Below are 288,358 nucleotides of genomic sequence, written 5' to 3' on the forward strand. Positions count from 1 at the left end.
ATATTAAAAAGGTCTTCAAACAAGAGTCGAATGTAAAGGCAGAGGCTTTAAAACATGTTCTAAACCACTGGTTAAAGTCCAGAACAATAGGGTCAGGTTAAACTTTAGCAGAAAACCTCTAAATGAGCCCACAGAGTTCTGAAAAAGAATTCCTTGATCCAAGCAGATTGAAGAGCAGAGTGTGGCTCATGACCATAGCATTGTACGCTTTTTGGTCACTCGAGACACGACTGAATATAGAGAGAACATATTTCATCCCTCTGAAAATGGGGGACTATGTACAAAACTCTCTATAATTTTTAATTAATACAAAACTTCTATCAAACTCATTGAATTAAACCTGAAAGTCTGCTCTTCCAAGTACATGTTGATAGATTTAAAATCCACCGTGGGAGGTATCCAAGGGCAAAATTACAAAAAAAAAATAAAATAGACCTAATTATGCTTTTATTATGAAATTTCTTAGGCAATATACTTCACAATTTTGTAATTTTTTTAGTCTGGTATGTTTATTTCTCTAAATAAAAGGCATATTGCACACACAAAAATTCCACTCGAGTGTTCTGTGAAGTAATGTCATGCTGTAAACTCTGCACATCACATCCACATTTCAGCTACTGAGAAAACATTTGAGCAGGATATATATTTTTAACCCTTGAGCATGTTGGAAAAATATTCATTCTTCTCTAAAAAGAATGGGTATGACCTGAAGGATGACTAACAGTACCATATTCCATGCACCACATTTCCTGCCAAACCCGCCCCACGCTCTGTAGCTGTTGTGGATTTTTGTGCCAGATGCTCTCCTGCAGATGGTGCTGTTGACCTATAGCAGGCTGTGGGGCCTGACCTGAGAGCAGCTTATCTGTAAATAGATCAGAACAATCCAGATGCATATATGGAACAACAGGTTACAGGAGGTGGGTGGATAAAGAAAATACTCACGTGAAGTTTTTCAAGTTGATCACAAAAATGCTTGAATTCCAGCTAAAGGCATATTTTAGTCGCTACTCAAACCAAAGTGTACTGTTACACAAAACAGGATTTATTCATAATTTTCTATTTTATCAACAGATGAAGGCTCCTCTGTCTTATTTCTCAATGAGGACTCTTGAACATTTGCATCTCTCTGCACGGTCACAGGTCAGCTTCTGCATAACAGTGGATGTCTTACCCTAACAATTATTTTTAATGAATCCTGAAAACACGTAATGTCTCCTTTAAGTTATATGAACTTAAGCTAGTTAAGCTAGATTAGCACAAAGTGTAAAAACATGGTAACATGGGTAACCTGGTTCACCCCTTACTCAAAACGTTTAACCTGTATGAATTACACAAATATAACATAATATGTTAATTTGCGAGCTGTAGAGTTGCTGGTATGTAGATTTAGTTTAGCTTTTTTTCCTGCTTTGTTCTCACTTTTATGCTAAGATAAGCTAAATATCAGTAGCCATGCAGTGTAAACATAAACTGTAGCAATTTCAATCATATCCTTTCTGAAACTATATAAATCTATTTCCTAAATGTTAAACTGGGATGCATCAGAGTCGACCCTGATGAAAGCGTTGGTCAGTCAATAAAGTTGTTCCTCTTCCCTTAGGTGTTGCTGGAGTTCCTGCATTGTGAATTGTTTCATCCTCTCCATGCACCTTGGAAGTAGGTGAAGTTGTGCCAGAAATTTTTGCTCTAAATGTTAAACTACTCATTAATTCATTCCTTCCCACCTCCTCAAAGCACTTAGCTAAAGTTTCTCCCACATAGGCAGATAGAGCCCCTCTGGGGAATGATCAGAATTCCTCTGCTGATAGTATAAGCTACCGCTCTCACCATTACAATACACCCACTGTTTTATCAGAGAGCACACACACACATGTGCAGTCATTTTACTTCAAACAGCATCTTTGGCACGGCCAGATCAAATGACACTGCAGCAAGCTGACACTACACTTGTGAGTCTTCATCTGGGTTAGAAAGAGAATGAAGCATTGAAGCTGGACTAAAGGAAAGATTTCAATCACACTCCTGTTCGCCTCATATCAGATTGTGTCACAGCTATGTTTTGTGTCCCCTGAAGCTCGACAGGCCAGAAACAGGTGCTCTTTTGTTTTTCAGCTGCAGAGACCTTGACTTTCCCCCGGAGCCATAGTTTTGGTCTAATGCAGTAACACAGGACATTTATATGTGCTTATAATTATTTTAAAAGGAGAAAAAAACAATCTAAATAGTACCGTATCACTGCTACAGCTGCTGACAGCATTCCTGGCATTCCCGGGGATATTTCGTTGTCTTTTATATTTTTGCTTAATTCTCTGGATAGCTGGAAGAATGTGCACAACATTACATCATGTCCAGATGCTTCCGGTGCAGACTTTGATGGCTGAAATGTCATCGATTTAAAACCTAAATGTTTTTAGGATTTAAAGACAAATAACGTGGTGTGTTTTAAGACTTCTTACTGTCAGAAAATTTCTTTGATGCTTTTTTTCACCTTGTTCTCCATTTGTCAACTCTGGAGCTTAAAAAAATGAACATAAGGAGCCTTTCTGGGAAATAAACTAAGTAATCACTCACTAGAAGAGAACTGGGAGCAAACTGAACACAACACAATCATAAAACACATCAAGTCGTTCCATAATAACCCCTGGAAGTGGAGAGTGGAGTGGGAATAACAAATAATATCAGGAAAGACTTTCCTGATGTGAAGTTTCCTTTTAAATTAATCCTGCACAGTTATGGAAAGCCAGGAGGAACACATGCACATCGACAGCGTAATGCATAAACTACTGCCTGCTTAAATAAAGGATAATAAGTTTACATCTTTTTCAAAAATCTCTATATTTCCATTCATGAAGGCGTCTCCTGATTTTAGATGGTGATGATAATAGATGTTGTGATATGATGAATCTAATGTATATGTATGTGTTCAAAGTTCAAATATCAGAACCCGCGTGACTAGATTGTAATAACATCTCGTATCTGTGGCACCTTTAACCTCCGGCAACTTTTTGCCAGTGAGCCGGAGTTTGGGATTGAGAGGATAGAGAGTGTAGTGATAATAATACAATAGGTGAAGATGGAGGGAGGTGGAGAGGATAGAGGCAGAGCAAATAAAGAAAAAAACAGGCAATGAAAGAAAAGAGAATGAGGGAAGGGAAATGGAGTGCCTCTGTGCTTATAGCCGTGGCCTTCAGTGTTAGAGTTCCTGTTGTTGTGGGGTGGGAGTTTCCCTCTGTGGCGGCAGTGAGGGAAATGGCAGAGGATGTCTTTTTCCTGGCTGACCAAGAATGCCCGGCTCTCGAGGTCTTTTCTCCTCTCGTGTGTGGTTTTTAGTCATTTTTTGCCAAAGTTTTTAGTGTTAATAATACAAACATCTCACCACAAACTCCTCGTTTTCTTTTCATTTCATTTGGAACACTGATGCATTGCGGGTGAACTATTTTCTCCCTGGGGGCACGGGGATATCTGCTCTTAAACGCCCAACAGATCCTGACAACAGATTGGACTACACGTCCCAACATGCTCCCCTCACAATAGGAGGCGGGGGCCATAAATCCTGCCAGCCAATGGTTTTACGTGAAGGGGTTCTGTGGTTGGTGAGCTGCACGGGCAGCTGTTGTCAATGGCAACAGAGGTTTGCAGGGAAGCATGAGCTGGACAGCTGGTAGAGGGTCCTCTGCTAGGAGTCACATGAGCTCCCGGCAGCCAATCTCAAGCCTTCCGCCTTCCTCTATCGGCTGCTTCTTCTCGCTCATTTGCTGTTCTGGTTCTCTTCAGCTGCAGCAGGAGGGGGAGGGGAGATGGAAGGAGAGGAGGGAAGTGGAGACAGGGAGAGGGAGGGAAAGGAGGCGAGGCCAGCGTACACAGGGAACGAGTGAAAGAGAACGAAAGCGGAGAGCGGGAGTCTCTTCCTTCTGTGTGGCCATCAAGCAGAGAGGCGAGAATTGGACGTGCACACTGTTTCCCCTCTAGCTGTCACCCAGAGCGGCAGGGGAAGAAGAGGAAACAGAGACAAGGACAAAAGATGAGTGTCTAGCTGGATGTTTCAGGCTGTCACACTCAGAGACAGAGTTATGCCTGTGTGGAGAGGCGAAGCAGCAGCAGCAGCGCTCGGCTGCCAGGCTGCCTCGCCTGTGTGACGAGAGCAGGACTGCATTTCTGCTGGGAATACTAAACCAGGAAAAGAAAAGAGAGAAGACAGGCAGCCGGTGATCTTGTGCCATGACTGGGAAGAGGAGGAGGGAGGAGACTCGTTGAAATCATGGACCAGGTGAGGATGGAGATGAGGAGGTGGGGAGGAAGTGAAGGGGAAGTGAAGGGGAACACCACCTTTAATGTGCTCCACATATCCACACCTCTCTGACACAAAGCACGCAGCGCAGACGCAGCAGCGGCTCCTGGTTTATTCATAACATGCATCACAACTGTTTTCATTCCCTCGAGGCAAAAACCAACTGCACAGCATGCTGCCGAACCCACGGTGTGTGTTTTCTGATTCACCCCCGGCGAGCTGGTTTTCACTCTGAGTGGGTGGGGAGGGGGGGGAGAGGCCGGGCCGGCAAAGGTGTCGCCACCGGCAAGTGGCAGGCCTCTGGAGAGATGACACAGTTCAAAACATCACCGGCTCATATCTTAGGTGAACACTTTGGAGATGAGCAACAGAACAGAATGAAAACAGGGGTGTGGCTGATTTTTACAGGATAACATGTCGTGAAGCGAGTGGCACCTTCACCTAGAGTCAGACAGGAAGGAGTAAGGGGATGGGATGTCATGCAACAGTGTTTACATCCAGAGCGTTACTGATAGAGACCGAGGCAAGCCGAAATATTGTGTACTCATGTCACAGCCTTTGCAATAGGTCTCATCGCCTGCGCCACATGTGCAGCGCTGTAACTTGATGCATGTCGAATGTCCCTCTCTTGCGCCCTAAACAGACAGTGTTTGTGACTGCTTTGGTGTATTTTATGACCTGTTTCTCAGAGCTCTGCTTGCAGGCTGATTGCTGCAGCTGTCTTTTGGTGTTGTCTCCACGGTGGAGGCGAGCAGCTGCTGGTAGTTTAGCAAAATGATGGATGGTTTAGAGGAGCAGAGACAAGAAGCAACACCAATCAAGTCTCCCTCCCTCTCGCATCTCCCCTCCATTGCCCTCAAATGTGTCTCCTGCTCATTGATTACCTCATCCCCCGTGTCCACCCTCCCCCTGTCTCACTCTGTTGCTTTGCGTCCTCTATGCTCCTGAGAGGGGATCTGGTGTGAGCATCAGGTTTGCGATGAAGAAGAGGAGGGATTACGGAGTAAATAGGTGACACACCCAAAGCCCAGCCCTTGCCTCGGGGTTAATTATTCATGCTGTCCATGGGTGGGGGCGTGCCTGTCCTGTATGTGTCTGCCTGCTCAGGTTGGGGTGATGTTAGCCCCCTTGGTACAGCAGGGATGATGTCATGACTGCTGCTAGCCAGACAGTCAGAGTGTCTTTGTTATTGTGGGTGGAGATATACTTAGAGGCAGGGGTATAAGCTAGCAACCCAAGCAGCAAACTTCAGGTAGTAACAGAGAGCTCACGATGTGTTTGGAGGACCTAAAAATGTCACGTATGACTTATTAACCAAGTCTTACACACACATTCTCATGAAAAGTATCAGTTCACCTTTGCAACAACAATGACAAAAAAAGAGAATGGTGTCACTTACTGTGCAGTATAGATCACAGGAAACAAAAACTATTTATAAGACTCCGCAGTGCTGTGAAATGCTGACACGGCGTGGCCTTGGTGCAGTGCTAAAGCTGGGTCAGTGTCATTTTAATAGATGGACTATACTGTGATGTAATGTATGATTATACAGTAGCACTTTCCTGTTCACATGACTGTGAAGCATTATCTGTTGTTTTTTGTTTCCTGGGTGTGTTTACAGTAAAGCAGCCGCGAGATGGTTCTTGGTACACAGTCTAAGTCTGAGAAACGTTTAGAGATACAGTGAGAGTTGGAAGCCTCAGCATGCACTAATATCACCGTGTGGATGCAAAAGAGGCATGCGGGCTTTACTGCAGTCATCGAAAGGCTTGCAAAGTTTACACGGCATCGTCACACGCTTTTGTCCTTCTTTCTGTTTGTAGCTGTCTATTGAAGGACACGCATGTACATTCGCAGTGATAAGGAGGGCAGAGGCTCAGTGAGGGACAGGAAAAAGGCTTGTGAGATAAAGCGCCTGTGAGAGAGAATCCAGGGCAGCAGCGGGACACCTCTTACTCTCAGAGTCCGTCTGCGATGCATTCTTCTGTGTCCGAGTGTTGCCACGATCCTCATCCTCACTGCACTCTCTGGTTTTATAGGCTTATAAATGTTCTTAGTTCAGAGCGCCTCCTTCCATGAGGATGATTAAACTATTAGACTAACTGCAAATCAGCGTGGGTCATTAGTGCTTTGTGATCAATAGTCATTAAGGGAGACATGGGCAGGGCTTGTGGTGACTGCTGGCGTGCGAACTCGAAGGCCGGAGATGGAGTTGCATGACCGCATCCATCACGCAGAACCACATCACTCTTTCTACTGTAACATCCTTGGACTCCACTGGAGTAAATTTGCAGGATTCACAGTTTAAAGTAAACCTTATTTATTTTATATTAGGCCTTGGTGCACTCCCCCACACTTCTTCCACTCTAAAACAAGTTGTTTCAGCTCGTCTCCTTTTACGCCAACTCTCTTCTGATTGTCTGCATCTTGCAAACTAACTCTTGGTGCAGCAGGCGGTCTTAGTCGTGTGCCTGACAGGGCTATATTAAGGATACCCACTATCTTTTTATTATCATTCAAATCCAAGAGATGAACCCCCCCAAAAAAAAAAAAAATTATACTTTTGGCTCACCGGCACTACTTGCACATATGTTGAACTTATTATGTGAAACTTAATATGAGCAACCACAACTGCAGCTGTTTGTGTATGACAGAAAATAAGGCAGAGCATGATAGATACATTTAAAAGTGTGTCACTACATCAGAGGGAATCCCTGATACAACTGGATGAGGCACATTCATGTGGACAGGGGTGACGCTGTTGTGTTTGTGCTGCTGTCTGAGTACAGCTCCCTGGAGGCTCAGTAAAGGAGGCTGGGCGACATGTGTAACTTTAGTGTGTATATGTGTGCATATATATATCTGTGTGTGTGTGTGTGTGTGTAAGTTCCTGTGGCTGTCAGCCAGAGTTATCTGGCAAATTGCTTTGTCTGTTTCCCATAGATGTGACTGAAATGGAATGCAGTCAGAATTAGCTCAGGGCAAAGCAGCCACGGAGGGAGATATTTTATGAGAGTGAAAGTGTGTGTGCCTGTGTGTGTGCGTGTTAGTGAAGAAAGGGTCTTATTAGGTTACAAATGAGATAGTGAGAGAGAATGTAAAAGACAAATGTGTGAGAGGAATGGATAAAGAAAAAGAAGGAGTGTGTGTGTGTGTGTGTGTGCTTCATGGTAGAACAGGTGGTCTAATCTGATGTCCCACCCATGGCACCCCGAGGCCTCCTGTCTACAGCCCTTCAGTCTTTGCACTCTGAAGAATTTCTCACCGCGGGGCAGCAAACAGTGAGAGACTGTTAAAGATAAACTTTGAATGTGCGCTTGCATCCAAGCTGAAATGGAACAGTCACCAGACGTGATATTAAAACCACGGCCACAAAAACAGCTCTGACCTACCCTGACCTATCAGAGCAAGGAGTCGGGACCTCTGTCTGGCGGCAGATCCTCTTATGGATGCTTGTTATAGCTGGTTATGTTTTCTGTGTGTTGAAGTAGTGTGAAAGACCCAGAATTTGTCAGCAGCGTTTTTGCATTCTGCTAAGATAATTAATGCTATTCATTCATACAGTCATTCAGTGTTTATATTGATATTTTTACCCATGTTTAGAGCTTCTCTGGTCTCAGTATGAGTTCTGTAACACTGAGTGGAGGGGAGTTACAATGACATATATCCACACTGCTGTAGGAAAGCAGAGTTCACAGAGGTACATAGTTCCTTGCAGACATTTATGGTACAAATGGCTGTCACCATATTATGCACAGTCTCTGCAGCAGCAAGTAGGCTCTAGTACTACTACATGCTTATCAGTGTAATACTTTTCATGCAGGCTTCCATTTCATGTAAAATCAACCAAATCTATAAAAGGAAAAAATTAAACTAGAACCTCTCAGAACCTGTAGTCAGCTTCATTAGTTATATGTGGAGCAGCACAATGGTCTGCTCTCATTGTTAGCTCTGCAAAAGACTGGCAGCCAGCTGGATTAGGATCCACCCCCCGCCTACCCATGACCCTGAATTGGATAAGTGATTAAGAAAATCAATTGATGGGTGGGTGGCTGTAGTATATTTATCAAAGCTATGAAAAACATTGCTGTCATAGTAAAAGAAGCTCTATAGACTGAAGTCAGAAGAGACAAACAGAAGGTGTTTTATCATTTCCAGCATTTTCAATCTCTTGTAAATTTTTATGTACAGAAGCCGGCCATCAAACCCATTTTAAATCAACATTAAGCGTCACCATCCGAAGCTTAAATTTGGATTTTTTTCCAGCATGATTTTTTCTATAACTTTCCTTTGAGCTTGAATATGATGAAATGTGTGCATAATAGCATACTGTTAGCCTTTTTCCTTTAGGCATCCAACATCTTGGAAGAAGTGTGAGCTTTTGACCCACCTCTGTGTCTATACTGAGAGATGTAGCTCAGTAATTTTATCATAACATGAAGGTAACATTTCGCACAATTTGATTAAATATACAAAAGAAATTAACTTGTTCTGAGGGAGTCTAGAAGAAGCGGCTCGTTGATTTTTCAAAGAGAAAATTTTAGATTTGTATCTATTCTCTAGGCTCTATTTTTCCACAGAAATCCTTTCAACTCATTTTTAAGACATTTAAAATGCAGAAATGCATTTAAACATATTGTAAATATCATGTTCATGTCAGGTATAAAGAGCTGTTTGTGCATGTGGAGTATCTTAGCACAGGGCTCATGTTCTTAATTCAGTTGAATTTTTAAGGCTGGAGATAACCAACTGTTCGAGGCCAGCAGGCAAACAACGCACAGATTGTCCCGTGAAAGAAAGTAGGACACCCATCTCCAGCAAGTAAACATCTCCCGCTCAGCTTAGGACCTCAACCTCAATGCACTTAAGTGGCAAGCAATGAATGCAGATGGCAGAAGCGGAGGGGGGGGGGGCGTTCTCCCGCAGGGGTCAAAGGTTAGCCAGTGTGGCTAAAGCCCTTCCTGTCAGCAGCACTTTGCATCAGTCCAGCCAGGGAACGGCAGGATGATGACACGGGACGAGAGCAGCTGAGCAGGGATAAACCAGCCAAAACAGAGGAATGAGGTTTATCGGTTGCATTGGGAGACCGTCCAATTAGGAAGCCATTTGAGTCCAATTTAACCTAATGGGCCTGTTTGGCGTGCTCAGTTATCAGTTTGACATGTTTTCGACTCCCTATCTATTCCCACTCCTGCTCTGTCATCCTTGAGTCTCAGAGCAGCTGACTTCAGTGGTTGAGGTGCTGCACGAGTATGTCAGTCTGTAATGAACAGCTGCTGTTTCATTACTTTGATCATCTAACAAGCTAAATGGATGCTCTAAAGTTACTGGGCGCCACGGCAGCATATCAGTAATGACCTGAGCTTCATGACCCGCTGACCTCTTGGCCTATTCTCCTTTGTACTGTCCAACTTTTCCTTCATTCACCGCAATGACCCGACTCTATCACATCATGAGTTCAGACTCAGATTTTGTGGCTCTCATGTCCAGAATAAACTGTTCCCTTCCCCGTTTCTCACATGGCCACATATTTCTTTCCATTTTTAGGGCTCATTAAAATCCTTGTCATCACTTTAAATCACATGATACCCCATAGATGCGAATAAAATGAAAAACTCATCTGAGATACATGCAAGGACCTAATTTTGTTTTTATTCTCCACCCTCATACTGTATCTCACCATCTCTTGTAGGTATGGAGCCCCCTTGTGGCATCCAGATGCCACTGTGGCTCAGTTTCTATCTTTCAGGGTTGGGAGCGAGGATTATCTATTTAGGGAAATCTCTGTGGTGAGCAGCAAAGGAACAGATGGTTATCCTTTTACAGAATCCAACCTAGAATAAGACGATGTTTGCTTATTTTGTTATTAACAATGATGATGGTGCACATTTACATTAATTCCACGAGCAAAGTATATAATCCTCTCTGTCTTGGCCATTAAACACTGCAGGAAAAAAGCGTCACATCTCAGTTTGTTATAAAAAGCACTGCCCTCATTCTCAGATTTATGGTTAATACTTGTAGATCAACATCTTTATTAGTGATCTGTGTTTTGGAAAACAGCGCTGACTTTCCTTTTGAATTCAAAGATTTTACAAGTGAGCAAATCCACTCCTTTTATCTCAGTCTATGACTTTAGTTCAGAAACGTGACAAAAGCATTTAACACATGTGATCCAACTGTTTTAAGCACTTATAGATGTTTATATTAAAAAAGTGGTGACCTCTCTGAAGGTTAGAAATCTGTCAAAACGTTTCTCTTGTGCGGTCTCACGTCTCCTCCGAAATGAGAACACCCTCCTTTAAGGCCATGTCTAGACAAACTTATCTCTGAGTTTTAAGGCCAGAGAAATGCTGGGATTAGGGTATGATCCCTTCAAGCGTACGGGATTATTCAGTTTACTGTATATACTGCAAGAGGTGTGGCTTCATGTGCACCACAAAGCAGATCTGTCATGGCCGTAAGGTCCTTGAGACGATTTTTCTTGCTGCTTCAGAAAGTCTGATGATGTTTATGTTGTAGATTATAAGTTATGAAGACCTTGGGGGTGCTTGATTATTCTGAACTGAGTTATTTATGGTAAAACTTGCTCCATCTTTTTGTAATAAGTGCTTCTGTGAAGGCAGAGGATTAACTTCAAAGACTCAGATCCAAAGACAAAACACACTTTAATCCCCTAAATGTTTTAGGAGAAGGAAATAGTCGTCCTAAGATGCCCAAAATACTAAAGTCTAAGGATGTGACCATGTGACGTTAAGTTACAGGACTTTTTTTAAAGGTATGAAAATAAGGAACAAACATTTGCCTCTGGATCTGGAGCTTATGTCATTCTATTAATATACGAGTTATTTCTGGATCCTACTGATTCATCGGTAACCAGCAGAGAAATCTGATGCAAACATGTTGAATGATATTGCACTCACTGATTCCCGAATGTGACTGGAAAACATATCTCATCGTCCGAGCTCATTGCCATTGTTTTCCCTCATGCCACAGGAAGTGATATGAGAGAGAGGAAAAAGATCTGTGAAAGGTAAAGAGGCAGCAGACACATTCAGCCAGCAGGAAGGAAACTCCGTGCTCTGCTACTGGAACCATGAGTGTCTGTTTATTTTATTTCTCTGTCTCTCAGAAGAGATTTAAGGGAAAAGAAGAGGTTGTCCTTTTGAAGAATGTGTGCCAAGCATTTATAGTAACAGTGGCCATTTATAGAAATAGTGGAAACCCCTGGAAGCTATTTCAGCCCTTGTTGTTTTTTGTATTTGTCTGGAACTTTGAGGAATAAATTGATGGGGAGACACACTGGCGATCTCAGGATGCTAATTCTCCACTCATGTGTACTGACACTAACACCTGAACATCGATTAGTCTTCTTGTTAGACTCTGGGCATTTCCTTCTCTTTGTTCCTTTATCTCAAACACTCCCGCATGGCTGTTCTTATCAGCTGTCTCCATGTTAAGGCCTGCTTCTGTATCAAAAAGAAAACTCCAAGAAGTTGAGGCCCAGCAGTTCATGAGTGGAGATGAGATAATGTATAAGCTTGTACAGGAAGATGGGACTTAAACTCTCTTTACAAAAGGCTTATATGCATAAAAACCCATAAACCTCTATCTTTGATACAAAGGGTTCTTTTTGCAGTGGAAACTGGATCGTGCACTATAGGATATGGCGTATCAGCATGTCCAGTGTAAACCCCAGGCTAGCAGTAGTGTGTGGCTTGCATGTGTGTGTGTGTCTGCAATGAGTCACTCTCTCCATCCTACACCCAGCTCAATGTCTGCTCCAGCAACAAAAGCTCTGAGCCTAACCTGTCTCTACCTTTGCAGATTGGGTGCCCACAGGCCTTTAGTTGTTTATAGAGGAATGAGCGAGGCAGCTGCAAGAGCGAGTGGGGATTACAGTGAAATGTAGAGATGGGTGAGGGAGGCCTACAGGTCAATAGAGAAACAAGGAAAAGAGTATATGCTATGTTATAATATCAAGGAGGTTCGTTACTGACCATAGCTACAAAAAACAAAACAAAACAATGAGCTTTCAGTGTGCCAAGCTGTTGTTCCCTCTGCTCTTGGTGTAAACCTAAAGCTTTCTGGGCATTACCTGACAGAGGGGCATCAAACGAACTGGTAATTCAACAGTCGTGACTACGCTCCATCCCTAGCACCTAGTTCCCAAAATACCTGTGATGTTACCTACTTGGTCCGTCTAATAGTGAATTCAAATTGAGCAGGTTAATAGTGAGAACAAGTGTGAAGCAGACTATCTTCTGATGTGAGGAAGGGCAACAATGTTTCTCCCAGAGTTGAAGTTCATTTGGGAAAACGGCTGTTTATTATTTTTCGACAAGCACAGTGCAGAATGACAGGAAATGAGCAGAGAAAAGAGAATAGCTTGCAACTTTTGGGAACTGAAATATGACCATTGCACAATCTTAGTCTATATATGCTTATCCATATTAATAAAAACATTACTAACACTTTCCCTGTTAACCTTCCTGTAAACCCCGTTACCACTTACAAATGACGTCACATTCATCCGTGTCAATCTCTTTAAGCATGCAGAAATAAATGGAAACCAATTACTGCAAAATGGCTACAAAATCCAAAAGCACAAATGAAAGGTCTGCATCATTTTGTAAATGAAGCTCTTAGAAATCAGTGTAGCGTGAATAGAAAGCATCTTCTGAATGGGGTTCAGTCGCTTGGCACAGCATCAAGCGATTACAAAAGCTGCGGCAAAGGCTGCAATTCAGGCTCGGTGTTTAACTACTTTTATTTATGTAGCGGTATGCGGTACAGTTACAGTCCCTCTCTGTCCGTTTAAGCTGCCTGGTCAGCTGTTTCCTCCTCTCGTGCCAGTTGTCCGGCCAGACAAAGAGGACTCCTCTGTCATGCGGGGGTGGGGGCGGGGGGGTGGGGGTCATGGCTCTGGTTGGAATCCATGGGGTCATCGCTCTCCCTCTCAAACTTCCCATAACACCCTTCAAAGGAGTGCCACGGGAGCTTTTATGTCTCAGAGTGAGACATACAGCAGAATTGCTTTCATAACTACATCTTACTCACACATACATAAATATTTCAACCTGTCTCTTTCTCATCTTTGACACCCACGTTGCAATCACACGCTCACATATGTTCAGATGTGCTTAGCAATGAGCAGCTGAGAGAATTACTACAGCGCAAGCATATGGGAGGTCAATTTTTAGGTCATGTTTCACGCTATCAAACCGAGAACATGTTAATCAGCCTTTTATTACATTTGAAACAAGGATTTAAAGATGGTTACTCTTTATAATAGATTTGAAAGCGAGTGGGAGATAGTGTACCTTGGCAGGATTTCCACAATGTTTCCTTTTGGCTCTTAGCAGTAGGAAAACCCTCCAAGTACCATCATTAAATGCAACAGTATCAAGGAGACGGATATAGAGCGACTCTGTAGAAGCTTAAGGAGAACGATGTTGAGAAGTTCTGGCAACTAGACTCCTCAGACATGAAGTAAGCGTGTGCAGAGGGCGTTACGGACATTTACTGAGAGGCTGGGCACAGTAACTTAGGGGAAGTGAAGTGAAATAGAGGAGATATGAAAGAATTAGGAGATAGAAGCCTTGGGCGTGAGGACTGGGCGGGGTTAGCTTGGAATAAATGGAGTGATAACAATGAATAGTAGCATCCTAGTGCACAAGCTGTGCGAGGTGGCCTAGAATGGTATGAGGAATGCCCACCCACCATTCCATCCATCCGTCCTGCCGCCTTTACAGCCTCAGCCAGGCAGCGTCGGGCCAGCGGAGGGAGGCGGGAGTCGAGGGGTGGGGGAGCGGTCGAGCGAGCAAATAGGATGATGGTTGTTTATGGGTTGGTCCCACAAGGCGTCGGGCTGTGTGCGCGATTATGTAACGGCTGAGGAGAGGCTCTGGATGCTCTCTGCTCATCCCCAGCTGACCCTCGAGGGAAAGAGATTGGGGAGGGAGGGGTGTCGCCTCACATCACAGTCACAGATCGGGGCTTACTCAGTCAGTCGTGGGGGACATACCCAGCGCCTGAGGATGTGTGTCAGTGAGTAAGCCCGACTCAGGGATGTGTTAGCCGTCAAGTGCAGGAGAAAAAAACGCTTTCTTCTGCCTGCACTTACTACTCCTTCCTGTCCTTCAACAACAACCTTTTATAGCCACCTGCTCAGATATAACACACAGCCCCTCAAGTACACAAATCTTTCTCTCCCCCTCCCTCCCTTGCTGCACCTCTTTACTCTCAGCCTACCAGCAGCCATCAATAATAGAAAGCCCATTTTGCTTGCCTGACAGGGAAATTAATGTGTTGCGTGACTGTGGATCTGCATGCAATATGGGATAAGATGTGGACAAGCCCCAACTCAGGAGGGGTCTCCAACATAGGATCGCTCTTCCCACAGAAGAATGTCACGGCAAAGACTGATTTATGCCTCCGATTGCTTGAATTAAAAACATACTGACCGCAGAAAGAGGCTGCAGAGTTAGATCCTGATCCCAGGTCAGAGTTAAGATATAAAGTGTCCAGCTGCACATCCCTCACACTCCATGAAACCCCCCTTTTCCCACACCAGAAACCAAGCTTTGTGAACCAGACCGTCTGCACCATTACCCTTCTTACTCTCGGAGACCATCTGCCCTTCTCTCCCACCTTAAGACGGGGATACTCCAGCTAAGTCTCTTGCTCCGCCATGGTGGATTTACGGACAATCTGATATTCACTGAAACTACTCTGACCGCTGTAGATGTGTAACCTGGGGGTGGATTTAGGACACATATGGTAATTGTCTGTGTCAAATGAGGGATGAGTGAAGGTCATAGCTCTGGCTTTCGAAGAGTGTCCCCTGTAAGCTTTTGGCAGGGATTGTGTGTCTCCAGGCAGGCTTGAAGCAGAGGTTGGAGTCCATGAATGGAGACTGAGCAGACATGCAGAGATGAAAGCTGAATTGGCAGCTGTGGCTCTTGGCGTGGGAAGACTCCCGTAAGCGGCTTTTTCCCACTATGATTCCAGTTGGTTTCCTCACAGGCAAGGAGGTTTTGAAGTGGCTCCCTGATACTCATACCCCTTCAGAGTAATAGCAGCCACATGGGTCCGCCCCCCCCCCCCCCCCCCCCCCCACCCCTAGCTTTGAGTCATCACAGCAGCCAAAGATGATGCCATGGAGCATATGTAGTTACACTGTATCCTCCTGGCAGCAGACTACACTTCCTTTTGTACTTATGAGTAAACTTCCTCTGACTACATCTATTGATTCACATGAACTGCATCCAAAAATACAAATCTCAACACTTTTCCGAGAATACACAGACTGCTCTGGGTGGGAAAAGAATTAGAACAGCTATCAATGAATTATCCTTTCAGGCTTTCTTTAGCCTTTTTTTCTGTCATATCCACATTCCCGAGATTCTTGCTACTCCTGAAATTATACCTAATGCATTGTTTTCCCAACCCTGTGGTTAATTTTACAGTAAATACTCATTGGGAGGTTGCTTTTCTGTGTGATCTATGATGATTAGACAGCTAACTATTTGTTTAAGCAAAATGCCAGAAACTGACTCACTCATTTCTTTATCTAAATCTGAATATGTGCTGTTTAATTGAGCTCTGTTGAATAAAGTGAGTATTTTGTGGGTTTGAACACATCACCTTGGGTTACAGAGGTGAATTTGGTTCCGTTATGACAACATTCACAGTAGGTTCAAGGTTCAAGGTTCTTTATTTGTCACATGCATAGTTATACAAGTATAACACACAGTGAAATGTAGCCTGACACGCTCCTCGACATGTGCAAAACAATTGGGGGGGGTGTAGAGGAAGAACATTTTATATATATATATATATATATATATATCTATATATCTATATATATATATATATATATATATATATATATATATATATAGAGAGAGAGAGAGAGAGAGAGAGATATATGGCATAGTATATACATTGGGTGAATGTGCAGTAGTAGCAGCAAAAGCAGGTGAATTCTGTGCATTAATATGAATAGACATCTGACTATTTTACAGGATAGACAATATAAACATATTTAAAATTAAAGGAATTGAAATGTACATTGTGCCTTGGTTTAGTGTCTGGAAGAGTCCTGACTCAGTCAATTATAGATGATGTGAGAGGGCGGGTGTGTGTGTTTAGGGCACGGATGGCTTGGGGATAGAAGCTCCTCTTGAGTCTCTCTGTCCTTGCCCGGAAGATGCGGAACCTTCTACCAGATTGCAGAAGTTGGAACAGTTTGTTGCCAGGATGGGACGGGTCCTTCAGTATCTGCGCTGCTCTAGTCCGGCATCTCCTGGTACAATTTAATCAATAAGACGTAATGTAGAGTCAGACAAATACTTGTAGTGCCTACTGTAGTTTACGTTTTAGACATTTTAAGGGACAGACTGTGTCAGACTGTGTTATTGTTGACATTTCATAGGTTCAGCAAAGAAATAGGACGTTCATATTGTATGTTTTGTTTTTATACTTCATAGGTCAGCGATAAGTGGTTTAACAAACAACAACAAATTCCTCAGTTACAAGGAGTGGACTGAAAGTGACTGAAATGGCAGTTGGAAAGCCAAAAGGAAAACTTGAAAGCCTGGAGAACTGTTGTTCAAGGCCACTGTAAAAGTTACAAGAAGGTCTGGCTCCTCGAAAGCAAAATATAAAGCAATGTGTAATAACTATACATTTACAGTCACTTTCCAGATTATAGCAGTGCGTTTAAATTTAAGTCCATCTTTATACAGTGAATTGAATATTTAGTAGGACATAAAACTTTTTAAAATAGCACCACATCAAAATGATGGAGCATAAAAGTGTTGCATATAAGAATACAACACTGGTTAGATCTAGTTTGTCAGGTTTCACTTTTAATTTCACCGATAATTATTGTGACACAGTGACTTTTATACGCGCTGCTTTTGCATTTTCACAGTACTCGAATTCAGTTTCTAAGGTACTCCGATCAGAGCTGTGTTGGGTGTGCTTTTGGCTTGGAGCCCTCCTCTCGTTCAGCGCACAGCCAGAGGGAGCCCGCATGCTTCGCGTCTGCAGGGCGGAGCGCACAGATTTATCCAACGCACCCTCATTTAATTTGACTCTCTCCGTGTGAAGTTTAGTACTCTAAAACAGCTCACTTCCGGTGCAGATAGCAACCATAAAAGCTTAAAAACGGCTTTAAATCGACTAGATACCTTCTCTCAAACTCATCCACGTTTAGAGCATTTCTATTGATGGCAAGTCCAAAATTGCCTCCCCCCCCCCCCCCCCCCCCCCCCCAGCGAATAAAAATAGACTGTTAAATCTTACGATAAATGACTACAGCACTAATGTTTATCTACAGCTTCCAGAAATATTTTTCTTTTGGAAGTTGTTTCTTTGAATTTGGGAATTTGGACACATTCCTCTCTCCAGCTTTACTTTGAAGGCGGAGTCTCTTGGCTTCCTGTGCACCCCCTCTTTGTATTTTGATGCCGCTACAGTCAGTTTCCAGGCAGGGCGAGTTCGCAGGGACTTAGATATGTACAACTGATGCGGTCTGCCGGAAGAAGAAGGAGAAGAAAAGGAGGAGGAGGCGGAGGGGCAGCGCACCGGACTGCCCCAAACAACGGGAAAAGACTTGGGAGTTGTTTTTTTCCTTCTAGGAGGAAGGAAGCTGGAAAAGTGTCGAATATATAAGTTTGTGTTTGGAGCATTGTTACCCTCAGAGCTCCCCGTCTGCCTGTGCGGCAACAAATCTGCCTCTCCTCGTTGCAGCCAAACAGTTTCTGCTGTCCAATGAATGGAGTTGCTTTTTGCCTTGTTGGAATACCTCCCTACTCTGAGAACCACGTAAGTACGCCGAGCTGACAGTGTGGTCCTGCTCCTTACTTGTCGTTAGAGGTATTGATACTTGGACATATTGCGCTGTGGAGCGGTGCGCGCTCGGGCCGGTCAGAGAGCGTGATTTCCTAAGAGGATTAACTGTAGTTTACATAGCCACTGTGTACACACACACTCACAGTCATACTGTACAGAAATAAGTGTTTGATCAGGGTTTTTCTGCAGCTTTTGCGTCGCTGCTGTGGACGCAAGTGGTGCGCAAAGAAATGAATTTAATCAGCCGCTTTACGAAAGCGAACGTCCCATTTTACGCCCGGGTGGGTTCAGTCTTTTGTCCGCGTCTGGACTGCATCGGGACGCGGAGGAGCTGTCAGTCCAGACGGGACGTCCCAAATGGGGATGGTGCGTCACTCCTCCACTAGTATCGAGCTTCTCCTCATAAATCAAACATATTAATCACGCGGATTTGGCTGCATGGGGAGTCTTAATTGATTTAGCTCCATCAGGGGATGCTACCTTTAATCAAAACTGGTGGTCTGCTGCTTTTAATCTGTTACAAATAAGCTGTAAAGTGGTGGGAGATGACTGCTGACACACGAAGTGGTGGTGTAACAGTAAATGAGAAGATGGAAAGGTGTGACTTGGTCTCAATAAGCATCACAAGATACCGCGGCCACCATCACTCACTTACAGCAGCTGTTTTAAGCCTGCAGAGATATACATGCAATGGTAAGTTGTTGTTTTTTTCTCCTGAGCAATGCTCTGGATGTCTGTTGGTGTGGCTCTGGAGCTGTGCATTGAAGCACTCATAGTGAAGTCATGATGTGAGAGGAGAGGTCTGCTTGCATGTGTGTGTCTGCTCAGATTTAACCTCTGAGGGTCCTTATCATCTTGTGTGATATGGCTCCACCGTGAAAATGCAGGACTAGCAGATATTTCCTGTTCTTTGGTAAATTGCATTCATCTTTGTGTTTGACAGGGTGACGAGGTTATGTTTGCCAGTATCTCTGCTGTGTGTTGCAATATTGCTCTGAAATCATCAACCTCCGCTGTCACTCAGCGGAGGTTGTCACACAGCTTGCTAAGTACACGAGGCTCCGAGCCCTCTCAGCAGTACCTCATCCCTGCTGTTCTGCCCCGGTGCTGGAGTTGTACAGATCCCCTCAGCTGTACTGGACACTGAAAGACAAGAGTTCACGTTTAAAGAGCTACAGGATCCACATTAGGTGGCACAAGTCAGAAGACTGCAGTTCATGTTCTGTTTGGTTGGTTTGTGTTTTGCACTTTGTGTTGCTATTTATGTTAACTTCCACTCAGCAGTTAGATTCAGACACCAAAAACTACTTGGTTTAGTTTAGAAAAAAAATGTTATTTGGGTTGAAAAGCTGACATTAACCTTGTATGTTGAAAAATGACAGTGTCTTTAAATATTATTTATTTATTTCTATGGATGAATTCGGAGCGAAAAACCTGTCTTACTATTTCCTAAACCCAGTGATCCCAGACCAAACTCCCATGGCACCAAGTGTGCATGCATTTTTAAAGCCGGCTCAATGCGGACTACAGATTAATATAAGAAAAACAACTTGTGCATTCCTGATCTACACAGCTGCGTTCGGTTTACTGGCCGGGTGCTGTGTGTGTCTGCTCAGATTTAACCTCTGAGGGTCCTTATCTCCCTGAAATAGCAGATATTTGCTTTTGTTCTTTGGTAAATTTCATTCATCTTTGTGTGTGTTTGACAGGGTGACGAGTAGAGCTGGGCGATATATCGAGTTTTTAAAAAATATCGATATATTTTTATACGAGATATAAGATGTGACCATATCCTTTATATCGATATAGTCTATGTTACGTTATAATTATACTTGCGGAGCCGCAAGTTTGCCTTTCTTTCGTCCACTTTCGTCTTTACGCAACGTTACTCGGCCTCGCCTCTCCTTCACTGAACACAACCCCCCCCTCCTCCCCCATCGCTTCACCTGCAGGAAGCGACAAGATGGACACGGCAAATCTCCGTTAACGAGTTACTGCGCATCGCCCCGTGCGTGGGGCTGGACGGCGTCAACGTGTTAGCTAGCTAACCACGCTAACGAGCTAACCGCGCTAACGCCATGCAGCCCAGAGGTGCTGCACGGACTAAAATCCTTTCATTTTCTCAAAAGTTGACAGCGCGCCTTATGTATGAATTCTGGTTGTGCTTGATGGCCGCGAACCGATTTTATGTGGTACACGGCGCTCAGCAATCTGTCAAAAAATGTTTTAGTACGACTTTGGTAAGCTACGGAGCTGCACCGCTTGATGGATTGTCGGAGCATTACGGCTGAGCCTCGCGGAGTGATACGTACTGTGCTTCAACGTAATATTACCTTACTGTGTATAAGGACCATAAATGGCACCTGTTAAGAGACGTGGTTGCGAAGCGGATTTCAAACTCCAGGCTGTCAGTCACGCAGTACAAGTTGGGAACAGAGCAGCTGTGAAATCTGTCTTTGTTATAGTGCTCGTCTTTTAGTTTACATTTTGACTGCACATTTGTGAGCTTTTTGTTATGCACAAAAACAACATTGTTTTCTTTTATTTATGGAGCATTATTATTTAATAAATGCTCATAATTTATTTTTGAGTAAATTTTATGTACATCTGCTCTATGTTAATAAAAGTGCCTGTGTGACATCTGGGACACAGCTTTGACTAAGAACTCTCTTTTTGTTCTTACTTTATGGCTTTAAAAAAAGATATATCGAGATATATATCTTATATCGCCATCCAGCTAAAAAATATCGAGATATGAATTTTGGGTCATATCGCCCAGCCCTAGTGACGAGGTTACCTTTGCCAGTATCTCTGCCGTGTGTTGCAATATTGCTCTGAAGGAATCAACCTCCGCAGTCACTCCGCGGCGCGCTCAGTCTTGCTGTAATTAGGAATTTGTCTGTTTTTATAGCTCGGCTCTACATTTTTTCCCTCCTCTCTGTCCTTGCAGAGTTTATCACCTCCAGCAAAGAGCAACACTTCCTCTTGTGTGGTCGCACATTGATTGAGCCTCTGCTGTTTTATGTCACTGCAACAGAGCTGCGAAAGCCCCTTCAGACCCACTGAATTCACTTTTATCTGTTATGTAGTATCACAGTAAAACATGAAACACTTTGATGCCGTGCGTGTTCCCACATAAAACTGTAATTGAAATGAACAGGAACTCATAAAATTCAAAGGGTTTGATATCCCTCAGAAAGACTGCCTTAGCTGTCTCTTGTTGCAGAGGCTTCTGTGCTGAGTTCATCTCGTCTCATTTCAGTCCCTGATCTGTTCTAAACCCTGTGCTTCAGCCAACACCCTGCTCTTCTTTTTAGCAGTGTCTTTTTATTTATTTTTTATGCGATGGTGCAGGAAATGAGTCGCATACATCCATCAGCACAGATGGAAATGATCGGGATTGTTCTCCTCTCTTGCCCGAGTATTGGCAAGCGCACAATTGAACATTATTCCTTAGCGAGATGCAGGATGACACTAGAATCTAATAAAATGTCTAATTTGTCAAAATGAGGCGCAAAGTGAATCAGGCTTTGTGTGTTCCTCCAACATTCGAGCACAGAGAAGAGGAAGGGTGGAAAGTGTCTGTGTGATGAGAGCAGTTATGATGTTGTCCAGTGGGACTGGTTTAATGTTGTTAGCAGTTCTGCTCTAATGTAGCAGTGCAGCGTTTGCGGGTGAGATCGATACCGGCAGCGGAGAGCAGGGAGGGGGAAGAGCGCAGGATGAGCGGCACTCCTGATGTCTAATGCTGCATTGTGCCACGTGATGCTGGAATATATTGATGATGGGAAACATGAGAGCACTTTTATGAAAATCTTGCCTTGAGCTGGTCGATGTTAAAGCTCACGTTTGTCCCTGCGGCACGCCTGTGTTTGTTCACTGATACACTGCAGACTAACGCAGCATCACCCTGTAGCTGTTATTATGTGCAAATCCTTCAGTTCTCTCTACTGATCTGGAGACAGTTATCACACTGAGGTCCAGTCTCAGAAGTTGCTCATTGCCTCAGAGAAAACCTCTTCTGGCAGAGGCAGTGGATCACAGGACAACCACCTCAGAGAGGCTGCAGACCTCAGACCACAGAACAGTCTGCAGGTCCAGGATCAGCTCCTGGTCAAGGCAACCTTAACTGAAAGCATCTGTAAGAGGCTGCAGAGGAAAGCATTTCAGTGATCATTAGCAGATGGCCTCACCACGTAGTAGGCACATCGCAGAGCAGATGCTGCAGTGCTGACTATTTTACAGATTTTCAAAACGGTTAGGCTTTCTTGGACTTCTTTTTTTATTTTACAAAATATGCATTTTCCAAAAAACGTTTTGCTTTCATTCACTGCTCTGTACTGTTAAAGTAAACGTTGGTTCACTTTACCGTCAAACAGGTGGTAAGTGTCACCGCCACCATGAAGCAGAGTCACATCTGTAGGTGAATCTGCTAACAGGACCTTCAAGTTTTAATATCCACGTTTGGATCCGAAGTATTCGTACTGAGGAAGTGATAGGATGACATTATCGTATCGATATTTGTACTTTTAGTCATTTGGTTACATTGTTTCATTTTGAGGATGGTAAAACAAAAATGTTTAGGATCAGCTGCAATGTACTAATACTACAACTCATAGGCTAATACGACGTATAAGCTGTGAATATTTCTTTATTACACCATATATTGCAATTAAATTGTTTAATATAGCGATTCAATTGTTAACAGTGGAGTCAAAAGATAAGCCAAGTCAGGAAACTGTACAAAAAAAGCCCCAAAATGCATTAATCTCTCATTAAAGCTGTTCCACGATTGTTGTGCACCTTTTGTTTTTGTTATTCCAGCCACGAAAGTAATTCCTTTGCTTGTATTGTGCATTGCATTATGGGACAGGATTGTCCACAGAATCAAACAGAATCAAGCAGTACCCAAAATATCGGCGAAGCTACACAGAGCACACTGTAAAGTAAAGTTTGTGTTTTCTCTGTGTTATTGCAGGATGTGTTGTTGAGATTTGGCGCTGTATTAAAAAAAGAAAATCACTTAAATTGAATGGACCATCCTACATCAGTCAGTTCGTACCTCACACCACCTCCCCTCCGCCGTCACCCCTGCTGCATTCCTCTAACCCAGAGACAACAGCTGCACCGCTGCTCTCACACCTCACATCCACAGTTATTAACCCCGTGAGTCTGTGTGTGTGTTGACACATGTTAATGACACTCAGACACAGTCAAGCACACAGGTGTTCGCAAAATTAGCCACTCCTGCTTGTTTACATCCTACTTAAAGGGTCAGAGTTACACCTAAAACTCATAATCTGTGCGCAGGTGCATGAAACGTACACACAACAGACACGCACAGATGCTTTTTGGCATTGAGGCCAGTCTGAAAACTAGCTCTGGGAGAGTTTTAATTTGGCCTTCTCCCCCATGTGTGCATGAGGAAGTCCTTGATGTTGTACAAACATGGGCCAGCCGGTATAAAGGTAGGCGAAGGACATCAGTCATCATTGACCTTGTTTGCTGTGGTACAAGGGGAGCAGCTGTTGTAGCTCTGCAAAGCAGGCGTGTTTCTGCTACTAATGGCTCCTTATTGATCTTCCTGTAGGTAGTCAGCCAGTCTGCATTTCTCTCTGCCACGGTTAAGCATCAGTAATTGGTTTAGTTTTGTTTTTAAAAGTTTTACATTTGTATCTGTTTATTATGCAGTGGATGAAAGGTGAGGACTTTTATAGGGTGTGCATGATGCTCTGTGCACATGTGCAACATGTTCTCATCCCAGGATGCAGATACTGCTGTTCTGTCCCGGTGCTATGGGAGTTGTAGAGATCCACAAGATCTCTTGCTGCAGAGCCTCAGCAGCACTGGACAGTGAGGGATAAGAGTTCATTTTTAAAGAACTACAGGATAGCACAAGTCATAAGTCTGCAGATCACTTCCTGTTTGTGTTTTGTGCTTTGTTATTGGGCTTTCACTCGCTATTTATGTTCAGTTTCACTCAGCGGGTAGGTTTAGACGCCCAAAACTACTTGGTTAAGTTTAATGGAAGTGGAACTCAAGTTTGTATATAAACCATCATAATCAAATAACTTGATATTTGTGCTTCCTGGGAGGCATTGCTGTTCTCTGAAACTGGCCAAAGAATTAAGAGAATTTCTAATTATTTACACACTGGTGAGACGCTCTGCTGGGTGAAAAGTGACGGATCTCATACCTACCTAGCCCTTCTCTTGCAGGGCACGCTCGGCCTGTGTTGTGCCTCAACTGGGAGATTTTCCTGTGGCGTCTGACTGGCAGGCGGTGGGAGGTTTGGTGTAAAACAAAGCCTCTCTCTCAGAAACAGATGAGAGCTAATTAGATTCAGCCTGTCGATGGTCTGGCATGCGTCAGTACCTCTTTGTATTTGTGCCTACAAAGACGCTGTGTTGGTGTGTGTCTCGAAGTGTTGTTTCTGCAAAGGAAAATATGAGGCTGTTGTACAGCACATTACATTGCATGAGGGGTTTATTGTTGACATATTGAAGAATGAAGAGCACGCCAGGTCTTGTTTGGAAATGCAGACTTGACTCTGTCTGTATCTGCTTGCAGGATCAGTCTGAAGGCAGCAGCTCAGGGTGAGGTTTGACTCAGGGTCAAGGTTCAGAGGTTAGGGGCCCCACTCGTCACACACTTGGCCCCCAGTAAAGAGGCTAAAGAGGCAGGCGGGAACGCCTGTCACTGTGTGCAGCAGGGGGGCACAAGGGTTAACCAAGGGCTCCTGTGTGACTGATTTACATTCACATCATCTGATCCTGCATGTTGTTTCGTCTCGGTGTCGACTGTGCACAGTTCTACTTTTCTTGCACATGTTCTGTTTTTGCAAAGAGAGAGCTGTCTTAAGAGCGAGTGTGTGTTTGCAGAACACTATATGGAGCGATGCATCTTGCTCTCATCAGCTGTGCACTTCTTTTTTTTTTTTTTTTCTTTTTGCAAACAGCGGGGATTGCACTGGAATGTGAGAGAGACTAGGGTGGAGGAAGGGTAAAGAAAAAGGGAAGATAACAAAATCGGGAGAATCCTGATGAGTCATGTGAGGGGAAGCACTGAAAGGTAAAGAAATAGGAAAGAAAAAGAGGTTGTTCCTCCATAACTTCCATATAACCACCCAACTTCTCCCTCTCATCATATAATATGCACCATTTGCACTGATTGCATAAGTGGATGCATAACGAGCCCATTAAAATCCTTTTAGTTTCAACCAACCAGGCTGATTAGAAAACATCAGAAATTGTGTTTATTTTTGTTTCAGTGTGTCTTCATGATATGAATCTCCAATTACACGTGATGGCTGAAGAGCGCTAACGTAACTTTCTTTTTCGGTGTGATGCGAAATGTTAAAGCATCCAAAGAAGAAAAAGAAGAAGAGTTGTGTTTGCTTATTAGTGAGATGATGTTTGCTCACTGTATTTAACTTCTCAGAAATGCTGCTCTGTTGTTTATACTGTAAATGACAGCCGGCCAGGTACCGTCCATCAAAGCTGCAGTTGTGAGTTGATGAACTGTGAATTGCAGGTCACACACACGGTAGATCGCTGTTTTTTTTCATTGGAGGTTGAGCGCTGACTCACTAACCTCTATCTCTGTTTCCCAAACATCCCAGGCCGCAGTGCTGCAGTGTGCATGCACGCGCAACAACAACAGCAACGGTGTGTTTCGTGCTATTTGTAAGCGGTCTCAGACGGGAAGGCTGTTTTGACAGTCTGGTGAAATCATGGGACAGAGATTATCAGGAGGCTAATGAGCTAAGGATGCTGGGAAAAGATAAAGCGCTGTGGTTTTCCTGATGCCTGGTGGTTGAGCACAACATCGTCTCTGTTTACATATTCGCTTAGATTCTCTCATTGGATAATCCTAGTCATACGATTTATTTGGTTTGCTGGTTTTGTGTGTAACATTACTCTGAGATGTTGTCTCACTTTGTTATTGTGCAGCTTTAAATCAGTAGCTTGATGCTGCTTGTATTCGGGTTTCAACACTTAACAAGAAACTACAGTCAGAAGAGAAAAAAACATCCTTGCTAAAAAAAAATATCCAAGTTTTAGCTTCAAATTTTGACATCCATCCATCCTTTTTTCCACTTATCCACTTCAGGGTGATGGTTTTGGGTTGTGGGGAGCCTGGAGCCTATCCCAGCTGCTATAGGTAAGAGGTGGGGTACATCCTAGACAGGCTGCCAATCTGTCAAAGAAAGCTGGGACAACTAAGGCTAATCGAAAAGCAGCAAATTTCAACCTACACCTCCCAAAATATTCATATTCTCTTAAATATCATTAGATATGCTAAAAGTATTGTAAAGAAAGAATCAGCTGATTCTGATGGGTGACCAGCTGTTACAGACCCTTATTTACAAGGAGGTCACTACAGTTTGTACCTTCTTGTTTGATTTGGGAAAGTTTTTATCCCAGATGCCCGTCCTAATTTAACATTGAGGGGTTTGTGTATCCTTGTCTGGTGGAAGTGTAAACTACTACACTATGGAGTTTGCAAACTTAAAAAATTTGGGTCCCTTATTTTTCTTTCTTTTAAATTTAGAGCAAAGAAACCCATATTTAATCCAGATATATGGATTTGATTTGAAAGTGAAATCAAGCTAAGGAATGTGGCTCAGGAATGTGAGACACAAAAGCTTAAAAGCTTAAAATCAAAGGCGCCAAACTAAAGGTGAAATCAAAAATGATTACCAGATATGGACTAAAATTTTGAGAAAGCATGAGCATAAGAAGAGTAGAGCACAACATTTAGTTTGCTGGGATATGGTCACCTCTGCGACTCCCTGATAACTGCCGCCGCTAGGGAAAAATTTGTATTAACAACTGGTGAAAGAATGTTTGCAGATAAATTGGCATTTTCCATGCAAACGACAGGTAACTTTGGCAGTCTTTTTGCAACCAAAGCAATGGCAAGGAGGTTTTCCAGACTGTATATCTCTTTGTGACCTATTTCACATAGCATCAGCCAACAACCACTCACCAGCTGAGCAGGAAATAGACATTTTTCCCTAGCAACCTGGGGTTAAAAGGGGGTCGCTGATCAGTCTCTAGGCTGATGTGAAGCCTTACTTGCTCAGGCAAATACACAGCAGTTGTGTTCTGTTGGCTGAAGGTTTGCATGAATTCAGATGTACTCAAACTCAACTCTAACTCTGCACACATTGAGCTTCATTATTCTCACTCGTATCTCTTCCGGCTTCCTTCTCTTCTCTACTCTTTGTTGGTCTTTTTCCCTCTCTGTGTGTGACTGTGTGTGTCACAGTTCTTATTAATAGAGTAGTACTTTTTTCTTCTTCTCTGGCTTCTTCCGAATTTGAAGCTTTCTTGTTTTTTCATTTCCTTGTGAATCGCTCGTTGCTTTGATCCCCTCTCTGCTTCCTTCTTTGGGCATCTCCTTTCAGGATACTCTGCTGCCGCCACTGCTTTCAATTCTGTCTGTATGTGCCGTCTGTGAGCAGAATGTCATCCTTAAAGCAGCGGGTATTCACATGTAGGTTTTTGCCATGAAGGGTTTGTTTTTGTACAGTTCTTGTATATCCAACCCCCCCACCCACCCACCGCCCTGAGTTTACAGAGTGAAAACTAACAGTCCAGTGTGTTTCTGTTAACTTTCCTCTTCACTATAAGCAATGGCAACGTGTCTTTAATCTGAATAACAGAGTGAAAACATATGCGAGTGTATGATTCCTGTGTTAACAGTTGGAGGCCTCTCCAGGCGTCCCATTAGCTAAGCAAAATAAGAATACAAGCGCGAGCCTAATTTCCTTCAGGTGGCAAATTTGACCTTCTTTTCTGAGGTGATAGAAGTCATGAGGCTACAAAAGGACAGTTTATTTCTGCAGGGTGAACAGTCTCTGGGTTGCATTAAAAGGCTGCTAATACAGAGTGACAGAGGTTAAAGATGCAGACATAGCATCATCAGCTTGGCATATGGATCTCATCGTTGCTCGGCGCGCTCAAAAGGGCAGTGCCTTTGGGATCTGCTCGAATATTAGGACTAAACAGGGTTTTACATCACAGTCAACAGGAAGGAGCAGATGAAGTGATAGCGTGGGACGATCGCCCTGTATTCGAAACATGCCAGTCAGTATCTGCAGAGCATCTCTGCTCTGCTGGGGAATGCTGAAGAGAAGAGATGGTTTGCAAAAGCCCCTTTGGATTTAATCTGAGGATCGCCAGGTTTATCCCAAAGTGAGAACAGAAGCTGAAGTTACTGCCAGAAAAATCACGCCTAGCAAGTTTCGCTTGACCTCTGCATCACATGCGTTTGGCTGTGCTTCAGATTTGACTAGATTGAAAAAGGGAAGAATTGATGTGTCTGCCTCCAAACTCCTTTAAACTGTAGTAATTGATTACGTGCAGTTGCTATCTTTTGCCCGGTGGCATCATGCGTACACTGTTAAAGAGAGACTTTGCGAGCCCGTGGAGAGTCATGTGAATCACAACACTGATCTTAATTTGAGATGGTCTATGTGAAATATTGGAAAATCTTACTGAACTTTTAGACAGTGGGAATTTGTCCAGCTGGGTTAAGAGCTGCATCAGTGTACTCGTGCATCTGCAAAAGCAGTCTTTAAAACTATTTTCACATCCCCAAATACCCAGACGTAACCCACAGATTCCCAGGTGATCAGATTCCATCTGTGAGACCCAAACATAAGAAAAGCTTTCATTAACTTAAACTATTCTTCACTACTCTGAGAGCTCCCTAAATGGCTACTCTACACCCCAGACTCAGCTTTGAGAATTGCTGGATTGTACAGTCCTGTGTGAACTTAGTGATGGAGACTTCCTCGGCGTGGTGTGAGCGGTGGTGCATGGCAGGAATGTAAGAACCAGATGACCACAAATGGAAACTCCAGGGCTGATGGAGGCAGTCAAGCAGGCCATCTCGCTAGCTCTAATAAACACTCTGACTCCTTTCTGCAGTCGTCTTTCTCTTTCTTTTTTAACTGCCTCGCTCAGTTTCCCAACCTGGCTTAGCATCGCCTCCACCACGCCCCACATGTTGGACCGCCGCCTGGTTTTTGTCCCCCCTAGGGCTGAAGCTTAAGTTCAGCTTCAGCCAAGGAGAACAGCAACGTCATCTCCGAGTCCCAAAGTTATAATTTTCATCTGTTAATTATACAGAAGCAGAGATGAGCTAAATATATACATGTGGGTCTGAAGAGGGAAGCAACCGAGAAGAGGGGGCTCAAAGTACGGCCGCGCTTCTTCCAAACGCGGGCGAGGGGGGTGGAGAGAGTCAAAAGGCCTGCTGGAGCCCTGTGGTTTTCTGTTGCTGAGGCCTGCTTCTGAAAACAACCAGGAAAGAAAGAGAAGAAAAGGGAAAAAGGGGAAAAAGAAGGGAGGGGTAGCAAGGGAGGGCATCTTACTGCAGTGGAGCTCCGACGTGACGCTCTGATTGCTCCCAGCGGTTGTGGTCAGTACAGTGGAGCGGTGAGGGGTGGGGAATACAGTGCAAGGAGCAAAGTTAGCTCTCTGCCAGATGTCGTCATAGATCCCGTCAGTATCAGAAGACTCGTTATACGGTACAGCTGGGAATTTACCTGATAAAACCCAGCCGTCGCCTCATAGTGGCTTTCAGAAGCAGCAGGATGTGGCTGTTGTTTCGGTCCTCTTTGTTTCATGTTCTTTGGCTAAGCGTGAGGGGATGGGACATGACTAAAAACACCGTGGAAAGAGAGCAGATCTTTAGCAGGAATCAGTGTGTTTTGATTTAAGCGTTCTTGGTGACTGCTCGGCCGTCACACATCTTTCATGCATCAAAAGGTGGAACGTTTTCAGACTTCCAGATTTCAGACATGTCTGAAAAGAGAGGAAGGATCTAGCATTCACACCTGGCTCTTTAAAATGAGCCAAGTGGTTTTACAGTCTGAGAGTCTTAAAGTTCAGACCTATAGTAACTATTAAGGTCAAACATAGGCAACTTGATAGTATTCATGGCAACTTTGAGCTGTAATTATCATCTATTTAACATGCCATTCCCTCTCACCCTTCACTAAAAATAAGCGGACACAAAAAGTTAAACTGTTAATGCATGCATGAAATATCCAGTAAGAGACGAAGCTTCTTCTTCATTTTAGTTCCGTTTTATTATCGAAGTGACCTGAACATAAAACATGCAGTCGACTAGAGGAGCCACTTCTCGTTAATTAGGTTAAAGTGGAGCACCGTCTCTCCACTTAGTGTACGTCATAGTGTGTGTGTGTGTGTGTGTGTGTTTTGCCTGTATGCTTCATCGCTCTTTATCACATGCACAAATAGAAACCATCTTTTCCTTCATACATCCAGGTTTGATCCCATGCAATATGGCCTGCGGGTCTCTCCTTGCTATGAAAAATTTATAGCCACGAGAGACCCACCCATTAAATTTGAGAAGTATAAATGCGACACTATCAGATGTTGAAACTTTTTGAATTTGCTTCCAGAAAGCCCGTCCAACAAAGTTCAGACGGGGAGAGCAAAAGCCTGCAAAGATTGTGTCATGTTAAAACAAAACACCGGCCAACAACATGAAGAAGATCATCCCAGTGGAGCTGAGGACATTACATGTAATTGGAGGAGAAGTTCATCACTGTGGAAGACTTAAGAGGCATTCACACAACTATATATGGGGATTAAATAAAGATTCAGATAATCTGAATCTTGTAAACTGCCTGTGGATGGTTTTGATATTCAGGCTGTTTACAGGAAAATCATTTTATAGATCCAGGAGCATTTTTGAAAACCATGTCAATGAATAGTTGGTTCTTTTATCGTAAGCGATGCAATTCAAACACACTCAGAAACAGTGACACTTACTGTGTGCCTGAGATTATTTTTAGGGGTTTTCATGGCTTACTTGCACATCTGTGAAGGCAGCATTAATGCTGAATGATACATACATGCTGCAATTCCGCCAGCATGCTTTTCAAGACAATACCAAGATATTGTCCATGTGCTCAGTTTGCCTGCCTGCAACCCAAACCTGTTACTCATTAGCAGAATTTGACGACTTATTTAAAAAATCTATACCAGAGGAGTCCCCAAACTCTTGAGTATTTATTTGCTTTAAAGAGTACACCTCTCTTCCCAAGCAATCCCAGAATTCTGTTAAAAGAAGAGGTGATGTGCACGTTTTTGGAACGCGAGTTGGAAAACAGGGCAAAAATCCATAGGATAGATTATTCTCAACACTCACTTACACATCTCTTAGTGTGTTTAATCATTTGTCAGCAGACTGTCTGTTAATGGATTCATTTCTTAGCCTTTAATTAGCTTGATTGAGCAAAGAAGTGACATTTTTGTGGTTTAGCCTCCAGCCGTGCAGTCTGGACTGTCGTCGTTTATGTGCTGCGTTATTTAAATGAAACAATAGAGGAGGTATTTAGAGTGCATCTCTGCGTAAATACGCGCCTGCGCCGCCGCTGTCTGAGCCCAGATGTTTAAATCGTCCTCTCCTGTCTCCTCTCCATCTGCTCTCTTCAACTTCCTGACTCTTGCTTCTGCTTTAGATCACTCTCTGTCCTCATTTTTTATTCCCTCCAAGTTTCCCCCCCTTTACCCCGGTGTTCGCTCTCCAACATCTGTCAAAGCCCCCACCCTTTCGTGTTCTGCTTCCTGCTCTGTATCGGGCATTTTTGTCCACGTAGATGCTTTGTAGGCCGGCGGGCTGACTCATGTATCCCAGCGTTCCCTTGTGGCAGAAGTAGCACAATAGGCACATTTTTTGTGTTATAATTTCCAAAAAATGGGTTATATGAATGAATCATATAAATTGAATTAATGAATCAATTCTTGTGAAAAGGAGCAGATTGTCACATTTGGGAAGCTGGAGTCCTAGTCCACCTAGTTAAATGATTTAAGAAGTTATTATCAGTGCTAAATGATTACCTGTGATTTAGGTCCCTAATTGAGATTGTGTTGTTACTATCAACTTATCTGATGTGTTAAGCCAGCCGAATGATTGTTGATTAACACTGCAGTAAAAGAGTGACATGCTATAACACTGAAAGCCAAAGATTCACTGGTTTGGCAGGTTTTGTAAGACTTCCGTTATGATACACCACAGCTTCAGATTTCACGCTGTTGGGCATCAATGTTTTTTTACTATTTTCGGGACTAAACAGACATTAATCTTAACCTGGTTAATTATAGAAATAATCTTTTTGTGGCCTGTTTTTAAAGCAGTGTAATGTCGGTTCAGATTAAAAGCTTGACTCATATCAGTAATTACAGACTTCTTGTACATTATTAGCTTCATGGAGCTAATAATATCTTAAGTGTGTGAGTGAGTGGGCGGGAAAAGGTGACTAAAGAGTTGATATTTCAGTTCTCAGCCAGCTCACTTGGGCTGATGTCATGTGGAGTGCATGCATAATGCAGTGGGTTTAACACAGAAGACGCTTCTTCTGGTTTGCAGATTTGAGTCATGCATTGTTGTTGTTGTTGTTGTTGTTGTTGTAAAAGTCCTCTGGCCAGTCAGGGAGGGTTAGACCACCCCGGTACCACCTCAGCTGTGTGTTGATTAGATATCTGACCCTTGCACGTTTCGTCTCGCTCTGCACCTGCTATCGTCTCAGAGCTTCGCACAACAGAGACCACAACAGGTGTGACCTCCCTAATGTCCAGCCACAGTCTCCCACCCCGAGCTTATCCATTTGTAACTCATTTACAACCACGAATCGCAGATAACGGCTTATAGGTCGGCTTCTTGCACTTCCTCGCCCTGGGCACACACTCATGCCACCTATTGTTGTAAAACTTTACATTTACTTGTAGCTCATCACCCTTTGCTCTATCCCCTGCGGCCCAGTGCCCTCTGGGCTTTTCCCCCCACCCATCTGCTTTTAGACCCTGGGTTGCAGCTGCCCTCTAGTGTCTGCTGTCTGCTCACTACATCATGAATGCTGTTACAAAGGCCTATAGGTTCCATGGCATGGGGATTTACTGGAGATTAAAGTTAAAATTAACCATCTTAAAACAGCTACATCCCCTTTTTTCACACAAGCGCTTGCTTTTGTACAATCCACTTCAGCAGATTACGCTTAATGTCTGTCTAGACGGAGAAATCGACTCCATGCTGATGCCATCTAGAGCCAATTATTGAACCGCTACATGTGAAATGTGCTCTAACAAAACTTTTATTCACTCATTCTTTTATTAAAATAGCCTCATGTTTCATAACTGTAGATTATATTTAGTTAAACCTAAGAAATACTGAGGCACAGAAAAGTTTTTCACAGCCGCTTTGTGAACACTCTTTTAAATGTTTTCTTAAAGCACAAAGGCAAAAACAAAAGTCCCCAATTCTTGGTGGGAAAATGGAAAAGACAAACAGCTTTGTTTAAGGAAAAAGTGTGGCTTTGATTTGTTTGTTACTCATCTTGGGGGACCCCCTCGGAGCTTGGTAACCGTGGCGGTGCATCGGGCATATATTTGTGGTAAAATCTGAATCATTCCTTAGTTTCCAGTGTGATGACACAGATAACTCATGTGGGCTCCTTTATCGCCTTTCCTGGCACATGTTGAGTGTGTCACCGGAGTTTGTGTCACCGGAGTTTGTCTCACCAGAGGCGACGGGATTTTCCTCAAGGGTTTCCAGACGTCAGATTATAATGATATTAAAGTTCTTTATCTATGTATTGTCTTTGTTGTGTCAGTCATTGTAAGCATCAAACCCCGTCTGTCCTTTTCTGACCCTTTTTGTGCCTTTTCTTGCAGCCTGTGTTTAGAGAAGACACCCTACGGTTGTGTCTGCAGCGCGGTTTGTTAGCGACAGGCCAACCAAGCGCTCAGTCAGCACTCTGAATGGCTTCACTCTGCTCTTTCTTGCCTTTTTTCTCCTCATCACAGCTCTGTTTTGTAGATGCAGCAGAGAAGAGACAGACTTTTGTTTTGCCTTGCGAGGAAGCTGCAGTGGGGAAAACAAAAAGGGTAGGGAGGCCACTGTGTGTTAATCGGTTGGCTCACTGTCATGATCCGACTATGAGAGGGATTAAAACATATCGCCAGACTAATCTGTCCCTTACACCAGCGGGCAGTTTTCACTTTCCACAGATGTGTTTGTTGTCGGAGAGCAGTGAGGGGCAGAGACGTTGCTCCTCTGAGAGCTGCGGTGCATGTCGGGCTTTGATTTCCTGACATTTCCAGGAGTTTTGCGCTCCCAGGTTAAGATCTAAAAGAAACGGGGGGAAGAAAAAACCTCGAGTGCTGTTTACTGAGCATTCAAATCGTTACAAGTTAGATAAAAAAAGGTATGCTGTTATGATTTAAATTAAGCCCATATGCAGGTGATGTCTGCCTGCTCGGGCATGTTTCGGCTAACCAGTAGACCATGTGCTTTTGTTCGAGCTCCTCACGTGTGGCTCACATCAGATAAACTGTAACTCAATGCCTTTATTTTCATTTTTCTTTTGCCAGCCATCTCTCTTTTTTTCTCACTTAACCTCTTGTTTTTGTAAGTGCCGTCATGGTTCATGAAAGGGTGACCGAGAGAAAGAGAGGGTGTGAGACAGCCAGAAACCTTTTGTTTCCAAATTAGGCACTCCTCCCGCCTCACTAAAACTAACTGTTATTGTAAAAAGTGCCATATGAAATCCCACCTCAGTGCTGCCGCTTTGAAATGGATGCAGATTTTAAATCCCCGTCTGGCTTTTTCTTTCTCTCGCATCTCCCCCTCCTGGTGATGAATCGGACCTCCCCATGGTGATCCAGCAGGGCGGTTCCGGGTGGTGCATTGAACCCGAAGCTCTGGTCTGAACCACAGAGAGAAGACAAACCCCCCTACAGCCACAGCCTTCTGACTTTAAGTGGAACCATAATTACATAGCCTAGTGTATTTATACTCAGCAGTGACTCAGTGGGACATGTGGCATGTGCTTGTGTGTATGCATGTGCACAAGAAAACCAGCCTTTTGTAATCACATGTAACTGGTTTCTGTGTGTGTGTGTGTGCCTGTGTGTGTAAGTGAAAGTCTACTGACTCAATAAACTAACTGGGGATAAAGTGAGGTGTGGATCCACCTCAATGTAGTTTGTTATTTTTGCAGGAAAGATCATTAAAAGAGCCACTATGTAACTCTTGGAAGTAGAAAAATAGAAAATGTGTGACGCCCATAAAAATGAGGATGCATATCAGTCATGCAGTGCAAGCGCCTTGCTGCTTTAATAGGCCTGTTGCTAACATGCAAAAAGATCAGATGTTTGCATGCTGTGTATAAATACATGGAGCTTATTAATAAAAAAGCTTTTTAAAGCCTTTCCAATGTTTGCTGTAATGCAAAATTGAGAACATGAAGAGCATGGCCTGCGAGTGATATGTGGGTGACTGCAGGCCAATTATAACATTCTGGACTCTTGATCAAAGATCTCCCATAATGTAAATCAGTTTTATTGTAAATAAATTACTCTTTACATCATTCAATGACTGATCCCACAGACTGCGCATAAAACATGGTTGTATTGAACGCAGGACCACTGCAGGGATCTCGAAGTGATTACATCTGGATGAGAGCGTAGCTAGCTTGATTAGCAAAGCGATTAGCATCACACAGATACTTGTGAAAGAATGATGCACAGAAACTAAACTGCTTGAATTTCATTCACCAAAACTGGCGTGTAGACTTTGACTGACTGTTGTCCTGTCACTCAATGTTGCATAATTTTACACCATAATGAAATTTAAATTGGTAAGTAGAGATGTAGAGAAGGGAGACGTTAACTTCACAGTTAAGGAAGTATCTTTAGCCTTTCCAGATTTGCTTCATTTTTCAGCCTTGCATTTGCAGCCTCACATTGCACAATATCTTAACTTCCTGGAGTAAATGTAACATATTTTCCTAACGCACATGTATACATCCTTGTGTGTTTGCACAAGATTAACAAAAAAAAGAAAAAGTGACCCACACGGAAGAGAAACGCAGGATATCATATTAAAGTGCTAGATGACACCAAAACACTTTGAGTTCATATTTTATATTAACTGTGTTTTATATTTTTTGGTACTTTTATTGGACACGCCACTATTATTCACTCTTCTTGGGGTATGTTTCTGCCTGTGAAAGTAACAGACTCGTTAATTTATCACCTCCTCAGTGAGTATAAACTATCAAAGCCTGCAGTGTGTGTTCTTGTTGGCATAGTGCGACATATCCAGAGGGTACGGTGTTTTTTGCGGATGACGGCCTTCTCCAGTCGAGTTGGAACTTGCCCCGCTGTTCGGCAGGTGAAACCTGTCTAACCTCATCGGTAACGGATGCTCGGCAGGTTAACAGTGACGACAACCGGAGGGGAACGTTGGCTGTCTGTAACAACAACATGGTTACCTGTCTGCCGCTCTCGCACGTACCCTGGACGCCTGGCTGTTTGGTGAGAACTCACCCCTGACTGATTTAGTGGTTTTTAGGTGTCACTGTGTTGTATATGGGTGGATCCTCTGGGAAGGAGTGTGTCTGCACGTGAGAGTGGGAGTATAGGCTTGACAAAGAGGTCATATTGACATCCAGTAGCGACCGTGTTATTTTCAGAGCTTTTACAACCACAGCAGCGCCCGTTGCTCTCCTTCTCTGTCTTTGGCAGCTTTTTTCCATGTTCTCTCATTATCATTCTCCCTCCTCTGTGTTTTCCCCTCCTAACTATAAGAAAAAGGGAGTAGAAGACTAAGCATAGCAGCCGCAAATGTTTTTTTTCCTCTCTCTTTGTGCTGCAAATTGGCCTCTTTCTCTTTTCTCTCCCCTTTGAGTGGAGGGGAGGCGGTGGAGGCAGGGCTGGCTTTTGTGGAGTTTAGCAGCGGGACCAAAGCTCTGTCACTGTGTTTGTGTCGCTCACACACACATATGTGCAGCACACGTGCAGCACAGGAAGGATCCAACGTGGATTTAACCTACCAGCAGCAACCCTACAGGAGATCTCTTCACCTGGACTGTTAACAGCTGACCCGCTCTCGGTTTTTCCCAACGTATGGCTTCAAGAGTTCCGCTTTACAGTGCACAGGTGTTTGTTTACTGATGACAGTCAGACCGGTTCATGTGGAAGGAGTCAGTAACTGTCTGGATACAGTCCGAGTAACAAAAACAAGGACTAAAGAGAAAGCAAAAGAGGAGAAGCAACAGAAAAGCAACAGATCGAGTAGCTGATGGTCGCTGTGATAAAGTAAACATTCGGGATTAAGATGAGAGAGAGATGAAGTTTGTCTGGCACTAGAGGTAGAGAGGGAGGGTGAAAGGAGAGAGTGGGGGCAGTGGGAGGGAGGAGAGACAGAAGATCCAGCCCTCTGGGACAGCAGTTGTGTGTTTTGGGGGGTGGACAGAGTGGCTTTGAATGCAGAACATCACTGGACACCGACAGGAGGGCTGCTGTCAGTTGGTCTCTGTGTGTGTGTCTGTAGTGAAACCAGACCTACCTCTGATCCCTGCACCACACACACACTCCTCTATCTGCTGCCTTTTTCTTCCTCTGGTTTGAACCCCCCAATAGTGCGGATGAGGGTCTTGGAGAGCTGACCGATGGAGGTCAGGAGCGTCAGGCTGTGATGTGTAACTTGTTGGATTAAACTTTCCCGAGGCTCAGCAGCAGCAGCAATGGACTGGAGCCAGGAGGCGTGAAGTTAAATGACTGGAGAATCGGAAGACACTAAAAGCAGCCACCCTGTCTTGGCTCGATTGTAGGTCTGTGTCTGGACACCGTCCAGGACTTTGTGTTGGTGCTTGAGTGTGTGCAGCCCATGTTGGTGGCGAGCGATGCGGATCTGACCAAACTCAGCGCTCCGATGCCCGCTGCTATGCTCCCGTGTCCTGCGCCAGCCGGGTCTGACTGGAGCTTCCAGAACCCGGTGGGGGTGGACTGCAGCTCCCCTGAACCTCGTTGCATTTGGCTGGCGGTTCTACGTGGAGGCACGACCTCGGAGCCACCCACTTCGCCACCTGCCATGCCTATTGGGCACAGCCAGAGCTCTCATCAGCCCAGGGTAAGAAGGGGTCACTGGTCTTCACCCATCTAACGTTAAGATGTGGTGACTGTGGCTAAAAGCATCAGTCAGTGGCTGCTGTTAAATGACAAGTTGAGTTCAAATTAAATGCTTTAGCTAGATAACTTGATGAGGATTTCCAACAATGTATTGATCCCCATCACAGCTTCTAATAGCAAGATGTGAAATTTGTAGGAATTTCCTGTTTTATCTGTTTTTAAAAATAAGATTTATCAGTTAAAACTGTACATTGCTTGTTTGAATAGTTTCTCATAAATTTTTCTGTTGTCAAATGAATTGACCAGATTGCTTATTTAACATACTTCCTGCTAAATCCTCGGCCACTTTACACTCCAAGACATCGGAGATGTTTTTTGTCGTGCTCGTGGTGACTTTTGTGGTTCTCCAGAATTAACACAGCAAACAATGATATCAGCAATACTCTCCAGAAACCGCTGTGTGCAATTAGTCATGCATGTCAGCAATGCTTCTCTGTAACTGTACTCATTGTTTGGAGCCGGTTAACCCCTCAGCTGTTGGTAGATTCTTTAAAGTTTCTGGAGAAATGCCTGTGTTGCCTTCAGGCTCTTTTGTTTTGGCAGGCACACTTTGTTTAGACTTCTTTGAGTGGATCAATATAATTAAGAAAGTGTAGTTTTTACCTACAGTCAAGGTGGCTTTTAGCTGCAGTTGGCCTGCAAAGACCACGTACACACCGGATTATTGAATTTGTTGTGGACTTGTTAATTCTGAACAAAAATATACTTAGAATTATGAATTTAAGATCAGATAAGCTACATTTAGCAAATAAAAATATTTCCCAGCTTACTCACGTTTTCCATCCATTGGATTAGGAATGGCTTGCATATTGACCCTTTTCTTCCTCCTAGGAGCTAATTACTGGCTAAGCACAGTTTAAGGTGGCTTCTAAGTACCACTTTGATCGAGGTGTCATGCAGTTGTACAGCTGTGCATCCCCACCCCCAAGTCCCAAATGCCCTCAGAATTCAGGCCATTACTTCCTCATTTAACCGTGATCATTTATGTGGAATATCACATCTTTTTTCACTGCTTTTTTTTTTTTTTTTAATGGTTCTCATCATCCGCTTCCCCCAGACTCATTGACACAGTTTAAAAAATGCCATAATGAGGAATGGAAGTGTGGGGGGAGGAAAAGGAGAGGCTGTACGGACACAGCTGGGACAAACAGACACTGTACACTGTTTACATTTTAGGAGAGGGGGAGGAAGAGCAGTTGCACCTAGCTGTCTCTATCTGTTACTTTAAGTTGAAATATGCACTTCTATTATCTCTCTGGCACATCATATGTCTGGTATCTTGTTCTGCTTTATTATCGTTGAGATTTATTGCGTTTGAGGGATCACAGGATTGGCGCATTCAATTCTTTTTGCATTTTTTTTCTTTACGTTCAGCTGCCGGCACGACCGCAACACCCTCACGAATTGTAAAGGTGAAAATCTGTCATGTAAAAGTGTGATAAAGTGCAGTGTTTTGTTGCACTTTCACCTCTTTGCTAAAGCAAAAAGTCGAGGCAGCGAGGATAAAAAGTCCCTGGTCAGATTTAAACCCACGTCACAGACTAACTGCCATGTGCTGCTGCCCACTCAGCTATCAAGTCATGCTGTAAAAGTTATTCTAAAACCGCTCCTCCTGGAAATGATTCTAGGCCTTGGATTGAATTAAAATAGCTTAAATGAACTTCACTGCTACCAGTGATGCAGGTTTCACTTGGACAAATAGGCATGTTTTGCTATTCAACAGAAAAAAACCCTGTTTAACAGACATTGCATCATCACCTGTTGGCCTGGTTGAACTGGACTGGACTGTGGGGCTGGACTGGTTTTTCAGCAAACATTCTGCATTCACACACGTTTGCAAGTATGGCCCCTTAAACATATTGTTATATAAATTACAGAATCCGCCGGCTTCCTTAAGAGAGTAAAGGTGGATATTCACGTGCACGTCACACATTTGTGAGACATAGGATGCTCGTGGAGGTGCAGAGGTGGGGGAGCGCTCTCTGTGTGTGGCCGGTGAGTCCAGGAATTATCAGGATGAGATGGTTTGGCTTTTTTTCGCGCCGTCCCCTCTCCTGTTCCCTCTTGGCAGCTCGGCTCCGGGCTGCGGACGCAGACAGCTATGACCATCGGGATTAAAGGCTCGTCAGCATTTGTAACAGCCGCAAAGCTCCACTTTTCAAACAGGTTGCAGCTCTCAGCTGTTTAAAAGAGCATTATTGTTCTGTCCTGCTGGGGTTTTAGCAGGAGCCGGGCTCCCTGACAGTCACTGCATTCCTCTGAACTGCTTTACCTCTGGATGGAGCGAGGACAAGAGTGTGTGTCTGTGTGGACGTGTGCTACCCTACACGTACGCTGTTCCCGACGATTATGCCGTCAGCTTTACAATATTGTCATGTCCTAGAAAAGCCTCTTAAGACTCAAAAATCCTTTATTACGGGATTTCAGGGGAGATTACCACCCCCGCTGTTTATTTATAGCGTTTTTATTCTCTAATAAAGCTGATGGGGCTCTAAAATTTTGGCGCCGCAATTTAAACATCAAACATTTCCTCTGGATTTTATAGATGCAGCATGCTATGTTGTCTTTGAGCGGCTCCTTTCTTGTCTTATCAGTCCTTCATCTTAATTATATGGTTCTTAATTGAAATCAGGAGGAAAATGTCCTCGGGGAAGAGCCGGCTGCTGCTGCTGTGTGTTGGCAAAGCACACCACTTTACCCACTAAACATTCACTCAAAGGAGGAAGCTGTGGTGTGACATTACAAGCTTTTCTGCATATTCAGTTGTTTCCAATGAAGCATTTTTTTTACTCTTTTTTTAATGACATCATCTACAGGTGATAACAGGATTCTTCAGTTCTCTGTACTCGCTGAAGTTTATTTGCTAATCAGCCTCAGCAGGTAATACTTCTTTTGGCGAAAACAATGTGAAACAGTTTAAGTTCCCACTTGCAGGGCAGGAAATACCAAATGTCTTCTTTTCTCAGCAAAACAGGAGCGAGGTTTCCCTCGTCTGTGCTTCCAGCCTGCGTAGGAAGTCAAGATTAGACTGCAAAACCGCAGATACAATTTTCCAAGTTCCTTGTTGGTTAAACCGAATGTCCTGTCCCGGAGAGGCCTGTCAGCAAGCTTAAACTGTTTTTTAATTTTATTTTGGTAGCGGTGGCAGAGGAAACTGGTCGAATCATGCTCAGAGGGCATGAGAGGGGGTTCGTCTTGTTTTAGGGGGAAAAGGTTGAGTCTAGATTCGGCAGAATGGCCGAGCAGAAACACAGCCCACACAGTCCAGAGCTGCAGAGTGGGAAACTGTCCTCCTGGCTCAGAGACCCAGGCAGACCCTGTGTGTTTTGGGTAATCACAGGGTTCAGTATTCTCAGCGCCGGGAGGGGCCATGTGGTCGAAACCGGCGTGCTGGAGCCTGTCCCTCGCTGGGGCCCGATACTCCTCCTCCTTCTGCGTCTCCTTCTCTCCTCATCCTTCTCGTCTCATTCACTCTATCTGTGCTCCCGCCCCTCCTGTGCCAGTTGCTGGTGTGTGTTTCAACTTGTCCAAAATCAACCCGCGCCCTCCAAGGAATTCACTCTGTCTCTTCCTCCTTTCACCCCGTTGCTCTTTCATTTCCTCTTTTTTTTCTTTCCTGGCCTTTTCTTTTTCTTTATCATTTTAATTTGACACTCCAAGCACTCCCCTGCCTTCCTCACGCACCTCTTTATGCGGCTCACATAATAGGCCTCGCTGCATGCCTCTCTAAGAAAATAGAAGGGTTATTTTACATTGTTTAGACTGCCAGACTAAAGATCCAGCTTTGAGAATCTATGGATATCACAGTCTGTGAAACGTGCACATCATATCTTCCAAAATAATCTTTTGTGATCGTTTGGAAAATAGCCAAGATTAATCAAAATTATATTCGTACTTTTAAGTTTAAGCGTTTTAACCAGCAAACATCTTGATGTTTCTGAAAGTAGCCTATAAGTGCAAACTTATTTTTTGGTTTCTTTTTTTTCCCTCGATGGAATGTGAAATTAGAGGAAAAGAACATGTGCGGTAAATGTCGGCAGAGCCAGGTTTCCATTGCAAGAATAGAAGTGGAGAGAGAGGAAGAAGAGGTGGAAGGGAGGAGAGGTTGGAAGGAAGGAGAAAGAGGGGTGAAGAATGGAAGTGCCTCCATAACTCTCCGTGGTTATATTTGTAGGGTTATCCCGCCCCACAGTGCTGCCCCACTTCCTGCCTCAAGCCTGCCACTTCCTGTTGTTCTGTGGCCATGCGGAGATTTGCCAGGACAGGCCTGTGCGCGTTATTGTGCTTGTGTGTAAGCATGTTTATCGGGAGGACAGGAAGCGGAATGTGGGGTGTGCATCTAGATGATGTGGTCTAGAAATACTAACCCACTGACACGAAAACATGTATGCAACATACACAATCACAGAATCTGAAGACGCGCAAAACAGTTTAGGATTTCGACTTTTAAGGGCACACTGACTCATATCTCAGTGTGGTTTGAGTAATCTGAATCTCAGAGCATTCACTCATTTTTCATATCAAGTGACATGCACATCAAATCACACCTAAAATGACATCTGTGGCCTCTGTTGATTCATGGCTTGTACACTCATAAAATAAGTCCCTTTATTAGGGCTGTGCGATATGACCAAAATATGACCAAAACTCTATCGTCCCGATAACGATATAAATCACAAAAATGTAACATTTTCTGTAAATTCTGTGAATCTCGGGCAGCTCGACTTGCGGGGAGTGTTTCCAGCTGCGCGGCATGTAGCTGGAGTGTTTTAACCGATGCATGAAACGATACATTTTTAGACATAAGTTGTAACGGCCGCCGTTTTCTTTGTGAGTATTTATTACACGGCGTGCTGCGGGGAAAAGCCTGTTCTAACGTTTGAGTCTAAGGTTTATTTTTTAGTACCTGGCGGCTCTTTTTTTACTTCTCATCCGTAAATAATCTGCTCTTTCACGTGATTCAGTTTATTTTGAAAAGTCTCAACAGGATCTTGAGCTTTATTGTGAAAGGTTTATGTGGAACATAAACAAGCGGACACGTGATGGTTTTACCTTCGTTGTTGCTAATGACAAAACAGGTGCTTGTCCGTCAGTAGTGTGGTTATATTAAATATAAGAGAAAGAGAGAACTTTAAGAAATTAATATAGCCACTATCGTGACCATCAAAACGATGAAAAAATATTGCCGTAAACAGTTTATTTTGCGACACCACGAAACAAAAGATAGCGTAAAATGAAACGATAGATCGTCATCCGATATATATCGTTATATCGAACAGCCCTACCCTTTATTGTATCTTTGGGGCTGTAATGGCATGTCACAAAGTGACCTTTGACAGGGGTGTTCATCCCATATTAAATCAATAAAACCTGTGGAAAAAACATCATAAGATAAGTAAAACATCCAGTATACAGATGTTTTTGTTAGTCATTAAATTAGTTCAAATGTGCTGAAGATTCTGTGTGGGGAGTAAAAATTCTGTTGTTGCAGGGTTTTAAAGGCTTATAGCACAAATTAAAAATGTATATTCTATTCAGTTTCATTTATATTGTGCCAAATCACAGCAGCAGTTGCCGCATGCCTTAGTAAATGTGCAAAATCCAGGTGAATGTGATGGCGGTCAAGCAGGTGGTACTTGTTTGTATCCGTTGACAGTTTTGTGCATTAATGTAACAGTTAGTAGGTGAGAGGTGGATCACATTTACTTTTAATAGACTCCTGTAGCCTTTCTCAGAGTGTATGACGTTAGCATTTAACCAGTGTACGAACTTATTTGGGCAACCTTTACCTCTGTCATCATTTACTTCGTCTAATCTAATCTAATCTTCAAGTAGGATTAGATAAAATGTCATCATTTAATATGGTGTCCTCCTGAGCTCATCGTTGATTTAACCAAAACAGTGCGTAGGCGTAAAAATGTGCGCAATGTGATTTAAGATCCCCGTGCAGCTCCTGGTTTGCTCGTATCAGTGTCAGCCCTCATCTTTAGTTAATGAAAAACAAATCAATGTCTTTTTTTTGTCTAAATGATCATTTACTAAGAAGAAAAATGATCCGACTGTTTATAATCTGTCTTTCTGAAACTGTTAAAAATGTTATTTTTGTCTGCAGTGCATTGCATTTTTATGCTGTAGCATCCATCAGTAAGATGCTAAGAAGTTATTTTTACCATCAGTATGCAGAAGATTGCAGCTTTAAACAAAATAAAGCACGGCACGGTGACTGAAAGACCGGGCTGACTTGGTCGGACTAGTCATTACAGTGTTTTAATTTAAGTTTGGGAGAGTGTGAGAGTGCAGGGAGTTCAGTTTTACTAAGAAAAGTTTTGCAGTGACTTGATGTGTGCAGCAGACTTAAGCTGTGAGCTGGCACTCAGATTCCCTTCTTCCTTCTCTCCCTCGCTCCCACTCCTGCCTGTTTGGTCAGGTGATTGTGTTTGACTGACAGATGTGGGTCGATGGGGCAGCAGGCGGGTGATAGTTCTCACGTGTGTCTGTCAGCTGAGCTTGCCGGACTTATTTACTCGGCAGCAGGAATGAGAAATTTAGAGAGCTGTGCTGAAAATCTGCCTTTATTCTCCACGCTCAGAGTCCCTGGATCTTCTCTCCCTATAATAAGACCAAGGTCACTGTAGTCTGAACTGGGTGATGCCCGCATTTCCCGCTTGGCCCCGTCTAGATATGGCCTCTTCCTGATAGTCCCCCCTGCCCTCCCCCAGGTGTGTTTATTGACTATTGTTCTGAGGCTGGGTGGCATGCAGAGGCTAGCAGACAGGACTTCACAAGGAAGCTGCTAATGAGCGGTCCGGCAGCGGCGGAGTTAATGTCACTGAGTACAGAGGCACCTTGTGCTTCTCCAGTGAGCCATAAATCTGGACAACTGCAGGTTTTTCTGGAGTGTTGGTACGAATAATGGGAAAGAACTGATATTGCTGACATTTCTGATGCCCGTAAATCTTATTAGAAGCAAATATTCCAGCTTACTAAATGACAAATTGCAGTCATTTCGTATAAAATTGCTTTTCCTGCTGGGGGTAATGTTTTTAACCAGATCTCTTTGTGTTTACAGGCTAAGGGGCGGAGGGATGGTTTCTCCTCAGCCGGTGACAACCCTCGGCCGCCCATGGCGACCCGGCCGGGAAGGGAGGGGGTCGGCATGGGCTGGAAGGGTCCCCGGACGCTGGTCCTCCATAAGAACTCCCAGGGTTTCGGTTTCACATTACGCCACTTCATCGTTTATCCTCCAGAATCCGCTTTGCACACTAACCTCAAGGTGAGAGTCACAGATGTCTGCAGGTCCCTGAAACACTAGAAAATGCCTTAAATGTTAAAGGTGTTTAAAAGTGTTGAATTATGTTATAAAAATACCAGTTGTGCTTCAGGGCTTAGTGTCACAAAGTACTTTGTGTTTGTTTTTATAGTACACATGGTCTCCATTTCATCCTAGCTGGCATTTAAAGGGGTTTCGAAGGCCTTAGCTTTAACTCGCTGAACTCAGGAGAGAGCCAATTTGAGCTCAGAGATAAAGCCAATCATACTGTGGCTGCGGGTCAGCGAGGTTGAGCGGAGCAAAAAATGTACACAAAGACAAAGGGAGAAAACAAGCCTGGGTGATTAGAGACAGCAGAAGACGAAGAAACCGAGCTGTTAGAGGTAGAGAGGCACAAGATCTGGAGACAGAACAAGGACCGGGGCTTAGATTTTACTACTTTGAGGAATTAAAAAAAACACCTTCATTTTACTCCTGTTTGTTTCACAGGCCTGTTTTTGTCCCTGGTGAATTCAGGCTTGTTCTGGTGTTGGGAAATGAGCCCGAGTGGTTATTTAGCTGTTTGAGGTGTGGGGGCAAACGTCTCCAGATGTGAAATTGAGGGATGTGGAGGCTGGGGTGGGGTGAGCCAGCTGAAACAAGGCCTCTATTATTTTTATACCACCCCACCATCTAGCAGCTGCTGATAGGAACACGAATTGAATGGGATCTGTTGTCTTATCCTGGTACCACTCACTGGCAGCCGGGCCGTACCATGCCAGCCCTAGACAATAGGCCCACTGCTGGCCTTTGCCTCATTTCTGCCCTTGTCTCCTCTGCCTCAGAAGGGATCACATGTTGTTTTTTGGACAATTAGACTCACAGATCTTTCTGTTCTTATCTGAAGAGGCTTCATGGAAACCTCCCAAATTAACCTCTTAGTGTCCAATTAGTACAGATTCACAGGGTCTGTGACTCATTCATGTTCTCGATTTATAGGTCCACAGGTCGTCTGGGTCGTGGTTCTAACAGGACCCTTCAGCGTCTTCACAACCTTCTCTTGACACTTCCTCTTATTAGGATGTAACTTGATTTTTATTCACTTTGGAAAAAAACAATATTTTATTTAATGTGAAATGAAGTGAACTAAAAAAAGAAGTAACTACAGTACCACAGATTTCTTTGTTACTTAATTTCTTTGCTTATTTACGCTGTGTAGTGTCAAAGTACTTGTTACTGAGTTACAGCATACAGCAGTCATGCTATTGCCATACATATAAGCTGAAATAAACAAAAGTACTCATTCAGATAGGGAGGACATACACTGGATCTATTTTTAGATGCTAGCTCCTTTTATTATTTATTATATCCTGAAGCCTGTAGTAGAAGATGTGAAAAACAGCTCTGCTTTTGTTACCTGGTCAAAATTCACTCATTCTGAGGAGACATTTGGGTGGTCTGTGGTCTTTAGCTACCAGCCTTGTGTTTCTCGGCACATTTTGCACATTGCTGTCACATTTCTTTCCTTACGAGCAATAAATTCCAAGCAATGCACATATTTGCCACCGTTGAACTGGGAACTGAGGAGACTGTTTTTGGAAGGGTTTATGTACCTGCATAACCATTTGATCAAGGAGAAGTTTCTTGGATCGAGAGGTCAAAGTTCAGTCGCTTTCCTCGGACTTCCATGACCTGGATGACTGAGAACCTCCCCAGATAACTATCCGTCCAGTAACTTTGATCTTAATACTGAATTTTGGACCAAAAGTGTGTTACATTACATTAAAGTAACAAGTTATTAGTGTGATGATACAGTGAAGAATTGCTGTTTTATTATCACTGAAAACTGGGATGTACCTTGTGAGCAACAGGATGGATACGGATGCATTTTTGTGTAGGTTTAGAGTCTTTTCAATCCAGTGCCAGACATCCGCATAAATTAAGGGATGAGTAATTTTCCAGATGTATAGAATCCCTAGCATAGACTTTTGTGTCCACCTCTTCCCATCTCCTTCCGGATGTGGTGAAATTAGGACTGGCCGGGTGGTGAGTGTCCCCAGCTATGAGTTCTATTCTGGGGTCGGCAGCTATCCTTTCTCTGCCTCTAAACCCTCCACCATTGTCTGCAGAGCCCGGAATGAGCCCACTCAGCGCAGGATAAAGCCCGGCAGCAGTCAGCCCACTGTGCCCCTGCCCACAAACTGTCCACTCAGCTTAGTGTGTGTGTGTGTGTCTGTGCGTGTGTGTGTGTGAAGGTGATCAGAGAACCTGCAGCTATCAGATCTCACCACCTCGTTTCTCACTGTCCCCGCCTTTATTTACTCGCTGTGTGTGTGATGTCATGAGCACCTGCAGATTGTCAAACCAGATAGTCAGTGTCTGTGCTGGATCTGCAACATTAAGAGCTCATGAAAACAAACAGGTCGGTGTCAGGAGGTTTGGCATAAATTGTCAGTGAAGTCACCGACACGTGAGGGAAAGCTGTAAACAGTTGATCTTATCCTTCCACATTTTGGTTTCTGTTCAGAAAAAGGTCACCTGGGGTTGAGAACTGTGGCCAAAGTTAGAAGCCGTATGCTGCTGAAGTGTCTGTGTTTAAATCAGGAGTATGAGGGCCCTGTATGAGGCCTTTCTACTACATGATGTAAACCCCGAATCATCACTTGGTAGCATTCCTGCCTGGAAAAGTAGTGATAGCTTTTGTTTTTCCCCTCAGTTTTGTCTAAAAGTTGAATGCTGAATGGGCATGAAAAAAAAAGCACTTTATTATTGGTTGCAAAATTTTCCATGTGGCACAGCCAGTTTCCGTCCTGCAAATCTTTGTATATGGTCAATTTTGTGACAGTGTCTGAAGTAGCAACTTTTCCCACATTTCCAAAAGTAAAACCTTTTTTTTTTAAAGCTCAGCGCTTGCGTTGCATCACATGTCGACCTTTCTGTGCATGTGGAAAAGTTTACCCCTCGCTATCAGATCTCTCTCATCTAGAACTTCTTAAACGCGGCCAAAGACCATCTCAGCAAATGTGTTTGTAATTACTAGGACAACAATAAATGTCTCTTACAGGAATTTTACGCTTTAAATTTGCTCTAATATGTGTAATTCTGTCTTTCTGTTTGCAGGATGAGGAGAACGGTAACGGAAAGGGTGAGCTGCCTCTATTTTTTGCCTTCTCAGTCTTTTATTAGTGCTCCAGTTAAAGCTTACTACAGGGATAGGGATAATGATGATGTAATTGAGGCAAGACCCTACTGTACTTCCCTCATGTCTCGCCTGCTCTGCAGCCTTTATGCGCCACCTACAGGACGCTATCCAGTACTACATCTAAAAATCCACCTGCAGTTAGACTTCTGGTTCTCCAGCTTTTTCTAGTTTTCTTGACTTGAGATGCTGAAAAAAGTGTGAATATTTATCAATAAATATCAATAAGAAATTTAATTTTACATAAATAAACATGCAGTAGTATAAGCAAACTCTTATTTATTTTCCCTGAAAAAAATTTACCTTACTTTTGCAACCCACAGTCTGACAACCTCTGAGTTAGATGCTCATGGACGTATTTACTCGTCTGAAAAAGTGCTACTTTCAGCTGCTACCTGGTTCACTCGGGGTTGGGACAGAAGGTAGCTCTGCATATGTGAATTGGAAGAATTCAACAGGAGATGCTCTTCCTAACACAACCCACGAGGCATTTGTGCCTTCTCCCGGGATTCACCTGACGAGGGAGTTTTCACTCGTGAGGTGAACGCGTAAACAACTACACTGTGGAGCCACGTCGCTCGTGTCAAAAACAAACCCTTAACAAATATCTGATGGGCGCTGGTAGAAAGTGTCAGCAGTAACTGTTCGTAGGTGTAGCGCAGCAGAAGGGGAACAGATTTGTTTGAGCCTGCAGCTTTACTCGGCGCTTCTGAAAGATTTGTGGGTGTAGCGCTTATCAAACAACCAGCCTGGCGTGGACTCCCAGGTGATATTCATGAAGTAATCGCAAAACAAATACATCAGAGAGTACATCTGTATATCAATGTCATGTCTGCTTAGATATGCATGTGAATTTACCCAAATGAGTTCATGCAAAAAATGTAAACTAATGGATTGTTGTACTGTGCACCTCCAATACAGAATGGCATTTTATCTATGTTATTTTACTATTATTTACTATTTGACTATTGTTTACAATATTTGGATGATTAATAATATTATATAATATTATATAATGGTAAATGTTCATGTGTAACAACGTTCATACCCACATGTGGATTTCTTTTTCTTTCCTTGTGCATTAACTGAATCTGTCTATGTCCTGATCTTTGCGCATCCCCTCTTTTCATGTTGTCATTCAGGGTTTCAGAAAGGTCAGTTGGAGCCAATGGACACTATATTTGTGAAGAACGTGAGAGAAAAGGGTCCGGCCCATCAGGCAGGCCTGTGTACAGGTAAAAGGAACACGTTGTGCAGGAGTGAGGACGCCTTGATTTGCATTGGAAATCTGTTCTGCGTGCAGGTCACGTGACGCTGCACGTGCATGCAGAGAGAAGTTGACTAACAATAAAAACAAAGGAGACGAGAGTTATTACAGAACGAGAGCTCAGTGTGTGTGAGGTTTTCCTCTTGTGTATTTCTGTGACAGCAGAGCAAACCAGTACTCGGTGTTAAAGCACCAGCTTGATTTAACGCAAACTGACGCATCCACGGAGTTGCACGCTACCTCAAACGTATGCAAACACACGCCCTGCGAGTATGTGTTTCAGCTTGCATAAAGTAACCGCAAATGCATATAAAATTTGAGCAGGTAGTTATCGGACGCCTTTCCTCAAGGCCTTGGTTCACAAAAGCTGAGCTGTTCTAAACATACCTGTTCTTTATGCTTGAAAGCTATTTTAATTTTATTGATGTACTTTTTTGCCTTTAAGACATAGAACACCACATGAAGTGAAAAAGTGTGAGATTAAGTTCAAGCTGGCTTTTGATGCCACCCAATACAGGTGATTTGCTTAATGTGGTTTTGGTTTTGCTGACTTTAGACAGCCCAGAGTCAATTATTCAAAAAGTTCACTACTTATTTTTCACTCCGGGTCATTATTATTTTGATGTCTGCCTTCAGGGAATTTACCCCTTACCCATTTTCTTTATCATTTCCTCTTGCTTTAAAGGTCAGAGTTTACTGATTCATTGTTCTCAAATGTATTAGTGATATAATATGACAATCTGTCCATGCTGTGCAGGGGATCGTCTGGTGAAAGTGAATGGAGAAAGTATTCTAGGAAAGACGTACTCACAGGTGATCGCCCTCATTCAGAACAGGTAAGAATCCCTTCCTGTGAGCCCCTTCAGAGCCTTTTAAGTGTTGATTTATTGTCCTGTGAGAGAAGTCATAGGAGAGTGACACAAAAAGTGGAGATATGTGCACTGACTCGTGTATATCTTCATGCTTGCCAGCTTACCATCTGGCTATAAGCCGAGCTAGGCAGCAACAGGAATAGCTTGTTTCACCCTGAGATATGAGAATAACCTCATGACAGATCAATGCGACGCATCCAAATCATATCTAATGGCCCAAATGTAATGTAGGAGGGAGTGCGTGACTTCACCTTTACAAATATACTTGTTTAACTGGGCCACAGGTGTTTGTTTTTTTAAATAACATAATTTCATCAGTCTAAATGCTAAAAATTCACACAAGGGCAAAAAAAACATTAACTAAAAAATCCCAACAACCAACTATTCTGATTGGCTTTCTGCCTTTCACGTAGTTTGTTAGTCTTTTGCTGCATATTATGAGTTTTAATGGAAGGTATGAAACATCAAGTGACATACCTCAGTTCAGATTACCCGATGGAACTGATTCATTATCCTCCTGCTCAAATCAGTGCATTCCTAACTGGTATTCGTTTAAGAATAGCTGGAGTTTTTTTAAGGTTTCTTTTGTATTTGATTTTATTGTATTTTTATTTTAGCTATAACAATCCACAGGTACAAATGTTGCCTCTGAAGTCTTATTCTTGCTCTTGTCTCTTTTTTGTCGCACGTGTCCTGCAGTGAGAGCGTGTTGGAGCTCTCCATTATGCCAAAGGATGAAGATGTGCTTCAGTTGGTAAGTGTGAGTATGAGATTTTTCACACATATTTTACCCCACCCCCACCCCCACCTCAAATACACACACAAAATAAACCCACACATATTACATGCATTATTTTAGGACACTGCAGAAGTCTGCAGAGATGATTCACAGCGTCACTGTTGAAGAATTTCAAGATTTTGTTAGACTGGCTGCAGAGTGACTCACAGGCTCTCCGCTCTGTGTTTAGATTACAACACATGATCATTTAAAACCACTGGTATCTGTCACTGGTAAGTTTGTGCTTGGGGAAAAAAAAACCAACCCAAAAACTCGGTTGTCGCTCACACACCCATGTTCCGTAAAACACATTTTTATCGCTCCACAGGTTGCTCTTCCACAAGATCCAACATGCATCGTTAAATGCCCCTCCCATTAACCTGGAGCAACTCGTCAACACACACAAACACCAGATGAGCTGATTTAACTGGTCTTTCTCACAGATGCAGAAACATCACCGTTCCTCCCAGAAATGCCCCAAACTGCCCTCTCCTTCCAAGCGTCCTGCCGTGTCTTAATATTATAAACCCCCTCCTCTGTTGTCTCGCTCCTCCCCTCGCTGCTACGCCTGTCTTTGCTGCATTCCTAGCATGACCTCACCAATCCCGCGCACCTCCCTCCACACTCCCACAGGGTGGAGTAAGATGAGGAGGAGGAGAGAGGGAGTTTGGAAAGATCTGAGAGAGGCAGAAACAAGTCGATAGAGCAGATAGAAAAGTCACAAATACAAAGGAAAAGAAAAGAAGTTAAAGTCTGGATGTTTTAGGACGAGGACGCGGTACAAAATGAAGAGCAGAATGTTTTAGCTGCAGAGCTGTCGCATCCGCGGTGTTAGTGAGCTCTTCTTTTTCTGCTTGTGTGGCTTCGGTCTTAACGCACAAGCTGTGGAAAGGCTCTGGATTCTGTTGGACAGCCTAAACGTTTCATTAGGTAAACCTTTAAAAGTGTCAAACTGATTTAAAATGTCTTTGTCATGCGAGTTTAAAAATAACTGGAAGTAGGTGTGTTTTTGGTTTAAATATGGCAGTGTGGCCGATTCCTGAAATGATCGGGTAATTTAAAGCTAGTTATTTACATTTGGATTCTCCTAAAGCAGCAAAGTGTGTGTGTGTTTTGTATTTGTTTAGATAACATTAGAGGATACTTTTGTATTTATAGCTAGCTGCAGTGCGGTGAGTGTTGTGGCCTTTTCTCGGGGGAATTCTTCCAGTTTGGTAGCTAGTTTGTGTTTGTGTGGAGAGCCGAGGCCTCGGGGACAAACTGTGGCAATAACTCAGAAGCTTCCCTTTCAGGCTGTTGTTGTGTGTAAAGCAGCACGACACTGTGCCGTTGTCAAACTTGTTTACAGGAAGAGACCATTTTTATTTAAACTTCTCATTCCACACATACACACACAGGCGCACACAGACACACACCTACCTACCTACCTTTGTAATTTCTCATTTCTTCCTGTCACGTCTGTTCTCACGGTTCCTCCATCTTCCCTCCTTTCTCTAGGCGTACTCCCAGGATGCCTACCTGACGGGTAATGAACCGTACGCTGGGGGAGCTGAAAACCTTCCGCCGCCACCCCCCCTATGTTACCCACGCTCCAAGACGACGTCGGTTTCTGGAGCTCCCCTCTCATCCCCCATGGGCCAGAACCAGCTGGATAACTGGAGTCGCTGGCCAGGTTCTTCCAGCCCCTCATCACCCTTGGACAACCGATCTGCTGTGTGCAGCCCCGCCAGCTGGCAGGAGGGGCGGCCAGGCGAGCCCGGTGGTGTGGGTCACAGCAGTCCAGCCCACCGCACAGAGGAGATCCAGTACGGTATGACCAGCCAGCAGCCTCAGGGCCAGATTAGGGGACGCTCCTACTCTTCGTCTTCCTCCTCCGGAGGCCCTTTGTCCAGCCCGCTACAAGTTCACTACCCCAACCACCATGGTGCCAGTTCTTCACAGGCTCAGCCACGCAAGTCCAGCTCAGCCTGGACCAGTCCCCCTCAGCCACAGGTCAGCCACAGCCGCAGTGACCGCTGCCAGCAGGCCCTCTCTGACTGGTACTACAACCAGCAGCCGGATCGCTCAGTACGCAAGATGCAGACCCGCCATCGGAGCTACTCACAAGACCGGCTCAGTGACTCAAGGAGGCAGCAGCAGCGTACAGGTGGCTGGCCACACAGCGCCTCCCAGGACACTCTGCTCTTACTTCAGCAGTCAGGACCCGGACCCCAAGGGGAGCCATACTGGTCCTACGGAGACCACACTGCCACTAACTATACTCGAACACGCTCTGAAAATTTGCTCGCCCTCTACGACCACCATGGTCGCTCGTTAGAGATGTTGGACCGAGGAGCAGCTGGACTGGTCTCGCCTCGGATTGACAGGCCCGCGTGGCTCCAGCAGGCCCCCAAGCCTCCCCCGAGGACTGACGCTTACCACAGGCAGGGCAACCATTTTAGCGCAGCGCAAGCTCCTCAAGTGTCCCGGCAGTCACAGCCAACCTCTAAACACCACCCACAGACCCACACCCAGCCACAGCCGGCGCCCACTCAGAGCAGGCGGCTTCCTCCTGGACAGAGCGTGGACGACCTGCCGGTGGGCTACCGTAGCTACAGCCCATCTTTTTACCGCAAAACAGGCCGCATCCTGCAGCAGGCTCATTCGTTCAGGGACCCTTCATACTCTGGCCCCCACTTAAACTGGAACCCAGTACCTAAAACCAGCCCTCCAGAGGGGACGCCAGCACCTCCCACTGCCTCCACCACAACTCCAGTTGCCTCCGCCACGCCCGAATCCCAGGACAGAGGGTACAGGCCAACAAACCACGAGAGGGAACGAGGGGCAGTGGAAGGGCAGGCTGAATTGGTGGCACAGACCCAGGAAGTGGTGATGAGGCAGAAACCCCCCACGGGGCGGAGGAATGTCCAGGGTATGCGTCACCCTCACTATGCCCTGCCTTTGGATGGGCTAGAACCCTCTTTGTTTTCTCCTGATCCCAAAGACTCAGCCCCAGCTCCCGGTTCCACAGGAGATGTAGCCTCAGGCAAACCAAATGGAAACCTTGCTCCCCTCCCACTAGAGGATGACTCTCTGGCCTCCATCCCCTTCATAGGTGAGTAGGGAGCCTCCAAGCTTCCTCCCATGTCCCTTCTCCTACTTCCCTAACACAAAAAAACCCCACACTGACCTTGAGATTTCATTAGTCGTCCTCTAAAATGTAATCTACACTGAGTGTTTATTGAACGTTAGCGAAAGCTTAACCGAGAGGAAATGCAAAGCAGATGAAAATTTGAATTTGTGTGTTGTTTAATTTCCTCCTCGTCTGTATATTCAGACGCCAGAGTCTGCCCAGACGCAGTTTCCGATCCGTCTGTGAATGTTTGCGTTGGGTAATTGCGGTATTCCCACAGTCTTACGCACCATATTAGTCGTATGTGCGATGGAAGTTCACTAATCCTGCTGGCTGCCCTCCTGACTTTAAGGTCACCTCACTGTGCTGAGGAAATGAGGTGGAGGTCTGGACTTCCTGAATGTGGGTTGTTGTTTAGAGGGATAATTTTCAATTTCACATCGGTGGAGTTTGATTTTGTGTGTTGAGGCGTGACAGGAGCTCAACAGCTACTGACAGTGGTTTTAATCTAAACCAGTAATACTAATAACGAGCTGTCATAGCACCGTCCGAGTAGGACATGCAGTCTTTTCTGTTTGTTTTCTACAGTTATGGCCTGCATATGTTGCCGTCAGTGGGAGTTGACTGCAATCGTGTTCGAGCTTGTTTCTTGCTCTGAAAAGGCTCAAACAGAAGGGGCCCTGTAGGCTTCTGATTAGATTCTATCACTTGACACGGACATTAGTCAAAGTCAAACCACAAGCAAATGAAGTCAGCCGGTGAGGCTGGACTTGCCTATATCGCCCACTCGCAGGCTGGGGAAAACTTGCATTAATGTTGAATAGATTCAAATCAGCTGACTGGGAAGCTTTGACCCATCTTGGAATGACTGTGGATATTTGAGCCAAGCTGCGCTCTGCCCCAGAGAGTCATTTAAAGAGAGAAACTACAGGAAACCAGGAAGGCATCTCTCGTCCTCGCTGTCAATCCGTCAGAGCACATTCTTGCCTCGTACTTTCACCTGAATTAAACGAAACCAAGCAGCCAGAGCAGCAGGTCAGGACATGTTTAATATCCACAAACTGAAACTAGGATAGACAAGAAGTAGTTGTTCGTTCGTTCGTTCGTTCGTTCTTTCTTTCTTTCTTTTTCTTTCTTTCTTTCTTTCTTTCTTTATCCAACTGACGCAGATGCTGATATAATCTGAGGCTGTTTAGGGACACGCAATTTCATGGGCTGTTGGTTTTCTTCTTCTTTTCAAAGCATGGGTGTCTGTGAGATAGCAGTTCAAAGGCAAACCGTGTCTGAATGCAGATACTGTATGTTTTTATCAAATCTCGTACACCATATTGAATTTTTCCTAAATTCAATGAAGTGTTTAATACTTTCTGTGTTTCTGGTAGCTCCTACAAAATGAAACGACAAATTATATCGAATGCTGCTGCAGGATTTTATTGTGCGCCCACTTGGAGTCTTTGTAAGCTGTAAATTGCCAGGAGGTTTTTGTCATGGTCCTTGTGGGGAACAGTGGGGGCTCCCGCCTTCAATGCAGCTATTGTACTGCTCTACTAGATGAAGGGTTTTATGTGGGGGTTCATTCTATGACTGTCTTTACTAGCTGGACCCTGGACATGATGGACTTCGTGTACTGGCCTGTGTACTGGCCCTCTGTGTTTTCTTACAGGCACCTGCTTTCAATTACTTTGTATTGAAAGCTCAAGCTCATTCTCTCTCATTTTCTTGGTCTAAACTTCTTTACATTGAATTACAGTTGCTACATACAGGTTAGTTTGATAGTCAGTTAATTCTTTGAGATATTTCGTAAGCAGGAGTACAGGTAGTACAGCTAGTAAAACATGCTGCAAAAACTCAGGCCTCAGACTATTTATATTCAACTCTTGGCTCTGTATGATGTCAGAGAGAAGGAATATCCCTAAGAAACTCCACATGGAGTTGAAACCTTCTAGTTGTGAGGGACAGCCAGTCAAAGGAAAGCTGGCATCTTTGCCCTAAAGGGAGAGGAGCTAAAAGGGTTGGTTTCAGATAGTTCAGAGTCCATGAAATGAGGTCCAGTTTAGATGTAATAAAGATAAATAAGAATTAATTGGAACTGTATATCATGCAGAAGATAAAAACTAGAAATCAAACACAATAGGTCCCTCTTAATAAAGTAAATATTCCAAAGAGGAATGAGTCTTTAAGCATTTCTTCTATCTTCACCATTTGTCCAGGACAAATCTGAGTCAGGAATTCCTCCTTTACTATATGTACTGTAGAGCAGCAGCACAGTGTACTTCAGTATGCTGCTCCCCTCTGCTGGTCTGTCTCTGTGTCGTGTTTCTGAGCTCACTCTGGCTGCCTGTTAATGACGGCCTTTGTTAAACCCACAGCCCGGCTATTTCTGGGCCATGCTGTAAACAGGCAGATTCCTTATCCCAGACTGGGAATGTTTTCCGCCTTATGTCGGCCTCTAAAATGCACAGGAGCGAAGAATAGAAAAGCGAGGGCGGGAAGAAGAGCATGAAGAAAGGGAAGAGACGAAGGATGTTCGAGGACTGGACTGTAAGAAGAGAGATGGTTATTAAAATAGGGAAAATTAAATATGAAACCAGTGCAGGGTTTTTCTAAAATGACCATGTGGTGGTCAGTTGAAGTGTGGCGGAGTGAGGCTGTGCTGCCCTCTGCTGTTTCCTCCGAGAGCAAACCAGAGCCTCGACGCATTTCGGTCCTGAGAGTTTAAAACATCACGGCAAATCCAGCTTCTCCTCACTGCATGCAAATATCAGACCAGCCCCTAATCCTCGCTGTCAGTCAGGAAGTGTGAGCGTGTTTGTGTATGAATGTTTCTGTGCGTTAGTTTCATATCCCTTTACCTGAAACTGCTGATGACTAGTAGCCTGTGTGATCCTAACCATTTTATGCCTTTGTCTTCTTAAAAACTACGTTTCTTTATCAGCATAAAAAAATCCCCAGAATTCTTATGTTGGAAAGAAAATGAAAAGATCATTCATGCCCAATAATTTATTTTCTACCTTTTGGACAGTAACGGTTTCTCTTGCATATATCAGATCATGCCTGCGCTAGGGTAGATTTCACAAAGAACTGAAACCATGAGCCAGTAAACCTGTAACAAAACCCCCTCCTCTCTGTTAGCTACTGAACAGTTCTTCCTATGGCAGCAGAAGACGCAGGTATTGTATTTTCTGTAAACTTTTTGCCTGTTCAGCCATGTTCCTGTGGGACTTTTTCTTACTGTAGTTGGGTCGCAGCTATGCTTACTTTCCTGAGAGAGGACAGGAGCTTTTAGTGACTTCTGCTTCATCTGTGTGTTCTTAAGTGACCATATAAATGTATGTGTTTCTGACTTTCTTGTACTTCTCACGGGAATCTGGAAGTGCATCATGTTAAAGTATTGTGGTAAATGTTTTAAGGTGATAGTCAAATTTAAAGTGAAAGAAACTGTGAAAAGCGTTTTTTTTTAAGTCTCTCTGATAGTAATCCCCCAATTCCTCATCATTCCTCTACCTTAAAACCTCTCCTCTCCTTACCTTCTCCTAACCCAACCCATTTTTTTCTTACCTTCTCGCCCTTTTTGCTAACACCTAACCCTTCTCCTTCTCTTTCACCCTTTCCTTCCTTCCCTCCACCCGCCCACAGACGAGCCAACCAGCCCCGGCGCCGATTTGCGCGCCCGGCACGTGCCGGCGTCCTCCGTTGTCTCCAGCGGCATGAGTTCAACGCCCGCCGTGGTCAACAGCCCCGCATCCCCCACCTTCACCTTCCCCCTCACTAGGCTCTTCTCACACGACTGCAGTGAGTGCCCCCTCCTCCCTCCCTTCCTCGCCACTGCATGCAGCCAAAAATTAAGATTCTCCTTTTATTTCCAATGTGGATTTATAAAGCATGAGATTTGAAGAGAGTATACAATTTTATAACTGCTGTAATCTCCATCTTATGAAGCATTTTGTCTCCTTATTGTGTTTTAACTGCCTTATTTTCTTAACACAAATGGGGGGGGGGAAGCTGAAATCTTGAACTTAAGGATGCACTTAAGTTGTGGAAATTTACGTTTTATTTTATAGAGCTGAAAAAAAGTTTGTTTTTATGAGAAGTGAACTTTAAAATCTCACTCAAAAACCAAAATAGCTTGACAAGATGAAGTTTCAGCAGTTTGCATGTTGAATTTGTAGATTGGACTTGAACACATTGGTTTAGATCATTTTTTGGTCACAATTCTAAGCGTGCATGAAGCCCAATCTGTGTATTTTCAAATTAATTTAGCCCATATTGGTGGTGCACAAACCAAGACTTGCATGATTGTGAAAAAACTGCACAAAAAAATGAATATGGGTGTGTACACCTGTATGCCAGAGGTGAGCAAACGGTCCAAGGAAACCAGTCTAACCCCCACTCCTCTAGCTCATGTTCCTACTCACCATCTCCACCAAGTCGCTGATTCACTCGCCCTGTTAAACCCCCCCCCCCTTCCTCCACCACCTCCCGCTTCCTCCCTCACTGCCCCAATCTCCTAATCCAACACCATCCACTCTGGTGATTGGCATTACATCAACATTCTTTCTGTTTTTTTTTCCCTCTTTCTCTTTCTTTCTGCTCTCTTCTCTCTCTCTCGTTCTCTCCATTCATTCATTCATCCCTCGCTGAGCAGGCAGTATTAAATCCAGTCGCCGTTCCTCCTATGTTCTAGCCATCTCCAGCGAGCGCTCCAAGTCATGTGACGAAGGACTCAACACGTTCAGAGAGGACGGACGATCCTTGTAAGTACTGCAGATCCCAGACACCTGATAGAAATTATATTTCACATTATTAATATTAACGACTCTTTGTTGTGATGTTATATTCAAGTAGGAGGCTTCCAAAAAGAGTGAAGAGCTTCTTCACAGATGGGGTGAGTTCCTCACTTTTTATTACTGCACATAAACTGACACGATCTGTAAATACTTTGCATGTTATCATAAAATTCAAAGACGAAGCTAAAATGCAAACAAATGCAACTAAATCATTATCAACCCACATTGAATTTAAACTAGTCATTTGTATTTATTTAACTAAGGCAATGAATTAATTATGGCAAACCAACATTAATATTTTTAAATGCGGTCATACAAAAAAATGTATGGATGGTTGCACAAACATCTAAAACAAGTTATTATAATCATTTTAATTCTCATTATCAAATTCAGGCTGAGGTTTTGAAGGAGTTTCAAATGACTTCTTCCTGCCACCGCCGAGCTACAGAGACACAAATCATATTAAACTTTTGTCATTAAAACCAGTGAGGTGTTTTTTCTGTGACACGCTGCCATAAAAGAGTCATAAAGTCTGAAATGAAGTGTTGGGACACGTGGCTTAAGTTTGCCAACGTTAAATATAATTTAACTACAGCTACAGTGAGCTGGTTACACTGGAACACTATGAGTGTGTCTTCTGTTATTACAGCTTTTTAAATCAGCTTTTTATTTGTGCAAGGAAAGGATTGTGTTATGTTTTAATAAAGCTTTTATCAGGTAATATTTGGCCATATACAAAGACACATAAAGGTGCGATAGCTGATAGTTGAACTGGTGGTTCTGCAGTATGGAAACTACTGCAATCTTCTGCCAGGTCAGCATGAAGAGTACAGTTTTCTTTGAAACTGTTGCATGGTATTTTTAAAAGCAATTTTAAATTTAAACAATAATTAGCAACACAAAATAATATGCATTGATGTGTTTTTGCACATTATAAAAGAAGCTTGAGAATTAAAAAATAAACAGAAGGTGAAAACTAGCTGAAACCACTTTGTGAGCTTTGAAAACTAACTTTAAAAGAAAAAGTAAGATGCTTACTTTTGGTTTCTGTTAAAAAAAATGTTATACAACCAAAATAAAAAAAGACTAAAACTAACACTGAAACCAATAGAATCGAAACTAAAACGAAAGATTTTCAGATAATAAAAACTAACTTGAAATGAGAAAATCCGCTCTAAACACTAGCTAACTGAAAACAGAAAGTCAACAAATTACCTGAAAACTTTTCCGATTGTGTTTCAGTCTCTGGACAACATCGGGACAGCGGAGGAGGTTCGGTCGAAACGTCACTCCACCTCGGAGCTGGGAAACATCACTTACAGCGATGTATGGCGAGAAGGATGGCTGCACTACAAGCAGATCCACACCGAGAAGGGCAAGGTGGGCAAATCGAGCTTGATTACAAGAGAAATCTGGAAAGCATAGCAAAGGAGTCGCATCACATCTCCTCTTTCCTTCACAGAAGGTAGGCAGCGCCATGCGTCCGTGGAAGCGTGTCTTTTCGGTTCTTCGCTCCCAATCGCTGTTCCTCTACAAGGATAAGCGGGAGGCGGTGCTTCGCGGAGCCACAGTTGGAGGTTCGGCCGAGGATGAGCAGCCGATCAGCATCCAGGGCTGCCTGGTGGACATCGCGTACAGCGAGACCAAACGAAAGCACGCCCTCCGGCTGACCACCCAGGACTTCTGTGAGTACTTGCTGCAAGCGGAGGACCGGGAGGACATGCTGAATTGGATAAAGGTCATCGGGGAGAACAGCAAGATAGACAACGAGGTCAGAGAACACACTTTTACCGGGCAGATTTTCAATAACTGTATGCATTTAATATGTTCTCAGTGAAAACCTCAGACTCATAATGCAGGTGTGTTTATGTCTCGCAGGAGCTCGGCTTTTCCAGGCAGGCCCTCATTAATAAGAAGCTTAATGACTACAGAAAACAAAGGTGAGTCACCCGATCATGAATATTGCTGTCCTTTCTCCTCATCCTGCCTGGATATTCCCCTCCCACACACCAGAAAAATGCAGGTTAACTTAAATTGAAGTTAAATTTACTCTAACCTGTCCTGGATTTTTGCCACCGGACGAGCAGATACAGCTAAATTTAAATGAACCACAACAGTAATACCTACACTGTCTCTCTGTCTCCCCCTACAGTCCAGCTGTCAACAAGCCAGACTCCTCTCCCAAGTTGTCCCGTATGAAGCCTCCCTTCCTGCTCAATAAGACGGAGAACGCTGCTGGAGCGCCACGCTCGCCCAAACCAGAAGGCAAAGGTCAGTGTCGGGGAGACTCGAAGCCATCCACGCTGGCATTCGGCATTTGCTGAATCCTGGGCTCTAACTTTGTTACTGACTTTGTCTTCAAACTAATCTTGGAATCAAAACTATAAAGAATTAATTGGACCAATTATGAGTGTATTTGGAACTCCTCAAAGTTGTGAATAGCTCATCATTTAGTTGTCATATTCACTCTTGTTGTGGAGGCACCTTTAGTCAACTGCTTTGTTGTTTCTTCTCTTTTTTGTCCATATTATTTCAATATTTAATTATACCATGCTAACACAAAGCAACTATACATAAGACTGACCTAAAAAGTGCAACTCTTGCCCAAAGTAAGTACTAACCTTTTCAAATGTTTAGAGATTTTTTTAATCCCATTCTATTAAAGCAGTCTGCTGGTTTTCAAATCCTTTTTTATTTTTGTTTTAATGGGTGACAGCGTTTGGATAAGAAGGTGTTTAGTCAAACATGGAAGTTGCTAAGTTTCTGTTCAACCTGCCTACAGATGAGAGCAGCCCTCCCAAGTCTCCATGGGGAATTAACATCATGAAGAAAGCAAAGAAAGCTGGGCCCAAAGCTTTCGGTGTGAGGCTGGAGGAATGTCAACCTGGTACAAATAACAAGGTTAGCCACACTGACCTCTGTCACCACCTGAATGCGGTAAAACTGTTTTCCTTTTCCTTATTTTCTGTGATCACACGTTTCCGTGTCTCCTTCTGCAGTTCGTTCCAATGATTGTGGAGATCTGCTGTGGCCTCGTGGAGGAGATGGGTCTGGAATACACCGGCATTTACCGAGTCCCAGGGAATAACGCCATGGTGTCGCTGCTCCAGGAGCAGCTCAACAAGGGCGTGGACATCAACCCTGCAGAGGAGGTGCAGAAATATAAATATACATTCAGTCGTGTAAAAAAAAAAAAAAAAAAAGTGCAGCCTCTTTCATTTCTGAGATTTTACATATCAGCACATAAAAAAATCATCTGGTGCTTCGTAGGTCTTAAAATAGCCTGTAAACGCAACCTCAGATGAACCTCAGTGCTGTAATTTATTTAGCAAAAAATAAGCCAAAATCCAGAAGCAGTAAGTACACACTTATTGCTTCACAGGTGCCAGGTGCTGCTAATTGAATGCACTTGATAAACTGATCATTAGCAAGTTTGAGCGCCTCGTTTCCAAACAATTTGAAGTCTGTTATTGTCCAAGAGGTAGAAATGGAAAACCTTCAAGAGTCTTTCCAAAGATTGTTTGAAAAGATTCCAGGAAATTCCTCGATAACAATGTGAGAGGCTTCTAAAGTCATGCAGAAAACCACAACTTAAAGTTATTGCTCCTGAATGTGTTTCTACAAGCCTGCTGAATCATTGGGATCTGCTTTTTTTTTTTTACATGATCATAGAAGGCAAGAATACTGTCGATCCTCAAAGAGAGGAAAAAAAGAAACAATTAACTGGCACTTTTAGTACAAAAGGTGATTGGTAACGATATCTGAGTCGTCTCTGTGTGCTCTGTCGTCTGCAGAAGTGGCAGGACCTCAATGTCGTCAGTAGCTTACTCAAATCCTTCTTCAGGAAACTCCCAGAGCCACTCTTCACCAACGGTGAGACCAACAGGTTCCAACATGCCATCGCAAAACATCGCTATGCAGCCTAATCACACAGCTTCATCTGACTTTTTATATCTTCTCATATCTTAACAGACAAGTACAACGACTTCATCGATGCCAATCGGATGGAAAATGCATCCGACAGACTGAAGACCATGAAGAAGTTGGTACGTGTTTACCCGCTTGGGTTAAGTGCGCGCAGAAGTCAGGCAGGTTAAACAGGTTTACGGTTTTGATGTTTCACTCTGTTTTCCTTTCATTTGTACAGATCCGCGACCTCCCAGATCATTATTACCACACTCTCAAGTTCCTGGTTGGTCACCTGAAGACTGTAGCCGACAACTCGGATAAAAACAAGGTGGGATAAAGGGAATTTGTAAATGCGGACGAAATGTATCACTGTTAAGTATTTGGTATTAATGCCATCAATATGTTCCTGGCGTCTCTAGATGGAGCCTCGTAACTTGGCTCTCGTGTTTGGGCCGACGCTGGTTCGGACGTCTGAGGACAACATGAAAGACATGGTCACTCACATGCCCGACCGCTACAAGATCGTAGAAACGCTCATACAACACGTGAGAGATGCAAACGCGCACGAACAGTATAAATCACTTACATCCTTAATAGTATCCAAGTCATGCTCAGTATTTCTTTCTCCGGCTTTCTTGCAGTGCACCTGGTTTTTCACTGACGAGCTAGACAAGGATGAGAAGGTATGCTTTCAAAGGCAATGATAGATGCTGCAACTGACAAATAAAAAGTGCAGAATGTTTGGCACAAAGTTGCAAACGTCACTGCAAATAACTGCAAAGCAGCTCTGCGAAAGAATCTCTATTGCTCTAGAAAATGACAGGAAAAAAAGAAAATCCATTATTGCGGGAATTTGAAACATTGTATCCAACATTTTAAGAAAAATGACTGGTTGAGTGAAGAGTCACATCATTCATTATTTCTTTTTATTTGGTCATTTAATATTTATGATTTTTCTTTTCATGATGTAATTGGAGCTCTCTGACAAACCCAACAAGTCACTCTGCTGTTTGGTGGCGACATTTAATTTTTAATCTTTGTGAAATTGGAAATTGTTGAGACATGCATTCAAAAGCAAATCATTCAAGACTTATTGACCTTTCTAGGAATCTTCTTCCAGTTTCAGTAACTAATATTTCCCTAATGATAATTGTCTCATAAGTATGCAGCAGCCGCTACACTTGATCTCCAGAAATGGAGCTGAATTAATGATAGCTGCATTTGAGCTCTTGGCCTAGGGATTGAGATGCTAGCCACGTCCCCAATTTGAGTCTGTCTCACTCTGTTCTTCATTTGCTGTCATGTACTGCCCATAATAAAGACATAAAAGGCCCCTAAAACTACGGCGGATACTTAACAGTTTATGGATGCAATGCTCCGAGTTTTTAAAGTAAATCTACCCCGTCCCTGCAGACACCAGTGGACACGGAGGACGTGCAGCCCGCCCCCAACATCGACCACCTGCTCTCCAACATCGGCAGGACCGCTCTGCTCGGCGAAGCCTCGGGTGAGCACGCTGTTTACAGCTCCGCCTTTCTGTGACGAGCCGCACCAGTAGCACTGAGTTAGAATTAGTAAACGCGAAACGAATGCTGCTGCTTTTCATTTAAAGCTGGAAGTAGGTAATTCCTCACTTGTGTGTTGAATGTTGTGCGGCCAGGTTTGTCTAAAACAAGACAACAGTAATACATTTATAAATATTAAAAGAAACCAATGATCACCGAAGTTCCACTGAGAGGTTTTTACAATTAATCTGAAGGAATATATTTCTAGGACTAACAGATTGTGTTTGCTTAAAGGCAGTTGATAGAATTCCTGGCCTGATTCAGAATTCTCCTTGGAAGTTTGTCCCAGTTTAAAGTATGATTTCCCTACTTTCCAACAGAACTGGAAAGCAGCTCAAGGAATGAACATCCGTTAGCAGTTTGAGTGTTTCGGTGTTTGATAGTGTGCCTTTACTTCTCTTCTTTCTGCTGACCTCTTTTTTTCCCCTCCATGTTGCTCACCTTTCACTTTCTCTGTACATTTCTGCATTTCTTTCTCTCAGCTGAGCCTGTGGAGCAGCCACTGCGGTAGGATGGCACTGTTTGTGTGTGTGAGTGTGTGTGCAACCAAATCAGTGCACCATACTGTGAAAGTAATAATAATGGGTGTGAGAGAGAGTGTGTGTGTGTGTGTGTGTGTGTGTTAGCGGTGGTGATGGTTTGTGTCTCCATGGTCTCCATTACCCTCCTGAAAGTCAGCGTCTCCCTCTCAGCGTCAGACTGAAGTCTCTGTAAAAACATGTCACTTCAATGTCGGCCCCAGTCTGACTAATGAATTAATGGATGACTGGATGCTCTCTGAGTGTTAAAGCTGCTTTATCTGACACCGGAGTGTAAACTGTGCTCTGTCACTGAGAGACAACTCCTTCACTGGTGGCCTGTGCCTTGCCGAGCACTGCGCTGCACTCATCCTACAGGCAATTTCGGTCTGTGTGGCCCCATCGTAAAAATCCTAACATCACTTCTGCCTGTAAAGGGACTCTGCATGGTGCTGTTTCATTGTTTCATTATCCCTTCAAAAGAAAATATTTTGTGTAAAAGCTTCAAGATGGCAGCTGGAAGCTCCCTCCTTGTAGCCAAAGTGAGTGCAGACGTAACAGGAAGTCTGTTTAGCTTGGGGTGGACTCACAGGGACGTGTCCTCTCATGTATTATCGGCACAGTGTGAACTAGGAATGTCTAATGTGGCACTGGTATATATGGTAACAAGCGAAGCATCTCATATTATTATCTTTTAAAAAGAATATATGCAAAATAAGGTTATAAGGAAAATTACATTCACAGTTTGTTCCGTACTTGCTTGTCAAACTGTAAAGTTGCTATGTAGAGCAACATATAACTGTATTTGAGTCAGGACTACTATAGTCTGTTCTGAGGTTTCCTAACAGCCAGCCTGCATACAAGCAGGAAGAGCAGCAGACCTGGCTTCAGTTGCAAAGGATGTGATACTCATATAGTCAAACACATTGCAAAAAGAACAGCTGGGGTGGAGATGGGTTGCAAAGCGGCTTAAATTATGCGCCTTATATGAGATTTGCCTAGAAATGTATCAGCTGATGTAGGCTTGAGATCAGTTAATCTGCCAGGGCTGCACTTGAGCTTCACTTTGCCTTACCCCTGAGATCTAAGTTATCATCAGTGATGATCCTAGCTTTCACTTGAACCCTGTGCTACTAGAATGTCTTTTCAGTCAAGGCCAAAGAAAAATCCCAATTTTTTCCAAAAAGTACTTTTTGCTTGTCTCCAAACATAGGGTTAGGGTTCAAAGGTCGGACTGGGATCATCACCAGTGATGGTATGGAGAGAATACTCAAGTATCCTACCCATCAAATTCATATTTAACATGTGTAATATCCTAATAACGTATACCAAATCTATACTAATCAACAGAATTATACAGACGAAAACAAAAAAAATGTTCAAGAAGAAACAACAGAAATCCTGCGATCCTCACATTAGAAAAGTTCAGATGAAAACGATTCAAAAGGGTCGTCTGTTAATATTTAATTGTTTCTGTCTATAAAGTCCGCTCATAGCTGTCGCCATAGTTAACTTAAGAGGCCAGATTTTCAATAATAGAACTCAGGTGTTGTTGGTTTTATGGGTGATTTACAAAAGTTGTTTTCAAAATCCAGGCGCAGTCGGTTCATTTCTTACTTTGCTCTCTAATTGTAAATAGTGACAGTAGTTTCTTTATATGCTAAAGCCAGTTTGGGCTGGCATAATGCGTTAGTAATGCGTTAGTAATGCGTTAGTAATGCGTTAGTAATGCATTAGTAATGCGTTAGTAATGCATTAGTAATGCATTAGTAAAAACTGCGTTGGTCCTATGTGTATCAGAATTGTAGTGGGTAAGTGATGTTAGTGTAGCAGTAAGAAAGGCTGTGTCACATTTTGAATGTCATCACTAGCTTTCTAGTAAACAAGAGAACTTCTCTAAGCTGAGCAGAAAATACACTGACGTGGTCATTACTGCTGAGTCCCTGAGAAACAGCTCCATCCAGAAAACCTTACCAACCCTCCCCGGTTTCTCAAGAGATTTGGGTGTTCCCTTTACTACGATACATGAAAGACAAATCCAGGGCTTCATTCCTGCATTCATTTGTGAGGATTGCGTTTCTTTTCGTACTGCTTCTTTCACTGACCGATGCCATCCGTGTTTTTCGTGATGTCATCAGTGTGTGCCGTGATTTTTCTAATGAGGTTTCTCCTCCAACACCAAACCCTGCTTCCCCCCCCCCCCAATCATTGTTTTCCCTGAACACAACTCCAGTGTGTGATTCAGTGTTTTTGTCCTTGTTATGGTCCGAGGCCACAGAGGAAAACAAGTTCCTTTAAAAATCCATCACAGGAATTGGAGATACAGCTGCACTGCTCACTGCAGAATAAACCGTTGTATAGAGATGCAATTGTGATTTTTTTTATTTTTTTTTTTTCATTTAAGGTTAAGGAGCAGAACATCACATGCATAAATTGAATCCAATCAAAACTGTTCAATCTGCATCTGCCAGGTCATTGTCGACCCCTTTATAGGCGCTTAGTTAACTTGCACTCTTTTAACAAAATGTTCCTCTACAAGAAAATAGAGTCTAATGCTGTCAAAATGTATTAGACCTTATAGGAAATCTAACATCTTCTTGTTTATGAAAATGGTTTCCTATTTGTTATGTGACCAAACAAAACTAACCCTAACCCCAGACAGGTTGCCATGACCTCGGCATTAGGAGGTTAATCTGAGTCCCTGAAGCATCCATCACCATAAAAACAGCACAGAATGAACCACTGCCTGCAACATGTGAAGTACTGATTAAACTTTTTGCAGTTTTCTGAGAATAAACACAATTTTATCCAAAAATTAGCCGCACGTTAAGACGCAATGTCCCAGGCGGTGTTGTCCACTTTGCACCTGATGGAAAACAACCTGCTTCATAGCAAAATCAGCATTAAAGTCTGTAGGAACATACAGGGAGCAGTGCAGGAGCAGTTATTTTATTTATTGTTGTTTTTTTTTCCTTTTAAAAAATAAGTGATGATCACAGCAACTCCCTCTGTGTCCTCCACCGTGACTGTTCTGGCCTTTTGTTTACTTCGTCCGTTCTGACCCACAAATGTCTCCATTTCCTTTTCCCCAGATTCAACCAACAGTGATTCAGCGAAATCAAAGGTAACCTCCCCTCACATGAAGCAAGCCTGATTGTCCAACCTCCTGCACGCACAGATTCAGCAGTAATATTTCCTGCTTTTTCAGGGGTCATGGGGGTCAAAGAAGGACCTCACAGCCAAGGAATTCCTGGCTCTGTCCATCATGTCAGCGGTTACTGGCCGCAAACGCAGGAAGCGCCATAACGCCCGCCGCGTGGGCAGCAGCACCGACGACGACTCTGAGCATGAGCCGATCAAAGCTGGACATTTAGGGGCAGGAGAGGAAGAGGAGGTGGAGTCGCCAGTAGGAGACACTGCTCCTCGAGCAGAGGGAGAGGAGGATGATGACGAAGAGGAAGAAGAGGACGAGGAGGAGGAGGATGAGGAAGTTGCAGAGAGCGGAGTGAAAGAGGAGCGACAAGAGGAGCCGGCCGTTAAACCCAATCGGTTGTCCTGTAAAGTGGAAGAGGAGGCGGGAGGAAGGCAGGCAGCCATGTTAAACGAGGAGGAGGAGGTGCAGGCGGAGGTGAAGGGGCCTCAGTGGCGAGCTCCAGAGGATGCTCGCTCTATAGTTTCAGGTTACTCCACCCTCTCTACTTTAGGGCGGAGCTTGGGATCTGAGGGGAGGGGGGACGATGCTGATGATGAACACAGCGAGCTGGTGAGCGAGACAGATAATGAGAGCGGCTTCGCCTCGCGCTCTCTTACACAGGAGAGACCCGATAAACACCCGGCGCCACCTGTAAACACGCAGCTGCTGGCGCCGCCGCGAAGCTTTCTCTACACACACTACAAAAGCCCCGCTCTGTCAACCAGTAACATTCTCACCCCACCCACTTCCCTCACACAGAGACCAGACTCCACAGAGAGGAGCGACGGAGGGGCCCGCTCCACCACACCTTCTTCCTCCTCCTTCTCGTCCTCCTCCACCACTCACAGACTGCACTCGCGGCCTTCCTTTAACTCCCACAAGCTGATCCAGTGCGACACTCTGGCCAGGAGGAAGCTGAAGTCTGAGAAAAACAAGACTCGCTCCCTGGACCTGATGGAGTCTCCCGAGGGCACGGCTCCATCCGAGGGCTCCGGCTCAGGAACGGAAGGTGCACCCACAGCAAAGAGGGATACCTCCAGAACCAACACTTCCTCAGGCAGCAGCCAGGAGAGTCTGCGCCCAGCCCGACCCAAGCCTGCCGTGCTGCCCAGCGAGGCCGCTTCCTTCACTCCGACCGGCCCGGGCGGGAAGTCGCTGGCCGATCAGGTCCGCGCCCGACTGCTAGGCTCAGCTGACAACCTGCACCGCGTCGGACTACGGAAACCACCGTCACCCGAGACGCGCAGGAAGAAGCGGGCTTGGCGCAGACACACTGTGGTGGCTTCCCCGACTGAGATGTCCGATAAGAGACCCCAGCTGATTGTCAGCGATTTCCCCTTATCTCCTAACAATCAAAACCAGGTCAAAACACAAGGGCTGCCTCGGGATGCAGAAGGTCTTGACCAAGGACCGGCTACACGTCAAGCACCCACCTCCAATTTCCACCAGTACCTTTGAACCCTGACCCCAACCACCGCTCCAAGAAAAGAGGCCAAAGCTGCTGATTCTCAGTTTGTGCGTAAGGATGGGGGAGTGGATGTCCAGCTGAGCTGCTGACGGCCTGCAGGTCAGTAAACTGGCAGCAGTGCAAACGGGGATGTGGTTGGTGGACAGGTGAAAAACGGCCCACCTTATTTGTTGTTGTTGTTGTTTTTTTTTTTACTTTTCATTGAGCTCCATTTGCATGGCAGGGTGCGTTCCAGTGTTGCCAAAGCTTTCATTTTCTTTTTCCTTTAAGTGTGCTCTTATAGAAATGATAGGACAGAGACACAAACAGACGTCATCACGGTCGACGTAAGAGCCAAGAATTCTGATTCGTGTAACAACTGAGCATCCCTCGTCTTCTCTTCCTTCCTGTCTGGATCACAGATGACGTAAATTAAAAGTTTAATCGACCAGACGAGGATGCTGAAATGCAGCTTCTACAGTTATTAAAAAAAAATTTAAAAAATCATATAAAACCATTTCAGGAGGGCAAACAACTGATTCTTCATATCAGTCTTCCTAACGTTTCCCCTCTGACCATTCACACTGTAAAACTCCACCAAACTTCAGCTCACATGAAATGCAGTTGTCTCCCTCTACTTGTTAATAATGTTTATGTGTGTTTGCCCAAAAATATTTGTGACCATGTCTAAACGTGCAGGTGTTTGTGTTAAACGATTTTTGTAACATTTGTACAAAGCCTTGTTAAGTTAACCCTGTAAATATAAATATTATGTTATAATATTTGTTTGTACTTTTTTTTTTTTTTTTAGGTCTTTTTTTTAAGGTTTACAAAAGTGCAAATAAGTGCACAGTTGTTTTTTTGTTTGGTTTTGTTTTCAAGATGTTACTTGAAATGTTTCCCTTAATATATTATTTGTTTTTGTTTTATATTCAATATATATATATATATATATTAAATATATATATTTTGTATTAAAGTAAAAATTTATTGCAATTTCACCTCTTGGGTGTACCTGTTTAAAGGAGACGAGATAAACACGACTAAACGTATTCCTTATTTCCTCATAGATGGCCTTTCTGATTCACAGCACTGTGCAGGAAACCTTTATCTCACGAGATAAGTCTTATAATAAAGATTATCTCGTGGCTAGTTACACAAAATGTACACAACACTCTGTAGTAACAACATGTAGCAAGTTCTGAATTTTAATCAGGTAATTATTATGTGATATCGGACAGTTTGCAGACAGCTGATCATGCCGCCAGGGCTTCAAGTCTGGCATTACTGAGCATTGCCTCAACAGATCAGCTCATATTCACTGAACACAGGAGCTCAAAAGAAGATGCCTGACAGTGTTTAACAGACTGGTGTAGGATTTTTTTTTTTTTTTTTTTTTTGGTGTTTTCAGCACACAAGGTCAGGTTCTAATAAATCTTCCCTGAGTGGGGAAATGGTACGTTGGAGGAAATGAAAAAAGAAGAACAAGAGTCTGTTGTTTCTGTCTCGTCTTGACCGCAGAACCAATTTGCAGTAGCGAAAAAAACACGACCCGAGCGAGAGGTGCAAATTCAGAAGTCACAAAAGGCTTGCTTGTTTCCCTGCGACCAAATAATAACCCAGTGAAAGAGAAGAAGAATGATAATAATAAATAGGTTCTAGTCTCGTCTTACCTCAAGGTTTTTTCTACAAGTGCCTGATTTCTGGAATGTGTTTTTGTTCTGCAGTGCCATGCTCGGTTCTTATCCTTCCATTTCCTTTTGTTATTTCTGGGTCTCCTCCCCTCCTCTGCTGTGGTTGACGGTATAATTGAGGCACTGACCCAAAGATGTGTAGATTAAATACAAGCAGTCTAACAGAGAGGCTGTACAAAACAAAATAAAAGAAAGAAAAGTAAAGCACACTTCAAGCCAAGGACACTTCTATGCACTCCCTTTGCCTTTAACAGAGGAGGGGAAAAGCATAGTATTCTCTCAGCTGCTTCTTTTGTTTTTTTAACAAACTGAGGTCACCTCTCTATGCCTAATAATCCACAGTGTGTGAATAAGGTACACCTAACACACCCCCACCCTACAACTGCATTAGGTCATGCCAGACAGCATCCAGTTTCCTAAAGATGAACAAAAACCTCATCAAAGGGAAACGTCGACAGTCTGAAATGTGATTTTACCTTTTGTGTCGTTGTTGTATTTTAAAAGCGTTTCTTTTTTTTGTACATACTATCTTAATATGTAACATATTGTATTGTGTACATTTGGAATTGCTTTCGAGTATGACTAATATGAAAAATGACTGGACTAAAAGAAAAAAACAAATAAAAAAACATGGTTGTCCGCCTGAACTCATTTCCCTCGTGGCTGTGTGCTTAAAAGCAGGTTATATGATGTAAATAAACAGAACTATGTTTAAAAAAAATGTGTTTGCGTTTGTGACTTGTGTGTGCGCAAAACACATTTTTTACAGTGGAGATGTGCCTCACATTTTGCAGCGCGGGCATCTTAAAATAGGAGCTGACTGGCTCCCCCTAGAGGCTTGAAGAGGAATAAGACATAAAGGGAAACGGAATCTGGAGTGTTGAGGGTCTTTATTTTAATTTATGGGAATGTTTAAATATTTATGGATTCTGTGAGTAGTAGCTATAATAATGGGATTCTATTAAAACGGATGACCCCACCAAAGTAAAGACACACTTTTCATCACATTCTTAGGCTTTGCAAATGAGCAGCACTTCTCACATGATCAGTAACCAACCTTGTCTGCATGGCTGTCCACAGGCTCTTCAGGAACAAGTCTCACCACTCGCCAGACATTTTGGAACCCCCTTTAGGCATTTATTTGCAAGATATTTCTAAATTAACTTAATAAAAATTTAAGTTACACCTCTACCACTATCTACCCTGCTACATAATTATCCCATCGATTGCAAAACAAATCTCTGGGTGCCATGTCTCTTTGTATCAGGCCTGCCTAAACTTGTGAAGTTACTAATTTTAACTGGGGGCGGGGTGTAAATATATATTATGTGATTGGTAGCTGTAATGATGAGAAAATTCATTATCAAGTCAGAATAAAGACACGATTTTCTGCAGATCCTTGACTTGCAAAAATAATAACCACAGTGTGTCTGTATTACAACCTAGAAAATTTAGTAAAATAAACAATAAAATCCCACTTGCATGTCTTCCTGTATACCTCCGAGTGGACTAAGCTTTCATAAAGAGCATCTCATCCATATCCCATCCCCCCTTCTCATGTAGTCTTCCATTCAGAGGCCACTGATGCCTTGTGTCTGGCCCATATCGGAATCCTTGCAAGAAATCTGACCAAAGCCACTGACAGCAGCTCCTAGCTGCAGCTTCCTGTGTTTGAGGACAGGCTGAACAACACATGGCAGTCTGATTCAGAACTTCAATTTTTATATTATTTTATTGGAACTAAAAGGTTAACACACAACTGTTAAAATGTTCACGCTGAAGTCTTTTTTTTTTTTTTTGCAAAAAAGTATCTGAAAGGATGGCCCAATTAGCTGCAAGTTCTTGTTCAGTTTCTGGAGGGGGGAGAAAAATAATCCGACATACAATATTTGCTCTTAAAATTAAAAACAGAACAGTTTATGTCAATGGATACCTACAAAGTTGAGCAGAGGAACAAACGGAAATTTCTTTTCAAATACCTCTTTATAAAAAAAGGAAAAAAAGAAAAAAAAAATCAAATTTGAAATATTTACAATTCTCCTTGAAAACAATAACCGAATGGGACATTAACAGCTCAAATAGAAAGTGAAACGTCAAATATTTACTTATTTTGTCCAGGTGACAAACTGCTTACAGAAAAACTTATGATAAATTCTTTTAAAAATGCAGTAGTCCCATGTTTTACCTTATCCAAAGGATTTTAATTTGTAGCGACCTGGCCCCTGTCCTTGCTGGGCTGGCTCTTCAGGAGCAGCTCCATGTTTTGGGCTTTCAGTCTCTCCAGTTCCTTCTCCATCTCTTTGACCCGGACCGAGCAGTTCTGACCCCCGGGCTCCACGGCGCGTCTCAGCCGGTTGTTCTCCTCCTCCAACCGGGACATGCACTTCTCCAGCTCCAGGTACTCCTTGACCAGCTCCTGCTTGGTCATATTCTGCAGGCTCTCGACGTGATACATCTCGTAGGTCTCGGAAAAGTCTCTTTGGAGGAACTCTCCACCCGCGTTCCCGGGCCTCCCGATGCCATCGCTGCCCCCGCCGCTGCCGTCATCGTAGTCCTGGTCCTCGTTTTCCAAGACCTCATCCTCGCTGCCAGTGTCCTCCATGCAAACCCCGACCCCAGAAGGCCGCCTGACCCCCATCTGGGTGTTGAGGTCGGGTTCCTCTCGGTCGTGCTCGTCCATCAGGAACTGAGTTGTGTTGTAAGGGGCAACCGGGAGCCCTTTGGCGAACATTTCCTCTCTTATGCGCGAAGCTCTGGCAGTCTCCTTCTCTTCTAGGGCTTTCTTTTCCTCCCAGGAAAGTTTGTTATACGGCTTCCAGTGGCGCTTCTTCTTGGAGGTCCTGCGCCTGTGCCTTTTCTTGCCTAGACGCGCATCTAAGCCCGTATCAGAGTCGATGTGCAAACTATCCACTTGTACCTGCAGCCGTCTGTCTTGGGCGTTTTTTCCCTGTGTGGTGTGGTGGTCTCCTGTCGCTCCTTGGATGCTGCGTTTCTGATGAGGCTGAGTTGAAATCGGGCACTTCTGGACCTCGTTTCCGGCTGCTAACCCAGGGCACACCTCCCTCTGCCCGCCTTTCATTTGCCGTAACTTGTCTGTGTTGATATCCTCGCAGTTCTCCGCCCGCTGCTCCTGCTTATGCTCGCTCTGTCGCCCCCTGTCGCCGTTTTGTGGTCCATCATGGTTTCTAGCTGGGAGATGCTCCAACGCGTCTCCACTGCTCCCACCTGAAGGGCTGGCTGAAGTTTTCAGGTGATGGGTCGTCTCCTCTGGCTCAGTCATCCTGGTGTTCCGCTCCTATGGCTCCACTTTAGCACATTTTTAGATGATATTCATGCTCCCGTGACTGAGTTTTAAAGTTCGTTAAAAAGACGTTAATTTGAACAAAAATATTCTACAATCTCGCGTAATCAATAAAGAAACTTTTGAGATTGTTTGCGTTTGTAAACAAACGCGCGCAAAGTAAAAGTAAACTTCCGAACAGTAAACACTTGTTACTCCTCCAAGGGTTTGTCAGAGCAACTGTCGCTAACTACCATTAACTGTTTCGATGCTGTCAGAGTTATCGTTAACCCGGAGACAGCGTTTCGCCGTCACAACAGTGTCCAGTGTGCCGCTCAAGAAGAGGGAGCTCGTGTTTATATACCAGCTCCGCCTCTACCCGTGCGCATGCTACTGCTTTCAACTCCTGATGGATTGTGGGGTATGACGTTTTCGTTTCGGCGAAGCCTTGGCGGAGACCTTCGCACCAAACTACATAGCCCACAAGTCTACCATAACTGGCGAGCTTCTTGACCAATCAATTAAGAGGATCTCGAGTCCGCTAAAGCCTACCCTACTCTTTGTTGATTGGACCAGAGAATAATTTTGCTGTTGCTAAGCTCAAGGTATTTTCTGATTGGGCAGATCAATAGTCAATCACAGGACCGTAATCCACGCAAAGAAAGCAGTCCCGGGCATTTTACGGACGCTACTATTTACAAATGAAGGGGTTGTGTTTGCAATTGAAGAACTAAAAGTTAATCTGTATACATTTGAAATAAGTGATTTGCAAACTGGAGCAAATATGCGTGGTTTAAACACACAATAATAGGCTTTGTTTTTATTTACTCATCCAGCCAACATAGGACAAAATTACCCATACAATTAACCCCCCCTGTATTTTAAGCTACAACAACAAACTGTCTTGCGGAATCTAGTCCGTCTTCGACGTTCATTTGAGAAACTAAGTAAATACAGCTTATTCAAAACATAAATTTTTGTACATGTCAGCTGCCATAAAAATGCGTTGCTCAGGCGCCATTTAAGAGATTGAATGTTTCCGTGTCAAAAGTCTCTTCTGTGCGGAGTGATATGTTGTGGGGCAGAGGGCCAGGGGAACTCTGGAATCAGCGTAAACAAACGACATTTATTGTGAAGCTGCCGTGGAGAGCGCTGTTCCGAACCCCTCGTTGTTAAAGGGTGGGTCAGGCGATCTCACACTTGCTCAATAATCCTATTAGCAGTTGACGAAGTGGTGTAGATCAGCGTTTGAGTTTTTCCGCGGAGCCAACGTTCTGATACGCAGTGTTAGTTTTACACTGTTGTCTCGTGTTAACGGCTAAGGAGACGCTAGCTAGCTAACGTTAGCCAAACGTTAGCCAACGGGCGCTACGTGTCGTGGCTCCCAAACTAAACACTACACTACTCCACATACATACGAAGCCATACGTACTACAACAAAAATAAACTTAACGTTTAACTCATTGGTCACAGAAAACGCTCCTAGTCGGTCTGAGTATGACGAAAAACGCCATACTGCACTAAAGCTAGGTAAGCTAACGTAAGTTAGCGTACGCTACCGTGTAGCGATAATATAAAAAGTATTAAACCATGAGTGATAGACCGTTTTTAAATAAAATTGTTTGGCTTGTGTCAGTTTGTCGATTCAACTGCAGCAAAGCAACTACAATGCGCTGTGCTACTGGTAATGATAGCCATCTGCTAACTAGGCCAACGTGTTCATATGGGGCCCGCGTAATTCCTGGGCTGTTTTATTCCGATGTGATTTTCTCGTTTCACTAAAGCGATTAGTGTACACATTTCAAGTACTGCCACAGTTAGTCGAACTGTACAAGTCAGAGTACCGAAAATATACACAAACAGACTGAAAACATTCGTTTTTTGAAACAGTCCTTCACATGAGACGTTTGAGCAACTGTCTTGCTTTCAGGAAGTAGACCGCGCCTGATCTTTCCAGTTTCCCTTTAGTTAACTAGTGTTAGCAAGCTCTAGATGGGTGTAACTCGCCAAACCAATAATCTTCTACAGTATTCACAACTTTTCTGTATTGTCGGCTTGTGTGAAATAAACAAATGGAAATAAAATGCTGTGGGGAAAAAGGTTGAAACCTTTATGTGGAATATGTTAATGTGGTTAATTTGTTTTATTTGTTTTCTGATGCACATTATTTAAATGTGCATACTACATGCATACATATTTGATGTCACAATGGTTAAAGAGTTAGTCATTATTCTGTGTTAATCCTTAACTGTGCATGCTTCACTGTGTCATCCACAAATTGTGTCCAGTTTTCACAAAGCAGTTTGCTTCCATTAATGGAAGAAGTGGGTTATTCAGTCTGTGGCCTTATGTTGGGTGACTGGTCTCTCCTAACACTGCCAGTGAAGACTGGTTACAAACAACACAGGCCCACTGTTTCTACTAATAGAAGCAGGCAGAGTTTCAGCTTTGGCAAATAAGCAAGGCAAACTGGGAAATCCTTTGAGAGGGGAGGTGATCTGTTCTAGTTAATATGAAACCTAATGACCATGGAGATTGAGAAACAGTACCAGGGCTTCCCATATTCTCAAATCAAGGAGCGGTGCGCAGCTACAGCACCAGAGCTGCTCCTGCATAGATCACAGCTTGTGAGGATTAGCAGGCATGACTTAATCTCTCACCCTGTCCAACATAGTAGTTGCTGCAATTGAGCGGAGATGAAAGATATGTGTAATATACTATTATACGCTGGTGCACGGGCCTGAAGAGGAGGTGCAGGAGGAGTTTGTGCAGACAGCAGGTCCAGATGGGTGTTTTAGTAAGGGAAACAGTCAATCCACCAGCTTCATTAAATGACCAGGTTAAAGAAACATCACCTTAGGCTCCATCCACCCAGCCTACCAAACCTGTACGTGTGTGTTTCCTTTGCACATGGCTGTGACTCAGCTCTGTCACTCTCTGCTCTCTGTTATAACTCCATTACTAAGACTTAATTAAGTTTGCAGGCAGTGCTCTGGTACTGTGAGCACCATCTAATAATCAAAAAATTAAAAAAGACTGCAGTGCAGGTTTTCACTTTCATAACCAACCCTTTAAATCCGTGCAGACAGCATGAACATACTGGCCACAGATGATGAATGTGGCATTACGGAACTGATTGTTGTTGTTGAGAGCTAAGCAGTTACTTTTAATAACCAACAGGGGACGCCAGCTCCTCAGTCACTGGCATTTGAATGGGGAACAGTTTTACTAAAGTGGAAGCACTTTTTTCTGCTCTTGATCTCCATTTAGAGGAAGGTGTTTACATATTTGAAAGTTTGCCTGAACAATCAGGGTTATATGTTTGCTTTACCTCCTCTGAAAGAAAAGATTTCAGCTGTTTAAATGTTTGCTGAGCCTAGACAAAGGGTAACCTGCTCTTTGCCTGTGGACGTTAATCACGCCACTATATTCATGTAAGTATGCAAGCTTTTTAAAATTTATATATGAAAAGGTAGGTGAAACAGCACAATTTTTCTTTTTGGAATACAGCATGGCATCCGCGCAAAATAAACTCGAAATAAACATTTCAAACAAGTCTATATTTGGGTTTATTTATTTTATTTACAAAAAACAAAAAGGTCCCATAAAAAGTTTTTTGGTTTTTTTTGAAGAACAGATTTAACCAAAAAGGCTTTGATACGCAACTGTTGAGACTCTGTGCGCACATAGTGCGCTTTAAACCATTTAAACAAGTGTGTATACAAATTAATGTATGGAGGGGGACTTGACCATACCTGATCCACCACCAAGGTCCCTTTACGTTTTCGTTGGGGCAGGAAGAGGAAGAGGAGGAGGAGGAGTAAGGTGTTGGCTCCAGAAGCGTGCGACTCGTTTGGAGTCCTGCGCACAAACATGAGTAGCAAATCTGGGGAGGGGACTCCTGCGGTCGGTTCTCTCTCTCTCTCGCTCGCTCTCTTTCTGCGGGCTGGGGGTCTGTCTGGGGCAGTTTAAGGACACCTGCGCCCTCAGCTTCCTCAAACCCCTAAAGTTACAAGCTTAAGTTTATTTCGCTGGAGTTTATGTAGCGATCATGTTAAGCGTAGGCACTGAAGGATATAAAAAAAACAACAACAGCAATAGAATAATATTAAACACAAAGTGAACCCGTCTTCCTTCATTAAATAGGTTCTTTTAGATGTTAAGGAGGAATTGACTTAACCAGGCTGGCGGAGAATGAAGACAACCGGACACCTGCAGCAGATGGGGAATCAGTGAACTTTTATTAAGACAGAGACAAACTCTCAACGCAGCTCACATCAAGAGATTCCAAAGATTTGCTGTGAGGATGAGTATATATTCTCTAAAACTTACAGGAGGGGGTTGTGAGGAAAGTGCTGCATTAGCAGAAAAACAACTCCATAAAAGGAAATCGGCCTTGGGTGTTCTAGTCTCTTCGCTTGCATATCTTTCGCCTGCAGGATGAGGCGATCGCTTCTTATCGCTCTCAAGGCCAAAGTCGTGAGCACACAGTTGCACAGCAACTCTAAAGCTGAACAATATTTAAAGCTGAACAATGTTTAAAGCTGAACAATATTTAAAGCTGAATAATGTTTGATCAGATTATATTTTCTTCAAATCCCCCTTTTGACCCATCTTAAATGGGTCAACACACAAAAATAAGTAACAATCAAAGGAACACAGAGACGTGTCGAAGCCTGGCTCGAAAAACTCCTCGGGTCTTTTCATTTGTCTTTATCTGTCATTGCAGATGAGGAGAAAAGAGTCCAGGCACCACCCTGCCCAGGGGTCGGCTGCAAGCAGTCTCGGTTCCCGATGAAAGCAGTAACAGCTGTCCTGCACAAAAGGATACAACGAGTCAGTGCAACCAGGGTAGTGACACAAAATTAACAGTTCCTGTAACTCAGCAATCAAAAAGCATAAGTAATGATAAAAATGTGGAGAGTGCAGAGTATACTATAATAATGAGAGATATAAACGTGAAAATGTGAAAGAATAAATCAACCGTAAAATAAACTCAGAACGGTAACTGCTAAGGACATTCAAAAGTGAATATGGTAAAACGTGAGGAAGGGGTGTGGAAAAAAAAACAATTTATATCCAGTGGTGGGAGTACACATTCGCTCAGGCTTAAGTCCGGAGACCCTGAGAACATCGCTTAACCCTCACAACCCGACCAGACACAGTTCAACCAGATATATCCTTCAAGAGGAAGTGGGTGAGGGAAACAATTAATAACAAACCTAATACAAAACACCACAGAGAAACAACCAGTCTAGAAGCATTTAAACAAGAGAAAGACGATAATGTTCGTCACCCTCACGATCAGGATTATGCCAATGGGAATGAGACCCAGGGCCAGGAAGCAAATAAAGACGCAACATCTTTGCCTGCCTGTCATTTCATGGGGAAAGAGCCAAGACATGTTTACTTAGCTTGGATGTCGTCTAATAGAGGATGATGGGTCAGAGAAAGGTGGTCCAGTTCCCCTCACCTCGCCAAGGGCGTGTTCTAGTAGTTAAAGAGCAACAACCTGCAATCTGTACCAAAAAATCTTCATAGTCCCACCGGAAAATCATAAGAGTAATAAACGATTCAGCTCAACAGACAAGTATCATGTTCAGGTTTCTCCAATCATTAAATCATCATTATTGCCACAATTTGCTTTATTCACCCTTTGGGCAATGAGAGAGAGAGCCCCTAATGGCCAGTTAGTGGGCTCTAGGTCAAACTGTCCCCAAATTTGTTATCTGTTATTATTACTTGTTGTCATGTCACTTGTCTGTTTTCTACTGCACCCCTCTCACCAAAGCAAAGCAAACATTAGCAGCACATTGACCGTAGTCAGACATCCTCATTCCATAGGTGCTATAAAACATTTCCTGTAAAAGAATCACAGTTTTCAAGACAGGGTGTGTCTCCCCCAACACTCTCACCAGAATACAGTGTAATAGCATCCCCAACTCCTAACCCATAAACACCGTTTCTTCACACATCCGCCCAGAAATCCTGTAATAGAAAAACATTAAAACTGTAACCCTGTAGGGAAGAAAATGTAAATGGTAACGCTGCGCAGTCACCTCTGTAAGCAACACAAGACACAAAAATGGCATTTACAGGTTCACTCATCCTCGAATATTTTGTCATCCTTCTACTCCTGTAAAAGAAACCCACATAAATTCATCCACCCTTTTATCCTATCTAGGTGGAGGTGGTTAACCTTGAGTCATGGTCAAGTCTTGTCATCTTTTACCAGTCAGTCCGTTTGTTTTTATTCCCAGTCTTTCATCCATTCATCCGTTCTTTGCTGATAGTGAAACCTGTCGTCGCATCTAGTTTCCACACTCAGCAAAATGACGTCATCTCAAAAAGAAACAAGAACTTGAGTTTGGATTACCTCGCTGAATCCTTTTTTAAACAGGGACTCTCGTTTCTAATTGTCCCCACAAGTGTTTCCTCCAGAACCCATTTCAATGCGGAGAAACTCACTTACAACAATTTTCTCGCCGACGTGTAATGCTTGTAATTTCCGATGTGCAGATCTGCTTAAAGAAAAGATTCACAAACAAAAATCAGTAAATATAAAACAAAATAAAATGAAAAATAACAAAAACAAAATGCAGACGCCCGGGTCTTAGGACTTGTCACTGAATATTCTTCCCATCAATAAAAATACCAACCTAAACCTACACAGAGTCAATTCAACACCACCTCAATCTTTTCATATTCATAAACCTATATGTTTTGCGTTCGTGAAACAAAATTGAACCATTAAGTAAGTTGAGCTCTTGAAATGTTTTAATTCTCTTAATTCTGCCAGTTTATTTCAACACTTATTCAATGACTTTTATTCAACTGCTACTTGGTCACTCGACTTTTACCTGTTCAAATTGCCTAGGGTTCAACAAAGTCTAGATCCCCGTTTTCATGAAACTTGAACGGTGTACGATGGTTTACTTACAGTAATTTAGAATCATCACTCAACCTAGCTCTACTACTGGCACTGCGTGACTTTTCTCACACTGGAAACCAGAATTTAGTACAGAACTTTAATGCCTCAGGTAATCGCGTTCAAGGGCTGCCCCCCCTTCTCTTCTTCTTTGTCCGTGTGTTCCTCCTTTATTAAATCTCCATCACAATGACGTGGCGCTCTGAAATAAAACTCACACTGTTAATTCCTCGTTTTCACTCTGCACCACTGCTCAGAGTGTTTTCTTTTCTTTTTAGTGTAGAGTAAACAATTAAGTCGAGGCCTTAAGCCCCAGATATCTCGCACGGGCATCATTTTCATAACCAAACCGCTCCGGACTCTGCTCCCCAGACCACACAAATGCCCTCCGGGCTTATTATTATAGCAAATTCTGTATTTGACTTTGTTGTGTGCAGCATTGAGCCTTTGTCAGTAAAGCATTCTTCATTGCAGCAGCTGGAGCATTGTGTGTCACTTCTTAGTAAATTAAATCAACATTTTGATTTTAGTGCATGGGTATGTATCAGTTTTTACTCCCTCAACAAGTGCATAAGTGTTCATGTGTGTGTTTCCCTTCATTCTAAGTAGGCGCATGCAGAAGTGTGTGTTCGTGTGTTGGTATATGTTTGTGTTCATCACCTTCCTGTTCTGTAGTTTAGGTAAACCAGCGGCCTGACGCATGGCCTAGGGTCCTCCCCTCCTCTTTGGGTCTGTTTATGTTGTCCTTACTTTGCTCCACGGCCTTCTGCAGCTCTGCTGTTCGGCTCTTCTCAGAGGTCAGCATCCTTCTGCTCACCGTCCCTTTTCCTCCGGGCTTAATGCGCGTCTCGTCACAGCTCTGTCAGCTGACGCAGCCTGGGAATTTCCCCCGTGTAGTGAAACGGGCTTTAGGTTTAGTGCTCTCCGTCTCTGCTGCATGAGATCACTCTTTTGCAGCACTGTTGACATCCTCAAGTTGTTGTTGTGAGTCCAGCTGCTGTGGCCTTCAGGGGTCAAAGGGTCAAAGATGGTCGCGGAGAGGGCAACGATGGTAGAGGGGAGGGTAGGAGTCCAGGTCAGCTTCGGCTCTCAGAAAAAACAAAAACAAAACAAAACAGGCGAACAGGAAAATGATGTTGTGTTGGCTGTGCTGTGTTGGCTGTGTTATCCCGAGAGGGGAGAAACAACGATCTCGTCTCCCCCCTTTTTTTGTTTTTGTTTTTTTTTTTTTTTTTTTCACCATATAATCAACTCATAACCCCTCAAGTTGACAGGACAACACAGGTACGTGTTAAAATTCTTAAGATCCTGTTTAGAAACCTAAAAAGGAATTTCCTATCATTCAGTAGTCATTTGTCTTAAACAATCAACAAAAACATGTCCCAAGTCGACCCTTTTAACCACTAAATTTGTCGTGTCCTCACTTAATCCTCAGACCAGTGTCTTTGTCTTTTGACGTTACGTTGTTGTCCTGCAACCCAAAGCGTTTAATTGTCAGTAATGTATAAACTATATCATTTAAAAACAGGTGTATGTTAAGTATCGCTACTTTAACCTTGCATGTACGTGCACATGTATGTAAGCTGTTTCTTCATTGCATGTATGGGTGCGTCTGTATATGGGTTACTTTAACTTTTTCTCAAACGAGGCATTTCTCTAACACGCACATGTGTCTGTTCCTCACCCTTCTCATATCTTTCTCTGGTTGTGTGTGGTTTTATTTGTTTCAGTGATTTACCAGGAACATCTTTTCCTTTTCTCCATGTCTTCCGCCAGAGGTTAACACTGGTGAGATTCAGGGACACAGCACCCAGAGCAGTTCAGCAAGAAAAACCCGCCTCAAACTACATTCTCTCTTTTTTGTTTTACCGGGAGGGGTGAGGACAACTCTGGTGTCCAGCCGTGAATTTTAGCCAAAGCTTGGCCTGTCTTCTGCTGCCGTACTCAGGCTTCCAGGTTAAGAAAAAACACCTGTATGAAGACACTAAACATACATTTAGTATTTGTATAAACATAACTGCCTAAATCATTGAACTCTTGAGGAGGGTGTATTTCAGAATCAGAATCAAAATCAAAAACTTTATTGTCATTGTCATGAGACCGACGACATTAAGAATGGTCCCCGATCATTGCATCATCCCTAGTAATATCAAATATAAAAAAACAATAAAATTCAATCAATAAAATAGATAGAATACTTAAAATACTAAGTATTCCCACCGTCATGCTTCAGACCGTGCATAGATTAACACAAGAGTGGCATGGTGGACATTTTTGTAGTATTCAGATGTGTTATTGCAGTTGGATAACAGCTGTGTTTGAGTCTATTAGTCCTTGCTCTGATTGCCCTGTACCGTCTGCCTTAGGGCAACAGTTCGAACAGGGAGTGGCCAGGATGTGAGGTGTCTTTTATGATGTTTTGGGCCTTTTTAAAACAGCGGGCGTTGTTTGACTCTTTACTAACTTTAAAACCCCACCATAACAATTTCTCACTGACAAACTTCTATGCATCCATTTAAACATGCGAAGCCAGCACAAAATCACACACATACCCCTACAGCAAAGCTTTAACATAACCACAATGCAACTCCTCCCTTAAACGGGAGAAATCACCCTGAATCAACCAACTCTATATAAAACGTCAAACAAAGATAAACCACAAACATTTCTACACTTCTGTGTCTTCCACGCAGCACAATAGGCAGAAAAACACCGATTACTCACAGTCTACAACAAAAGAAAAACCTGCTCTTTTCACAACTCTCACAGCTAAAGTCAAAACTCTTACCCAGTGCCTCTGAAATAAAAAAAAATCACCAAATACTCGATTACTCTTTTCACTCGCTCCCTCTCACTCCCTTCTTCCTCATACAGCATACACGCTCGCTCCCGCGGACCCGCTCGGCCCCGCGGGCTCACTCGGCCCCCACCTTTTTTCTCTCACAGAGACAGAGAGAGACCCTTTTCCTTTTTTTTTTTTTTACTTCGGTCTATCTGCACAGAGTTTACCTCATCTCTTTCCTTCTATGGGCATGCACACTTCCTGTCTCACACACACAGCCCCTCTCTCAGAGAGAGCAGAAAAGAGTTTTTCCTTTTTTCAACACTCAGGAGAAATTCAACAGACAGTTTATACCACTATTTTACACTTTATTTACACACACCGGTAATTTATGTTCTATTTACACACGGGCCCGCATAGACATATGCCAGAAGAGGTTACCCCTAACTTTTTGACTAATTTAAAAGCACCTATAGCTGTTTTGCTTCTTTAGGCTGGTGTGTGGAGTTGATGACTGTCTCAACACATGTTAATTGTTCTCCCAATGTGCTAAGCATAACACCGGGACCCCAACCATCATCATTAGTTTCTCGATCTAATTCTCCATCCATTTTACTGTCAATGGAGGAGTGTTCTTTTATTGCTTTTAAAGGAGAATTTGGGCCAGCTGGGTTTCTGCCTCTGTTAGGCACTAATCAGCTGGGGCGCTGCTTTAAAGGTGAGTCAGCACTGAAATATCCCTTCAGGTGTTACCAGGCTTCTACCAAACCGGAGTCTGGCGGGTAACCTTGCCTAGAGCTTCCTGATAGGGGTGCTAGTTGGTTGTCACCTTGTTCACACGTCTCATTCACACTTCATACATTACCTGCAGTCACTCATTACCCTCCTTATGTATGTAATAAATGTGTAAAAAAAATTCTATGTGTGGTGTATTATTTTAACCAAAAGAGGAACCTAGTTCCTTTAATTGTGTAATCTGTGAACAACGGAGAACCAAACTGTCCTGCCCAGTGTTCCACAGCAAGCATTCAGCGTGTATTTATGTGTGTCCAATATCAAACAGAACATCAAAACATTTAAAACACTAAAATCATCGGGGTTTTAAGAAGAGATCCGTTTTCTCCTATTGATCAAAGGGACCCCTCCTATGGACTCCAACCAGTACTTCTCTTTTTTAAGTTTTAGAGGATCTTTTCTAATAAAGTCCTCTGGGCCTTCCTAACCCTTCTGTAGTTTAGAGAATATTACTAAAAAATATTCTCAAGGCCTTTAACCTTTTAATTTGTTTAGAAAGGCGTTACTAATAAACCCTTTCAAGGTCCCAGACCTGCTGAGGTATGTATCCGACACCGGAGAGCAAACCCGTCGGCTGCAACCGTGGTCAGACCTCAGTTCACTCTTATCTTTATTCACTTATTCACTTATTTCTTATTCACTTATCTCTTATTCACTTGTCTGATTCTCAACAAGCCTTAAGTAAGCCAGACAATTTTGGTTATGAATTACTAGGAGTTTGGACACTAAGTATTTTTATAATGTTCAATATAGCAGAAATAAAAGGTCTGCTTACCTTGTTTTTTGTGTGTACACAGCTTTTGTCCAAACTCCGTTCACTCAGACCACAGCCGATCTCCTCCCCTCCGTCCAGTTGACCTGGAGCGGATCCTGTTCGTGACGCCATTTGAAGGATATAAAAAAAACAACAACAGCAATAGAATAATATTAAACACAAAGTGAACCCGTCTTCCTTCATTAAATAGGTTCTTTTAGATGTTAAGGAGGAATTGACTTAACCAGGCTGGCGGAGAATGAAGACAACCGGACACCTGCAGCAGATGGGGAATCAGTGAACTTTTATTAAGACAGAGACAAACTCTCAACGCAGCTCACATCAAGAGATTCCAAAGATTTGCTGTGAGGATGAGTATATATTCTCTAAAACTTACAGGAGGGGGTTGTGAGGAAAGTGCTGCATTAGCAGAAAAACAACTCCATAAAAGGAAATCGGCCTTGGGTGTTCTAGTCTCTTCGCTTGCATATCTTTCGCCTGCAGGATGAGGCGATCGCTTCTTATCGCTCTCAAGGCCAAAGTCGTGAGCACACAGTTGCACAGCAACTCTAAAGCTGAACAATATTTAAAGCTGAACAATGTTTAAAGCTGAACAATATTTAAAGCTGAATAATGTTTGATCAGATTATATTTTCTTCAGCACCGGCAAGACCAGTCCCAGGGAGCACAGGAGGAAAGTGAATGAGAAGACGACGGACCTCATCAGGAGGCTCGGTAAGGACACCTCCAAATCTGACCTGCTCCTAGGAGTTCACCGTCAGCTCCAGGCTGAAGTGTTTTGTTTTGTTTTTCCGCTCATTGTTGGTACAAACTTAACTGAGGCTTCAGTGATTTTTAGTCACCTTGTTTGTTATGTTGCCTTTTTCTAAGACAGCAATTATAATCGGTAGCTATTTATGCCTTCATAATTCATAACATAGTTTCTCTTAGAAGGCGGTGTAATTCGAGAAATCTTTGCATCTTTCTGAAAAGATGATTCATTTCACCTACTTTCATTGATAATTGCTCACTTCTTAGTTACAGATTGTTTGGTTTAATTTGTAGTCTCGTTAATTCGTGTCATTCATTTACTTCCCCCAGTTTACAAAAAATACATTAACAAAACAGGCATAACAGGTTTGCTTTTTTAAAATGATGATGTTCAAGTGAGTAATGACCGAGCTTACAGATAATGGCATCAAACAGAAGCGAAGTTCTGAGTATTTGTGGGTGTAGTTACAACAGTCATGTGTTTATGAAGAGCAGAGTTGCTCACTGGACTACTGCTCTGATTCAGGCTCCTCGCCATTCCCATCTCAGCCTACTCCCCTCACAGTTCAGTCCCGATATGTCACTGCCCCTTCCCAAACTCGCCCCAAAATAGACACTTGCTGAGCAGCCATAGCGCACCTGTCAGAATCTCTGAGAAGACGCTGGATTTCTGGAAGGCTGAACCAGTGTTAACGACGTATATATGCAGGCATACAAAATTAGCTCACAGACAGAAATGTTGGATGAAATCTTTGCTTTTTATTTTATTTCTTTTTTTTCTTTTCAGTTTTATATGTATAAAGGGGACGTATTGTGTTTTTTTTACCCAACCCCATATTTTTCATTCCTGGACTTTAGTAGAGTAGTTTTGCATGACTCACTTGTAAATATTTATCTTGAGGTGTTGCACTGGCACAATATGATCCAGTAATAAGCTGTACTATATCAGGGATTTCCACTCTCATTGATGTACAGTGGCACATAGCCAAGAGTAGAAACCGGTCTGAAACTGAGCATTCAGAGCAGCATGAAGCCTGAAACTTTGGCAGTGTTTCACATGAGCATCCAACATTGTAACAGCATAAGCATGAGGAATGCACTCATGACTACCTAATTAGGCACATCTGTTCAACTGCCTATTAAGACAAATAGGTAATCAGCCAATCACCTGGCAGGAACACTGTGCATTTAGGCATGTAGACATGATTAGAACAACCTGCTGACGGTCAAACGGAGCACTGGAATGAGGAAGAAAGGTAATTGAAGTGACTTTGAACATGGCATGGTTGGTGGTGTAAAATGGGCTGGTCTGAGTATTTCTGGTCTGCAGTATCATAATTATTTTTGGTCAGTTTTAAATCATAATTTTAACACAATTACTGAGGAAGTAAATCCAACTCTTTTTCTTAATATCTTATAAACAAAATAGAGTATTAAGTGTTTTATTGGTCAACTGAAACAGGAAGTCCAGTTAGCTGACAAAGAACAGCACAAAGTAATCGAAACAGGAACATATGAGGGAGGCACTAACAAGCTGACACAGTACAGCACAACAATGAGCTAAGAAAACCATAAGGGATTAAATATGCACGTGGGGTAATCAGGGGTATGGAAAACACCCGTTAACACAGCTGAACCTAACTGAAGAAAATGAGACAAAAGATGCAAAATTAAATAAAACACACGAGAAACTAACTAAATAAAACGAGGAATAACTAAACAGAGGCTCTCTAATGCAGAGATGGGGACTAGACAAGATACAGGAAACGCACCAGGAGAGGAAAATGTGAAACTTGGGGGATTACTGATAAACAGACTCCGGATCATGACGTTAAACTCCAGGAAGATAATTATAACAACCCAGAATGGGGCATAATAATTGTTTTATCTGCAGTGGTGTAGTGGTTGCTGGTTTGATTCTTGCCAGAGATACAAGTTTTTTGGGGTTGGCATCCGTTTAAGAACTCTGTCAAATCAAACATGTGGAGTTATCTGCTGTGGCAGCCCCTAGTGGTAAGGGGGTGGCTGCAAATAACAACTTTATTTATCCTAAAGTCGCTATAGGCCAAAATTGTGATTGAAAGCAAAGACCTTAATAAGTAAAAACAGTATGCAGAAACAATCTCTTATAAATTCAGCTCTTCTTGCATGTTTAGTGAAAACAGAAATGCAGAATTTTAATGTTTTTGCAACAGTGTGTAAACATGGATCCATACTTCTGCAGTGGCACCATGTTTAAACTCTGACACTATGCACAGACTTGTTTAAGCATTACTGAAGTCTGAAACTGTATCTGCGCCTGAAAACGCAACACTGGCATTGCTATATTTGAGTGTCCCACTAATACTTAATAATAAAGCAAGTGAGGTCACCCAAGTAGACTCACCACCACCACTTGTTGTCATAAATTTGTCAGGTGACTGTCCACCCACCATGTTTTAGCCGCTTTCACATCAAAGCGAAAACACCGAATAGTTTCGCAATCTGCAGGTGGGACTGACCTAAGTTCAAAGGTTTTGTATCATGTGGTGTCACAGGACTGATCCGCCTTCCTCGTTCAAACATTTCTCACTCACAGTGAGCCAAAGTGACGAATGTGGCCTGAGAGGCAGAGATTTGTTAGTTTTGAGATAATCCATGTTTGAATCAGACTAGCGCAAACATGGATAAATAATATTCATTGCCACAGACGTCCCCACAGGGGTTTTGGGGGATTTGATTTCAGGGAGAGAGTCTGCGGCTGTTGGCAGCGCTGTTAACGGTGGTACACAGCAATTAGTTTCTTGTGTGAGCCAACAGCCTGCATAAGCCAAGGATTTACAAAACAACATCCATGATGAGTTTCAGTCGGTTTAGACCGAAGAGATGGGACAATTTCACACGTTGCATCTACAAGATGAATGTAAACACGATCGTGAGCTGAGGTGATGTTTTCGGAGGCCGCTGCAGGGAATACGTGGTATCTGTTTGGTATCTGAGTAAACTCAGCTGTAAATCTGAGAGCTTTACATATGCTTTATGTCTGCGATTGTGGTCAACAACATTCCCGGCCAAACAGGTCACAATCAACAAGGTTATCATCTGTTATTCGGTTTGAATGGTCAGGTGTTTAGAAGGATTTAACCTCAGTGGGATCTAACTGAGCCCCAACATACAATAAATAGCATCAGTTGTGTAACAACAGACACTTATTCCGACTGTGTATGTGACTAATAAAATTTGAATTTGAATTTGATTGTGAATAACCTTTTTTTTTCTAAATAATCACAGCTCCGCTGTTTTTGTGTGTGCAGGCTCACATTGTAGCAAAGAAAAGTATTGCCAGTTTATTAGACAAAAGGTAAAATATATACTGACGTGTTCAAGCTAAAGTCAGCTCTATTCAACTCCATTCAAATTTCAATTTTTTTTCAAGTTGTGCACTGTCCAAAAGAAAATAGGAATCCCCTTTCCCTTCTACCAAACCATACTGCTCTCAAAGTCTGGTTTTCTCCTGCCTATGGTTAAGTCTGCCAACCTCAGGTTGGAAAACAGTAAATCAACAGTAGAGGTTTGACTTTAATGTGGCTTAAAAATCACGATCATAGCCTTGTTAATACGCATTGCAACCTTAAATTGTGCTTTGACGGCATATTTAACCACATATTGGCAAATAAAATGACAGTTTTTTACAAAAGCTCATTTATTTCTCAACATTTTTTTAATATTTTACTGGAATCCAGATATTGTTCAGAGCGAGTCTAGTCGCACACAGTGAGTCCTGCTTACTGTGTGGTCATAACTTGCTTATTAATGAGCAAATAAATGATGTTTCATTCATTATAAGAGACAAAGAGAACGTTTGACTAAAAGCTGTTTGTTTTCGACTGAATGCAAAGAGGCTGCTCTGCTTTCATGTTCAACTCCCTGCTGTCCAGAAACCATTGGCAACGATTCTGCATTTCCAAATAACACTCACTTTTTTCTACTCAGTCCTTTTTTGGGGGGTTGGGGGGGTTCACATCAGGAAATTCCACAGAGAGTCCCGATTCCAAAGAAGAAAAATACGGTTTCCAACTGATCATTTTTCTTCTTTTGAGCTGGAATCTCATCATTTTGCCTAAACACTTTTGATTTTGGAGATGCAGACTGGATGCCACTGTTTGCCTCCTAGAGGGGACAGCTGTGCGACAGAGCTGAGAAACTTTAATTGGCCCGTATTAAATCTACAGCCCCTATACTTGTCTATCTTTATGCGAGAATCCATGCTAGCTGACTCTTGTGACTGCTGCTATGCTGACAGAAACGTGAACCGTGTCCCGGGAGGAGCTGGTATGTGGGCCTGAGTGAAGAGGACTCATGCAAGCACAGTGCACTGACCAGCTGATATAGTTATTTGGATTTTAATCCTCCTTTCAACGTTAAAGCTACACTGCTGCTCACAGTGTCAAAGCACCCTCGGAGGAATCTCCATTGCTGAGTTAATTAAAATGTTAATTGTTTTCCGTTATTTGCTTTATCCACTTGCAAGTGGCACAGTTGTAGAGATAGATAATGTCAGTCTGTTGGGTTGAGACGAAAAGATCTCTTCTAACTATTCATTGTATTGTCATGAAATTTCATTTACTTTCACGTTCCCCTGAGAAGGAATCTTATTGGCTGTGGTGTCCCTTTCTCTTTCCTGCATGAACATTTGGTTAATTGACATTAAATATGTGATGCACACCTCTGTTACCTCCATAGGAGATGAACTGTGTTTTTCAGTCCTAGCTTTTACTGCTTTGACTGAGGAACTCATTTACAGGAGGCAACACTTTTTAAAGCAATGCTCATTAGTAGCATCCCTCTTAAGTAGGCTTTTAAAAACTCAGTGTACAGTACAGCGTCTGGGTTAACTGTCCCAGACATTATTATTTCAGCAAATTATAAATACCTGTCTAGCCATAATTTTGGGATTATACTTTTTCAAAACTACACAACATCTTCTTAACTAACCTTGTATTTTGGATCGTGTCATCCCAGACATTCTCTTGGCTGCAGTTTTATGTCTTCTTCCTGCCGCATTATCACAGTTGCCTTTGCCAACTGGAGAAATTGCAGATGTTGCTCCTCACTGAATGATCCTTGAGTACTTTTATTGAAAACCCTTTATTTCTAAGAGAGTGCCACTGTGCCAGTATTATCCTAAGAATGCCTGATTTGAAGTGGTACAAATATTTGTTGAGCCAATCATGTGGCAGTGATTGCATTATAGTCTTGTATACACGGTTAAGATAACCCCCCCAAAGGTCAAACTGAGCATCAGAATGGGAAAGAAAGGTGATTGGAGAGATTTTGAATGTGGCACAGTTGTTGGTTCCAGACAAGATGATCTCTGAGTATTTTAGAAACTGATGATCTACTGTGATTTTCTGCACAGTAATTCCTAGTTTTTCCAGAGAAGAGTAAAAAATTTCCAGAGAGCAAGACCAATGCATGACATTATCACGTCAAAATAGACAAATCTCTGAGTAATGTTTCCAGAAACTTGTTGAATTGATGTTATAACTAGCATATAGGCCGTCACAGGCCCGGCCTGGTATTAACAAGGTGTACCTTGTTAAAAGTCGGCTCATTTGTATGTGTTAATTAGCCAAACTTTACTAACTACCAAAATATAACCGGTGTTTAGTTTTCATCTTTATGCACAAACTCTAGCAGTGCTTTAAAGTTTGGTGATTTGGAACTACTTCAGCCAGAATAAGCTAAGCTTTAGCTTCTGTAGATGTCAGCTAGCTGACTTGTTTACATGTACCTGCTGACAAAACCCACTCTCAGTAAGCGCCTCTTTTTGATGGATATCTGGACTCTATCTTGATTTAAAGATAAGGTTTAACAGTTGTACTTTTTTAAAACCTTTTAAATTGTCAGTGTTGCCTCAGCGGGTTTTTTTTTTACTCCGAGTGTGCTATTACATTAGGCTTATCAAGCAAATTAGCATACTTTTTCTTACAACATCATCATTAAAATCACAGCTTTAATTAATGACTAAATATCTGTTGGTAATAGCTCATTAGCAAAAGGTAGCAAATCAAAATGGCAAACTAAGACAGTAAACATGGTAAATATCAGTAAACACTGACATTTGTGAGCATGTTTCGTACAATAACATTAGAACTGGGGCAAAAACACTTCTATGCTACAGACTTTTCAGCCTCTTTTAAAATAGTACACCAACATGCTAAACCGAAATGTTATGAAGAGGCTTTTCAGAAGTACACCAAACTGTACCAAATTTCTTAAATCTGTGGATATGGCCACACTTGGGGACTTGTAGCTACTCGCACTTTGCATTGTGGGCAGATAATAAAATTATACAGGCAGTAAAACAAGAATGTGGCTGTAGCGGGAGAGGGAATAATAAAAAGTGAAGCAGGAGGTTGAGAGAGAGCTAGTTAAGGCTGTTTGGGTAGCTTAGCGTGGTCACTGACCTGCAGTTAATCAGGTCCTTGTGCTGTGCTTGTGGGAATGCCTTGCATGTGGTAACAGCTTGGAAAAACAGGCTTGTTATGGACGGCCTGGCAGGGGGAGTTCTTTGTTTTCAACCCTGATGGGGAGAAATCCATGGTTTCACCCAGTGCGCTTTCAGGGATAGGGAGGGAGTGGAGGGAAGTTTCTGTTTGCTATAACTTTGGGGGTCCATTACTTACTCCAGAACTTGGCACTGACACGATGAGGACTGTGATTTAAGAGCTAAAGAAACAAATCAAGCCCTTTCTTTAGACATGAACAGAAAAGACTAAAGCCTGAAGAATAATTTGAGCAGTGAGTGAGAGCTGGTTTTGGCTGTTTCCTTCAGCAGTACTAAAAGGGAAGGTTCCATAAGAGAGCCCATTTGTTCTTGCAAAAGACTAAACATGCCATGGCTGAATGCTGTTTAACACCTGTGTTAGTTGCATTACTATTGCCTAGTAACGCAACTAACCTATGCCTATTCAATAGGCTATTTGCAGCAACCAAGTTCTTAATAGGGCTGGGCCATATTATACCGTTCACGGTAATACCGGTATAATGTTAGGCAACGATAGGAAAATGAAATATCGCGATAGAATGGGAGTAAAACGCGCATGCGCAGTGCCTTTGTTTTCATACACACATGGCCGATTGTTGAGTGAAACAGATGAACCAGAATTGGTTTGTAAAAATGGTGCAACTTCAGTGATGTGGAACTTATTTGGTGTTTGTCCGTCAGATACACGACAAAGCACATTTTTTTGCAGAACATGCAAGCGGCCGTCGTTATTGTCGTATTTGTCGGACTAAGATGCTCTTAAATCTGGGAGTAATCTGGGTCCTAAACTCCGTATGCTTCAGGTCAAACAACACTGCAGCATCACTGAGCGTTAAAAACTGTCTAAATTCTTTCATCTTTAATAAAACGATCAGCATTGCTGCTTTACCAGGTGTAACTATAAAGTTTAACTTCCAGGCATCCATGAAAACAAAAGTTATTACATTTAACGGAGTTAGAAGTTAGCAGGAAGCTAGCGGAAGTTAGCTCGCTAGTTTTGCTAGTTACCTAAGCATGATATTGCATGTTCTGACTGAGAGATTTCTGAAAAAAATGAAATGTACAGCTCTGCTATCACTTCCAACATAAATGAAGACAGGAAACTAAACAGCAGTGACGTTTGTAGGGTTACTGAAGTTGGGCTAGCTGGTATATAATGATGTGCTACGTGATCGCTAGCGACACAGCTATGTTAGCATAACATAAACAGTGAAGCTGGAGGACGAACACTAACACTTTTCCACTTATAAAAGTTAACGTTAAGGTTCTTCATGGTTAGAGACAAATGCAATCGCATGGCAGGATGCTGTAAACGGACCAAACTTCAGTCAGGAGAACAACTGAGATAATCCATCCACAATACGAGGTTAGTCATTAATATACTGCAACATGGGAATAGAGCAGCTGCCAGAGAATTCAACATTAATGAATCAATGGTACAGAAGTGGAGGAAGCAAGAAGAATGAGTTTAATCAAGTTTGATTTATCTGACTGCTTTGTTTCGCTTAATGTGCCTTATAATCCTGTGCACCTTATGGTCCGAAAAATGCGTACTGCACACTGCAGTTTAATGTTGCAAAGCACCTCTTTTTAACTTCAGTGGATATTATACATGGTTATGCTCAGGATATGTCAGCCCATTTCTACTGGAAATGCCTTTTGGTTAAACTTTCAGCAAGGAATTTGCATTTGCACTGTTACATTTTTATAAAGCTTTAATGTACATAAAAACCAGCTTCTTGTTTAAGTGAAAATAAATGGAAGGTTGTCTTTTTGCGCTAGTAATGTTGTGGAGTTGTATTTTGTCTCGCATCAATTATATCGTCGGTTATATCGTTATCGCAAATTTTCAAATATATATCGTGATAAATATTTTTGGCCATATCGCCCTGCTCTAGTTCTTAACATAACTTTTTAAACCAGTTAAACCAGTTGTTTGAAGCATTTACATATTCAGATACATTTACTTGATTAAGAACTGTTAAAGTGAAAGTCAAAACATTTTCAAACCCTCCCAATGAGAAATGTAACAACTTAACCTTTTAACCTCACATTTACTGAAATGATTAACTAAATGAGAAAGCAGCAAAGTCACAAACATGCATAATTTAAAGGAAACACTCCTTACTACTATAAATACATAAAAAAAAAAACCTGTTGAAATACACAGTGGAAAAGTATTTGACCTCGTCCTGATCATCAAGCAAAATGTAAAATTAGACAAAGATAACCTGAGTAAATACAAAATGTTGCTTTTAAATGATGATTTAATAATTAATTAATTAATTAAAATAAATCTATCCAAACCTACTTGGCCCTAAGCATAGCTGGACTGGCCATCGGGCATACGGGGCATTTGCTGGAGTTATTCTGTCTTTACGCTGTCAGCTGCCTCTTCTTTGCTCATTCTTTGCTCATTCTTTCCCCTCCCTCTCCTGTTTCTACTTCAATGAACACGATCATGAAACTGATCAATGATCAGCTGATCAGCTTTTCTCTCTTGTTTGTTTATCGCCCACTTTGCGCCAGAAAGAGGAAACCAGCGGATGTCGCGCTAAACAACAGCTGCACGTTTAAGCTTGATCAGCTGTTGTTAGAATTTGTTTAATATTAATTTCAAGTATCAGCTGATGTTTGCTGGAACCACAGCTGTTAAGCTGCTGGTCATGATATCGGTTTGGATACGTGGTGAGAGGGAAACATGAAGATGAAACCAGGAGATGTCCTTACTGAATCATCAAGCTGAACAGGTGATGGACAAACAGGTTTACCTTTTAGGTGACACGAATGAGTTAAAGGGAAGTTATGAACTGTTTCTGAGAGACAAATAACACCAGGATCCTTTTTTACGCTGACAGCTGGTAACTATGCAGGGGCGGATCTAGCAAAGTTTTGCCAGGGGGCCAGGTAGGGCATTAACAGGGAAAAGGGGGCACAAAGAAATATGTTCTTATTCTCATTTAAAATGTCTTGCTTTTATTAAATAATTATCTGAAGATTACAACCAAAGTTTTTATCTGACGTAAAATGTATAGAAATCATACATATACCAACAAGACAGTGTCCATCACTTTCACAACAGCGTCTGTTTTCATTCAAAGGCTTTATGGCTTTTCCTGTAATACCTGGGGGGCCGGTCTGTAGTCAAAATGCCCGGGCCAATTTTTTGTTCCAGTCCAGCCCTGGCCCTAAGTGAAAAAGCAACTGCTCCCGGAATCTAATAACTGGTTGTGCTACTTTGACAGGAACAACTGCAATCGAGCATTTGCAATAACTGACTGAGTCTTTCACGTCACTGTGGAGGAACTTTGGCCACCAGATTCAGGTCATGAACTGATGGCTGGATTTCATCTTTCAGGATTTTCTGGTAGAGAGCAGAGTCCAGGGGTCCATCAGTTTTAACAAAGCAGCCTCAGCCCGTTATACTACCATGATGTTCGTTTTATGAAATGCTGTTAGTTTTATAGCAGATCCAACAGGACTCATACCTTCCCGAAATGTTGTCTTGTCTGTACACAGAATATTATTTCCAGTCTTGGGGACCATCAAGATGTTTTCTGTCAAATGTGAGACAAGCCTGTGTGGTTTTCACCTTGGAACTGTCCCATGGATACTATTTTTGCCCAGTCTTGTAGATCATGGTGTGATAGGTTGCTTTTTGAGATTTTCTTTCTTAGACTACTCTACTTTGTCAGACAGGTTCTATGTAAATGATTTTTTGATTCACTGGGTCTGGTTGTAGTTAGGCCTGTGTTATATGTTGCTGTGTGGCATCCAGAGGTGTGGACCCAATATGCGGGACTCAGATGGAGAACTGAAGCTGACAGCAGCTTTATTGCTGAATATGCAGGAAACAAGGATACAAGGAACTTAAACTGAACACACCGGGGAACACAGGTGAACTAAATCAGGCTAACAAGCAAAACTCAACACAACACACATAGGACGAGAGGCAGGAAACAAGCTCCAGACACATAAACTTGATCCAGGGAAGAAAATAAACAAATGGAGACAAGCCTGAGGGGATACGGCACTAAAACGACTGGACACGGAGAAACCAGACAGACAAGGGGACACGACTGGAGAAACAGACAGGGACCATGTGAAATAAAAAAACAGGTGATGAAGTAAACAGGAAACAGAAATGCAGAGTAGACACAGACAAAAGTAAACAAATACAGAGACGGAGACTGGACACAAACAGACAGAGAAACAACCAAGGAAACAAGACTAAGACAGAGTGGACAAAAAAGGGAACTGACTCAACCAAAAAAGGGACTAAAAACTAGAATTATAAGCACTGGGTGGAAAAATACTAAACACCAAAGCACTAGGCAAATAAAAAGTTATCATTATAAGTAATAATCACATATAAATCCAGAAGCGAATCAAAAACTCACAAAACTCAAAACACACAGATTCTAACAGTCTACGTGTAGCTCTTGAAATAATTGAATTCACTTTTTCAAAACATAAAGTTAATCACAGTTCATTCATGGTTTAATGAGAGGGGCAGACTACTTCATCACATAGGGTCAGGTTGGTTTGGATAACTTTTCCCCCTTAATAAATCAAATCATCATTTAAAAACTGCATTTTGTATTTACAGGGGTTGTGTTTGTCTAATATGAACAATTTATTGATCTTAAATTTAAGTGTGACAAATGTGCATTTAAAAAAAATACAGAAAGAAGGAAAATAAAAGATGAAGTGGGCAGTTTTCACACTCTGAGCCCTCTGTGGGTCTCTCATATTTGAACCTTCTGAATGAGAGTGGAAAAACTGCTGTGTTTTCTGCTTTGTAAACAGACACTGCTTCAGCCTGAGCTGTGGATTTATTTTCATTCCCAGTTGCTTCTGCCATTAATGAATAATTTAGTCTCAGATAAGTCTTAAAGTCTGTTATGCTACAATAAAGGGCCTTTAAAATTTGCAATGCGTTTTTTCTTCATTGATTATATGGCCTGACCAGTTCCACAGCCAAGTGGTGATATATGCTTACTATCTAAGGCACCACTGAAATTGTGAATCTTGCATCTCCAGTGACGTTAATAGCGAGGAAACACTAATACGAGCAATACAGCTGGACAAACATTTTCACAAGCCGTCCATACTCCAGCTGTTATAGCAGCTTTCATTCCTGCTGCCTTTTGGCCTGCTCCTGCCCCCGGAGAGAAGTAAATCTACAAACTATCATGACTGAATTACATCTCATTGATCAGCTTTCTTTTAAACTGACAGTGGTTTATTCACCCTAAAGAAAACAGATAAATACTACTAAATGATAAAGTCATGGTTTTTTTAGATGATCCATGAACGCTTGACTCACACGCCAAATGCACCGGTCATTTTTTCCAAGGTTTGTATATATAACACAGCCCAAGGTTTTGGATATAAGCAAAGATGCGTTGAGCATATTTGTCCAAGTATTTGTTCAAGGTCAGTTTTCAAGTAAATAAGATGGCTGAATGAAAGGCAGGCATTTTTAAAACCAGCAAACACTCTCAAGCTCTCAAAAAGCTCAAAGGATAAACAGAAAAGGACTGAATAAAGCAGATAAACACGAAAGCAACTATAAAGTCACATTTTTTAAAAAATTAGGTGATGACATCTAAGTACTGAGACACATAAAAAAACCACATTTTATTTTACAATATTTCTGAGATTATTTCAAGATGGAGTGATATTTTAGTCAGGCCCCAATCACAGAGGCCTACAGATCAGTCTGTGACCATCTAATAGGGAAAAATGCATGTATTGTGCAACCAGTTGGCAAGCAGCTGGTGGGAGTTGCTAGTGTTAATTTGATTACAATGCTATACCAAAAACCTCATTTTGATTGCTTTCACTAGCAGTTTGCTGTGGTTACGGCAGTTTGGGTGTAAGATGGCAGCTTGTCTGTAAACACAAACTGCTTGCCAAGTGGTTGTGAAACTGTAATTGTGTTGCAAATTGGAAACGGACACCATTCACCTTCAAAGTCAAAGCTACACCTGTTGCAATGTGTTGGCTTCAGCGCTGACGTGGAACTTTTACTCTGGAGGTGAACGTTCTACATTTCTGGTTTCCACCACACTTTTTCAAATTTCACTACCATTTAGAGAGTATTTGCAGACAAATCAGCATCTTTCATGCAAACCACAGGTAACCACAATTAACTGCTAGCAACCAAAGCAATCACAACAAGGTTTTTGATAGAGCACCCTCTATCAAAACAACCAGAGGTTTCCAAAAGGTTGCCAAACACTCTCTAGGCCTAAGTGACTGATGGGTAAGATAGCTAGGCATGCTAAAGCTGCAGAAATGGCACATACTACAGTTCTGAAAATGTAAACAGTGGTTTAGGTTGAGTTAAGTCTCCAATGACTTTGTTTGGGTTTTTTAAAAAAGCATATCCTGTGTTATCCTCTTAATTTTCATTTACTCCAATATGAGGCTCAGTGGATTGCATGGATGTAATGAACATTTAGTCTCCCTAGTTATAAATGGGGGAAGAAAAAAAAGTTCTTGAGGAAATGGTGTGCGGACAGATTTGTTTGCTTTCACTGCCAGCGCTGCTGGCTTACTGATTTGCTCTGCAGGAAGAAATGAGCAAATAATAAAACAAGCGATTTAAAAAGAACAGGCTGTGTTTACAGGGCCAAAGGCTGATTGCTGTATGTAGCTGAAGTAAAAAGATGAGAACTGCCTTATTTTTTTAAAATGTTATTTTAGTATTATTTTAAAACTCTTTTATGCAATATCAAAATTAGCGACTTTTGATCAGTTTCCACCATCACAGTGTCTTAAAGCATGTTCAATCATCCAGGTAAGTAACTCCCAAAAGGTTGATTCTGTTCACCTGGTCGTTGCATTTTCAGTGTGAGAAATGTTTCATCACTCATCCAGGTGACTTCTTCAGTTTCAGCGGACTGAAGGTTTCCCCAACCTTGTAAACAGTACACGGCACAATGACTGAAACTGATAATTTGCATATTAATGATCAAGGAGCTGACCTCACAGCCCATTGTTCAGTCAGAGGGCTAGTTTCAGTTATTGTGCAAATGTACTGTTTAAAAGGTTAAAAGTAATTAGAAATATCACAAAGCAGAGTAGCCACATGTGATTAAATTTTTTACACCTATTAGTAATGCTGATGAATCTATGCTTCATATGCAGTCAGTTTTAAAATGAGGTTCAAATATGTTTTGCAGCTCCACACAGAACTTGTTGGGCAAAAGTTATTCAATAATTGTTCTTTTGATAGTAACGGTTGTTGACCCCAGGATATGTCTCTACACTCCTTACATGGAATGACACAAAATTTTGTAGACCCTTTATGGCTTATTGTCACATTTGTAATGCCTCTGGCTGAATGTCATGAAGTGTACTTTAGAGGTGATCCCTTTTGCTTCATCTAGGTCAGACTTTTGATCAAAACCGATGAGATTCACATCAAACACGGGCAATGATGTCTTGAGCTTTTCACTGAAGTTAATGCATGTTGCATGCTAACAGTACGTACCCATAGTTCACTTCATAAATCCACTACAGACTCACATGCATAATTTGTGACTCTCCATAGGGTAGTTTTGTCTTAATTCAAACTGCTAATTGTGTCCTTATTGGAAATGATGATAACAACACACTAGCTGCTGCATTTAGCAAACATTTAACACTTGTCAAGCTACTGACCAAACTCGTTAGATATTCAGTGTAGAAGGTTGTGTGCATAAACTTTAAACAGCAGCACTTCAAGCCCTTATAGAAAACTTCTTCTGTCAGTCTTGATGCATAAACATAGTAAACATTATATTGTTTGCGTGGGTTCTCTGCAGGTACTCTGGCTTCCTCCCACAGTCCAAAGACATGCAGTTAGTGGAGTTCGGTTAATTGGTAACTCTAAAGTTGTGAACGTGAGTGCAAATGGTTGTCTGTCTTTATGTGTTAGCCCTGCGACAGACCAGCAACCTGTCTAGGTGGTACCCTGCCTCTTGCCCTAAGACAGCTGGGATAGGCTCCAGCCCCGCTGCGACCCTCAAAAGGATAAGAATGGAAGAGAATGGATGGATGAATCTGTAAGCACTGTCATTTTGTGCTAAGCACTTCAGTTAAAGCATTGCACTGTCATTTGTCTAAAATTTCATAAAAGTATGCCCTGTGAAGCTTGACTCACTAAATAACTGTCAGAAAAAAAAATCATACTTATTGAACCTTCTGACAAAAAAGAAAGAAATGAGATATCAGTTTGCATATGTGACTTTTAATTTCAGTATCAGTTTTACTGCATCTGGCGTTTGTGCAATCTATTGCCCAAAAATGTAATGTGCAATTAATTTTAAGTTTTGTTGATGATGATTTAGAGGTCTCAAAACACTGACATAAACTCCTGTATCAAATATAATATGTTTGGCATTAGAGTTAAGGAACTTGGGAAAACAGATGTGCACTTATGAACCTGATTAAACTGATCAAACAATAGGCATGTATGTGAAGACAAGCTGAACTTAAGTTGCTGATGATGCATTTGCACAGTGTCAACCAGAGTCATGCATGCATTAACAGCTCTGTTTTGTGAATGTGTGTATTCTCCAGGGCTTCATGAAAATGAGGACATACGCGTGATGATGGCAGGTTCCAGCATGCTGAAAGTTCGGTCTACAAGTTGGCAAAGGAACCGAAGCATGCGGCTGCTGGAGGACGGACTCACCGTGTGGTGCGAGTCCAAGAGCTCCCGCAAAGGCAAAGCCCAGCAGACATGTAAGTTTGTCTGAAATCCAGCTTTATGGTCAGAGTACTCTGTAAGGAGAGCTCAGTGTGTGGCGGGGTGGGGGGCTGGCTTGAGCAGACATCATGACCTAATGAAGAGGAGAAGTGGGGTAGTTATGAATAGGAGTTGAGGAGGAAAAGGAGCTTTGATTGTGAGCATGAGTGAACTAATACGATAAATAGAAAGGAAACTTAAGTAATGGAAGAGTGTACGTGAGAACAGCGCAAACTGAATTATATTTAAAGCAAGCAATGTAAGCGTCCCGCCATTAGTCCAATAGAAACTGAGATGTGATTCAGTGCGCTCATTCAGCCTGCACATTGTTTGGGGTTGTTGAGCTGCTTTATCTTGGCTCTGTCTTCTGCCCTCTCCCCTACTTTGCCCATTTAAAGACGGTTCTAGTTTCTCTGGTAACTGAGGAGGGTAATCATGTGATCTGTAGTGGTTATGACTTACCAATTCAAGCTTCCTAATATACATTTAATAGTCTTACTGACACTTAGACCTCCGACAGAAATGGGCATGAGCTCTTTGATGGGATCAGTTTATAATTTACCAGCGCATAAAACTGGATTTAGCTTCTGAGACTGAAAAGTAAAGCCAGTGCAGAAATTTCTTAAATGTGCATTTATTCCTTTAGTTTCAGAAAGCATTAAGATTATTTTAAAGTCCTCAATAGAACATTATGGTATCAGTAGCCTAATTTAAGTATTTTTTTAACAGAAAAAGCATGGTATGCTTCAGGGTGTGACTAACTTGTGATAGGCCCTTTAAATATCACTCCAGTGATTGTTTGACATGTGGAAGGAGAGTGTAGCTGCTCTCTAGAAAGTCAACACAGAGGAAACATGCCTGTAGGTTACCCTGGTTGAGAGTGGTAGGTCGAGATTCCCCCATGTTTGAATGTTTCACCTTGAAAAACAAACGTCAAGCTAATGATCAATGTCCAAGTTTAATTGAATTGAGTGTTTTCTGTTATAGCGTGTAAACAAAACTGATATTACATAGAATCCTATAGACTCAACTCCCACTTATGCAAGTTTGGGCCTGTTATCACTCTTTGCACAAACTCCTTAAGGTTATGTACACAAGGTGAAAAACAAGATAAGTTATAGTTGGAGGTTTGCAAGTTGCTTAAGGGTAAAATTAAACTGCAAAAGCAGATGAGATTGTTTTGGGGGTTTTTTTTGCTGTTAATATTTATTTTCAATTCTTTTAGCGATCGGACCTCCTTGAGTACCTAAAGCATCTTTTGCAAAGCACCATTTTCAGTAATAAAATAGTGGGGAAGAAGTTAGTAGACTTTATACTTAATTTCACAGCTCATCCATTATATTATGTAATGTTATTATAATGCCTTGCTTTTCAGCCCACTGTTTTAAACAACTAGTCATGTAGTAGCTATATTAGGATGTTGTGCCAAAGCACACAGGGGAAAGATAGTAATGTCTTTTATCTAGTTATTCAGGGAATCAATTCATGGATGTCAGCGCAGTATGTAGGACACAAATCTTGTTCAGAGCGCAACTCTTCTGTCATGGCATCAGAGGGTTGGACTGATGGCCTAAATTACCGAAGCACAATTCCTGGAAGAGTTAATGAAAGTAAAAGAGCAAAAGAGACTTCGCAGCAGCATCTGTTCAGTCTCCCATTCCATTTAGGTCTTTGTAGCTAATTCTTTCTGTTGAAATGAAAATTTACTTCAAGGTGGAAAGCTTTGAGCACGTAATATGAGATCAGCTTTGTTTTCTCCCTTGTTGCCTGACCTTTGGCTCTCCCACCTCTGTGCTGTTTGTGATCTCCACCCTTATGTTAGAATGCAGTTTAATCCTAACCCTTGCCGCTTGTCTCACAGCGTGTGTGGTTGGGCAGGTTTGTGGGTCAATGGGTGTGAAGGCCGTTTTGATTGTGCCAGCCATGCCGCAAATAGACACAGAGCGGCCGAGCTGCAGCGTGTAACACTCCATAGAATGATGACATCAAGCAGCGTGAGAACAGAGTGACCACTTAAGACACTGGCAGGCTGCTGAGGACCAAATCTCTGTACGGGATAAAGGTCTGGCTCTCTTCCCTCTTTCTAGTCTCCCAGGTCTGATTTGATCTAATGTCTGAAGTTCAGGGTTGCGTGTGATCCTGGCGTAATATACACCACCTAAAACTTCACACTACACATAGGCACACACCCACATGTATATGTTACTTTTACCATGGCTCCGAGATGACCACAAAGGAAGAATGCGGAGTAATTTCGAAGAGGTGGATTGCAGAGGCTTTTATGACCTCTAGCAAGAGAATGAGGTTATTGTCAGAGAATACTTATTGCCCAGCAGGCATCTCAGTGCAGAAGCAGAAGAGCTCCTGTGCTGAATAAAGTTCTAGTGTTAGAATAAACTAGGAGACACTGTGTGTTAGTGTCAGCCTGTTTCCTCCCCTTGTTTATAGTTGTAAATCTGAGGTTTTTTCCCGGGCCAAAAATGAAGACTTGCAGTGCAGTGCACATATGCTCTTTAGGATGTTGAATTGTTGAGATTCAAAATGTAAAAATGCATATGCATATTTTGGGGAAAAAAACGCCTTTCCCCTTTTTGAGCTGGAAAAAATAAAAACAAATAACGTAAATCCTATATTTCCTTACTAAAGTACAAAGAGCATATAAAATGTTAAAACTTACAATGCTTATGAATTTTTAAGTTTTGAAGCCAACCCCTTGTGAATATGGGAGTTTCTTCTTCTTCTTCTTCTTCTTCTTCTACTTCTACTACTTCTACTATTTCTTCTACTTCTTCTTCTTCTTCTACTTCTTCTTTGGAATGCCAAAAGCTTTTAATGACTCACTGGTCTGAACTGTGGACAGACTGGATTCACAACCGGCTTAACAGAGTGATGTTGTGCAGAATGCAGAACATGTTTGCTACCGTCATGCTAAAATAAAAAAGACCTCGTTGCTGGTTATTTATATTCTTTTTAGGTGTGGTCCTTTGGGTGCAGATATGTTTTGGGGCTGTCTTAATATTATGATGATGTGATGTACCGTACATCCAGCTGCTCCTTTATTTCCCACACCCCTCCCATTTATCCCAGGTTGGAGCTGGCAATAGGACACTACTTTTGACCCCTGGTGGTTGGGTTTTGTGTTTCCTCCTGATTGTGAACATGTAGGGCAAATGTGCTATTTGCTGTGCTACGGAAAATGTATTTACGGTAATTGAGAAATCCCTTAATTATTTTTTACTTTTAGATTAAGGAAATAGCCCATTTGAACTTTGCTGAATATAATAATTTTCTTGGTAATTCTTAGTCAGGCAGGTGGAGAGCCGCTGCAGGTGGCATCCACACAACCTTTTGAAAAATAATAATAAATAAATAAAACTTTGAATAAATAGGTTTTAATTTTATAGGGAGGGGGGGGGGCACAAGACAAGATTTCATATATATTTTGCACTATATTTTATCTGATACTGAATGGCCTCTAGCAGCACAGTTAGATTTCTTTTTTTCATGTCTCATACTTTAAATGAAGCCTGATTCTCAAGCTGTCAGTACAGGAACCTCACACTGAAGGTCTAAGTCATTACTCTCATGTCATTTTTTGTTTTTTTTGTTTTAAAATTAGTCTGGTGACGAACATGTGTGGATATAATATGTTTCGCAGTCTCATTAATGTGTCACTCGCATTCTCTAAAAACGCCTCACACTTGACCTTTAGCTGCTTCTTGTGCAACCATGGTCTCCTGCTGAAGCAGTTTACTCATCGATATTATCGCTCCTGTCCCAGTTGCAGTGACGGAGGTGGAGTGTGTGTGTGAAGGCTACCAGTCGGAGGCACTGAGGCGGCTGTCTGGAACCCTACCAGAGAACCAGTGCTTCACAGTGGTCTTCAAAGGAGCCAGGAAGAGCCTGGACCTGAAGTGCCCCACTGCAGAGGAAGCTCAGCACTGGGTGCGAGGTCTCCGCATGTTAAAGGAGCGAGTGGCCAGAATGAGTCAGAAGGAAAAACTGGACCAATATCCTGCCCAATTTCCAATATGCTAGAATAAATATAGCGTAGCTGAGGCAGCATTGCTATGGTGACTGACTCTGCTGTCACATGCACCGTCCTACGTACACAGCATAGCTAAGGTGAGAGGTAATTGCTCGACAAAAAAGCCCTGTCTAAATATAGGCCTGCTATCACTCTTAATTATAATCTCTCATAGCCAGAGGAAAATAGCAGTGTAGTGTTCAGGTAGAGTATAAGATCTTCCCCGTTGCTCTGTTTGTTTCTCATTTTGTTTTCATTGTGAAATAAAACTCATGTCAAGTGCAGCAAGTGCTTTTCACTTAATGTGGCTGTGCAAGGACACCATAAACTGTCAACGGGTTAAAAATTGACATTGAATTGTAAATGGCTTTTGCTTTAATGGTCCAACACAATGTGAAAAGCACTAAATGCATAAAGATGAGTCAGTTGCTGATAGTTATCGTGTCAAAAGGCTATAGCATTATCAGTCTGGAAAAACACTAAGAGACAATTCCAGTATCTGTTTTGGAAGATGATGCTTTACTTGACTCAGTTTCAAATCAAATTCATGTACCAAATATGCATTTTGTCCTTTAATTCTTGCTAGAAAGGGTGAGTATGAAAAGGAAAAATACAGACCCTTTCAATAACAGCAGGATAGAATAAAAAAGAGATCAAATATAAGAAAAAGGAGGTTTAGCAAAAATAACCTCCCTTGGGAAAAGAGCAGGTATTAAGTGGATTTATAACAAATAAAACCCAGTAACATCCCATATAAAAGTACCGTCTTAACAGTTTGACTCTATGCTTTAGTCTTGCTTGATTTCTTAACTCCCTACACTTGGATTCGGGGGTACCTCAAGCGAGCAGATCAGAACAACGACGGCAAGATGAGCTACGATGAGGTCAAACGGCTGCTGCTGATGATCAACATTGACGTGAGCGAGCAATATGCCCGCTGCTTATTCAAGGTCAGAGTCATGTGATGTTTTAGTACCTGTATGCTCATTAAACTGCAGCACTGAGTGTAAAGAAGTGAGGGAATTACAGAGCTGTAGAGTTGTTGCTATCTGGTTAAGGAGGTGTCATTTTACTCGGACACCCTGGAGTCCAGAGTCTGTGTTCAATTACCAACCCCAGCAGCAAGCCAACCACCAGCCTCACTCCACATCTTTACCCCCTCCCTCTTATCTTCCCCACAACAAATCACGAGCCATTTATTTCTCTTTTGTGCAGGGATTACTACCTGCTATGTCCCTCACTTCACTATTATGGCAGAATTGTTAGTGTTATTCTTCTTCTCTGTGCAGCTTACAGTGCAAAGAAGCATGTTTTCAACATAGGTGCGCACAGCTGCGTTGAATTATTATAGAGGTGCTTTTCCCACAGGGAGTTTGATGCACTCCCAAAATAAAAGTGAACAGCCTTTGATATTGTCTATTTTCTTCTCTGTGTGTTCACTTTCTTGGCTCTTTTTAACACACACCTTTTCTGTGCATCTCAGCGGTGTGACCAATCTGGCGATGGCCGCCTGGATCACACAGAAATTGAAGAGTTCTGCAGGGAGCTGCTGCGACGGCCTGAGCTAGATGCCGTGTTTAGACACTATTCAAGTAAAGGTAGCGTGCTCTCCACTGCTGAGCTGCGTGATTTCCTGGGAGATCAAGGGGAGGACGCGTCGCTGGATCATGCTCGAAGTCTTATACTCACCTATGAGCTCAATGACCGGGGTAAGTTGTAAAAGCAGTCATTAAAGGACTCAAAGGAGGAACCCAAAATATTTATATATAAATACATTCTGAATGTGACTTTTGATGCCGTCTCCATACAAAAGAAATAGCGATTTAGCCTATCACCATAAAATCTGAGGCACAATCCTGCTGCTGTGCAAAAAAAGCAATCCAGCAGTGAGAGCTCGTTGTTTTAAGAAAGAAAAGTTGTGCTTTGCTTCGCTTTTCTTATCACTGAGTTATTATAATTCAGCCATAATGACAGTACTGATTATACTGTATGTGCACTCACTAACCATTTTATTAGGGATGCCTTCTTAGTACCTGTTTCGGCCTCCTTCTATGTAGCATTGATTCAAGAATGTTCAGGAAACAATCCTCATTTTTGGTCATGATGACATTCCTGCAGATCTGTCAGCTGCACATCCAAAATAGAAATCTCTCCTTCCACCACATCCTAAAGGTGCTCTTTCCGTGACTTTGAGAGTGAACTCATTGTCATGCTCAAGAAACAGTCTGACATGATCTGAGATTTGTGACATAAAGGGGCATAAAGGGATAGAAGTATTGTGTTTGAGAGAAACATATTACGGAAAAAAAGCTATTTATTTATTTTAATCTTCTGTCCCTCACAATGGACATGGGGTCATGTTTAATTACAGAATGAATGATATTGGTTCCATTTCTGAAAAAAAAAAAAGAAGGAAACAAATCTGAGCATTAAAACATCATTTTAACATGTAACCTATCAACATCACGCTTTTTATTAAACTTCATTGTGTACACCTAATACTTACCTCAACCGGGCTTTTTAGGTCTCATCACCCAAAGCATTAATAGTGATCAGGAATGGTATGACAGAGAGGCTCCTTGCATGAGTTCCTTAGATTGCATTATATATATCTATTAAAATATAGATTTAGTGTGCATATAACTCTACACTCTAAAAAAGCCTTGTAAACCTTGTATGTTTATAAGAGGTCTACATGAAACGGTACATTTGGAGCCTAGGTTATGAGTTGTGCCTGTTTGTAATTTGTTTATCTGTCTCTGGTTTGTGCACACCAACATTGGATTTCTTTTTTTCCTATAACCTAGTTATCTATTTTCAGATGCCCACCTGTTTGGTGGTTGTGGCCAGTGTTGTCCTGTTTACATGTCTCATGCTAAAAACCAACTTCAGCCTAATTTTGGTGTCATTTAAACTGAGTTGAACTAATTGTTAAATACAGGAAAAGTAAAGCTGAATGCATTTCTACCATATTATATATCATTAATTATGTAAATCAACAGGATAAAAGAAGAAATCAAACTTTAAGCAACTTTAGGCCTGATTCTCTTTCCACAATTTTGAGCTTTTTTTTCCTCCATCTGTCTTCTGCTATCTAAATGATGGACATGAAAACGTGAGGTAGTAAGTTCTGCTGTCCACTGTAAAGGACACTGAATAAGTTTTGTTCATGAAAACAGTAAAATTACTAAACATATCAGAGTTGATACTCTTAAACTGAGGAAACCTTTTAATTTTCTTTTAGCAATAATGTCATAACATCTGTTTAAAAAAATCAAAATTATCCCAGCTGTCATTTGGGAAAAGGCAGACTACACCCTGGATTGGTCAGTACAACTAATTCCCTTGACAATAATTACTGTAAACAAGAAATAATATTAACCACAAGAAGAATGTAGTTATGACTCAACTGTATGACAGAATTTAGTTTCAAATTAAGACAAGAAATTATTCCTTAGATTGGATATATATATTTAATAGAATATAACTTTTTATAAACCTCTTATGTTATTGGGGTGCGACCGTGGCTCAGGGGTTTGGGAGGCGTATCTGTAACCGGAAGGTCGCCGGTTCAATCCCTGGGCTCTCTGTCCTGGTCGTTGTGTCCTTGGGCAAGACACTTTACCCTACCGCCTACTGGTGTTGGCCAGAGGAGCCGATGGCGCGATATGGCAGCCTCGCTTCTGTCAGTCTGCCCCAGGGCAGCTGTGGCTACAACCGTAGCTTGCCTCCACCAGTGTGTGAATGCGCAAATGAATGAATAGTGGTATTGTAAAGCGCTTTGGGTGCCTTGAAAAGCGCTATATAAATCCAATCCATTATTATTATTATGTTCATGAGAGGTCTCAATAAAAAAAAAAAAAATAGTACATTTGCAGCCTAGGTTATCTGAGTTGTGCCGGTTTGTGATTTGTTTATCTGTCTCTGGTTTGTGCACACCAACATTGTTTTTTTGTTTTTTTTTTCTAAAACTTGGTTATCTATTTTCAGAGGCCCACCTGTTTGGTGGTTGTGACCAGTGTTGTCCTGTTTTAATGTTGCATGCTAAAAACCAACTGCAACCTAATTTTGGTGTCAATTAAACTGAATTGAATTCAACAGATTGTTAAAGACAGGAAAAGTTAAGTTTGATGCACTTATATCATAATATATATTATTAATTATGTAAATTAACAGCATAAAAGAAGAAATAATACTTCTGGCAACTCTAGGTCTGATTCCCTTTCCACAGTTTTGAGCTTTCTTCCTCATGCTGTCCTCTGCTTCCTAAATGATATACATAGGCTGATATGTTATGCCATTTCACGTCTTCCATGTATCCCTGCTTTCTTTTTACTTGTTTAAAGCCCTTCGTTATCCTGTTAAATCCACTTAAAGATTACAAATTGATGGAAATAAAATACCATTTATTACAGCTCAGAAGAACCTGCTCATGACACAAAATGGTTTCACCATGTACATGCTGTCTCTGGAGAATGATGTCTTCAACCCTAACCATGCCAGAGTTTACCAGGACATGACCCACCCCCTGGCCCATTACTTCATCTCCTCGTCACACAACACTTACCTTACCAAGGACCAAGTCACCGGTGCGAGCAGCACTGAGCCGTACATGAGGTATTGAGACAGAGAAGAATGCAACATTGGCCCTCAGTCAGTCTAGTGAGATATGTGCCTGTGGTTTCAAATGAATAAATCTGTCACTGTCAGGGCTCTAATTCAGGGCTGCCGCTGTGTGGAGCTAGACTGCTGGGATGGAGATAAAGGTGAACCCGTCATCTACCACGGGCACACACTCACCTCCAAAGTGCCCTTTAAGGAAGTCATTGAAACCATCGGTCAGTATGCCTTCAAGGTAAGAGATTTTGTAGCTTTCACTCATGGAAATATGCAGTTATGCGTTGTGCTTACAGCTGTGCCAACCCACTGCACTTCTTTTGGTTATACACCTGACTCTGAGGCAATCCTGTGGTATTTTGTATAGTATTATACTCTTGGGTTTTGCATTGCTATAATGTGATCTAATTGCATTTTAACGGCTTAGCATAAGAGTTTTCCTGTGTTTCTCCCTGCAGACGTCCCCATACCCTCTAATCCTGTCCTTGGAGAATCACTGTTCTGTGGAGCAGCAGGCTGTCATGGACAAACACCTCCGTAGTATCCTGGGCAAAAAACTGCTCACAGAGCCTCTCAGTGACCAGGCACTGAGAGACCTGCCTTCTCCCGAAGTACAACAACCACACACATAGAAGCACAGCTGGACCCATTTGCCTTTCTAATAAAGTAATTTATTCCAATGGCATTCCTTGCAGGAGCTTAAGGGGCGCATTTTGGTAAAAGGAAAGAAACACACTCCTCACCTGGGTGAGCTGGTGAAGAACAGCAGCTGCACCAGCTTCTCTTCGAGCTCTGAAGATGAACTAGCCAGCAGCATTAAGAGCACACCCATGAAGGATCCTGCAAAGGTCAGTTCAAGAAAGGCTTGTTATTGAGTCGTGGAAGCTGTTAACACAAACGCTTTAGTTAATTGACCAATTTTCTTTGCATTGCCTTTTCCAGGTCCGTTCGAAACTGTGCCCCGAGCTATCCGACCTGGTGGTTTACTGCAAGAGTGTCCCCTTCCGTGGGTTTGGAAATGTGTCTGAAAAACCGCCAAATGAAATGTCTTCTTTCTCTGAAAACGATGCCCTCAAGCACATCAAAGAGTCTGGTACAATAGTGGAGATAATTGCATCTTGACATCAGATAGAGAAATTCAAAAAGTTTGCCAGCATCGTGTCTTTTGTGCAGCTGGTTCTACAGAAATTATAATTAGCCCTCAACGTATCATGGCTTGTGGATTTCTGTCTTTTTATTTACAGGGAAGCTTTTTGTAAGACACAACAGCAGGCAGCTGAGCCGGATCTACCCTTGTGGCCAGCGCCTTCAATCATCCAACTATGATCCTCAGGAAATGTGGAACTGTGGATGCCAGCTGGGTTGGTACTCCACACTGAAAGCTACGCTTTTTAAAAACCCAGAGACGTGTTTTATTTCTGTAAACTTACTGTCATGTCACATGTAACCTGCTGACATCTCTGATTCCGTTAATTTAATCCCGTGTCCCTCCACTTTCCTCTTTCTGCCGTTAAGTGGCTCTAAACTTCCAGACGGCTGGGGAGCAAATGGACCTGAACCAGGGCCGCTTCCTCGCAAATGGTCACTGTGGATACGTCCTCAAACCCAGCTTCCTGTGCAGCCCCACATCCAACTTTAACCCAGAAAACACGGGAGGAGGCCCCGGTCATACCCCGACTCAGCTGACTATACGAGTGAGTAACTGTTACTAAGTTAAGGGAAATGAACATTATATATAGATAGATAGATAGATAGATAGATAGATAGATAGATAGATAGATAGATAGATAGATAGATAGATAGATAGATAGATACACAAAAATCCAAAGAATTTAAATTCATCATGAATATTTTTTTAAAGCATATAGATTTTAATAACCACAATATATGTGATGAAGTTTTTCCAAAGTTTCGTTCAGATGTGCCTACCTGTTAAGGAGGAGATAGACGTTATAGTAAGATTTCTGTACCGCTGTTCTAAACTTAACATAAAAAGTAAGGAAATTAGTGTTTGGTTGATTATTTCTTTGTGGTAACAATACTTCTTGGTAATAAATCTTATATACCACTGGAAGGATACCACATTTGTAAGGAAAATGCATTTGTGGGTTGAGCAGTAGTGTTGAGAATGTGGGTTGCACTCATGAAAAACTTGCCAAATCTTCTCTGCCAACGCCAAACAGCTTATTCTGCTAATAACTCTTGTTTGGTGTTATTTGTTGGATTGGATAATTGAATTATGAAGAAACAAGACATATTGGTAGTTTAACAGCAGTAAATGCTGGTTGAAAAATGTCATCCCATCCCACAGCAGTGTGCGACCAAGCTGGTCACCAACATGAGGAGTTAGAGACAAATAAAGAGACTTTCCAACGGTATACAGGGAGTGCAGAATTATTAGGCAAGTTGTATTTTTGAGGAATAATTTTATTATTGAACAACAACCATGTTCTCAATGAACCCAAAAAACTCATTAATATCAAAGCTGAATGTTTTTGGAAGTAGTTTTTAGTTTTAGCCATTTTAGGGGGATATCTGTGTGTGCAGGTGACTATTACTGTGCATAATTATTAGGCAACTTAACAAAAAACAAATATATACCCATTTCAATTATTTATTTTTACCAGTGACACCAATATAACATCTCCACATTCACAAATATACATTTCTGACATTCAAAAACAAAACAAAAACAAATCAGCGACCAATATAGCCACCTTTCTTTGCAAGGACACTCAAAAGCCTGCCATCCATGGATTCTGTCAGTGTTTTGATCTGTTCACCATCAACATTGCGTGCAGCAGCAACCACAGCCTCCCAGACACTGTTCAGAGAGGTGTACTGTTTTCCCTCCTTGTAAATCTCACATTTGATGATGGACCACAGGTTCTCAATGGGGTTCAGATCAGGTGAACAAGGAGGCCATGTCATTAGTTTTTCTTCTTTTATACCCTTTCTTGCCAGCCACGCTGTGGAGTACTTGGACGCGTGTGATGGAGCATTGTCCTGCATGAAAATCATGTTTTTCTTGAAGGATGCAGACTTCTTCCTGTACCACTGCTTGAAGAAGGTGTCTTCTAGAAACTGGCAGTAGGACTGGGAGTTGAGCTTGACTCCATCCTCAACCCGAAAAGGCCCCACAAGCTCATCTTTGATGATACCAGCCCAAACCAGTACTCCACCTCCACCTTGCTGGCGTCTGAGTCGGACTGGAGCTCTCTGCCCTTTACCAATCCAGCCACGGGCCCATCCATCTGGCCCATCAAGACTCACTCTCATTTCATCAGTCCATAAAACCTTAGAAAAACCAGTCTTGAGATATTTCTTGGCCCAGTCTTGACGTTTCAGCTTGTGTGTCTTCTTCAGTGGTGGTCGTCTTTCAGCCTTTCTTACCTTGGCCATGTCTCTGAGTATTGCACACCTTGTGCTTTTGGGCACTCCAGTGATGTTGCAGCTCTGAAATATGGCCAAACTGGTGGCAAGTGGCATCTTGGCAGCTGCACGCTTGACTTTTCTCAGTTCATGGGCAGTTATTTTGCGCCTTGGTTTTTCCACACGCTTCTTGCGACCCTGTTGACTATTTTGAATGAAACGCTTGATTGTTCGATGATCACGCTTCAGAAGCTTTGCAATTTTGAGACTGCTGCATCCCTCTGCAAGATATCTCACTATTTTTGACTTTTCTGAGCCTGTCAAGTCCTTCTTTTGACCCATTTTGCCAAAGGAAAGGACGTTGCCTAATAATTATGCACACCTGATATAGGGTGTTGATGTCATTAGACCACACCCCTTCTCATTACAGAGATGCACATCACCTAATATGCTTAATTGGTAGTAGGCTTTCGAGCCTATACAGCTTGGAGTAAGACAACATGCATGAAGAGGATGATGTGGACAAAATACTCATTTGCCTAATAATTCTGCACTCCCTGTAGGATTTATTGCTAAGAAGTATTGTTAGAAGAAAAAGGAAGTTTCCTTCCTTTTTGTGGCAAGTTTATTTTTCATAGTGTCATTTAGTTCTTGTTATTACTGTCCATACTTCAATTTTTTTCATAGAGGAGAGGCCATCCTCTGTTGTTCCTCTGGAAGAGTTCCCTTATGTCTAAACTAGAGTCTAAACATAGAGCTATTGTGTGCTATCCAGATTGTCAGATTTTGCAAAAAAGTTGCCTCCAATAGACTTTTTTTTATACATTTCTAATGATAATTTCATGCACACAATGATGAATTATGTTTTGCTTTTTCAGATAATATCTGCACAACAGCTGCCAAAAATCAACACAGAGAAGGCGAGCTCCATTGTGGACCCACTAGTGTGGGTGGAAATTCATGGGGTGGCTATTGATAAAGCAAAACAAAAAACCCACCGCATTGACAACAATGGTAATATTTATTTATTTATTTATTTATCCACAACAATAAAATTTTAAAAATACATTTTTATATGTATTTTTTTTTTTTGCAGAGTGATAATATATATGTTATCTATGTATATTTAAATTCAATGCAGGCATTTCTGTAAATCAGTGTTACTTTTATAATGCAGTGACAGGAGACAAGAGATGATGTCAGAAAGCTTCTTTGTACCTTATTCAAATCTTGGAATATATACTTGTGTAGGAGTCTTTTCAATCCAATGCCATGATTAGTTTGTTTGAACGGTTTAATGCACCAGATGGTGTATTTACAGCTCTTGTGCGCCCTCTGCAGGTTTCAACCCTCGCTGGGACTGTACTCTGAGCTTCCAGCTGCAGGTCCCTGAGCTGGCCCTGGTGCGGTTTGTAGTGGAGGACCACGATCATGCTGCCAAAAATGACTTTGTGGGGCAGTTCACTTTACCTTTTACAAGCTTTCGCATAGGTGCTTATTAAGATTTAGTCTACAGGTCAGTCTTCACTCTCAGATGTTCTTTTTAATATGTGTCATACTCTTTTTTTTTGTTTCTTCTCCCCACCCAGGTTATCGACATATTCACTTACTGAAGGCAGATGGTTCTAGCCTTTCTCCTGCTACACTCTTTATCCATGTCAAAGTGACTCGCAGAGGTGTTCCTGTCAAAACTATGGCTGAGCGTATTGCCGCTGCCAAAGGCAAAGCGTGACACACATCTGAACAAGACAATCAGATATCTAGACAATGAAGGACCTTGGAAGGAGGAGCTCCGAGTGTAAACAGACAGAGACAGAATGCTGCCGTTGTCTTACAGTTCAGACCCCAAGTGGTCCAGTTTGCACAAAACCACTTCCCAGTGCTTGAAGAAAGGTGTCTGTCAGAGATGGACACATGCCCTCTGGTGACTGTAATTCATAACAAAAAAATGTAGAAAAAGGGACTGTTAGAGAGAATGAAGATCATTTATTTTATATCATCATTTTATTTTTTAACATGTTTTTTTAACTTGAAGAATAATGATCGCTTAAGTAAAATAGCACTTCTTAAATTGATGCTATAACAGAATTGCAATGAGATGTAAACCAAGTGTAACTAACTGTGTTTGACAATATACATAAACATCAGTGTTTTAGATGTTATTATTGGCACCATTAACTGTGCTGTAATACAGATTTAATTTTGTGTTAGTGAGTGCCCCAGGGCGCCATGGCCCATGCTGCCCAGGTACAAGTACTTGATACTCCAGATATCTGGGCACTTTTTTAAATTCTGTCTGGAAGACAAATTCTAACATATTCTTACATCTTCCAGCAGAACATGACAGACTTAACTTGCAAAGATAAGCTTTTTTCTTAAATGTGTTGTATTTTATCTTAGCATCATTTCACATATGTTCAAATGTGCTTGTTTAAAATCATATTTGACTTTTAACGATACAGTATTTCCATATAAGCTTCTTTCATTTTGTCAACTTTTGTCTTCGTATTCAGATCTAGAAAAAAATGCTGTTAAAAACTAATTGCATCAATCTAATACAACCACTAATTACTCCAGGCTACAGTGAATCTTTTAATACTCTTATAAGGAGGTTCACTGATAATAAAATGGTCCAGCGATGAAAAGTAATTACTGTAATTACAGTTTTAATGGTCACGCTGGTTTTTGAGAAGAATGTAATATGTATTTAATAGTGGGTGAAGTAAAACTTTGCTCTCTTAATGTTTAATATAGAAGCTGTGGGATGCGTTTGAGTGGTTATGTTTGCAAGAAAAATGTTTTTATAAAGCACTTCTAACAATTTTTTTCACATGCTGTCAAAAGATACAAGTGTCTGTTTTAGTTTCAAAAGTCCACAGTGTTGTGTGTGGACACCTGACACTTTAATAAATGCATAACCAGAAGGTTCTAATCTGTGAATTTTTGTCTGACTTTTCTGTGGTACTCTAAAGCTGTCAGCCTAAAACATGATAAATCTTTATATTCCAACATTAGAACTATCAATGGATATGTCCCTGCCTGATTAGGCCAAAAGTAAAGACAAAAAAAATGAAAACTCTTAGCAATATTTATGAAATTTCACATTACACAGCATGGCAGCAATTTCTCCAACAACTGGACTTCTTTTGTTTCCGAGCATCTCCGTGAATTATGAGTTAATCCACCCACTGAATATTTTGTGGTAAACTTAATTAAATACAAAAACACACACACAGTGGGTTGTGAATGTCAGTCAGCAACACCACAATGACAGAAAAATGAGGTCAGTATTAGTAGTTTTCCCCCTTCAAGAAATATGTTGCTAAAAAGTCTAAAATTAACGCTAAAATCATCACAGATATGTTTTTAACATCAGCAGAAATGGTTCAAAAATACACCTCAAATATATTAATATAGTCCCTGTTGATATTTAGGTCAAAATGTTGCATTGCTAACAAAAAGTAATCACACACGGCTCTCTGAAATAATCATTAGCAAATATAATCATGTTATCGTCTCATATGACTGCCACGATTTCTTATACTGTGTATGTTGCAACTCTGTGGGTATTTTGTCCAACTGTTGTTGCCGTAGCTGTAGCTCCATTGCTGTAGTAATTATTGTTAAACACCGTGTCACTACTTTTAATGTATTCATGCAAAACGTCAATAGAAGAATATCCTGTTAGCTTACTTTATGCAAAAACTGGGTTCTTTAATGCTCCTATCAGGGTTTATTTATTATGAAAATAGATTAGATGTGGGCCTAAAAGGTTTTGGCTGCTTTGGAGGCGCTAATCACTACGCAGACTACGTAAAAGAACAGCTAATGTACATTTTTGCCTAACTGTTAGTGCATTTTAACTGACTTTCAAATAAGAAATATCAACGCCACAATGCTTAATCTACTCAGATGGTCTCATTAAATAATCCACCTAAATCTGAACATGACTTTGCCTTCTTACTCACCCTGCTGTAATATTAATTTATTAGGCCTCAGATTATCTTGCAAGATTCACCATCTTACACGTGTTTCCACTCCAGTGATTTCATTTGCCTTTGGGTTGTATGGGCGCCACATGGCTGTTTGTCTTTAGAGGGAAAATATATTAAATACACAAAAAAACTATTTTTACTGGGGCTGTGAGAACTTAAAAATGGACGCTTTAAAACGACAAACCGTGCCCGCTCCATTACGAGCCTTCTGTTTATCGTAAATATTTGGAAATGATCGGGTAAAAATACACGACCATGGCTACGCCTCCACTGCACGTTTCAGCCAATAGCGTCGAGACTCTTTTAAAGGTGTCAAGGGGCACGCGGTGGAGTCTCACTTCCTGGTTGAAGATGGCGGATGAGAATGAGACAGCACCGATGCCGGAGAAAGAAGATGTAGAGGATCACGCACACTGCAGCGACTGTGAAAATGAAGAGCACCACTTTGACGATGGGTAAGGAGGCAGGCTTACTCGGTCGGTGGCGTAAAATACGTCACGGCTCTGGAGATTTTAACAAAATTAACTTAAACTAAACCTCGGTGAGCAGTCGGGATAGACGGCCATCCTTCGACGTTGTCCAGCCCATTTTCTTTCATCCTATTGGTTAGTAGCAACGTTCGCTTGCTTGTTCTTTCATCCGATTGGCTGAGAAGGATGTCTTTTCCAAATATAGGCTGGACTTAGCGTTTTCCTAAGTATATGGTTAGAAAGGAGAAAGCAAAGTGCGTTTAGAAGCCAATTTTACACCAAGACGCATGTTTCTGTTACTCATAAAACTTGCAGAAAAAATAAACTTTTAACTAAATTGATAGTTTCCGGTGTTCTTCGCATGCCGTTGCTGTGTTGACGGTAAATGATGCAAATCACGTTTGCGCCAGCTGACATGTAGCGTATTAGCTTGCATGCTAGCGTACCTGGCATTGTCTGTGTGTGTGTGTGGATTCGGTGCAAGATCAAAAGTGAAACAAGCACAAACGTGCATGCAAAAAGCACTCAGCTTAAACATAATATACCTGGGCCCCGGCGTTGTGAAGTGAGGGCTTTGAATTCCCTCTTTAGTCACATAATTGTTCACGATCTTAAAGCAGCCTAGCTCGGTTGCTCTCACTCAGTACAAGCTTTGATAGAAACCCTGTTTTTTTTTTTTTTATTGTATTTTTTTTTTTAAAGAGAGAAGTGGTGTCACATATGAAACCGCGTGTCCGCAAAGCAGCTGACCTTTGTTTTTAGTAGAACAAGTGGAATAAGAATGCGTCTCTGTAATATAGTTTTCGCAAACATCTGATCACTAACTGGAGGAAATCTGACTCCACAGCCACGCGTTTCCGTTTTTAGAGACACAAAGAAGCGAATAAAGATAAAATCTGAGAAATAAATTAACCTAATGTTGCAGAATTCTACCTCAAACCCACGTTGCTGTATGGCTAAAGTAGGGTGACCATATTTTGATTTCCAAAAAAGAGGACTCTTGGCTCAGTCATGTAGGACTTGCTTAAAGAAACATATTTGACATATTTAAAAGATTCCTTCTCTGTGCAGTTAATGGATTGTGAATTGTAAACTATGTCATATAGGCTTTTACAAGTCAACAAGTGCAAAAAAACCTTAAAAGCCCCTGAATTAAATAATGGTACAGAAATAATGCCTCATCTGCATAAGAAAAATTACCAGTACTGGGTCTGTACGAGTGAAATCTCTTTTGCAGTTCGTCTGAAAAGATGCACTTGCGCTTTGGGATCTTTTAAACAGTTGCTGTGCGCTGTCTGTCCCGTCTGTGAGCGCAGAACAACTCAGAAAGCAGCAGTTTGGGGATGATGTCACACACATGGGTCCTCTGTTGGAATATAGGAAAACTCTGCCTTTTTTTTTTTTTATCAATCTCAAAAATCCCCCCGGACAGAACGTGAAAAGTGGACATGTCCGGGGAAAAGAGGACGGTTGGTCACCCTAGCTAAAGTGAAACATATTCCCCTGCAGGTCTTTGAACCTTCCTGCACTCAGAAACAATTGTTTGGCCCCTTAACTGCTCTACCCTGTTGAAATGGAAAGTGGGAGAACAAACCATTGAATGTTTTGTTGTCCATTGTTCCAGTCACTTGCTGGGCTCTTGTACATACAGTACATAAACACACACGCACAGATACTCTTCTTCTAGATGTCATCTGATTCACCATCTGTGCTGGTGTTTCAAATACAGGCTGCGTACTGGCCTGCATTTCTCCCCTCTTGGACACTAATGAGATTATCCTGTGTAAGTATGTTGCCAGAAGATGAAGTAGCTGGCTGGAGATATGTGGCTTTTCTGGTTGGAGCAGATCAGAAGAGAGGGTTATTCTGAAAATCTGCACTCACTTCTAAACATCCTGCAAACAACTTGGGAATTTCTGTATGTTTTAGCTGAAGGACTGGTTTTATTGTGTTTTTAGCTGCCCTAGAGCTACACCTCGTGTTGTTAGTTTAAACACACAGCTACTCCTCGGCTAACAAGGCTTTGCATCAGCAATGAAATGTAAATTGTGTTGGAAGTGTCGGTGGTTTAATAAGCTTGGGTGTTGTTTAAAAGCAGATCGCAGAAAATAAATTTCCACCATGATTTTCTTTTCTTCTGAGATCAGTCTTAAAAAGGATGCCATCTATTTCTGTCCTGTTCCAGTGAGAGGGGTCTTGGGGACGACACTGGCGCCAAGAAGAAGAAAAGGAAGCAAAAAAAGAAGAAGAAATCTGGTGCCACAGAAGCAGCTCAGGACCCCCTTGCCAAGGCATGAATTTATGCATTTCTGTCTTAATGGGTTATAAACCTAACCTAAAAGGAAAGGAGAAACGGTCCAGTTAAGGTGTAAACTACTAAAATCACAGTTTAGATACAGAATGGTTAAAGACTGTTTAGATAGGATCGACTTCTGTTTGTTGTTGTCTTGTTTGATGTATATTTGTGTTTACTTCCCAAACAGGTGAATTCGTTGCCAGCTGATAAGCTACAGGAGATCCAAAAGGCCATTGAACTGTTCTCTGTTGGCCAAGGTCCAGCCAAAACCATGGAGGAGGCCACTCGGAGGAGTTACCAGTTCTGGGACACACAGCCTGTGCCCAAACTAGGTATGGTTACAGATGGCGTAGTTCTGTATTTCATGCCAATATGTAGCTTATAGGTCAAATCTTTAGGGATTGATAAAAGAATGTTTTTGTTGTTGTTTTGGGGTTTTTTTTCTGCATGTGGACAAAAGTGGGCTTACACAGATGGTCAGTTAACACAGAGTGAACAGAAGGGAAAAAGGCTTGTGCTTATGACTCAAGTATGCAAAAGCTCGGTACAACAGCATTATTTTGCAATCTGTTGGTGAAATGTGCCTGGAATTGTGAAAGGAATTGATGATTAGGCATGGTTATGAGGAAGCTGCACATCTATTTCTCTCATTTCAATATACCGCAGATGTGCTCTTTTTGTTTGCAATCTGGTGAATCGGGAGGCCATTTGAGTACACTGACCTCATTTCATGTTCAAGTATCCAGTTTGAGATTACTTGACCTTTATTATATGACATGGTAGCCTACTGGAAACAGCCATCAGAAGATGGGTACACTATGGTCATAAAGGGAATCACACTGTCAGCAACAGTACTCAGGTAGGCTGTGGTGTTTAAATGTTGTTTTATTCTGAGGGGCCCAATGTGACCAAGGAAGCTTTCCCCACACTGTTGCTTCACTGCCAGTATCCTGAGCTGTTGGCAACATAAATCTATGCCGAACTCTGACCCTACCATCCGAATGTCACAGCAGAAATTAGGACTCATCAAACCAGGCAGTATTTTTCCTGTCTTCTGTTCTGCAGTTTTGGTAAGCTGAATTTTAGTCACAGTCTCCTGTTCGTAGCTGACAGGAGTGGCACCCACTGTAGTCTGCTTGAAGGTTTGACTGTTGTGCATTTAGAAATGCTCTGCTGCATAGTTTTGTCGTAACAAGTAGTTAATTGAGGTCCTGGTGCTTTTCTATCAGCTCAAAGGAGTCTGCCTCTATGCTCCTTTGACATCATCAAAGCGTTTTCTCCCAAATAACTCACTGGATATTTTCTGGCCATTCTCTGTAAGTCCTAGAGATGGTTGTGGGGATAATCAGTAGTAGATCAGCAGTTTCTGAAATATTCAGACCAATCCATCCAGCACCAACAACCATGCTACAGTCATAGTCACCTAAATCGCCTTTCCTCCCTATTTTAATGCTTGTTTTGAAATTCAGCAGGACATCTTATCAATGTCTATCTGCCTACATGCACAGAGTTGCTGTCAGGTAAAGGGCTGATGAGAGATTTGCATAAATGTTGGGAATGTGTACCTAATGAGGTGGCCAGTGGATGTGCCATTGCTTTCTGGTCTTCTAAGAGTGACGGTCTAAAAGAGTGTATATAATTTGCAGGTTTTTGTGCTTTGTCAGACTTCTGTTTACTTTTCCTTCAGGGGAGACGGTGACATCACACGGCTCCATTGAACCTGACAAAGACAACATTCGAGAAGAGCCCTACAGCCTCCCGCAGGGCTTCAGCTGGGACACCCTCGACCTAGGGAACCCCGCTGTGGTAAGAAAGCATATAAACACTCACAGCAAGCATGCACAGGAGGAATTCGTCTTTCAGTAACAAAGTCCTGGACTCGTGGTGCTTTGCACTACATTTTGTTAAGAAACTAGTGTTTTGTTTTTTATTCCAAGTTTGTCCTCTCAGTAATTATGTGACTGTTTATGCAGAAGTGCTTGTTGTTTGGTCAGAGTGTAGTAGCAGTCCAATCAGAAACTTTGTCCTTTTGTCAAATGTTCATTGTAGAAATGTGGTTTGGTTTTGTTTTTTAATTTGGTGCTCTTGACTTTTTAAGATGACTCTTATTCTTTTCTTCTCTCCACAACCAGCTCAAGGAGCTTTACACCCTTCTCAACGAGAACTATGTTGAAGATGATGATAACATGTTCCGATTTGACTATTCTCCTGAGTTCCTGCTCTGGTAATTTCTCATATTTAAATATTGTTCAAATATTAATACAAGTGCATAGAAATGTGTGGCATTTTTGACTGACCTTGTCCTCCTCAGGGCCCTGCGACCTCCTGGCTGGTTGCCTCAGTGGCACTGTGGAGTGAGGGTTAACTCCAACCAGAAGCTGGTTGGCTTTATCAGTGCCATTCCTGCCACCATCCACATCTATGACATGTAAGTAAACAGAATAGTTTGGCGGGGGGGGGAGTCGGTATGTTATTCTCCGTCCATTATTTACTTCCCGATGGAACTTGTTTTGTTTCTATTACTGGCCTATGACTAGTATTTCTAATAGATTGTATTCAGTGTGTTATTGAAATAAATAAATGTCTCATGATTGTTTTTTTTTTTTTCTGCTTTAGAGAGAAGAAAATGGTTGAGATTAATTTCCTCTGCGTCCACAAGAAGCTTCGCTCCAAACGAGTCGCTCCAGTTCTGATCAGAGAGATCACCAGACGGGTCAACCTGCAGGGAATCTTTCAGGCAGTGTATACTGCTGGAGTGGTACTACCCAAACCTGTGGGCACATGCAGGTGGGTGTGACAGGGATATTTTCTAACCCCCAAGCCCTAGGGTTAGATTTCATTCACTGCTTAAATTGGTACTTAATGACGTTTCCTTCGTGCAGGTACTGGCATCGCTCTTTGAACCCTCGAAAACTAATTGAAGTGAAGTTTTCCCATCTGAGCAGGAACATGACTATGCAGCGGACCATGAAGTTGTACCGCTTGCCAGAGGTTGTTGGCGACTAACACAAATTTTCAGTCACTTTAGAAATCGCCTCTTTCTTCCAGCATGTCTTTTAATGTATTCGTCCTTGTCATCGCTCTTTCAGGCCCCAAAGACTTCTGGTCTGCGGCCAATGACCAAGAAGGACGTGCCCGTGGTGCATCGCCTCCTCCGTGAATATCTGAGCCAATTCAACCTGGTGCCAGTCATGAATCAGGAAGAGGTGGAACACTGGTTGCTGCCCCAAGAGAATATTATTGACACTTATGTGGTGGAGGTAAAGAATCCAGAAAAAATCTTTGAGGGGAAAAAAAACCCCTTTAAAATTCTCTCCAAGTAACTAAGGGTTACTTTGTTGTCATTACAGAATGATGGCAAAGTGACAGACTTCCTGAGTTTCTACACTCTGCCCTCTACCATTATGAATCATCCTGTGCACCGCAGTCTAAAAGCGGCATACTCCTTCTACAATGTGCACACCACCACCCCCCTGCTCGACCTGATGTCTGATGCCCTCATCTTGGCCAAATCGGTGCATGTTCAATCTTTAAAAACATGTTCTCTGAAATGTTTACTTTCAAAAACCTAATAATTTTTCCTGTTTCTTTATTCAGAAAGGGTTTGATGTCTTTAATGCACTGGATCTAATGGAAAACAAGACTTTCTTGGAAAAGCTTAAGTTTGGCATCGGTGATGGGAATCTACAGTATTACCTGTACAATTGGAAGTGTCCCAGCATGGGGCCGGAAAAGGTGCGTTTCTGAAATGACTTGTTTCTTTTAAAAGATTTCGTTTTGGGCTTTTTGCCTTTTTAGTGACAGGTTTGCAGTGAGGAGTAGACAGGAAATGGGGGATGGAGTGCAGGAGAAGATAGGGCAAAGTGCTGCAGGTTGGCAAATGTGGGCTGCTGCATTCCTGTCATATGGGCACCTGCTGTAGCACAAATATGAAACTATCTTAAGGGAATTTTAATGTTTCAGGTTAATTTACCAAAAGATATAATTGTTGTCTGTATTAATTTTGGGTATAAATTGTTCTGGTATCATTGTGCTGCTCACATAAGTATTTGCTTTTTATGGTTGTTCATGCAAGAGACTGTTTAACCTGTCACTGCAGTTGGATTCACACTTGTATTGCAGTTTTGTTTGTGGCATCATGTATTTTATTTTATTTTTTTAAAGGCTAATTGTTCACATCTTTCTCATGCATCTAGCTTTTCTGTTACATTTTCATCCAGTCTCATGCAGTACTACTACAGATGCCTTACATGTGCCATAGTGACTCCTGCACAAACCCAAGCTACATTTGTGACTGTTTTCATAACTGCTCCGTTGCTTCTTTTCCAGGTGGGATTGGTTTTGCAGTGACATCCCTTCTAATGCAGAAAGCAAGTGGCACCATCAGGTGAGGAGGTGGCACAATCGCACTGGCCACCTGACAGATGAACTGATGACCTCCTACTTTAAGAATGGAAACCCACCGCCCATTTTTACTTTTTGACCTTTTGAACTTTGACCTGCACTACCGCTGCCAGGCAGGGAGGCAGGGGGGAGTCTTCAGCTCTTCCCTCCTTCCTCGATCACATGGACCTTAAGCCATTGTAGTTACCATCCCAAACAACTGTACATCTGAAAGCTGTCTTGATTGTACCATACTCACAAGAACAGTTTGCACAGGTTACTGGATACCAAACGCTCATTGTTGGTGACAAAGCATACCGTATGTGTAAATAATGTCAAACATAACTGCGAATTACACCCTAACGCATACAGACTAGAGTCTACTGTTTGTTGGAAGTGCTTTTTGCAACTACAATAATTCTGTCATCCTTAAGTTTTAGAGATAAAAATCAAAAGGATCAAAATTATTTTAAAGAGAAAACGGCTGAAAAGGTGAGATAATAAATACCAAAAGTGTACACAAGAATAAGGGCTTCTGTTTTAGAGTTTCCTTGTCAACAGTTTTTTGTCGTTTGTATTTTGCTTATCAGAGTCGGTTCTGGCAGTAATGGAGGCATTTGAGCAAAGCTTGAAGATGAATTCCAGAGAAGGCATTTATTTTCTGGAGTTTCTTGTCATTAACTTTCTTCGCCACAGCTTGCTGCACTAACTAGAACCCAGTTACACAGACTGATTAACAGTTCAGACAAAAAAGTCAATCATTTTCTACGTGGTTAGACTGCAATGGAGAGGTTTAAGGCATTCTGATCAACATTTATAAGCAGGGATACAATTTATAAGGACACCTTAAGTTCACAGGGCTCCAGTTGCAAAATCCACCTTAAGAAGTCCTTCGATTTGGCTCTCACTGTATACAAGTCTTAAGGGCAAGGGTTTTTTTTAAGCTCAGTATGCAGATTTTGCTTGAGGGAATCACACAGGATGTCTTAAAGAGTCAAAAACTTAATGTATAAATGTTGCAAACTGTAATAGACCATAAACAGTTGGAGACAAGTTTACATATTTGATGAGCTGACATCACTGATAAGGTACTTTTCCCTGCTACAAGTCCACAATATTATTAACAATCATAAAATTTTGCACCTCACACATCATATTTAGCTTACACTGACCATGCCATTAGGTAGAGTAGGTGGGTGTTGGAACTGGACCTGTGAACAGCAGTCTGGACTTGCAAGACCTGCAGCGTGGATGGATGATAACTGGGGAAATGCCCCAGTTAAAATATTTTGTAAAATGTTGGTTCTATTTGCAAACGGATGTAAAAAATAAAATAAATAAAATAAAAAATGAATGGTGCAGGAAATGCATGAAAAATATGTAGATGTTTCTTTTAGGGTTGGAAGGGTGTAGAGCAGGGGTCGGCAACCCTGGGCACGCGTGCCACAGTTGGCATGCGAAGGGTTAAGTGATGGCAAGACCATAGCTGGACTGGCCACCGGGCATACCGTGGCTTGATGGATTTTTTTTTTTTTTTTTTTTTTTTTTTTTTTTTTTTTTTTTTTTTTGGTAACGGTATAAACAATGAAAGTGGTGGATTGGCCAGATGCTGGTCGGTGTGTAGAAAAAAACAAAACAAAACTCATTTGTTTGGTGGTGGCTATGCCGGAGCCTCCACAGATTCATTAACATTAATAAGTGGTGGAGGCCAGCAGGTGGATGAGAGAAAGGGGAGGCAGGAGAAGGAGAGACCCGAGGCGGCCGCCGGTCCGAGTGTCAGGTGAACTGAACTTCAGGTAAGAAGTTATGACCTGCAGTCTGTCTGGGTCAGATATAAACCAAGTTTAGGTGTAGTTTATTTTCGTTGTGCTGACTTTTTACAGTCAGTTACAATAACTCGTACTGCGTGCTAGCTAGCATGACAGAGTGTCTATACAGCTGGGTGGGTGCTATGATGTTACTGATAGTGAACTTTAATTCACAAGCTTAGTAGAGTTGCCAACCATCCCATACAAAGATGGAATCGTCCCGCATTCAGAGAAAATATTAGGCGTTTGGTGTTGAGCTGAGAAGGGACGCAGTTTGTCCCGGACTTCAGCTAGAATGGAAAAAGGCACAAAGGTGGATTTATTCTGTTACTCTGCACAGCTGCCTCTTCTCTCTCCCCTGTTGCTACTTCAATCATGAAACTGGTCAATCATAAGCTGATCGGCTTTTCTCTCTTGTTTGTTTATCGCCCACTTTGCGCCAGAAAGAGGAAACCGCCGGATGTCGCGCTAAACAACAGCAGCACGTTTAAGCTTGATCAGCTGATGTTAGAATTTATTTAATATTTCTTTCTAGTAGCTGATGTTTGCTGGAGCCACAGCTGTAAAACCTGCTGGTCATGATATCGGTTTGGATATCTGGTGAGAGGGAAACATGAAGATGAAACCAGGAGATGTCCTTACTGAATCATTAGAGCTGAAGAGCTGATGGAGAAACAAGTTTACCTTTAAGGTGACATGAATGAGTTGAAGGGTTGGGTTGAATATTAACAAACATGCCATATTGGCCCAGTTTATTTCTCTTATCATTGTTGTGAGGAGACCATAAATAGCGTTTGTATTTTCTGTTGTACAGTTCATTTGCTATTGTGGAGTTCTTGTTATGGATAAAAAGTGTCTTTTTTTTGTTTCAAAACAGCTGATAACTATTTGCTGATAGCTGCCAACATCTGCGAACAAATATTCTATAAAGTGGTTCTATATATTGTGTAACTGTTCATACAGAGCGTTATTAAATTTATTGCTAATGCAATCATATGGCACACTGACTTCTGAGGAAATTTTAAATGGCACTTGTCATCAGAAAGGTTGCCTACCCCTGGTGTAGAGCTTACTGTGAGGTTTTGGTAAAGTCTGATTAAATGGGTGTTAAATATAGCTGTACTTAAATAATTTCCTCCCCAAATACACAAATGAGGGTTTTAAGAAGCTTTGAAACATCACACAATGTTCCTCGGCAAATAAGTGTTTTTTAAACATTTAATAAAATGTCTAAGATAAGCCGGAGCGAGGAATTCTGTAACTGCAAAGGTGGAAGGTGTTTACCTTCTAGGCAACTTTTTAAAACCTTATTATGCAGAGACAGCCCAATTGTAAGATAATTTATTAGCATTATTGTAAGGTCCTTACCTTACAATGTAAAGCGCCTTGAGAAAACGGTTTGTTTTTGTTTGTTTTTTTTTTTTGTTTTTTTTAATAGTTAATTTAATCAGTGGTTTAACAAAAGTAAAACACTGCAAAGAGATGTTGTGGATCATGTACACTACCCTGCTGAAAAGACAAATTTTATGCTTTGGCCATGGAACTTTTACAAATAAGATGAACACTGCTTTATGTGAATAAAGCAGCAGCAAAACACAAGGACGATAAAAGCAGCAGCAATAAAAACGTAATAAATTCATTAGGACACAGTAAATTTCAACTTAAAAACATAATAAACACCAAAGGAAGCTGTCACGTTGAACTTGACGGTAATTGGTCGAAATATAATAACGCGTCCCAAAAGGGAGCTTCTGATTGGGCAGTTTCGCCACCTGTCAGTTATGTGGGCGGTACTGATCCGAGCTGTTAAGTAAAGGCTCTGGTTTTTGATGGAACCCAATGAGGAAGTGAACGCCGTGACTGTGCCGAGTGGTTTGGGAAGGGGCGCAATAATGATCGCTGTGAGCATTATTTGTGCGGCGATTGTCATATTTTTATTACATTATGTCTTCGGCGGCCGCGGGCCTGATCCCTTTGAGAAGGACACTCGTGAACCGCTAAAGAAGAGAGTTTACGACAAGAAAGAGAAAAATAAAGTGCTGAAGCAAGGTGAGTGAAAGGTCCATTACACGCGGAGTTATGCAGGTCACGTGTCAGCCTTTGCATTTGAACTATTCAAGTCAACTATTTGACTCATTCTTATTTATATTTGTTTGTGGATTTTTATAAGTCAGCAGACAGATGCTTAGCCAGAACTGAAACTAGAAGTTGTTGTAAATTGTGCTAATTTCATGCACTCCTCATATAAACATATATAAATAGATATAAGATGAGATCTGTGGGTTTGGAATGGACGTTGCAAAGTTTATAAAAGTGCAAGATTCCTTTGGTACTTTTGCCAAACCAAGACTGCAAAAAAAAGGGAGCAGCCTAAAAATCTCAGATAATCTCTGCACAAATAAAAAAAGGAAGAAGGAAATCTGGACAAAAACTGGAGATCACAGTCTACAAATTTACAATAAACATGACTTGGATATTTTATGTTATTACATTGGGAAAAAATATGAGGAAAAAAAGTACTACAAAAATGTGTAAATGTCATACTATAAACTAATAAATAAGTCACAAAAACTAGTTTTTTACCCCTCAAAGTTAGAATCCTATAAATATACCCAGTCTGCTGATTTATTTATTTTTTTTTACCCCATTAAACTTCCCATTTTATTTGGTTTGAGAAATTGTAGTTATATAGTAAGTTGTAGTAATAGCCTGAATACACCATGGTATGAAAGTGAGCAAAACAGAATATCTGGAGTTTTTGTGAATCTGACACCAATTATGTTTTAAAATGATTCTTATTGGTAGTGCATGACTAGGATTCTCCAATTTATTACTGTTATGCTAAAACCATGCTGGTGATTGAATGGTTTGTTTCCACTTCTTTAGGTTTTGTGGCCAATAGAGTACCGGAGAACCTGGATGCCATCATCATCGGCAGTGGGGTTGGTGGGCTCGGACTTGCCGTGCTGCTTGCAAAAGTTGGAAAAAGGGTTTTGGTTCTGGAGCAGCACAGCCGGGCCGGAGGATGCTGCCACACGTTCACTGAGAAGGGCTTTGAATTTGATGTTGGTGAGATCAGTGACTCGTGTTACCTTATTATTCCCTAAAATTAAAATATATGTATTTTTTAAAGAGGAGAGAAGATTTGACAGTTTTTGCAATGATGATCTTTGGTTTGGTGAATACTTTTCGATCTCGATTAAGGGCTCTGAAGTCTCCTCTCTGTGATCTACACAATCATCCCACAGGAATCCACTACATTGGCGAACTGTTGGACCACAAGCCGTTTCGATGCATGCTGGACCAGATGACCAATGGACAGCTGGAGTGGGAGCCCCTGGAGAACCCATTCGATCACGTTGTGCTGGGACCTCCAGAAAACCGCCGCCGGTACCCCATCTACAGTGGCAGGACTCGCTTCACAGATGAACTGAAGAAGTGTTTTCCAGGAGAGGAAAAGGCTATTGACGAGTTCATGAAGCTGGCCAAGGTAGAATCACAGTTTAGTTTGTGCCTCTGCAACTTAGTGACTTTTATTAGCATTGCAAACGTATTTTTTGAGTAATAAGTAGGCTCATATTTTATTGGGTGGACCTTTATTTGTTATTCCAGCATGTGAAGACCTTTCCTCCTGGGAACTGTGTGTTTATGCACTTTTATTAGCCAACATCTGTGGATGTTGCACAGATAATCAGCTGATAACTCAAAGGTCGGATTCATGAGGCAGCATCTTTTTTTTTTTTTTTTAGCTGCAACATTACACAACTTCACTCAGACTGAGTTGCGCCAAAGTTTGCCCTTCGGCATGCAAATACAGGAGCAGTTTTTCCTTGGTGCTTTTGGAGGGCACACTTTTTAATTAACCTTCTTCTTCTCAATCGCTTTAAGTTATGCAAACAGTCTTTGTGTCTCTGGTTCAGATCTTTTGAAACGTATAATAATAGTTTCTCTCACAAGAGGATTTTTCTAAGAGACTCTTTATCTTTCTTGGAACCGTGTCAGCGTTAACTAACTTCTCCCAATAGATACAGCTCAATATTGTAAAACTGATCATTTTTGCAGTACTTTTGGTCTATTTTACTCCACAAAACAAAGTGATCCATTTTTGGGAAATTAGAGCATATCAAATATTGATAGCAATAACAATACATTATTAATTTATCATAACGTTTTATGGAGTAATAAGGAAAGGTGCACTTGGACTGGCCTCATGGCACCTTATGGCCAAGTTTTTATGGCCTTCTGGCACCACCCATCTGTTTCACAAACATACTTCTTACATTTGTCCATTCTCCTGTAGAAGTATAGCCAGGAATATATTTCCTTGCTGTTGCCACATGATATGTAATGAGTATGAATATTATGTAAATTTAGTGATAATTTAAAAATATTTAATTATCACTAAATGTATGTAATTTGTAATCACAGGAGACAAGACTACTTTGCTTACACTTTTTTCCACTGTGTGTTTCATGTTCAGAAAACTGGAAACGGAGTTTGGTTCCTCGCTCTTCTGAAGATTCTCCCTCTCCCGCTGGCTAAGTTCCTGGTTCATACCGGCCTACTCAGGCATCTGTCTTTCTTCTTCAAGATGGCTCCCCGCAGCCTTACAGATGTGGTCAACGAGCTGACAGAGAACAAGGACCTCAGGGCTGTCTTCAGCTACATCTTTGGCACCTATGGTGAGCCCAGCTATGGTTTTAGTGGTGTAATCAGATCAGTTCTTCGCTATGCTGTTCTCACTGTTGGTTTCCATCTCTGATCTGCAGGTAAAATTCCCAAAGATGCCAGCTTTGCCATGCACAGTTTGCTAGTCACCCACTACCTGAATGGCGCCTGGTACCCTAAAGGCGGAGCTAGTGAGATCGCCTACCATATGATCCCTATCATTGAAAAGGCAGGGGGCGCTGTTCTGGTTCGAGCTCCAGTCAATCGCATCTTATTCAATGATGCCAAGGAAGCTTGTGGTGGGTCCTCAGTTTCTCTACACACAGTTAGCTCAACATCCCACAGAGGAGGTGATTCACTGTGTTTGTGTTTTATGGTTTCAGGTGTCAGCGTAATGAAAGGTCAGGAGGAAGTACACATCCATGCTCCTCTGATCATCTCTGATGCTGGCATTTTCAACACATACCAGAAGCTGATTCCCAAAGACCTCCAGACCATGCCAGGTAAGAAAGGACTTTATTTGAAGGAACATTGAAGATGTTTTTGACAGGAAAGTGGCAAGATAGTGGACACTGTCTTTGCTAAGCTTCAGGCTCACTCCTATAAACAGTCAGCTTGACTGGTCATATTATAATAAGCAGGTGTCAACTGAAAGACCTCTCCCAAACCACACATCATACTCACCACTGAACTGTTTGCTCTAGTTACAGTGTCACACTGTGTTTACCACAAACAAAGATAGATGCCCATGTGCAGTCCCCACTCTTTCTCAGCAGTCTACCTGCTTTTATACATATAACATTGGACAAGTTACCCAAGAGAGAGAGGGAGCTCAGTTTTAAGAGAAGCCATCTCAGATTTTTTGCAATTTAATTACCTTCCCTCTGAGCATAGTCGACAAATAGTGAGGTCTTACTATCACCCAGTACTGACAATAACTGTGATTTTTAAAAATATATATATAAATATCTTATTACAAATATAACTTAACTAACATAACTTTTGGCACAGCTTTCAAAACATAGACTTACAGCATGATAAAAGGTCATAGGGTTAGCAGACTGTGGACTTGTGTGAGCACAGTGGCCGGGGATGAGATCAAATTCCTGCCAGAGTTGGCTCAGTCTGCTCCTGGGTCCAGTTACAGTTGAGGAGGTAAAGTTGATCAGGGCTCCAACAGACTTGTAACTGTAACTAAGGATTTTCTTTATTCTGATCAATTAGAAAGCCCCAACATAGAAAAAACATCTTGCTAACAGTTCCTTTATTTGTATGATTTGCAGCCTAAACCCTGGATTTTCCTAACTAAAACACCAGCGTGTCATGATATAAAACGGAGAAAAGTACCCAGCCCTCACATTTGAGAGGATAAATTTGAGAGATAAGTAAATAACAAAGTTCCTTGTTCGCCCTTTGCTGATTGAGTCACTGAGTAATCATGTCAGCACTCAAAGACCTTAAAGAATAAGTACTGATGCTGATGCACAGTGCTACTTGTTGCAGTACTTGTTTTTCCCTCTAATCAGGGGAATGACTCATGCTTCTAACATCAGTTTTATATTGCTTTGATCTGTTTGTAAAGCTGTACTGTGTGCTGTGCCTCTGCTGCCTTCCAGCTATCCAGAAGCAGCTGAGTATGCTGAAGCATGGTGAAGGTGGTCTGAGCGTTTTCATGGGTCTGAATGGGACGAAGGAGGAGCTGGGCCTGAAAGCAGACAACTACTGGATCTTTGCTGAGAACAATTTCGATGAACTGTACGATGTCAAGCTTTTGTTTTCATTCCTTTTACAATTAGGACCAAATATAGACTTTGGTATTTATAGCCAAATCAGAATATTACAGCATAATAATGAGATACACAAGTATAAAATCTTACCTGTACATTTTTTTTTGCCACAGCAAGAAAGTATCAGAAATGTCTGATTTTTCATGGTGAATGATAGAGAGAAATGTTCAGAATGCAGATGTTGCAGATGCCTAAAGGTAGTTTTTGGTCCAGTCCTTAATGTCAGTATAAATTCAGAAGAGTCTCTTATTTGTATTTTTTTAAGGGTTATGAATTATATGAAGAAAGACAGAGAAGAGGCAGCAAAAAATGTACCTCTCCTCTTTGTCGCCTCTCCCTCAGCTAAAGATCCTACTTGGGAGGCGAGATCACCAGGTACAGAATCACAAAATCTCAACTCGATAGATTATTTTATTTTATTTTTTTCAAAAACAGTCTCATTTTTTTTCTTCACATTAGGGAAGTCTACTTTGAGTCTGGTCACTTTTGCCAAATATGAATGGTTTGAGGAGTGGAAGGATGGCAAGGTGACAAACAGAGGGCGCGACTACACGGAGCTGAAACAGGCATTCATTGACACCATTCTAGAAGTAGTAATGGATGTTTTCCCCAAGATCACCAGAGACAAGGTAAAAACTCTTCCCATGTAGCTTCTAGTAGATGGGCTTAATGATGGAATTTGGCACTTATGTACTATATAAAGCAAAACTTCGGTTACAACCACCTTATTTATATAACTTAATCAAGAATGCACTCAACAGCTATGGCCTTTGGCTCCTAAAAATAAGCTCTAGGAACAATCTGTCTTCCATTGCTTCAAACTCTCTCAGTCCTGCAGAACGTGCTTTCTTTTTATTGTGGCTGATCTCTCATGAATCGTGGTGGAGCAATTCTCCAAAGGGGAAGAATAGAAGTTTGTGTAAGAATTCTTTTATAATCTAAAATTCTCTGCTGCACAATTTGTTAATAATTGCTCATTTTGAACTGACCATCAAAGCAAAATCACCATTTTAAGACCACTTGTTGCTGAGTGTAGTTCACGAGTTTGATTATATCCCCACTTTATGTACACACCACCTGTTTATGGTGGGAAAGTTTCAAGGGTGGCTAAGAAGTCACATTGCAGAGCCGTATTAGTGAAGCCAAAAACAGATTGTTGTTGTTTTGTCAAAGAGTGACAGTGGTGTTGTATTGTGACAGATCTAAGGAGGGAATGGTTCAGGCTGCATAAAGTTGGAGGTTTGAAAAACAGCTAAAACATCTTTCTGAAGCCAAACAGTTCATGACTAATACAATTAGGACCTCTTTACACCACAACATCGGATTTGAATTCAAATAAACAATATGTTAAACAAGTGCAGACTTTCAGCTTTAGGCCAAAGGTTTTTGCACACGTTTTTGCATTAACTGTTTCAGAGGCTCAGACATAATTAGATAATTGCCTGACAAGCAGTTTAATAACCAAGTGACTTCCGTATGGAACTGTATCACTACTTTTTATTAATAACGTGTCTGCTAATAATAACCCAAAGCATACTGCAAAAACAACCAAAGGGCTTCTCAAGGCAGAGAAATCAGACATTTTTCAAAAGCCAAATCAGTCACAACCCAACAGAGCATGATTTTTAGTAACTGAAGACATGCATTTTAGGTTAACTGGTGATCATCTATCTGTGTTAGCCCTGTAATAGATTAGTAACCTGTCCTAACCTGTAGTCCACCTCTTGGCCCATGACAGCTGGAAAATAGGCTCCAGCCGAGCTGTGACCCAGAATGGGACAAATGGAAGAAGACAGATGGATGGAAGCAGTCTTGAACTCCTAGTTAAATAGTTCTGTGCAGCCATATATTTGTTTTTTCTCCTTGTGCAGATTGAATACATTGATGCTGGTACTCCCATCACAAACACACACTACATCGGAGCCCCCAAAGGCGAGATCTATGGCGCAGATCACGGCATCAGCCGGTTCGACCCTGAGCTGAACATTACAGTGAGAGCTCAGACGCCACTGAAGAACCTCTATCTGACAGGTGTGTGTGAATCTGTGTTTAGAACATCCAAACATCCAGTCAGTGTGCTGTGATTTACTTTGCATGTATAACACTTGATGCCTTTGTTTCACAGGCCAGGATGTGTTTCTGTGCGGTTTCGCCGGTGCCCTCGCCGGAGCTCTCACTTGCGGCTCTGCCATTCTCAAGCGAAACCTCCATCTGGATACCATCGCCTTGGCAAAGAGGACAGCATTTATTAATACCAAGCTGAAAGGGGAGTAACTGCCTAACACCATTCAGCTGAGAGAGCGCTTCATGCAGCACTTAATCAGTGCTGTGACACTTTTGCTCATCAGTAACATTAAAAGACTGGAAAGAGTTTAATCTTCCATAACACTTGGAGAACTCATATTAATTTACATTTCTCTTCCGCGGTTTGGTTAAGTTGTCTGTAATACCAGATTTAACATGTCTGAATAATGTGGTCCTTATAAAAGCCTACTTGTACTTACTCAGGCTTTAACACGACTCATGTAAATGCTTTGTGAGTCATTCACAGACAGAATTAATATCCACTGTGTTGTGTGGTATTTTATGCTAATTTTCTTTTGCACATAATGTGCCTAATTATGACATATGTTTGATTTACTTTTTTTTTTTAAACAGTTCTTTCATTAAACATTAAACAAGGGGTGCAAATAATAAAATGGTTACAACTGTATCTCTGGTGCACTGTGTGTTTTATGAGCAGGTCAGATTAATTTCTCATTGTACTGGGAATATTTCTATTCCCAGTACAATGGGAATTAGAAATAGTCCATGTAAAGCAGACCCACTTCAGTAGTAATTATTAGGATCTAACCCAGCTTTGAGTGAATGACTAAAAAATGGCCACTTGCCAAAAGCTCTTCTTTGTTTATTTGTTTTGTTAATGTCCAACACCTGAACGCAGCATGCTGTGTACAGTGACATTTGACAGCAGCGTGGACACGTGTACCAGGAGTGGGCTTAGCTAAACGCAAGTTTTGTGCTTTCTGATTAGTTGGCGATTAAAAGGGGTGTGATTTTTCTCATAATTTCTGTCATGCTGGTGACAGTCACGCAAAGACATTTTCACGTCGTCGCCGGGTGGTGGCGAAAAGGGCGCTGAACACTCTCAGGTAAAATTAAAAAACGACAGTAGCTATTTTAATCATAATTCAGAGTTTATTAATACATAAAAACAACGGTGTTACAGGTGGTTTGAAGCGGTGCTGTGACAGCTGGTTATTACCGTTTGCAAACCCTCAGTTTACTCGCAGAGCCTCATTAGCTAGCTTACTGTGACTGCAGCTAGAAGGGCGTGTGAGCCGTTGTCACCCTAAAAGTGTGTCTTTCGAGCAAAGTTCAGGTTAATTTACCCTGAATTTCAAGAACAATGAGCATCGGCACTCAACCTTTGTGCTATGAGCTCTTGGCAGAAGTAGGACAAGGCTACTATGGTAAAGTGTACAAAGCCAGAGAGGTGGGAGAGAAACAGCGCCTCCTCGCGGTTAAGAAGTTCACCATCCACGGAGACACGTCGGAATCCGGAATCCCTGCCTTCATGATCCGAGAGGTGGCGCTGCTGCGCAAGATGCAGCACTTTAACCATCCCAACATAGTCAAGTAGGTTTATATGTCATTTACAGTCCTAATACAACACAGTGTGACATAATCTATCTTTAACATGAAACATGAGTTCAAAGAAAGGCCTGTTTTTAAAAAAAAAATCTATTTATAAAAAGAAAAAAAAAGGTATTTAGTGCTTCAAAATGTTTTAATGTTAAGCACTATCACTCAATGTATAGTTTTTTAAATTAACAAGACTGGTAATTACCAAAATCGATTTGATGTTTCTGCAGTGCTTAATTCACCATTATGCACGAGCTCTTTAATCCAAATGCTATTTTTTAATGCTAAAATATAATTATTGTTTTTAGCTAATGCGTTTTCATATTCAGTTCAGTTCATTTTATTTCAAACATTTCAAACATATGCTTTCACAATCATTACAAAATATCCTTCCATTATTTGTTTGAAAAGGAGTAGGCAGAAGTATTTACTTATTTGTCCCTGCCCCCTCAAGTTTTACCTCTCATTCATTTAATTTTCTTTTAGTCTTAAATTAAACAAACAACATAAGAAACAAAATAAAACAAAACAAACATACATAAATCAAAAACAAGAAATAAGCAAGCCCCACCACGGTATAGTTTCTTTCATATGAAAAATACAGAATGTGTAAATTTGCAGATTCACAAGTTATGGAAAAACAAACAAACAAAAAAACCAACCCAAAAAAGAACTAAAACACCATTTCCAGCAACATTACCGTCCTGGGTTAACCCTGTTTTCTTCATTCTTATACTTATTTAAAATGAGGTTTTTATAGTTTAATTTTTTACTTTCTTTTATTTACAGAAACAATTTTACAATTTACAGATTTCTTTTGGAAGCAATTTATTTCTTACTTTATACATTATTTGCACTGTTTTAAGCTTCACCAAGTCTTGGAATTTAATAGCTTGCATTTTGACAAAGAGTGCATTTGTATGGTCCCTGTACCCCACATTATTTATTAATCTAATGGCCCTTTTCTGTATTATAGTTATTGTTTGTGTGTTACTTTTGTATGTGTTTCCCCAGACCTCTACACAGTAGCTCATACATGGCAGTAGTAAAGCACAGTATAAAATGTGCATTGCTTTCTGATCCAACATATGCTTTGCTTTCCCCAGGACGGAAATGCATTGTCAACACATATTTCTACTTTGATGTTTCTCTTTTGTTTTCCAAATAACATAAATCTGGTTTTATCTAGATTCAATTATAATTTATTTATATCAAACCACTTCTTTAATATCGTTATTGCCTGTGTGACCATCTCCAAAACCTGTGGCAATTCCACACCTGAACACAGTATATTTGTGTCATCTGCAAATATTACAAACTTTAAAATCTGCAATACTATGCAGATATCATTTATGTACATAATAAACATTTTTGGACCCAGTACTGAACCTTGAGGTACTCCACAAGCTATATCCATCAAATTAGATTTATATTCATTTATTTGTACATATTGTTGCCTATTCCCTACATAGCTTTTTAACCAGTCCAAAACCACTCCCCTAAACCCGTACCTTTCCATTTTTTTTATTAGAATTTCATGATTAACAGTATCAAACGCCTTCTTTAGATCTAAGAAAACTCCGAGCACATACCCCTTATTATCCATACATTCCGTTATCTTTTCCATTAAATCTATTAGTGCCAAAGCTGTTGATCTGTTGCTTCTGAACCCATACTGACTATCTGTCAGTAATTCATATTTTTCCACAAAACTGTCAAATCTTTTTATGAAAAGTTTTTTCAGTATCTTAGAGAACTGGGGGAGTATTGACACTGGTCTATAGTTTATAAAATGATGCCTTTCACCGGTTTTGTAAATGGGAATAAATTTAGCAACTTTCATTTTTTGTGGAAAAACCCCTTTTTGAAACGACAAGTTGAATATATATATTTTAATGGTTTTACAATACCATCAATAACTGTCTTTACTGTTACCATATCACTATCATTCCAATGTGTACTGGTTTTGTTCTTAAGTCCTCTAACTATGTCATGAATCTCTTTCTCATTCTTAATGAAAAAATATTTACATGATATTTTTTCATTAAGAATGTGTTTTCTTGCTTTTTTAAAAGATGTTCTTATTAGATGTGCATTGTAATAAAAGCATTGTAATATAGAACTTACCTTACGTTTGACATTAAACTGGATTTGCAACTAATTGGTCACTTAGAAATTACAGCAATAAAAAAATGGCTACACCCTAATCTGTACTGACATAGGGAGAGAGGCACCTGAACAGGTAACCAGGTGTGACACAAAGAAGAAAACCACACTGATGTCTTCCAGATGCTCTAATGATGATCTTGAGTTGCTACATTTGAATTTTTTAGATTAAACACACTGATGATACACTTTTACATGTAAAATCTAAGTATGAGATGCTATTTTTCCAGTTTGTTAGACCTGATGTTATTTACTCTGTAGCTTCATTCTGTAGCCTCTGAAAGCTCTTCGTGTTACATGCACTATGCTTGATTTGTTCCTTTTAATTTTATGGGAACGCTTACAGGGTAGCATTGGAAAATCATTTCATGGGTATCTGTGTACAGTCTTTCAATCCTCTATTATTGTTAACATCCTGCCACAACTCCTGTCTAGCCTCACTTTTAACATCCCTTTGTCCTGTTAATTTCAAGCTTTCCACAATTCTAAATTGATTTTTGGACATTTATCCTAATTTGGTTTCATTTTACTTGTGCACTAATTGTGTGCATTGACTTGTTTCAACTCTACCGCTGTATACTACTCTGCAGGCTGTTGGATGCATCTGCTGTACCAGTGGGCGTGAGCCTGGACCTCACACTGGTCCTTGAATACATTGACCAGGACCTGTCCACCTACCTCTCAAAAGCTCCTGCTTCTGGACTGAGCCGTGACTGCATAAAGGTGTGAGTCACGATCTGATATTGCTTTGCAGTCAAAGCTCACAGCTTGAGATAGAATCGTAATTACTGCCATGCTGCTCCCAGGATGTGATGCAGCAGTTGCTGCAGGGCCTGGACTTCCTACACATGAACATGGTGCTGCACCGAGACCTAAAACCAGAAAACATCCTCATCAGCAGCCGTGGAGAAGTCAAGATTGCAGACTTTGGACTGGCACGGATCCTCACCTTTAATATTGCTCTTACCCCAGGTGTAAGTGAGACAACAGAAATTTGATGTTAAGCATTACGTTTCACTACAATAATCCTATCTTCACACAGTTTTCTTATACTCGGCACTGTTCTTGGGCCTGAGGTGAAAAAAAACGTATTCCTTTTCTTTGCTTCTTCCACCCCCGCCTGTAACTTTATGTCTTATATTCTCTCCCGTTTCTGCTCAGGTGGTGACACTCTGGTATCGAGCTCCTGAGGTGCTGTTGAACTCTGTTTACATGTCCTCGGTGGACGTGTGGAGTGCTGGATGCATCTTTGCTGAGCTCTTCCTCTTGAGGTAAGAGCTGCTCAGACTTTGTATCGCTGGAAGACATATTTGACGCTGGAATGTTATTCTGAATTTGGAGATAAAACCTTCTGTACAGTTGTGAAAATAGAGATGAAGTTGGCGTGTGATTTGAGCTGAGCTTTGTTCCCACAGGCCGCTGTTTCGGGGATACACAGAGGTGCAGCAGCTGCAAAAAATCTTCCAGTGAGTGTTTTTGTTTTTTGTGTATATCTTTAAAAAAAACGGGGGGAGAGCTTCTTTGCTCTGCACTGCCTCTCTGCTGTCATGCAGGGTTGTTTGTAACAATAATACTGAAAATGCACCAAGAAACACAGGAAGCGGTCAAGCATTTGAATTTTCATCCCTGTGGTGCATGTCATCGTTGGTCCAAACCCAAACCAGTCGGGATAAAGCCAACCCAGAACCAAAGTAGGCCTTTCTATTGAGGGACTGGGGGCTGCTGGAGGTTAACTTTCTCATTTCTTAGTTTGCTTAATCCTTTATTGCTCTTCTTGGGTCTTAGTCTCCCCACAGAGATGGAAGCAGAGGAGACAAAGAAGAGACAAGGTGAAATTAGAAAAGTCTATAGTCAAAGATGCGGTCAATGCCAATTTTACCAGTTTTACAACTGACTGCAAGAATACGCAAGAAAATTTGTCAAAACATTAGTAACCCCCTCCTCTAATCCACGCAAGCCATCCTCCTCACCAAAAAGTTTGTAAACATATCCAAGTTTGTTTACCTTTGTTGTATCAAGGACAATGAAGAGAACTGTTAACCCTGTTGATTTATAACATAGTCACATGGGCTGTATGCAGTCTTGCTTTTGTCCAGATGCAACTTTGCAAACTTTAGCCGTGGCCTTTAGAAAGAAGAGGGAGAACCCTTCCATACAAATCATACCTTTTCTGATTGTACCATACTCTGTGTTTTGTGCTGCTGCACAGTTGTTCCTTGCTTTATGTTTTTCAGGGTGATTGGTTTGCCTGGTGAGGAGGACTGGCCCACAGACAGCCCGATCTCATATTCAGTCAACTGGGGACCTCAAGGCTCTCTGACCAAGCTGCTGCCCAACCTGGGCCCAGATGAGAATGACCTCTTGTCTGTGAGCAGATCTGTGTTTGTGTGTTCACGTTGCACTTATGACAGCTGTGTCCACATCCCCTCCGTAATCACTCGTTCAACACAGTAGAAAAAATAGAATAGTTGAATTTGTGAAAAAAAGGGCATGAGATGTACACAGCCCTGCTGTCAGCGCTATGAGGCTGTTTTTAGTCAGAGCGGTGCATATTTAGCTTATGTTGCCATGGCAAACATGTTTGCCACATAATGTTTACCTTGTTTATCATCTTAGTTTAGACCGTTTATATTTGCAGAGCATTAAAAAACAGCGGAGTTAAAAAAAAAAGTTATTTTTTCAGGACACATTGATGCCACTGCATTTAAACTCAGGACTGAAAAAAAATGTGCGTCATTCTGATGGAAACGTTACATTTTAAACCTAATGTCATAGCAGTTCTGTTCCTGTTACACAGCTTGCAGCCAGTGTTCCCATATCCACGCCTCTGCGGAGTACCCAAACTGCCCAAAATAAAAAAGGAAATTAATTAATTAAAAAAAAACCTTGTCATTAATTATTATGCCATTTATTAAATGAATATTAAAACTCATGATAATTTTTTTCTAAAATTTCTACTTTTATATTTATTCCCTTTCTTTCCATTTTATTTTGTTGAATTTTTTTAAATTCAAATATATTTGCATTATTCCGCCTAATTAAACAAGGCTGTTTCATCTCCTGAAATTATTTAAAGAATAGCCCAAAAGTTAACCTACTGATAAACTTTGAATGATGGCCCCTTATTTGCATAAAGAAACAGAAGTGCATTAAAAATTATACAATTTAAAAACATTTGAAAAAAAGTACAAAAAGGAAAAAAAAATACATAAATAAAATAAATATATAAAAATAAATAAACTATTTAATAGAAATATTAATTATACAAATTAATAGTAAACTGTATTGTAATTACACTCAGTAAAGTATTGTAATGACTAATTACATTTTTTAAATATTTATTCATTTGGCATTTTTGGTCCTCCATAATGTGCAGTGCTTGCTTGCTTTTGTGTCTTAATATAAGTAATATTTTGTTCTTTGGGTTGCTGATTTGAATAAGTGATAATTCAAAAATCTGAGATTAATCAAAGGCAAACAACTTTGAGAATGTGGTTTCACAAAGTAGGGATAGTAATTGTCTGTAAACCGTTAGTAAGGTGTAACATCTCCTCACCTGCAGCAATGTTTGGTATTCACACCGAGTCGCCGCATCTCAGCCGCCAAAGCCCTGGCTCATCCTTTCTTCATGAAGCCCTGAAGATCTCGGTCGAATGAGGAGAGGAAGAAAGAGCAATTCAGCTGCTGCTCTGAGCTTCTCCCACCTACATAATAGTTTTGTGCCATAAAATCCACCGTCAACTTTGTTTAGAGCGCAGTTTGATTATTGCCTTTGAGAGGTTTTAAACTGCAGTCACACCATCATGAGAGACTGTGGTCAGGTCTGAGGTTTCCACCTTTTTATACATCAGTTAAATTAGGATGCCTGACTCGCCGAAAATGGCACACAACCTTGAAGACAGTGGGTCGTATTTCGATAAATTCGATAAATTTCAAAACATGAAGCGGTTTTATTTTACACTGTTACAATTTCTTATTTCAACTTCATGTGTTTTGTGTGTGTTCTTTGATTTACAGAGTGTGCTTGTTTTTTGTTGTTTGGTTTTACTGTTTCGTTACATGCTTCAAAAACCTATTATGAGCACCTTTAAGTTTGTTGCTGTTTCTTTAACACAAAAAATCGTTCTAGAGTTGATTGAATCGGAGGGAATTTCACACTTATTTTTGATATTGTTGTAAAAATATTTACTGATAACTGATGGTGTAATCAGTATAGAGCACACTGGTATTTGTGTGTGTATTAACAGATTGTTTTATTTTTCTACACAAGTTGCACTGTTCATTTCAAAAGCATTCCTATAAATAACTGTCTCTTACATTGGGCTGAGTTTGAATTTTGTTCCTTGCTGTGTGTTCCACTTGCACTTTCAAAGTGCGAAGACAAGGGGGCGCTGTTATAACACTTTTTTCCAACAGGAAGGGAGCCGTTACAGTGGAGCCTGCCTTCACATTTACAGGTTTCACAGTAGGGACAGGTTAAAGGAAAGCCCTGAACTTTTGACCCCTTCCTTGCTCTGGTATATTCTGAGGAAACACTTGTACCCTTTAAGGGAAGAATCACTGCAAACTAATATTATCCTGAATGATCACACTTATCCTTTGGAACATTTACATCATGATGGGAAAATTCCTTCCAAGAGGGCAATGTCCTCCAGGGAGCCAGTGCTGGCTCAGAACCTTATTAAAACCCTTGATGTTGTTTTATCTGCTTAGTCACCTGTGTGCCGGTCGGTGAGATCTAAATCAGCCTCTCGCCTCTCTTGGATGATCTTTTTAGGTGTAGGTGGTGAAGTTTTGAAGATCCCTAAGAGAGGAGCAGGTACAGATACTAAAAGATACTAAAAATGCATCCATATGAGTCATTATGAATACATACAATTAAGAATTAACTTTTTTTTCCATTTATGTATATAACTAATTATTTTCCACTTTGATTCAGTTAATTTAAGGATTGAAGTGCACAGGGTTTCTACATTACACAGCAGTTTCAGTTCACTGCGTTCAGCTGGTTTGTAGTAATTAATATGGGGAATTTGTACCACGCAGGCGCAATATAAGACATAATTAACATCTTCAAAGCAGGTTTTAACTGGTGTACATTCCTGAGGTTATTACTTCAAAAGTGAAATAATAATAAAGCAGACATAAAGTGAGTCAAAGGCTTCAGAGGTCATTTAGAGGCTGCAGCGGTTGTTAGAAACGTCTCTCGCACAGAGCAAGGGGCGTCCCCTGGTGTGTCCATCTATTTATATTCTCCCCCCTTAATACGGTGCGCCATCCACAGCTGCCAGTGCGACTACTTTTGGAGTGACAGATCGTTGGGGAGGGACCGCCGGGGCTGAGGAGGGCTCTCGAGGCGAGCAGTACATGTAAGTACAAATGAAATACTTAATTCTGCCATTCTCATCTTCAAAAGTACAAAATCCTAGCAGGAGTCAGCTTGGAGAATATTTCAAAGTAGGTCACTTGTTGCCTGAGTCACCTGTTCAGTCTGACTTGGGGAGACACGGGTTGTGCATTGCACATTAGGGAGAATGGTTATAGTCTGGGTGTTCATTCACTTTAAATGCCCCGTGGGTAAAAAAGTTTCATGTGGAAGAGTAAATATTGCTGTTACGCACAGTTTACGCATTAATCTAATGTCTGTGCCAGAAAGTTACTTCAGAAATGTACCAAAAAAGATCGAGTGTCCGTATTCAAAGTGCTGGAAATTACTTCTTGTCGTATAATCCGTCAAACATCCGTCAAACTTATCTTTCATGAATGATATCAAGTCACAAAGTACTGACCTTTATTTATCTAGCTAAAAAGTTTCATTGACATTACAACTGGCCATAAGCGCCAAAATCTAAGATAATAGTTGTATGAAATACTTAAATCAGCTGTGTTGGATCAAGGACACATCTAAACCCTGCAGGACACCGGCCCTCGAGGCCTGGAGTTCGACACCTGTGCCGTAGAGTCATAAATATAAATGCAAAACAAGTAATTTCTTGATTTCATATAAAACCCCTTCTGCTGATTACAGTCTATTTACCAATATAAGCAAAGACATTATGCATAAAAAACACGGAAACACTGGGGAATCACTTTTTGGCACAACACTGGATTCATGTAAAACTTAATATTTGCGTCCTGTAAATAAGTTAAATGACTCATTGTTCAGCTCTTTGGTAGCTACATATGTAGGCTGTTACCCTATGCTGAGTTGTTTAGACAACAAATGAGTTTTGATATAAAAAAAATGTTCTCCCCAGCGTGAGGACTTTGCCACAATGTGAGTTTATATCTACATATAAAAACAGACGCGTCGTGTGTTAAATCTCACGAGGAGCTGATGAGGCTTACAGTAGGTGCACGATGTGAGAAAGCTGCTCTTCCTCTTCGTTCTCTCTCCCTTTAATATATTCAAAAGCTTAACACGTTCTTTTGCTGCTGGTGTTAATATAAAACATCCCCATCATGATTTATAATCATAGACTGTTTTTGAAATGCTCCTCTGATAATTTGCCCTTGAATTATGGAGATTCATTAGACGAGGTTGGTGCAGGTAGATGAACAGGGCAGGTGTAAGTGGCTGAGGGCTTTATCTTGGCCAGCTTTTAATCTGGTTTACTTTCCTGCTGCTCAGCACCCAAGGCCTATTTTTTTTAAAATGCATACATGTTTTGCTTTTGATTTTTTTTTTCCAGTCTGTCAGAAAACTAGCAGTTAACTTAAGCATATACCGAGTGTGGGTCCAGAATTTTGGGGTTTAATTGCTACAGAGAAAGTCATGGTTGAAAGATAACACTTTACTGTCTCAATTCAACAATTAGAGGCTGTTTGTTTAACCTTCATCGCCTATTCATTTGAATATTATAGCTTATGAGTTCAGATCCCTGGGGCTGTGTGCATATCCAAAGCCAGTATCAGCTAGTGTCACTGGATTAGAACCCCATGATCCTCGCTGAGCCTCAGTGGTGCTCTCCCTTCCAATCGACAATCCTCCAGCTTGTCACATGACACATCGCTCTTTACACCTTTACTCATGTTTTCTTCACAAATGCGTACATGAGAGTGGCATCAGTGTGAGTGGGGATGCTGGAGTGTTGCTCTTCCTGGGTCTGGACAGGTAGGTGAGTCTTCTGTGTTGACTTCTTTGTTTAAAGGATATGTGCACGTGTTTCGAAGTGACAACACAAATCCTTCAGCTGGTTGTCTCATGCAGGGATCACGGCATCTAAATAGAGCTTATTAAAGCTCTCTGTGGCATGGAAATTTGGGATCTGCAAACACTGCTGACAATGTCGCCTTCAGTTTAGTCTATCAAATGTGATATCTGGATATTCTGAGTGGGTTTTTTTTTTTAATCAATGAAAGCTGGTTATGGATTTATGGAGACTTTTCTCTAATAGAGTAATTTGTTGAATCTATATCCGTTTTATCAGTGCCTCAGTGTTTTTAATTTTTAATCTACAAGTATAGGAGCAGTGAAACAAACAAATTAATAATAAAAGTTGCATCTTATACTTTGTGAACTCTGCTGCTGCCAGCAGCATTGAGCCCTGTGGCAGATCCATCTGGCGGACTAAGTCTGTGGCTCATGCCGCTTTGTTCTCGCTCTATTGTGCTTCCTGCACCAGGAATGCTGACATCCACAGTTTTGGAAAACACACAGATACATGTGCAAACACACATTTATGTGTGCGTATATTTGTGAGCACTCGTTTTGGGAAACTAGCAGACAGTTCGTTGTTCTTTTTAAATTTTAAATGCTATATTAGAATATTCAGTTTTGTTAATGTTGTTTGTCACAATGATGCCATCAGGGACTTTCTCTTCCTTGTACGTATTTGGAATATTATAATTCAAACAGGTTGCTATACCAAATGTTAAAAAAATAAATAAAATTGGAGCCATAGCTGATAAGATTTTGTTTGTGTTTTTGATGCAAAACATGCTTCATGTTGACAGGTCATGGTAAAATACCTGATGGAATTTGAAAAAGAAACAGGACTTGTTCAGCTTAGCGGAAGAGACCAGCACGCCTGCAAACTGCCATCGAGACCTGGACCTGGAGAGGAGTTGAGCTGTGGTGTTGAGTTTCAGTGCAAGGGGAGATTCCTGCATGACAGGCTGGAACGGGTCATCTTACACAGACATGAATATAAGAAAAGGACTTTGATAAGACTTTGATGTACGCCACTTTTAGAAGAAATGGTTAATATGTAATGAAGCTCACTGGTGTTGTCGCTGACTTTTCTAGGAAGCCTGAAGGGCACTAATGTAATGTATAGTGAAATGTTTCTTATTTAACTAATCTATTTTTTATCTTTCAGGAGAAATACCTCATTCACTGTGGGACAGGCTGGATTTTAACCTTGGATTAATGTAATCTGTGAGGAAAACCAAAACAAGAAGCTCATGGAAACAGAATTGTACTGGAAGAAAGTTTGGCTCTCATGTTCTGCCCCAGCTGAAAAGTGGAAGAAGAACAGCTCATCTGTTTTTTGTTCCTATATGCTTTTTGAGGAGCAAACAACCATCTGAGTCCTTCTATGATGGAGAACGCCGTCCTGGAGCCCAGATCGGAGCGGATTGCCCGCTACAAGGCTGAGAGGAGGCGAGAACTGGCCGAACGCTTTGGCAGCATTGACGAGCTTCCTTCTAAGTGGGTGAGAAGGGATGAGAAAAAGGTTCATGAGCCAGCGAGCCAAGCGCATGGAGGAATGTTAAGCTCCCATGATCTGAGTGAAAAAGTGAACAGCAGAACACAGGATGTTACAAATGGATTAGAGACTCCTGCTGAGCCCGACTGCCTGAGAAGGTGAGCCATGTCAAGGGTGAAAGATGACTTCATTGAATGCCTTGAAGACTTAAATTTCAATCATAGCTCATTGTCATTGTTTTATTTTAGAATTACAGGAATTTGGCTGAAGTCTTGCAACAACTTCTTAGTGTGCAAAAACGATACAATTAGCACTTCAGGACACACACAAGAAACATGATAAGCCTCTTTGATGACCTTAGATACAGCACTGTCTTCCTGCTGTGGCTGCACAGGGTAGCAGGTGCTGCGAGCCTAATTTGCTCAAAAAACAATAAAACCCTAATTCTGGCAACATGACCATGACACTTGTCACCTGTTCACAGCTTTCAGAACTTGACAAGTTGTTGATACCTTCAATAGTTTGTATCATGGTAACTGCTAAGAACAGTGTGTGGCATCATATTAATAGTCAGTCAGATGACAGCGAGCGTGCATGTAGTGCAGATGGTTTAGATTTGCAGGTGGCTTCTTCTCTTCTGTGAAACCATGAAAAAAACTCACATATTTTTGTGAGTTTTTGAGACTTCTGCATTATTAATATGAACTGTGACAAAAGATTATGTTTTGTGCTCCTCATGTCATGTCCCCCATATCTGCAATCTCACCTCCTTCCCTCACTCATACCCTCCCCTCTAGGCAGGGTTCCCAGAACTCTGCTAGCATGCAGAGTGGGGAAGAGCCTCATGTCCCTCATGGACTCGACGGCCCACAGCTCCACACTCGGGTGTCCGTGGGCCAGTTGAGAAGTGCTCTTCTACAGCAGACGGAGAGCGGAGCACAGCCTGAGAAAGCGTAGGGTCGCCTGCATGCGCGTGTGATCCGGCCTGTCACTAACAGACTGTGTTCCACTGTGTGATAATATTTCTCTTCATCTCAGCATCTTCTCCCCTTCTTACTTTCTTCTTATCCTACTTTGTGTGTGGATAGTAGCTTCCCTGATGCTGGGCAAGCCACATCCTCTCTGGATCTGGCTGTAAACCCGGGCTCTGAGGGGGGTCGGCGACGCACTCGGCGTTACCTCCCTAGCTCGTCAGGCGGTAACAGAAAAACTAGCGAACGCTTCAGGACACAGCCAATCACAGCCAATGAGATGGAGGAGAGCAGTGGGTAGGGACTGTTTCTTGTGGGCATGATAAAAAAAATAAATAAATAAATGGGAAGATGAGATGCCTGGCATGGCTAGGACTAAAGAACATATTGTTTGCTGTGTTTTCATATATTTAAAATAGTGTACGGCTAACATTTCATGGGAAAACTCATTAGGAACAAAATATCAGCCTTACCTGATGATACAGTACCACAACTTTTGTCTTATAGGAAACACTTATTTACCCTTGAATGATGCTTAATATTTGTTCCCCGTGATAAGAATGCACTAACCCTTCAGCTGAGGTGTGGCATGTGGAGCAGCTTTACATAAAAAACCAATGGGCGGTGTATTTTGCATGAGTTTATCTTCCTTAATAGCCTCCACAGTGTTGCTTTACCCAGCATGCAAAACAGCACAGTGTGTTGACTGTCTGAGCTGCAAATTGAAGCAAAAAGACACATACTGTAAACACCAAGCTGGATCCAGATCTCCATAACAACATTATCTAAAGAGTCAAGCATATGTCACCAACCTGTTCACCTGATGACCTCATCCTTTTGCTATTTTCCTCCGATTCTTCTAGGTGCTTGGATCCAGAGAACGAGGAAAACAGCAAAGGTAAAGCTTTCTCCCCTATGTGTTTGTCATCATCTGTTATTTCCGTGTGCTTTGCTGGTACACTGTCTGGTTGAGAAGGAAGTAAAAATGACAACAGGGAAAACTTACATGTAATATATTACGTGAGGTATGAAAGAAACATAAACAAATTGAAAAATACTGTGTACAATATTTAATTCTTGCAGAGGGCTTCCAACTTGCACAGTTGCCTCCATAAATTCATTTAATGGCTCAGGAAATAAACTGGGTTATATTTAGAGGATCACAATGCTCAATCTCTTCTGTAACGACAGACCAAACCATTTGGGCAGTGGAGCGGTGTTATGTACATCTAACTCTTGACCCCGTCATAAAAAGATGACAAGCAAGTCTTTACAGAGATTGACTCACTGAGAGTTTACACCACAGATAATAAGACCGCAGACACGAGTGGCCTTTATTGCTGTATGGATGTTTAGACTGTTGTTTTCAGGTCACACTGTATATCATTAAAATTGTTCTTCACAACTTTTTACTCACAGCTATCATCAATACAGAGATACCCCCAATTCCTAGACTTAGATGCAGTGTATTTAAGCACAGTTCACTAAGAAATTGCACCTGTGTTTGCTCTGTCTGCACCTGTGTCTCTTCCTGCTGTTAACTGTTTAAAAGTTTGATGAACCAAAATCTCTTAATGGCTGTTTTTTAATTTTTTTTAATTTTCAAATGATGGTGTGTATTTTTCCACAGCAGATGTAAAAACAGATGACAGAGCCAAAATGAGTGTGGCAGCCAAGATGTCTCTGTTTAAAGTGAGTTTGAATTGTTACCTGCTTTTTTTCTTTTTTTTTGTTAGAATGTGAGATCTAAACACACACAGTAAATGCAATCACTCTACGGTGTTAAAATTAAAGAAATGTATTCAATCCTTTATCATCTCCTGTCACCTCAGCTGCTCAACTTACGGTCTGAGCGCTGAGCACGCAGAACACTACCTGGTCCTGTTGAAAGAATATGAATGGTCAAAACAGGTGCTCTCCTTGGATCCACACTTTGGTTTGATGCTTTAGTACTTATTAAAGGAAAGACCAAGTCTGTAATATGATAGATACAGAGCCTTATCTTGAAGCTCTTTAAGCTCTTTAGTCTCACACAGATGATGAAATGCACTGTGGATTTTTCCATTATTCCAACATTTCAGCTGAGGCACACTTTTAGCAATAAGGCATCAGGTGAAAATGTGCCAGACACTGTATTAACATTAACAACCACAGCAGCTGTGGTATAATTAGCCTGCTGCTCTGTAGAGGCAGCAGGGGAGGTAACTGAAGCCAGCAGGTCTCTTGTTACATTGTGACCTGCAGCATGCAGCAAGTGGCCAAGATGCTGCACCTTAGAGCTCGCTGCTTTATTCACCGGCTATCTGACCTGCTTTACCTCCCTCCATCTGTTTATACAAATAGAACAGAGGACATCTCGAGGGGACTTTTTACTGCCATTTTTGTGGTCTCCCTCATTATTTATGCAACAGGTGGAGGCTGTAGATTGAGGCTCCTATTTGACCTGAATGTTGTCGTCCATCTGCATCACAGACTGGGTTCAAACTGATTTTTTTCACATTAATGTCCTCCCCACATCCTTCTCTGTAGGAGCTGGAGAAGTCTTCAGCCTCTGAGGCCTCGGCATTCCTCAAGCCTCGCTCAGGCTGCGTCTCTCATGAACGCAGGAGCCGGCGTGGCAACGACCATCGCTTTCTGACACAGCCAATCACCTGTGGAGAAATGGTGGCGATCAGGTGGGAGAGCTGTAGTGTTACCAAAACCACATCACATAATTAGCTATTTGACTTGATTGACAATCACTAAAAAAGTCATCTAGTTTTATTTAAGATTATGCATGTGTAGTTTTTACGTTTTAGTTTTGTGGGAATAAATAAATACATGCTTGATGATTTAAAAACTTAAAATGTTTAAAAACTTCAACTTATTAAAGTCAAATCTGTGAAAACAAGAGACCTTGCTTCAGTGGAATTAAGTACTTACTGTATGTCTTATTTAAAAGTAAGAACTTCTAGAAGCGTGTCTTATTTAAGCAGTTATTTTTAGGCTCCTATGTAAATGAGTAAAGAGAGTTGTTCAGTGGTTAGGGGGTAAAAAACCCCCTGCATTTTTAGAATCAGTAGTTAAATGTGACAACATTTTCTTCAAAGCTTTGGTGACATATCTCTTCAAAATAGCCTTTTCCCCTACAAATTAAACTTAATATTGCAGCTACATTAAAGCTAGTCTCACCAGATCACTGAGTTTTTTCATGTTATGTTATGCTTCTTTCCTACAAAAACGAGTAGACCAAGAAACAAGAAACAGTTTAAACTGTCATAAACCCATGCACCATGCAAAAACATGGTTGGCTCATACGTTTCCCAGCCTTTCTGTTTGGTGAAACAAGTTGCAAGGAATTTGTTCTGACACATTCCTGGCCAATAAAGAGCCCCTGATTGGCTCAGTGTCACCATATTTGCTCTTATAGATTTCTCCCATGTGTTTCTGTTCAGGAGTTTTTCGGTGCCTGGTTTCGTTTGGCTGTAACTCCTGGCAATGGGTCACAAATATATGCTTTTTTTTAAAGGAATGAGATTGTTGGAAACCAAACCAAAATTGGGATTGGATCTAGTTTGTTCAACCAGAATTATATGAATTTCTTAGGCGCTATTTTCAGTTACACATTTGCTGTTGTAGGGAGTAGCAGCAGCAGGACGATGTCTGTCAGATTGACTAAAAATAACCTGTGTGTGTTCATGGTAATGAAAAAACACCCACCGTTTTCTCCACTGCTTTTGCACAGCAGTGTAGATCAAATGTGTAAGGCATAGGAGATTTTGACTAAACATAAATTCTTCTCTGACTTTATGGTGTCATGTTACGCATCAGCACTCCCAAACCAGCACCACCAGTGGAGGTCCAGTCTGTGCAGGCTGAGTCAGAGGAGGATGGCGACGAGAGCTGCAAGCTGAGCATGAGCGAGAAGCTGGCCCTCTTCAACAAACTGTCCCTGCCTGGGAGGGAGGGAGCCGGGCCTGCTGACGGGCCCCCAGAGAGACGAAGGCAAAAGGGGGCTCGGTACCGCACGCAGCCCATCACAGTGGAGGAGGTCAGTCTGGTGGGTAGAGAGCAACAGAACAATAAATGGGGAACAAATGTATTTAGAACTTCATAGACCAGAAAAGGGGCAGGAGTGGTTATTAATAGCAAGGTTAATTTGTTGTCTTTCTTCACTTCTTGCCTGCTGTCCTCTAAGTAAATCTATTATTGATCTTCTTTGCCCCTTTTTAGCTCCAGAAAGGCCCTGTTCAGCTTCCTGCCCTCTGTTTGTCCCCTCATCTGTCCGACAGACAGCAGGCCTCGTCTGTCAACCTGAAACCCAGTGAGGTACGTCTTTCACAGTCCACATCAGATGCTGGCACTGGACTCGGAAAATCTGGTCCGACTCAACAGGGACCACAGTGCTACGACTCTGAGCCAGGCTTAAAAGGAATCCTGAAGAAGAGTCGCTCTGCAGGCTCGGAGTGGAGCAGGACAGAAGCCAGTCAGGTAGATGCATCATACAGCCATGAACAGAATGGTGGAGGCTGTAGAGAAGCGGCGATACACGGGAGCAAAGCGGGAGGTGAGAGGGAGGGAACTTCTGCAGCACCACAGAGAGACAGACGAGAGACCTCTGGTATGGAGGAAGGTTCGCAGTCTGCTGCTCCCTGGAGGCAGAGGGCTAGAAACAGGAGGGAAACCATTGCCTGCACACCAATAAGAGCCTTGTCAGAGCAGGATGCTCCACAGCAATCCTGCCAGTCCAAATATGAACTGAGCTTTTCCTCTGAGAAAAACAGCGTAGACATCAATGGAAGAGCCAAGTAAGTCATGTAAATAAATGACATGATCTGATAAGAACTGTAAATGTTTTTCTTCTATAGAGTCAAACTGTTGATATTGCTGCATATTGGAAAGGTTTGCTAAAGACTTTGAAACGTATATTATTGTGACATCTGTGAGTTAGATAATAAAAATGATTCTTTACAGTTTTCACCAGAAATATTAAGTTTTCAGCAGCTTGTATGTTGTTCTTTGATATGTTATATACTTCATACTGTGTGTAATGTGTCTTAAAGGCAGGAGGAAGACCAAAAGGCCATGAACAAGATCCATGACAACACCACAGATATTAAAGCTGTCCGGGTCACCTCAGAAGAGTGTGCGCCTAAAATGCAGGAGACAACCAACGGCAGCAGAAGTGAGGTGAGCAGCAAGGTTAACCACGTAAGACATAGACCATTTAAAAAAAGAGGTTTTGTCAGCGTTTACTTGCATGTCATTCTGTCTGATAACACTGAACGAATTCTAATAAAACTTTGTATTGGTGTAGAGTACGGTCATGTTATAAATCCATTAAAATTTAGCTTACATCCACCAGTTTCTTCAAGGTCAACTTTATGAATTATTGATAGTTATTGACAAAAATCGGTGAAACTCAGGAACTATGATTCTTACAAGAGTTGTGTGTCAGCATACTGAAAGTACAGCAGAGGATAAAATATCATGTCACATTTAACCTTTGACCTCTCCTTCAAGGTCAATAGATAATCTGAAGGTCAAAGTATATAATAATTATATACCACTATTTAAAATATTGTTTCTTGCTGCCACTGTTTGTAGCGACGACATATAGGAATAAAGGGAATGATATATGGTTGTAAACAGTGTGTTACTTTTGAGATCTGACCTCTTCTCCAAGGTCAGATAAGGTCAAATATTCATAAAATGTCTTTGATCTTTAAAACTTTGCTTAAATTCTGCTTTCTTTGTTTGTATTGGCAACATTTAAGAAATGATACTTGTATATAGGGACTCTATATTATAGTTTAACTGAATGATATTAGGCCCTGCGACAGACTGGCGACCTGTCCAGGGTGTACCCCGCCTCTCGCCCTATGACAGCTGGGATAGGCTCCAGCGCCCCCCGCGACCCTGAAAAAAGGATAAGCGGAAGCGAATGGATGGATGGATGAATGATATTAGACAATTCTATAAAAGCATTACAGAAGTTTTGCAGCATTTTTTTCTCTGAAAGAATTCAGTGAGAAAATCTTTGTTTGCATCACAGAGGTTACAGAGTTCACGCTTCTTGCCTGGTTTAAATTGAGGCAGAGGTTACATTTGTGGTTACATTTGGGTATTTGTCATACCACTGAAACCAGATATAGCATCTCTTATCTGCAGCACTCTGAATGTGGTATGTGCTGAATGTCCTGAGATCAGACTCGAGTTACCGCGGAATATATTGAGTCCAGTGAGTGTTTATGTACCAGGATGGGATTGGCTGTCCTATTACACGACGTGGAATGTAAACACACTGATTATTTGGCAATTAAATGATCTCAGCTTCACCATGCCGACACTATGTGTGGGATTTGTATATTAATCATTGTCCTACTTCCTTTTTATGTCTGTCATTTTTATACTTCTGGCAACATTTATGTTTGTTTGAATTCTTTTAAATGCATCTCCCTGTTTTCCATAGTATCATGTGCAGGAACAGTCAAAAAACCCTCATCTTGAGAATGACAACCTTCAGTGCTGGGTAAGCCTCAATCTAATGATTCAAAACCCATCCTCCCTCATCTTGATTTTGAAACCACAGCCCTTTAGATTTTGAATAGCTTTGAACATCTGCAGCCTGCCCCTCTCTCTTCTCTCCCAGGAGCCCGTCTTTGCCTCTGTCTATTCTATCAATACGCCCCAATATATCATGTGTTTTAATCAGGTAATTGTGTGAGCCGGTGCATGGCATTGCTGCTGTTTGATTTGGAGTGTTTTGTATGCTGTGAAAGGCTTTTGTCATCTCACAGATTCAGGCGGATGTGATGTGACAACCCTGTCACCTTGTCTCAAAATTACAATGCGTCACATCACAGCTCTCAGTTCACACTTTCCATTTAGGTGTGTGCTTACCAGATGTTCATTTTGGTCATGAAAGTTATATCTTACTCCCACGTTTCTTTGTGCATGTTTCTGACCTAGTTCTAATGGACAAAAGTAAATGTGCATTGTACAAAAACTCCTTATAATATCTAATGCAGGGCAGGATTAGGCAGAAAGGAACAGACTGAATGAAATGTTACACATAGAAAGTTTAGCTCTATGTAAAATCTTTATATTTTGTATCTTCTGTGCAATCCACTCTCACTGTCCTAGAATGCAAAAGTCACCATTTCTGTGTTTTGCTTTCACCTCCAGACTAACCTCTCCTTTGAGGCACAAGAAGTCTCCTCTCCTACGAACAATCAGAGTCAGCCTCAGTGGAGACATAAGGTGACGCACACCTGCATTTTTTTCATATTTGTGCGTGTATCTGCGGAAAAGCTGCATTGTAACGGATGCATTTCTCGGGCTCTGTAGGATAAAGGAACTGAGATTCAGATGACTGAATTTGGAGAATTGAAAACACAGCAGGAAAGCAAAGAGCAGGAGGCTGGAAGCACGGCTAAGACAAGTAACTCACTTATTCTCCAGTTCTCATACAGTTCTGCTGAGCATATTTTGGCCTTGTTTATGAGGTTTTTCTCTCCTGTGTTTGCAACATCTAGGCCTTGCATCTGGTGAATCACAGAGAAATGGTATCGCTCACAGCAGGAGACACTCCACTGATGCTCCATCATGCAAAAATGAAGGTCAGAGCAGTTTTACACCACGAAAAACAAGCAAACAAATAAACAAACAAGTCTGTGTTGAGACTCAGTGCTTGTTTTATTCATCATCATATGGACAACGCTGGTTCCCACAATGTAAAAGCTCATTGAGGATCCAAGTATTTTAGCGTTTTCATTTCTTTCCCCCTCAGTGACTCCACAGAGTTCTTCACCAACAGTCACTACTCAGGAGGTAAAGGAAGAGACGCCTGTTGATGAACCAAACATGTTTGATGGCAGTTTCTACTGTGATCAGTCACCTTCTTCAGCCTGCCCCCCACCTTGTGGTGGAATTGCTGCCTCAGAGGGTGAGCAGGACCTGGGAGTCTTCTGCCAGACCAACACACACATGTAAGCATAGTTTTTTCCTGCAAATGTGAGATTAGATTGAGTCCTTGCAATTTCTAAATAGTAAATGCAAAATATATTTGTGTATCTAATGTAGTTTTTATGCTAAAGCTAAAAGGAAAAGATTAGAGTAAAAAAAAAGTTTCCTGCAAATTTATATTCACACACACAGTAGCTGATATCTTCAGTAACTCTGTATTGTCTGTGTGTGTTTGTTTGCAGATTGACCTCAGCAGTAGCAGAGCACAGGCGGTCGGTACGTCCGTCCCGTCGGACTCAAGGCTCCAGAAACCCTCTGAGGGCTCTCGCAGCCAGAGAGGACATCAGGCAGGACTTCATGGGAGAGAGAGTCAATTCATCAGCTCAAGAGAGGATCCAAGCAGAAAAAAGTATGCTAATTTATGTTGTTCCCTTCTCTTGTTACTTTCCTTCTTTTATGTTGCTCAGCTACCTGATATTGCAGGTTTTTTTCTCACTATAGAGTCTAAGAACTCGTCTATAGCAGACTCACCTTCCTTAAGATCTGAAGAATCCTCCTTAGATGCCGAGACAGCTAAGTCTTACCCGCCCTTCAGCAGCCTGATGCTAATTCACATCAAAGGTCAGGAAAGGTTTGGTTCATCTGTGTGATGATCTGCTTGTGGTCAGGTGTTAAGGTTAACCAACACCTGTGATGACAGGTAGGCGGCATGTTCAGGTCCGCCTGGTTGAGCCCTCAGTGCGGTCACTGAACAGTGGAGACTGCTTCCTGCTGGTCACTCCAGAGCACTGCATCCTGTGGAGTGGAGAGTTTGCCAACGGACAAGAAAAAGCAAAGGTACCACCCAGGACAATGTTATGGTGTAGTAGCAGCATGTATGACACATAAAATTACAGGGAAAGGGTAAAGAGGTGGATAATACAATACAAAATAAGAAAGTAGGATTAAAATTATTTCCCATTGCCAGGAAATATCTGACCATCCCTTAAACTTACTCCTCTTAGAAATTTACATGGGAAAGGATGTTTTAATAACTTCATACATATACCAAATTGGTTTACATTTATGCACAACAAATAAATGCATAAAATATTACCCTTCAAGACCCAAAGAGCATTCTGTGCATAAAATGCAGTGTTTGCAGTTCTTGCAGTAAATTGTAAGCATTAAACCTTAATGGACTCATAAAGGTTGGCTACAGTTTGTGTGTTAAATGCATAATAAAGGACAGTGACGATATGAATCAAGAACGTCATACATCACAGAGTTCAGTTATTGATTATCTAAGTATCACAGTATGTACCTTTACTTTTAAACATTAACTTTGGTTGCGTTTTAAATGTATTTATATTTTATTATGGAACAGTGTACTAAACGTATATGGGGACAAAGTGTGGAGACAAAGCACTGAATGAGTAATTAAGTCAACATTTTGAGATAATAACCCAAAATATTTCCTTACAAGCTTCCATAAAAAGGTAATATTATTGAGAGGACGGTGCACACTGTCATAGACTCTTTTTAATAGTTATTTGTACGTTTCTATTATTATAACAAAGGTTCAAATATCTGTTTGTCTAAAACTATAGCTGATTTCACACATGAACGGGTTGTGACACTTATGAATTTATTTCTTTTCATGTGTAGCACTCAGCCATGTTCTTGTTATTGGAAATATTTTGGTTTGGTGAGGCAAGTTTCCTGCAAGATTTCTAATATAGGCCAGCAAAGACTGCAGTAGTAAAATAAAAAGAAATTACAATATGCTTTTACTATAGACTATGTTCTGTTTGGGTTAGCATAGCAAAAAGGTCCTAGGTTCTAATCCACCATCTGCTCAAGGCCTTTCTGCGTGGAGATTGCATGTTCTCCCTGTGTCTCTGTGGGACTCTCTGGGTACACTGGCCTCCCTGTGACCCTGAATGGGATAAGTGGCAGAAAATGGGTGAACTATATTCTGTTACTGCTGATTATCATATTATTTATTTATTTTTTGTTAGGCCTCTGAGCTAGCTTTGTTCATCCAGAACCAAAGGGACCTTGGTTGTTTGGCTTCCCACGTTGTCCACCTGCAGGAGGGCATGAACTCTGACAGCAGTGTGGCTGCAGACTTCTGGAGTCTCCTGGGAGGAAGAACACAGTACAGAGGTTGGAAGTAAAACATGTACTTTTCAAATATATCAGAGAAACACATTTTGAATTGCAATTTTTCTCCTTTTATAATTCACCTGTTGTTTTTCATCCAAAACATTAGAAAATGTTTTTTCTTTTCTTTTACTCACAGGAGCTTGTGCTCCAGAGGAGGATGAGCTCTATGAGCGCGGTGTGGTGGAGTCCAACTGTGTGTACAGGCTGGTGGAAAACAAACTGGTGCCTCATGAACAGGCTTGGGCCTCCATCCCCAGCATCACCCTGTTGGCCTCCTCTGAGGTCTGAGCTTCAATTCTCGGCTCCCTAATTACTTATATTGTAGTTGTTTTGGTTTTGGGTTTGTTTTTTTGTTCATTAAATGCTTGATTGTAGAAAAATAATGGAAGAGAAGTTAATCTCTGACTCTGTTCATATCTCTTTGTCATGTATGCCCAGGCCCTGGTGTTTGATTTCGGCAGTGAGGTCTATCTGTGGCTCGGACAGGACGTTTCCCTCAGGAGGAGAAATGTTGCTCTCCAGTTGACTCACCAGGTGTGGGTTGGAGCTTATGACTACAGCAACTGTCAAGTAAACCCACTGGATCCCACTCAGTGTAACCCTGCAATTCAGCTGTAAGTCACTAATATATTACACATAAAAAAGGAGCCTGTCTGTATACAACATTAAGTTTGCTGTGCATTCATAATATGCACTCTGTAGAAAGTAATTCTTGGTTAAGTGTGCCCATGTGACATGCTCTAAAAACCCTGCTTGATGTTTAAAGTCCAGACTATATTTTGACATTTAAAAGACATATTTTAAAGCAAGCAAGTGGACATGAACTACAAAATACTTGCAGAGAGTAAAGGTCTTCTCTCAGTGTACCATATTCCACAGTCAGAAAATATATTACAACTTGTGTATATTAAACAAGGTCTTTAAAGGGCTTCCTTTCTTCATTTATTTCAAGAGGGTTTTTTTTTTGTTGCAGTTTAATGAGATTTAAACTTTTAAAGTATATATATATATATATATATAGTGTGTGTGTAATTATGTCTCTTGGGAATGGATGTCTGTAAAGCTTGAGTCTGGACTAAGACAGACTCTCTTTTCTATTTTGTTTAATGCTTGTGTTAGTTCTTTTATCGGTTTCATGGCATAACTTTGTCCACAGACGAGGAGAAGGCCGTCCCAGCTGGGCTCTGTTCGGCGTCCTCACTGAGAGCAACGAGACAGCTCTGTTCAGGGAGAAGTTCCTGGACTGGATGTGCAGGGTTGGAGGCAGAGAGGAAGCGGCTTCAGGGACGGATCAGACGCAGGTTCATATCACATTCAGAGATATGATGCGGCACATGCAGTTTTCAGACACTCAAACTAGTGTGTTTCAGTTATTGCACTGTTTGTGTAAAATTATAGCTGTGAAGAATATATTTAGATCAATTAGTTTTATTAAGTTTCCAGCTTGATAGAAAATTAGTCTCTATTAAAAAATTTTACTAAAAAAACAACAAATTTTTATTACTGGAAATATTGACTGGAAATATCTAAAACCTATTTATAACTAGCTACCTTTTATTTCTACTGAAACTCATGTGCAGATATCTAAATTTCAATTTTGACTTTTGCTTTTTAAAAGTGATTTTTTTTAAACCACTGAAATTCAGTGTCTGCGCTTCCTCTCCATAGTCCATCCCAGTCCAGTCATCCCAGCCGCTCTCCCCTCCTTCAGACCTCTTGAGTCCCTGCGATGCCAAAGCTCTAGTATCGGGTCAGTGCTTAGAAGGTGACGGTTTGGTCCGTACTGTGCTGGCTGGGGTCGATGTCCAGAGAGGTCATGGTGTCATCATGCTGACGGAGGAACGTCAGATGGAGCTTAACACAGTAGCGGTGGACACCTGGCACGTCCAGGAGTTTGACGACAGTGAAATCCCAGTGGAGAGCAACGGACAGCTTTATGAAGGAGACTCTTATGTAATCCGCTGGAAGTACAGCATCAGTACAGCTGGTCAGTAACCTTTTTTGGGTTTTTTTTCTAATAGATTGTACTTTTAATGCTATGGCAATATTTTGACCGAGACATTTTAATAATGGTTAACACTCTCTCTTCGTTACAGACAGCACAGACAGCTCAGATGAGTGTGGGACGGATCCAGCACCAAAGGAAAAGACGGCCTTCTTCCTGTGGCGAGGCCGTCACTCCAGTGTCAGTGGACGGGACACAGCTGCTTTCCTTTCCATCGGGATGAGGAACCACGAAGAGTCGCAGGTAAGCTCATAGCAGTCAGATTAGATCCCCTTCTTATATTAAAGTAGAACCCTGGTAACTGTTAACTTTCACAGCAGTGAAAAGCTTAGTTTTATCCTCACAAAGAACGCACGCACTTCACTTAGTAGAAACATTGCATTATGCGAGTATACCCAAACAAATTAAGAGAAACAAAGAGCACAAGCAAAAGTCTTTTACTTTATTTTATTACAAGTATTTTTTTTATTGCAATGCAAAGAGGCAGTGTAGGAGGAGAAAATAAGCCTAAATGGCTGTGTAGAAGTGAAAGAAATACATAAATAATTTAACAGACAATAAAAATGGCACCACCAACAACAAACACCCAGCAAAAGCTTCTGAAACATTTTAATGTTTATTAGAGTATATTTCAATACACAGAGGCATATGGTTGGTTTACAACTGCAGTAAAAGTTGAATGTAGTTTAGAGAAAAGTGGCTTGTTTTAAAGTCCATGGAGTATTTAAAGTATTAAGAATGAAAAAAACAGACAAAGGTGATGACATTTTACTTTGTAAACCACACTACCACTTTTTGTTAGTTTGTTACTAGTTAGATAGTTACTAGTTCTGCCTACCTGCCCACACATTGACCCTTTTGAGAACAGATTATTACACAATGTTAGCCACAGAAGTTGAGATTATTTCTGCTGGCATGTGCACATCAAATTCAAATTTCAAATTTCAAATTCAAATTTTTATTTGTCACGTACACAGTACGATATGTAGTGAAATGCTTGGACAACTGCTCGTGACCTAAAGAAAACAAAAAAGGAAAAGGCTATGAATAAGAAAGGAAATAAATATGAAAAATTAAAAAGGGTAAATTTAACTAGGAAGGAATAAAATATAAATTAAGGTTAAAAATGAAATAACTGTACAACACAAATTAGAATGAAGGGTAAATTTAACTGGGAAGAATAAGATAAAGATAAATATATAAATTAAAGTTGAAAATAAAATAACTGTACAACAAAATACACAATATAGAACTATATAAGAATGTATGAAGAAATCTAAATATAAATAAATATATACACAATAACAGCAGCTGTACAAGTATTAACCGGAAATGAAGAATATAGTGACCAGTGTTGTGCAAAACCAAAGTCCAGAAAGTCCAGTGTGTGTGTAAGAACCATATGTGTGGGTCAGTACTGTGTGGTGGTGTGATTGAGAGACCGTATCGCCTGCGGGAAGAAGCTCCTCCTCAGTCTCTCTGTGTTGGTCTTCAGGGAGCGGAATCGCTTTCCTGACCTCAACAGAGAGAACAGTCTGTTGTTGGGATGGCTGAGGTCCTTCACGATCTTCCTGGCCTTGGTCCAGCACTGCCTGCTGTAGATTGAGTGCAGGTCAGGGAGCTCGGAGCGGATGGTGCGCTCAGCTGACCGCACAACCCTCTGTAGAGCTCGTCTGTCCTGCATGGTGCTGTTCCCGAACCAGGTTAAGATGTTTCCCGCCAGGATGCTCTCTATGGTGCACGAGTAAAAGTTCCTGAGCACCTTGGAGGGCAGTTGGAAGTCTCTCAAGCGTCTGAGGTGGTAGAGACGCTGTCGGGCCTTTTTCACCACGGTGTTGATGTGACAGGACCATGACAGGTCCTGCGTGATGTGAACTCCGAGGTATTTGAAGCTGTCCACTCTCTCCACTGGGCACTCGTTAATGACGGGGGTCTGGTAGTTCCTCTCCTGCTTAGTGCTGAAGTCCACTATCAGCTCCTTTGTCTTACTGACGTTTAGAAGGAAGTTGTTCCTCTGGCACCAGTTCTCCAGATTCCTAATCTCCTTCAGGTAGGCCGTCTCGTTGTTATCAGAGATCAGGCCCACCACGACGGTGTCGTCAGCAAACTTGATGATGGTGGTGGAGCTGGTAGTGGCCACACAGTCATATGTGTACAAAGAGTACAGCAGGGGGCTCAGAACACACCCCTGGGGGGCTCCAGTGCTGAGAGTGGTGGAGGCTGAGACATGTCCACCCATCCTTACTGCCTGTGGTCTGCCAGTTAGGAAGTTGGAGATCCACTGACACATAGATGAGCTGAGTCCCAGATGCTCCAGCTTGGTGGTGAGTGTGGAGGGAATTATGGTGTTAAATGCAGAGCTGTAGTCTATGAAGAGCATTTTAACATAATTCCCCCTTCTAGTGTCCAAGTGAGTGAGTGATGTGTGGAGGAGATGAGAGATGGCATCGTCTGTGGAACGATTTGGACGGTAAGCAAACTGTAGTGGGTCCAGTGTGTCTGGTAGTGAAGACATGATGAAGTCTCTGACCAGGCGTTCAAAGCACTTCATCACTACTGAGGTGAGGGCTACAGGGCGATAGTCATTGAGAGAAGCAGGGTGGGGTTTCTTCGGGACAGGAACAATGATGGACTCTTTGAAGCATGTGGGGATCACCGACTGAGATAAAGAGATGTTGAATATCTCAGTGAACACAGGAGCTAGCTGGTATGCGCAGTCTCTTAGGATACGACCTGGGATGCCGTCTGGTCCTGCTGCTTTCCTGGTGTTCACTCTCTTGAAGGCTCTCCTTACTTCATGCTCGGAGATGACGAGCACGTTTCCGGTGCTGGCAGTATCTTCCTGTCTGCAGCCGTTAGCGCCGCTAACACTAGCATTGTTGGAGACCTTAGCTGCAGCCTCGAAGCGAGCATAGAAAGTGTTCAGCTCGTCTGCCAGAGTCACGGCCGCGTTCGTCATACCGGTTGTTGGTGCTTTATAGTCCGTTATTGTCCTTAGTCCCCGCCACAGGCTCCTAGAGTCACTCTGTTGGAGTTGTGACTCTAGTTTCCTCCCGTAGCGCTGCTTCGCCTCTTTCACCGCCCTCCGCACGTTATATGACGCGGCTTTGTACGGGTCCATGTCCCCCGTCATGAGTCCCGTGTTGTAGGCAGCGGTGCGGGATCTCAGAGCGTTGCGGATGGTTTTATCCACCCACGGCTTCTGGTTGGGAAACGTTGTGATAGTCTTTGTCTCCACGGTATCATCCGCTAGTTTCCCGATGAATCCCACAACCGCTTCCGTAAACACGTTGACGTCATCGTCGGAGCTGTTTCTGAACATGCCCCAGTCTGCGTCATCGAGTGCGTCCTGTAACGCGGCCACCGATTGATCCGTCCAGCGCGCGACCTTCCTCTGAACCGGAACTTCCTGTTTTAGCCTTTGTTTGTATTTGGCGTGAGGAAGATGGCGGCGTGATCAGATTTGCCAAACGGGGGGCGGGATTGTGCCTTGTAGCCGTCCTTGACCGTAGTGTAGCAGTGGTCCAGTGTCCTTTCACCCCTGGTGGGGCAGGTGATGTGTTGATAAAAGTTCGGCGCTGCGCGTTTGAGGTTGGCGCTATTAAAGTCCCCCGTCACAATAAGCGCAGCGTCCCGGTGTTGTGTCTGGTGCTGTGTGAGTGCCTCATGCAGCTCGCATAAGGCGGTGACCGTGTCCGCTTGTGGTGGAATATAAACGGCACTTACAATGACCGATGTAAATTCCCGAGGTAGATAAAAAGGACGACACATGATGGACAGTAGTTCCAGATTTGGTGTGCAGGAGCGTGTGAGAGGAACAACGTTCGCACTGTTGCACCAGTTGTTGTTCACCATTAAACACACGCCGCCTCCCCTTGACTTCCCCGAGTCCCGTGTCCTGTCCATGCGGTGAACCGAGAAGAACTCGGCCGGCTGGATGGCGTGGTCCGGCACCGCTGGGTTCAGCCATGTCTCGGTGAAGCAGAGGAGATTGCAGTCCCGAATGTCTCTCTGGAACTTTATCCTGGCCCTGAGGTCGTCAAGCTTGTTCTCCAGTGACTGGACGTTGGCGAGCAGGATGCTAGGCAGAGGTGTGCGGTGTGCACGAGCTCTCAGCCTGTTCCTGACGCCGGCTCGCTCCCCTTTAGGCCGCCGCCGCTTCCCTTTGTTCTCCCTCGAGATCTCACTCGGCCAGCTCGGATCCAGAGTTAAAAACTTCGAATTGTGAGTACATTGTATACCAATAGAAACAAGAGTGTCACTGTCATACCTAATGTACCCAATGGTGATGATTTTGCCGATTTAGAAACGCTGAAAACTAACTTAAAAAACAAAGACAAAGAAAAAGTGGTCGGAGCAGTCGTGACGGCAGCCGACCTCACCGGCGCCATCTTATGATCTTATCTTATGATACATCGGTGGTGAATTTATTATGAGGTTCCTTTAATAGCCACTAGTGTTCGAACTCTGGGACGAGCAGTATTATAGTGCCAGTCTGTTGTAGTGCCGTTGGCCCTGAAAGGCATCGAAACCTTAAAAGCACAAAAATCCAGATCCCGTAAAACAACTGAAGTATGAAAAAGCTGCAAAAGCTCACAAAGGACATATGAAATGCAATTAGAACACATTCTTGCATCTTTTTCTTCTTCACAACACCAACAAATCCTTCTTAAAAAATAATATTACAAGAGTAAGAGGAACACAGGACAGAGTTTGAGAAGCCAGTACTATTGATGATATTTCCAGCAGACATAAGTGCATGCAGCTGTTTACCATCTTTTGTGTGGTGTGTTTTGTAAGGTGGTTGTGCCTCAGGGAAAAGAGCCCCCCTGTTTCCTGCAGCTTTTCAAGGGAGGCTTGGTCATTCACAAAGGAAAGCAAGAGGAAGCTTCCATCAACACAGGTGGAGTAAAATCAGCTTGGTTTTCAGTCCATTTTCCTTCTCTTCTTTGTTTGAATGTTGTGATTATCAAAACACAGAAAGCTGGCGTCTGTTTTGTGTGCGAGGGGAGCTCCCAGAAGAGGGTTTTCTGTTAGAGGTGGACTGCTGCTGTGCGGGTCTGAGGTCGAGAGGCTGTGTTGTCCTGCTAAATGGCCAGCAGGGAGTGCTCTATCTCTGGATTGGTTGTAAGGCTCACAGCAGCACAAAGGAAGTCGGCAAGAGGGTGGTGGAGGTCCTCACTAAAATGTGAGTCACATGTTCTTATTGCGCTTTTTAAAAGTTCTCAGTATCAATTTTTTTTTTTTTTTTAGCTTGAATGTACTTTTATTTTTTGTTTGTTTGTGTGTTTTAGCTGTCCATCAGAGGTGGGTTTAAGCAAAAGCAGCCCTGTAAAGGTGCAGATAGTACAGGAAGGTTCAGAGCCAGAAGACTTCTGGACAGCACTGGGACAAAAGGACAGGAAGGCCTATGACTGCATGCTGCAAGGTGCAACGCAACACACACTGTGCTTTGCTGTGGACTGTAAGCCTTCAAATCATAGTAAGAAATAGGGCTGAACGATTATGGAAAATAATCTAATTGCGATTTTTTGCCCCAATATTGCGATTGCGATGCGATATGCGATTATTTTTTAAGGTCTTTGTCTTCTGTATTATTAAACAAAGACAAGCAATACATCATATAGTATGGCCAATACTATATTACATTAATTTTAAACTGTTCTTTCCTGGAAGACAGACCTCTGTTATGATGACATGAGGTGATGCATGAATTGATGACTGACATTTTTATTTAACTTCTTCAATCACAACAGTATATTTGAACATACACAATAGTTTATTTTTAGCTTACAAACATCTGAGCATAAAGTGCTGACAAGGAACCCTGGTGTAAACATTAAAATGAAAGTCAGTACAATGTGCAGATTGCAGAAATATAGATAAACAAAATCAGTGGCTTTACCACACTCAGTTTTTCGACATCTGTGAACTACTAGACAGTCATTCAATTAAAAAATAATATTAAATAAATAAAACTAATAAATAAAAAATACACACATCTTACTGATCTCTGCAGTCAGTAACATTACACATAAAGCGCAAACATAATAGCAATTGTATAAACACACACACAAACACGCCTTTAAAATTTAAAGGCGTGAAATTGGACGGTCTAGCCTTCTGAATCAGAAGGCTAGTTCTGATTAGCGTCACCGCTGTCTCGGTGGAGTTTAATAAACTCGGCCGTCTGCTTCTTGCTATCTAAAATATAACCAGACACTGGCGTAAATTCTCGACTGTCTCATACTTCTGTTTAATAAGTTTTCTGTTTGACGTTTAGTCAGCTGTGTGAAAACCAAGGAGGAACCCACCCGGGGGATTAATAAAGTTTTATTTTATCTAATCTAATAACTTTAATCTCAGCCAAACCGATTTACTCACGAACAAACAAAACACTGAAAAAAGCCCAACAATAACATTTTTAGGTTGTCTAAGTGACTTATATATCACGTTTAACCCGAGCAGCGAAACTCCGCGGTGATCTGAAAATGATGTGCCGGGAGTTGTGCCGTTCTCGGCCGCATCAGTAACCCTCGAGCTCCCGGCTAGCTGTCGAGCTGGTGGGTAGCAGACGCCTCTGAAAACGTCGAAGCACTTTTGCAAATATGGGATATCTTGATAAACCGAGCAGATATTTGATGTTTACACAACTACTTTCTCGCCTGAAAATATTTTAAAAGTTTATTTTGTGACCCAGAAAGATTAGTATGAGTAATTTTAAAACTTAGTAGCGGCCGCCATTGTTGGAAACTGGAGTTTGGCTGGGCCGCGCTATGAATTCTGGGATATGGTAGTAATTTGGACAGCCTTCGGCGCGTCGCTGTGACGTAATCGGTCTACAAATGCGGCCTCAGGAGGATGCAGCCCATGAATTTGGACATGTCCAGAGTATAATCGCAGCCTTTGCGGTTAGAAAATTGCACTTGATCATGTCGCGATATTATCGCAAATGCGATATATCGTTCAGCCCTAGTAAGAAACAACTCTTTTGTAATGGCAGATCCAGGAAAGTATAACTTCACGCCTCGCCTCTTCCACCTGAGTGCCTCTTCTGGGAGTTTCCAGGCCGAGGAGCTGCAGAGTCCGATGCAGATGCCGGGGCTTGTGATGGCAATGCCTTTTGTCCAGGAGAGCCTATACAGTGTACCACAACCAGGTGAAAACAGACACAAAACAAACTAAATTCATCTTATATTCAACTCTGCTTTTCAGTTTCTCACCTCTGTCATTTTATCTGCAAAATAAACACATTTAAAAAGTAACAGAAAATTGCTTCCCTATACACTCATCTATTGTTTAACTTCATCTATCCTCCCCCCTGCCAAAAACATCAGTCTAATGTAATTCCACTTTATTGCCCAATTTCCCTCTTTGTTGTCTGCGTGCCAGCTTTGTTCCTTCTTGACAACCGTCTGGAGGTCTACTTGTGGCAGAGAGGTCAGCCTGAGCAGACTGAGAGCTCCTCAGCCTGGAAACTCTGGCATCATGAGAGGAAGTGTGCCATGCAGACAGCGCTGCAGTACTGCAAAGGTAGTAAGAACTGAGGGAGAGGAGTTGGTTTCATACAGAACTTGATAAGTTTTAAAATGTATTGTTTATTCTGTATCCCAGAAATAAACCAGAGAAGGCCGCCACATGCGTATCTCATCCTCGAGGGGGCTGAGCCTCTCACCTTCACTAATGTCTTCCCGCGCTGGGAGAAAAGCCTTGAACCTCATGCACAGGTATGAACATGTTTATCCAGAAATGAGCTCAAATGTTATAATTTGGTTTAATTTTAACAACCTCTGAATCTCGTCTAATTAATATTTCTTCCCACTTTAACATTAAACATTAACATTACATTAAAAAGCATTCCTTTTTAGGGCTCATGTGCAAACTTTAACTGTGTCATAGAAGAAGGCGACCTTGTAGCATCTAAGATAAGTTAGCCAATGAGCAGCACCTTTTCCAACCAAGATCACAACACTATGTGTGTTTGGTACTTTAGATTTAATTATGCTCATCACAAATGATACAGAGGTTGGATAAATTCATAATTCATGTTGATGCCTGGGGATAAAAAAGATTCATTGCTGAATAACCTGCAAAGCTTTCCTTCTTTCACTCTTATTTTATTGCCTTGTCCTTACATCACAGGTCTCAAAATGACTATAACACTAAGGAAGTGAGGGTCTAATTGTTCCTTAAACCTCATTTATATAAGAAAAATTAAGATTAAAGTTGCAGAAGTGATATCTGTGGTTTTAAAACTTTAAGGCCACACACAAGAATCAAGGTTAATTTTTTGTTGTTGTTTCTCTGTGAATTTTAAAAAGGAAACAATTTTTTTAAGGGGATCTCGGTGACTAATATTTTTTTTTACATTTTTTTGCACATGGTTCAAAACTTTAAACCTCACCTGTGGAGAACCTCTCATATCTGAAAGTGGTCAGCCCCACCATCATGAGTCCCCTCAGTGTGGTCATTAGTTAAGAAAGGGCACCACGTGTCAGTCACAGGTCAAATGTGGCAACACAAAAAAAAAAACCCACTGGTATTTGGCAAAAAATTATTTGTCAGTAACTGAGGTAACAAATGGCTTAAATACATCTTCAAGCATTGTGGAACTTTACAGAATACACATTTAATGTCTATTTTTTTGCCATGTCTCTCTCCTTGGGTGTGACTCAGGGTGATACAGGGCGAGCGAAGCTGACCTTGGTGCAGGACACCCTGGCCCAGCTCATGAAGACCCAGTATCCTCTGGAGGAGCTGCTGCGGAGCCCCCTTCCTGAAGGAGTGGACCCCCAGCGCCTGGAGGTCTACCTGTCCAATGAGGACTTTCAGGTAAACTGATGAATGATGTCACCATCTTGCAGTGATGTCCCCTGACCAGCAGGCTTCAGCCTTCACCAGATTTTCCAAATGAAAATGCTGAAGATGCTCTCATGTTTATAAGCTAATGATAAATATAGAGCGGAAGTTTTGCCGCAACTTTAATGTTTACATTTGTATTGGATTTAAAAATTGATTTCTACTTTGTCTCCTCCATAAATAAATTACTTCAATTATGTTTCAGACTATTTTGGAAATGAAGAGAGATGAATATGCCTCCCTCCCAAGCTGGAAGCAAATTGATCTGAAGAAGAGCAAAGGGCTGTTTTGTTAGACAATGAAATAAACTGGAGGCTGACTGATGCTGTGACAGCAGAGACTTCCTTGTCTGCTGCGAAAGGAAAATGGCATGGGGGGGACATAAGAACCATGTTTCCACACAAAGAATTGCTCACAGCATAATACAACTACAAAGAGATCACTTTTATTTATGTCAAATTAGTGTGTGGACTTTTTATTGGACATTCTTTAAAGCTACCAAATGGTTGAGAGAAAATAAACAAACTTTTTTACTGTCTGTGCAAATCAGTGAAAGATAATAAAAAAGGTTATATGGGAGTAAAATAAAGACCTCAGTAACAAACATTGGAAAGAAAACATAGGAGTGCTTACAAAAAGATTAATGCTAATAAACAATGTAAACAGACAAAAAAAGGCTAACCACTTCCTAAATGTTTCCTCCTTGATCAATATCTTTCCACCAAAATGTTCTGAGCTGCAGTTTCTCCTCAATTTTGATTCTTCTTCCCTGCTTAACGATTGCCGCAAGAACCTTAAAATAAGAGTACATGGCATTGTAATCTGTGACGTGTACTTTACAATCGTGTCACACTGATGTGTTCATTTGTCTGGAAGCCTTGTGTGCACAAAGCTTTGTGCCATGTGTATTGTAGCTGTGGCCAATGTGCTCATTGTGGCTGGGAGCGATGCCTTATTAAGGCTCCTTGGGGATTCACTATTAGCTATGCATGAAGGCACAGGTAGACATGCTCCAATAACGTCCCTTTAGCTCAAAGCAACACGCTAATTCAGTTTCGCCTCAATCAACACACTGTTCCAAACACCCTCATAACACAGCAGTACACAAAGACATACTGTATCTCTCAATGATGCATGGAAGCCCATTATTTATTAAAGGAAAAACAATCTATGTAACACATGTATTGCTTAACAAATTTTGATGTGAATGTGTCAGTCTACTTTAATGTTTGTGGGTTTTTTCTCTTTTTTTTGTAGTATACACATAGAAAGGGATGCTACAGCTGGATTCTACAGCAATTTTTTGTTATTTGTTTTTAAGATATCACTCTCAGGTTGGTTCATTGTCCATCTCTGACATAACCCCCCCCCCCCCCCAAAAAAAAGACCCTAAAACAAAACAGAAACAAGAGTAGCAAACAAAAAGAACCCCTAGTATTTTGTTAACATGATCACATTGACAATGCTAGCATGCTAATATTTAGCATAATGTGGCTGCGTTCGAAACACTTTTTTCATTTTGTTGTCAGGATTTCTTGACTTACTGTCTAGCAATCACGAAGTCCAGAGTCACTGGAGAGAAAATGGTAACATGCTAATAATAGCATGCTAATCTTTGTTAATTAGGCTAAGTTTTCCCATCTAGAGTAATTTATATTTTACAATATGGCTCTACGTCTGGAGAACAACTGTCACAGAAAATAAGGTTCCTAAATGACTACCGACAAGATTGAGTCCGACACTGAACAATGCAAAGTGATGTGCACATGTGCAGCAACTGTAACAACAACCTTAAACATCATGTCCTATGCAAGATTTGCTAATATATGTATAATAGACGAGCAGTCCGCAATAGTGGGCTGGCTTTAAATCAGCCATTCTTGGCCTGTGTTTGATAATCATCTTATACCAACTTTCATGGTAAGTTGTTGAGGAATCTCTCAAGAATAAGTCAAAGAATTAAAACATTGTTTGGGGTCTTCTACAATCTGTCTGTACACGTTTCTTTTTTGCCAAACAAACTACTGAGAGCTTAATTGTAAGACCAGCATTGCAATATCTGAATTAATATTAATATTTGCCAGTGTGGCTAGAAACTTTCAAGAGGAAGAAACACAACTAGAAGAATCTTTTTCTGTGGTAATAATATCTAAATCCTTTGCTGCTGATCTTAGAAAATTCACAGTTGGGTGATTTTTAACAGCATAAGAGTATCTGAGGGATTTAAAAAAAAAAAAAAAAAAAAACGTCCACGACTAGCTGACCTACAAAATTGGAACCATCTCGGGTTAGTCTTCAATTCACCCAGTGTGGGTTCACTGGCTAATGGGTATTATTTTCCTCAAAATGGATTAGCTGACTAAGCCATCATGTGACTATGCAGGCCTAGTTAGGCTGGATTTAGGCCTACCGCTCAGTGATGGCACACTCAAAGACATTTCAAAAGACATTCTGCTGTAAAAATATCTGCTGTAGGGTTACATAAAAATGTATGTGTGTCAGCCTGAGAGATCTACTTTGAAAATATAACTATGCAGGTGTAGTAGGGTAGGTGTGTAGGTGTAGTAAAGTTACTTTAAAAATATTTCATGGTCCTTGCATCTATGATCACAACCTTTTATCTGGAATGAATAATGAGTCTGGGTAGTGTGCCTTTTTGACTCTTCAGACGAACCAGGTGGTTTGCTTTAGATGGCCTGTTCTCTCTGAGCATCAGCTACAGGTATGCATCGTTCTGGTTCAGAAGCTAGTGCTGCTTCTCGCAAAACCACCATGTGATCTTCAGCCGCATGGAGTGACTGGTCGATCCAGTCTAAACTGCCGGACATGTGACAGGCGTTGCGGGTGACCAGGACCAGGTGGCTGACAGAAAGGAGGAGAGCGGTGGCCCTGAGAATGAATAAAACAATCATATTCAAATCAGTGAGCTGCTGAAGGAAGAAAAGCATTTTTATCCCAACCTCTATCATCCATTTGGCCATCTCCAAAATTATTACAGATAAATCAAGTCATGTTGTTGCTCCCTCCTGGCTTCTTCAGGCACCTAACTAATCACTGAAGCTGAAAGTCTTTTGCATTAGGCTATCGAAGTCACACCTCTCTGGAAAAACAGATCAAATTACCTGGCATCCAAGAGGATTGGATCCAGAGGAGGGTACATAGATCTGACTACGTCATCCACCCTGTGAGACGGACAACGATAAAAGATGGTCAGTCCATCTTAGTTACAAGATAAAGTTATAAGGAGTGTATCACGTTACCTTGGGCTGATCCGCTTAGCCACAGTGATAATATCACTCAGGCTGGCTGGTGCTTTAACTTTTGCCCCTGAGCCCATCGTCATCGCAACCAGCTTTTCAGTCAAAGTGTGGCATATCTATATGTGGAAGTAATTGTAACAGCAGCAGTTAGCCAAGTTAATAACATCTAGCAATTAGAAAATTACATAAATGTCATTAAATCTCAATATTTAACTTTAACTTTGATGCTTAGTAGACAAGTTGCTTTTGTGACTTAAACGAACGGGAGCTGACAACCGAGACATTCTAAAGTCAGAAAACCCTTCAAGACTTTGATATGCCTACTTAATCTAAACAGACATATAAATTAAAGTTAGAGCTAAATCAGTAAGTTAAATATTTCTGTTACCTTCAGGATAGAGATACAGTGAGACACCAAACCACTGTTGGAGAAAAGAAAACTCAAGAAATTATTTGCAATCCCTGACAGAAAACAGTACATGCATAAAAGCTGTAAACTTCTATAGTTCTACAATGACACGTGTAAGACATACGAGGCATCCTCTATCCAGTCCTCATTCTCTAAGATTGCTTCAATGTGAGGGTTAGTGATGACTACATCATCCAGCTCCAGCTCAGAAGGTTCGCTCTGAGTCTCCATGGCTCCAATCAGATCCACTGTGGGTCTGTGAAACAACAGAAGTAAGAGGAATAAAGACTCATTACAGCAGAGAGTAACTGCAGATTGGGGATTATTTAGTATTTACATATATGTGTTGCAATATATCAAAACACTTTTTAAGAAATAAGAACTTTTTAAAAACCAAATGACTAAATGCTGAACAGACACAAACCATGTCCCTTAAAAGGAGGTATTCTACTCTGTAAATCAGATTTAATCTGATTAAATGGTGATGGACTGTTATGAATTTAAATCATATTAAATTCATTTGTTAAGGCCAAATTATATTCCTATATGCCTAGATTATTATGATGAAAGGCCTGATTTACACTTACCACACACTTTATTAGATAAACATCTTCAACTGCTTGTTAATCCAGATATCTAATCAGCCAATCACATGATTGCATTGCACCCGTCACTGCATTTAAACATGATCAAGACGACCTGATGAAGTTCAAACCGAAGACCAGAATGGGGAAGAAAGGTGCTTTGAGTGATAATGAACATGGAATAGTTGTTGATTCCAGGCTGGCTGGTCCAAGTACTTTAGAAACCACTGTTCTACCGGCACTTTCTCACACTACCATCTTTAGGGTTTACTAAGAACAGTTCAAAAATTTTTTAAAAAAAAGGGAAAATATGCAAGTATTCTCTGGAAGAAAATACATTGTTGCTACCAGAAGTCAGAGGAGACTAGCCAGACTGTTTTAAGCTGACAAGAAGGCAACAGTAACCCAGTTAACTACTTGTTACAATCGTGGTATGCACTCAACATATGGGCTACAGCAGCAGAAGACCACATTGGGTACCATTCTATCAACAAAGAACAGGAAACTGAGGCTATGATTGTCACAAGCTCACCAAAACTGTCTGTCTCAATTTCCATTGTGGCATTCAGATGGTAGGGTCAGAATTTGGAGTAAACCAAGAAAGCATGGATCTATTCTGCTTTGTATAAACATTTCTGGTTAGTGATGTAAGGGAGTGTTGGGTATTTATTTAGGCACATTTTGGGCCACTTGGTATGAACAGAGAGTTATTTAAACCGCACAGTCTTCCAGACCATCTCCCTCCCTTTATGACCACAGTGTACCCATCTACTGATTACTTCCAGCAGAATAACACTAAGGGAATGGGAGATTTGCATCATCTATGTGCAGCTGACAAATCTGCAGGAAATGTGCAATGCTATGATGTCAGTATGGAGAAAGATCTCTTAGTAATGTTTCCAGCAACTAGTTGGAAAAAAGTAACACAAAAAATTCAGGTAGTTGTAAAAGTAAATGGGGTCCAACCCAGTATTTCCAAGCCTTGTCAAATGTTGGTAAGTCCCAAGACAAAGTGAAAAAATAGGGTGCACTTCTAAATTAATAAAACCGGATGTTTTTTTATTTTATTACTGTTCTATGTATATAACAAAAATGCCAGATCAAGTCTGTGGAAAATTACAGTACGGATATTTCTCTTGCTTCAAAAAATTGTGGTAAAAGTTTTGTGACCCTGAATTCAACTGGAAGAAACTCATGTCTCATAGATTTAGAGGCTTTGTGCTGATTCACTGACTTTGAGTCGAAGTGGTGTAGCAAGTCGTGCGGGTGGCAGTAGCGGTGTCTGCACACCACCACCAGGGCAACGAAGGACGCCAGGAATATGGTGGCCAGTACCCCGATTGCCACAATCACCACTGTCTCCATGGCGACTCTGGCTCCCACAGCTCCTGTAGATGGCAACTCGTCGAGGGGGAAAAGTGCCAAAGCTCAATTACAGATGGGCGCTCATCTGTTGTGGAAAGAATAATTGGTAGGTTTAGTTTGATTGAATGAAAACACAGAGGAGAGACATTATCACAACACTTCTGGATATTTCTCTCACAAATTTTTGTTGCAGTACAATTTAGGCATGCCAGAGAGGAGAATACAATAAATGTTTTGTCTCTTTCTAAACTAGGTACACCTATAATACACACATAAAAGAGAACCTTATCTAAGCATACTAAGTGCACTTGCCCCTTTGTTTTGCACTTCAAACAGTATTTGTAATGGGAACAGACTGTTCAATTTACATAGTCTTATTCCAAGACTGGGTAAACATCTTCAGTAGCAAATCACAAAGTCAACAGCTTAAAAGTTCCTTCGTGGAAAAAGCCTGTTAAGACTCATTTTGATTAATAGTGTAACTAATATACATGCAGACATGTCGCTAAGCTCACAGTCTAAACAAAAGTGAAAATCTCCTGACCTCTACTTACCGACGTATTTTTGGATCATCCACAGTTTAATATAGATGGCATTTAGCCTATCAGATTGTAAAGTATACACCCTCTGCCCAGTCTAGTCACTCATTAACTTCCCCTGGCATACCTGGTAACTATTATGTGTGCAAACTCTCTGTAGCGCAGCTGTCACTGGATAATAATGCAGGTCTCTAGGTGCGGCACAACTCATTTGTTATTTGTGAGGTGGCTTAAAAAGCAATGATTTGGTTTTGTAAATGGTTACAAGCACAGCTTATTAGGCAGGGCAGCTGAACTTTCAACATTACAACATTGTAAACCTGCATATTTGCCTGGATGATTGTGAGTGTGTGCCATGGAATGCTGTAATTCTCTAATCAGATTAATTTGTGTTACACTCACCGTATCATACAGGGCTTTCTCCTGCCTGAGAGCTTTTCTGACTCTTTGTCTTTTCGCAGGCCAGTGGTTTCTGAAAAATCAGTAAAGCCTTCTGCTAAAAGAGAAACAGAGGTAAACAGATTGATTTGAGGTATTTTGGGGCATGGAAAATCTCTACAGAGTCGCTCCCACATTCCTTAGTGCAGTCTGTGTTAATAGGAGCAGCAGCACAGCTTTTCATTACACTTCAGTGAAAATTTCTGACAGCTACAGTAACTAATTAGATCTCAAAAGTCAGGCAAAAACCGTAAATATGCTTAAAAGCAAAAACTGTACTCAAAGTAGCCCTCTATAAAAAGTCAATAAAAAATACCATGCCATTTTTCCCCCCTCTTAAGTAAAATTGTAAGTACAGAGCCAGTTTAGAGTGTGAGTAAAGAGCTTCCACGGGTAATACAGCATTTCGGTAATGAGGAATAATCATGTCTCAGTCAGTACTTTAAAACTGCACAAGCTGTAACTCTTTAAGGGAAACTGTTCGGGGCTTCCGAAGAGGAAAAAAGAAGAGCAACAAAACTTAAACACCTAAGTTAAAAAGTTACTGGAACTGGTGATAATATTATGAATACTACATATAGTCCATCTAAACATAAATCTAAACTGACACACACACACACACACACACTACAAGGCCTTCATTAGAACAGCCGAGAAGAGCAACGCAATTAAACATCACCACTGCAAATGTGAGTTTGGGTTCCCTTTTCATATTCATGCTCTTATCGTCTTTTCTTGAACAAGAGATCAATGAAGACACACCTCTACTCTGATTCTCAGTTAATAATCAAATCCCAATAAAACTTTTCTACTCTCGGTGTTTCACAATTAGAAACATCGACTTTCTAACTTTTTAAATAAGGCTAAAACTTAGTAAATACTTCTAAGGTTACGCTTTAATACCCAGGCCACTTTTTGATCTAAAAGAAGATCGCAAATTATGCATTTCCCGGTGACTTACCTGGACATTTTTGTCCTTTTAGTCGTTTCCTGTGAGGAGACAAAACAGTTTACGCTCCGCCGCCGGGAGCGCGGAGACGGCACCGACATCTCCAGACCTGGCACGTGAACGCGCAGGAAAGCAGCTCATTAGGCGCAGCGCTGAAGCTGTCGGTGAGTGACTGATGATCAAACTTTTCCCAGCGCGCGCCGGACAGCGTAGCGTTTAGTCTCGCGCGCATGCGGAAGGCTTGAACCGTGTGTGCGTGCGGCGCGCTCTTGCTTGGCTGTTAAGCTGCTTTTGGAAATATATCTACAGCGAGTGTGACACACACGGCTGTTCAGCTAACACTGGGTGGCGTACCCTCACTGCTCATCTAACACCTGTGCGAAGGTGACTCGGCACACCCGTCAGGTCCCGTGCTGAAGTTACTGCAGTATCTGAAGCTAATTAGCAAACTAGGGCTACTAGTGATGCTGTTACCAATACACCTGTAAAGGTAATTAATTACATTTATGTAAGAACTTGTTGCGCGTTTTTCTTTATATATGTATCTGCATATATACTCATAGGCAGGAAAATATTTGTACTTCATCGCATTTAGTATATTCAGTTACAATGTTGATATCACGCAGCTGCGGCATTTTGTCTCGAAACAACTGTTATCTGCACATTTCGACTTTTTTCTTGAAATTTCGACTTTATTCTCAAAAAGGATCACTATATTTTTTTCCCTCTATGTGGTCCTAATACTCTTTAATACCAAAGTGCTATTAGTTGAAAACATGTGTCAGCATATTTTCTAATCGTTTTTTATTTGATTTCATTTTTTCATTTAGTTCATTTTTAATTAGTTTACAGAATTTATTTTCTTGTTTCAGTTTAGTTGTTTTATTGTTTCCAAATGTTTAGGTTTTTTTAAAATTAGTTTTTAATTATTATTGTATGAAGGGCACATATTAGTAACAAGATTTGGGAAAATCAGTACAAGTATTACAATAAAACAAAATGATTTGAAAACCATTACCTCAGGCTTGTAGACAGTCTCTAAAAATATCCGTCAATTCCTCGTCAGACAAGTGGTAATACAATTATTTACCAAAGTAATGGATACTAAAACTAAGGATATTTTTTCTTTTTCTTTTTAAATTTTAGCTTAGTTAGTTTTCTAAGTTCACAAATTGCTTCAGTTTAATACTTTCCCAAAAACCCATCAGAAATGGTCTCAGTGGAAGAGTGGCCGTCAGGAAGCTATTCTAAAGGAAAGGAAACGGGGAGACAAGCATGAGTTATGCAGAATTCACTGGAATGAATTGGAATGAAAATCCGTGTCAGCAGGTTTCACAGAGTGCTGAATCCAATTTTGAATTTTATTCATGTCATTATCATTGTATAAGTTGGAAGTCAGAAGAGTGGTACAAAAATGAGTGTCTGTAAAGACAGTGGAGGCGCTGTCAGTGCTCTTTGAGATCCTGTCAAAAATTATAGAATTATGAATGCAGGAAACTACAGTCAGTTTTCGATCCATCATGCAATACTATCTGGAAAGCATCTGATTGGCCACAGCTCCATTCTTCAGCAGTAATGACTGTAAACCAACAGACTCATACCTGGATTTAAAAAAAGAAACATAAAATGGAAGACTGTGGATTGGTCTCCTCAGAGCCCAGACCTCAACATTATTGAAGCACTGTAGGATCATCTTGACAGAGAATGGAACAAAAAGCAGTCAACATCCAAAGAACACCTTTGAATGTACTTCAAAAAGCCTGGAGAACTATTCCTGAAGACTGCTTGAAAAAATGGCAAGAAAATCTGCCAAGAGAGTTCAGGCTGGTTTGAAGAACAAAATTGGTCATATCAAATCAAAGTGCTGTTGTTTTATACACTGTATTTCCATGTATTTTTTGACGTTTCAGTAAATTGCTGAAAGCAAAATATAAAGAAATGCAGTGTTGCTCAAGACGTATGAACAGTATGGTATAAAATCTAAATTTATTAGAAATATAGAAAACAAACTGAGGAAATAAAATAAAAGTAAAGATGAGATAAGACTTGAAAGCAGCAATAATTCAATTGTCCCCATATTTAAATAGCCACATGAAACTGGTGATGCATCTTTGGGCTACATAAATGAATATATTCATATCTTTATAGTGCAGATCAATACAAATACTTATCAGAGACAGTAATGTATTTAAAATTTAAAAAGGCCAAGGATCATACCTCACAGTCTGCCTATATAACTTTGTAAAATGGACTATTCTCCATAATTAAAGTGTTTAAACTGTTGCCGTGCTTCAAGTCTTTATATTTTTACACTAAACACTTCTACACAGTGGGCTTTTATTTGGGTTAAGAAGGATCAGCGCTTCCGTTTTTGGTTTTAAATGTGCTCTGTAAATAAGTCTCTAGCTTCGCTCACCACTGTATCTGCATTTTAGACCCTTGCTGTGTTTTTCATGGCCAGAGAAGCATAGGTGGAACTAATAGCATTAATTAGCAGCGGCTTCATTCCAGTCAGTCGTCTGGAAAAGCAAACATGTGCCATAGTGTGGCTCTGTTTAACAAACAGCAGACTAAAGCCATAATTAATGTAACCACAGGAGTTTTGTGAAAGCTTTTTGCCGTTACGTGTCAAAATGCTGTCCGTTTTGCTTTGTTCTGTTTTGTCTGACTTTTGGTCAGTTACACATTTCCCTATTAAAATCATCATAAAGTGTAAGGATTATCTTTCTTTTTAAATATCTAATTACAACTAGTTTTGAATATTGAGTCATTGGTGTGCTTTCTCCTTATCGAGTTGAATAAATACATTTCCTTTATTAGTGACCCGTGAAACAGCACGATCTCAATTTTAGCCGGAAGGCTGTTTTTAAAGAATGGCATTTAAAACTTTTAAGACAACGTGGATCTTAAGTCTTTAAAGTTTTCAAGAATCCACAATACCCTGATAAATGACAAATCCCCTGATGATATGATCTACCTGCAACTTTTGCAGCTCTTTCAGTCCATACTAAAGTTGTAGAGGGCCATTTCTCATCCCAGACTTGGAGAATAATTAATAGAGTACAACCTTAAGAGGCATGGCCCCTGTGCAAAGTTGTAACATGTGTTTTTTGTCATTCAATCCAACACTGGTACTGCAGTCTGGTGGTGTTTCTCATATATTAATGTCTTACATCCACTGTGTGTTCTACTTTATCGGAGCTGATCCATACCACTGGCAGAGATGATTATTCTGAATTTGGAAATTAACATTAAAAGCAGAGTACCTCAGCATAGAGCCAGTAAAAGCTGCTTTATGTTTGAGCAATCCTGTCAGTCACTGCCGTGCATCATTAGGTGTTTGTGCTGCATCCTGGTATAGCTGCATCTTTGAAGTTTATCCCTGCACAGTAGTGAATTCACTGACTGGCAAGAGAGAACTAGGCCAGCTTTTGGCTAAAATAAGTCTTTTTATTTTTGGACTCTGAGCCGCAGTATCGATTTTCTTAGTTTCACTAAAATATTTTTCATCTCAAAGCCACAACCACAAAAAGCCGTTCGGTATGTGCTGCTCATTCATCTACCTTGCCTGAGGGCAGCTGCTTATCTTTTCTCTCATGGAAGTAGAGTACTCCAACTTATGTCTGTTAAAGCAAACTTTACTCTTACCTTTGCAATACTTTATGATCATTATCAGCCAGCTTTGAAGTGGCACCATGTGTAAGGTTACATTTAGCTGCATTTAAGCGTTTTTCTCTCTCTTGTGGACATATTGTGAGGCTAAGGTTCTGTCTAGTAAGACATTCACTGATTTTTCTAAAGCTACCTCTTAAATCTCGAATCTTAAACGGCAATTACTGTGCTATCAAAATGTGGGAAGGTTTGCCTGCTGTTCATAATCAGAACCAATGGACTGTATCGTAACAGAAATCTCCATCTGCTATGTTTTTTTCCTGAACTTGTAACAAACTGGTGCACCAGCTGTAGAGTCCTGCTGCCGGCAGGAGGTTGTAAAAAATGCACAGTTCTCTTGCTACTCTTTTGTCTTTTTTTCTCCTCACTATCACCTTAGAACATGAGCCGATTCCTGACGATAATGAAACACCATGTTAGTCTTTCTGGTATTGTCCTTGAACCCTTAACATAAATGTAAAGGAAGGGTAGTAGCTGGCGATTATCCACCTTCAGCTGATTGATATGGAAGGAGGAGGTGCTTTCTTTTGCAGCCCCTGTGCCCTTTCATGACTCCTGTGGCCCTGTGCAGCTCTGCGGGCAGGGGATGGAGGGTCATTAAGGGTTCACATGTGGAGAGGAGGGCGTCTGTCTTCTGTAATGGATGGTTGAGGATGGTCTTAGCGAATCTGTGGATCTAGAGCAGCGCTCTGGTGATTTTTATTTATTCCTCGCTGTCTCCTAATCGGAAACGGTGGGAAACATTTTTCACCATCAGTGGTTGACAACAGTCTTTGTGTTTGATGCCTGCTGCTGAAAGAGCGGCTATACAAATATGTTTCCATCAGCCTCCCTTGCAGGTGCGGTTGTTTAAGCAGAAAATCTATTTTGTCAATTTTTTGCAGGGTTATTTTATATTATTTTATTCAAATTAAATTCAGTGCTTTCATAAACGGGTATATAAAATTTGTTTTCATCCTTTAGATTTAATCAAATGCTCTCTCTATACGTTTTCAAACCTAATACTTTTCCTTATGTTTTCCCATATGAATTGAGCCGTTGCTTTCAAACATGCTCGGGCCAGAAAATGAAAATGTGTTTGCTTGGAAATAAAGATGAAAAAAAATGTTACAAGCACCTCCAGCAATATAATGGAAAATGTTATTGTCCAGTCTACCCCCTATTGTATTCTCTATGCCTGTCTTGTGTGTTTAGCGGGGGTGGTATTGCTTCCCAGATTTAAGGAAAAAAAGTTTTGTTTTCTCTGTTTTATCAGCACTCTGAAGCTGGGAGGAAAGCATGGCAGCACCATCTGTATCAGAAATGCAGGGGAAGCAGAAATACAACAAGAGAGGCTTTACTTCAAAACATGTTGTGCAAAAGGTAAGAGTAAAGTGCAAACCCAAATGTCCCAGTGACCTGAAGTGGTTTGAGAATGCTCGTTACATGAGATGAGTTTATGTATTTTAAGAATCATTACACATTAGACATGTTGGCCAAAAAAAAAAAGAAGTCCTTAACAACTCCACTTCTATCATCAATACAAAGAGGATTGAATGTATTTGCAGCTTGCAGTTTTTATTTTAAGTTACAAGATTTGTGGATCTTTCAGTTGAATGAGATGGTCTATTGATTTCAGCCAGTAGTCACAAATTCTGTGTAGTGCCTATAACAATTTAGTGAATTACTTGCATGGGAAAAATGTGGAGCCTGTACACCTTGAAGGGGCTTGTGTCAGGGCACTTTTTTCAGCCACTTGGGGGCAGTGAAAACAAGTTGGGAGCACACACTGAACACTCCGGTGGAGTTTGTGCTTGTTCAGCCAAACGGGGTCGTTGAATAATGTAGCTGTACTGTGATTGGTCTAGACATATGTGTACATTAATTTTTTGAACATATAAATGCCATTTAAAAAGAAGCAAAAACAGCCCAAACAGTGAAATGCATTCCAACAAAAACAAGCAAGTCAGTCCAGTCTTTAATGAGCTTATATACAATGGAGAAATCTTTGCTTCATGCACTATACAGTGAAGCAGAGACTGAAACAGGATTACAAGGAAATTAAGGACCACTGCGAGAAGATTATCAGTGCTGACAGACTGTTACATTACATCAGAGTCATCATTGGTGTTGAAAATAAAAACTGTAAAAATATAAAGGCTTGGATGGTATCTAATTCCCCAGGGACTTGAACAGGTGTTACCAGAACAGTTTGTTCTCCTAAGCTACTTTCAAACCAAAGCCAGACTCAATGTTTTCCTTTAGAGAAGGTACATTTGGTGTCATTCATACAGAAGTTGCTGTTGCAGGTAGTTCAGGCCTCTATGTTCCTCAATTCCAGCTGTGACTCAGATGGTAGAGTGGGTAATCTATCAATTGGAAGGTCAGTTGATCAATCCCCCAGCTCTTCCAGTCTGTATAGTGAAGTCTCCAGTCTGCATGTTGAAGTACTGAACCCGTAGTCTCCCCCTGAATGCAACTTTACATTTTGATGCATTTGTATGTGCACATTAGAAAAATATAGATAAAAGCTCTGGGTAAATGAGATTTGTAGTAGAAAGTGCTCAACTTGAATAGAAAGCAAGCTTTAGTTACCTCGTCATAACAATTTATTATAAAGAATAAGTTTGATCTTGAGGTCCCTGGTGCCAGGGCACTATATCTGTTATTAATGGTGGAAGGCTTTGTTATATGGACAACAAGAATAGAATAAAGGTTTATCTTTATTTGCTGTGTTTTCTTCCTGAACTGAACAGAATGTTTCAGCTCATCATGTAAACTATGGCTGGGCGTGACTGAATCACTGGAATCGATATATCGAGTATTTCCACACAGAGCTACCATATGATATACTTTGCCTTTAATGACCCTATTTTGTAAGACCTGTGCTGCTTATAAAATTCTTTTAGCTTTTCAAATGTTTAAAAAGACAATTTTCTGTGACGAGGAACTTAAAAAGAGAGAGACCCAAAGAAAAACTTTTTTTCTTGAATGTTCCCAGCTTTACTCCAGGGATCTACAGCCCCTGCTGCTCCAAAGGCTTACATGGCTTTCTGATTTATAAGCAGCTGGAATTGCAGGAAGTTCTCTGCAACTGAGAACAACACAATGGAGCTTGGTAGGGTGGGCGTAGATAAAGGGTGCAGGAATCGGTGGAGGATAGGACATAGAATTGTCCTTGAGAATCACAGAATGGAGCAGGCTTTTAGCCAAACGGCTCTGCTTCTTTATTGTGCTCATCCTAGTCTCCTCAGTAGTGCAGAAATCCCTTTTTTGGTAGGCAAACAGAGAAAAAAGGCAAGTGTTTTGTTGCTTTTGCTGCAGATTAAAGGGTGATTTTAGGGTACTGCATGATTCTAGTATTTGTAGATTACATGTATTTGAAATACCATCATGTGACCTGACCTTAAATACTAAAAATGTGAATTGCCATCTTGTAAATACCACCAGAATAAAGGTTCTTTTTTTAGGAGATTCATTTGAACAAACTGGCTCAGGAATAAACGAGGCCTGGCATATTTGAGAGAGGGTCATTTCTATAAAGGCTTCTATTGATATAAGGTTTCACAAACATTGAAAATTCTGTCCATGTGTAATGATGATTTGTCTAACAACACCACAGTAATTGTGCAATAAGTCCCTCAAGCAAATTTTGGTTCAATAAAATGTGCCTTCAATGTTACCAGGTTGCCTTTTGTCATATTTAGTCTTTATTGATTAGAGAGACCAGATTCTACATTGGTGTGCTTAACAGCTTTTAGGGTGTACTTTTACAAACGTGAAAATGAAAATATCCTCACAGTAGAAATGATTGGATTGGGGTGTGTGTGTGTGTGTGTGTGTGTGTGTGTGTGTGTGTGTGTGTGTGTGCGTGCATGTGTGTCTCAGCTACTGAATCTGTGCACAGGGCAGTTAATATAAGCATGGTGTCTTCCCTACATTTAAAAGGGGGAAAATGGGTTTGAAGCATCCTAAATTTTAGCAAGGCACAGGAAAGCCAGGAGTGTGAGAGGTGGCACTTATAGTAGAAAACTGTTTACATATCTAATGCATAATGCAAAAAAAATCTGTTGTAATGCACCATGGCACTATTTAACTCTTAACTCTGTCTTCTGCACTGTGTAAATGATAGTTGTTTTATTTTGTATTTTTTTTTTTTTTTTTAAACGGGATAGAGCCAGCAAGCTGACGGGACGATTCTTCAGACATTTTGGTCCATATTGACATGATAGCATCACATAGTTGCTGCATATTTGTTGGCTGCATATCCATGATGTAAATGCCATTCCCCCACATCAAAAAGGTGCTCTACCGGATTGTGATCTGGTGACTGTGTACAGTGGCGTGCAGTGAACTCACTGTCATGTCCAGGAAACCAGTTTTAGATGATTTGAGCCTTGTGACATGTTTTGTCCTGTTGGAAGAAGCTATCAGAAGATGTAGCTCAGGAGGCAGAGCAGGTCATCTACTGATTGGAAGGTTATTGGTTCGATCCCTGGGTCCTCCAGTCTGCATGCCAAGTATCCTTGGACAAGATACTAACCCCAAATTGCTCTCCGACGTGTCCAATGTGTATGAATGGTAGTTAGGAATCACTAAGAAACTTGGAAGACAGTGCTTGTGTGACTGTGGCTTTGAGTATTCCGGGAGAGTAGAAAAGTGCTATATAAGAAGCAGTCCAGTTATCAAACTGGTGGACATGGTCAGGAACAATACTCGGGTTAACTGTGGCATTTAAACAATGCTTAGCTGATAAAAGTGACACCTCACATGGGCTTCTGCTTGCATAACCCATCTTCAGGGTTTTTATTGTGCATTCAGTGGATTTTTTGACCATTATCTGTAAACGCCAGAGATGTTTGTGCAGGAAAATCCCAGCAGATCAATAGTTTCTAAAATGCTCAAACCAGTCCGTCTGACACCAGTGATCATGGCTTTTCTGCCTTCTCATCTTTCCTACTAGTTAAACAGGTGCACCTAATAAAGTAAATTGTAAATGCTTGTTGCCATCATAAATGACATCTATCTTAATAGTTTGATGCCAGTGTGATATGTGTGTAGATGATCATTTTAGAGTGAAACCAGCTATTTTCTTTATTGCGCTGCTGCTCTCTGAGCCTACTGTCTCTTTGTTTCTCTTTAGGCTGAGCTAAAATCTACTTTAAAAAGGAGAATTCAGTTTTTTATTGTATATTTGTGCAATAATATTAAAGGCACTGAGTCACATTTAATGTGAGAGAATACAATAATAGACAATTTATCGTCTCACAGAAGGAAAGCACAGGTGTATTAATTATGATCATTTTGTGTTTAGTGGAGGTTCTGATTTTGTGCACTCTGCAGGTTTTCTGCTCGTGTATTACAAACCGGTGACCCACCAGACCTAAATTGACCCCTTGCTTTGTCTGAGGACCAAAATGATTAGTGATTGGCATTTTGGCATTAGTATTTTATTTTATATTATATTTTTAGAAAAATGTTTACTTTAGTTATCTATTTGTTTTCTGCATTTACCCATTTCAAACATAAAAACAACTTGAAAGACTTGTATGAAGAAATAAAAGAGGAAAGAAAAGGCAAGTCCACTAATTAACATGGGCCTGTGCCACCACACAATCAGCATTATAATAGATGGATAGCACTACATGAAACATGTATATTGAATTAATGTTACATTTTAGTTATGAAAATTGACCCGAAAATCCTTTTGAGGACAATTTAATGATTGATGTCATCAGTCACGTGTCTCCTTTAAATGCACACTGTATATAAGTTTTAAAAGATGCATAGAGAAACTCTGGTGCCGTGTTTAAATCCACGTTACAGTAGTAGAACTACTCATTTCAGATGGTTAATGCGGTCCTGCCTCTGCAGACATTCAGTTTTTACGCTCTGTTCACTCATCTGAGGCGAAGCCTGCTGTAATTCGACGTAACCAGCAGAAAATTCACTTCACATTTGTAAAGCTTACATACAACGTAAGTCATTTATCAGAGGAGGTTTCTTTAGATCTTCACCCGACTGTGGTCTTTGTGAGTTTCTTTTTTCTTAATAAACATTATCATGGGGAATGCAGTTTCTGTGAGCCAGAGGCAAAAGGCTGAAATGTAATTTTGAAATCTGAGTCGAGATCAAGTCACTGCAGACTTGGAATATCTCAAATATGTTTTTTATTAAAGGCAGGGAAATTATAGGACAAGGGCGTCCTGGAAATTGTTCTTTGTTCAGAGTCGTATAGAGCCTCCAGCTTTTTGAACTGTCCACGTGCTTTGACCCTGTCCTTTGTTCCTCCTGACTTCACATGGGATTTCCAGCTTGCAGGCAGAACTGTGTGTTTTTATTAAGACATCTGTCTACTGTGTTCCCCAATTAGCCCGTTATTTCTGTGAGCTCTGTGTACATTTTCCATATTTCCAATTCCTCAGCAGTTTACTTTTGCTTTTTAATAGACACTATGACTGAAAAGTAATACAACTAACAAATGAATATTTCTACTTACTTTCTTTCTCATTTCACTTCATTTTCTAACTGCACGTCTCTGTCCATTTATCTTTTTTAATGATATTGCCTCTTTTGTATTCCTCCCAACATTTACATCTAATTGTATTAAATTGAATCAAATTTGATATAAGGGATTACTCCCGTCTCGATTTCTTATCACTGCACCAGAGAGCTGAGAAATTGCTTCCTGCTTAGATTCTGTCCTTTAATCTTTAAGCAATTTCTTGCTTCCCAAAACCCGAAGGGAGAGTGAGAAGATGAGAAAGCCAAGACTTTAAATTGATAGATCCACTACTTTACTATTCATATAGGAAGTTAGAGTGGATGGACCTGCACGGATGGATAAATTAACATAATGCAGAGTTAACCCGAAATTGGTACCATGCTTTTAACCTAGATTGCTTAGACTAGACTAGTAATAACCATAATTATCCAGTATGAATACATTAAAGCTTTGTGAAATATAAGGAGTAAGAAGATGAAAAAAATATTGGAAAATTCAAAATCACTTGTATTGCCAGTCAACATTTAAAAGTTGGCAGCTAGGCCTGCGTGAGATTTCTTTACCAACTTAATAGCATTACCATCTGTTTAGTATTCATGAAAGTAGGTTGGATATAGGAACTGCTGACATTTGTGGACATCATATGCTTTAATAAGTAAAATATGTAACTGGAATTTATCCTGAAAAATAGAACCCAGTTTAATAAATGGGGGGAAAAACCAACTTTGGAGACTTTTAATTCCTTAAGGAGAAGTATGATACAGTATTATAACTCTGTATGTGAACCTTTGCATTCACTATATGGCAGAACTGAGTTGTTATACCAAAATTGCTGCTCAGCATTTCCTGTAACTGTCTATTATTCCTGCACATCAGATAGGAGGGATTTGAGCTGCTTGTTTCAGACTTTCTTACAGCATTTGTAACCTTTCCAAAACATCAACTTTATTCTGCTGTAACCATTTTTTAGTGGAATAGCTTGTGTGATTTGTGTTGTTATAGCACAACTTGCATTACCTTTAAGTTGTTCATTTTTCCTTATAATTTGCTGGTTTAATTCAAAATTGAGTGATGGCAGGTAGTGCTGGCTCATGCATGCATGCATGCATCAGCACATAAACAAATCATAAGAAAGCCACTTACGGAATGGTTTCAAAGAAGGAAAACGCTACTAGACTGCAGTGTTTTCCTTTCACTGCTTCTCATTTAAACCTAAAAAGTTGTGTTTTAGCCTCAATTTAAAATAAAATATTTCTCAAACAATCTGGCTCTTAAAAGGGAAATCTTTAGAAATCTGCAGATGGACAGCAGTCTCCTGGAATTATACAATGTTAGAGAGGCTTTTAGTTGCTTTGAAGCTGTCCTGGGTTCCTTTGTGATCTCCCAGACTGCTGCAAGCCCTGCTCTTGAAGTCATATTAGTTCGCCGACCACTTCTGTGGAGGTTAACAAAGGACTTTAACTTCTTTCATTTGTGCACAGTCTGATTGCAAATTGGTCGAGACTCTTTTGTTATGGTTGTATAACCTTTTCCAGCCTAACAAAAATAAGCCACTTTCTGAAGTGACATGCCACATCATTAGATATGTGTTGTGAAGATTGGACTTTTTTTTTTTTTTTTATGGATCGGTGTTATCTACTTAAAAGCAGGGCACCCACTCACACGTCACTGACATTCCACTGAAAACGCTTAATCCTAATTTTACCTTCACATTTATCACTGAAGGTTTACATGCCTTTTCCACTTGTGTATGTTGGAAGTTTTATATCTTTGTCTCATATTTTTCCACCCATTTATTGCATCTGTAGCCACAAGTACAGTTTGCCATCTGTGACTTAAAAGAAAATAAAAACACTGGCAATGTTCTGTGTGTGGTAGCTCAGTTTGTACCAAATACTCAAATCATCCAAATAAATGTGTATTGATTTCTTGGTAAATCGCTGCTGGTACGCTGCTAGTTAATGACACTGCTGGACAGGCCCAGGCTCAGCTGTAATTCAAATTAAATGAAATGGATGATGGTCAATAGCTACTGTGGTGAAGGTCTGACTGAGTGGATATCAGATGTCCTAATTAACCATGTTGCCAGACAAACAGTACTGTGTAGAAGACACCCTGCCATCATAAGCACTTAAGCTCTTTAATAAGATTCTATTACTGGACAGAGCAGCCTTAGTCCTGTTGCTATACTCTTGGTTGACTGCCTTGGTAACTGTGGAGCTTGGCTGAAGTGAAAGGGTGCTTGTCGCTTGACAGTGGAAACAATGTTTATACCAAAAACCTTTCTCTGCAGTGCTGACGAAATCCACTCTATGGTCTATTGATCTGGCCTGCAGTTTGATTGATGCTGTCTTTAAAAATTCATTAGTTTGAGGCATGGGGGAGCTGCAGGGCGGCACTCCTGTAGGATACATTTGTCTATGTTTACAGAACAAGCAGCATTCAGTCAGTGGCAAGAAAAGAGGCCTGACAGGGCCACCCAGGGCCAAATGAGTCACAGTCACTGTTTACCAGCACACATTAAAACACACAGTCCCACAAGAAACTCGTGCCATGCTCATTTAGTATGCACCTGCATATTTATAAAAGGATCTTTTTGATTGCTTTGTGTCTCATGGTTTTCCTGTGCAGTTATTGCAGGCTCCCTCTGTGCATGCAGCTGTTCTTAAACTGCAGTCAAAATATTAACATTAAAATATTAATGTAAAGGAAAAAAGTCATTTGGAGACTTTTGTTGTTCAGTTATCTCTGAGTCTCACATCATAAATCAGCTGTAGGGGGTTCTGTGGAATGCTGTTCATGTGTTTTGGAGCTTTTCACTAACATTTTTAGAGTGGTACTCATTAGTAATGCTAAGCATACATATGATGGAAGAAGGTTTCATCTCAGCTTTGTTGCTGCAGAACTTTCCTAATTGGCCCTGGGATGTTATGAAAACTCTCAAAGGCTGAGTTGAAGCTCTCCTTCGTTCCAAATGTTTTTGTAGTCAACAAAGCAACGTTCATAGACAGTGATGCACGAAAGGTGCAAGTGAATTGGAATATATTAGCAAATGTAAAAGTAACCTAAATGAAAAGTTTTTTTGGAAAGATTTTCTGTATATAAACTACTTGCTTATCAGCAGCTAAAGCTTAGCAGTGCAAATGAAAAATTTCTACTAAGTATTTGTTAATCTGTTACTTACAACTCAAGTTTTCCATGCAGGTTACATACACGTTAGGTATGAATGCAACATGTCAAGTGTTTTTCCTGCATGCACGTCAAAGGATCAAATTTAATAATCCCGAGCATGAAGAGAGAAAATTTAAAAAGACTAAAGTTTACTGCACTCAAAGCTTACATTTTTAGTTCTGTTTTGGGCTGTGTGAATATTTTACATGCATTTATTAGATGATGAGATCTCTCTAATCTTAGAAATAAAACTGCACTTGTGGCTGATCCCCCCCATAAAATGACATAACTCTGTTGCTAACACAGATCTCACCAAAGTTGTTCCTAATTGTCTTGTAGTTCGTTCTCATCTGGTGCTGGTCTATAGTCTTGTCCCCGATGTCCTTTGACAGCTCTTTAGTCTTGCCCATGGTGGTGGGCAAAACTAAAGAGTGAGAGGACTTAATGGGAAAAATTAACTCTGGGGACAAACTTTATTCACATTACAAATTGAAGTCAGGAGATGGCAATCTGTTTGCAGGTTATAGGGGATTAAATACTTATCTCACTTATTGACATGCAAAAATTTACAACTTTTATGCTATTTCCAGCTATTTCCTGGAAGGGCATGAAAACTACTTATATTTTTATTTATCATTTTTTCAAATGCATTTTCCTTACAAATGTGGCACAGTTTAGGGGGAAATAAACAGGCTTTCCAACTGTATAAAATATATTTCCAAGAAGCATTGTTATAACAAAGAAATAATATATCAAGCACAAGTCTCCCTACTTTTTTTAGTTTATAATGCAGCTTTATGTGAAATATTGCTTTGGATTCACTTTCCTTACTAGCTAACTTGGCACTCCAGCCAAGAAATCACTTCATACTCCAAAAAATGGTGAAAGTGGTAATAACTATGATGCAAAATTTAGGAATTTCTTCCTTCCCACCGTTTCCAAGTGCTCATTCATAGGAGATTTTCTTATTTTTGGGATTTTCTTCTTAACTCATTCACTGCCATTGACGTCTATAGCCGTCAATTGCAGTGAATGAGTCAATGGGTTTAACTCATTCACTGCCAATGGCTGGCAGTGAATGAGTTAATATTATAGAGCCTTTACAATATAAAACTCTTCTGAGATCGTTGTTGTTGTGAATTAGCACTTTATTATTACTAAATCCTTTTATTGAGGCTAATTGCTAATTGCTTGTAAGATCTCTCTTACAAGCAATTTCATAAAGACAATTAATTATTAGTCAAAAATGTGTTTGTTTTTTTTGGGTTTTTTTGTGGGTGTCAGTTCTCAGCGTGTTTTCTGCAATAAAAGGGGGAATCACCAAAAGCATCATATTTTTCTGTGTCTGGTGAAACCACTGAGGGCTGGCAGTGAGACGGAGTTAATCACCTAAAGAACAACACATGCTGTGCAAAATAGTCAGACTTGATAAACAGGAACATTAAGACGTGCAAATGAAGCATTTTTCTTCATTATAGTTGTGTTATTCAAATATTACTGATTGGTAACGGGTCCAGTTTGCACTTAGTGGTGAATAGTGAGTGAGTATGACAGAGCACCGGAAGTAAGACAAGTGAAAGGACGGAGGGTGGTGATGTAGACCGTATCTGTGAGTAGGAATGGGTATCATTTAGGTTTTATCCGATACCGGTGCCAAACCAGTACTTTTGAAACGGTGCCGGTGCTGAACCGGTGCTCGAACCGGTGCTTAAAGAATAGAAAACACAAACTTTGTCCAAAAACCTCTCATGTTTAGCTTTAGCCTTTTTGGCCAGGGTGAAGGGAGTATCTGCCATCAAACAAGAAGACAGCCGCATGTAACTACGACGGTCTTTGCTAGTTCACCTTACATGCATTAATTTAAAAAAAACGCTATACGTCGCCAGGTGTTTCATCAGATTCGAGGTGTTACCTCCTTTGCACAGTATCACCTTAAAGCACTTGTTGCAGGCTGCTGAGTTTGCATCTTTTGCTGTGAAGTACAGCCAGACTTTTGACCGCTTCACCTTGGGCATTTTTAATCTGTCGCTCTGCTTTAAAAGAACATACATACCTGGGCCCGCCTACTATCCTTGGAAAGGTAAAATGATTGGCTAGAATCCAAAGTGTATGACATCTCAGGAAAAAAAAGCACCAAAATGTGCCATAATGGCTCCGGATACCGGTACCCATCCCTATCTGTGAGTGAAATAGTCAAAGAGAAGTAAAAATGGGAATGACAGACTTTTGCAGGCCTAATTATCCTACTGCTTTAATTATACTTGTAGCGAGTATCACATTGAAACCCTACACCCACCCAGCTACTACCATAGACAAGTGCCCACTCTCACTTCCACATGAAAGCAGAGACTGAACAGAAGGCGAGCCCTGCAGTCTGCGCTTGCAGCTCCCCCGCAGTGGATTCTGGGTCAGGTTGTATTCACCAGTGGAGCAGAGGGAAAGCCTCGACTGGCAGGGCACAAAACACTACAGAGCTGCTGGCTTTTTGAAGCAGGGAAATGAGAATTTGCCACTGCCTGAGCTTGCATCACCCCTGCTCTTCACCCACTCCCACGGTGGAGTGGGGAAGAGTTCAGACACACCGTTTCACTCGGGCTTTGTCAGTGCAGACCGCAGCCCACACTTTGTTCTTCAGTTTTGTGTGGATGTAGTCAGTTTGAATAGAGAATTACACAATGAAGAATGCGCAGTTATTTATTTGCATGTTGCTTTGCTGACATGCCATTGTAATACATGGGATTAAGGGACGAACATGACTGCATGTGCATGCATTTGAGAAGCTGCCTCTGGCGAACATTAGAGTGCCGTTTTCATCCTCATGACTCAGTTGAACAAAATGACACCTCAGGCTTCAACTTGTTACACAAGAGACTTGTGTGAGAACATAGGATGGTAATGACTTATCTTTTCTGCAAATAGGACTGTGCATATCATACTCTCATAGGTAATGCAGGTGTGCTCAGGGGAAATAAATCTGTATGGTGTACATGTCTAAACACTGATTAGTTGCTTGCAGAAGGGACAGTATCATCTCACAGAGGACCAGGTTGGAAAAATGAGATCTGAAAACGGCTCAAGTCTTGACAATAATCCAACATGTTGCTAGTATGCTGATTTATTTTTCTGACATGAGCATCTGCAGACTCGGACCAATATTTACAACCATCTCCTTTCTTGTCTTGAAACAGTTATGCCGGTTTGAAAGATTTTAAAAATTAAAATACACATTTTAAAAAGACGCACTTGGATCTTTGAACCCTGAACTAAAACTATTATGTACAGTACATTTTTGTGTTTGTTTCACCTCTACACTTATAGCATTGTTCAAAACTATCGATACAAAAATCAGAAATTCAAGTTTGTTGTTGTTGTTTTTTTTTTGTTTTTTTTTACTTTCTGACAGGCACCGTTTAGAACTCAACAGGGGTCTTAATTGAATCTATCACTGTAATAAAAATATGTTGGCTTGTCACAAACATGTTGGTGTGTCATGTGTCTGTAGGCTAATAAGAACTATGACATGCTCTAATTATCACTGCACTGCAAAGCTTTAGTTCATCTATTACAGTAGCAATGCCTGCTATCTAATATTGCTGCCAAGGGAGATGCTGACCCAGAGGCTTCTGTTTTTTAAAAGCCCAAATATTAGCAAAAAAGCTTTTATTCTCTTCCAGTAATTGGCAGTTGGTGGCAGCGATGTGCAAAGAAAAAAAAAAAAAAGTAACAACCCAAGAAAGGCAAGTATGAAGACTTGTAAGGTTGCAACTAAAGTATATACAACAAAGCCCTAAAAGTAAATGTGTCCTTTTTAAAACTGTAGAATCTGAGGCCACATTGAGATTCTGTCATGACTTGATGTAAATAAAATAAATAAATCTATATTTGCACTACTCAAGCAATTAAGCACCATTGACACTCACATGAACTCTTTTATAGAAGCTGCCACATTTCCTTAAGCTTTCTTTCCACTAATGCATGACTTCAGAAGACACCCAGATAACTAATTCAACCTACAGCTGTGGTTCATCTGTTATTTCTCTCAAGTTTTCTGCAAAAGATTTCTTAGCACTGTGATAGTGAGAAATGTGACATTGAATGTAAGGGAAAGTGTCAGAAGATAAAGTGTTGTTTTGAGCCAAGAGAGGCATCAAATCATGACTAGAGTGAAACATGCAGTGCGTTGCACTATAAAGCACTTTACAAAAACTGGATCAGTTGCATCCAAAGCATGATTAGTCAGATAAAAAATGACTACATCATCATGAAATCGATACATAAAGCTTTGGAAAAGAGAGACCAGCAACTTCACTGCATGTAAAGCATTTGTTAAATACATATAGAAAGCTTTATATCTGCACAAGGATTAAGTAAAGCATGCCTAGTTTTCTGAGATGATCAGATACAACCTCTAAACCACAAAAGAAGGAAATGAGGTCAAATGTTGTGATGGGCTAAGGAACACCAGTATTTCACAGCAGATGACGGGAAAAAAAGACTTATTACTGATGAGTCCCAGTTTGAGGATCATGGCATTAACAGAAATGTATTAGACTCACAGTAAACACTGTGTTTTACCGGTGTGTGGGTGCATACTCTGGAATTGAACTACCTCTTTTTTCTGTAGTCATGCTCCACCTTTTTGGTAGTGTGGTTATGGAGAATGTTTTATACTCCAGCAGGATAAGTCTAAATGCATGTCAGAGAATTGCGGAAGTAAACCTGAATACAAGACATGTCTGTCAAAAATGGACAGAATAAGTTCTACAGACATGATATTGTTTGTATTTCAGGTTCCTATTGAGGAAAAAGTTATTTAGTGACAATTATCTTTATTGCTTTAGTGCCCAGCTGTTGTTAGTATGCAGCACTTATCTAATGGAGTATGACTTTAGGTAGCCACCAAATAACTGAGGACTGTGCAGAAAAATATACTCATCAAACCCTTATTATTAGTGTTCATGATATATATGTATCTGTAATGCTGTTTGTTTTTGTTTGTTTTGTAGAAATTTTGTTTATAGTTTGTACACACCAGGTGAGGTAACTGTTGCACTTATTGATACTATCTGTATGTGTGAATGTCAGGAGGTTTTAGTATACAGTTATGTCTAAATTGGAAAAGCTGGGACCAAATTCTCCACTGGTTTTGAACATGTGACATAAACTGTGAATGAATTAATTGTGCATTTGTGCTTTCTTTCCTTGTGCTCGCTAGCTGCATAAAAGAGCTGTGATTGGCCCTGAGCCCTGAGAACCCTCCTTATTCAGCTTACCTCAGTTCCACTGCCAAATTGTGAGCCATAATACACTGAGAACATTGAGCATTCCAGGCTTGCTTCGACAACGAGGTTTGTGAGGTTTTGAGGCAGTTTGTTTCCATGGATTCAGCTTAAATCACATTTGTTAGTCTGTAGTATTCTCAGGTGTTTGAACGCTGTTGTTTATTAGTGTATTATTATTATTATTATTATTAATTTTTTTTATTATTAATGCTATAAAGTGTAAACCAAAGTTTAATACAGTTTTATGTTTACACTGAAAAGTGTACCAATCAAAGTATTAATCAAAAATGAATTGTATTATTTTATAATCAAAAATATTGACTAAATAATTCTAAAAAATGATTTACTAACTAATTTTTGAAGCATTTTTGTTTTTGATCTCTCACGTCCCACTTTTGAATCACTCAATAGTTTAAGTAGTTTCGTGACTCATAAAAATAAATCAGATACTTGGAAAGGAGTGAAGGTTTCATTTTGCTTGAGCTTTTGTTCATCGACTCTCAGAGATACTAATGAAGGTTGCTGCACATGGGTGATTAACTCACAGCATCACAGCACCTTTGAGGTCTTTGTTCCAAAGAGTGAAGGAAAATGACTTTCATCACTCTCTGTAGCCTCCTCAAGATTTCCTATTTATTTTTCAATCTTTTATCTACATTACAAACTCCTTCCACTCAATATCTGGTAGAGCTAGTATGTTTTTACCCGTTTTCTAAATGAAGCAAATGCACATAAAAAAATTCTTTAAGAATTTTTTTTTTTTTTTTTTTTATAGAGGAATGAGAGCATAGAGGGCAAAATCAATGCAGACATTAGACATTATCTACAGAAAGTAGTAGTTTTGGTAATGGGATGTCCCCTCTTATTAAACCAACCTTAAGGGAAATAATTAGTTGATTCCCTGCTGAATTAAGTTTGCTCACTTACATTGAAACAGTCTTTTAATGGTATTTTATTTTAAGCAATAGAGATGAAATATCAGCCAAAAATCCAGAAAAAACATGCATAAAAGTTATAAATTGATTAGTAAGTGATTGAGCAATATAAGTATTTGACCTTCCACAACCCAGCCAGAATTATTGCTCCTACAGATGTGCTCAAAGGTTACTATTGATCTATTACAAATACTCCTGATATCAACTCATTATGCTGCAATTATTTAGAAATAGAAGAAATATAAACTAACTATCAGCTGCCCACAGTCTGGAGCTTAATGCTGAATTTTCAACAGAAAATTCAACTTATATTATAATAGTAACAGTAGCTTTACCAAAGTTATACAGGTAGAGTTCACACATTTGCACTTTGGACTGTACAAATTATTGAATATTTGTGCTCTACGTGTTTCCCTTCATATCCTTAGAGTGCTTTTTTTTTTTTTCTCTCACTGAACTTCAGTTATTGCATATCCTCTGAATTTCACTGGTTGTGAATATCAACCCCAGAGTTGTGGCTCTGACAGAGGTGAATCTAGGAGGGTACAGAGGTTGGTGGACTGCTGGAGAGACGTGCCCTGATAAATCACATCTGTTCTGGAGATGTGAGGCTGCCTGAACTGAAGCGTGACTGAGTGTTGAGGGGAGAACAGCTGATCAGGAGTGGGGGGGTTCAAATTCAAACTTTTGACTCCTCCTCCTCCACTTCATCTTCATTCCCTTGGGCATATGTTCTTTTGTGTCTTTGCAAACAGGAAGCCACTGTAAGTACTTTTAAGGTGCATGCATGAGTAAATTCATCTCTTTTTCCAGAGTAGTAGCTGAGGTGAACAGATGGAGCATCAGGGAGCGTTACATAACGTCTAATATCGAGCATCATGAGGGTAAAAAAGTGGCTCAGGATAACTCGATGTGTGTGGCTTGGTGTGAAGTTTACTTTCAGCATTTTAACATAAAATCTACCACTCCAATAGACACGCTGTGAACTTTATGTGGTTCATGTTATACTTATCCATAGCAGCAACACAACACCTTCTCTTAGAGTCTGACCTGTTTATTAATGCTGGCTCGTGGCACCACAGGGAAACCATTTAATATCAATCTGAAGATCCGACCAAGGGCTCAGTCAGGTTGTCTTGGGGTGACCGTACCACTCGATTCCTTTTAGTGGACGTGGCAGAATCCGGTGTTAAACTCTGGCTTAATTATTGTACTGCACAGCTCCTTGGACCAGAAAGGCTAAATTAGCAGAAATACCTGCCTGTGGTGTCACATTAATTGTGAGGCGAACACTTGTCGCTATAAGAGATAATTTAAAAGAAATAATCTTTTTGAAATATGAAGAGCTATTTTAAAGTAAGAGGGGGCACTGTGCCTGAGGCTTTTGCAGACTCACGTGAGTTAAATGTGCCTGAACTCTGTAATGGTTCCTGCATGGATTGAATTTCTAATAAGGCTGCCGACAAAAACCTGGACTGTTTGTATTGTATTATATTGATATTATTTGAATTTCAGCTTGAACAGTTATTTAAATAACAAACACAGTTGGATCTCTGCAATATCAGCATGAACTATCTGGCAAAAGAAAGCCAACAAACATGCAAAATATGGTGACTGCAGTCTTGTTTTTCTTTTTCTTTTTTTAATCAAATATGCAAAAAAAGTGTTCCAGGAATTTGAAGCTCCCACCTAAATGCTTTCTATAAAGGATATACAGCTGTAGAAGCAGCAGTAAGGTTCACTATAAGATAGCATTGTATTCTTCATAGTGACTGTGCAGTGGTGCTGTTTTTGCTGCGCGCTCAGCTGTGATAATTAAAAGACTCCCTCCCCTCGTGTCCCACCCCCAGAGTGCTCGCTGTTTCCTACACAACTCAAAGAACAACTTCTCTGCGTTACCTAACATCGAGACATCGAGGGTGGGAACACTCAAAAATACTGCTTCAGACACTGAAATTAACTTTAATTAAAATTTAATTATTATTATCCTTATTATTATCACCAGCCTCTTCTGCTGAAGGGGAGTAATTTCACCTCACAAAAGCAAGTTAGTAGCTTCAGGATTTGTAATCATGAAGCGAAGACTCGTGACTGGAAAAATATGACTAGCAGGAACATTCCACCAAAAGGTTTAACAAGAAGTTATATTAAAGTTTGCCTCTTTATTATTTAAAAAGTAATTTCCAATATAATATTTACTTCACAGTATATATTTTTAAGCCTTAGCTTGAACAACTTTACATATCTGAAAAGTTGTTCAAGTATCTCAAAGGAAAGGAAAAGCATCAATTATGGTTTCCACTCGAACATATTATCTGTCTGTTGGAGTTGCATAAATACGGTCTCCTCAATCTGCACATTTTTTTTTCTTACGCGGTCTTTTTGGCACACAGAGAATTAATGTAACCATAAAACGTCCTCTTATTTGGAATACAGTTCATTTATATCATTAAACTAATGGGAGATTTTTTTTCTTCTCTTATGATAGTCAACTCTGGTTTAATATGATACACAGGAGATTTCATAAATAATGATTATTTGTAATGGATTGAGAACATTTTAGGAATAAGCTGACTGGAAAGTGTGCACTACATCTTATGGACATTTTTTCTTGTCTTCATCCTGACTCTGCCTGTTTTCTACAACTGGGGCCTCAACTGGTTTTGTTTCCAAATGAGAATTCATATATTCATGCTAACTGGAAAAGCAGATACGAGAGCAAATCTGAGCATGTAGCTATGAATATTATTTAACATGTTAGAGTCATGCTTATTCCCATGAGCTTCCATAAACAACCGACTGAATTAAGTAGCTATATGGTTATTGACAGTAAATCTGTTTGCTGAAATTAAAATGTGGACGCCTGCTCGTTTAAGTGCATATCACCTTTGGGGAAATAAGAGAAATAAAAGCAAAGACAAGGATGAGGATATTTTGGAGTGAGTTAAAGGCAGACAGTAAAGGTAACAGTTAGTGACAGAAAGGCAGGGAAGAACATTTGTCAGACTGCAGGGTTTCCTCTGAGGGAGGTCACTAACCCTGGCGTTTACCTCTGTGCAGCTTGATGTCATTTGCATGTTCACACGTTCGCATGTCAATTATCAGACCTCTAACAGCGCTGTCACATGTCGACTGTGGTTTATGTCTACCCTCCCTCTGAGGAGAAAGACGAGACGGTAGGAGGAGTACAGACAAACAGTAATGCAAACTAGAATGATTAAAGATTTGTATTTTCTAATTATGTTTTTGTTTTATATCAGTTTCAGTGTGCTTTATTATTCTTATGGCATCTTATTAAAGGTATCTTCTGGATTTGGTAAGAAAGTAAAATGAATGTTCATTTTCTATGAAAAATTAAATGTGTGCATCCTGGAGTGACACCTACTTAAGACAAACATTTTTGGCTAATATGGATACACATATTGTTAAAACAATAGTTTAATAATCTTTCATCCCTTCATCTCACTGTGGGTTTGTGATTTTTGTGGGTTTTTTTTCTTTTTTCTTTAAAGGGAAATCGGCACCTGCAGGACTGGTGATATGTTCATTGTCCACATGATACTCATCCAGGCTTCATTTACACTGTAGATGAAATCATGGCGTCCCGCTGACTGATGACTGGCTGCACAGTCTGGGTAATAAAACCAGTTTACCCATCACACCGATTTTCTGTGCAATACATATTTCCTCCAGGTGTAAGCAGTGGCTGGCTGCCTTGGAAAAGCAAATGCATATTGATGCATGCAGAATGATTTCATTCTTAATGACTTTTCTGCTTCATTCTTCTGCTTTGATTGAGCTACAAAAAAATCAATATACACCAGCAGCCTTCCTCCTTTCATATCATTGCAATTTGTCTTTACAAAATACATCCACACATGCTTAATAGACAAATACATAATGTAGCACTTATTCCCACAGTGATTTCAGCTATTCATGGTGACTCATGCTCGCCACAGTAATGAGTGAGACACCTCATAAAAAGGATGAGAAAAGCATGCAGGCCTTTCAGCCGTCCTCTGGCTCATCCTCTCATTGCCTGTTCCACGGATATTTCAGCAGTGATATTTCAGCCCTCCACTTTAATGCTTTTGTTGATGGCAGCTGAGCGTTTGTGACACACACCTGAAGATACAGGCTAGCAGTCATATCAAATGTCAGGACTGGGGAAATGGTTTAAGCATAAGCCGCTCCTTCAAACCGCATCTCTGCTCTGTCCTTTTGATCTTCTCGGATTATCAGTGATGTCTCCCGGTTGGTCTGCATCAACGACAGCCTGTTGGTTGCTGATCTGATTTTTAGTGCACGGTTGAAAGGAAGCCTGTAGGAAAGCATTGAGTTCCTGTTTGAGTTTTGGATGAAAGCCCACATGACAGGCTCACAGTGTCTTGTGTGTTGTTGTCCATAGGTGGGCAGTGTTAGAGAGGTAATAAAAGGTAGATCCAACCCACTTCTCCCCCCCTCAGAGGGATAAGCAATCTGATTTTGCTGCAGTTTTTCCTGGAAGATCCGTCTCTAAACCGGAGCATCCAGGCAAGAGGCCAGAGACTCAGGTGCTCAGTGCTCAGTGAAGCAGAGAGGAGCTCTGCCTGTGTGTCACTTTGACATGAATGTACTGTTTCTGACTGTGTGTTGCCCTGGATGTGTAGTTATGAGTGTAGTTTTGAGTCGTACTTTGGAAACTGTATTGTTTTCTGCAGGGCTGTGCAACTTAAAAGGTTGTAAACCACAGCACCTGCACCACATGCTGTCAGTCAGGAGTGTGCTTTTTGTTGTGGTGTCTGCATAAAAGCTTTTACATGTGCACTTCAGCTGCCAGCTTCACTTGTGAGTGAACTGTCCCAGTGAGGAGGTTATTTCTCAGGGGATTCCGACTCTGACAGTGGGTTGCTCTTGCAAGCTGAGCCCAAGAACCCATGGGACAGAGAGAGACTGTTTTTAAAGTCTCCCCAGGCTTCATAACATAAAGTAGTGTTTAGGATAGTTTCTAAAGAAAGAGGTTATGATTGAATCAGGCTTTGTGGTATATCTGCAGAAAGCAGAATCAAGGGGAAAAACAGCTGAGAGCCATATTACAGAGAAATTGTAGCAGAGATTTTGGGTGGTGTCCAAAATTTGGGGATATTGGTTTCTACTTCCCCTCCAGTGCAATAGAGATAAAGGAACAAAACTGAAATTATTACCTCTTTCAATAAACCCAATAATCCCAAAGTGGAAGATTTTAGGGAATAATTTGAGTTAGAGCATTTATCTCTGTTAAATTTAACTAAAGGCATTTATGAATGAACAATGGTAAAAGTTTGCACCGCAAAGTCTTGAACCACACCTCAATTCTTTGCTTAGCTGGGAAAATTGGAAATGGATGCAATGCTATATTGAAACGTGCACAAATATGAATGGAAATACAGTATATGTATTTCAAACAGAGTTTGTACAGTTCTAACAAGCTTGAAATTCAATTCGGATGTACCCTTCTTCCAGGCCCAACCGACTCTTCATTTATTAAACCTTTTTTAACATGTTTTAATGCTTTGTATCTTGTTCTATTTAATCTCAACACCCCCTAAAAACAGTCAGTGATCACTGTCGGGCTCCCTCGGTTTTTATTACCACTGTTCATTTTAAAGCTGTTTTTAAAACCTTACGATGTAACTACAGCCCAGCCCATGCAGCAGTATATTAATGACCTTGTATTGCAGTTGTTCTCCTGACTGAAGTTTGGTCCCTGACCATCGGGAACCCTCATGTTAACGTTTATCGAGTGGAAAAAAGTTAGCGTTCGTCCTCCAGCTTCTCTGTGTTTATGTTATGCTAACATAGCTGTGTCGCTAGCGATCACATGGCACATCATTATATACCAGCTAGTCCAACTTCAGTAACCATACAAATGTCACTGGTGTTTCCTTTCCTGTTTTCATTTATGTCAGAAGTTATAGCAGAGCTGCACGTTTAAATTTTTTCAGAAATCTCTCAGTCAGAACATGATATATTATCTTTAGATGGAAACTAGCGAGCTAACTTCTAACTCCGTTAAATTTCATAAATTCTGTTTTCACGGATGCCTGGATGTTAAACTTAATTGTTAAACCTGGTAGAGCAGCCACACTGATCATTTTATTGCAGATGAAATAAATTAGACAGTTTCTCTAGCTCTCAGTGATGCCGCAGTGTTTGTTTGACTTGGGGACCTGCAGTGGAGTTTGGGCCCAGACATGGCTAATGACATCAGACTTAAAGACCGGATATTGAGAATGACTACCTTTATTCTTCTACAATGCCAGGACTCACTTAGGCAAGCTTTAAACAATAGTTTGTTTGTGTTATATTATATCTGTGTGAAATATACCTGATGATAGTGTTACAAATCGGCATGCTAGTGTTCTAGGGTTAGGGCCCTGGTAAGGCCAATGCAGGACTGATAGTGTTCCACTGAGTGTGGTGTTATCTGGGTATTCTTTTAAGGTACTGGCGATGTATTTGGGATCATTGTTATGTTGGAAAATGAAGCCATTGCCAATCTGATGCTTTTTAGCATGATGGATCAGAATCTGACATTACTTCATTCATATTTCCATCAATTTTTACCAGATCTCTAATAACACTGGCTGAAATGCAGCCTAGTGTTTTGGGATGCGTGTTAAGCCATTTACCCTGCTGTGTCTGGCTGTGCAGGTGCTCAAAGGTTATCATGGCACTGTTGGCCCATCCTCGCCTTTGTTGCTCATTCGCTGCGAGTCATCTCTGCATTCCCTATAGTCTGTTTATTGTGGTTTAAAGCTTAGTTCCAAGTCGCATGCTCAGATCTGTGCGCCACATAAATCCTTTGATGATCTTGCGTTTGGATGTCCGCTGCACAAACATTGCTCTGCTCTGCCAAGCCTGTCATTCTGTTTAAGCTGCAGTGCTGTTTATGAGAGAGAGAAATTTACCGCAATAATTGGACTTGAGGATGGGGATTTATAAATATTACAATGTGCTGAATCTTTACCAATAACTGGTACTGCTATTTGCTGTCATGACCCCCCCCCAAGCTAGGAAAGATTAAAGATTGATCCTCTCCAACTGTACTGTAAAAAGAAAAACTCTGTGACATCTCTGTGCTACTGTGGTTGATCAAGACAAGATTTACAAATATTATATGGGGAAAGAAAAAAACCCACTCAGACACAGGACATTAACGGAGTTGGCAGCCCAAACAAGCATCAGCTTGCTGTTTGGATTTTCAAAGCAATTATCTGATTTTCTTCCAAGCATCTGAGCCAGGTTTATACAACTCTGAATCTTCACAGGCAGGCACTACAATCCTGTACGCACGTTGACAAACAGCTCAGTATCAAGTATAAAGTAGACACATTTGTAGTAATATATAAATTGTATATCACTGACGTTTCTGTGCATTTCTCTGATGTCCAGTTCATGGAGATTTACAGCACAAACAGTACAGACCTTTCAAATGTTCATATTTCTAATCCTTAAAAAAAAACAAAAAAACAAAACCCAAAAGAAAATCACTCAAAAGCATGAAATAACATAATAGTGGAAATTTATCAGCCATTCCTCAGGTTTGCTTCTGCTCATCAAATAACTTTTTCCCTCTGTAAATCCTAGTCTGTTCTGCATTAACATTTTTAAATTCAATGCAAAGAGCCAACCAATTTATTTCAGTTATTTACTTATAAACAATTTCGAATACGTTCAGTGGCAAGTAAAGTTTGGTTTCTAATTCATGTTAATTATTTTAGTCAATTTCCTGCGGTGGCCCCGAGAGGCCAAACGGACTACAACTTAAGAAAACACCAGCAATAAGAAAACCACTGCAAAAGCAAACAAAACACAACGGAAATAGGAAAAACGAAAGCGGAAATGGGGAAAAAAACAGATTCCAAAAGCACAAGGGAAATGTTTCTGGGGAGACAATAACCCAACGGACCAGTTGCAGTAACTAAAATATGCTCAGAATTGCGCTGGGAGACACTTAAAAGAAGTGGAGGATCTATCGGTTTTATGAGGAAAGAAAAGATGAGAGGTAAGTGTGTTAGCCCCTAACTATTAGCCTAAAAAGCCGTCATCAGTATTATATTCGATTGGGGCAATCGTGGCTCAAGAGTTGGGCGTTCGCCTTGTAATCGGAAGGTTGCCGGTTCGACCCCCGGCTCGGACAGTCTCGGTCGTTGTGTCCTTGGGCGAGACACTTCACCCGTTGCCTACTGGTGGTGGTCAGAGGGCCCGGTGGCGCCAGTGTCCGGCAGCCTCGCCTCTGTCAGTGCGCCCCAGGGTGGCTGTGGCTACAATGTAGCTTGCCATTACCAGTGTGTGAATGTGTGTGTGAATGGGTGGATGACTGGATGTGTAAAGCGCTTTGGGGTCCTTAGGGACTAGTAAAGCGCTATATAAATACAGGCCATTTACCATTTACCATATGAATCATGAGATTAAAACACACTTACCTACCATATTTTGGTTCCTGCAACTGGTCCGTCGGGTTATTGTTTCCCCAGAAACACTTCCTTTGTGCTTTTGGAAATCTGTTTTTTCCTATTTCCGTTTCTGTTTTTCCTATTTCCGTTGTGTTTTGTGTGCTTTTGCAGCGTTTTTCTTATTGTTGGTGTTTTCTTAAGTTGCAGTCCGTTTGGCCTCTCAGGGCTACTGTAATTTTCTCTTAGACTACATCACTATAACTACTACTCTTTAGATAGCAGGTCTAATATCTGAAACATTAGATTTACTTTGTCATAATCTTCTTTCGGTCGGTGGCTTTAGAAGTCACCAAATGGGATCACATGCCTCCGCACCTAACCCTCTGCATATCCTCCTTCACTAAGTGCATGAATCGTCTCTGTGGTCTTTGTCTTTTTCTCCTGCCTGGCAGCGCCATATTCAACATCATTTGCTGGGGTTAAACTGGGTCAGAATGATCTGGAATAGCCTTCAGTTAATAAGTAATTAATTGTGATAGGTTGATACAGGTTACTCTTAAATTAGTTAATTTTGTGTGTGGGTGAGTGTGGGTGTGACTAAGTGAACGTGCGCTGCAGCTTGTCATTGCTTCCAGTGAGGGCATAGATATATTTGCTCAGTAATAAGAAAATAAAGATGTCCCACAGCTGCTAACGGATTCAGCTCATCTTTTCTCCTTCTCATCTTGTGATGTGTTTTTTGGTGTTAAAATATGAAGTGCCAGGTAATTTCAAAGCGTTCAATTTCAGCTCAACAACCAAACACCGAAACTGTCTGTGAGCTAAATGTATCGTTGCTGTATTTCCCAGGGAGAGAAAAATGGTAATGAAGAGAGGACAGGAGTGGAAGACCAGAGTGCCTCTCTAACTTTGTCTCCATACTGCTCGACCTGAGCTGTCCCTGTGATACACTGCTTTCTAATCTTCTCCATTCTGGTCACTTCCTATGAAAATTAGCTTAACTTCAATTCTGCCACCTCCATCTTCACCTCCTTTTTGTCAGTGCCACTGTCTCCAAACCAGACATCATAGCAGGTCTCATTACCATCTTATAAATCTCTCCTTTCACTCTTAGTGCTGTCCTTCATTCACAGATACCTCCTGACACTCATCTCCACTCTTTTCCCACCTCTCTTGTGCACTGTCTGTTACTTTTAGATAACTGACCCTAGCTATTTTAACTCTCCCACCTTCACCACCTCACTGTTACACCTGCTTCCATGTCCATTTTCAACTTCTTTCCTTAGAACCTAAACATAGGTAAACCTGCTTAACTGAAGAGTGATCGATGTAATTGAAAGATCTAATTTGAGACAGAAGTCAAGATTCCAGTCCATTTAAATTGAATTGTAATTAATATTATTTCATAATAAAATCATATTTTTGAACATTTTATTAACTTTTTAAAAATAATTTTAAATAATGTATAGAATTAAAATACTTTTGAAATGTTTTTACGTGATAATAGTAATAATAAGTTATAAATGTTTTATAACTTTTATTAACAATATAGAAAGAACAGATTTTTGCTATTTATTGTTATTAATAATTATATAATGCCAGACTCTTATTTTCATGTTGATAATGATGATGTGTTTGCTGGTTTATTGTTTGTTGTTGCTATCATAACATTTCTTCTTTATTTATTGATTTATTTATTATAAAGAGCTGATCAGCTGTTATAGCTAGAAAAGAACAAAGAGTTAAAATGATGAGAAATGGTCCTCTAATCTCATCTTAATGTGACATGAACTGTTGATCATTGAATTGTATGGTACGGGCACCCTGCATAGTTTCCTTGTCTTGCTTGGGTGTTGCACTGTGAGGATTTGGATGTTAATGCACTGGTAATACTTATTTGTCGATATTCAGTATTATATTACTGTAATACAACAGTTTCAATTTTTGTGTACTTTTAGGCACAATGTGGCACCATTGCTTAAACAGTATAGTCTTACTAAAGCTAGAATTTTGACATTCTTATATTTATAACATGTTTCTGAGCTTTGTGTCATCCTCCGCTGATCCCAATAAACATTTTCGACTTTACCGCAGCTTTTCAAATTAAAGCAAATCTTTGCAAAAACTGTGCAGAAAGCATGCTCAGCAAAAATATTATCTGTTTGCTCTGAATGTTGAATTGTTATCTTTGTGTTGATGGATGATGAGGAAATCTGTTTGCGACATAGTATTTAAATGCTATTCATATTTTCTTCATGATTATTGGTGTGAGAGCAGGCTGCTGCCTTAAGACAAAACTCTCACAGGGACTATCACAGTGTGATGGGTCTGACTGACTCCTCAGAGCTGAACCGTGGCTTTGCTCTGACAGGACCAAGAGAAATGGAGGAAGCAAGTTTCTGTGGCAGATGCTGGGCTGTCTCATATTGTCTCACATGGGACTTAACACATTTAGTACCCCATGGGGCTCAACAAAAAAAATAAAACAGGCGCATCCCTCAGCTGTTCGATAGGAAGCAGTTTTGTTTTTATTTTTTGTGTTTGGTATATTTTAAGACGGATCCCCGTCGTGCCCTCCTGGTGCCCCCTGAGGCTGACTGCACACCACAGATTGCTTTCTGCTGGCTCTCTGAATTACTGTTAGACTGGAAGAGCCTGTGAGCAGTGCCTGTTCCAGCCTTTTCCACCCTGCCGTCTCTTCTCCCGCTTTATGGTGAAGCTGCCCTGACCAGCTGGTGGAGCTGGGTAGCTGCAAGGCTGCCTTGGACTCTGATCAAGTATTGATGTCTGGCTTTTTGTGCTGGCTGACTCACCAAAGACGAGCTCTATGAGACAGAGAGAGAGAGAAGCATTCTGGAGAGGATGGTGGTTCAAAGGAAGTTTGCATAAAAATTAAAGAGCTAATTGCAGTGTCTTGTGCCAAGATTTCTTACATGCATATTTAAATAGAAACTTTTACCTAACTTATTGAAATACACCCAAGTCCGTGATATACTCGAACCATTCACTTACTTCAGATTTGATCTTCAATGTATTTGTAACATGCGTGACAAATTTTCTCTTTTTGAAAGATATACCAGCAGAAGAAAACTGCACGAAATCGCTTACTGTGTATGCCTGTGTTTACCCGCTAATATGTCCAGGCTCATCAGCGGCGGGTGCTTTGGCAAAGGAGTGTGCGAAAACTAATCATGGTTGCTGACCTTTTCGAGTTCCATCATGCTGTGCATGGATAATCTGTAGGCAGGCTGTTGTCAGTGTGCATGGGTCAGACGAGGAGGCTAAGGTTCCAGAACTGTTGGTTGTTGGTTTTCTTTACTAACAGTAACATAATAAACTTATAAAGCATAATTGTTTGTGTTAGTTTGCTCTCAGAAAAAGTAAATTAAAAAGACATAGTGATCCTATTTCAGAATACTGACCTTTAAAAAGTGCAGACTGAGCTAAATTGCAGCACTAATAATCCTGGAAAAAAAGGTTATTTTTACAGAGTTCCCTCTGTGTTGACAAAAGATGTACATAAGAAACTTTTAAAACTCTTTAAATGTAATCCACATTACACTAGTGGTACACCATTGTGTTTACTGCCAAGTGGCAAACCATCGGGACTAAAAATGAAGCCAATGCAAAAGTGTCTACTCCTCCAATAGCCACGTCAGGCTGCCTCTAGAAGCAAGTTAATCCCCATAGGCTCACATGTTAAAGTGCAAAACTTAAACGATGAAACTACAGTAACATGTTTGCATCCCGGTTCAAAAAATGGTTATAGTCTGTAGCTTGCTTACCCTCTCATTACACCAATGTTTAATTCTTCCCTTTGGATTTGGCTTAAAGTTACTGACCTACGTGCAGTTGGTGCCTTTTGTAGAAGTTTTACTGCAGTTATCTATGATAACAGTCGTGGGAGATATGTGTTCCAGTTTTTGGTATTGCAGCAATTTATTAGTCTGTTACTTTGTGTTTTTGAGTAACAGACTATTAGTTATGTCACAGTAGCTAAATGCTGTATATACAGTTGACGGTTTCCAGTGAAGTCCAGAATGGACCAAACAAACATTGGCTCTAAAAGGGGGAAAAATGGAAAAGAATACAAATGGTTACAATTAGCAGTTTTACCTTTGTGCTGGTCCTTTTCATTACAGACTAAACTTTCATTCACAATGCAAAATATCTCCTTTTTTTGTGGAACCAAACTAGAGCTTTACAAACTGTTTAATGTTCTTCTGTTTGAAGTGAAACAGTGTTGCTGACTTAGTAGATTGATGAGTTGATGCTCGCTGGTTTGTATAGTTTGCTAATGACATCAAACCTAATGTACAAACTAATTCTCTTTAAATTTCTTCAAGCATTTTTGTTTTTGTGGTGTCTCCCCACTTTGCTCCTGTGATATTTTCAGCAAATAACTTGCCAAAACAAAAAGATAAAGAACGTTTCTAATTTTCTGTGGACAATGTAATTTAATATGATGTAATATATGATATTGTTGTCTCCTGAGCAACTATGCCATGCTGTTTTAAGTTGCTACCACAACTTTATATAATCTGAACTTTAAAAAAAAAAAAAGCCTACAGCTTACATAATCGAGCCATCATTCTGCCATTTTCATAACAATTTGTTTTGCTTTGTTTGTATAGAAATTAAAACACTTTCATTTTTTTCACGTTTCTTTTTTCATTTTTTCTTTTCCCATATCTTTCACTTTCTTGTGCAGACTCCTGCATATGTTTACCTGTCTTTTTTCTTTAGTGTGATACAAGTTTCTGCATTTTATTGAGAAATGTTAACGTGTTTCACTCTGGCAGACCTATATTTACATCCTGCTTTGTATCTCCTCATGTCGTACTGATGGTGTTTTTGTACCTGCTGCAATTTAAATGGTTTCACTTTCGTCCCTTTCACCCCATTTGCTCAATTCTTCTACTACACCATATATTTTCTTTTCTGCCATCACTTGTGGAGTAGACACCCAGCTTCCTCAAGGAATCATTACACATTCTTTCAAGCTTGGCACAACAACAAAAAATAAAATCTCAGGCTTCTTTACAACCATCTAAACAGAATGAATTCATAGGTGTCTGCTCTTATACAAATGCCTCTTTGCAGTGTTTGATGTAAAAATTAAACTTATTGCAATTTCATAACATTCATGTCATTATAGTACAGTTAAATTGTTTAGAATATATTTGATTGCTGGAATCTACAACTTTTTTCTTTTTCATTAGTTCAAGGAAAAGTCTTTATCTGTAAAAACCACTAAAATCAGTGAGACTACACTTATACAGTCATATGAAAAATTACCAACTCGCAGACTGCTTCCACAGGGTTTAAGAGGTTAAGTCAGATACAACTTAACCTAATAATGAATAAGACTGACCACTTCTAACAGAAGTTTTTGTCATTGTACTGGTTTGGAGAACTGTTGTGTTTTAACTCAAACTAATTAAAACACTATTGCAGAACCTCGAGAGCTGAGCATATACTAATGCTTTCAAATCTCAATGAGCAGAACAACGTTGTAAAGAGGGGGTCAAAATTTCTCTGTAATAAAGTAAGGGCCTGATAATGTCACACAGATCAATGTATTGTTGCTAAATGTGGTTCGACAAGCTACTGAGTCAGGTGGTGTACTGACTGCATCAGTTTTAAAGATTTATTGGTTTCTTTTCTCATTTAATATTATCCTTACTGAGTCAACACACATATAGACAGGATTATTTTTATAGACGCAAGGGTGAAAAGGTAATGTGTTTGTGGTGTTCGATATCAGCCTGCTTTTGTATAATTTCTTTAGGGAAGTAACCAGATGATATTGTGCGTGTATCGCCTCCTCATGTCAGTGATGAATCAACTTGAGATGCAGACGGGACACATGCTATGTTTTGCGGTAAAAACATAAATCACTGTATCATATTCTCAGCTCAGAGACCACAAATGTGTGTATTACTTGAAGGCTACACTGAGGGTTTAAATGCCTTTTAGTTCCTGTCTGTTACCTGGAAAGTAGAAGTGCACCTCTGCCACACACAGACACAGGATGGATGAAAAGTGTGTGCTCGAACTTGAAAAGTGAAAGCCTTTTACTTCAGTCTTCATTGCAACATTTATTTGAAATATTTATTTCCAAATGTGATGAATCTATATGAAATTGTCTTAATATATGAAGGCTGCAAAACAGTTTTTGATGTTAGTAATAAGCTGTACTGTGGTTAGCTGGATGAACTCGAACTAGCGACCTTTTACTTAACTTGAAGTGAAGCGAAAAAGTGGTACTGTACTTGAAGTGGTACTGCTGGATTTTGTTATTTTAAGAAGAGGCTTAGGGTAGCTAATGTACTTTAGGCCCGCTGGCCTGAGCTTCACATTTACCACATACCATCTTCATAGCTTTGAAATGTGTCCCAAAATGTTCCTTTACTTTGTTACATCATCAGAGAGTAAAAACTCTTTGTGAGCATCTTACAGACATTTCCAACATTTCCTATTTCACCTTTACTGTAGGCACTGTCTTAGTTTATGAGCATCCACAAAAGCTCGAGTTTTCTTTGATGGGCCGAATATTGTTTCATTGAAATCCGCAGATGAAACATGTCTGCCTTTGGTAATGTTTATGCTAATGCAGGATGAGCTGCAACTGTACTTGACACTTTCTAAATCTTGAAGTCTACATTAAAACCCTTCCACGTGGCTGCTTTTTTTTTTTTTTTTTTTTTTTTTTTAAAAAAACAAAAAGATGGGACAAATCATCCCCTTTGTGCTTTAGGTGGTGACTCACACTGTGAAAAGTGATCAAAAAAAGGTTCAACCAGGAACGAAGACACAGAGAGGCAGACACTTCTGCGTCAGATAGATTTCGGGAATTCTCTGTGAGGCTTTTATGTTGTTTAAACTCCATGCTGGGTGTAAATTTTCCACTACTGCTGCACAAATAATCCCCAGGGTTGCAATAATTAAACCAGCAGGGGGGAGTGAAAGAGGATCAGTGTTTCCTATGTGGCAACAGAAGCATCCCCTCTGTTGTCAGACTGGCTGACCACAGCAGTCAGGAGCTTATTGACAACATTTATGGCTTCACGTTACTTAGTGCTGTGCAAAAGGCATCTTGTTATTGTGTAGTTTTACGTGTAATTTCTAAGAAACACTTCAGTTGTGTACATGTAATGTGTGCACCTGTTTGTGATCAGGTTATTGGAGGTTATATTTGAATTAAAGAATCATTCTGTGTTTCCAAACAGACCGAGAATGTGAAATCTCTGCATTATTATTGTAAGCATAACAATGTAGAATATTTGAGTTTGATGAAATGGTGCCATCACATGAATAATTCATGGTGAAAACATATTATTTCAGTAAAAAGATAAATCAGTATGTGTACACGCTGATATAGAATCTGCATTTACTGCTGCCATCACTGTAGAATAAGGTGATTCTAAGATGATAGTATCCTGCAAGCTGAAAATACTCACTGATGAGCTTCACCTTATACAGGCACCCTGTAAGGGTACACAATTCTGGGAAAAATATGTATATTAAAATAGCTTCATCAATGTTTTGAGAGAAGAAAAATACCTTAAAATGTTTGTTAGACCTTAAGGATAAACAGGGTGCGAATCAGTGAATGTAGCATTGCTGTTTGTCTGCAGGAAAACTGTGTAGTTATTGTGAACTAATGAGTAAATAGAGGCATTTGTTTGAATTGTAAAAAAAAATAATAGATCACTCGAGTTTCTGTCCAGCCAATCAACTATACCACTTTACTCAGTACGCCATGCTTTAAAAGGGTTGAGCCCTCTTTTGCCTTTGTTTTAGCCTCAGGCTTCTGCTTCGATGGGTTGTGCATGTTTTGGCTTTAACGAGTGATGATTTGAGATACTGTTGCCTTGCTATTGGCTCGAAGTAGTCGGACTATTCTCCTCTGACCTCTGGCATCATCTTGTTTGCAAGTGGTCAATATATACACACTTATTTATTTATTTTAGCTTTGTTTTTGGAGCTGGCAGCTACTCAAATGGATCTTGATTTCTGTCTGCTTTCCATTTACAGTTCGAGTAGCACTGAGAGATTGGATTTGAGCAGATTTTGGTTGCATGCATGAAAAGTCCTGAAGCCAATTTTGAAAAATTCAGCTATTGTCTGATGGATTTTGTTTTGTTTTTTAATATTTACCTGCATCAGTTGCTGGCAGTGGAAACGGGAAGTTTTTTGTCTGGATGTTTTCACTGTCTATGCCACAGACCTTGAAAAATTGGTTATTAGCCCACAATGCTAAATACACACACATATGCAGACACATACTCAGATTTCTGAGCTTTTCTGGTTTAAAAACCACCATTGCAGACAAAAACAAGTAAATGAAAGCTCTGTAGGTGTGAACTAAAATGGTAACATTACAGCAGTGAAAGGTGATGTATATAGATAGATATCTCTATCTGTCTGTCTGTCTGGCTTTGCATGAATGATTCAAGGTTTCTGAGGCATTATATAAAGGCATAGTATATATTTCAAGGTTTTCCCTCTGTATTTCTCTTCATCCCACTTGGCATGGCTGTCAGTAAAAGTAAATTCTTCCCATTTATCCTGAAGTTTGCCAGACCTTTAACTTCACAGAGAATAAAGAGTAAATAGCATGTGGTTGAAGCTATCCTTTAAATATAAACTGCACCTGAACTTTGTTTTTGAATATGGCTTATATGCAGCCAGGTAATGCTAATCAGATTAATTTGATTAATTGATTATCAGCAAGTGTGACCACTGCTATGAAAGCAAATGTTTGGGCATTATTCCGGTCTGCATCACTGAGGTATGTTAACACAATGCCACTGTCGTAAATGTTCAAGACAGAAAAAATTGAACACATTTATAGATGTTTGGAAGGTTTACCAGGAATATGGTAGCCTGGGTCATGCATAATTTATGGTTCTGTGATTATGTCTGTTTGCTTGTCTATTTCCTGGTGGATTTCATGCAGAGAGAGGTTTTCATTCAACACAAATATGCTCCTGTGCAGTCCTAGAAAATCCCAACTGCACGTTGCTGGATGTGGATAATGCCGCGTGTCAGCTGAATGCTTGACAAGTGAGCGGGAACAGAGAAGGGAGTAGCAGCAGAATTTACCAGGATTTGAAAAATACCACATGAAAAGTACAGAGTGGCTTCAGTGGACACTTCATTCTGTTTCACTGGAGCTCTTTGCATGTTATAACTCCGCTCTCATCCGCAGCTTTCTGATGAACCAATAACAACACAAACAAGAGTATCCCACAGATCAGTTATCTCACACTCTTTATATACTGCCACTATCAAGAACACGCTCTCCTTGCAGTGTTGCATTTTAACAAATCGCAAGACTTCTGGACCAGAGGAGACCAAAGTTGAGGTGCTTGGTTATAATGCTTAGTAACGTGTATGGAAAACCCAAAGAAAGCATATCAGCACAAGGTGCTACAATTGCCCAGTCAAAGTCCAGAACTCACATTAATTAAAATGCTATTGCAGAACCTCAAAGAGCCAAGCATAAACAAATACTCTCAAATCTCAATGAACAGAGCAACGTTGTAAAAAGAGGGGTCAAAATTCCTCTGTAATGGGAAAAGAATCAAGGTGCTGCGATGACCCAATCAGCCCGATTGAAGTGCTGAGAGATCTGAGCATAAACAAATGCCTGCAAACCTCATTGAACTGAAGTAACATTGTACAGACGAGTGAGTCGAAATTCCTCCACAGTATTGTGAGAGACTGATAAAGCCATTTTTACAAAGTTGTGTGTGACTAGTCATATTTTGACCATCATAATAGCCCTGGGGCAGACCCAAGACATGCTGAAGAGATTATCTCTTTGTTGGCCAGGAAAGGCTGAGGAGTTGGCCGGGGAAAGAAAAGTCTGGGCTTTTCGGCTTAGGTTGCTGCCCCCTCGACCTGGCCCCGGATAAGCAGAAAAGGATGGATGAATGGATGGTCATATTTACGTGAGTGTGACTGTACCTGTGGTACTGCACAGGTACAAGAACCGTAAATTGGAATTTGTCACAGGTTGTAACAGAGTGCTTAGTCATGTGTAGAGATGAACTGTTGTAATCTGCTACCTGTACTGTAATGCTTGTGTTACTGTTTTATATGCTGCTTTAATTGATATTCGGCAGAAAGAAACTGTGTAAAATAACTTAAAGTTTGTGTTTTCTAATCATTTTATTTCAAATTGTTATTCAGTCCATCTGAGAGTGTGTGTATATGATCCCATTTTATCTTGGCAAAAAGGGGCTTTTTAATCAGACAACAGATATTATTTAGAAAAGCTTTATGTTGAGAAAACTATCCCAGTTTAAGATTTCAGTCGCTTACGATAAATCCAAAGAAGCACAATACAGGGCTACTTTGACTGCTAAGGCTGAATACTTTTGAAGATTTTTGGTACAGATCACATGTACAGTGGGGCAAAAAAGTATTTAGTCAGCCACCGATTGTGCAAGTTCCCCCACTTAAAATGATGACAGAGGTCAGTAATTTGCACCAGAGGTACACTTCAACTGTGAGAGACAGAATGTGGAAAAAAAAAATCCATGAATTCACATGGTAGGATTTGTAAAGAATTTATTCGTAAATTAGGGTGGAAAATAAGTATTTGGTCACCTCAAACAAGGAAAATCTCTGGCTCTCACAGACCTGTAACGTCTTCTGTAAGAAGCTTTTCTGTCCCCCACTCGTTACCTGTATGAATGGCACCTGTTTGAACTCATCATCTGTATAAAAGACACCTGTCCACAGCCTCAAACAGTCAGACTCCAAACTCCGCCATGGCCAAGACCAAAGAGCTTTCGAAGGACACCAGGAAAAGTATTGTAGACCTGCACCAGACTGGGAAGAGTGAATCTACAATAGGCAAGCAGCTTGGTGTGAAAAAATCAACTGTGGGAGCAATCATCAGAAAATGGAAGACATACGAGACCACTGATAATCTCCCTCGATCTGGGGCTCCACGCAAGATCTCATCCCGTGGGGTCAAAATGATCATGAGAACGGTGAGCAAAGATCCCAGAACCACACGGGGGGACCTGGTGAATGACCTGCAGAGAGCTGGGACCAAAGTAACAAAGGTCACCATCAGTAACACACTACAACGGCAGGGAATCAAATCCCGCAGTGCCAGACGTGTTCCGCTGCTGAAGCCAGTGCATGTCCAGGCCCGTCTGAAGTTTGCCAGAGAGCACATGGATGATACAGCAGAGGATTGGGAGAATGTCATGTGGTCAGATGAAACCAAAGTAGAACTTTTTGGTATAAACTCAACTCGTCGTGTTTGGAGGAAGAGGAATACTGAGTTGCATCCCAAGAACACCATACCTACTGTGAAGCATGGGGGTGGAAACATCATGCTATGGGGCTGTTTTTCTGCCAAGGGGACAGGACGACTGATCCGTGTTAAGGACAGAATGAATGGGGCCATGTATCGTGAGATTTTGAGCCAAAACCTCCTTCCATCAGTGAGAACTTTGAAGATGAAACGAGGCTGGGTCTTCCAACATGACAATGATCCAAAACACACCGCCCGGGCAACAAAGGAGTGGCTCCGTAAGAAGCATTTGAAAGTCCTGGAGTGGCCTAGCCAGTCTCCAGACCTCAACCCCATAGGAAATCTGTGGCGGGAGTTGAAAGTCCGTGTTGCTCGGCCCCAAAACATCACTGCTCTCGAGAAGATCTGCATGGAGGAATGGGCCAAAATACCAGCTACTGTGTGTGCAAACCTGGTAAAGACCTATAGTAAACGTTTGACCTCTGTTATTGCCAACAAAGGTTATGTTACAAAGTATTGAGTTGTATTTTTGTTATTGACCAAATACTTATTTTCCACCCTGATTTACCAATAAATTCTTTACAAATCCTACCATGTGGATTCATGGATTTTTTTTTTTCACATTCTGTCTCTCACAGTTGAAGTGTACCTCTGGTGCAAATTACTGACTTCTGTCATCATTTTAGGTGGGGGAACTTGCACAATCGGTGGCTGACTAAATACTTTTTTGCCCCACTGTATATTAACACATTATCCACTTGAAAATGGAAAAGAAAGCTGTAGATAATAAATTTAACCCTAAATTTCCAAAGTATCATCTGCAGACAGAGAAGCATAAAGGAGGACATTTACCATAGCCGGCAGTTATTTAGCTCAAACTAAAATTCTAATTCAGAGCTTTGGTGGATTTATGAAACTGCCATCTCTGTTGACTGTTTGTACCTGGTCAGCAGAGCTAGGATAAGTGAAAAGCTGACAACCAGAAATTTCCTAAACTGAAAATGAAATGGGCTTGCCATCAATGCCTTCTGTGAATTTCTCACACAGAAAGCTTGCTAGAACATAAAATCTGCAGTAGATCCTCTGAGTCACATGATTTATTCATGTCATTTTGCTGTCAATTTTGCAGACTCTGGTATGACTCACAGGACTTCAGATGTTGGGGCAAAATCTTGTCATGCAAAGAGGAAACACAAATAGAGGCTTTAATCACAGAGCCTTGAGCATATACACTACACACAGATACACACTTCACTGTAGCCTCAAAAGGTGTTATGATGCAGAAGAAGGCTACAAATGAGTGACTTTGTGATTTGTAAAAGTCAACAGACTCCGACGGGGAGGTGACAGAGCTCTCCTTCTAAATCTGGGCTGTGACTTCCAGTCTCCTTCGCTGCCATTCTGTGTGACTCCAAGGCTAGTGGGATGCCCAGACAGGGCTCGTGATGAGTGGGGCTGACAGTGGGCCAGCCCCAGCATGTTATCCAACATCCGGCTTGTTTTCCTCCATCTCCCTCTCTTCTTACCTCCCTCCGGTTCTGCATCTAACTACTGAATCACAGATGAACATCAGCTGATGGAAGCAGACAGCCTGTCTGACTGCCTGCATGTGGACGTACTAAATGTCCTGACTTTTACATACTAATGCAGAGGTCAGGGATCATGAGTGCTGCAACACGTGACTATTAGAAAGAGAAAGGATGTGCTAGCATGCATGTGTATGTCGTTAATCTACATTCAGTATATACAGACTGTTCTGGAGAAAATTTGTTTACCTCTTGCGATTTTCTCTATTTCTGCATCAGTATGACTGAAATCATCATATGATTTTTACACAAATTCAAAAAAGTAATATAGGAAAACCCAATTAAACAATAATTTAACACTGTTATCCATTTATTGAAGAAAAGGTCCAATGTTGTCTATTTATGAGGTCAGAAAGTATGTAAACCTTTGCTTTATATATCTTGTGTAACCCACTTGCAGCAGTCATAATGGCAGTCAAACATTTTCATTTAATAGTGATTAGTACTGCACACTGGCTTGGAAAAATTATTACGTATATCAGTGTTCAGAACATCTTCAATTCCAGGATTTTGTTTGTTTGGTTTGTTTCAAAGCATCATTTTTTTCTTCTGTAACTATTTTTAATGGTTTAGTGGGGGAAGTTGTGTTTCTGCATGACCCATGTTCTTTTTAGAGGCAGATAACAGAAGTATGTATGACATTTTCCTTCAGAATTTCATTTAAACCCCCATTGCTCCATCAGTAGAGTGACAAATCTTCCTTGGCCAGATGCAGTGGAACGGGGCCGGCCCACCACTCTCCCATAGCCAGGTTTCACAGATGGAATAAGGCTCTGATGCTGGAATGCAGCGTTTTCTTTTTCCAAACAGAACACTTCTCATTTTAACCAGAAATTTCTAATTTGGTCTCTGATATGTTTGCAAAACATTGTTGAACAGCCCTCTGACTTCTTCATGCAATGTTTAAGCCTCACTAGCCACTTCATCAAGTACTGTCTCATCAGCCAATCATATGTCAGCAACTCAATGCAAACCATGTAGACATAATTACAAAGACCTGATAAAATTCGAACCATGCATCAGAATGGAGAAGCGAGGTGATGTCAGTGATTTTAAGTGTGGCTTCATTGTTAGTCCCAGACAAGCTCGTCTCATTATTTCAGAAACTGCTGGTCTGCTGGGATTTTCCCACACAGCCATCTCTAGGGTTTAAAGAGAAAAGGAGAAAATATCCTGTGAGCAACAGCTTTCTATGTTTATATTCATTCCCTGGATGAAGAGCATGTAGTTATTCATAGGTTACAGTATGTCACATCTTTACTTGGAAGGCAAAAAAAGACTTCTTTAGCCTGATAGGTTTCTGGGAGAAAATATCCTGTTGGTCCCGTTGACAACTTAATATAAGAGGAAGGCAACACTTGAATAACCACTCATTACAACTAAGATATGCAGAAGAGCATCTCTAAATGGACAAAATGTTAAACAACAGCAGGAGACCACACAGAGTGCCACTATTACAGAGTACTGCTATTAACAGGAAGATGAGGCTACAGTTGACACACACTTCGAATGGGTCAGAGTCTGGTATAAACAACAGGAAAGCATGGATATATCCTGCCTTGTATCAATGGTTCAAGCTGGTGGTGCTGGTGTAATGGTGTGTGATATTTCCTCACGACACTTTGGGCCCCTCGGTACCAAGTGATTGTTCGAATCCAGACTCTTTAGACATGTTTAAAGAAAGAGAAAAATAATGTTCTTTACTTTTTCTAAAGACCTGTTTGTGTTCTTTAAATTGAAATTTGTAGATTTTTTTTCCTGTTTTGAATAAAACCTTGTTTTTGTTTTTATCCTTGTAGAGCTCCAAATCTCTTTATTCATCATATGAAACCTTCTCCCTTAATTAAACTCTATGGATGAGGTGAAGCTTCACATTCATAGAAAACCTTTTTAAGCAAAATGTTTTGAGCAATGATGGTAGGCAATTATAGGATGCCATCAAGAGCTCCTATGCTGTGCACTTTTTCTTCCCTTTCTTCCGTACGTCCTTGTGCAATCTGAAAGAGCAGCTTCAGTTTCAGCACTCAGGTGTATCAGAAAATGATTTGCTAAATGAACAAGTTGAATGTGCATGCTCGAACACCGAAGGAATGGTAGAAGAGAAAACGCATGTGCAGACGGGCAGAGAGGCGTCATGCGGAGAAGAAAATCTAATACGTGATGTGGAGTGACACGTTGCTTTTATGTCGCAGTGCTGTAGTGGCAGCACCCAGCGGTGAGCCTGACACCCTGCTGAACATGAGACGTTTGGTTTAAGAAACTGAAACTGGGCTGAGAGAGGGAGATGAACAGGGCCTGTCACCAACATCATCATCATTATCATCATCTGGGCCAAAAGTACTAAACGCTTATCTTCTTTTGTTATCTTGTTTTAAAACATGTTTTTTTTTTTTTTTTTTTTGAAGGCCGTCAAATGCTATCATGTCAAATGCTTCCCATCTTTTTTTCTTATATACTACAGATGTGTTGCACATCATGGTATTCAACCAAACCAAAAAATGTAGTTAAGTTTATTCAAATTCCGTAGTTTTATATTAAATTGTTGAGGGGCAAATATAGAATGAGTTTTCTATTCCTTCCCTGGATGAATTTTTCAAGAGCATGCAGGGTTTTGTTTTTTTTATTATTATAGTTTACATTAGATGCGGAAGGCGAAAGAAGACCTTTTTTCTTCAGCCTGACAGCTACAGTGGGGAAAATAATTATTTAAACTCCTGCTGAAATTGTATGTTGGCTCACTTACAAAGAAATGAACAGTCTCTAATTTTATGGTAGTTGAACTTTAATGAAGGGAGACAGAATATAAATCAAAAACGCATTGCGAGAAATTTATCAATTGGTTTGCATGTCGCTAAGTGAAATGAGTATTTGATCCCCAAGTAAAACATGACTTGGTACTTAGTGCTGTGCTGCCAACAAGGGTTTCTCTAAGGTTTCCAAATATCTAAATTCTTTAGGTTTCTAGGCTGCTGCTTGGCAACTTAAAGCTTCAGGTCTCTCAGCTGATGTTCTGTAATACTGAGGTCCAGAGACAGTCTAGGCCACTCCATGATGTTTTATATTTCTCTATTAAAATGAAAATCTGGCTATTCCTTCCTTTTTTTTGAGCAAGTTTAGCAGCGGATCAAATAATTATTTCCAGCCAATGTATTTTTTAAAATCCGATTTCTATAGTCAAAATGCCTGATAGTTGTGTTGAACAAATGTTTAGCCACTCCGTTTACACCTGCAAACACATTTATTTTTTATTTATTTATTTTTGTTTTGGTAATCTTGCCTTAATCGCAGCAATCTGTTCTTCTCATTGACATTTCATATAAGTTTGAGTAAGATTTATTACGTCTAACCTATAAGAACTATTGCTGTTTGTCACTATTGCTCGAGAACACTGATCTCAGTGATCCTGAAAATGACCAGCAATGGCTCAATGCCACCACTTGCTTTTACTTTGACAGTGAAGAATTTCTTGCCCTTCTAAACCATGGTCATCAAAAATATATTCAGCTGTCTGAGCTTTTGTACACTTTCATCCTGCTTGCAGTATAAGGTGAGGTATTCTTTTCAAAATATGTGTAAACATTGCCAAAGTCGAGCCCTGTCATGGTTGTGATGCAGATCTTTTGTCCTCTGGGGCTCTCAGATCATCTGCTGCCTTCTCACCTTATCCTTATCTCCTTTTCTGTCCCACCAGTCCTCTTCATGTCCTCATCCATGAATGATTTCTGAAGTCTTCTGCTTTCCCTCTGACCTAGCGGCTTTATATTCAACATCCTTTGTCCTTATATTGACTATCCTATATACATGTCAAAACAACCATAAAAATTCTTGACTTGAGTTCTCTATCTGAAATACTCATTTCTAATTATGTCTATCTTGGTTGCTACCAGTGAAGCTCTTAGCATCTTCAGTTCTTCCACCCCCAGCTCAGTTTTCAGACTTTTTGTTAATGCTACCATCTCTAAACTATACATTGAAGCAGGTCTCACTTGCTTCTTTTTCTGCCACAAATTACCTCTGACAATCTCGAGCCACGTCACTCTGCCTTCACTCTCTCCTTCACCTCTTTTGTACACTGTCCACTGGTTTGCTGTTGACCCCAGGTATTTAAAGCCATCTACCTTCACTACCTCAACTCCTTGCCCCTTCATTGTAACACCCGTTTACTGACTTTCATTAGGTTTCTCTCCAGAGCATACCTCCACCTCTCCAGGTTCTCTTCTACCTGCTCCCTTCTCTAGCTACAGCTTACACTGTCATCTGCAAACATCATTGTCCACGGTCACTTCCGGCTCTGGCTAACCTTCCCTGTCAACCACTCCATCGCCATTACAAACAAAAAGGGACTGAGAACCACTCCCTGATGTAATCCCATCGACAGTTTAAAATGGTGTAATAACTTAATTCACTATCTAATTTTAATGTTGAAAGTATGGATATCTATACCAAAAGGGCTTGCTTCTCAGATTAAGTAGAGATTATAAGTTTAGACCTTTTTATATGACTGCTTGCTTTTAAAAATATTCAACATATCCTCAGTTGCCACTTTTAATTCTGAGTTCAAAACTGCCTTAATTATGTGGTGCGTTAAATTTAACAAGGTTCTGAAACACTACTCAGACATTTTTGATTATACTGACACAATGGCATCACGCAGTTGCTATCGAATTGTTGGCTCCACATCTATGAGGCAAATCTCGGATTCCATCGCATCCCAAAGGTGATCCGTTGGCTTGAGGTCTAGTGACTGTGGAGGCTATTTGATTACAGTGCACTCCCTGTCATGTTTGAGATGATTTCAGCTTTGTGAAATGGAAGCAGCCATCACAAGCTGAGCAAACGGTGGATATAAAGGTCAGCAACATTGCTCAGGCAGGGTGTGGTTTTTAAGCAATGCAAAATTGGTAGTTTTCTATTCAGTTTTATTTATAACGCCAAAACCCCAACTATGATACAACCCTTTATGATGAAGCATTTGGCGACAGTCGGAAGGAAAACAGATTGAAACTGCTCACAGAACTGGGCTCAGGGAGGACCAGCCGTTTGCCATGACAGGTTGGGGGGTGAGACGAAAAAAAGAAGAGAGCCAGAGTTTAATACTAACTAATGATTAGATGTAAAGTGGTGTCTGAACACAAAGTGAAAAGGGATGAATGAAGAAAAAACAGTGCATTGCAAGAAGCTAATAACTAATAAATTAATTGCTAATAATTAGTACTGAATTACACTCAATGTTTGATGCCCCCCACTGCACAGTAGATTTACCTTATTCTTGATTTGAAGACAGAAATCAATTTTTGTTTTGTTTGGCTGAGAATATTAAGGATAATAGCTAGCATTAGTTTCAATCTAAGCAGTAAAAGTTGGAATGGCATCAAAAATTGACAGCCGCTTTTTTAAATGCTCCAGCTGTCACTGTGACGATGGCAGGAAGTGTTATTTAAAATGAAATTTTCTCTGAAACAGCAAATCTGGCAGATCGTTTGTCACGTGGTTTTAACTATGAGGCCCAGTCGTCTGAGGGGAACGCCGAAGGTCAGTGCTTTTTTTTAGTCTGAGTGCTTTTGTGATCTATTTTCAGTAATTCCATTTTTTCCTAAGTGCACATCCAGTGTCTGTCTCTCCTTCTTCACTAAGAGGGTCCCCCGCTGTGAGTTCACCGCTGATCAATTTAATTACCAAAACAGTCTTATATGAAAAGGTCAGGATGTGGAAAAATTGAAATCCAAATATGCTTATCCTATTTTATTTAATAGAATAGATACATTAACTACAAAAATTAAGTTGTTTACATTTTCTGTCATCATTATGTTTTACTTTGTCCTACCTGTACATGTAAAGTCGTGCTTTCTAACAGTAGACTCTTATGGCAGCCCATGTATGTCAACAGATGCTCAGTTTCTCCTGCATGGCCACTGACTAGAAAAATCACCTGTCAGAGCAATTCATGGTGCTGCCTTTCAGGCCGATGGCTCGCTGTTATCGTGTGGTAATTAGAAATGACAGCTGTCACAGATTTTTCCATGTGCTGGTATCTGGTTTTTGTGCTTGTCAGCTACTTCTGCGAAATACAGACACATGTTAAATGCTCAGCCTGATGATTTGTAATTTGCTTTGGCTTCTAGGTTGCTTTTAGTGCTTACAGGACCTGCTTGAGTGTAAATCCTGTAAGCCATACTGACTTTATTAAAAAAAAAAAAAACCACACACAGCAGCTTCTATAAGAAGAGTTAGTTGTTTCTGACATGTGTCACATGACTGGGATTGCCTGTAAATTGTTTCATATAACAGAAAATGTTCCTCTGTTCTGTTTGCTCTTCATATTCCAAAGGAGAAGCAGTTAATCAATGGATGATGTATTAGAGAGCATTATGTCTGATGATGTTGGTAGGGCTGCGAGATGAGATGTGACCTCCACAGTAATAGTTTAGGCGATCAACTTCGCACTGTTTCTGAAGCTGTTTTGGAGAGCAGATTCATGGTTCAGGGGTATGTGATGGGGCTTGGTGACCCAGACACAATTGCTGGTGTAGTCCACGCATAAAGAACCCAGTGTAATACCAAAAAACTGCAAACCTGGGTTATTGTTCCAGTGTGGGCATTTTATTAAACCCATCATCATGCAGTTTTACTTGAGCTCCTTTTTTGAGAAACATTTTGCTTTTTCTGTTTTCTAAATTCTTTGAAAATCTCCTGTTGAAGGTAAGATGGAAGAAAAGAGATCATGTGTTTCTTTTTTGTTCTTCTTGTCTTGCTTAAAATATTAAATATGCTAATGAGGCATTGGGTGTGTAACAAAATTTCAGTGCTGCATAAAGTCGGCATCAAAATTCCTTCCTCATACCTACATAAACCAATTCAGCTTGTCTTTAAAAATATCTTTTAAATATATGCAATGTAAAAGGAATCTTGACATTACCAATAATTTTGTGTTTTGCTAGTTTTCAGGAATTTTATGTTTAAACAGATCAGTATGTCACTGTTTGATTACATTTGCATTAATTTGTTAAATATCTAATAGACGAAGTAGAGTTGAATTACCAAATAAGCATAATTCAGATTTAAGTAAAATTTCTTTCCGGTAGCTTAATGAAGATTTGCTGTGGAAGCAAAATATTACAAACTCTCAGTGCATGGAAAATAAAATTGCCTGTGGTGCGTCGTCTTAACGGTGTGTGGCTTTTGACGGTCTCTCCTGGAACTCATTCACACACAAAACCCCAACAATGGCTATGTATAGACTAGAAAAAAGACAGCCAGAGGCTGTGTAAAGTGGGTGTAAATTTTGGCTGGCCTTTTTAAAAAGCTGTAGTAATTGTGGGCTTTAACCCTTTCCAAATTCAGACATAGGAGACGTGTGGGAGGACATAGTTTTCACATGCTGCTCAACAAGGCTGCGTACTGTTTAAAAACCTTCATCTTTTATGCTTATTTTCTGTTCCCAATGCATTGATTGTAACCAAAAGTAATTATTTTGCACATCAGGTTGTTAAACTCCACTTTTATTTAATAGTTCTACTTGCTTGCTAAAAGGCACCTCATAGCACAAAATACAAAACTGGAGCGTAGTCATGCAGGGATAGAAAAGGGCCTTCCACAAACTGTTTCCACAAATTTGAAAGTATTTAATTGTCACAAAGATCTTGCAATATGAATCTTAAGTGGAACAAAGAGGCCGACTCCATAATATTTCCCATGCCACCAAATTTTATAGTCATCACAGTGCAGTCATATATTTGCTAAACTCACTTGTCTATCAGACAGCATTTTGTCGCACCACAGAACAGATTTCCATGACTTCAGAGTCCAGTGGTGGTATGTTTTTCACCTCTCCATCTGATGTTTGGTATTGTACTTTGATGTAATAGAAGCAGTTGCTCTTTCTTGTGTTGTTGTAGCATTATGATACATAGCCAAACAGCACCATTATCAGAACTTGCTCCACCCCTACTGTATACTTATGTGCTCCCTGACGAGGTATACACTTTAATTAATTTTAATGAGCAAACTCTGGTACCAAATTGTTGAATTATGCCACAAGATAATGCTGTTTCTCTTAATTGCATTTTGAAGTACACAGTCCCTCATTGCCTATACAATTTTAGCATGTTGTTTAACCCTACTTGATAGTATGTGATGGAGTCTGTTTCCAAAGTTTGGCCATATGACACTGTTAACATCACCAATCACATTTTCTTCATACGTGTTTGGTTGTGTTGAAATCTCCCAATTCTTTGAATCTTTGGGCTGAAGGAAGGACAATACTCGGTGTATTTATGCTCAATCACCAATCATTTATTTCCATACAATTCAACACTTAAGAGCATAAGGACCATCATGATGGGGAGACATGCCTGAAGAGGGTCACAGCAAGTCTCAAAATGGTGACGGGTTGCTCAGCTTTTTATAGTCTCTAGTGGCCCCCATCTAGTCGTAAAAGCCAAAACATCACATTCTTTCTCTGTTACAGCGCCTAAGTTATGACCTCGGCAGTTGTTTCTCTGCTTTCTGTAAGGTGGGGGTATGGAATGTGGTCTGTCTATCTCCCCTGTCTGAGACACAGAGTCTCCTTCTCTTCATGATTCAACAATAGAACATGTCAAGAAAACAGTGTAACACATTCCCAGCAGATCAAGGATACAGAGTGATGCACATTTATCTAATGAACTAATATGTGAATATGTTCTGTTAACTCAAAAGTATAATGAGAACTAAACTACATACAGCTCACACACTCTATATTAAAGGGTATAATATGATCTACAGCAGTATTCTAATTCAACTACTTTGATTACATATATAAGGTAACATATGATAACAGAATAATATCACAGTTGGTATGCAGAGCTGTAGCTGGGATTTACATATATAGATCTAAATTGACTGGTAAACAAAATGCTTTACTAAAATTTAAAGTTTTATGCACCTATATATATTTACACATCGATAATAAGTCCGTTTAACGTTTAATTTTATTCACTTACTTTCCGGTCATATGGAACAAAATTTGATCTATTTTCTTTCTGAGCATCAACTGACTGTTGCAGTCCTTGAACACACATCAGATTTTCTTGTGTGTAACTGAGGATCTATTCATGCTGTCAACAGTGCCCGGAGAGTCGGGGGTTGCGTGCGCACTGCATGGGCTTGGATGGTCTTTTTGATCATGTTTTTCTGAGCCACGCTGTGGTGCGCTGTGAACAAAGACAGAAGGTTACGTGAGCAGCCAAATTGTTGGTGAACATTCAGGGTGAAATTATGTTTACTTTTCTCTGTAGAGATGGTTGAATCAGTCATCACATCAGAACAATCTAGATTGAATGAGATAGGTTGGCTGACACAGAAATTGCTTCCAAATTACCTTTGCAGTGACGAACAAGTTATCTGAAAACGATAAAACAATTATTCTTTACATATTGTTCAGTCAAAAAAGTAGTTATTTTAACTTATTATGTATTATCAAAGGTGATTCACATGTTTAGAATGAAAAACATTGTGTGTTAGAAGCAAGCAGCCCTATTTGACCATTAAGGAGCAGCAAACTTGATGGTCCAGCTGCTGCTTGACCAAAGAGCTCCTCAGGGGTCCCAGGTTACGCAACCTTTAACCCTTTAGACCCTAGGCTACTGATTGAAATATTGATGTAGGAGGAAAAATGCAGAAATGTATTCACTAAAAGCTACAAAACTGTAAGGTCAAAATGATCAACCTCAGGCTGTATCAATGAGAAGTGCTTAACAGTTTAGCTTTTGCTTATCATCCATTCTAACAGAGCAAAACATTATATTTCAAATATCTGTTAAAGTTCTCAGTCATTCAAATCATCGTAGTCTGAGGAGCTTGGAAAGAAAAGCATCTGGACTTCTTCGAGTTTCTTGAAGATGTTTCACCTCTCATCCGAAAAGCTTATTCAGTTCTAAGAGCAACTGGTGGAGAGTCCCAGATTTTAAGTCCTATGGGAGTGTCCCTCAAGAGGGTCCTCTACCTAATCGCATGAGCCAAGGTGGGAAAATGGATGTGAGTGGGTGTTAAGGCGTCTGGGAAGGGACCTCAAAACTGGATTGTAGATGGCAGACAGTTGGTGTTGTAAGCCACCGCCTCTGTTCAAAGATGGTCGTTCACAGTGGATATAGAACAGAGGCGGTGGCTTACAACACCAACTGTCTGCCATCTACAATCCACTTTGGGTTCTCCTGTACTTGTCTTTCTGTTAAAAGAGAGTTTTTCCTTCCCACTGTCGCCAAGTGTTTGCTCATAGCATGTTTGATTTTGTGGAGTTTTCTCTGTATTGTTGTTGGGTCTTTGCCTTACAGTATAGAGCACCTTGAGGCACCTGTTGTTGTGATTTGATCGTATAAATAAAACTGAATTAAATTATATTTCCAAGTAATTGAAAAAGATAAAAGTAAAAATCTGTGACACTAATTGAATTTGTAATTTAATGAAACTAGTTTAAAAAGTTCTCAACTATACACAGAAACTTTGGGGCCGCTTTAAGAAAAAAAATATTATTGATCATTTTGAGAAAAAAGTTGAAATGTTGAGATACTACAGTTGTTTCAAGCCAAAACTACTGTACCCTCTACAAAATCCTTTGTATCGATGAGATAGTGAGACAAATTGATTAGCCATCTTGTCATATCTTGTAATACAATATACATACTCTTTACTGCACGAGGCTGTAATCATCAATATCCTTGCATCTGTCCGTTATCAGCCATTTCATTTTGTACAAATCCAACCAACTCTTCCACGTTTCCCTTCTGACCATATGTAACAAAGAGAAGTAATCTCCTTGTAACTAAAACTGATTCTGAAGTATGATCTCAGTAACTCATGTACACAAGGCATTTTGTAGAGGGTTTAGCATCCGTGGCAGGTTGTAACTGTAATATCCACTTTTCACAGTTTTTTTTTTTTTTTTTTTTTTTTTTTTTTTTTTTTTAGAAATTTCAACATTATTCTCAAAAAGATCAAGAATTTTTTATTTCTTAATGTGGCCCTAATACTCCGCCATAGTTTTATAGTGTTGCTTTCGTTTGTTTTTATTATATTGTATGGTTATGTGTTCATGCTTTTATTTTGAAAGTTTACAGCTCCCTATCTGCATCACCCTAATTTAAAAAAAAAAAAAAAAAAGAGAAAAAGAAAGACTTGTACCTGTACATGGCAATTTAAAGAAAGACTTGTACCTGTACAGGGGCTCTGGAACAGGAGCGTTGGCAGAGGGTGTCACAGCTGAGAAAGCTGCAGCATGTAGTAACAAACTTTAATTGGAGCAATGGCAAAGAGGCCATGGTAGGGTTTGTGAGGGATCGTGCAGGCAGGGGAGGCTATTGTGGAAGCTATTCACAATGATTAAAGTATAGTGACATGAGTGGAGTAGATGTATGGGACACATTATGGTTGGTAGAGTCTGGGTAGATTTGGAGAACATTTTGGCATCTGTCGGTGGAACAAAGAGGTGAATGGATGATAGCAAGAGGAGAATAGCAGCAGACAGACCTCAGACCTCTGCCCATCTCCAGCCCAATACCAAGTTTTAGACCAGACCAGAGATCGGTTTCAGAACCAAAGAGGCCGCCTCGTGCGCAAATGCTATTTTTTAGTAATGTAAGATAAATCTTTGCTATTTTCTTGGCTGGCCAAACACTTTTTTGCTGCTCTCCATGCAGTCAGAAAGGGTACCTTGGCTCACACTTGCATTAAAATGTCCAACTTCAAAGATAAAATGAACTGTTGTTAGCTTTTGTTTTCATAAGAGCAGAGACTGACAGATGAGTGCCGCATTTGCTGTAAGGTTGCTGTTGCACTGGTCTTTTGTGGCAAAGCAGGAGCTGAGCATGAAAGCGAGGTTGTTGTAGATAGTCCTTGTTCCCACTCCCACCTATGGACACAAGCTGTGGGTAGTGACCAAGGGTGAGATTTGCAGATACAAGCGAAGGGTGTCTGGCTTCTCTCTTGGAGATAGCGTGACATCGGACATCATGTTTCCTGGATGCGTGTTAGTTGAGCTGTTCAAGCATGTCCAAGTAGAAAGAAGATACTTCAGAGGGATTATTTTTCTAAACTGGCTTTGAAAGCACCTTACTGCCCTCCAAAAGAGCTGGAAGAGACGGGTAAGGAGAGGGATGTCTGGGCATCTCTATTTGAACTGCAGAAAATGGATGTGTGGTTTCAAATGCTAACTAACACTTCCATAACAACTGCACATGCAGTGCATTTTTTTTAATATACCTCTTGTACCTCTCCCCAGTTTGGATTTCTTTTTTTAATCTATAGATTTGCTGATACAGGCAACTAAAGCTAAAAGCTGCTGGACCTTAATTTGTGTAACTGAACTGGACCTCTCTACCTTGTTTGTTTTGTCCAAAATCAGCAGACGTAGAAAGTAAATCACTAGGTGGTATCAAGGCCATGTCCATTTTTTTTGTATACAGCTTATGCTTACATTATAGCTATTATAAACTTTCACAAAAACAGTAATCCAATTATTGTGTCAGGCGATTAAATATATTATATGCGAGCCCCTATAAAGCCATTAGAATCATTAATCTTGGATGGGTTGCTTTTAAAAACTGTCAAATATCATGAATTAAATTACACATAATCCAGTTATGTAACTGAATTAATGATATTTACAATATATATGTCAATAGGAAATATTTTTATAAGAACAACACATCACATAAAACCTCAGTCTACACTATTTCACCACCAACACAGAGAACAAAGCATTTTTGTGAAAACTGTATATGACAGTTGACAGTGTGCAAACACGAATTTATTTTGAAGAAGCTTCTAAATCCATCAGCCAACATGATTGTAGGTACTGTGTATTTCTTCCCACTATTTTAGGAGGCAGAAAAAAATAAAACAAAAAAACAACAAAATTTGGGGCCAAACTAATGTTGTTTATACTTTCACTCCTTTCTTTAGTTGTAGCTTCAGAACCACAGACAGCGTTTATTGTGTTTCTGTGTGTGTGTGCGTCACTCCTAAACAGTGATCTAAAAACTATAATAAAACTATATTTTATATAATAAGATTGAAAAGAACATGTTTCATTTTATTATCTATCATTCTTTTTTCTCTTTCACTCAGATTATAATTTGAACCCCTGAACTAAATACGTATTGTATTTCTCAGACTTTGACTTTGAAAAGAGAAACATTCATGACAAAATAAAGTATTGGGAGAAAAATACTTCAAAGTTAATTTACAGCCCGTCCACAATTTATGTTTTCAGTCGTATGCTAAGTGACGCAGGGAGCCCAAAAATTGACTTATAGAAGCATTTTATATGTATGTAGTGTTTCTGCTGTTGAATAACATGATAATAGTAAGATAATAATGTGGAAATAAGCAACACAATACTTTTGTACCTACTTGGTATCAGGTGTGGTTTTCAGCTGAGCAATACTAGACTAAAATTTTTAGTAGTGTGCTAATAACTGGTGGTAATAACGTGAAGGAAATTGTAACAACGTCTCTGATGCATAGCCATATTTTGGTAACAATTATATAACTTACTAGTAAAGAAATGGCAATTTTATATATTCTAATGCAAACCTTTTAATATAGTGTCACCAATGTGGTAATGAGTTCATAATAAAAAGGCAATATAGTTTGATGCTTTTACATGTTAGGATACCCCATATTATAATGGTGGAATGAATCCTACCTTCTACCCTACAAATTTATTCTTTGTTTGAATTTATTACTAATGTAATAATAGAGTAATTATTGTGTTTAATGCTGTGGCTTACTACACTGAAACATTTCTGGTAGTTTCTGTAGAATAACCATAAAAAAAAACAGTAAGAAAAAAAAAAGACCATATCTGATCAGGGCTCCTTTAGCTTAACTTTAACTTAACTTTAGCTCTCAGTCTGTGTCTGAACTTGATTCTTTTTTTAGCTTCATTGTTACATATTTGACACTTTTTCATTATCTCTTACGTGGTTACAGTTGAGGGGATGTGTAACTTTTTATGAGTTTGGTTGTGACTCCTAGCTGGGACTGCTGCTTTAATAACACTTTATCAGCACTGATGTAGAAACCCATAAAGCAGCAAGTAAGATTGGACTTCAGCTGCACGTCTTCCTGGCAGCAGTTTCAAGAATTATAGTCATACATTGACTCACCAGTCTACTCTGAAGGCAAATAGATAGATAATATTACTTGTATATGAGTAATAGGAAAGTAAGTGCTGGGTGCTTGGTTTGTCTTGGAGCTATCACAGTCTATAGGTGAAGGTAATGGGACCAAGCTGATGTGGCACAGAGCCCATTACGTTCACATCAGCACGTATCTTCTCCTACACGTTGTTCTCTTTTTTATGATTCTGCACTGCTCTTTGTTGTTGCCAAGGAACGGTATCAGATGAATGCTGGCTCTTATCTTGTCACACTCCTAATTTCCTGTGGACCGGTTCTCCCCTGTGGCTGCTGTGGTGTGTGTGTCTGTGTGCCAGTGCTGCTCCCGCTAAGACAACAGTGTACTCACACGGGGTAGATAGGTCTGTAATGACTGGGTAAACAAATGCAGAACATATGGAGCCCTCCATTGCCAGGAACACCACCACTCAACAAATGCATCTCACATTTCATATGCAGATCCAGGAGGACAAAGGATGTGTTTTGATGTTTGCATTCAAAAGGCCTCAGCAAAAATACAGGTTTCATAGAGGCACGTCCACTTATGCTCAGCACTGAATGGTCCCATTCCTCTCATCAGTGTGGTGAACACAGCCGGTGTTTTGTTAATGTCGGAGATTTTGCAATAGGCAGGTGAGGCCCATTTTACTATATCTCACTGGAGCTGAACGGTGAATGCTATTTACACCCTGGCCTAAGGCAGATAGCACAGGCAATTTTAAATCTAACCATAGATAGATGGATAGATAGCAGGAGCTGTTTTCAGGGAATGTTAAGGCGAGAGTGAGTGAAAACAGGTGATAAAAGCAGAGTAATGATGTTCCAGTTGTGGTGTCTCCCGGATCAGCAGCAGGGAGCCCAAGATTGAATGAAATCCATCTAGTGCAGCCGGATATTCTCCCACTTTCCTGAGAAAATTGAAAAGAATTCAGAGAAAACTACAGCATTTTTCCCACTTCCCATAAAAACACTTTAAAAGAGGCTTGTCTGTCTCTTTCTTTCTCTGTCTGATCTGTAAGCATAAATGTGCACTATTTGTCCATAAACATCTGAAACCATACTTATTAAAAACTTGGTCGATCTTCCCTTCAAGGTCATATCCTCGTGCCCCTCTGGATTATTCCAGTATATTTTCTCCCTGGAAGCCTCATCTTTTTTTTTTTTTTTTACCATGGATTTACACACAAGATGCAAAAATAATTTTCTGTGTACGACTTACCTAACTTTTGTGTCTGCGATCATCATTACTGATGATAGCCTGGCCTCTGACTACAACCAAGAAATCCAGCAAGAGCAGTGTTAAGTGAAAAAATCCAAAGTGTATGCCCAAAAGTACTGCATCAGGTCTGGAACATGACTAGAAGCATGCTCTTCTTTGACATGAATCAATTTGTGAATTCCCCTGGCTCAAACTGTTGGTGGCAGATTCCACCGTAACGTTCTGTGGCATCAGAGGGAAAAACACCTAAACATGCATTTTGCCCGTGCCTAGTCCATTAAAAGCACTTTTAAAATAAATTATCCCTGCAATGCCAAGTGTATCATACCTAATACATGTGTTTTTGAGACCTCTATATCACCATTGTGATTTTTTTGTAAAATAACTTTAACCCTGTTATTAGTTTCATTTGTTTAAGCTCATTAAACTCATATAGAAATTTATATTTAGTTTCCTTTGTTTTAGCATTTTTAACAAACAGAAATTTTCTGGCAATTATTTAATAGTTCAGGATTTTCATGGGTAACTTTTACTAATAATGACAAAGACAACATTGTGTCATTGTGTTAGTACACTGAAGGAGATACAGAAGAGCATGGTGGAGGGCTGAATTCAAATCAGTTATGATTTTGATTTTTTTTTAATTATATATTTTATTAGTTATAAATTTAAATAGGCCGAGGCATAAAAATGTGTTATTGCAACTCCTATACTTGAGAAAGTGATAAGGTTAGCAATAATGTGGAGTTATTATTTATTTATTTTCTTAATCAATATTGAATATAATATTGTTCCTCAGACTTTGCTTTTGTTAAATAATTACCTGTTTGTAGCAATGGCAGCCTTTTAGAACTTTGGTATTCTCGCTGTCGATTTGTTGGTCAGTTCTCTTTTTATACTGCAAAAATCCCCAACCTTACCACCACAGAAGCAATCCCAACCATCACATTTCCTCCTCCCGAGGGCTGCATGTTATTCTCTTTGATCCATATTCCTCAGACTTTAATTTGTCTTACCCTAACATTTCAGTTTTTTAGCAATTTCCCACATGACATATCCTTTATTTCTTACAAGAATGCTCTTGCAAGCTTTGGGGGGAAAAAAACCTTTTTTTCTGAACATATTGTGACTTTGAGACAAAGGGTAGCTGCAGACACTCCAGCTGTGCTAACTTACTTGTTATCTTGCAGTTGGGGACAAAGTGAAGCCAGCAGAATAAAGAACCAATGGTGGCTGAAACTAAACCTTTTTATGCCTTTTATAAGTACATTAAAGATAAGTAGTCATTTATTTATTCATATAAATATAACTCCTTGTAGTTGTAAGATAAGTAATTTATTAACTAATTATAGAAAGCACAAACCTTATTCAGCAATATCAACTGTGTGAAATGAGTTCCACCTCAGTAGACTCATTAAAACACTTTTCAGTGCACTTGTATTGATATTCTAGTATGTTAATATAAAAGTAGCAGACTTTAAAAGAGGCATTGCACATAACAAAATCGTTTACTTATCATAATAATATTGCCCTATTGACAGATGACACACTCAATGGCCACTTCATAAGGTACACCTTCTCTCCTATTTGCCTTCAGAAATGTCTCAATTCTTCATGGTACAGATTCAAGTGATGTTTCTGAGGTCAGGGGGTAGGGAATTCCAAAGTTGAGGGGCCGAGCGACTAAAACCCTGCCCCCCATGGTAATAAGACGAAAGGAAGGAACAGAAAGAAGAAGAGGAGAATCCGAGGCACCGGGATGGAATGGAGATCTGTACCAAATCAGAAAAGTATGGTGGGGAGAGAGAATGAATAGCCTTACATGTATAAAGGAGTATGATGATGGAATCACACAGTTTCAGCAGGCTTTTCTGCAGCACATCTGTAATGGGGAATATCCTGTTCCAACACATCCCAAATATACTATGTACAGTTCCTTTAATTCTGAATTTATTAAAAAAAAACTAGATGGACACAGAAGGCATGGTGAGTTTGTATCATACAGCAAACATAAACAGAATATTAAAAAGAGGAGACAACTGAGAATTTCTACTTCTATAAAATGAAAAACACTGTTTAAATCCTGTCTATGTGAGGCTGTTTGTGTGGTGTCAGTAAGGCTGCTCAAGTACAGGATCTGAATATTTATACATCTCACTTACACAGTTCACATTCGTTTATCTACACATCCTATACTTATGAATACACGATTACATTAAAATATGCAAATGCCTGTTTAAAACAAACAACAGAACTAGAATGAAAACAAGGGAATTAGAATGAAAACAACGGAATTTGAAAACAAACAACGGAATTAGAATGAAAACAACGGAATTTGAATGAAAACAATGGAATTTCAATGAAAAGATAGGAATTAGAATGAACAGAACAGAATTCGAATCAAAACAATGGAAATAGAATGAACAGAACAGAATTTGAATGAAAACAACGGAATTTGAATGAAAACAACAGAATTAGAATGAAAACAAGGGAATTAGAATGAAAACAACGGAATTTGAAAACAAACAACGGAATTAGAATGAAAACAACGGAATTTCAATGAAAAGATAGGAATTAGAATGAACAGAACAGAATTCGAATCAAAACAATGGAAATAGAATGAACAGAACAGAATTTGAATGAAAACAACGGAATTTGAATGAAAACAACAGAATTAGAATGTACAGAACAGAGTTTGAATGAAAGCAACAGAATTCTAAAACAAACAATAGAATTCGAATCAAAACAATGGAATTTGAAAACAAACAATGGAATTTGAATGAAAACAACGGAATTAGAATGTACAGAACAGAGTTTGAATGAAAACAATGGAATTTCAATGAAAAGAACGGAATAAGAATGAAATGAATAGAATTTGAATGAAAACAACGGAATTAGAACGAACAGACCGGAATTTGAATCAAAACAATGGAATTAGAATGAAAACGACGGAATTTGAATGAAAACAACGGAATTAAAATGAAAATGACGGAATTAAAATGAAAATGACGGAATTTGAGAACAAACAATGGAATTTGAATGAAAACAACGGAATTAGAATGTACAGAACAGAGTTTGAATGAAAGCAACAGAATTCTAAAACAAACAATAGAATTTGAATGAAAACAACAGAATTTGAATGAAAACAAAAGAATTTGAATTAAAAGAACAGAATTTGATTGAAAATAACGGATTTTGAAAACAAACAACGGAATTTCAATGAAAAGAACGGAATTAGAATAAACAGAACAGAATTTGAATGAAAACAACAGAATTTGAATGAAAACAACGAAATTAAGCGTTACCCCTTAGCCGGACTTCTTGGGTCTTGGATATTGAGATTTTATGTCTTAAAAACCGTTTATGCAAAGCATCTTCCACTGAAGTGGCTCAAAGTAAAATATAAACACTTTGTTTTTTTAAATTTTATTTTAAAGACGTCTCTGCTTGATTATCAAGGGCTTCAATAACCCCTTGATGTATGATTAGGACATTTAAATTGCTGATTTGAACAAGGAGCTCTCAGACAAGTAAAGGAGCAACGCTATTCTTTATCAACGCTATTTTCTATTGTCTGCGTCAGCGAGGCTGTCCAGTTCATCGGTTTGTAATTGCTCTCCAGTAATCACATATCAGGCCTGGCCTTGTGTTTAAGCACTTACCAGATTACAATCTGTTGCAGTACACAACACAATAATTGCATTAGTCAAGCCATATTCCCATGCTAACCAGTCAACTGTACATGAAAGCAGACCAGCCATGCACCACGGAGTAATAGTGATTTAAATATCAATAGTCAATCACTATTTCAAAAAGAGTAATCTTTCATTCTCGTTATGCCAGGTAAATGAAAAATGACGCACCTGAAATGGAAATTTTGAAACACGAAGTTTCGTCTTGCATGTAAATTTGCATAAGTGTTATTTATGTTTGTTTGTGTGTTCTTGCAGAGGCTCGTTAATAGCACTCTCAGTCAAGATGTAAATAACTTCTGGGTAATGTTCCAACCTCTGTCCCTTTATATTTCCCCGCCTTGCAGTGCTGATATAATAATTACTGTCCCCTGCACATTTGGAAGCAGCTTTCATCCATAAAGGGTTATTAAAACATCCTTGAGCTTGTGTGGATTTAGCAAATGGCCTGTTTGAGTTTATGCAGACATTATGCATTCTTGTCACGCTCTTGATTCATGCTGACATCTTTTATAGGGTTTCAGTGTGTGGCTACATTGCCCTCCTCATGACCCTTATTGGCTTTTCTCCTTACAACTCCTATTGATATTTGCACCCACATCATCACAATATATAGTATTGTGTGCGGATGAGAAGAAATGGTGAAGGCCATGTAAAACTGTGTGATCTTCCCAGATAAAATTCAGATTCATGGTGGAAAAGAGGAGAAACAGCATTTTATTTGCACACCCTGTCATACTGCAGGGTGTGCAAACTCAAAGCTGCAGTAACATCTTTGGGAATATGTGTAGTCATGTAATGATATAGTTTTTGTGTTTGGAGATCCAGCATGTGCAGATCTGATGTAACGTTAATCCTGTGTTGGAAGATATTTTCACTGACTTGACCATGTGGTTCACAAGGTATATCTTAATATCTTTGCAGGCTTGTGGAAACTAGGTCTGCTTGTGCACTGCAATCAATAGCCACCTTTCATATATCTGACCATCCTGTGGTCAGATAGTTCCTGTCTTCCTAAGTCTAACCAGCTTCAAGAAAAATACTCTACTTAATAGAACACTTACAACTAAAGAAAAAGATATTTGGTAAATCAGATGCTTTTATCTTTAACGAGACACCAAACACTGAGGGCAGGTATGTATTCAACATCTTAATTGCACCTCAAGGAGAATGAAATAACTCTAGCATATCTTGCTGACACCATTTTCTTGAATTTATGCACAGTCTTATGTCAGTTGTCAAAACACTTCAAGAGTATGACATTACCAGAGATGTCATTCTTTGATCCAGACAACAAATCCTACCTGCTGAAAACATATCAGGAAAAACAACCTGCCATCCTTGTTTATGCAATTATTTCACATAACCTGCATGACGCACATCATGAACTCGATTGGGAGTGCATTCTACGTATCCTTTACTGAACTTAACGCATTCATTATATATTTTAGTCGGGTGTTTTTCATGGGAGTGGTGTGAAAAAGAAGCCAGATTGGCTTGGCCATGGCGCCCTGTGCCAATCATTGGAATTCCTGGTTCTCTGCAGCCATCTACAACTCAAGACACTTCTCTTTCTACAGGCAGTTTTTTTTCAGGCAGAAATGCATAAAAAATAAACCATAATTAGAAAAAAACATCAAAACACTAATTATATTACAGATAATTCACTTTGGGGAAACATATAACATTTTGTGATTGACTAGTAATGTTTCTTTCAGTGCCATAATTATATTTGAAGTTCCAAAAAAGGACAAAAATAAATTAAAAAGTTGTGTTTTTAACTATGTCTTTTTGCTGTGTGGTCATAGTATTTCAGTCAGTGGAAAAGCACAGGTCTAATTGACACAAATTATTGATGACAAATGCAAAGTGATGTTGCAACCCCCCCCAGATGTCCTGTAATAACAAAAGTTGATTAGCTTGAGGATTTGCAAATAAACTTAGCATCAAACAAAGACCTGTGTGAAGATGTTTGTGCTGCGCACTCAGTTTCTGTTGTCATAGGAGCAAGAATCTAAATTCATCAACCAGGTTGAAGAAGCATTCAGTGCAGCCGATGAAAGGCTGACCAAATACAGACAAGTGGTCAACCTGGCATTGAATTTCCTAAACAGGTGAGCTTTTCAGTCACAGTGCATTATATTTATAGCAAATGGTGCCAAGAGTTACATTCTGCCATCCCTGGCTTCTATTCAGTACCTCCTGTCAGGAACTGGCTTAAAGTAGGTGACAAAGGGGAAGTCCACACAAGTCTTTACTTACAAACAAAATAACTCATTCAACATTAACCAAAACACAAACAGCACCACCAATAGGTTGATGTCGGATGTCTGAATGTTGTAACTCGCAAGGAAATGAACAACTACTTCAAACTAGGCCTATATGAAGAGTTTGAATTGTGTGTGTTATTGAGTGGCCAGACACACAATACAAAAGAAACCAAACAATTTGACTGGCAAAACTACAGAGATCAAAACTGTGCATTTCACGAAAAAACAAAACACACAATGTAGCGTCAGGCCACATTTCCCATGAATTTCCGAGAAGATGAGTTGGGTGCAGTACAGATTAGTCTTCCCTCCTGGTCAAGGACACAGTGGCGTTCCCTTTTTATCTTCATTGTGTTGTTTCCTGTCACCTTTATTTATCAGCGGGGTCTCTTCCATTCTGCCCACCAACACATCCGGTGATAAATTACACTGCCCACGAATAACTGCTGCTGTACGCTAGTATGGCACTCAATAGAGTTTGTGCTAGCGGTGAAAGAAGTGTATGAAATCTGCTATTATAGGTATATAGCAGAAGGAGAATACATGTTGTAGTTGAAAATCTAGAAACAAACTGTTTTTCTTTGGTCACATGTCAAAGGTTTTTCCTCTTATAGAAATTATAGCTGTTCCTTCATTATATGTTGGCAATGCTGCATATAGATTTAGCACTAATGATTTATGACAGTTCTGTATAATAAGAAAAAACCCAAAGAATCCAATGATCCCATATGAAAAAGCGCTTGGTGACTATATGAAGAGTTTAGATGGGGCTTACTGAGTGAGAAACACCCTGCAAAAATCCCTTGCAAATTTTTAGAAAACACCACCAATGTGTGTTTTCTAAAAATTAAAAATCTTAGCAGGACTGCACAGATGACCTCCTCCCTATAGCCTTCTTGACAGGTGTTTGAATTGATGCTTTCAGATAGGATGTCACCGCCTGGCGGAGTCCACATGGTGACATCTGCTAATCATCTGTCCAGTGCCTGTTCACACATCCGCCTGTCTATTCGAGGTATCTTATCTCTTGGTGCCCTCCGCCTGGCTCCGATTCATTCTCACCTTCTGTCTGTATCCATGTCTTTCACACACTCCCACCTATTTCAATTTCAATCTCGACATCATTTTTCATCTCTGCTACACATTGGCTGCGTTTCGATGCAACTTCTTATTACTCACCTCTCTTGCTCTGTCTTCTCTCTCCCTGTCTGTGACAGGCTGATCATTCGACTCAGTGCTGCTGTGATCGAGACAGTGTGACTGCACAGACTCACAATCAAGCATAATTCCGGTTTATTATAACTGGATTTTGGTTTATAGTTTCTCATTTTGTTTGTATTGGGCTTTATTATGTTATACTGGTGAAATTGATTCTTCAATCCCGAAGAAAGAAATGCGATGAACAGTTTTTATAGCTGTCAGAATTAATATGCAACTATAAAACATTATTGAGGACACTCCACTCCCAGATGCATTCATGTGACCTTCTCTGATAACCACACTTACAGATATAAGAATCAACTTGTGATATGACATGAAATCCTCAAAAAACACATTTCTTTTTTTTCTGTTTAGCGTAGATCCTTTTGTTTTCTAAGGTCTGAAGAACACAATGGGGCCTCTTCAGGTTTGTTAACAAAAATAAGTTAGGGATGGGTATCGAAAACCGGTTCTTATTGAGAACCGGTTCCCACTGTTTCAATTCCTTGGAATTGTTTACCATTTTTGCAAACGATTCCCTTATCGATTCCAGTCGCCCCGAATGACATCACCACGTTGCGGAGCGTCATTTACCTGGCAGGAAACATGGCGACTCAAACGCTAAAAAGTTTGGTTATACTTTACGAGAACGGATGACAACAGGGCAACTTGCAATACTTGCAAAGTAGATATTTCATTTAAGGGAGGAAACACTACGAATATGCAAAAGCATTTGCTCACAAAACACACGATGACCTTAAATGAATGTCGTGTTTTTAATTCCGCTCCGGACTCGTGAATCTCAACCCAGCAGCAGCGGTAACGTTTGCACGTCCTCTCCCGTTAATGCGGCAGGTAAATAATCAACTAACAGTGCATATTATGTTAGCGCGATCTGCCTTATTACAAAACCTGCCATTACTGTGCATTTAGGTGACCATGATGAGAGAGACAGCGTCTGGCTCAGATGCTGGCAGTTCTTGCTGCAGTCTACCAGTAGCGTCTCCTTTCAGGCCAGGATAGACGAATGTCACCGAGCAGTGACTAAGTTTGTGGTAAAAGGCTTGCACCCATTTGCCACAGCAGATGCCCCCGATTTTCGGTAAGTGAATGTGTTTAATCGTAGGCAGGGTCATTACTGGATATTCTTGTGTAATTGCGACGGAATAATTTATGTTAAACTTTGTTATTGCTACAGAAGAATATTTATTTTATTATTTTACATTTACAATTTTTTTCCCCGGGGACCCTGTGGAGAGCCATAGGCTGGATCTCTTAAGATCTCACTGTTGGGTTTGTAAGGCCATGCTACTCCTAAATTTATATCTTGTTCAAAGAGAAGATATAAAACAAAGTTCTAAGCTAATCGACCTTAGTGTTCTCCTTTTTTAAAAAGAATCGATAAGAGAATCGATAAAGAATCGAATCGTAAAACAGAATCGAAAATGGAATCTGAATCGTGAAAATCTTATCAATACCCATCCCTAAAACAAGTGCTGATTTCATAGAATAGAATATATAGAGATCGGTGAATGTGACTTTAAGTTGTATAAATCCTTGTTCTTTTTTTTTTTTTTTTTGGGAATATCTGTTCTCCGCCAGTCAGATTTTGGTGACCACCAGTTAGTGTAAATCCTATAGGACTGATGAGATTGAGTCAAAAACAGCCTCATTTTATTCAGGCTTTATATTTGTAATTGCTAAACTGCACCTTAGAAATCCCAGCTGAGTAAATGGGAAATGTTTTTTCTTTGAAATAAATTATTGTAATTATTGGTTTTGATACTTTCTTGTTTAAATGGTTTAACTGTACAATCCAACTGAGTCTCTATGTATGTTTGTATCTGTATGTTTTGTGCAAAACTGCATACGAGCTAGTGGATGGATACTATGAAACCCTTGCAATGAATTGCTACGGATGCTGAGCTTGGAAGAAAAATAAAACCAAAGTCTATGGACAATTGGACATGATAACAATGGTGAGACTTAGTGAAGTGGTTGGAAAACATTGCACTTTAGGCTCATTGGCTTGATAGTTGTGCTGTTCTGTCCTCAGGGATCTTCACTATTCTGCTATATATGCAGTGCCAAGCTCCATGTGGCACTGTAGCAAAACAGAATGAGCTTTATTACATATTTGAATTGTGTGTGTTATTGAGTGGCCAGACACACAATACAAAAGAAACCAAACAATTTGACTGGCAAAACTACAGAGATCAAAACTGTGCATTTCACGAAAAAACAAAACACACAATGTAGCGTCAGGCCACATTTCCCATGAATTTACGAGAAGATGAGTTGGGTGCAGTACAGATTAGTCTTCCCTCCTGGTCAAGGACACAGTGGCGTTCCCTTTTTATCTTCATTGTGTTGTTTCCTTTCACCTTTATTTATCAGCGGGGTCTCTTCCATTCTGCCCACCAACACATCCGGTGATAAATTACACTGCCCATGAATAACTGCTGCTGTACGCTAGTATGGCACTCAATAGAGTTTGTGCTAGCGGTGAAAGAAGTGTATGAAATCTGCTATTATAGGTATATAGCAGAAGGAGAATACATGTTGTAGTTGAAAATCTAGAAACAAACTGTTTTTCTTTGGTCACATGTCAAAGATTTTTCCTCTTATAGAAATTATAGCTGTTCCTTCATTATATGTTGGCAATGCTGCATATAGATTTAGCACTAATGATTTATGACAGTTCTGTATAATAAGAAAAAACCCAAAGAATCCAATGGTCCCATATGAAACAGCGCTTGGTGACAGTGTGGGAGAAATAACAGACATTTAATGCAAAGAAATCTAGAGTTAAATCAGGTTGAGGGAGGGTCGCTGTCTGCTGCTACTGCTTGAGGAGTGGCATTCTATAGTAAAGATAGACAAAACAGCAAAAATATAACAACACTTGGCAGGTGACATCAATAGCTGCAGATCAGGAATATGCAGCACCATGACCTAGACATACCTGCAGAAAGGTACAGATTGAGAGGACAAAGCACAAAGTAGAAGAGCATAAATACATAAAGTTAATGACCTGCAGTAGTGGTATATAAATTCACAGGGAGTGGAGGAGATGACGGTGATGCACACACCATCATGGGAGGTCCCCCTGCAGCTTGATCCAGCAGCAGCTTAATTGAAAAGTCATGATGCACTCTTCAAACTTCTAGGAACCACAAGATAGCAAGCGCTCTGCAGTGTTCTCTGTTGTCTAATACTGATGTTATCAAGACATTGTAGGGTCCTGATCATTCATTTGCAGACTTTTGTTGAACGACTTGCATTTCATCTCGTGCAGGGAACTAAAAAACGATTTACTGCATCACGTGAACTTCTGTGATGTAGGAAATTGTCAGATATTTTATTAGAAAAGCCACCAGAATGTTAACTTTTTACTTTTCTGTTAAGTATTTCAATTCCCTTTATTTGGAAAAATACAACATTGTCTCAGTGACGCCTTGAATTAGAATTGACTAATTTATTTGATTGATCCCATGCCCTCAAGTACTCTACATTACAGCCGGAGACATTTCAGTGAAAATACTTCACTGAAAAAAATCAAGTTGTCTTATATTTATGTAATTGCAACATCAAAATTTCTGTTTAAATAGGTTTTGTTTGCTTAATTACATCTCAATAGGTGCTTAAGCATATTTACCGAGCAAGCAAGCATGTCTGTTGCTCACGCATTTATTAAAATCTGAGCCTCTCCTGCTGGTTTTCTCCCAATTTTTGCTCCACTTCTTGTTTGTGTGTATGTATGTGTTTTTTGTTAACTATATTCCAGTGTCTCATTACGATTGGTTGACGGTTTATGTTTTATTCATCATGTTCCTGATAAGTAACAGTGCCGCCCAAGTCCTCAACTAATCATGTTCTTCTAGGGAAGAGTCTTTTCCATCATTAGGTTCACCTGTGGTTCTCCTCATCTGCGAATGCTAATATGGAAGTGATGAGGTTAGTTACACAACAGCCCTGGCTGTATCTGTAAGTGCAGGTTGAAGGATGAGACCTAATCACCAAATCAAGTCTGTCATCTTCTCTCTGGTCTTGCTTGAGGCGAGAAGGTATCGGGAGTCCCTAATTGCCAATCAGGGATAACTAGAGCGCTGTGGTGTGGGTTTGCTGAATGCAAGACCAGAGAGAAGGTACAAAACAGAGTGGAAGCTGACTCACAAGTGCAGGAATCAAGAGGTAGCTGAGGAGAATGAGGTCTCAGAGAGGAGTTTTTATTCTCTATGTCAGACTGGGTTGTGTCCCTTTGAAGAACACTGTTGACTGAGACTCTGAGCAGTTAGGTTTCCTCTCCTTGAGCCATCACGCTAAATTTTATTTTTTTTGTTTTTAAATGGTGTGGCAGACTCTGGACTACTTGAAGTATGATGCAGTTTTTGCAAACATAAAATATTCTCTGTATATATGTGTGTGGGAGTTGCATCATTAAGTAGAGTTATAGTGACAGTTCCCAAAGAAAGAAGCTTTGAATGTGTGTGTGTGTGTGTTTGAGTTTGACAGTCTAGGTGTTTGTTTTTTTTGTTTTGTTTTTTGTTTTTTTTTAGTATTCCTATTAAATGTATTTATAAAATCTAGGAACACAGCAGCATTGTAACATGAAGACTGCTCCCTCTGAGTCGGGTGGCTGTCATCTGTTAAATCTGTGCTTTATTTCATTTCTTTTTTGACTTGTTGGTTCAGTCAAGAGCAAAAAGTGCTGAGTGGATAATTTCAGTTGGTGTACTTGATAATATTTTTTTTTATATGTTTTGTAAAATAAGAGTGGCACCCAGCATTTCCTTAAAAAAATGCTCCCAAGGGAAATTTGTAACCAGACAAATATATGCATGGAAACAAATAAAAGATTTTGGGCCATTAGAATAGCTGTTCATAATTACATTTATTAATTTATTTATTTATCTAGCATGCTTTCCATAGCATACTTCTTTAGTTTAATAATTACATTGATTAATTCTTTCATTCACAGATAATTAAATGGCATTCTATAGTAAAGTGCGTAGTGATGCTTGTTTTACTATTTTGCTAAAGCTGTAGGTTCAGCTATAGGATCTATTCTTTAAATAAAATTGGAAGTGTTTAGCTTGGGACTGTTTTCTGACTAATACTCCTGACTACTCCTGACTAATACTTTCTTAGTCCAGCACAATAATGTACGGTGCGTTTGTTCGTTATAATGAAGGAACACATCGGCCGAGAGTGCAACGGTGCAGCTCACTGATGTGTTTAAACAGCAGTGGAGCTCTGTGGCACAGAGGAATAGACATATCAAACTTTGGGTCAAAACAAAGTGCTTCTTACCCTGTAGTTGGGATTTGTTGCAAATACTGAAATCAGATCTATATAAGAAAAGTAGAGAAATAATGATAATTATTCAAAGAAAAACATTATACAGTTTCTGATTGGTATCAGCCAATAGGAAGTTGGAGATTAAATAAACAAACTAATCAGGACTCTGTCTAGAGAAAGTCACATCTATTTAATTAATGCTGTCTTAAATCGTTTTGTTAAAATAAAAGCAAACTGGAAAACCAAGAGTACATTGTGTGTGTTTCTGATTCCTCTCATTGCCAGTTTAACCAATCAGTTTCCTAAAAATGTTCTTGTCACATAAGTTCTCGGTACAGGTTGGTATTACGATACAAAAAGCAATGTGTACGTACACAACTAGGAAACAATTAATAAAAAAAATCAAAAGATATTTTCATGGAGGCAAATGAGATTAGAAAAATAAGTAAAAAGGAATTCAACAGGGCTTTTTCATACAAGCCAAGTTGGCTCTGTAAATCACATTGTGTTCTTTTCTTGATACTCTAGATGAAGCTAATTTTGCTGAGGGATTAATATCAGGGTCTCCTATTAAACCAGAAATTGTGCTGGTGAGTGGGTGGAAGGAGATCGTGAAACAACTGACTTGCTGATGGTTAACTGTATTTACTCTGATTGGGCAGAAGGATCTTGGGAATTATGGGTATCCACGTACTGCTTGTAAAATCCTATTAAGTGCTCATTATCTATTGTATTAAACACAGAGATGCGCAAAGAGCTTTTCCCTTCTGCTTCTCCTGTTACTCTAATATGAACACAGAGATTCTCATTCAATCCCACCCATGTTTGATTATCTCTGTGTGGTTTTATGTCATTTTAAAAGCTAATCTTTTTAGCTATTAACTTTTTTGCCACCGGAAGTTTTGCAACTTTGTGTGTCTCCCTGGAAAAGGCAAGGCAAGGCAAGGCAAGGCAAGTTTATTTGTATAGCACAATTCAACAACAAGGTGATTCAAAGTGCTTTACAGAGACATTAGAAACAAGAACAAATAAAAAGCATGATTTAAAATTGAATAAAACAAGCAAATAAACTAACTAACTAATTAACAAACAAACAAACAACAGTATATAAAATCAAAACAGATAAAATCAGAACAGTAGATAAAATCAGTAGTTAAATGTAAGTTTTGAAATTTAAGCTTAAATTTGGAGCAAAAGTGAATTTCACTTTTTAAAAGTTTCATTAAAGCTCAGAGGCTAGTTAGTGTTTGCAGACACGTTGACATAGTTTATACAGCCAACTGTGGCAGGTGCTAGCGACCAAAGCAATCACAGGTTGTTTTTTTTGTTTTTTAAAGCATCCTTTTGACAGCTGATTTCAATCAATCATCCCTAGCTACTGATGTTTGCCAGGGGGTTTCTCACTTGTCCCACGGCTGTGTGACCTGGGCCTGATCAGCACTGTGCTTTGGTTGTCTTACTAACTGATTTGTCGAATGAAAATACTGTCAAAATGACAACCAAGTTAGCCGATGATGTCCAAATATGGGGGAAAAAATATACATAGTAAAGCTGATGTTAAAGTTATATGATGCCATGGAATAAACTGGCCTTTTTGCTTTGAATTGACTGAATTGAAGCAAAGGTTTTCAGGTTCAAATTTTAAGACAGCGATTGTGGGTTTATAATTGGATTTTATTGGAGGCTCTGTATAGTTTTCATTAAAGAACTCCTTGTTTATCAATTCATTTACTGTAAAGTCCTCATGATTTTTTTTCCTGCTCTAATTTAGCCAGTGTTTAACTGTTAATGCGAGGCGGTGCTCATATCAACAGCAAATTTTCGACAGGATTTCACATAATGGAGCTCTGGTGCTTTGCACTTCAAAAGCTTCCACAGATTGGCTGTCACTGGTCTGACAGCCAGCAGCTGAGAGCCACTTTTGCCTGCCTGTGAGAGAATATACGACAACCAGCAATGCCATGTTTGGCAGGATTTTATATGAGTGGCTCATGAATACAGGGAGTGCAGAATTATTAGGCAAATGAGTATTTTGTCCACATCATCCTCTTCATGCATGTTGTCTTACTCCAAGCTGTATAGGCTCGAAAGCCTACTACCAATTAAGCATATTAGGTGATGTGCATCTCTGTAATGAGAAGGGGTGTGGTCTAATGACATCAACACCCTATATCATGTGTGCATAATTATTAGGCAACGTCCTTTCCTTTGGCAAAATGGGTCAAAAGAAGGACTTGACAGGCTCAGAAAAGTCAAAAATAGTGAGATACAGTGGGGCAAAAAAGTATTTAGTCAGCCACCGATTGTGCAAGTTCCCCCACTTAAAATGATGACAGAGGTCAGTAATTTGCACCAGAGGTACACTTCAACTGTGAGAGACAGAATGTGAAAAAAAATCCATGAATTCACATGGTAGGATTTGTAAAGAATTTATTCGTAAATTAGGGTGGAAAATAAGTATTTGGTCACCTCAAACAAGGAAAATCTCTGGCTCTCACAGACCTGTAACGTCTTCTGTAAGAAGCTTTTCTGTCCCCCACTCGTTACCTGTATGAATGGCACCTGTTTGAACTCATCATCTGTATAAAAGACACCTGTCCACAGCCTCAAACAGTCAGACTCCAAACTCTGCCATGGCCAAGACCAAAGAGCTTTCGAAGGACACCAGGAAAAGTATTGTAGACCTGCACCAGACTGGGAAGAGTGAATCTACAATAGGCAAGCAGCTTGGTGTGAAAAAATCAACTGTGGGAGCAATCATCAGAAAATGGAAGACATACAAGACCACTGATAATCTCCCTCGATCTGGGGCTCCACGCAAGATCTCATCCCGTGGGGTCAAAATGGTCATGAGAACGGTGAGCAAAGATCCCAGAACCACACGGGGGGACCTGGTGAATGACCTGCAGAGAGCTGGGACCAAAGTAACAAAGGCCACCATCAATAACACACTACAACGGCAGGGAATCAAATCCCGCAGTGCCAGACGTGTTCCGCTGCTGAAGCCAGTGCATGTCCAGGCCCGTCTGAAGTTTGCCAGAGAGCACATGGATGATACAGCAGAGGACTGGGAGAATGTCATGTGGTCAGATGAAACCAAAGTAGAACTTTTTGGTATAAACTCAACTCGTCGTGTTTGGAGGAAGAAGAATACCGAGTTGCATCCCAAGAACACCATACCTACTGTGAAGCATGGGGGTGGAAACATCATGCTATGGGGCTGTTTTTCTGCCAAGGGGACAGGACGACTGATCCGTGTTAAGGACAGAATGAATGGGGCCATGTATCGTGAGATTTTGAGCCAAAACCTCCTTCCATCAGTGAGAACTTTGAAGATGAAACGAGGCTGGGTCTTCCAACATGACAATGATCCAAAACACACCGCCCAGGCAACAAAGGAGTGGCTCCGTAAGAAGCATTTGAAAGTCCTGGAGTGGCCTAGCCAGTCTCCAGACCTCAACCCCATAGAAAATCTGTGGCGGGAGTTGAAAGTCCGTGTTGCTCGGCGACAGCCCCAAAACATCACTGCTCTCGAGAAGATCTGCATGGAGGAATGGGCCAAAATACCAGCTACTGTGTGTGCAAACCTGGTAAAGACCTATAGTAAATGTTTGACCTCTGTTATTGCCAACAAAGGTTATGTTACAAAGTATTGAGTTGTATTTTTGTTATTGACCAAATACTTATTTTCCACCCTGATTTACGAATAAATTCTTTACAAATCCTACCATGTGGATTCATGGATTTTTCTTTCACATTCTGTCTCTCACAGTTGAAGTGTACCTCTGGTGCAAATTACTGACCTCTGTCATCATTTTAGGTGGGGGAACTTGCACAATCGGTGGCTGACTAAATACTTTTTTGCCCCACTGTATCTTGCAGAGGGATGCAGCAGTCTCAAAATTGCAAAGCTTCTGAAGCGTGATCATCGAATAATCAAGCGTTTCATTCAAAATAGTCAACAGGGTCGCAAGAAGCGTGTGGAAAAACCAAGGCGCAAAATAACTGCCCATGAACTGAGAAAAGTCAAGCGTGCAGCTGCCAAGATGCCACTTGCCACCAGTTTGGCCATATTTCAGAGCTGCAACATCACTGGAGTGCCCAAAAGCACAAGGTGTGCAATACTCAGAGACATGGCCAAGGTAAGAAAGGCTGAAAGACGAGCACCACTGAACAAGACACACAAGCTGAAACGTCAAGACTGGGCCAAGAAATATCTCAAGACTGATTTTTCTAAGGTTTTATGGACTGATGAAATGAGAGTGAGTCTTGATGGGCCAGATGGATGGGCCCGTGGCTGGATTGGTAAAGGGCAGAGAGCTCCAGTCCGACTCAGACGCCAGCAAGGTGGAGTACTGGTTTGGGCTGGTATCATCAAAGATGAGCTTGTGGGGCCTTTTCGGGTTGAGGATGGAGTCAAGCTCAACTCCCAGTCCTACTGCCAGTTTCTGGAAGACACCTTCTTCAAGCAGTGGTACATGAAGAAGTCTGCATCCTTCAAGAAAAACATGATTTTCATGCAGGACAATGCTCCATCACACGCGTCCAAGTACTCCACAGCGTGGCTGGCAAGAAAGGGTATAAAAGAAGAAAAACTAATGACATGGCCACCTTGTTCACCTGATCTGAACCCCATTGAGAACCTGTGGTCCATCATCAAATGTGAGATTTACAAGGAGGGAAAACAGTACACCTCTCTGAACAGTGTCTGGGAGGCTGTGGTTGCTGCTGCACGCAATGTTGATGGTGAACAGATCAAAACACTGACAGAATCCATGGATGGCAGGCTTTTGAGTGTCCTTGCAAAGAAAGGTGGCTATATTGGTCGCTGATTTGTTTTTGTTTTGTTTTTGAATGTCAGAAATGTATATTTGTGAATGTGGAGATGTTATATTGGTTTCACTGGTAAAAATAAATAATTGAAATGGGTATATATTTGTTTTTTGTTAAGTTGCCTAATAATTATGCACAGTAATAGTCACCTGCACACACAGATATCCCCCTAAAATAGCTAAAACTAAAAACAAACTAAAAACTACTTCCAAAAACATTCAGCTTTGATATTAATGAGTTTTTTGGGTTCATTGAGAACATGGTTGTTGTTCAATAATAAAATTATTCCTCAAAAATACAACTTGCCTAATAATTCTGTACTCCTTGTACGTATTTGCAAAAAATGAGAGAGATCCTTGTATTTCCTGTTTTGTTTTTTCCTTTAAAGTTTTTTTCAACCTATAATTTGAAAGCATGATGCAATGCCAGCATGCTGACCGCATACAGCTGTGATGATAATGACACATCAAGCCTTCATTATTTCAAGGACCCATAAATGAAGAACCTTGGGTCACCACATATATGTAACATCATGCTATGGCTCAGCTGAATTGAGGCAATTACAGCTGGTAACCTGACTGTTCACATGCCTCCCCTATAGAGAGCAGGATTCATAGGTCAAACACAGGTATGCCTGGCGAGGGCTGCTGAGGCTGGAGTGAGAATACACCAGCAAGTCTCACATTTATCATAAAGAGTACACTGTGCAATAAATAACACACAGCTTGTGCTTAATATGTTGATTCAACATAACAAAATCTATTTTGAATCAGTAGATGCCTGTAAGTTATTCGAAGTTTGATATCTGCAGGCACCATATAGCAGTTAAGACTAGAATAAAGATGACATATAAGCCTGGTTTCATCTTTCATTTTTGCAGTTTAAAAATTCTCGTTTTATTTTCAATTCTTCTATCTTTCCCTTTTACCTCCCCTCTTCTCACTTTGGAGTCACTGAGCTCCAGGATTAGATTAACTATCATTTATAGCAGGCCTGGGAGGCTATGAAGAGCAGACTCCATCAGATGGCGAGATAATGGTGCTTTATGATAGATCCTGGCTAATGAAATGCCACTGACTGTAATGAGATCAGTGAAAAGTGAGCTTTTGACCCCCTGAAAAGGGTAGGGAGCATGTAGAGAATACCTACTAAGGATGTTCTTGACATCTAAGATTTCTGCCCTCTTGCTTCCCTCTTCCTGTTAAGGACACAGCTCTTCTGAATTCATGACGGTGGGTGTGAAGAGATAAAACTGCGAAAAATGTCCCATGGTTCTACAGTAATGCAGAGTTTGGCTGCACACTTGAGCTGAAGCAAGGCTCAAATCACACATGCAAAAAGTGCACACAGTTGAAATGCCAAAATGCTAATGCCAACATTTACCAGGGGCTGAGAGGTGGGGCTGTTCAAACAGTTGTGGGTGTTTGTAAGGTCAAGAAGAAGATTACGCATTCACTCTGGGCCTCAGAGGTTCACATGTGTGAACAGTGAAAATACACAATATCATACCTGACAGCAGCAGGCAGCGCGTGAAATGCTGAGGTTGTTAGAACTTCTGACATTTACACTTTTAATATGTAACATGAGCCTGCTGTACATGTACAGCAATAGGTAGATTAATTTCACACATATTGGACCACATAGTTAATGCATGTGTAACGATTCTCTGACACGTTCTATATTCAAGATGCACTTCTCTATACAATCAACATATTGATTTTTAATCTTCTCTAGGTTGTTTTTGTTTTGTTTTTGTGCTTTTTCCTTTGTGGTGAATGCCGTTGTGAATCATCTGAATTTCGAAGGCAATCAGTACTCAACTGCATAGTGTCATTGCCTCAGGCTGTTGGCTTTTTGGAGGACTGCATACAAATCTGTCTCTGTACTTTGTGTTGACTGTTTACCCGTCTTTCTACATAGATACGCAAATGTGGGACTGTGAATCCAGCTCCAGTCAAGAGTGGATATCCTTTTTCTAAATTTCTGCCTTGTTTCTTTCAATTCATTTCATCAAGGTAAATACCCTGGAGTATTAGAAAGAAACCCCAACAATCCCATATGACAAATCACTTGGTGAGAAGGAAAAACTCCCTTTCAACATGAAGAAACCTCCAGAAGAACCAGACTAACGGAGGAGCGTCCAGCTCCAATGACCACTTAAGGATGAGGAAAAGAGATGAGGCATAAGTTTAATTATTGCTAATGATTAAATACAGTAGTGGTGTAAAAACAGAAAGTGAAAAGAGTGTGAGAGTGAAGCTCCACAGCAGCCTAAGGTACAAAATATATCGTTTGTCAGGTGTGAGGACATCACCTTTATTTAAAGCGGCACTTTTTCTATGAATATGGAATCACACCAGTCATCATGTTACATATTGGCTATTTTCTTTTCTGATTGCATACACCCATCTTATTTTAGTGCATAAAATATCCCTGCCTTTTCTCCTTATGTGTTTCAGGGATATTGCAAGTCATCAACCTCTCCCATCTTTTCTCACTTCTGGACATTTGCCATCCCAGCTTGTCAAAAAGTTGTGTGACAGCAAAAGGCACCCGCGAGCTGCCATCCTCCTCTCATCATCCCGTAGAGCTCAGCCACATGTTGGGTCTCTGTAGATAGGTCAGGGGTTGGGAGAAGTCATCTATAGCTTCAGGAGGTTTCGAAAGGGGCTTATGCACAGCTGACAAGTTTTCATTTCCACCTCTTCCCCCTCTCCTCACTCAGCTTCATTTTCCATCACTGCTGTCATTCCCAGGCTAACAGCATGCATTTGCTTCCCCTCGACAATATATGTTTTGCTTCTCAGAAGGAGACAGTTTAGAAGATAAATTGGTCTCATTTCCCCCTCATACAGTTTATTGAAGTGCCAGACTCTCTTATTTTACACACTTTGCCTGTGGCTATTTAATTATGCCTTTTTCTGCGCTTGTTCAGTTGCAGACTAGTGTTTTAAAATCCACCTGACCGGCAAAAAACATCCTTAAAGACATTTTTTAAAATCAGATTAAGTCTGTAACAACACACAAATTGATAATAATAATAACAATAATAATGAGTAATGAATTTCTTCTTACAAAGTCTGCCTGTCTCTGTCAAAAAGCTCACCTACTGGCAGCAGAAGAAAGTAGAAGAAAGACTGAAATGGGCTCTTTTTCCCCCCAAATGATTTCTTTTATTGTCAAGAAGTCATTTGGGTGGTAAATCTCTTTTTGAAAGGGACAGGGAGAAGTCACAGAGAGTTAATATACTATTTTAGAGACTTCTTTAATTGAAGAGTCGTGGCAGGATTAAATTTTATTTGGTCCAGGGGAGCAGCCGGTCCTGGTGAGGATACAAAGGAAATTGATTTTGTGCCCTACATCCTTTCCCACAGCTCCTGGCTTGCGTGTGGATGGCACGGCACTGTGTCATGTCAGGGTGAGCCAGGATGCAATATAGTTCCCTCCGCTTCTTTATCTCTCTGTGTGGAAGGGGGTTTGAGTGAGCATAGTGGGTAGAAAACCACATCTCATTGGCATCCCAACACCTTTTTTTCTCTAATGTCTGTCACAGAAGTCTGTCGCTATCTCTTGAACTGTGTGGTTAAAAGATATGATAAGGAAATTTGGCACCCTGAATTGAGACCATTCCCGGATCTCATTTCACCATGTTTTATGGCTGTGGTTTGAGCAATCTGTGGCCTCTGACTGGTCAAAGTTGAATGTGTTTTTATGAAAATAAGTTTCAGGTGTTAAAAAGTTTACTATTTCCTGGATCACACTGAGCACCATATTACAAAAATTTCTGTCATATTAGGTTTAGCAGTTTAATGAATAAAAGAAAAGAATTGGCAGGAATCTTCATCAGAGCCAGAGGCCTCAGAAAAGTTGGAATTGGATTTCCCTCTGTGATCTAAATACCTATCCAAATGGATATTCTATATTTGCTATGTTTGTTTAACTGCTCCATAGAGAAATTGCATTTCCAGACCTCACTCACACTTAATATGCTTTACAGCTACACTTCATCATCACTCAGCTGTTCTGTCTCAAGTTCAGATGGTCAGAGGATTGGTTTTGAATGTCAGCTATGCCATCCCTCTGAGGAAGCCCTTTTAGACTCATTGAGCCTGAGGGGAAATTGGCTCAAATGCACACCTCAGGGCAAGTTGGCCTGCTCGTAATATCATGTCCAGCAGTCACCTGGGGGAATGTTGACAGGCTAATATGTGCGAAGCTGACCTTTTGGTTATAGTTAAAGGGTGTTTCGTGTGGCCACATGTGGCAAAGTAGGCTGTGCTGTGTCTGTGAAGAGAGGCTGATGTTCTGCACGTTACATTAGTTCATCTGCCTCACTGTCACCTCCTTCACACAGTGTTTGCTTCTTCACAAATGTGTGAAGTACTGACACCCTGCTGAGTGCTAGATGTGCTGCTGTCTGGGAGGAACTTTAAGTGCACCAATAACAGCGATCCAACACGTCCTTGAATGCTGAGATTAGTGGAAAAGTGCTCACAAAGGTTTTGTGTTCAAACACATATTGTGTGCACATTGGTGTACACACGACGGATCTCTGGGGACAACATACTTAGGTACTTTTCTTCAAATCATTGGGAACTGTGAATTAGAAAGTTGTCCATCTCTCACTAGAGGCCCCAGCATCCTTTGAGATTGTTTTCTTTGGGAATAATCTGTGAGCTGTGCTTGAAAAGGACCAATTCACTCAGTCTGGATGCTGTTACAAAAAGTAGAGAAAGGGTAAGTCAAATACAGATAGAAAAAACACACCTTCTCACAAAGGATTTGATTCAAACTAATGCACTAGAGGGTTCATTTGTAACCACATAAATATAACACGGGGCCTTAATAAGGCTTATTTCACTTCCCATATAAAAGTTTGGATTTATGAAAGCAAATTCAAACTGAGAATGTGCGTGTTACTGAAACTCTGACAGATATCAAGTGGTGCACACAGTGAGATGGTGAAATGAAGCCAGACTTATCACAATGCCTCAAGTCACACATTTAATTTCAGTTCAAGTTACTTATTAATCAAATTTTATCAAAAATATTAATGTTTTTGCTTGGGTTAGTGAGCTTTAACTGCTTCCCCTCCTGAAGCAACTGAAGAAGTCAAATCTAAAATCAGTCTCCTTGCTACAGTGGCTTGCAAAAGTATTCGGCCCCCTTGAACTTTTCCACATTTTGTCACATTACAGCCACAAACATGAATAAATTTTTTTGGAATTCCACGTGAAAGGCCAATACAAAGTGGCGTGCATGTGAGAAGTGGAACGAAAATCATACATGATTCCAAACATTTTTTACAAATAAATAACTGCAAAGTGGGGTGTGTGTAATTATTCAGCCCCCTTTGGTCTGAGTGCAGTCAGTTGCCCATAGACATTGCCTGATGAGTGCTAATGACTAAATAGAGTGCACCTGTGTGTAATCTAATGTCAGTACAAATACAGCTGCTCTGTGACGGCCTCAGAGGTTGTCTAACAGAATATTGGGAGCAACAACACCATGAAGTCCAAAGAACACACCAGACAGGTCAGGGATAAAGTTCTTGAGAAATTTAAAGCAGGCTTAGGCTACAAAAAGATTTCCCAAACCTTGAACATCCCACCGAGCACTGTTCAAGCGATCATTCAGAAATGGAAGGAGTATGGCACAACTGTAAACCTACCAAGACAAGGCTGTCCACCTAAACTCACAGGCCGAACAAGGAGAGCGCTGATCAGAAATGCAGCCAAGAGGCCCATGGTGACTCTGGACGAGCTGCAGAGATCTACAGCTCAGGTGGGGGAATCTGTCCATAGGACAACTATCAGTCGTGCACTGCACAAAGTTGGCCTTTATGGAAGAGTGGCAAGAAGAAAGCCATTGTTAACAGAAAACCATAAGAAGTCCCGTTTGCAGTTTGCCACAAGCTATGTGGGGGACACAGCATATATGTGGAAGAAGGTGCTCTGATCAGATGAGACCAAAATGGAACTTTTTGGCTAAAATGCAAAACGCTATGTGTGGCGGAAAACTAACACTGCACATCACTCTGAACACACCATCCCCACTGTCAAATGTGGTGGTGGCAGCATCATGCTCTGGGGGTGCTTCTCTTCAGCAGGGACAGGGAAGCTGGTAGAGTTGATGGGAAGATGGATGGAGCCAAATACAGGGCAATCTTGGAAGAAAACCTCTTGGAGTCTGCAAAAGACTTGAGACTGGGGCGGAGGTTCACCTTCCAGCAGGACAACGACCCTAAACATAAAGCCAGGGCAACAATGGGATGGTTTAAAACAAAACATATCCATGTGTTAGAATGGCCCAGTCAAAGTCCAGATCTAAATCCAATCGAGAATCTGTGGCAAGATCTGAAAACTGCTGTTCACAAACGCTGTCCATCTAATCTGACTGAGCTGGAGCTGTTTTGCAAAGAAGAATGGGCAAGAATGTCAGTCTCTAGATGTGCAAAGCTGGTAGAGTAGCTGATAGTTGTGGAGCACTATTTCTTTTTCCCTTCTAATGCTATGCACATATCACCAAGTACAATGGATTTAATTGTTTAGTTTAAAATGTGGAATCAACGCCAGCAACAGCTGGGTCACATCATTACACTCCATATCTTTATTATGACTCCTGATCTATAACAAAACTCACCTATAAACTCACCTTCATTTGAACTTCCGTCTTTAGTTTCCAAATCATTTGAAAATGGATTGTTGTCATCATTTTGGCAAGTTTTGAATCAATCAACCAGATTGCTGTGGCTGTAAATACGGCAGTGATGCTTGTGGTAATGCTTCATAATGGATGCACTGATGTTGCTGGAGAACTACTACTTCATGAGATTGATTCTTTATGGCTGAATGTGGGCGCATAGAGGGCCTGATATGAGGCTGATCCATGTGCACACATTTCCAGGAAGTAATTAATTGTGATTGGGAGAACTGAAAGATGTTTTAAAGTGTTAATCAGTAAGTTAAATATCAATAATGGGTACTAGGGTACTGTTTTCTTTTTAAGTCAGTAGCACTGACTCAAAGTGTGTCTCGTAAGCTTATTGGTGTCCTAGTTGGTTTCTAGCCAGTTGTCTTACAACTGTTTACAATCTAATTTTCACTGACCATAGTCAACAAGGGAAGCAGCTATTTTGCTGGTAGTGTTACACTACCAGTGATTTATGCAAAGAACACTGCATGCAGGTGTGCGCATGTTTTTTGATTTTTTTTTTGTAATTTAATTATCAGGCTTATCTGTATGTGCACATACACTTTTATTATGTATCCTGTACTCTGTTATTAATTAAGGCCTTGAGTCCTTTCAGTGTACAGCAATATAGATCAGAAGTGCTCTCTTGAGTTTCTCCTTAGAATGAAAAAACACCTTTAAAAAAATCCATTAGCGCTAATATGAATTGATTTTTATTACTTTTTATATTAATGGCATTCAAATCTGATTGAGTAGGGACTTGTTAATGTGAGCTGTAGCACAGCTTTTGAAATATTCTTCTTCAGTTGAAGTTATTTCAACCATCAATCCTACCATAGTCCTAAAGCATAAAATGCCTCCTTGAATAACAACTATTTTCTTTCACATATACAGTTTTTCTTTCATTACCTTTAAGGACAAAATAGAAATCCTAATATATGTTAAAAAAAATGGACCTAAAGATATACATACCAACCTGCAGTTGGTATTAAGCTTTTTTCAAAACATTAAGGGTGTTTTTCAGTAAAAACTATCCTCCAAGCCAGAATGTAAGCAAACCAATTCTACTTTGCAAACTGGCAACTGGTGCAATGACTGCTTGGCTGTGTGTGTGATTAACAGAACAGCTTTATCGTCTCGGTTGCAGGATGTTGCAGAAGAGCTCTGGTCAGTGCTGTCTGATAGGAAAACTATCTCATACTTCTGACAGTGGTTGTTATTTGTTTGACGGGCGTCAGGGGAGAGAGAGAGATTACTTTTAAGAGTCCTCACATCCTGCCAGTAGCAGGAGTGCTGACAGCTGATCCCTCTGTAGGAGTGTGATGCTCCAAAAAGCAGAGGGTGCTAAGATGGCAGTTGTCAGAGAGGTTAGCGGTGGACCGACTTTCCCACCATATGATTATGTTGGTCCCTTTAGCCATTATCCTTCCACAGCTTCTGTTACCTCAGAGATTAACTCCACCTGTTAATATCCATTCTGGACGATTAGTTCATAATCAAAAAATTGCTGCTGTTATTTCCATTTAAAGTGGACGATATGATAGACTGTTTACTATGGTGTGCACAATGACACAGGTATGTGTTATTACAGAACTAATTAGTGACATGTAAGGGCTGATTTGTTGAGTGGACCTGTGAATAAGACTTTAAAAAAGCCTCATAACCAATATGTAATAAATGAGTGATGTGTAACATCCAATCTATAATATTTAACTCAAAAAAAGTTTTCATTAGATTTAATTAGACATAAAGTCTTGCACTCAGGATAACAAAAATTGTGCCATTATATTTCCATGATAGAGTTAAGTTATATAACATTAATTTCTGATATGATGCCAAAAGTATTAAAGTCAAGATTAGATGAACTGTAGGATTTCACCTGTGATTTTCAGGTAATGTCCCAAACTCTTGGTCCCAGCAGTCATATCTTCAATAAAATTTCCTCAGATTAATGGCATTTTACAGCATTCAGAGCCCCCAATCCTCAAAAAGGAAAAAACAAACAAAAAAACTTCTGCTTTGAGTGTTTTTTTTGTAGTAAAACTAAAAAAACAGACACTGCATCATTTTTTTATACATTGGACCATATCTTCCATGGATGGATTAGCAAAAATTATTTAAGCAAGTTAAAAAAAAATCAAAATGCAGATAAATGAGAGATCAAACTTATAGGATAAATAATGTGGAATCTGGAATGAAGAGTAGCTAGTAAGCAAAATCAGGAAAAAATTGTGTTTACTGATAAATAATAAGAATTTCCCCACTTGCATTATCAGATTTTATTGGGCGCTTTGGAAGTAGAATCAAGCTGTGAATACAGCATTTGCATATTTGACTTGATAGCAAATGACTGTGTTTAACACATCTAGCTGCTGTCGAACAGTATGGGCTTTTAGAGCTGCGCTGCTGCCCAACTGATGAATTTAAGTCTGTAGGCTTGGATGTCTACCTACACCGGAGGGACATGTCTGTGTACTAAATGGCTCACTCTGTTAAACAGCCAGTCACTAACTGTGCTGTTTGTTGCTGAGCAGGTAGTGTAAACAATGAGCTGAAGCTCTTTGGAAGGATCTGTAAAGCCTATGGGAGCCTAGGGCACACAATGACAGCAGGTGTGCACTGATTTCGGCTATACTATTTCCATATAAAATAATCATTTAGAGAGAAAGTTAGAAGTGTCGGAATTTCTTTCTTGTTTTTTTTTTTTAATCACACAGTAGACAACCTCTGTCTGGGTAACAGACCGTAATCACAACACAACGTATTTGCAGACAGCTCGTTCATGGGTCCAGCTGCTCTCCTCTCTGACACTCACTGAAAAGTGTAGACACACTTCTGCAGTAGGAAACCAATGTTTGCGCTCAAAGGACATTACAGGCAGCTGTGTGTAAAAAAAATAAATAAAATAAAATAAAATTTAATACAGTTTGCCTGCAAATGTACTGTAGCATCATCACCCTAACCCATCTCTGTTTTTGTCCAAACTGACATGATATACCTGAATACAAAAATTTAAAGCCAAATATCTTTCCAACAAGAGAATATCTAAATATGAGCGACTGACCAGCTTTAGTGCATGTTTTTGGTTTGGGTTTTTCAGCATTTTAGCATTCTTGCAGCGAATCACAATCAGATTATTTACAAGTTTGAACCAAAAATGCAAGACACTATAATCACCTTTGCACATATACAGATGCGTCATGCAACATTGTGTCAGTCACCTGGGATAATGTCATTTTTTTTGTGTTATTTTCCTGTTCTATTGTTTCGCCAACAACACTGCTCCTTAACCAGCAGTTAGCAGAGTTTAAAAGGGTGATGGCCTTTCTGTTATTATTAGCTCTAAGGTCAGACTATGTCAGTTTGTGGCAGTCAATGGCAGGCTAGGACAGTTTGTGCCAGGATGTCTGGAGGCTAGAGAGTTCGACAGGAAGAGCCTAGAAGACTGTAAGAAGAGGACAGGTTATCACTGACTCCTACGCAGACACATCAAGAATAGCTGGCTACATTAACTCTGTCCATTAGTGGCTGTCTGTTTGCAGACAGGAAATGACTGATTTGGGCAGATGTGTGGGATTTATTTATATCCTGCCCTGTTTGGCTGCTTTGGTTGCTGGTTGCTTGTCAAGCATCATGTCCAGGGTATCTGTGATAGACATGGATAAGCTGGGCGAAATTGTGAGTGCTGTGTAAATGCATTTGATTAACATGTAAATGTGGTTAGTTGCTGTTGTATGTGAGGGTATGTGAACCAGAAAGACAAAGAGGAACAAAGGATCAGGAACTCATTTGGTTCAGGGCTCTGTTTTTACTATTTTCCAGCATAAATAATCAACGGAGTGCAAAGCCATGATAGCATTAACAAAGGGACAAAGAAGGGAGATTTTTTCAGATCTAGAAAAAAAAAATCAGTTTCTAATACGCCCTCATAAAAACCAATTATTAGCAGGAGAAAATGAACAAAAACCTGCCACGACAGTTAATTACGTAAACTTAAGTCTTTATTGTGCAGTAACCCTACAATATAGCTCCCATTATTAAAGCTTGAAGTTGGTTTTATTAGAGGGCTGTGGCTGTGAAGATAAAGAGAATACAATGCAAACAAAGAGAACCAACTATTCCCTTTACCCAGACAGCAAAAGTCACAAGCCAAATGTATAAGGTGAAGACTAAAATTCTATTATATGCACAAAAATTGAAATATGCATGTATATTCTATTCATAAGATTAAGTGAGTATTCATGGTCTGGTTAATGGATTTTCATCATTATCGAACCTGCACTGCAGTCCTCATTTTCTAGGCATTACCCAACAGAGGCACATGTGAGAACACAAATGTCCCACTCATTCAGATCAGACTATAAATACAAAATCCACATGATGTTCGATTCTGGAGATTTGGACTCACACGTGAGTAGCAAAGGTTTGTTCAAAGAGAGGAGATTGCCCAATACTCTATTCACCTGACAGCACCTTTAACATAGTGTTCCCGGTAGTGAGAACACATCTGACGCAGACCATCTCCTGCTGGGAGCTACACATGAGAGAGCAACTTTGCACAATCCCGTCTTGATGTTTTTAAGAGTTTTTATAACTGAAAACAAGTTTCAGTGGATCCATGTGCAGGCATGACAGGCATAAATCCTTTAATACATGTGCCTCATCTGCAGCTCACTTGAAGTGTCAGGGAAAGAAAGGGCAAATGTTATCCTTACATAAAGCAGTGGCTGTTTTTTAACCTTCATTCTCATTATAAACTGCAAACTCTTCTCTACAACAGAGTCTCGCATATCATCAGATAAGAAAAGGTAATCAGTGATTTAGTTCTTAGCGGTTTGTTATCATTACAGATTTTTAAAGTTCTTCTGACTAGGAATGGGTATCGTTTAGGTTTTATCCGATACCAGTGCCAAACCGGTACTTTTGAAACGGTCCCGGTGCTTAAACGGTGCTCGAACTGGTGCTTAAAGAATGGAGAACACAAACTTTGTCCAAAAACCTCTCACATTTAGCTTTTTTTTTTTTTTTTGGTAAAAAGATAACAATGTTAGGCTTTTCTGCAGCTATAGGGCATTTATGGTATCCCTCTTGGCTGGAAGCAGTGCTTAAACAATGGAAAAAACACAAACTTTGTCCAAAAACCTCTCATGTTTAACTGTTTTCCACTTTTTCTTTGGTCATTTTAGCCTTTTTGGCCAGGGTGAAGGGAGTATCTGCCATCAAACAAGAAGACGGCCGCATGTAACTACGACGGTGTTTGCTAGTTTACCTTACATGCATTAATTTAATAACGTGGTTAGCCTACTGTTGGGGGAAAACTCTGTAAAAAACCCAGGAGAAATAAAGACACCATGAGACAATATCACTTTTTATGCTTTAACGTGCACACGGGTAAGCTGTTCAGAACAACTCACACCGTGTACAGAGGCTGGGCACTTTTTATAGGAAAGACAGTGAGAACAGGATAAGAAAATACAAAACAGATAAAATAAACAACTCCATATGTGGCGCTAGTCTCGTCAGCAGAGAGCTGGGAGAAAGCGTGAGAGATAAAACAATCTAAAACAATATGTCCCAAAACAGTATGTCTTTGCTGAGAAAGTCTAAAAAGATAATTCTAAACTAATCTAACCATAGACAAAAGGGCATGCTTGCACATTTAAAAGAAGGTAAAGAAACATAGAATCATTTTTCCTGTAACATTCCCTCCTGTTTTAACTTATTTTAAATGTATACAACAATTGTCTGTGAAGGTTATTTATTAAGTATCTTAAGCAATTTTTTAATTTTCAAAATGTCAGCATAGCAGAAATGGAAGTCATTTGGTCTAAAGATTAAAACAAAATAAAATAATAAAAAGAAAAAGAAAAAAGAAAATCATAGTAAATGAAATAACAAGTGGAATAAACAAGAAAAAATAATAAAACTAAAACTACAAAAAATAAAGGATGAAAACTAAAATGAAAACTTTGTATTTAAAAATGATGAAAACCTAATATGTAAAATGGAAACTTCAAAAAATACAAGGATGAAAACCTTATATTTAAAATGATGCAAACCTTAAATTGAAAACTTTATATGTAAAATGATGAAAACTTCATATTTAAAATGAAAACTTCAAAAAATAAAAGGATGAGAACTTCGAAAAATAAAAGGATGAAAACCTTATATTGTACCTGCATAAACTACTAATGTGTTAATCAGTGCATGATCACTTGACAAGTCATTTTTAATCACCACGTCATTCATTAGCAGTTATTACAAGTTCTCCTCTAACAGAATTGCAACGGGATGTTGTTCTTCTTGAGGCACGGCAACATAAGCAGTCATTGTAGTTGTTATCATCTTTGAAATCATTACTCTTAGGCATGGCAACACACACAACAGTAATATGAGCAGTGCTATCATGATGAGACCTAGAAGGAAAAATGGCTTTGCTACAGCAGCCAGCCATGAACCGCTGAACAGCCAGTCAAGCCAGCCTTGTGCTGTAGCTGCTCCAGGTGTGTGGTCAGTGACATATTTTTGCAGAGCGGTCAAATTCTGCAAAGCTTCATAAATGTCTCCTCCAGTTTCGTATCCATCAGGGATAAAAGTGCAATATGTCTCCCCGATCAGCTTGCAAACTCCTCCTTGTGATGCTGTTAGCAGGTCTAGTGTCAGTGTGTTCTTCAACACCATCGTTCTGATGGCCTTCTGTTCTCCTGCTAAGGCCGTTCCCAGGGCCTTAGTTAAGTTGATGTGTCGTAGCAGAGCATATCGGTCGATTTCCACGTGATCCCGCACCTCGGCAACTCCAATGCCGGGGATCACGCTCTGTAAGAATTTCACTCCTCCTCAGATGCGAAACTCTGGTTCCTTTACTGCTTGGTGCCGTCCGTGCACATCCTGTCTGGTAATGAGTCTTTGTTTGTAGTATCATTCGGTAGCTGTAGTTGGAGCGACAGTTGAGGCTCATCAGTGTCGCGTTACTGGCACAGGTTTCGTTGAGTGAACAGTCCATACACTTCCTCTCGTTCCTCGGTGGGCAGAAAGTGTATATGTATTTGCATAGCAGTCAGTTTTATTATTCAAGTAAGCTGTAGTGTTCATAAACTGCCACCAGAAATTAGTGGCGTAGCCATGGGGAAACTTGGTGTACTTTCCTTTGTCATACAGTGTCTGCCTTTTCTCCATATAGCGTGACTTGTTGTCCCTCACGGAAGCAAAGGTGAGGAGCCCGGCCATGGTCAGGGCCGCTGCAGTTGTTAAGAGCCACCACCTCATGACGACGAGACACACCCTCCTGTCGCGAGTAGACCCCCCGGCCAGGAAAGCTGACCCCTCCACCGGGCGAGATCACAACAAGTGGGCAAGCCTGCTGTCAGCTGTGTTTAGATGGCTTCACTTACTGGCTCTGATGGATGCAAGATGGTCGTTCCGCTATTTTGCAAGCTCCAGTTTTTCCTTTGGAGCACTTTGATCAGAACCCAGTCACCGGGCTGTGATCTGCAAGACACTTGATAGACATCATTACATTCTTCGTCATTTACAATCATCTCTTTATTTTCCTACAACTTAGACATACATTTTGCTACTGAAATTGTATCTGCCTTTTTCACTGGGTAGATTTCTGGCCACTTTGAGAATACATCTATAACCACTAGGGTGTATTTTTACCCTTGGCATTCATTTAGCTCAATAAAGTCCATATGGATTGTGTGGTCTCAGGTTTCCCTGAGCATTATATTTTTGACACGTCATGCACGTTCTGACAAATTGTTTTGCTGAGGTTTCAAAATTTACAGTGTAGAATTTACAGTGTAGAAAGAAATGAGAGTTGACAATACTGGTCAGTCCCCCCGTTGACAAATGCGTACAGCCATGAGTCACTAATGCCGCCATTTTGTGGAGGAATTTTGGCAACACTAGCTTGCCATAACACATCATTAAGTCGTTTGTCAGAACTGCACCGTGTTTTAGCCATTTTGCCTGCTCTGCTGTGCTTGCTGCTTTTGTTCATTTTTCAACACATCCAGTGGAATCTGATGTGTGTTTACTGCCATCAATGTGATGTTTGTCTTTTGTGCCACCTATTTTGCTGCTCTGTCAGCATTTGCCTGTAGTAATGAAAGATTCAGTAGGCGTTGTAAGAGGTTGGCATGGTGAACCGGTTTTCCAGTTGGTGTAATCATTCCTCTGTTATGCCAAATTTTTTGCAAAATGATGCACAGCAGAGAAAACATACTGGCTGTCTGTATGTATGTTTATTAGTTTGTCTTTGTGTATTTAGCTTTCGCGCATCACAGCTATCAGCTCAGCGCTCTGTGCAGAACATGAAGAAGAGAGTGGTTTTGCTTCTATTATTTTACTATCTGTGGTTACTGCGTAACCTACACAATTTCGGCCTGTGCTGTAAGGTCAAATAAGTTCTTAAGTGGCTGCCTCAAAACTGTTTTGCATTATTTCTCTGTGGCCTACTCCTACAATCTCGTGTGAAGTGACCTTCCTCTCCACGGTTCTAGCAGGCGTTGTCTCTATGTTATCTGCTGTTTCTGCGTGGCTGTCTGCAGCCTTGGTGTTTATGACTTTGCTCGCCTCTCTGTTCCTGATAGCCACCTGCGGACTAGTGTTTTAGTCTGTTGTCAGCACGTCAGCCTTATTTTTAAGTTACAGAATGCTTCTTCTTTTTTTCTTGGTTTGGGAGAATAGATGCAACACTACATTTTCACTTAAGGCAATTTTAAATAATTTCTAGTTTTTCAAACAATTCATGGATCTCACACATTTCAAACTTTCAAGTTAGGGTTGTTTCCCATTTATACATATATATATATATATATATATATATATATATATATTTTTTTTTAACTTTGCATTGCTCACAGCTCATAGCTCACAGCTCTAAACCTAGGCATTTTTCAATCATATGCCTACTCACTATGTGTCACTGTGATTCTCAAGTATTGTCACAAGTTCGTTTAAATTCGTTTCCAAAACCAACAAAATAATCAAACAAAAACAAAAAACATAAACGTGTCAGGACACAAAAGAAAAAAGAAAAATGCTGCCACCCGAACAAGGCAGAAGTCTACATATGTTGGCTTGTAATAGCATGCAGCTCGTAACATGGTAGACTAATGTGCCTGTGTTAATTCAGCTCCATATTATTGTGTGAAGTTGCACTGGGTTGGGAGTGGTTTTGTGGTTGTCACATTTTTGGTGAGCCAATGGCTGGAATGGGGTTGGACTAATTAGAGGCAGGTGTACTTGATTGCACTGATACACTGGTCTACATATAGCCCACACTACAAACACTGCTGTGTTGTTTTGTCTCTCTGTGCAGTCCAGGGCCTATTATATGCCACAGCCTAAAGGCAGCAGAGTTCCAGAGGCTTGAGTGACCACTGACTATATGCTTGCAGGGTGGTGGGTCTCCAAGGACAACTTCTAACCCTGTTAGAGGCAACATGTGGGGTGCAACTTGGCCGTGTGGCATAGCTGGCTCTGGCCTTGGGACTGTGTGTTTTTATACAATTCATAAGTGGGACACTGGACTGTTTTATCTTTTATCTCTTGATATATTTTTCGTCAATAAATTATCTTTTAGAATTTTATTGACTGTCATCTTTTTGCCCACGACTGAGACGGTTGGTCAGACCTAGAGTCTTTCTTTGGGTGTGTTACTGCAGCTTCTGCTCTAAAAGAAACAAAAAAGAAAAAGAAAATGTGTAACATGCTCATCAGCTTAGCAGTGTCTACATATTTAATTCAGCTTCTCAATCCTGTAGTTTTAGCTGTTGTCTACAGGGTTTTGCTTATTGGTTGTTATTATAGGTGTGCTCTATATCCCAGCAATGTGTCATTCTAGGATGATAGGTTTCAAGCTGGTCAAGTGCCTCTATGCACTTCATTAGTTTAGTTATTCTCTGTATTGTCTTCATCTCACATGTCATTACACTGAGTTTCAGCAAACCTTAAGCTTGATGCAGACTACTGCTTAACAATTATCCACCTCACATCATATCCGATTAAGGTGCCTCTTCATATTAATATTATGTCATTGTTAATATTATCCTCTTTGTCTTATATGACAGAAATAGCATATTATAATATTTTATCAGTGTGTACCACTATACTACTACTGAGCCAATTTGATAGTTAGGATCATCTTATTCAGCAAACAGATAATTTAGAATTCATCCAATCTGCGGTCACATTTGTTCTCTCTGTTGCATGGTGGACCAGGCAGTTCTATTATAATATATTATTTATATTTCATTTTGTATCCATCAAGGGCTTCAGATGACCTGCAGAATCATCCTTTTCCCAAGGTGGAGACAGTTACCTTTTCACACACTGTCCTTGGCTGAACAATGACACAGCCTTAATATACCTTATTTATTTTATTAAAATATTTTCGTGTGAATTATTTGCTTTATATTCATTTTATACATGCTGGGCATGGTCATCATGCCAACTGTGTTTCATTGATAATATCACTTTACAGGTTGTTATCCTTGCTATTATTAATTTCAAATACTCTAAAGATAATTTCTACTGTAATTTTCCCTTTGTTCATCTTTATTTCGTACTTTTTATATTTATATCTACTCAGTGGGGTCTGTTTTCAACCCTTTTAAACTAACTCAAACTACTTTGATCTCTAGTTTTCACTTAATAAGGGATTATTATGTTCTTCCTGATATGGGTGTTGCTGCAGATGCGGCTGCAGGAGTGAGTGATGGTTTACTAAAAGGATTGTGGGAACTGCACAGTGTCTCGTCTTCTGGTTTTACTAAACTGGCAGTTGAGTTCTGTTCTTCTGACTGTTTATATTTTGTTTTCTTAAATCTCTCAGTTTACAGACACTGTTTTTGTCCGGCGTCTGGACTTTTCTTTTCTCACCACTGCTCGTCAGCAGGAGTGAGTTTTAATTTCACTTGCTTGATTACCCATCTTATTTATGTATTTACTTATTTTTGTTTAAGTAATATATACACAATACAGCTGCTATCACCTTCGCTGGTATTAGAGACGAGAGTGGTTGCTCACACGCCCTTCTACTTTCGGACTATTTCCAAAAGCGGTGTGAACTTTACGAGACGGAACTCGACCGTTCTCTCAACTCACCAGCACATCAGTGAATAGCAGTAAAAGAAAAACACAGTAGGAGCAGCTCAGTCTCTTATTGGACCGTGAAAATTCAGCTTGCTCCATTAATTAAAACAATACACACACATACATTCACATTCACACTTATTCGCGCGATCGGAACCCTTATCATAAGGGGAGCTGCCAGTCTTTCTGTAGACGAGCTACTTATTCCCTTGACCCAGCTGGGGGAGCTACCCAGAGCTCCAAACCTAACCCACAGAAGTGGGGAGCTTCCAGTCGACGAGCTACTTTAAACCCACAGAGGTGGGGAGCTTCCAGTCGCGACGAGCTACTTTCGCTATTTTAAATTCCCTGAATTTAAAATACGCTTTTACGCAAGATTGTGTCAGTGTGTCTGTATCTACCTGGTCAGTGTCGCCGGGTCTGGTCCACCTCGATCGGGTCCCACCACCGTGGGTCGCTTTCTAAGACGTTGGCCAAGACCCGAATTTAACGCTCTTGGTCTTTTTCCACACACCTGGTGTGTGGGCTGTCGACAGGCGAACAACGTGGACTGGTCACGGAGATGGGACACGATGTAGGTGATCTGGCTCGAAGGACCAAGAAATGTTGGGGGAAAACTCTGTAAAAAACCCAGGAGAAATAAAGACACCATGAGACAATATCACTTTTTATGCTTTAACGTGCACACGGGTAAGCTGTTCAGAACAACTCACACCGTGTACAGAGGCTGGGCACTTTTTATAGGAAAGACAGTGAGAACAGGATAAGAAAATACAAAACAGATAAAATAAACAACTCCATATGTGGCGCTAGTCTCGTCAGCAGAGAGCTGGGAGAAAGCGTGAGAGATAAAACAATCTAAAACAATATGTCCCAAAACAGTATGTCTTTGCTGAGAAAGTCTAAAAAGATAATTCTAAACTAATCTAACCATAGACAAAAGGGCATGCTTGCACATTTAAAAGAAGGTAAAGAAACATAGAATCATTTTTCCTGTAACACCTACTCAACGTAAATTACACACGAACAACATTAAGCCACTGACCCAGAGAAAAACGGCTGCTGCTGCCGCCATCATCATCCGTCATCATTTCTGCTACACTGGCAGGGCTATGGCTAAGACTCTCCTCTCTGGGTTCTTGGGGGATGTTGATAACTCCAGGTCCGATAACAGGCACCACACCCGCAGTAAATGTGCTCGGTGTGAGGTCTTGCAGCAAGCTATCAAATACGGTGCATTTCTTGGCTTTTAAAAAAACACAATGCTTCGCCAGGTGTTACATCAGATTCGAGGTGTTACCTTCTTGTTGCAGGCTGCTGAGTTTGCATCTTTTGCTGTGAAGTACAGCCAGACTTTTGACTGCTTCGCCTTGGGCATTTTTAATTTGTAGCTCTGCTCTAAAAGAACGTACGTACCTGGGCCCACCTACTCTCCTTGGAAAGGTAAAATGATTGGCTAGAATCCAAAGTGTATGACATCACAGGAAAAAAGAAGCAACGAAATAAAGCACCGAAATGTGCGCTGCTTTTCGGTCTGGTTACTATCGTTTATGTCTGAACCGGTGCCCATCCCTACTTCTGACTAGTAGCTGAAGTACGCAGGGAAATGATGATGAATATTCTCTTAAATGCAGCTTTGATCAGCGTAGAATAACATATTTATATTTGGTATTATTTTTATGCATGACACAGCCTCACCTCACCTAATTTATTTACAATCCAAGTGACAAACCCCACTGCAGCTGTCACAGTTATGACCCGTGTTTGTCATCCACATTAGTTCACTTAGGGAGGATGTTAGAGCGGATGATGGGTAAGCGTTACATCTGATTTGGCACAGAATGAGACCATGGTGAGTAACTAATATTTATGATTTTAGTATAGACAATTTTACTCAATTTGGGATGTTTTCCTAACCCTTAGTGCGCTATTTTGTACTCATAGCATTTTAAGGATTATTTTGTGCTCAGGTCTTAAGATTGAGGTGGAAACTGCAAATAATGTTCAGTTCAGTGGAAAGATTATTAATCAAATGCATACATGAGTAGATTAAGATATATTTATTCATCCAACTTCAAAGCAGCACCAGATGATATATTGGCTAAGATTTTGTTAAAGAAAAATACATATACAAGATTAACGTTATCTTTAAAAACAAATATGTATTTCATTTATGTTCTGGTTTCAAAATATACTCTAGTGAAAGTTTCATCTGTTCTGCAAAAAAACCCTCAGCAATCATGATTGCATCACGAGTGTTCCTGTGCCTTTCACAGTCTTTCAGGAAAGAAGTGAATATCATGGTTGACAGCAGTCTGAGTCACAGGAATGTTAATGCTACCGATTCCATCACTGACAATGATGATTCAACACACTTAGTTGAGGTTAAGGGCTCGGAGGCAAAGATTTGTTCAGTCTGGCACTGAAGATCTCAGCATGTGGGTCATGGGGTGTTTTTTTTCCGTGACAGCCACCATGCAGTGATTGAAAGCAAAGCATGCCTGAGTCTAGCCACAATGCCCACCGACATGTTGACATTCTAACCCATACAGTAAGTACTGATTAGTCACACTGACTGCATTGTTACATAATTCAAAACACACACACAGACATATCACAGTATTGTGTTGATAAACTCTGTCCAGAGGTATCCAGACGACAACATTTTCATTTTCTTCGGGGCCACAATTTGCTGTGAACACACACACACACACAGACTCACAAAAAGCAAATGCTATCAGTCACACTTTGCTGTTAATATGATTTCACAGGAATGTTGCCTGATTGACGGAGTAAGCTACAGAGTAAAAAGTCTTTTTGATATCTAGGACAGTGCCCTGGGGTCTCTCTGAGTGATAGGTGACCTACTGTTTGTGTGAGCATGATCCTTCCCAGTTGCTCTGCTCTAGTTCAGGAACTGGAGATTTGAGAAGACTTAAGTTCCTCCCGGGTACACACACAACACAAGCAGAGCTGAAAAAAACAAGAACCAGATCATGTCAAGGGAGGCAGGAGCCCTGCCTTTGCACTGACCCAAATACTCCAGAATCAGTCGGTTTTCACTCGTCAGATGTGTAGTTAAATGAGAACGGTATTTGAACATGCAAGGATGTACCGTGTGAACACATAAGTGAAAAAAACACGTTGGCTCGCTAAGGAAGGATGATTGATAGATGTGGATTTTTCCCCCCTGACATTTGGTTTTCTCCAGTTTCAGTGACATTTTTTTTTCTTTTGAACTTAACCACGGAACATAGGAGCATAGTTAGGTTTGGCTCACGAGGAACTAAATCTAGCTTCTGTCTGCTGCCCTTTAATAAATTCCATATTTTAATTGTATTCTCATCATTTGCACCTAACAGCCCCTGCTTTGATGAATAAAATCTAGCATAGCCTTTCAAAAACACTTTGGCACGAGACATATGCTTATAAATATTTATTTTGTCGATGCAGCTGCCATCATTTGACATCATCTTGTTGACACACATATTGGGTTTTTGACCTGATATAAATTTTTGCAGGAGAAATTCAGCCTAATGCAATCATGAACAGTTTTTTTTTTCCCCTTGCCCCATCTTTCTCGCTCTGTATTGACAAACTATCAAAACGTGATTAAAAAAGAAAAGAAAAGAGATGAGTGCCAGGAGATAGAACCTGTAGAAATATCACAGACTTTTGAAGATATTAGTTATTTCCCTCCCCTGCCTGAGCGTCTCTCTCTCTCTCCCAGTCTTTCTTGCAGTCTTTTGTCTCTCTCCAGAGCCTATATTAACAACCGAGGTGCAATATTCTGACAGCTTTGGTTTAGTTTTGTGCTCAGAGTTGGTGTGAATGGCAGGAGGAGATGTTTACTGAAAAGAATGACAAAGATAATGTCTGTAGCCTGAATTTATAAGCATATTAGTTTTAGATTTTTTTCCCCACCCCTTTGTGCTGCTGCCTTTTTACAGTTATGTCATTTCATCTAGAAGACGCCCTTACCTGTTCTGATTTTTGTAAATAAGGTAAGTGTTGGTCACGGACTAACTGGTCATGCAACACGCAGCACCTGTATAAAAACGGCCAAAGCCGACTGTACTTCCTCAGGAGGCTGAGGTCTTTCAACATCTGCAGGAAGCTCCTGAGGATGTTTTACCAGTCAGTGGTCGCAGGAGTACTTTTCTATGGCGTGGTGTGCTGGGGGAGCAGCACAGCAAAGCAGGACTCATGCAGGCTGGAGAAACTGATCAGGAAGGCGGGCTCTGTGGTGGGCATGAAGCTGGACACTCTGGTGACAGTGGCAGAGAAGAGGACCTTAAAGAAACTGATGGACATTATGAACAATGCATCCTCAATCAGGCAGCAATACATCCTCTGCACACGGTCGTAAACAATCAGAGGAGCCTATTCAGCGACAGGCTGCTTCTCCCAAAGTCAAAAACCAACAGACTTAAAAACTCCTTTGTCCCACAAGCCATCAGACTGTTTAACTCCTCACTGGAGGGGAGAGGGAGGGGAGACAGGGGACAACTGAGCTGTAGGTGCTTTCTACACTGTGCAATATTTGTTTTTTGTTGTCTTTTTTCTTATATTTGACTGTGCAATAATCACTGTGCAATATACTCACTCAAATGAGCAATCCTATTTATCCATATTGTATATTCTGTATCTATATATGTGTATATATGGTGTATTTATGCTTATATCCTTACTCTCATTCCCCTTAATGTATCTGTAACATGCAACTTCTTTTGGTGCTTTGCTACTGGAAACTGAATTTCCCGCAGGAACCCACCCGAGGGATTAATAAAGTTTCATCTAATCTAATCTAATCTAATTTAGGGGAAACATTTACTGGACATGTGCTGCTTCTACAGTTTCAGTCGCTGCAGACCTCCAAACTTCATGTGGCTTTAAGATTAGCTCAAGAACAGTGTATAGAGACCTTCAAGAAGTTTCCATGTCTGAGCTGCTGCATCCAAGCCTTATATCACCAAGCACAATGCAAAGCATCGGATACAGCTGTGTAAAGCACCCCGCTACTGTTCTCTGGAGTGAAGAATCCCACTTCTCCATCTGGCAATCTGAACGGAGTCTGGGTACTTGTCTGAATACAATGTGCCAAGTGTAAAGTTTAGTGGTGGGGGGATTCTGGTGTGGGGTTTGTTTATAAGGAGTTACGCTTGACCTTACCTTCTAGTGAAAGGAAAACTTAATGCTTCAGCATACCAAGATAAGTTTGGCAATTTTATGCTCTCAATTCTGTAGGAACAGTTTGGGGATGGCGCCTTCCTGTTCCAGCATGACTGCGCACCAGTGCACAAAACAAGGTCCATAAAGACATGGAAGAGCGAGTTTGGTGTGGAAGAGCTTGACTGGCCTGCACTGAGTCCTGACGTCAACCCAACAGAACACCTTTAGGATGAATTAGAGTGGAGACTGTGAGACAGGTCTTCTCGTCTAACATCAGTGTCGGACCTCGTAAATGTGCTTCTGGAAGAATGGTAAAAATTCCCATAAATGCACTCCTAAACTTGCATAAGGTACAGAGATATGATGAAAGTGATTGTAGCTGTAATGTTTTATACTTTGTGATTTTCTTGTGTGGACAAACAGTCCGAATTATCCAGCACTTTGGGATATGTGCTCTAATAAATCTTGATTACAGACTTTGGTCCAGACCCTTTGATCTCCTAAAAGCTGCAAGTCTACCCTGCCAAAGAGATGTGTGTTTTGGTTTGAATTTGTAACAGCGTCAGCAATGTAACTATCACCTTCCTCTAATACCAAAGGTACATGGCTTGAAGACTAAAAATCGCTGTCTTCTATAAGATTGCAGGTCAGTGAAATTCAGTCCTATTTTTTAAACATTGGTAATATATATGTGCAAAATATGGTTATTTTGATGTGTTAGATGTTGTTTAATGATTTTGGTAATAGAGTCCACTGAAGATTTCCTGTGGGGTTGTGTAACTTTTGAATATATATTTTATTGGTCCATTTTGCAGTTTCTTGTCCCAGCTCTCTTTATAATAATAATAATAATAATGGATTGCATTTATATAGCGCTTTTCGGGGCCCTCAAAGCGCTTCACAATTCCACTATTCATTCACTCTCACATTCACACACTGGTGGAAGCAGCTACAGTTGTAGCCACAGCTGCCCTGGGGCAGACTGACAGAAGCGAGGCTGCCACTAAACTGTAAAGTCATAAATACAGTCATAAACACACAGATGGGCACTTTTATCAAGAAAGCCTATAACAAAAGAAAGGTAGTATAGCCAAAATATATTACTTTGTAGCCTTACAGTATGTCAGGTACATTAAAAATAATAACCTGTGTGGCATTACGACCTAGAGTATCCTCTATCGTGTGCTTGTTAAACTCAGCTGTGCGCAGAAAACAAGAGGGCATTTTAAGGTCGGTGTAAAGAGGTTAGAAATTCACGTTTTGACTTTGTCACATCACAGAAAAACATGTTATCTACTAGCCAGCCAGATTTGAATGATTAAAAGAATTTTCATGGCTGGAAAATGTGAAAAAAATGATCAGTGTCCATGCTCTCTGTGCGCTGCAGGGAAGACTGCAGGGTTACTTTTATAGGCCAAACCAGAAATTAGCACTGCCCTGATTCACTGGAATAAATTGGATTTTTCCATTAGGTTTTTGAGTCTTTCAGAAAGATATCTCTATGGGAAACAGTTTATGATACATGTTTGGACACTTTTGATTTTTGAAGCTTTAAAACCTAATGTTATTCAAGTGCACCCAAACATGAACAAAAAAAGTTTTGCTTACTTCAGCGGTAAGGGTACTTGCAAGGATTGTTTTACTTTAAACACATGTGGTCCGCAGCAATACTTGGGTAAGCTGTGGAGTTTAAATAATAATCCTACGGGCCCCAAATGTGCCAAAAAATATATTTCCAACAGCATTACTCCACCAGAAGCCTGATTTGATAAAAGGCAGCATGGATCCCTGCTTTCATGTTGTTTATGACAAGTTCTGAGGCTACCATCTGAGTGCTTTAGCAGAAATCAGCACTCATTAGACCAGATGACAGTAGTGACACCTGGTGTGTGTACTGATATAGATAGAAAGTGTTACTGTGTATTGAGTTGCCATCTGAGTTGTTGCTCCCCATGTTCCACCATTAGCAAACTTTATAACTTAATGGTTTAAATAGTCATTGTAGCGGCAGGAAATTTAGCTAAGAAGACTAAGCTGTTCTGTAAATTCTGCCATTTGAAGTAAAATCATTTGCAGAATATTGCCATAGCTAGCTCCAACTCTAGACTGTGATAATAATAATAAGTGTAGTAACTCAAGAAAACCCCCGATGCTAATGAGCAGTTAGGAGAGATATCCTGCTAAGTAAGTTTGACGTTGCTGGGTTATTACACTTCTTCACAGGTTGTGTCTAATAATTTTGTACTGTGTGCTTGAAAACACATCTGGTATTTATTTATTCATTTTTTGGTAATTTTATTTTCAATTTTCAGAATATGAAATGAAAACAAACCCCAAAACAAACAAAAACAAACAGGCTAAGATGCGTTACAGAAAAAACAATTAATTCAGACAAACATGCTCTTCACAAAACACCACAGGATAGAGTACCAAAAGTTGGACTTGATGAGAGTTTACTAATCTGGGTCCAGTTTAGCCCAATCTGGTCCTTGCAAAGTGTTCCAAAAAGGGGTTCCAGACACTCAGAAGAGAATCTATTGATTCTTTGCTGAACTTTTCCAATTGTATTATGGACATCGCGTCTGTTTCCCACAAATGAAAAGAAGCAGGAGTGGGGGACTTCTATTCCCTCAGGATTAACCTCTTGGCAACAATCAAACCTAGTTCCAGTGGCTGCTGCACTGTAACTGGAAGTAGCTCTGATGCTGGAGAACATCCAAACATTTCAAGTTAAGGTTCAGGCTGTAGAGGTTTCATATATGCCTCAGAATATATGAACAAATATTTAAAACCAAAATCTGTTAATGAGGGACAAGACCAAAAGGCATGGAACAATGCACTTTCTGCCAATCTACACCTGCCACACATTGGGGAAATGGAAGGATAAATCCTGTGCAGTTTGACCTGATCTGTTATTTGATTTCATAAGAACTTGATTTTTCTATAGATTGATAGTAGATAGAGGAGGCTGTGGCTCGGGTAATAGAGCAGGTCGTGTACCAAGAGGAAGGCTGATGGATTGAGTCCTAATTCTTCCAGCCTGCATATGAAGTGTCCTTAGGCAAGGTATTGAGCCCTGCTTTGCCCACCCCCGATGCACTGATTGGGGTGGTGTGTGTATGTGTGTTTTTGTGATTGGTTGCTTCAAGTGCTCAACTGAGTAGAAGGGTCCATTTAGTTTATGTTGATTTTTTTTTTTTGTTGGTTAAAAGTGCTCAAAATGTGTTGATTTGTTGAATCTCTCATGTATACAGAGGAAGTGATGAGGTTTGCTAAACACCAGCAGAATGAAACTCTCTAAAATGCATGCTTTAAAAAAAAAGAAAAAGACACATTACAAGAAAAATTACTCTGTAGTAATATGCGTGGTAGATTCTTCTGGTTCATACTTTGGAGTTTCGTCTTTCTTATCGTTGTCTCTTTATATATTCCCAAATTATGAGAGGTGCCTCAGTGCCTCATACATCCTCATTTGTATCTGTCAAACTTTAATGAATGCTTAGGCCATGAATATTGCATGCCTTAAAGGGTAAGCATATGCAAACTGAATGGTAAGAGACGTGTAATTTGTTATGTTATGTAGGGAACAGTATACATTATGCTTTCTGGTACAGGTACATCAAGGGAATAGAATTATATTGTAATTGTATTATAATATAATGCATTACAAGATTTTGCTTAACAGGAGCTGAATGTTTTGACATTTAAAAAAACATCAGACAAGCCGATGACGGTATATCATATTAATTAGTACTCTAATGGGTGCAAGCGGATTCTGCTTCTGAAGCGATAAACAAATGATGACTGATACAGTCAGTACAAGGGTAAGGTGTCAGCACACAGTGTGCTAACTGTGCTTGACGGGGCTAAATACAAGAGACCTGTGGTTCTGCCTCTCTCCACACAGACCTGTCAGGATCATTTGGAGCCCAACCCTGTTTTGTAGGCGAGGCGCTTTGTCAGCAACACTGCATTTGGCTTCTGTTCCCAAAGGAAGGATTCTGCCATATTACATTCATTGAAAAGAAGCAATAAATGAATAGTTTGTTTACTTTAATCAAGCTCTGGCTCGAACAGTGAACAGAGCAGCACAAAAGCAGAGAGCTTGTTATCTGAGACAAAGTTTGAATCCTACTTTGCCAATAGATTTGATGTAAACTGTCTTATTCTAATGTTTCAAAGCTAGTGAAAGGAAGTAAATTGTTTTTTGTTCCCTTAAGAGTCGCGTCTATCACTGAAAGAAATGCAAAGAGGCACTTGTTTTACTAATGAGACTTAGATATTCACTGTGGAGCCTTCCTGAAAGGACAGAAAATGCGTAGGGCCAAGACCCTTACACCCCATAGAAACGTGCCCTTCAATCAGCTCAGAGTAATCTCCAGTGTGCTCTTGTCAAAGCCAATGCTGTGCAGATAATGGAGGATATTTTAATAGAGAGTAGACAGTGTGATTTTTAATGCAGTTTTACTTCTTAATTTTTGTTAAAGCTCCAAAACTCCTGAATTTTTCCAAACCTGAATATTCATTCTGTAGAGGGGAACTGATCGGCATGTTTTGCCAGGATATCAGGCTGGATCCTATGGATATTAGCCTAATGTGTTGACAGAGACTAATTTCAGTTGTTAGCAAGGAGACTCGCCTAGCTCTAACGGCCTACGTATGGATTTTGATCCCACTAATCCTCTGATGATGTAACCAGCTACCAACCCTAACAGTTAGGTGCAATCAATGACCACAGCCATTAACAGCCGCTCTCCTCAATAATCCTTGCTCTTGGTGAAAAGGCTAGGTTATTTAGTGGTCAGGAAAATAGACCCCTGGGAACTTTGTATTTTCAGGGCTAGAAAAACCTGTAAGAACCATTAAAAGATGTAATACTTATACACAACCTTTACTGTTTGACAAAGAGTTAAAAGGGAAGTTATTTGAGCGTGAAATACAGATAGGTATTTTTTATTTAATTACTTTAGCGAGGGAAAAGCAAAATCATCAAATCATTTGAATCTTATGATCAAATCACATAAATCCTATCATTTCTTAACTAATCAATTCTATGCCTTAGCTAGTTTTCTTCGACCACTCTTGGGATGACTTGAGAGAGAAGAGTATGATCCGGCTGTAGATGCAATCTTCTCCTGGACACGCCCAGTGAAGTCCAAATGTGGAAGCAGTAACTCAGTACAAAGTCCTCCAACTTCCTCAAGGTTGCAATCCAACACAGAAAGTTGCTTGGCTATGCTAAATCCTCATTTTAAATAAAAAAAACTGCAAACCTTTTTTTTTTTTTTTTTTTTTAGATCCATCTGCTCATGATGAGGTCTGGGGAACTAGCAGTCCTTTATTACCAATACATCACTTTTTATACTCTTTCACAAACTCTGCTCCCATCTCTCCACTCCTGATGAGGACACTCTTGGCACACCATCGCACCATGCTTACTTTCTATATTTCACACTTTTTCTGTGGTTGCCATGAGGTTGCCAACCAGTCTCTAGGTCTGTGTGACTGAGATTTACCTTCACCTAAACGGTTTTAATAATCAGTCCCAAATTCTATAAAATCAATAGTGGAAAAAATGATTTTAAAGCTCAAAGCCTTAGGATGATTTCAGGCTTCAAGAATCCTCAAAACATCCTGCCAATTGAAGAACTCTTGAATGGAGAGACTTACACAAGTTTACATTAAAGAGAAAGTACACAGGGTGAAAACTAGGTATCAGACTAAAGAATATAAAAGGTAAAATTGGTGAAGACCTGGCAAAGTGTTTGCACAAAAAACCCAACCTTAATTTTGTGCCTGTTTGTCAGTGATTGCGTTCAGTCATCTTTGTCTGTGCAAATTGCCTCTCACACCCACCACAAATAAGCAGACAAAACAATACTGACACATTTTACAAGTGCTTAGTATTTTTTATCATAAGAAGAGGTCGTGTTTGTTTCATGGAAAGTCACCCAGCTTGGTAATGCTTTGGGAATCTCAGTTGAATTGTTCTATTTCTATTCTTTTGAATTTCATTAACAATCAGAACTGCAGCATTAAAAAAAAAAATCTAGGTTCTCACTAATAAATTTTTGTAGCCGTGTTGGTGATTTGCCCATTGCTCAGCAAGTTAACATTTCCAAATAATTCTTTTTCAGCTTCAGCTCATATTTGTATTCGTGCTCAGCCTCTGCTCACATAAGCATCTCCAAAGTGCTGACAAATTGTACCAGAAACTATTAACCTCCACAAATTTAAGCTGACAGCAGTCATATTCATTCATTATTAATTACTTATCACAAATTAGACTCTGTCAACTCACCAGAGACAAAGATTAACACTAATATACGTAAATCCGTTCAGACCGCTCTCAAGCTTCATACGGGAGATGCTTATTAACCCTGATGGGGCTTTAAATCTTCACAGTGTTTGTTTACACAGTGAAAGCCGTCACTTGATGATTGTATAACAGTCAGATACGGCTAATGACATAATGATCTAAATTGTTAAAGAAACGGAAAGTCCAACATTTATCAAATCCATTAGGAATCATTGCATATTAACATGAAACTGCAAGCGAAGATGGAGGGGATGAGAGTGGAACATTTTTTGAAATTTTCCACCAATTTGATTTCCACACATTCTTGAGAGAGCTTTTTGTCTACTCTTTCATGCACTCAGAATCCATAAATGCATGTTTTAAGAGGGGTTTCAGATGAATGCAGTGATCCAGTTAACACCATATCCTCAGGCAGGCCATTACAGAGCTACAAGAGCTCAATCACGCTTTCGCCACATTTTTTTGTCACATCGCTTTCTGAGCTGTTTCCATTATCTTGACAGGAACACTCAACACTCGGGAGGGAGAAATCGGCTTTCTCAGCTCACATACTGTCGCTCAGTGCTCAACATTTGCTTCTGTCTGACCATACTGTCGCAAACTCATCATTTATTTATTTATCTAAATATCAACTATGATGAAGTGGGAGGAAAAACGTTTGTTTCGCTGTTTCTCTCTTGGTTTTACTGCACTATTCTTCAAGGGCCTCATTAGATATCAGGACAGGTGTGTGTGCGGACTTAAAAGCTTGTTTGTGTCCCTGCTGGTGAACATCAGCCAAATCTGGCAGAGAAAAATGACTCATTTGGAGAGCCATCTGTCTGTCAAATGTTTTCTTGCCTGTGTGAAAGACCAATAATAACGGAAAGATCACATTTCTGGGTCGAATGAGGTTTGACGCCACCAACATGTGTCCAAGTTTTTTCAACTTTAGTAAGCAAAGTCATTTTCAGTTTTTCTCTTTATGTGGAACTAGCAGGAACTGATCACTCCTCAATGTTCCTTCTTTCTTAGACTGTTTTTCTTTTGGCAGGCTGAGAATTCATTGAGGAAGTGTTTTGTCTTGTTTTCTTCCTTTGATCTCGGAGGCAGTTAACCATAAATGTCAAAGATAAACTTTGCATTTTTATCAATGAACCTTGTTTGTACTAAGCAAGCTGGCAAGGGAGGAGTGTTGGTTGGATGTAGCGCTGCAAATTATGAATCACTTGGCTGACAAGTTGACGTGTTCTTCAAATTCAATTGTATTTTCATATGGCACCAGCCTACATTGACACCAACCATTGAGGAACTTCATGTTTTAGAGTATAGAACCTATAACAATATAGAGAAAACACCAGTGATCTTATACCAGGAAGCACTGGGAAACAGTGGGAAGAAAAAAAATCAATGGCAGATCCAGGCTCACAGAGGGCAGCCATCTGCCATGACCAGCTGAGGTGGGGGAAATGAGAAGAGAAAGCAAACAAGCAGAGAGAACAGAAACAACAAACCGTATAACAACCCCCCCCCCCCCCCCCCAAAAAAAAAACAAAACAAAACAAAAAACAAACTTGGGGTTACAGTTTTAAACCTGCAGATGAGGTACTCCAGAACTGGAGATACATGCAGAAAAGTGCAGAGAAATATGTCAGAGAACATAGCAAAAACCAAACAAGAGACACAAAAGTAAAATCATCAAGTGGTGCCATATAAATTCATATGTAGTGAAGGAGTAGGGTAAAGAAAATGCTTGGTGTACCATATGCAGTATCTGCAGCAGTTTCACCTGATCCACCAGAAGCTATGAGCAAAAAGGGAAAAAAGAAAAGTTAAAGAGTCTAACTGTCTCTTGAAACCAAAATGGGAGATGGTTTGACATGAGAGGAGCCTTTGGATTTTGGAATATCTGGGAACATTTTAGCTATAAGAGTGCCACTCTTATAGCTAAAATGCTTCATTGACAAAAACAGCTTTGAAGTCTTCAGGATATGACGAGGCTTGGTCCCTCCTTTGTATGTAAGGAAAGATTTTGAATTTTTTTTTTCTTGATTCAATGGGGAGTCATTGAAGAGAAGTAAGAGCCTGTTTCTGTTCTTACTTCTTACTTGTTGGAGCTTTTTAGATTAGCTGGAGGCTTTTTATGGAGCTATCAAGACAACATTTTTCAACATCACTCAGAGACAGGATGTTTTTAGAACATTATACGAATGAAAGAAGGCAGTCATAAAAACTTATGTTCTTTATAGTGAGTGGACACATTATTTTGATCAGCTTGGACTGAATCTTGGATCTGATAAACCAGTTTGGTTTATCAGATGTCCTGTCATGGTCCGGAGTCTGTGACTCCGTGTTTATGTTTAGTCTATTAGTATTCTGTGGTTTTGGTTACCTTGGGTGTTTGTATTCTTTTGTTCATGTTCCTATGTTCTGTGTCCCCCAGTCTGTGTTAAGTTGGTGTGTTATGTCATTGCGTGTATGTGTTTCCTGTTTTATTGTGAAGGTCTGCGTCTTATGTGAGTGTTTTCAGTTTGCCTCCCTAGTCTCGTCATGATAATCACTCCCAGCTGTGTTCCCCACCTGCGTGTAATCTCCCTGTGTTCTCTGGGTGTATTTAAGTTGTGTCTTCTGTCATGGTAGTTGCTGGTTCGTCTGCATTATTTTCCTCGCCGCCATTCTGTGTTTATTCCTCCAGCTTCTTGGTCATTCTCCCTGCAAGCAATGGCGTGTCCAGCGGGGTGGCCTGGGGGGGCACAGGCCACCCCCCCAACCAGACTGGCCACCCCAGGTGCCACCCCAAAGGTAAAACAATAAAATTCAATCAAATATCAAATGTACGATTATGTTTTCACGGTGAAGCTCAGATATCCGAGTGTAATTGAATGCAGCATCGGCTTCTGCGCTATGCGCATCACGTTAGCAAAGGTAGGAGAGCCAAGCGCGAAGGACAACACTGCAGGAAACAATTTTTCGGTGAAAGAAAATGAGGACAGAATAAATGTCCCGGTAAGTAATATTAAGTTTGTTGAGTTTAGTAAACTTCGGTGAAATTAGAATACCAAGGAAAAAAATAACACTTAAAGAATTTTTGCAACCATCGAATATTTCAGACAGTATGCTACTGAGGGCAGCTAACATAAGAGTTATGAGTTATAAGATGCAGGTCGATGTGTAAAAATAACTCAGTGGTTTGGTGGTGGCTATGGCGGGGCTTCCACAGAGGCCAGCAGGTGGATGAGGGAAGGGGAGGCAGGGGGAGAGACCCGAGGCGGCCACCAGTCCGAGTGTCAGGTGAACTGAACTTCAGGTAAGAAGTTATGACCTGCAGTCTATCTGGGTCAGATATAAACCAAGTTTAGGTGGAGTTTATTTTCGTTGTGCTGACTTTTTACAGTCAGTTACAATACCTCATACTGCGTGAGCTAGCATGACGAGTTTATACAGCTGTTCGGTTGCTATGATGTTACTGATAGTGAACTTTATTTTATTCATAAGGTTAGTTAGTAGAGTTGCCAACAGCTCCTTAAAAATGGAATGGTCCCTCATTCAGAGAAAATATTACGGGTTTGGTATTGAGCTGAGAAGAGACGCAGTTTGTCCCGGACTTCAGCTAGGATGGAAAAAGACACAAAACTGGAGTTATTCTGTCTTTACGCTGCACAGCTGCCTCTTCTCCTCTCATTCTCTCTCCTCTCTCTCCTGTTGCTACTTCAATCATGAAACTGATCAATGATCAGCTGATCGTCTCTCTTGTTTGTTTATCACCCACTTTGCGCCAGAAAGAGGAAACCAGCAGATGTCGCGCTAAACAGCAGCAGCACGTTTAAGCTTGATCAGCTGTTGTTAGAATTTATTTAGTTAGAATGTTTGCTGGAGCCACAGCTGTAAAGCTGCTGGTCATGATGTCGGTTTGGATATGTGGTGAGAGGGAAACATGAAGATGAAACCAGGAGATGTCCTTACTGAATCATCAGAGCTGAACAGGTGATGGAGAAACAGGTTTACCTTTTAGGTGACAGGAATGAGTTGAAGTTATGAACTGTTTCTGAGAGATAAATAACACCAGGATCCTTTTTTTATGTAGCTGACAGCTGGTAACTGTGCAGGGGCGGGTCTAGCAAAGTGTTGCCAGGGGGCCAGGTAGGGCATTAACAGGGAAAGGTGGGCACAAAGAAATACTTTTCTTTTTTATTCTCATTTAAAATATCTAGCTTTTATTAAATAATTATCTGAATCTTGCGAAGAAAGTTTTTATCTGACGTAAAATGTATGGAAATCATACATATACCAAAAAGACTGTACATCACTGTCACAACAGCATTTGTTTTCATTCAAAGGCTTTATGGCTTTAATACCTGGTGGGCCAATCTGTAGTGAAAATGCCCAATTTTTTGTCCCAGTCCAGCCCTGCAGGTTAATACTGGCAGTGTCACCATGCCAGCTGACTGCATTTCATCATCAGCCAGTGTTGTTCTCAATATTACCAAAGTAAGGCAGCATATAAAGTATTTACTTGCTTTCAGGTTTTATTCAAATGTTAGTCTTTTCAGTTGTTTCTCCACTTTTTTCCTGTTTCAAAATCAAACACCAGTTTGTGAGAAGATTATCTTCTTTTTTTTTTTTAACAGGCATTGGTTTTGCATTGGAATTGGCTAATTTGCCAATTGTATGTTAAAAATGTTCGTATTTTAATATTCAAAAATGTTTTTGCCCAAAACACATGTGCACTACATGTCAGTAAAAATACTATGCAAATATTGATGTCCTTGAATGCTGAATAAACACTGACTGATTGTATCTCTTGTACTTAATCAACACAGTATCTAAACACTTTGCACCGTAGTGGTTAAAATCTCATTCTAATAAGGTTACGGTTATTAGGTTTACAGGGTTATTGAATTATGGTTAACGGTTGGTAGAATTGTTTTTAACATTATCTGCCAATTACATCTGCCACCCTTCTCCAAATCTGTGCCCCTACCTGGCCCCCCCAACAAAAATTTTCTAGACACGCCACTGCCTGCAAGGTACCCTCGTTAGTGTTCTGGTTTCGTGTTTAGTTTAGTTTTCCCAGTTTAGAGTTATTACCGTTCTGTTTCTCGCCACCCCTTTTGTTGTTCTTATCCGGTTGTAAATAAAGCTCATCCTCCACTTAAGCAGTCTGCATTTTGGGTCCTATTTCATATTCCACACGGCTTGCCCCGGCAAACCGTGACATGTCCATCATGTGGCAGATTGTTTAAGATGTAGTCACTGCCAGATTTTAAACATGTAATTCAAATCTCACCCAGAATATTTTTCTTCTGCATTTGCTCTATTTTACAACCTTCTGGGGTTCTATATTGTTTTTATTGTAACTTGGATTTGTTATTGATCTGTTATTCAGTGTATTGCAGGGGTGGGCAACTCCAGGCCTCGAGGGCCAGTGTCCCTGCAGGTTTTAGATGTGTCCTTGAACCAACACAGCTGATTTAAATGGCTAAATTAGCTGAAATTGCCCACCCCTGGTGCATTGTGCCAATTCAATACTAAGTTATGAGATATAAGTTTTCTGACTATTCAGTTCAGTATATTCAGTCTGATGATTCACAGTGTTTCAAGCTGTTTTCTGTTGTGAAATATACGTTTAATCTTAATTTTAATTGCATTTCTCAGTACGTCATCTCAGTCTCTTAGAAAACCCAAAAGTATTTCGTGAGCAATTCTCTCTCTCTCACACACACACACACACACACACACACACACACACACACACACACACACACACACACACACACACACACACACACACAGAACAGTGTATACACAACATTGTCATCAGTATCACCCTGCCGTGACTGACCGAAGTTGACTAAGGTCGGGCTATTGGCACGCTGGATGTTGGCACACCCGTAGCCAGCATCCGAGCTCTTGTTGCGGCTTTGGAAGTCCATGAGAGCACCACCTCTGCATCCTCTGACTCCTTTTGGTTTGTATACACACCGACTTAATTATTTAAAAGTGGAACCATGTTTAATTTGAGAATCCACCATTAGGGATACACAGCTGGATACATATGAAACTAAAAACTGTTGTTGTAGATAATTACATTTCCCAAGAGGGAATGTTTTTAAATGAGTTTCTGACCAAAAAGTAAGTTCTGTGAATCACAGCTGAGTGCACTAAATTTAGTTTGATGAGTTGTTTGTTTATGTGCTGAACTCTAGTTGGTGGATTTTTTTTATTATCTTTGAAGAGAGCCAGAGATGCTGCTTCTCCCTGCCTTCAGTTTGAACAAAACAGAAAATGCAAGATTCCCCCAAAATATCCAAATATTCTTCTGTGGGTTTGACACAAAATTACTACCGGGTCTGTTAAACTGTATACAGAATGCAACCTCTAATAGGAAAATGTTAGAGACAAATTTACCCGCAGCAAAAGCAGAGGCTGTTTACACCGAATATTGTTTCTCACCCCCAACTATGTCAGACATGAGATGAAAGCAAGGTTCAGATGCAAACAAAAGGCACACATGCAAAGAGAACAATACCAAGTATGATACGCTGTGATGATTTGCTCTGTCATCACTCTCTTGTTTTTACTGTACAGATGTACAGACGATAGTGACAGAAAAGTCACAAGGTAAGTGAAGATGATAATTACAGATTATCTGACATCATGCTGTGTGTCACCAAGCTAGGCGACACATTTTGCTGACATGTTGCTGACATATTTTGTCAGTGGTGTCAAACATGCATTGTATCTGTCTGGGAAAAAAAGAGACTACAGCACAGACAGCTGCAGTTGTCCCCTTTCTGTCATGTCTGTGATTTTAAAAGCCTCTTGGCTCTGATCTAAATGGCTGGCAGGTTTCTGTCTCAGATCTCTTGACTAAAGCCTTAGTCATGGAAATGAAACGGTGGAAATGATCCTGTCCCGCAGAGATGGTTCTTAAAAAGTCTAAAGACCTTATCCACATCATAAGCATGAGATTTGAAACCATTTAGGGAATGTTAAATGTGCCAATAAATTCTTGTTTTTCACTTATGGAGGAAAACAATGACATTAGGTCTAATAGTTAGAAGTAATAACTCTATATCAAATATATTATGATATAAAATGAAAAACAAAGCATTGTATTTTTCTATAAAATGGTCTTATCTTCCTCTTAGCAGCTACAAACACAGGTCTGTGTGAATGTTTGTTTTTCCTGGAGAACAATGGTTGGTGTAATGTGAGCGTTTCTGCTTCATGCATAGATTAGAGCTTGACACACAGTGGAGCTGACTCCGTAACTCCAAACAATTCAGCATATGGCACACACCCTGTGGAAGCCTCGGAGTCCAAAACACGTTTTGTTTGTTGAGTCTCAAATATCTGTGGCTGGCTTTCACTGCAAAAATGCAACAAACACCAGATTCCTTCAGTAGAAAACATTATAAAACAAGCTTAGATTAGATTTTTTTTATGTTTTGTTTTGTTTTGGGGGTTTTTTTAACCATCAAATGAAAATCAATTCCATAGTCTTATGTAGAAATTTTTGCTTTCACTGGAAATTAACATGATCATGCAGATAGGAGCCAGAAGGAAGTATTTCAATGGCTAAATTTCACCTGGCGTGTCACACTTAGGGGTTAAATGGCATTTTATTAAGTCTAATTACATTAGGAATATTTAACCAAATCCCTGCATTATACATGTACATTTAAGTGGAATTGACTATTTTAAATAAAGCTGTTTTTATTATTTTCGTCCAGTGGTACGACTGGGCTGAAATATTGAAGGTTGACGTAGTAGTGCAGAGCATTTTGCAGCATGCTTACACATCCCACTTGATAATGGTTAGAAGGATATTCTCTGGGCCAAAGGGAGTCTGAACAGGATGTCCTGAACTAGGTATTAGAATCAGTA

The 288,358-nt window shown here is 40.6% G+C and overlaps 8 protein-coding genes and 2 long non-coding RNA genes across 31 annotated transcripts; 7 read left to right on the forward strand and 3 right to left on the reverse strand.

Moving 5' to 3' along the window:
* The first annotated feature begins 3,834 nt into the window (after nucleotides 1–3,834).
* Nucleotides 3,835–72,483, forward strand: arhgap23a (Rho GTPase activating protein 23a). 13 transcript variants are annotated; one of them, XM_085271905.1, is made up of 24 exons: nucleotides 3,835–4,270; nucleotides 45,242–45,445; nucleotides 48,542–48,566; nucleotides 49,763–49,855; nucleotides 50,645–50,723; nucleotides 51,459–51,519; nucleotides 53,035–54,631; nucleotides 58,286–58,441; nucleotides 59,295–59,403; nucleotides 59,492–59,534; nucleotides 60,679–60,816; nucleotides 60,899–61,207; nucleotides 61,315–61,376; nucleotides 61,589–61,707; nucleotides 62,219–62,337; nucleotides 62,436–62,588; nucleotides 63,231–63,309; nucleotides 63,409–63,482; nucleotides 63,584–63,673; nucleotides 63,765–63,890; nucleotides 63,987–64,028; nucleotides 64,759–64,852; nucleotides 68,521–68,552; nucleotides 68,637–72,483. In XM_085271905.1, exons 1-24 carry the CDS (start codon nucleotides 4,262–4,264, stop codon nucleotides 70,077–70,079), a joined length of 5,256 nt encoding a protein of 1,751 aa, XP_085128031.1. In that variant the 5' UTR covers nucleotides 3,835–4,261; the 3' UTR covers nucleotides 70,080–72,483. The 13 variants fall into 13 exon arrangements, with proteins under 13 accessions (XP_085128031.1, XP_085128028.1, XP_085128019.1 ...); XM_085271902.1 differs by lacking the exon at nucleotides 3,835–4,270 and adding an exon at nucleotides 17,808–18,127; XM_085271893.1 differs by lacking the exon at nucleotides 3,835–4,270 and adding an exon at nucleotides 18,059–18,127 and having other exon boundaries at nucleotides 59,495–59,534.
* A 1,458-nt stretch (nucleotides 72,484–73,941) lies between these two features.
* On the reverse strand, nucleotides 73,942–75,747 carry hexim1 (HEXIM P-TEFb complex subunit 1). Its single transcript, XM_085271907.1, has one exon. The coding sequence runs from the start codon at nucleotides 75,040–75,042 to the stop codon at nucleotides 73,963–73,965; it is 1,080 nt and encodes a 359-aa protein (XP_085128033.1). The 5' UTR covers nucleotides 75,043–75,747; the 3' UTR covers nucleotides 73,942–73,962.
* A 3,147-nt stretch (nucleotides 75,748–78,894) lies between these two features.
* plcd3a (phospholipase C, delta 3a) lies at nucleotides 78,895–117,296 on the forward strand. 2 transcript variants are annotated; one of them, XM_085271908.1, is made up of 16 exons: nucleotides 78,895–79,106; nucleotides 86,962–87,036; nucleotides 102,176–102,340; nucleotides 106,126–106,354; nucleotides 107,192–107,321; nucleotides 107,855–108,080; nucleotides 110,787–110,988; nucleotides 111,082–111,226; nucleotides 111,447–111,599; nucleotides 111,684–111,836; nucleotides 111,931–112,081; nucleotides 112,233–112,349; nucleotides 112,504–112,682; nucleotides 115,239–115,374; nucleotides 115,702–115,851; nucleotides 115,950–117,296. In XM_085271908.1, the coding sequence occupies exons 1-16, from the start codon at nucleotides 79,094–79,096 to the stop codon at nucleotides 116,090–116,092; spliced, it is 2,367 nt and encodes a 788-aa protein (XP_085128034.1). In that variant the 5' UTR covers nucleotides 78,895–79,093; the 3' UTR covers nucleotides 116,093–117,296. The 2 variants fall into 2 exon arrangements, with proteins under 2 accessions (XP_085128034.1, XP_085128035.1); XM_085271909.1 differs by lacking the exon at nucleotides 78,895–79,106 and adding an exon at nucleotides 101,532–101,658 and having other exon boundaries at nucleotides 86,943–87,036.
* On the reverse strand, nucleotides 79,265–86,659 carry LOC146576551 (uncharacterized). Its single transcript, XR_014892261.1, has 2 exons — nucleotides 86,547–86,659; nucleotides 79,265–86,417 (listed from the first exon to the last, which is right to left on the reverse strand). It is a non-coding gene; the product is annotated as an uncharacterized LOC146576551 (long non-coding RNA).
* A 1,354-nt stretch (nucleotides 117,297–118,650) lies between the features above and the next one.
* LOC146576552 (glycylpeptide N-tetradecanoyltransferase 1-like) lies at nucleotides 118,651–126,033 on the forward strand. Its single transcript, XM_085271911.1, has 12 exons — nucleotides 118,651–118,810; nucleotides 121,011–121,116; nucleotides 121,309–121,453; nucleotides 122,809–122,927; nucleotides 123,254–123,345; nucleotides 123,433–123,549; nucleotides 123,738–123,908; nucleotides 124,004–124,112; nucleotides 124,211–124,381; nucleotides 124,472–124,636; nucleotides 124,719–124,856; nucleotides 125,451–126,033. The coding sequence occupies exons 1-12, from the start codon at nucleotides 118,707–118,709 to the stop codon at nucleotides 125,469–125,471; spliced, it is 1,458 nt and encodes a 485-aa protein (XP_085128037.1). The 5' UTR covers nucleotides 118,651–118,706; the 3' UTR covers nucleotides 125,472–126,033.
* Nucleotides 126,034–129,126: 3,093 nt separating this feature from the next.
* retsat.2 (retinol saturase, tandem duplicate 2) lies at nucleotides 129,127–136,480 on the forward strand. Its single transcript, XM_085271912.1, has 11 exons — nucleotides 129,127–129,361; nucleotides 130,199–130,381; nucleotides 130,561–130,802; nucleotides 131,793–131,994; nucleotides 132,082–132,279; nucleotides 132,364–132,483; nucleotides 133,597–133,735; nucleotides 134,033–134,142; nucleotides 134,227–134,396; nucleotides 135,639–135,798; nucleotides 135,893–136,480. The coding sequence occupies exons 1-11, from the start codon at nucleotides 129,142–129,144 to the stop codon at nucleotides 136,039–136,041; spliced, it is 1,893 nt and encodes a 630-aa protein (XP_085128038.1). The 5' UTR covers nucleotides 129,127–129,141; the 3' UTR covers nucleotides 136,042–136,480.
* Nucleotides 136,481–136,713: 233 nt separating this feature from the next.
* Nucleotides 136,714–143,883, forward strand: cdk21 (cyclin-dependent kinase 21). The gene is made up of 7 exons (XM_085271922.1): nucleotides 136,714–137,406; nucleotides 140,169–140,301; nucleotides 140,385–140,552; nucleotides 140,740–140,849; nucleotides 140,994–141,044; nucleotides 141,813–141,945; nucleotides 143,141–143,883. Exons 1-7 carry the CDS (start codon nucleotides 137,177–137,179, stop codon nucleotides 143,216–143,218), a joined length of 903 nt encoding a protein of 300 aa, XP_085128048.1. The 5' UTR covers nucleotides 136,714–137,176; the 3' UTR covers nucleotides 143,219–143,883.
* A 987-nt stretch (nucleotides 143,884–144,870) lies between these two features.
* On the forward strand, nucleotides 144,871–170,483 carry svilc (supervillin c). Of its 8 annotated transcripts, none has more exons than XM_085271913.1 (33): nucleotides 144,871–144,947; nucleotides 147,900–148,387; nucleotides 149,027–149,182; nucleotides 149,318–149,497; nucleotides 150,064–150,098; nucleotides 150,831–150,892; nucleotides 151,730–151,875; nucleotides 153,011–153,239; nucleotides 153,413–153,987; nucleotides 154,243–154,369; nucleotides 155,652–155,711; nucleotides 155,832–155,894; nucleotides 156,368–156,442; nucleotides 156,530–156,623; nucleotides 156,718–156,801; nucleotides 156,972–157,170; nucleotides 157,390–157,556; nucleotides 157,649–157,768; nucleotides 157,848–157,984; nucleotides 159,148–159,295; nucleotides 159,432–159,577; nucleotides 159,734–159,909; nucleotides 160,452–160,596; nucleotides 160,964–161,282; nucleotides 161,392–161,543; nucleotides 166,101–166,203; nucleotides 166,281–166,488; nucleotides 166,595–166,728; nucleotides 168,304–168,459; nucleotides 168,693–168,833; nucleotides 168,915–169,027; nucleotides 169,977–170,132; nucleotides 170,365–170,483. In XM_085271913.1, the coding sequence occupies exons 2-33, from the start codon at nucleotides 148,119–148,121 to the stop codon at nucleotides 170,452–170,454; spliced, it is 4,965 nt and encodes a 1,654-aa protein (XP_085128039.1). In that variant the 5' UTR covers nucleotides 144,871–144,947; nucleotides 147,900–148,118; the 3' UTR covers nucleotides 170,455–170,483. The 8 variants fall into 8 exon arrangements, with proteins under 8 accessions (XP_085128039.1, XP_085128042.1, XP_085128041.1 ...); XM_085271916.1 differs by having other exon boundaries at nucleotides 153,011–153,230; XM_085271915.1 differs by having other exon boundaries at nucleotides 150,834–150,892.
* A 99-nt stretch (nucleotides 170,484–170,582) lies between these two features.
* Nucleotides 170,583–177,820, reverse strand: tmem98 (transmembrane protein 98). 2 transcript variants are annotated; one of them, XM_085271923.1, is made up of 8 exons: nucleotides 177,716–177,820; nucleotides 176,719–176,812; nucleotides 175,647–175,862; nucleotides 173,953–174,084; nucleotides 173,808–173,841; nucleotides 173,420–173,535; nucleotides 173,282–173,341; nucleotides 170,583–173,048 (listed from the first exon to the last, which is right to left on the reverse strand). In XM_085271923.1, exons 3-8 carry the CDS (start codon nucleotides 175,775–175,777, stop codon nucleotides 172,847–172,849), a joined length of 675 nt encoding a protein of 224 aa, XP_085128049.1. In that variant the 5' UTR covers nucleotides 175,778–175,862; nucleotides 176,719–176,812; nucleotides 177,716–177,820; the 3' UTR covers nucleotides 170,583–172,846. The 2 variants fall into 2 exon arrangements, with proteins under 2 accessions (XP_085128049.1, XP_085128050.1); XM_085271924.1 differs by having other exon boundaries at nucleotides 176,719–176,809; nucleotides 177,716–177,810.
* Nucleotides 177,821–178,043: 223 nt separating this feature from the next.
* On the forward strand, nucleotides 178,044–220,307 carry LOC146576557 (uncharacterized). The gene is made up of 4 exons (XR_014892262.1): nucleotides 178,044–178,193; nucleotides 182,631–182,737; nucleotides 215,508–215,626; nucleotides 218,078–220,307. It is a non-coding gene; the product is annotated as an uncharacterized LOC146576557 (long non-coding RNA).
* Nucleotides 220,308–288,358: the final 68,051 nt, after the last annotated feature.

This window comes from Mchenga conophoros, linkage group LG4, assembly GCF_057382185.1.
Source record: "Mchenga conophoros isolate Kocher_MC1m ecotype Shallow Benthic linkage group LG4, M_conophoros_male_GT1.1, whole genome shotgun sequence".
NCBI lineage: Eukaryota > Metazoa > Chordata > Actinopteri > Cichliformes > Cichlidae > Mchenga > Mchenga conophoros.

Coding starts and splice junctions, on each gene's coding strand:
- arhgap23a (XM_085271894.1), top strand. CDS start 37,871: ATGTTGGTGGCGAGCGATGCGGATCTGACCAAACTCAGCGCTCCGATG. Junction 59,535..60,678: donor AGAGCTTCTTCACAGATGGG/GTGAGTTCCTCA, acceptor ATTGTGTTTCAG/TCTCTGGACAACATCGGGAC. Junction 64,029..64,758: donor AGCTAGACAAGGATGAGAAG/GTATGCTTTCAA, acceptor CCGTCCCTGCAG/ACACCAGTGGACACGGAGGA.
- hexim1 (XM_085271907.1), bottom strand. CDS start 75,042: ATGACTGAGCCAGAGGAGACGACCCATCACCTGAAAACTTCAGCCAGC.
- plcd3a (XM_085271908.1), top strand. Junction 111,837..111,930: donor CCATGAAGGATCCTGCAAAG/GTCAGTTCAAGA, acceptor TGCCTTTTCCAG/GTCCGTTCGAAACTGTGCCC. Junction 112,350..112,503: donor GAACTGTGGATGCCAGCTGG/GTTGGTACTCCA, acceptor TCTGCCGTTAAG/TGGCTCTAAACTTCCAGACG.
- LOC146576552 (XM_085271911.1), top strand. CDS start 118,707: ATGGCGGATGAGAATGAGACAGCACCGATGCCGGAGAAAGAAGATGTA. Junction 123,550..123,737: donor ACCATCCACATCTATGACAT/GTAAGTAAACAG, acceptor TTTCTGCTTTAG/AGAGAAGAAAATGGTTGAGA. Junction 124,857..125,450: donor CCAGCATGGGGCCGGAAAAG/GTGCGTTTCTGA, acceptor CTTCTTTTCCAG/GTGGGATTGGTTTTGCAGTG.
- retsat.2 (XM_085271912.1), top strand. CDS start 129,142: ATGGAACCCAATGAGGAAGTGAACGCCGTGACTGTGCCGAGTGGTTTG. Junction 132,280..132,363: donor TGATGCCAAGGAAGCTTGTG/GTGGGTCCTCAG, acceptor TTATGGTTTCAG/GTGTCAGCGTAATGAAAGGT. Junction 134,397..135,638: donor CCAAGATCACCAGAGACAAG/GTAAAAACTCTT, acceptor CTCCTTGTGCAG/ATTGAATACATTGATGCTGG.
- cdk21 (XM_085271922.1), top strand. CDS start 137,177: ATGAGCATCGGCACTCAACCTTTGTGCTATGAGCTCTTGGCAGAAGTA. Junction 140,302..140,384: donor TGAGCCGTGACTGCATAAAG/GTGTGAGTCACG, acceptor TGCTGCTCCCAG/GATGTGATGCAGCAGTTGCT. Junction 141,946..143,140: donor ATGAGAATGACCTCTTGTCT/GTGAGCAGATCT, acceptor CCTCACCTGCAG/CAATGTTTGGTATTCACACC.
- svilc (XM_085271913.1), top strand. CDS start 148,119: ATGATGGAGAACGCCGTCCTGGAGCCCAGATCGGAGCGGATTGCCCGC. Junction 150,893..151,729: donor CCAAGATGTCTCTGTTTAAA/GTGAGTTTGAAT, acceptor CCTTCTCTGTAG/GAGCTGGAGAAGTCTTCAGC. Junction 160,597..160,963: donor CAGGGACGGATCAGACGCAG/GTTCATATCACA, acceptor TCCTCTCCATAG/TCCATCCCAGTCCAGTCATC.
- tmem98 (XM_085271923.1), bottom strand. CDS start 175,777: ATGGAGACAGTGGTGATTGTGGCAATCGGGGTACTGGCCACCATATTC. Junction 173,342..173,419: donor GCTAAGCGGATCAGCCCAAG/GTAACGTGATAC, acceptor TCCGTCTCACAG/GGTGGATGACGTAGTCAGAT. Junction 173,049..173,281: donor CCAATCCTCTTGGATGCCAG/GTAATTTGATCT, acceptor ATTCATTCTCAG/GGCCACCGCTCTCCTCCTTT.